The sequence below is a fragment of the Coturnix japonica genome, chromosome 11, assembly GCF_054131305.1.
Source record: "Coturnix japonica strain WE chromosome 11, WE-NBRP24, whole genome shotgun sequence".
Classification (NCBI taxonomy): Eukaryota; Metazoa; Chordata; class Aves; order Galliformes; family Phasianidae; genus Coturnix; species Coturnix japonica.
The window spans coordinates 9,681,000-9,924,581 of record NC_140673.1 but is presented as its reverse complement, the minus strand read 5'-3'; the positions used below and the strand labels follow the sequence as shown (position 1 = coordinate 9,924,581).

The 243,582-nt window shown below is 39.5% G+C and overlaps 2 protein-coding genes and 2 long non-coding RNA genes across 20 annotated transcripts; 1 reads left to right on the top strand and 3 right to left on the bottom strand.

Moving 5' to 3' along the window:
• Positions 1-698: 698 nt before the first annotated feature.
• Positions 699-84,895, top strand: CRB1 (crumbs cell polarity complex component 1). 12 transcript variants are annotated; one of them, XR_014932637.1, is made up of 14 exons: positions 705-996; positions 22,464-23,048; positions 28,548-28,743; positions 29,618-29,757; positions 30,092-30,271; positions 38,572-38,625; positions 52,438-53,391; positions 56,627-57,177; positions 57,608-57,773; positions 58,591-59,494; positions 60,684-60,812; positions 63,852-63,978; positions 69,175-69,235; positions 81,275-81,413. XR_014932637.1 is itself a non-coding variant. In XM_085511119.1 (13 exons), the coding sequence occupies exons 1-13, from the start codon at positions 921-923 to the stop codon at positions 81,471-81,473; spliced, it is 4,182 nt and encodes a 1,393-aa protein (XP_085367245.1). In that variant the 5' UTR covers positions 705-920; the 3' UTR covers positions 81,474-84,895. The 12 variants fall into 12 exon arrangements, 10 of the variants coding, with proteins under 10 accessions (XP_032302124.2, XP_085367245.1, XP_085367244.1 ...); XR_014932639.1 differs by lacking the exon at positions 69,175-69,235 and having other exon boundaries at positions 57,608-57,777; positions 81,275-82,092; XM_085511119.1 differs by lacking the exon at positions 69,175-69,235 and having other exon boundaries at positions 81,354-84,895.
• LOC146759012 (uncharacterized) lies at positions 31,196-32,187 on the bottom strand. The gene is made up of 3 exons (XR_014932653.1): positions 32,074-32,187; positions 31,375-31,481; positions 31,196-31,308 (listed from the first exon to the last, which is right to left on the bottom strand). It is a non-coding gene; the product is annotated as an uncharacterized LOC146759012 (long non-coding RNA).
• LOC107317101 (uncharacterized) lies at positions 60,735-80,018 on the bottom strand. Its single transcript, XR_014932652.1, has 7 exons — positions 79,904-80,018; positions 75,640-75,816; positions 69,557-69,618; positions 68,966-69,058; positions 66,589-66,731; positions 61,463-61,527; positions 60,735-60,897 (listed from the first exon to the last, which is right to left on the bottom strand). It is a non-coding gene; the product is annotated as an uncharacterized LOC107317101 (long non-coding RNA).
• A 7,047-nt stretch (positions 84,896-91,942) lies between the features above and the next one.
• DENND1B (DENN domain containing 1B) lies at positions 91,943-233,241 on the bottom strand. Of its 6 annotated transcripts, XM_015869353.3 has the most exons (23): positions 232,347-232,783; positions 229,916-229,980; positions 200,910-200,953; positions 186,351-186,400; positions 178,719-178,838; positions 172,387-172,456; positions 170,780-170,860; positions 168,097-168,156; positions 166,505-166,558; positions 163,796-163,906; positions 150,917-151,017; positions 145,112-145,157; positions 143,535-143,636; positions 135,072-135,197; positions 126,819-126,920; positions 122,278-122,368; positions 119,156-119,196; positions 118,396-118,464; positions 115,993-116,049; positions 115,073-115,183; positions 101,628-101,707; positions 100,511-100,727; positions 91,943-99,389 (listed from the first exon to the last, which is right to left on the bottom strand). In XM_015869353.3, exons 1-23 carry the CDS (start codon positions 232,361-232,363, stop codon positions 98,841-98,843), a joined length of 2,364 nt encoding a protein of 787 aa, XP_015724839.2. In that variant the 5' UTR covers positions 232,364-232,783; the 3' UTR covers positions 91,943-98,840. The 6 variants fall into 6 exon arrangements, with proteins under 6 accessions (XP_015724839.2, XP_085367255.1, XP_015724837.2 ...); XM_085511129.1 differs by lacking the exons at positions 168,097-168,156; positions 232,347-232,783 and adding an exon at positions 232,961-233,241; XM_015869351.3 differs by lacking the exon at positions 168,097-168,156 and having other exon boundaries at positions 232,347-232,712.
• Positions 233,242-243,582: the final 10,341 nt, after the last annotated feature.

The window sequence follows — 243,582 nt, the reverse complement described above, 5'->3', positions numbered from 1 at the left end:
TCTTTCCAGCACAAGGGTGCATCAACGAGCTGACTAAAGGCAGCTGCAGCCAGAAAGAAGTGGTCTGGCCCCTAGCACCATCCTCTTCTCTCACACATCCAACTGACTTTGCAAATGAAAGGTCTCCCTCCTTCAAAATTACAAGGAGAGAACAGGTCCTGATAGCAGCACCCAGTTTTTATGCTATTTCATTGGGGGGAGGGGGGGAGGGGGAGGGAGAAATGACAAAAGTAACTAAAACCAGCTTAAAAGACAAAATAAACAAGAAAACTTCAACAAAACCCCAAGGCAAATTAGAATCAGTTTAAAAGACCAAATAAACAAGAAAACCACGATGACCCCCCAAACAAACAAATTAACTGAGATTCTGGAAGTGAATAAACTAACAAATGACTATAAAAAGACTGAAAATTGGACTTTTTACTTCATCTGCTAATGAAGTATGATGCAGGAAAAAAGTGCAGATAACACAAAGTGTTTGTTAGCAGACTTGATGTGAAAAGGCACGAAGGGATCATACTCTGAATCATAAGGAATGCGATGTAATGGAGCTTTAACAGAGGATGATGCACAAGGCTCTTTATCTTCCCGAGCACAGAGCACTGCCTGCCCTGCTGCCATCCAGACACTGCACAGTTTGTGACGCTCCGGCTGCCGACAGCCAGGCAAGACTCCAGTCCAGCTCACACACAAATCTGCACCAGGTTTGAAAAATCACTCAGACCTGCTGAAGTAAAACCTTAACAAGAACAACTGCCTTCCAAATCAAAGTCTGCAGGGAGCAGGCTGCTGAGGGCCACTGGAAACGATGGGCTGTGGTGGGCTCGGTACTGCTGATATCACCTTAATGCTGGAGATAAGGAGAAAGCCGTGAGGATCAGCACCAGAAGAGACAACTTGTCAGAGGATGTCCCATCAGGATGAATATGGCTCATTCAAGAATTAACTCTCTATTCATCTTCTACCTCAGTTTTTTGCTGCTCCTCCACTTAAAAAGTAAGATTGGTTCTTTTTCTTATTGTTCTGACGTGTCCTCTGGGTAGACTGGAAGATGTGCGCTTCCAGCAGGAAGCTTCTGTTGTCAGAAGGCTTTAAACATTTGATGGAGATGCCAAAAAGATTTGGTTCTAGGAAACTAAGTTGCATAAATTCACTGTGCGATGGCTTTCCTGATCTTCTTACTTGTATTTGCTCTCAAAAGAAGAATGAAGGCATTTTCATTCTTTTGTTTCACACAATGAAAGCACAGCAGTAAAATGTTGTGATAAAATTCTAGCTATGAAGTCTGCATTTTGATACCATTCATCTGGTATACTTAAACTTAGCTGTTTTAAATATGTAATATTTTTCTAAGTCAGTACAAGTTATGTATTTTAGCAGTACGCGTTGCTTTATGATACAAATGTTGACTTTCTGATTAAAATTCTAAGGGAATTGGTTGTTGAAAAACTAATATATTTGAGAGAGTATGAAAACTCAACTACTTTTAACAGAGAAAATATTTACAGCAAACTTCCACCAAAAGAGATGTATGCAAAGTGCTGGGAATGGCAGTGGGCTTCCTTGGCAATTTTCTCAGAGGGCTGAGAGATCTTGGCTAAATCCAAGCCAAGGAGGCTAAGTGGCCTCAGCTGGTGTATGTTTATGTAAAGCAGCAGCTCTTAAACACGCTCAAAATGAAGACAGGCAGGATGCGTGTCTGTCTGAGGAGGCTGTTTGATTTGTGTACACTGAATGTGAATTGCAATAAGACAAAGCTTTGAGCAGCTGCCATTAAACAAGAAGACTTGGCATTAGCGTACAGTGTTGTGTAATCTGGGTCACCTTCTGTTGCTGCATCACTCAAATTGTTACTTGGACAGTTTACAGCCTGAGCTAAATTAGAGGCTGAAAAGCAAACAGATGCAGTTAAATCAACAGGCACTGAAAAAAAAATACCTACTTTAAAATGTAGTAAAAATGACATACAAGATGTCACAGAAAAATGGCTTTATTCTTGCCCTTTTCTTTAGGGATACATCAATGTGAATCTGTTAAGCCAAAGTGTTCTGAGTTATCTCAGAGAATATTTTCTGGGAAAGAGGGAATAGATCCTGCACTTACAAATAGCAATTCTAGAAACCAGTCTACTATAAGATGAACAACTGGAAAGTCTGAAACAGATTCTGCTGCCTAATTACAAGGAAGTAGCAGGAATCGTGATAATTAAATTTCATTTATAGGTGAGGCATGGAATTTTGAACAAAATAAATGCCATGGGAAGGAAGGTAACAAATTAGGTGCTTATACAATTGGAAAGGTCACATGGAAAACATCACACGCAAAGAAAACATTGCTAGGATTTAAACAAGAAAAAAGCCCCCCAGGAACCCGTAAACAAAAAATGGTAACTACATGTCTTGGCTTTGGCTGAGCTTTGCTTAACATAGGATGTCAAAGGAGAGAAAGTAATGATATGTTGTATTACGCCTTTTCCTTAACACAGAAGCTGGCTGGGTGACATTTCAAAGGTGGCATGAGTTTTTTCTCTGGGATATAGCCATATGGCCAGTCTCCAGCTACAGGCTTTTCACTCTTGAGGACTCACTTTTCCCTAGGTGCATTTGTGGCTGTTACAAATTGATGTAATATAACGTGATATACCAGCACAGAGTGGTTACAGCAGCAACCAGAATCAAGCTCATGAGTGTCTGTATCTGTGCAGTGCATGTAATCACCTTGATGGGTATTCTCTCTCAGGAGTCTGTATGTCACTTGGAACTGCTGAGTTCCTATGGATAAAAACTTAACTGGGAACAGGCAAAGCAGGTCTGTGCAGAAAAACTGATTGTAATTACTTACTTCTTTGAAAAACAGTATTTGAAAAGCTCAGGAAGACTGAGACAGAAGGATGTGAAGCAGAACAGAGATGTTTTTTGATGTATATAAACATCATATCATTTGAAATTTTAAGACATTTTTCTTTTCCAAGTCACTTGACCAGACTAGTTTTTCCCTTGAGTATTCTAATCACAGGTCCGGCATAAAGTCTCTCATTGTTATCTGTTTTAAATGACTTGGGAAATAAATAGTATTTAGAAGGCAAGACTATCTAAAACATATTGGACTATAACATTTCTTCCTGCTCTTCCACACTCCTGAGATGGAAAATGGTACACGGAAATGAAAGGAGGCCCATACAGATAGGACACTACAGGGTAATAGGTCTTTCCATAACAGATGCAATGAAATTAAAGCATTTTGCTGGAAAGTTCTTATATTAAGCCAAAACATTCTAAGTAATATAGCAGGAAATTAATAGGTTGAAACAAAGAAATTTAAAGAAATTGTTCAATCGTATTAAAATACGTTATCTCTCATTTATAGAATAGTACATGTGTACCTGGGTGTATATTATGAGAAAATATTATTTAATTTCTGTATAATATTTAGCATTAAGTAGATGATAAGCTTTTATTAGAAACCTCTAGTTGCAAATAATGCTTCTATAAAACTGAAAATATAATATAACAGCCCTGTCACATGTGGTTCCTTTTGAAACCACAGGTTGTGTGAAATCAACATCAAACTGTACAGCGACAGGATTTCAACCTGGAAATCAGTCTTCCAACAAGCAATACAATTTTTCATTGTTTGTTTGTTTTTTTTTCTTTAATTCTAATTCTCTAAAATGCTTTTTGAAAGACCACTCATTATGTTTTGTCTCTCAGAGCCCCACCATGATGCTGTCAGGTGCAGCACATGCACAAATATGGGTGCTCAGAAATACTTGTGCTTGACAAAATAGAATTTAGCAGGGGTGGAACTAAAGCCATCTGGTTCCAAACCCATTCCTCCAAGTGACATTATCAAAAATGGAAGGCATTATGTCCAAAGAAATACATTAAGAAGAAATGTTCAGGTGTTACTTACTCTTGTTTTATTATAGAAGAGCTCTGAAGTATGCATAGTAAAACCCAAGACTAAATTCACATTTGGATGTGGGTTTTTATGATGGTGACTTGTCCCAGGTAACCCCAACAGATAAGTGAATACAACTGATTAATAGACGTGAGCAGTAAACTGCCTTGTTGCAAAACCATTTTTAGAGAGAGACACTGGCCTTCTTGTCCCTTAAGGACAGTATGATGATCAGAGCTGTGCTCCTGTTTCAAATGAAACGTTAGACATAAACCCAGTGGTGTCTGAAAGCAGTAATTCCTCCTCCCGTTTTAATTATGCATGTATTAAAACATTTAACATTTAATTGTGATGCAGAATTACAGCCTGAAATATCAGCTCACTTTCTAAGTTGACACTATAAGATCCCCTTTTGCTGGGGTGTTAAAGAGAATGGGCTCTGGGCATCTTAAACTTCAACTGTTAGCTTCCTGGAAGTGAATTTACACCATATACAGTTCCTGCTGCCTGATGCACCAGAGAATTGATTCAATTTTGCCTCTTTTTTCAGCTGCTAGTTGTATCCACTTTTGACAATCAATAAATCAGATTTATGAAAGAAGGAAGTAATAGTCAACTTCTGGATTTAAGTAAGAAGCAGCAGCCAAGTTCTAGAGAACACCACAATGATTTATCTCCAATAAGGTTGTTTAAAGGATCTTATAGAGGAGAACACATCTTCCTGAATGTTAAGGTTCTCAAGCATCTCTTAATTTAGTTGGTATATTGATCACCACAATAACTGGAAAAACTTTACTTTCAGATGAAGTCTAAAATAGCCATTGTAAAATTGTGAAGTAGTCTTTCCCATTCCCTTAGCATGAGAATAGTGCTACAGCCCTATCAGTTCATTTGTGCATTGTGCCCATGGTTATGAGTACATATTGCTCTGGATGTAAGCCTTCAATACACATTCATGATTTTTCCCCCAAATGTTAATAAGTTATGAATGGAATTTCATCTGAGATTGCCGTTAACATGAACAAAACTTCCAAGCTTCCTCTGCAATCCTTTTCTGCTCCTCTGAGACGCTGGCACTACACAAGTTTTCCCTGTGGACAAGCTCTTTTATTTTCCTGCAACTATTCCCATTACTCACTAAACTTCCAATTAATGCTTAATTACTGTGTTAGGAATAAAGCTCTTCATACGAAGAGACTTGTGGTTTTGCTCATACCACTAGTCCCTCCTGCACAATCAATGATGCAAGTAGCTTTCCAATGGAGTATTGTTAAGACACATTCAATGCATTCATAGCAGATGCTGTACTTCTGCAGGTCCTCATTATTGCACTGAGGAGTGCTGCACCAGGGCCACAGCCCCTAATGTTTGTGCATCAGGGGCACTACAGCTTTCCCTCTGTTCTAGCTGTTGTACGTTGTTCCCATATTGTATATAAAAAATGAAATCTTATTTAGAAGCCTGCTAGCATCCTAAGTGAGATTAAGGCCTATCATTTTTAAACAAGTAGTAACGGAAAGTAGTAGTAGTAGTAAAGGAAGTAACTTCATCAACCTTGTTCCACTCGCATAAATATGACATAAAAAAACCTTAAAGAGGTGTAAGGGTCTGCAGATCTAATGTTACCATAGACACATGAGTATTGATGGTATTTCTTTAAAGTACTGCAAAATTGAGTTGTTTGAACAAACAGTCCATGAGGCCACATCAAATACTTTCCTACTGAAAAGCTGTATGAAAAGGCAAATATATTACTGCTACGTGGTAACAGGAAAATGACATGCAAGACAGAGGTGAGCAATCAATGCACCCTTCAGTACTGAATATATCCAGCTTTGTAAGAAAGAAAAGCAATCAAGGATTTGCTGAAGAGGGACAGCAGAAGTAGGGAGACATTTAGAAAGATGTCACCTATAAGAAAGGGTCACAGCAAGAGAAGCCTGGGAGAGGATGTGATTAGTGTTTCCTACACCAAAGAGATAGCAATCAAAATACATTGGCTGCTGCCATGACCTTCCAACAGGCAGGCACTCTGCAGTCATAGATTCCACAAGCAGTGGTGAAATTACAGTGAACTTTTCCAATTGCAGGATAATCAGATCTCTATATCAGAGCTTTTTGATGAACAGATTAGATAAATATCTGCCAGAGAGTGTCCAGACTGCTGATTACAGCTGGTGTGACACAGATGGGGCAGTCAGCACCAGCTCAGGTTTCAATGCACTGGAGCCCCAAGATGTACAGGCTGTGCCATGACCAGGCCCAGCTGGGAACAGCTCCTGGGCAGGGTGAGCAGATGGCACAGAGCTGAGGATTAGTGCTGATCCAAGCAGGGGCAGCCCTGTGCCAGCCTTGCTCGGTGCACGGTCCACAACACCACTGCTGAAATTTCAGCAAGGAAATAGTTCACTCCCAGCCTTTGAGATAGCAAGCACCTACTCTTAAATTTCTGGTATTTAAACAGGCACTCCAAATATTGAAGGCACTCACTTCTATGGGGGTAGATAGCCTCGGTGCTAGAAACCACAGAGCTGTGACTTAATGTGATTTTTGAATCACATTATTTTTCCTTTTACTTGCAATTTAAGGACGCATCATGTTGTGAATTTATTCTGTAAGGAAAGACTAATAAATGAATTACCAATAGAACAATAGAATATAGGCATAAAGCCTATGGAGGAAAACAAAACTGACTGCCCTCTTAATTTTGCAGCCAGCTCCTCTTTCCTTGTAAACACTTGAATCAAGACCAGAACCCTACTGAAGCAAAACAGATACCAGGAATACTCTTAGGAACCTCAAATGACATTTCCTGACATGCAGTAATAAATAATCATTCTGGAATTCTTCACTATGATGTTTCAGCTAAGAGAAGATTAATGTTTAGACAATAATCTCATATTTTAAAAAAACTGAAGTTTGAAGAATAAAATACAAACAAATGTATCTGTTGCGTCAACAACCAAGCAATGCACATTAGTCTGTTCCCCTCGACCCTGGATACACACCATATTCCATCCAATAATACATCTGAGAAACAGCAGTCTAAGTGCCTTTAATCCTACTACAGGGGGTTGCAGCCAGGGACCTCTCAAGAGTATTTCTTTTTGTTTTCTTTACAATTCACGTCCCAGCATTAAAAATAAATAAATAAATAAAATCATTTAGATTGCCTCAATCACCAAGCAACCCTAATTTTTCCTTTTACTCTTTGTGGTGGCTCAGAAGAGGAAGAAAGGCCCTGATATTAACATTACCTTCTACAGGAAGGCTTTAAGCCTAATTGACTCATCTGGAGTCACAGAGGGTAGGCAGCAAACAGACCAGGTATGGATATTATTTTATAGATTGATATTACAACAGATTAATTTGTTGGTTTTAGAGACCAACATGTTACACCAATCAGTTCCCACTGCACTCGTTTTACAGCCATTCACGGTGCGATAATACATGAAAGTCAACAGACAAGCAAACAGCAAAACACTCAGAGAAACCTTTTCCCAGCGAGACTCTTCTGTTTACTTCTTATCGATTATATTTTGCTCGCCCATAAAATGGGTCAGCAGAATTATTTGACAAAGACACCAAGTGACAAGGCACTCCGCGGGCAGCCTGGCAGGCAGTGACGCACCACGCAGCTGCCACTGCAGCTCCATGGGGCTCCTGGGGGCCGAGGCAGCACACAGTCCTCTCCAGGCATCAACAAAGCAAGTATGCAGCAGTGGCTGCTGCAACTTCAGGGTTAGGGCAGCTTCTGCCTGCCTGAAATCTCATCAGCAGGGACAGAAAGCAAAATATTTCTAGGGCTAAATATTTCTGTGGGTAGAAAAGGGGCATGGGCTGCCAACCCGCTGCGTGCGACGTCCCTGCTCCAGCAGACAAGGCTCAGAGGCAGTGCCCAGGCAGTGCTCTTGCCTGGTACAGCCTTTGTTGGGAAATGCTGTGCTGGAATAATTGTGGCCTGGATGGATGCTCAGGGGAGAAGCCCTTGCTTTTTTTCCACTGCTCTTGCTTGGCTGCCCAAGGCTCAGAATACTGGGATCCTATTCCCTTAATCTTTCTTGGAGTATCAGAGACAGACAAAGCATCTTCAGTTGCATTAGGCAGGGTGTCTAAAAACAGGATGCATTCCTTTAAAGAACTCTCAATCACTGTGATTGAGAGCAAGACTCTGGGAAGCACACTTACTGGCATAGCCCAGCTTAAGGACTCAGATAGGGACAGGATGGCTTGAAATTCCCCTTACCTCAGTTCTCAGATGTACTGCTGTATTTCCTCTGTTGTGGGAATGCCAAAGCTGACTGCTCTCCAATGTAGTTAAGCTCAGAGCTGCTCTGATTCACATCCAGGCTGCCCAGGGAGCTATAGGAGTAGGCAAAAGGCAGTGTACATTGCTCACACTGTCCTTGACAGCTTCCATTCTCCCTCATTGGGATTCCTAGCAAGGATAGCACAGAGCACTTCATTAGCTCTTACTTCCTCAAGGAAGCCTCAGAATCTGACTGCGACACAAAAACTTCAAAAACAAGAGTTTGACAGAGAGTCAAGGCAAGGATGGAAAGAACTTGTCAGCCATTCTGTAGGGATCTAATAACTGCAACTTAAGTAACCTCCACTGATGGACTAATCACAGCACAGGATTCAGAACACCCATTATAAAAGTCTGCCCTTGAGAAGACATCTGTATGCAGCAGTACCTTGAAATGTATTTTGCTAAGCTTTGTTAGAATTTGTAGGGACAAATGTAGCAGTGCCCTTGCTATGGCTGGCCATCCAAGAACCTGAACTGAACATAGTCAAGTACCCACACTGCAAAAAGAAGAGAGCAGGGTCTGCTATCAGCAACAAGTCTGCAGAACTATGCCTGTAATCCTCTTGATGGAATAAAGGAGTCTAGCAGAGCTGAGAATTACATGCATAGTTCTGGTAGTGTTGAGTATGGGCCACATAAGATGCAATTTGATTGCAATGGACAAGTCTCTAGGCCACATAGCACACAGTGCCCCTTAGAGTCAGCTGACTCCCAGAATTGCAAAAAGGGCAAAAACATTGGAGATATCTGATATAATGTACAGCAGCACAAACTGTAGCTGTTCTTCTCCAGCTGCCCCTTGCCTTCCTTGGATAGCTGTGGTGCAGAGAAAGGATGCACCAAGCCAGAGAATGACATCAGTGCATCTGAGATTACATTAGAGATACTGAGTGGGAAGATGTGTGTGGCTCCTATCTCCTGGATCTGGTCAGACTACAAAACAGTAGTTAAAATAAAGTTGAAATTAAAACTTCATGTTATTCCTATCCTAAAGTACTGGAAAATTTAAGAAATGCATTGGTGGGAACAATAATCCCAAAGCTTTCCTCACTGCCTGTGTGGTTATTTGGAACAGCATATCTCATGAGAGCAGAAAGAAAATAGGTGCCTCTACAATGCAACTGCAAAAGAAATATATCTGCCCCACATTTCACAAGAGACACTATTTCAGACTTTCCAGCTGAACACATCCCTTCTCTCACATTGAACACCACTGACATTTGTATTTCTTTACTCACTACTAATGGTATTGAACATTTTGCATGCCTCGGTCTGTGTAAAAACACCTTCTGCTTGATGTAGCAAGAACTATCTGCACTCTTCTCTTGAGTATGTCTTAAATGTCTGATTCAATTTAGACTAACATCTACACATCCTGGAGCACATGAACAAGAGCAAGAAGAGTAAGATGCCTAAAATCAATTGCTATTTCTGTATTCAAATGGCTGTTTCCAAAGAGCACTGAATTTCTCAGAGAAAAAGTAAACATCCCAGACCTTCTGCCTTTGTCCATGCTAGAGCAGAAAAAAAAAGGTGTTTAGGGGGGAACCTTGAATAGGATTAAAAAGAAGAAAGGATTGGCTCTAAACACCTTTGAGGAATCTGGATAAAAGTCTTTCAATCAGACTAATCTAGTGATCCAACAAGCAATGGAAAGAAGGAAGAGGTTGTAGTGTTGGGGGTTGTAAAAGAACATGCAGTTCTAGAGGAAACCTACAGGACAACTTGCCAATGCTATTTAATTATGCCTTGGCAAGACTTGCAGGGTCATCCTTACTACAGGCAGAAGAACTCTTTCCTTACTTTTATTAACTATAAACATCCAGACAACTGAGTGACAGATTCTCTTGTCTTCTTTTAGCCCTGCTCATCTTTTATACTGTGCCTCTAAATCAGGACAAGGAATGCTGGTTCTTCATGGATGACTGCATCTTTTCTGCAGTCACTCATGAGCACCAGCACTTCCATTAACCACAGGCATGAGGTTACGCATGCTTACGGTAAGTCTGGCTTCCAAAAAATAAGGGATTTTTAAAGACATGGTTACGGAAAGTGCACGCTGAGCTTTCTGCTCTAGTTGATACTGTGAGCAAGTGGGTTGAACCAGATGACCTCCAGAAGCCCCCTCCAATCTCATCTGTTCCATGATTCTGTTCTGTGAAACACTGTCAGTTTATCTGTGCCTGGTGTTGCAGCCATTTACGGGACTACAACAGAAAACATGTTCAACCAATTCCGGAATAACAATCACCATTCAGTAATTAAGAGATTACAGGAGCTTGTAGGAAGCCAGTTAGTGACAGAAAGACTGAGAAATGGAAAATAAGAAGGGAAAAGACTGCAGAGTACGTTTCAGATCCCAACTTAAAATAAATACATTAATTAAAATGGTACTAGCTTCCTATAAACATCCCAGGTCTCTTCTGTGTTACCAATCTACTACAGAGTCAGTGACTATACCTCAGATCTACTGCAGAGCAATAGGAATACAAATATACACCTGAAAGCAGATCCCCACAATCAGAAACATACCCTGACATCAAGGCTGGCAGAATCAGGCAGGGGAAGCACAGAACAGAGCAATGACTGTTCAGCTGCCCCAGGAACACCTGCAAAACTTGCCACTTTCCTTTAAAAAAAAAAAAAGTCATGTTCTTCAGATCTTAACCTTGATGAGAGGTCCAGTGATTCAGCCTTTCATAGTGCAGTCATGCCTTATTCCAGCTATTACATGCCTCATTTCTGTTAATCTTCTCTAATTAGTTCAGCTTCTCAAGTGAAATCTTGGAATCTTAATGTTTTCCTGTGCTAATAGCAAGGGTTTTGCTTTCATGTTCAAGGTTGTTCATTTCACCTTGTAAAAATCATTTGTCCTTCCAGCACTTGCAGCTGTACATTGAGTTTCAGCTTATACTCTCTCAAAGAATTTTCCTGACTTTCAAGTTACTGAAGTTCTGAACATAACAAAAGCCAACACATTCACATGAAGACAGAGGAATAGGCTCCCTTCCTCTCCTTGCCTTCTCCTGGTGAAGCATTTCATGTGTTTCACAAAGTATAAGCAGATTGAGCGCCACTGCTTATAAACAGGCAGCATCTCAATTTTAGGGATGGAAAAGCCGAGTTAGAAAAGGGCAAGGCAAACACATCTCCTTCAGTGGGACAGCTGAGTACAATCTCCTTGTTCCATGCTCTACTAACGTAGACCTTACATTTCTCACTTCATGTTATACACACATATGCCTGTACATACAGAGAAAGGGAGACATACATTTCTGGATTTGTAAGGAGATTGAGACATCCACAGCATATATTTATTTATTTATATTTATATTATTTATATATATTATTTATTCATTCCTACATTAAATACTGGCAAACCTGGAGTAGGTTTTCAGTTGCTAACTGGAAGGACTACCTTTGTACATCACTTTATTTGATAACTTTCAGTCGCCTTCTACAAAGGGATCAACACCTTCTCTGTAGTCACTAACATGGCATCCTACAGTCTTTGCTCCAGGAGGATTAGTGAGATGCAGCAACACCTAGAGGCATGTGATGGCTGAGGTGTGAGCACTGGCAGGAGACATCTCAGCCTTAGGCAAGAAAAACCTCTTCAGCTGTTGTTCAATTAAAGATAGCAGATTATTTTCTGGTTAAAGAAACTTGCATGGGCAAGGGGGAAAAGTCAACCTTGGGCAGTATGTAACTTAGGCTAGAAGCAGTACAAACAGCTTACTTAGAGAATTGCTTCTGCAGCTATGGTAAAATTCACAGTTTTTCTAAATAATGTCGCACAAGGTTGATGTACACAGATTTAAAGCTGTTACACGTAGCAAATAGACAATACAGGAATTGAAACAAAGTTTTTCCATTACTTCAGTTATTTCACAGGATACAAGTCAAAAAAAATCTAACAATTCAACTTTCTCTCTTGAAATAAAATAACAACACGTATGTGAATGGGCTATTTAGGAAGTACCAAGCATCTTCTCCTTTCAGTAGTTTAGTCCTAACCCTTATACCTGAAAACACCACTCAAAACATTTTGAAGGGTTTGTAGTACGTTATTCCCTGGAAGCTATTTAGGAGTTGCTTTTATTTTTTAAATCCCTCAGCTGGGATTTATAAAGACATCGAGAAATCACTAAAAGGCCTTTCACCCCCTCCCACCGCCCAGACTGAAATGAGACAAAGCACAGCACACACACACACAACAAATTCACAGGCTCACTGTGAGATCAGTGCTGGAAACTGCTCTGAAGACGAATAGCACCTCACCCTGTGAAAGAGGCTTTTGGAATTCCTGTTCTCTAACTTCTGATGAAGTGTGCTTGTTACAAATTAGCACACCACATGCTTAGATCAGTACAGTGTCCTACTGATAGGGTATTAGGAACTGGAAAGGCAACCTTGCGAAAAATAACCTAGATATCTCCACTTGCTTTTGCTGATAGTGGTAATGGTTTTCTCACCTAAGTGTTTTCACTGTGGAGTACTGACAGTGCTTTCCCTCCTTCAAAGCATCACCTATATATATTTGCCTTGACACTGTCTTCACATGGCATCGACATTGTTCTGACACTTAGGAAAACTCAATCACTGTAGCAAAACTGCCAAGACAAAGCATTATAAAGATTGTTAAATAACTGTGAAGGATTGCAGACTAGGAAAAAACAAAACAAAACAAAACCACAACAAGAACGTGCTTTTTCAAATTCATATTCCAAGTAGGTTTTAATAAAAGATGCTTTATAAAACCTTCAGCCAGGGCTGGCAAAAAACAGCTCAAAGAGTGATGGACTCTGCAGCTGAAGTTCAAGTGTTCCAGTGACAGCCCTCTCAGTGATGAAAGCTCAGGTCCACATGTGTACTGGACAAATAAAGCTTTGCATTTCAGCCGTTTGCAAAATAACTACTGATATGAATGGGAATTCTGATATTAGGAACAACATTAATCCTCCCCTAAAAAATCTCTGCATATGTGCAAATTTGATACTAATTCGAAGTCTTCATTCTTAGAAGAACAACACCTAGGTAAAACAAATATCACTTTACAAACCTATATTACACTTGCACACATTCAGTTTGAGCCTTACCTGAAAAGTGTAGTGAAAGCATATCCATTGCAAAGCAGAGTAGAGCTCAGCTGATCAGCGGGACAGACTGCATCACTCTGCAGGTGATGCACTACACTTCCTGCAGGTCAGACACGCTCTTGTACTCAAGAAAGAACAGAGCTCTCTGTGTTCTGTTCCTTTAATGCATTCTCACCTTAAGGTAACAAGGAAGGGAAAGCAGTCTGAAGCATCATTTCCTTTGCTGCAGAGCCCCAGGCCCTTACCAGAGAAGCACCTGCCAGTTGGTCCAGGTGAACCAGTAGCAGCCATTTGTAGAGAATAGCACTATAATCCCCGGGGCAGCAATACTGGCAGCTGAGCACCGACTTCTTATATAGCATTGGTGCTTTACCAAAGCCTCCCAATCCACAAGATTAGCCTGATGATGGGTGCCTAAATGATCTGATACATGCTTAGGCTCCAGAGCTAGAAGAAAGCTCACCTTCCACCTCATTAGCTCCCTAAGGAACTAAGGAGGAGCAAGAGAACAAAGGTGCTAATTTGTAATCTGCTGATTGCCCCGCAGCTGGCTCTGTGTAACCACCCCAACAGGAACCTGCCCTGCCTTGCTTAGGTACTAAATATTCTGCTTCTCAACCACAATCCATAAATGATGTACATGGAAAAGACAGTAACTACTGCATCAAACTACAGCAGGAATATTTAATGTTGCAGGATAAGGGAAATGTTAGTACAAGGTACTTGTAACAAAATTTACAGAATTAAACCTCTTCCAGTCAACAGATATAATTTCTGTTGATAGCAGATGACAAAGAAATCAACACACGTACTTACAGTCATACCACCCTAAGAGTAAACTGAGAAGGACCTCTACAAACTGATGACCATAAGTCTGTGCCTGTCTGCCACAAGTGCCAGCAATTTTGTGGCTATATGTTCAATCAGTAAAGTACAGGTCAGACAAAAACAGGGCAGAGGCAAAATTAGTCTACATAGTTATTAGCAGGAACAATATGCTTCCATTTATCCAGAGGTAAAATTCAGCTTGAAATGCAGTTGTTCACTCAGTTAAGTGAACAAGATGACTTAACTAAGCATGTATCCAATTAAGAAATATGGCACAAAGGAGATGGTTCCACACAAACACAGTCACTTCTGAACTATACGATCCATAGTCTGTATGGATGGTGATGGTCCAGCTGCCCTGGCAAGCTGAAGGACAAACATTTTAGTGCTTCCTTTCTGTTTTGTTCTGCTTATGAACTCCCTTGATTACTGATGGAATGATATTTGTTACAGTAGGCTACCATGGTCCAATCAATATCAATGTGTCTTGAAAAGACAACATAGTTGACCCTCTAATTAAGATATTTTATTCATTTTAAATGAGACACTGTTTTAGGAGCACAGTAACAGTGCCTTGTTCTGTTCAAGGCTGTCCATAAATAATAATCTCATTGATCAAAGGAAATGAATCCTAAGAGAAAATGGCTTTTGAGAATCCCCAGGTGCTGAGTACTGAGAATTACTTTCCAATCTTTTCTGCAGCATCTCAGCACAGTACACGGTATGGTGCCCTTTGGGATCATTAAAGCAAGGCCTGTCATGGAGCTCTCTGCCAAAAATGCTCCTGCTGAGAGCATATATCCAGTCACTAATATTTATCACGATTATTGCCATCAAATCTGTCTTGGTTCTTTTCCTGGGCAGCTCTTTTATTCTAAAACACACCACCACATTAGGCTTGTTTAAACAGTTTGCCTTTTATTCCTCCAGTGTGAGGAGCTTATTGCTTAGAGCTCCCCACAGTGGGCTCCTGGGCATGCCCTGGCACCTGGCAAAAACAACTTCTGTTTTTCCTTACCTTTACAATGTTACATCTTGCAAAGGCTTTGGAGAAAGACGTCCCTAATTGCTGAGAGGATTTTCACTTCCTCTCCTTGCTGCTGCTCTGGCTCATGCTGCTCCTATGCATGTAAGCCCTGAGCCCCAGCAGTCAGATTTCCAGACGGGAGTGTAAGCTTGGGGCCCAGCAGGCAACAAGTGGCAGAAAACATCTGTATATGCTGTGTCTGTTACAGTGTAGGAGTCAAGCCAGGAGAACTGTCCTCTCAGTAGCGTATCTGAAGCAGTGTGACATACACAGCCATGAACTCTGAGATAATATAATATTAAGTGACTCAGCCAGGCTGGTGAGCGCTACTGCACAGAAACAAGCCAGAGCCAATGAGAGCAGAGGCCCTGACTGGCCTGGCAGTGGCACAAGCTCAGCGCACTTTGCTGTGAACACCATGACAGGGAGCAGTCCGTTCTGCTCTGCTCTGAAGTGAAAGGAAGAACAATGAGCTGCACAAATAGCCATGTGATAAAGCCAGCTCTTTATCTGTATGGGGTAGCAGATGTCAAACCAGGGACTCCAGTCCAGTAAGAATTCTAATTTTCCTTGCATCCTCCAAAGTCTCATGCATCTCTCTCTGCAGGAAAGCAGTTCCTGTTGTCCCTCAATCACAATACTAGTTTTATTTAATTTATATCACTTTTTTTTTTTTTTTTTAATAATTTAATTTGTTTACAGTGCCTTGCTATCAGGTCCTTTTGAGACCTGGTTCATCATCATGAAAGAGTCCAGACAGAACTCTCTAGGACTGTAGGATGAACAATGAGAGTGTGGTAGCTTTTAGAGAATACTGGAACAACAGCCCTGCAGACTACACAGTGTCCATGTACAACTTTACCATTAATCAGCAATCAGTTCTTGAAATCAGAGAGGAAACCATGGCAGTCTGTAGACCTAAACTAACCTGAACTTTCATTTCACATAGCTCAGAGCCTTCTTAACATCTGTTTCTGAACCTAGTCTGGAATTGAAATATTCTTTCCTCATAGAAAGCCATGAAGCAAATCCTTCCTCTGTTACAAGTCAGAAGATTTTCAGGATGCCACAACATGTTCGCAGCCTGTTGCTCTTGCAGGCAAGAGAAGCTACCATGGTGCAGCACTCACAGTGGAGCTTCATCACTATGTGAAACTGTAGCATTCTCACCCACTGGAAGCCTCATTATAGCATCCTTCTATTGGGTCTGTGACTGAGTTTTACCTGTGAGAGGTCAATGAGGGCAGTTGGTGCAGATGATGACCACACTGCTGTCTTTCACCAATCTCATTCAGCATCAGAGCTCTGCAGAAGCACAGCAGGTGAAGCCTCTGGCTGCACCCTTTACACATGGGGTTGGACTCGATGATCTTTGGAGGTCCCTTCCAACCCCTACGAATCTGTGATTCTGATCTGGCTCTAGCCTAATCAGCAGTACAGGAGCTGCCGCTTTCCCCATACAGCTTCTAAATCCCTGTTGGTGATGAAGAGAAAGGGAAGAAATCAGAGCTGATTTCATAACCAAAGGGTTATTCAGTAAATAATAGAAAGGGCAGGAACGCGAACTCCTCCATGAATTTCACCACTCTGAAAAAGACAGACCTACTTCCCTGTGTTCTACATTGAAATCACAGTGCACTATATATCCAGCCAAACAATGTCCATCTGCCACAGGGCTGATTGTTTTCTTAAAGTCTGGCGAGACTGGAGAAGCAGCATCATGATTTTGATACAAGAGTACTGTTACATTGTATGAAACAAATTGTGTGAGAAAAGGACTATGCACACAAGGAGCCCAGAGGGACAGGCACGCACTCCGGTGGCTGTGTCAGCAGTGCAATGCTACTCAAAAGCTGGAGCTGATTTTGCTGTTCTGCTGCATTTTGCTGGCTTCAGCAAAGTTTACTCCTCAGCTGTGTTAGTGAGAACCTACTGGAGGCAATCCCAGCATCTGCACACATCACTTCACAGCTTTGCACTTACAAACTTTAAAACATTTGCTTCCTTACAGACTTCAAAGTGGAGCACAGCAAGCCAGCTGGAGAAGGGAACAGATCAATGAAAGCCTTATGCGTTTTGTCATGGTTTTTGCCCCTGTTCTAGTGTATGTTAAAAAACATCATTTTCTAAATATGCATTTTGTTGCTGGAGGTTTGGCTGTGCAGAAAGGATATGGTGCATCTGATATAATGTGCCTTGATGGCATCTCCTGGTTATCCAGATGCTATAAGACAAGTGCTTACAGAGACTGTGTTGAACCAGGAATAGTCAGCGTATGCCTATGTGATACACCTGACCACATCATCTTCCCCACCACTTACCACCAACGTATGTTTGACCAATGAGCTTATACATGTCTTCTTGAAGCCAAAATTTAACCAGGATGTAAAGAAATGAAAATCTAAGATTCTGAATTGGAAACTAACAAAGTGAATGTGAAAATGTTGCTTGCATGAAGAGAAATTATTGCTCTACGTCACAGATTGTTTTGATGCATTTCTAACACCGAGGGCCCGTAAACATATCTAACTTTGACTTGGAAAAAGAAATCGCACCTGCATCACTGCTACAAACATTTGCAGTCGCTATTTAAAATCACAGCACCTGTATTTGTTAGTGTACATCAAAATCACTGCTGTATGCATTTCTCATATTAAAAAAAGAAAAAAAGAAAAGAGGCAATGGAGTGGATAGAAGAACCAAATGGAAAGAAAATGCCTTCTAGTGGCTTTCAAAAGCAAACATGCAGGGATAGAACTTAAACCTGAAGTCAATTTTGCGGTGTGTGTTTTGCAGAGAAGCGTGACTACACTTCCTGCAGCCTCTCTGGGCTCTGTTGATGTTTCCCTCCTTAGTTTGCTATGTGCTTGTTTCCAAGGTGTATGTTTTTGCCTTTCTTTTTAGGAAAGCTGTGAATGCAGGTGGTACCTCCCCAACTGCAAGCATTGCTCTCGTTTTTCTCTGGGTTCACAAGATAAGTTTGGAAACATATGGCTTTGTATCCTGAGCCATATGCTGAGGATGTCCCCAGCTTTATTGAAGATCCCAAAGCACTGCAGGCAGGAAAGGCACTGATTGCATCCTTAGTACCTAGTTTAAATTGTTTTAGATTTTGAGCACACCTGATCATCTCTGGTTTTTTGCCTCTGAAGAAATAATAGAAAAGCTGTTCTGAAGCTGGCTGCTGGATTGCCTCCATCGTGTACTGCAGTTGTTCGCCACCTGTCCATTTGTCACCATGTGGCTGTGTGGAGAAATCCAGCTCTGTTGTATTAAGTTCTGCTGCATGAATTAAACTAAATGAGATTTTTATCACTTTGCCACAGACTCAAATTGCACTCCCATCTATACTCTTCTCCAGATTTAGGAGATAAGGACACGCAGATACACTGTGAAACCATGAAAGAGGAATGTTATATTCAACAGAGTGTATAGAGTAGTGGAGACTGCACAGCAGCAATAAATTCAGTTTCTAATCAATGCTAACATCATTTAGGATAGAAGTAAAGAGTGGCTTTGAGAAGAAAGCATTTACCTCATTTTGGAGATGACTCCTTTGCCTGTTGCTAACAAGAGAGCTCACCAGCCACTGGGCTGCAGCCACCCCTCCCTTGCACTAGCTGGACAGTGTGCCAAGTGAGTGCCTTTGAGTGAGCACACCTGGCTGCAGCAGTACAGCCTGCTAGAACATACATCAAACAGACAGGCGAGTCTGGGGTGGCACAACGAGAACAAGGGAAAATGACAGCAAATGATAGCATCCTTTGTTCCTGGGGAGCAGCACAAGTTGGCGTGAGCTTGCAGAAATGATCAGCACGGAGACACTCATAATAACATGCAATAACGTGCTTTGTAATTTGAATCACAAATAGCTTCAATCTTAAAGTGCTTCCTCAGCAACGTTTTAAAATAGGCATAAGAATAATGACTGAACAGCATTACAACATGCAATGCTTCTCCTTCAGATATGTTATTAATTTACCTTTCTTGGGTTTTGGATACAAATGTATCTGAAAGCATTTTCAATATAAAATATTCTATTTCAATTAACTGCCCTTTTTCTTTTGTGCCTGTGTGTGGTGGTGGTTACTATGGTTATAACCATGATTCAAGATTTAATGCCTGAAAGTGGTTTCTATAACAACATGCTAGGCCATTTTGGACACACAGCTGAAGTTGGGGATTCAGGATTAACTCTTTATGTCCACAGTGACAAGCTCCTGCTTGTTTATTACAGGTTTCCTCCTACTTTCCCAAGGTACATTTTCTCACTGAGCAGATGGAGCCATAATTTCAACCACAGATAGTGCAGGGCAGGTCCTAGAGAGTGGCATTTCCATCCCCAGTAAAGTTTGACAAGGAGAGACAGCATCACACCATCTATAAGCTGCTCATTGCTTTCAATAATTAGGACAGCAGACAAGCATATTGGGAGATGGGATGAAATAGTGTCAGTGCAATGCTTTGGAAGTTTGAGATTTCAGTTTGTAAATCAGAACTGTGTAGAAAAGAAATTGATCTATTCACAGTATTAACAGAAATGCTATTTTGAGGGCTAACGCTGCCACTTACCTGGCAATGCTTAATCCAGAATGACATGTTTTTATGTCTTTTTCTTCAACACTTGCTAAATACGGATCCCTGAAGGCATCTCTGCTTTTCAGTCTACAATGAAGGTATCTGAACCCAATCTCTTACTCTTTAGATTACACAGATGCATTCACCTCTTCGTTAGTTCTTCAAGATTTAATATAAATGCACATCCAGAACTTTCTAAGACTATCCTTGCAAGGAAGTTATTGTTGTTGTGATGAACTGTATCTTCCACGTTACAGTACACCATAGATAAATGGAGATATGCTGAGTTATACCAGAGCCAAGTGCTATTCCATGCAGAACTCAATGCTTTGAGATACATTTGAATATTTCTAGTTACATGCTATTTCAACACCACGCTGAAGTTGCAGATCTTGATATTTCATCCACAGATTAGTTTTTAAATCTCAAGGACAAATCTTAAACAAGAAAACAATACAGATATGCTAATTTCTAACTCCAGATGTAGAACTATCTGAACCCTTCCTACCCTCATGTTATAATCAAAAGTTCTTTAAAAAAAAGTCTTCCTCAAAGCCCAAAGCACTGTAAAACTATTGCCACTGATGACTATGAGCATCAAGAAATTAGCATCTCCTCATAGTGTTTTTGTTTTCCTCAGAAGATTGACAGCCTCTCTTAGGAAGCTCAGAAAAATCTCCGCCACGTATGTAAAAGAGGCCCCGAAGCTGTTAGTGCTGAGAGCTTCTGTACAGCTTAGAGTCCTCTCTTCAGGGAAGAAAAGGCACATTTCAAGAACAGCCTTGTGAATCACAAGGAACCCCCAAGCATGATGAGATGATTAGTGATGATTAGTAAAGTACAGGCATAACAGCATTGAAGTGAACCCAAATTCATACCAATGTGATTGGCGGTGATTGAAATCTGATTTTAAATGACGCCGCTGATTAACGTGTTTCACCAACTTGTGGGAAGAGTCACCTACAGGAAGAACAAATCTTTGCTGAAAGACATGTCTATCATATACAGCCTAATGCGGTGTGCAAGGTTTTGTTTGTGCACAACAAATGGCTGATTGCTAATCCAATTCGCAGAAAGGGGGAACTGACAATTTATTTTAGACCGCACCAATTTAAGCAAGCAGAATATTTTGAAAGGCACACAAGAAGGTGCTAGCTCTGATTCAAACAGAACCTAGAAAAACTCCATCCAATCCTCAGGAAAGATCTGAGGTCAGGCTCCTCAGTATCACTTGCTTAACTGAAAAGCACTGATTTCCTTGACAGGAGAGCAAGGAGATCCAGGCCAAACAGTTTCAGCTTCCTCAGAACTCCTGCCTCACTTATCTTACCTTTCCCACTAAATTAATTTTGCCTTAATATTCACCTCCATGCAGTTCCAGCATCACAAACCATTCTGTATTACACCATTGAGTCACTGCCCTGGGAGATGTTCCAGAAATATTTAGGGGCTACACTAAGGGGCACGGCTTTGTGGGAGGCAGGTGGATGGTTGGACATGATAATCTTGGAGGTCTTTTCCAACCTCAGGGATTCTACAATTCTAAAAAAAATAGTAACAAAATAAAAACAGACAAAATCGTGCTTTTTAAGTACAGATTGGTATATGAAGAATTGAGATTATATAATCAAGAGCATCACTAGCTTAAGTCAACTTATTCAAGAGGAAAAAAGGAAAACCTACCTTGTAAGAAACGCTGAGAAAGGCATTTAATAACTCCAGCACTTCTAGAAGATGGAGAGTACTGACATGTTTCTGGCAGTACTGGCGACTTCCCAGTAGATGGCAAGCTTTACTGCAAGGAATTTTACTGCCAAACGCCTCAACAACGTAAAAAGGATTTAACCACAGTAAAATGCTTGGCACAAATTCCTCTAGTAATTAGATTAATGTATCAATGTTTATAAAGAGGCTGATAATTAACTCAAGTGTCAGTCAACTTAAATCCAAAGTGATCAGCATTTTGTTTCCATTTTTTTTCTGATGCAGCATACAAGTTTTAAGAAGGTCTGTCAGAACAAGTCACAGCCAAAGTAATCTTAATTGCATAAGAAAGAAAACGACTTTTCTGCCAAGGAGAGTCATCACACGAGGCCTTTCCTGATTAACCTCGTGCCATTTTATTGAAAACCAAGCCTCCATCAAAACCACCAAAATATTTAATTCCCTTACAACCCATTCTGCAAACGAAGTAGAAAATATTCTTTAATCATTTGCTCAGACTGAGTCAGACTTCACATCAGACACCATCACACCCTTCCACATCACATCACAGAGCATGGAGGTTTCTGTTTCCATATGCTTTCATCTTCTTCTGCTGTTTCCATGTAGCTCTCAGAAGCAGTAGGTTTCCAAATCCATCCTTCCACATCACTCCACAGCAGCGAGGAAACTGAGCATCCACAGGGGAGGCAGGGAGGTGCTATAAACAACTTTTTTCACATAGGTGGGAAAACAAGCGGAAAATAGATTCTCAGACTAAGAATCCAAGCTCCAAGGATTTTCTGAAGCACACATGTGATTCAATAATATGACTTTTGTTAGAAAATAGTAATAATCATAAATGTCCTGGTAAATTCCACACCACTCAGTTTGATAATTGCATGGCCTTTGATGATCACATCTACAAGATGCAGATTTGTGGTAAGATTTGCAGCTCTTTCTGGTTTAGTCCGAGTGCTGGGGCAGTCCTCAGGACCTTTTTTTGTTTCCTTCCTAGATTCACTTTCCATGAGAAATGATTCCAGGTGCCTGTCAAACTCCTGCCAAAAGAACTCTACATGCATTACTGGTCATAAAGATGATATTTGCCGTTGTATGGACACGTCACTCGGCACTACAGAAGAACTCTGCAATAAAACCTCTGATCCTTGCTCCTCAAACCCTTGTCTTCAAAATGCTACCTGTTTAAGTTCTGCTGGAAACCTCAGTTTCACTTGCGAGTGCCCAGATGGGTACAATGGGACCACTTGTGAAATAGCCATCAGTATGTGTGACACCAACCCCTGTGAGCACGGAGGCACGTGCCTTGATGGCCTGGCCAAGCCCACCTGCCTGTGTCGCACAGGATTCACAGGTACACGCTGTGAAATGGATGTTGATGAGTGCAGCTCAGGACCATGCCACAACGGAGCAGTGTGCAGGGATGGGATTGATGAATATTCCTGCTACTGTGTCCCAGGCTACCAAGGCAAGCACTGCGACCTGGAGGTGAATGAATGCATGTCAGACCCGTGCCTGAATGGGGCAACGTGCCTCAACCTTATAGGGAGGTATTACTGCATCTGTCCCCTTGGGTACACAGGTAAGCACTGTTTTAAACAACCTTTTCTCAGTGTTGCGGAGAACTACTATACTTCATGTTCTAAGAGCTACTCCTATACAAATGCACACAAGCATTCAGTCATACCTATCTTACTACATGGCCTTCAGCCTCAGCACCTGCTGATACATTACATGCTACACCTTATCATAGTTGAGTAGTGATACTGCATAGAGAAATTTCACATTTTCCAAAAGCTACAGAGCACTCCAACAAACATCAAACTGTCACAGGTTAACTTGTGTTTTAACAGAAGCATTCTCAAAATACAAGTCCTCAGAGTATTATACGGAGCTTTTCATCCAGAGACAAAACTTACGCTTGACAGTGATAAAATTAGACTTAATTAGACTTGGTTGACTTGCTAATCACAACAAACAGTATTCTTAAACATAGTTATTTGCTTTGCAAGAGCCTTTTCCTTTAAAACACTCTTCTTTCATTGTCCTCTGTTTTCTGAACAAAGGTACCTTTTTCAGCAACTTCCAAAACATCCAATTCATGCTCTTTCTCTTCTAATGGATTTCCCTTATCCACCCTTGCTAACAGGCTTCTTTTTCCTCTTCTGTTTTACTGGACCTCAAGGCCAAATAGATTATTCTATCACTTTTCCTCAACATCAATTCTCAGAATGGCTACGCCTTTCTGTTTTCCTTCTGCTAAGTTTTTCTAAGCTATATGTCCTACTGATGTCATGTATTATAACTCAAAACTTCCCCTATTATTATTTTTCTCATTTAGTCTGCCTGAATCCACAGATAGATTTCTTTTCTTTTTGCCAGAGGAAAAGTTTCCAAAACTCATTTCAGGCTTCTTTTCTGGGAAGGAAAGCAGCAATATTGCAGTAGGTTCCAGGCATCCCAAAAAGCACACCTTCCCCCATAGAGGTACCCTCTGCTGACCACATCACATGATACAAAGAATTGCAGCAGGATGTTCTAGAAGAATGGACATTTGTCAAGAAGGAAGTTGCAAAGCCTAGAAAGAAAGATATGCAGGACTAGAAAAGGGTAAGAAAGTGAGGGAGTAGGATAAAAATGTCCTGCTGACAGAGCAAAATAGACATTTCACAGCCAAATTTTAGCTTTCCAAACAGAATCAGGAAAGTCAAAGTGCCACTATATCTGCCAAAGCCATCCCTCCCCCTGCCCATAAGTCACACACACTTTATGTAGTCTTAACCTTGACTAATTGTGTTGACTTTCTCACCCCTGCCCTACCAGAAACAGAGGATGCACGTGGAACTACAGTATCACGCATGTTACATAGAAGGAAAAGTGTGACCGGGTTTCCAAAACTGCTCGTTTGGGGATAAACTTCCATTTTATCTGGTCCCATTTTTAAGGTTTAGGTGTGATTTTTCTTGCCTGATTCCTCTACTGGAGAGCACAGAATCACTGCAGGGGGCTGTTCCCTTCAAATTTCAAAGATGAATTCATAGATAGGATAGCAAGAAAGAGCACACTGAATCATTAAAAAACAAAACGGGGGTCTGTTTTAGCAATACATTGCCAACTATGTAAACAAAGAAAAAAAGAATCGCACAGCAAAAGAAAGGGAGAAAGAACAGCTATTGCTTCAAGTGATTCAAATGAATAAGAAATAAGAGATGCGGTTTATAGCTCCATCCCCAAAATCCCCATGCAGGAAGGAAAGTCAGAGGTAAAAAGCAGCTTTCCAGCTCTGACGCAGCTCTTGTTGGAAGCCAGCCCTCAGTTAGCATCCCTCGTGAGCAGGGTGAATGTTGTTTGAAGGAAGCTTGTTACCTTCCTGCCACCCCGCTGCTACCAGCGGGTGTCTGAGCCCGGGCCAGGCAAGGGGAAAACTGCACAACCAGGGGAAAGCAAGAGGAAGGAGAAGCCTATTAACAATCAGCATGGCTACCCTGCAATGATTAGACTCAGCCCAGACCTCCTGTGGTATTCAGGAAACTGTATTTGTTTAACCTGCGCTGTCAGTGAGGCCTGGGCTTGGATTCGTAGACCAAGAACTCAGCTTGAGAGACAGAACCTACACCTTAGAGACAGAGGGAGAAAACATAATAAAATAATAAAAGCCCAGACAGAGAAGATTTAGACCAAAATAAACTGCTGGAGGGAGCTCAGCCTGCTGGAGTCGCCCTGCTTTCATCACAAAATTCTGCAGGTTTCCAGTTGGATGCTGTTAGGCCAAAAACAAGCGGAGTTACTCCAAGTGCAGAGCACTCAGAACAAGCAGAATTAGGAGATTAGAGAGCCAAGGAAGGAAGAGATGTCTAAAACTCAAAGGAGAAGGAACTGCAGAGCTTTGCCACACGGCTCCGGCTCCGACGCTGCTCTCAGGAGCACAGAGATGAATCACCACTGCTCCATACAGGAGTGGCAGGCTGTTCCTTCAGCAGTAAAACAGCAGCTTTTAAAGGCTACTTAACCAAATGATTTATCAGAAGCATTCTTTTTTGTTGTTTTCTGCACCTTGCTGTGAGTTGTGCTAAATGCACAAGCCAGGGGGATTACTGGATGAAAGCCCAGAGGTGTCCCCACTGGTAATAAAAACCCTCATTTACTCTATTGGGGGATCTTGCCAACCATTAGTGTCCCAGCCTGACACCATGAATTACTGCGGGAAGTCATCCAGCCTCATCTCATTTCCCTAAGATGTTAAAAAGGTGATAGCTCCTGATATGGAGGTAGAGAATGCACAGTAAATTCTACAGCAGTAATGTTAACCAAATGCCTGAGTTACAGGCTGCAGTTGCTACTTGCTTCGAGGACTACGGCTGGTATTCTGTACAATTCCTATGCTGCAGCACTTCCTAAAATAGCTGAGAAATGTCACACATAATTCTTGCACAAATGGAAGAGGTTAGAACACACCAAGAGCCCGAGACTGGAAAATTTAGCATGAAATCTGCAGTTTCAATGATAATGTTCTACATGTGTGAAATTATTTACAAGACATGTGTCATGCAGCTGTTAAATAATGAAGCCCAATTGCCTCGTCGAAGTTTTGCTGGCTACCTTAATCAAATGCCTCCTTCCCTCCATTGGCCTAATTACACTTGCTTTAATTCACCCCAGCAGAGTCGGGCGATGGCGCCTGTTGGCTGCCCACAGCCGGGGATGCTAATTATCACACTGCACTCCGCCAAAGGAAGCCAGTCCTCTCAAACGCTTTGCTGTGAACTACCCAGGACATGTGACTGCTCCAAAAACCAGCCCGAGCCCAAGACAGCGGTATGCCTTTTGCACAGAGAAAGTGCTTCAGGGTCAGATGAGATAGGTACAATGGACTACATCCATTCCTCATGCAGTACCTCTTACTATGATGTAACTGAAGCAGAATGTACAATAAGAGGAAATCATTAACTGATGAATCCTAGTTCTCACTCAGTATTCTTAGCAGTAAACACACACCATGCAAGTATTTACAGCAGATGCACTGTATGCCTTAGGCACTAAAAGGAACACTGCCACAGCCTTTGGGCGCCCAGTTGTCAGGCTACCAGCATGGAACATCTATCCCACAAGCTGGTTGCTGGTTCAGATTGTCACACTGCTATTCAAACCGGTGCCATGCCAAAAGAACATAGGAAAACTGCTAAGTGGCAAAAAATCTTGTTGAATCAAAGCGCCACTACTGCTGTTCTTGTGCCTGCCTGTGCTCAGCCTTGTGCCAAAACATCACCTCGCCCCATAAAATCAAACATTTCCTTCCAACAGGGGATTCCTTCTATGAGTTCTGCTGGAGGGAAGGCATGAGCTCTATGCCTGCTCTTTCAGATCTTTTAGATCTGGTGATTAGGAAAAATCAGGAAGGCTATCCAACACACCCCATCTGGGTGGTGGGACACAACCTCACTCCATACAGATAGAGGGATTCTAGGAGGCTCTCCCCTTCCCAGGGTGCCTGAGCTCCACACTACAGTGCAGGAAGGGAAGGGGGCCTGGATCCCCCCCTTCGGGCTGCACAGGGCCCACACATTCCTCTGTCCAACCCTGAGAACTGGAAGTAGGGGCCACACATCTTTCACCTTCACCTGCATTTACCTTTTATTGTCAAAGAAGAGCATAGCAGGACTCATGTGGAAAACAGGCAGTATAGGTAGTCTCCCAAGAAACCACAACTTATAAACATCACTAAAATCCATCTTCCCAGTCCCAAGCACCAGTGTGGTGAGGTACACATGGCACACATCTCCCTAACTCCTGGCCCCATGGAGTGGCTAAGGAGTGCCCAGCACTGCCGTCCTTTCCTGCCTGCTGGCACACGATGTTTGGCGCTCAGCATATTCATGACAGAACATGAGACTGAGGTGCAAATGCAGATCCAATCTTTTCATCTCTCTTCCTCGCAACTGAGAAAACCTGACAGCAGACTCGCTGCGGCTGGGAAGGAATCCCAGTTCGGGCGGCACATCACATCGGCTGGGCACATCAGGGAGGGAAGTTTTCTTCTGAGGCAGCATTGCCTAAGGCAGGTTGCTGGGCTGATAGATTAAAGACGTGAAGCACAAAACAGCGCTGAGCTCTCCTGCTAATCGCCACGGTCTGAAAGCTGGCCGGGCCGAGGCTCCGCTGAGCGGGGCTTGTTTTGTCACATGGCTCGCAGTGCTTGCCGTGAGCTGTTAACACGCTCTGGCAGATTTACGGTCACTAGGCACACTTCTGCAAACACATTGCTTACAATTACAGTGGATTCGCAGGGCAACGACTGCAGAGGGATCACTCACTATGTCTGGATGCGATGCACATTACCATAAATCCACACAGGATCACTGCGGTGCTCCCCATTGGCAGCCAAACCCCCGAGGCACAGGCTGGGGGCATTACCCATCTCATGCTTTATCTGTGACCTCAAGAAGTTTTAAGAATACATTCCCTAAGATTATGGTAACCGTGCCTCATAACTACCAGTATGATTTTAAAAAAAAAAAAAAGTGCATGTATTTTAATGAGAATTAAGTTTAAACGCAGTGAAAATAGTTATGAGCTAACAGCTTCCCGTTTGGTTTTGATATTTTAAGATATTTTCAGATATTTATCCATACTATGGATGTTTATTCATCTTTAGATGAGCATGCTATGTCCAGAGGGACTACATACACCAGAGACTGAGAAATAATAGCAGCAGTCAATATTTTCAGAAGAAACAAAAAGTTCCTAGTTAAATGTACTAATTTCAGAGCAGAACAGGAAAAGCAGCATCAGGAAAGAGTTAAATTCTTAATCACGTGTCCTACACAAAGTAGCACGGTCCGAATGAGAGAAAATTTAACTTGTCCCTGTGTTTGAGTTAATATCAAAAGTTCTGCTCTTGCTATTTGTTCGGGTATTTGGTGAACTCTCCCAAGCCTCGCAAGAGAACAAAACCAAAACGCCGCACACTGTGGCACTTCCACTCGAAACATTGGAGCAAAGACCAACCAACCACACCCCGAAACAACAAAGCAGCAACGGGAGCCTCCCGCTAACCCCGCGTTCTCCATCCTCTCCCCCGCAGGCGTCAACTGCGAGCTGGATGTGGACGAGTGCCAGTCCCGGCCGTGCCAGAACGGCGCCACCTGCCGCGACGCTCCGGCCGCCTTCTCCTGCTTGTGTCCGCCCGGCTTCTGCGGCGCCCTCTGCCAGACGGACGTGGACGAGTGCGCCAGCAGCCCCTGCCTGCACGGAGCGCAATGCACCGACCGGCCCGGGGGGTGAGAGTGGGGCAGAGCCGGACAGCGGGAGCGGGTGGGTCAAGGGGAGGAGACCGCGCAGCAAAAGTAATCACAGTAACCATAGTGATAGACTCCATTAGGAGACTGTCTGGTACTTAACAATACACAGCTCCCGATGCAAAACTACCTGCAGCCCATTCACAGAAGTGTAGTAAACGAAGATAATTCAGGGCAAGGAAGCTGCTCCACCTAACAGGACCAGCCCTGCCCAGAAGTCCAGCGCAGCCTCTCATTCTCAGTTGGAGCTCTGGTGTGCATTTGTTCACTGGGATCATCATGAGATTTTTTTTAAAGCCTGAAAATGTATCAATATGAAAATCATTTTTTTCTGATTCACATCATCATTACATTTTATATCTTCAATCCAAATGTCACCTGGACTGAGTCATCTCTTAAATTTAAGCACAACCCATACACAAGTAACATACTGCCCTGCCATACGTTTTTGCATACATAAGGGCACTGAAAAGCCTGTACTTGACTGCCAGACCCAGAGGCCAGTGTTTCTCTGGCACTCCCTCATGCCCAGCATGCATGTATTTACTCCAGATCTGAGATTTTGGTATTAAACACAGAAATTACCAAAGAAGTTTAGTCTTAACCATTACTCAGCAAGACCCCCCATGATTTCAGATGCACATTTTCTAGTATTTGTATATATTACCCAGTTTGTTCAGGTCTAAACCCATAACAATGGCATTGCTAGCGAAAACAAGTGAATGATACTGTTAATATTGGAACTACGCAAGTAATTGACATTTCTATATTAAAACCTAAGAAAAGCACGTGAGCTCTGGGTATGTTTGGGAACAGAGCCTGGTCTCCTGCAGTGACTGCTTTTTCCTGTGCACAGGTACAGCTGCAACTGCACCGGCACTGGGTTCATGGGCCTGCACTGTGACACCGCTGTACCCCCGTGCTGGTCACATCCATGCTACAACAACGCCACATGTGAGGACAGTGCTGATGGATACATCTGTCACTGCTGGCCAGGTAAGCCCCAGGTTCTCCTGTAACACCACCTATCCCTCTGGGTTAGATAAATTCACCTTTTTTTGCTGATACATTGAAAGCATGAAGCCACGTGGCCCTAGAAGAGGTGCATGAGCTCACTGCTTGCTGGACTCTATTTCTCACTGGAAGGCAGGGTGGGGGAGCCCAGAGCGGTGGTACATTGGAACAGGCTGCCCGGGGAGGTGGTGGAGTCTCTGTCCCAGGAAGCGTTCAAGAACCGAGGAGAAGCAGCACTGATGGACGTGGTTAGCGACACAGCGGGGATGGGCTGGCGGTTGGATCAGTTCTTTTCCTTCTGTGCTCACCCTTGCAGGCTACACCGGCTCCCACTGCGAGACCGACATCAGCGAGTGCAGCAGCGCGCCGTGCGCCGCGGGCCGCTGCCTGGAGCGCTCCTGGGCCACCAGCTACGGCCACGAACCTGCGCTGCAGCCGCCCTTCCGACACGACAGCGCCGAGGGCTACGTGTGCGACTGCCCGCCGGGCATCCGCGGTGAGCGCTGCCAAACGGAGGGCCCCGGGGGATGGGCGGCTCGGGGGTCCCCCTGGCGGCCGTTCAGTGGGGCTGTGGGACGGTAATTTGTAACCACGTCTGGGTTAAAGCGTAAACTTGTGTTTGCGACGCGAATTTAGAACTCACTATGCAGAGTTGCTGTGTTGGATGCGCGAAACACAAAGAAACAAGCAGTAACCAATGAACATTTTCATCGAGCGGCGATGCCCAGACCCAGTGTTCTCATGTTCTCATCCCTGCACTCTGCCCAACATCCTACAGAGGCGCACTGGGACCACAAGGAGCGCTTCTCCTTGGGAACATAGTGCCCAGTTTGTTATAAATGCAGCCCGGTGCATGGGGCTATGCTAGAGCCGATATTAAAAATAAATGGCGTGTACAGCCATGATCCTAAGAAGAGAGAATTATAATCCTACAAAAAAAAAAAAAAAAAACAAACTTGTTGAGGTCAGTGCCTAACACAGCTGTATTGTTCAGCACAGCCATTAACACGATGGCTTTGAGCTGTGCAACTCTGGGCCTAAAGTCTGGTCCTGCCACTCCGTGCCCTTACTCCGTGCAGAAAACATCCGTAGCTCGACTCACGGAACCAGGCTTCCCTTCCTCATTCACTGCCTGCGCAGTGCCCAGCCCCTGTGCTTCAACCCCGCTGGGTCGCTCGTTGATCGCTGCAGCTCAGCGGACAGAGCAGCACACGCAGAGCACAACTCGCACTCGGAAATCCCAACAGCTTCCCCTCCTGATTGGCAGCGGAGCTGTCGGCTCCGTTCCTCTCCTCCCCTTCCCCCCCCCCCCAAGCTGTCCTTCCCTGTCCCGTCACTGCGCGCTGCTGTTGTACCGCAGTTCTGCAGCGCAGCGCAGGGCTCCGAGCCGCGCCGGTTACAGCCATTATTACCTCCCCAAGTTCCCCTTCAGACGCTGCTTCGTGCTCTCCGCTTCCTTCCAGCGATGTCCAGCTGCCGGGTTTCTTTTGCTCTCCTCCTGCTCTTCAACATCTCCCGTGCTCTGTAAGACGGCTGAGAAGGTGGGCCCTTCGTTAGGCTCAGACCTTTATCCTCCCACTGCCCGTCTATTGCCCTCACCTGTGTCCTTCTGGTCTGGTTAGGGCTTACACTGCTTTCAGTCACAATGAGGACTCCCTTACTCCCCAGGAGTCAGTGGACCCACGTGCAGGCAGGCTCTGATCAGTCTGAAAGACAAACAAGTGTCAGAATCTATTAAACCTATTAATCTTAAATCCATTTTATCAGTAGCTGACCTAAATCAAACTGCAGAGCTCTCTGGAGATAACATCGCTTTAAGACTTGGGGACTCTCCTGCTAATGCTGTGTGCAAATGATTTCACCTGAAGCCTTTGTGTTAGTTCAGTTATTGACACTCCTGTCAGATGCTTAATGTACACTTAATTAGGAAAAACAAAACAAAAAACCAACCAAACACAAAACAGCAACTCCAAAATAATTATTCTTAGCAAACAGTGCGCTCAGACAGCTAAGGTCAGGAGCAGCCTTTAATAGGGGTGGCTCTAAAAGCTGCTACTGAAGTGCCTTTCATCACCTGGCTGCAAACTGATGTCAGGACAAGGGTAATGTGCTGCTGGTCAGCTCACTCGCTGCCCGCATGCATCTGTATGGGTTAGATTTTAAACTGTTTTCTTCCTGGCCTGTGTGAAGTTTGAGGCACTCTGGTAACAGATATCTGTAGAGAAATCAGCAGCAGTGCTCTAGTGGGAGGTGAGTATGTTTGGCATCCTGGGCTGTGCTCTAACAGCTGGACATTACCTGGCTGCTGGAGCTGTGGCTTGAATTTGTGGGTATCCCACCCACACAGGTGGACTAGCGGGTCCTTGTCTGTCCCTTCCAATTTAACTTCGGTTTCTAAGTGCTGACACAAAGAGCCTGTAAGGTGGAGTGGAAACATTCACTTCTGATGCTGAAAAGTCCACTTTCTCCAATTATAGCCAAATTAATGATAAATTAACCACATTTTAATGGGAGTTCAGGAATACAAAGGACTGGAGTTGACTGCAGTAGTATGATTCTGGGTAGCAGATGAGTCCCTGATCAGGATCACTGGGTTTATGCGTGCTTACCTCATATATATGAACTAAGCCAACTGCCCTTCTGCAAGGCAAAAAGTCAGATCCTTTCATCTGGGTGTCAGCACATCTCATTGATGCCAAAGTCTTGCATTTCTTCAGCTGAGGGTCAGTTCTTTCGGCCTCCACATCTGAACGTCTGTACGTGTTCTAGGTGTAAAACCTCAGGTTCCTGCTGAAACAGGACAAAGATTCTCTTTAATATATAGCATTCAATATTTTATTATGCTTCTTTCCTCAGTAAAGCATTAACAGAAGATTTTAAGCATAATTTGCTGTTCCGGGTATTGTGAAGAAATAATAATCCATGTAGCCTGTATCTTGAGGGCCATATCCAAGAGCCATTGAAGTCAGTGGGAAGGTGTCATCACATCTGGGGACGTGTGTTGATTTTATGATGAGTATAAAATGGCATCGTAGCCTTATTGGATGAGATGGCACATTACTGTAAGTCGGCTGAAAAACTGGGCTACAGTTTTCAGCCCCAAGGGCAGGAGATAATGGAGCCTCTATCAGGATACAGTATTGCCCCACCCAGCTGGGAGAGGGGAAGAAATACTGTCTGCTATTTCTTGTTGCAGATGGTGATTATTCAGCTGAACTGAAAAATAATCAGTAGTCTACTTACTAGAAGTCCTGAGAGGATCAAATCTGCCCCATTTGGTAACTCAAATAACTGATTTGCAACCAGACTTATTCATGCAATTTGATTCTGTGGAATAAAAATCCCGGTGTGGTAAATTTTTCCCAGCCTGGAATTTTTGGAGCCCATTCGATATTTGCCTTGTCCCACATCAAAGACAGAAAATTCGTGAGCAGGTTCTACGAAGGGTTAAAGTTCTTCAGCTCCCTTCTAAGTCAGAGGGTCTGGGGACGCTCAGATTTCAAGAGGTCTCAGTACTCTGCAATAGTAAGCCCAACATTTTTGATATTGCCTTGGTCTGCTGGCCCCTTAGCACAGAAGCACTTTTAATAGACTGGGCTTTCATTTAAAAGTCTTGTGATTTGTTACTGCTGGCTACAGGCAGCAGTTATCCTGGAACTTCATCCTTTCATATTGTGCATATATTGTATTGCTCCAGCTCCACTTTTTAAAAACAGAGTGTTATTTGAAAGGTTCAGCTTCTCACTTTCTTCATAAAAACATGTGGGAAAGGAGGAGAGCAGAGCTATGAATTTGGTCGTGACGCGTTTCACCAGGTTGTAATAAACTTAACACCATGTCAGAATTAAGGAGTCTCGAACCTGCAGGCTCTGTCAAATGCCACATTCCAGCACTGATTGGAACCCGAGGAGGGAGAGGGAGCAGCATGGGCTGCCAGTGGACGTGCCACCAGCAGGGATAGTGCTGCCTATGTGGCTGTGGGCTGCCAGGGGACGTGCCACCAGCAGGGATAGTGCTGCCTATGTGACTGTGAGCTGCCAGGAGACGTGCCACCAGCAGGGATGGAGATGTTCATGTGGTTGAAGCAGGAGTGTGAAGGAGCAAAGCCACCAACCAGTCTGTAGGCAGAGTGTCTACTGCCTGCTGACATGCAGAAAAGTGCAGGCTGATGGGGTTCTGATCACTTCTGGTGTGTTGTTATCCAACTGTGGGCCAGCTGTGCCAGCAGCACCGCTGCTCACTTTGGCATCATGTAGGGTTTTTTGGCCATTTTATTTGTCGGTTTTTTTTTCTTTCTGTTTTTCCCTTTTAAATCTCCTTGGCCCTTTTCCCAGCATGTTGGGCTGCTGCAAGAGAAAATGATATGATCAGACTGGAGTCGTATGTGTGTTGAATTTCTGGCATATACATGGGGAAAAGAAACTGTCTCCTGGAGCCAGAAGATGAGGCAGATAAATAGCCAGCCAGCACAAGAGGGTACTGAACACTCAACTAACTAAAGAAAACCTCAACCTGGACACATGGGACTGGTTTTAAAAATGGTTCATTTAGACTCTCAGTCTGAACAGCCAGGGTGCAAGAAGCACGGGCATACATGGAGAATTGGGCTTCCATTTCCCAGCACGTCTTCAGATGCTGCTGCGGGCAGGGCACTCAGCAGGTGACAGGGCTGCCTGTGTCTCAGCCAGACATGCTTCTCTCCTCTAGCCTCCTTTCTATGTGTGACAGTATTACACAAAACATAAGTGATGTGAGTCTTCCAAAAAGGAAATCAAGCAGATAAATAGCTGTGTTCTCATCTAGTCCCCAAACTCCAACATTTCTCTCTATTTCCTCATCTATCCTTCAGTTGTTCACACCACAGCAGTCAAGCCTTCCTCCATCACAGCAGGTTAATTAACTGTGTTTCATGGGCCATCATCACAGTTTAAAAGGTTATTTTCTCTTTATTCTGAAGACAGAAGACAAGACTATTCAAGGGGCATTCGCCAGCTTTCTTTTTCTATGCCCATGGAAAGGATCAGGAGAAAAATAAAATACAAAGAAAAAATGAGACTCTTTTTTCACTGCAAGGAGACAAAAGAATAGAGAAGCTGGGCTGGCTTGAGCTGGAAGGCTTTTTCTTCTCCCTTCCCAATCCTCCTTTGTGAAAATAATAGGATCCCTCCTAATGGAAAATTCTTCAAGGTCCTGCAGCAAAGGAGATGTCCTTCCTGATTACTGCAGAAGTCCTTTGTCTCTGATAGGGCTTTTCCACTGATCAGGAAGGAAAGCTGTGGGCTGTACCTTCTCCCAGTCTTTTATGGGCCAGTCTTTTATGGATAAGAACAATTACCCAAACTTGCTGGCACTGCAGCAGGTTAGGTCAGAATCCCACCCGTGCTGTGAACAGCGAACCTGGTCATGCCAGCTTTGCTTTATGGCTTGCCAAACAAAGAAATGGTCCAGGAGACTAAGGCGGCACTTCTCTTATATGTCTCAGAGTGGCTTGGCAGTGGGCTTGGCAAAGCAGAAAGTCAGCTGGAAGTGCTGATGGAGATGATGGCTGTGCATGCACGTTTACAGACAGCTGTGGTATGGTGGGTCACAGCAGCACCCATTTCTTCCAGAGTGAGGAAGTCATGGTCAGCACGTGGGTTCTATGCGCTGCATTAATGATCTCTTCTCCAGTACAAGACAGAGGGATGCCCAAAGCCCTCTCGCTGTCTCAGTGGTGCTTAGGCCCAGTTCAATATCAGCAGGCCGGGGGGTACAGCTAGCTTGTGGTTATTCCTGTACAAACAAAGGCTTGAGAGGGCAAATGTTGCTACTATCAAGCACTCATTCAGAGGTAGCTGGTTTAAGGAGAAATTCCAAACACAACACGTGGAGCAGAATAAAGAATTAGGATTTGATGTATGCATCAGCTTCTTACCATTCTGGAATTGTAGAGAGGCTGTAAAGGAAGTGCAAACATATTTTTCCACCCAGACACAAGTAATTCATCACTACACTATTAGACTGCTGTGAAAGGATCTCTAAAAAGTGAGATGTTTAGGGGGCTTGCTGGCATTGGTCAGCTTTGCAGCAAAATGGGGAAATATACTGCCATTTTCTAAGCATGGGAAAGAAGTTCCTGTTTACCCAGACCTATCTCTGCAGTTCTGCTCTGGTTATCTCTGTTCTGGACTGTGAACTCCTTCCTACACTCCTGTGCTCAGAACCACAGGGAGGGGGACTTCCCTTCTCTCTCCATCAAGCCCTGCAGCCCCAGCACGGCAGGACCAGTGTAGTAACGCTGTATCAACACAGGATGCCCTCAGGGCCTGGCAGGCACTTGCTGCCTGTGAAAACCCAACAGGGAAAAAGACAATTAGCACTTGAAAGTGGTTTTTAAATCTCTCCTCAACTCTCTGATCTTGAAAGAACAATTGGACAGGCTTTAATGATCCTGTCCTCTAATACTTCTTAACCTTTCTTCAATCTACAGCATCCTGGTAAGGAGCTGTTCTCATTTTCATCAGAAATGATCATTTGAGTTTCCCCGCTTCTGTACTTCTGTCACCGAGTTCTTCCATCACCACTTTTTTCTTTGTGTTTGGAACTGGTGAGGATATTCCCTTGAATCACAGTATGTATTGTTTAGCACTGCCCTGTGCACAACTCGAGGGGAAGATGCAGAGTTTTGCAAACTGTTGCAGAATCCAGGACACAGTGCACTCACAGCCTCCTCACAACACCTTCATTCACTATTCATCAAGCTGTTCTCTTTGCAATATGCACTATTTGCTTCTCATGTGCTTAGCTCCCGGACCCAACTCATTGCACATGTGGTGTGACAAGCATCTCCCTGGACAGCCCCATTCATTATTATTAATGAATAATCATAGAATTGTAAAGGATGGAAAGACCACTAAGATCATCAACTGTCAATCCATCTCCACGATCCCCATTAATCCATATCCCTCAGTGCCACATCTGCCCTTTTCTTCAACACTTCCAGGGATGGTAACTCCACCACCTCCCTGGGCAGGCTGCCAGCGCCCAACCACTGTTTCAGGGAATACATTTTTCCTAGTATTCAACCTGAAGCTCCCAAAGTGTTGAAGCTGAACTGTGATTGCTAAGAAAGGAGCTCTGGAACACTTCATGGCAAAAATTTCCAGAACTAGCCCCAAGACCCGACAATTTGTTTGCAGCTCTGAGTGTGATACTTATCACCCTAATATAGTAATGTATATTTTTTCATGAGGAATGAAATGACGCTCAGAAATAACTCTCACTGTTGCAAGTTGCACTGGAAATGCAAAAAGATCGCTGCATTATTCAGCACTGAAAGAATGCACAGATATCAAGTGTTTGTTTGTTAGAGTTAGAAATACAGAAAATGAAGTGCTAGAAAGCATTGACCAGTGTTATCTTCTGAACACGTATAAAATTTTATTCTTTACAATTTCACAGCTGACCCTTCATTACTATGATCTATTTTCTCTGGTTACGCTGATATGTTAAACTGTATAATGTAGTTGGACATGATTGACAGAGCCTGGGAGCAGTGGATATTTTGAAATCTGGCACATCTCTCTGTGTTAAACATTGTTGCACATAAACACTTTTTAGCATGAAGAGCTTTCTTCCTCAAAGGGCAGGAGGAGGGGATGAATGGATTTTCAGCCATAAGCTCCCAGGTCTTGCAGAAACCATCCTTAGATTTAAGGAATACTCGCAGAAAATGCTCTTATTTAAAATATATATATGTATAGGTAAAGAGAAAAAGACAGTTGTGTATTATTTGGCAGCGGGGATAATGCTTTTCAAGCACTCATTATTTTTGTGGTGCTCATTCTTAATGGGTCATTCTATTATAGGACTGCTAAAAATAGTCAGTGAGAATTTTCCTTCTGGGGCTTTGTGCCTACTTACTTTCTTTCAGAATACTGCGAGTAAACTCTTCCTAGCCTTTTTAATTGGTACATCCCTGATATTTATAGTCTCCTACAATCCTGTTTAGCCACCTTTTGGCTGAGCTTATGAACCCGCTCAGTTCCATCTTTCCCTGCTGAAGTCCCTAAGTCTCTCCAGCCTATTCATTTCTTGCTTGCTTGGTCTGAGCATAGCAGGCAATATCTTATGCAGCCTGGAACTAAACATAGTATTCCTTTTGCCATACCCTTTGTTGATGAAAACACAGTAATATTTCCCCGTTATAAACAGAAACTGCCATGTATCTCCTGCTCTGTGTGCTGATAGAATGTAGAATGTTCTACATGTCGCACACATGATCTGAGTTATACCTGAGCGCAAACTCTTTGAAACCAAAGGAATTGGGCAGACTAAGCTGACAGCAGAACTTTGTTCATCCTCCCAAAAATATGATTCTCCATCTCAAGAACTACTTTTCAGCACTATATCCTATAGAGTGACATCACTCTGGTCAAATTACAATCAAGTTACAAAGTCAAGCAGATGCACAACTTGTTCTTCACACTGAAATGAACTCTAAATCTACATGTACAGTCCTCACTAACCTGGAGAAAGTGTTCAATGAGTAGACAGTAAAGAGAAGATCTGCATTATGGGACTAATATATTTTACTTCCTCAATATATTTTAATTAAAAGAACATTTAAGGTCAAATGTCAAGTGATAAACAAAACAAGCCAATTTAATAGTTCAATGTTTTACTCAGTAGATGATTTTGAAAACAGCCTTAATTATTTCACCATTGTAAAGCCCATTAAAACCTAGTTTATTGGAAACATGGTAAATTATATGGCCAAACATTTAAAAGGCATTACTTCTCCTTCCCCCACAACAGAGGAAATCAAGAGTGACTTTAAAGAAGCTGAAGGAGTTCCTTCAGAAATAGCATGTGGGCAAGTAATTTTGAATTGCATGCTTGGGCATGTAACAATGTATGCATGTACACATGCACGTATGCACTCGTACACATATATATAAATCAGTAGATGCATACATTACAGCTCTTCAGAGTACTTTGTTGCTCTGCTTACAGCAAGCCTTTCTTTGATCACTAATTTAAAAGGTCCACAACTTTCATCTTTTCTATTTTGAAGTGCACAGTTTTCTGGCTGGGTTGTTTTGTGGCAAGAATGAAAGATTTGTCTTTATTCCTTTCGTCAAGATTTGCAGCATGCAATGTGTATGTTTATTAACAGGCAGAGTTTATGTTGGTCTTCATTACTCATTAATTATTTTAACTGCATGGCTTCTGACAGTGGGAAATGTGTGATGTTTGCATGCCAAATCTGTATCTATTTGACATGCCAGCAATATTGGCCTATATTCAGGAAAAAAAAGTCAAGATGCTTGCTTAAATTTATTTCAGATTAAAGTATGCAGGCTGCCGTTATCTTGCTATGGCATTAAATTTAAATGGTGCAAAACCATTCATCACTTAATTCTTGTCGAGGTCACAGGTTTTATACAGCTTAGCTTTTCTGCTTATCTGCTTATTTTACATGCCTTTGAAATACCATTTCTTACATGTTAACATCTCCAAATAACCTGTAGCAGAGGGGTTCTATTCTGGCCCACCCTCAGTTGAGGGGTTTATTTGGTAAACTGTTCTTTGTACTTCCCACAAAATATATAAGTTGTCCTACTATGTGCAAGTATGCCGTTTATTTGAACTAGCATCAGCATCTTAGTACCAGTGTTGCTCTCTGTACTCTGCCTGTACCTCTTAACCTAGAAAGAGAGCATGAAATGCTGCATACATGTAGCATCTGCTGCACATTAACAGAATAGTGGATTTAGTTGGTATTTCAACACAGTCACTAGAGCCTTCTCTGAGAAATGCTGTTGCTTGAAGTACCTGTGATGAACCCTGTTTGCTAGACCTAATTCTTACTATCAGTTTTCAGCTGTCACACTGTGCAGTTTGGTTAGCAGAACCTTCTGTGTGAAGTTTAGGAATATTGGTCTTCAGCCCATCACACAAAGTCCACTCAAAGCTATAAGAGTCACCGAGAGAACAAGCACCTGGGTATTAAGTACAGAAAAGTCATTTGGTGATCGAGATCAGGGCTACTATTATTTAAAAACTGTCAGCATCTTGGAGGATTGGCTTTCACACAAGAACAACTACATAATTTCTCATCTCAAAGTTCTGGGTTTTGCTGATTGCAGTAGTGGTCCTGATGATGGAGCTATTTAGGTGAAAGGAGGCAGAGGAATTCCTCTCCTGCTAAAGGTTAAGCACTCATCATGAATTTTGCACCCTCCTTTGACAAAACATTCATTTTAACCCAGTGTTGTGCAAAATATTCTTGTTTTCTTCTTTACCCGTAAAAACACCAGCGAAAGACATATAGATCCTTACATAAGGTTCCCATAATGCCAGTGGCGAAAATGAAATCAGTTTTTAAAGCATAAAAGGCACCTCATCTAGGCTCAGAAATGTCAGTAGTAATTACAAACTTTGTTTCCAAGTATAATCAATTCTTTATTTATGGTGTGAAATATTTTTTACCCTTTTGAACTTTCACTGTTCTAAGCAAAGCTATATTGTTGGCATGTTCCTTTAAAAGTAATTGCTTCTGGACTGAGAAATTGAATGTCAAGTTTCAACTTGACGTAAATTAAATGGGTTACATTAATAGTCTGGCCCATAGTAGAAGTGAGTGTTTGGGTTCTGGGTTTGACTTCAGGACGTGACCCCTTGATCACACAGGTCAGCACAGATGGGAAATATTGGAGAGGTACCCTAGGTTGACGTGGGAAAGAAAGTGTCTTGTACTGATGTATCACAAACTGTCTGATCCATTAAAAAGAAGCAGTGTCAGACTCCACAGAGAATAAAGCTTGGTTGTCATAGGTCATTACAATCTTCAAAAAAAAAAAAAAAACAACCAAAAAATGAGTAGTTGGAAGGAAAATCACAATGATGGAAATCCCCAGGGCTGTCATGCACATATAATCTTCTAAACCTTCTTGATTTAACACTGCCAAGCCTACATGCAGGGTGAAGGGATTAAAGAATCCAAACATTCTTATTTTTTAGCATACAGCCATATCTCAGATTTCTCTCCTGTTCCTGTTGCATGCAACATACAGCATTTTACTTTTAACAGTAAGTTATCGCTGTAGCTGGTTCTCACACTTAGGTGATTTGGTCTTAAGTAGACTAATATTGCTGGCAGCCATGCCAGCAAGATCAAGCAGTTGATGGTTTCTCAAGGATAAAAACCATCTGAAGGTTGGGGAAAGCTTTATTTTTTTCTTTTCTTCATTTAATTTTGAAAGTGGAAGACACCTCTTGAAATCATTTCATGCAACCCCCTTGTTCAAAGCAGTGTAAGCTTAGGCACACTGTGTCTTCACTAGGCTCTACTGTGAAGTCTTCTCCCTTCCAGGTATTTACATGCACTGAGAAGATCCCCCTGAGCCTTCTCTCTAGGATGAACAACATAAACTCTCTCAGTCTTTTCTCACAGACATATTTTCCAAACCCTTAAAGATTGCCATAAACTTTTGCTGCACTTGCTCCAGTATTTCCATGTGCTTCTTTATCTGGGGAGCCTGATTGATCACAAATGCCGAGTAGAGGCAAAGGGTCACCTCCATTACCTGCTGGCAGCTCTTGTACTAATTCAGCCCAGGAGGCTGTTGGTCCTCTTTGCTGCAAGGGCACATTGCTGAATCCCATTCAACATGTGAGCCAGCACTGCAGCCAATCAGCCTGATGCATGGCCCGGTGCATGAAGCTGCTCCTCAGCAAGTGCAGGGCGTTGGGCTTCCCTTCCCTTTGTTGAACTTCCAGAGGTTCTGAAGGTTGCCCATTTCTTTGGTTCGAGGTTCCTCTGTATAGAAACACAACTGTTTGATGTAGCCACCACTTTTCCTGATTTTATATATGTGTATGTACATGCATATGTGTGTATATATATATATATGTACATATGTATATGTATGTACATACCCCAGTTTAATCCATCACCAACTAAAAACTGATCAATAGTACTTTTGCTTTATTCAGACTTGGGAGAATTGTACTTTGCTGGCAATTACTTATCACTGATGAGTCCCAGGTCTACCGTCTTCCCAGGGAAATAAAAGCATGTTTGGACAATGAATAATAAAAATAAGCTGGTAAAGTGAACACCAACATTAATTTCATGTGATATACTACATGAAGGTTCTTTTATACAAATTGTTCCCTGTAGCACTTAGCTCTTAATTATTCAGGGCTTGCCAGTGGGAGGAACAGAAGTGATAAAACCTAATATTCTTATGCCTGTCCATTTACACTGTTTCAGATAAACTCTGGATAAAATAAGGCAGAAGCTGTTTCTGTTCAGGTACTCTGATCGATTTCTTCAGCTATATGAAGTTTAAAGAATATAAGCAAGACTTTTACTGATTATCTAGGTGTCTATACCCTTATTTAGAAAAAAATAAAAAGAATTTATTTAGAAAAGGATTTCTGCTGATTTTTTTAAATAAATGGATTAAGGAAAGCACTCTTTCTCTGGCTGACCCTGAACTCTGCACTTTCCATAAGCAGTCTCACAAAAGAAAAGAAGCCTAGTACAGACAGCTAATTTGTGCTGATAATTAACTGCAAAGTAGGTTTGGTGGATCTGGTTCTGATTGCTCTCCCACTGCTGTGATTCTTAGAGTCTAGCTGTGTTAGAAACACAACACTGTTACAGGGGATCATAATGATCAATACTGTTATGGTTGTGGCCACTGTTATGTGGGCACCATATTTTCTTAGCAGAGAGGATAAAGAATCTGTTACTAGGCCTGTGTGTGAGGCCAGAGTACTGTGTTCAGTATCTAGCTGTAGTAACAAATAGAGAAAATGATTTAAATGATGTATTTGAAGTATATCTGCACAACAATAGGAAGACTAGCTAAATCACAGACCTCTAGCATGAACCAGATCATCCTCAAGAATGATGGCCAAAAGTTCACAGCACGCTCATGCAATTTTAGCTAAAGTCCATTATGTTCCCAATGGGATGGATATATGGCCTGGTGGAAAGGACACTTATTTAGGTGTCAGGCTTCTCCGCTTCAGGATGTATTAAACATATATGAAACCTTGGATAAACAATTCCTAAACACTGTTGAGGTGAGTTTTCACACTGCAGAAGAACTAACATTGCACAGAATAAGAGAAATGAACAAGTCGAGAGTATGATCTCTTGCCAATTCCACTGCTATTGAATCTGATGAAAGTTTGCGATCCAAGGTCTTCTGCATCTACTACTAGTCTATAGCAAGCCACAGCTGTTTAAACAGGAAAGAAAATCCATCAGGCAGAGTAATTGCTGTATAAAAAACCATAGAAGTGGATAGTTTGAGGTAGACTAATTGTTCTTCTGCATTTAAAATGATAAGGATGTACAAATACATCCCCTAGGAACAGAGAAACATAATTTTACAAACTATAAACAAAGATAATCCTTATACAATTTATACAGATAATCTGTCCACAGCTTAAAATGCACACAGTGTGCACACGCTGTGTATGTTCACACATATGTATTTTATATATTTCTGTTCTCAGATCTCCATCCCCAGTTAAGTTCTATAGGCCCAATTGAAACTATGATTTTCTAGCTTGCTGACTTTTCCAGATTCTCTTAATATTGACTGACAATGAAGTTATGTAAATACAATCACTTCTGTGCATTGTGGTGACTTGTTTTAGTCTTACTAAAAACCTTGCAGATGGCTGACTGTTTTCAAAGCAGAGGCTGTGCCACACCAGGCAGCACAGTGGCTGTGCTTGCCCAGCTCAAAGCAAGATAGAAGCAGCCAACAAGAGACAAGGTAGAAAATCCCTCTTAGGGGAGAGTAGTCACATTTCTCAGTGGGAGTGTTCATCAACAGCGAGCACTCTTTTAAAGCCCCTACATGTTTGTAGAGGTGAAAATTCATTTGTTTTCCAATTCCAGAGTGTATCATATGCTCCAAACAGATTTTTAAGTCAACGAAACATGACCTTGTATGATCTAATTAAACAACTCAAAGGTATTGGTTGCTTTAAGATCCCTCTGGATACACTCCAGTTCAAATGCACACACATCATCTGAATGTACAAGCTCGTGAGTCTACAAAAAATGCAAATCAGATAATTAATGATTTGAATTCAGAAATCTTACTGCAGCAGTTGTCTTCTGAAAGGTAAAGCATGAAAAATGTCTGAGCAGAACACACAGAAAATAATCTGGAAGTACAAGAAGAAATAACTTTCTTCATTTCCAAATACCTAGTACATAATCAGGTATAAGTTTATCAAACTCTATGAAACCCAGTAACCCTTCCAGTTTATTTTCTGAATGATGTCCACGCTTTGAGTGGAAGGCTGTATGTCCTGCCTTCTTAGTCATTTAATCTCCAAAATCTTACTTGCTAAGTGAGAAATTTATTTCTCATTATTAACCCCTATAATCTTTCTCCACTGGAATTTTTCTTCCCTCTTTTACTTGCCCTTCTTTTTTAATCTATTACTGTTCTCCACTGCTGTCTGACACACCCTGTGCTGTCTGTCGTTGCTCTCCTTCCCCCCTTCAGCCCTTCCTAGCTCATGTCAATGAGCTGCATACACGATAGTGCAGCCAGAAACCCCGCTCAGGAAGGATGCTGCCTGGGAAAACCAGGCTGCCACTGTTCCATTTTCATTCTTCCCTCCATCAGTCAACCACAACGGCAGCTGCTTCTTTTACTGATATATAAAGCTGACTAAAAATAGGGAAATTAAAGGAAAATGAGTGCCATGCAGGGACATATTTCTTCACCACGTTTTTCTTTACTCCAGATTCAGACCCTAATCCTAGAATTGGATCCACATGGCCGGCTGTGTTAATCAAAATATGGGACAAAGGTGTAGGCTACAAGCAGCAGCTTTGCCATGCTGCCCGTCTAGGACATGGCCCCGTGCCATTCGCAGGCGATATTTTTCTGACCTCTGGCTGTGCCGCTCACACAACCTTGTGTATGGAGCACTGCAAAGCAGGCACGTGGAAAAGGCTGCCCGATCTACCCAGAAACCAAAGCCAATGCTTAAATCGGTCGGCTGTTTCCAATATTTGTAAAATAAAACAAACACACCAAATCTCACTAAACAATTAATCGCCTCCGTGGCGTTGCTTCTTTGTTGGTTTTCTTTTTGAATGAATGAATGAATGAAAACTGTTTTAGGTGTGACAAAACACGTGAAACAAGTGGAAAATACATTTCCAAGTACTTCTGCTCTCAAAAAACTAAAATGATTGAAAAGATTAAGGGACTGGGCTTTATAACTGCTTTAAAAAGGAAAGCATTTTTACTGAAAATTCAACTAGTCTATGAAGGTTCAGGCCAGCAAAATTTGAAAGGATTAAGTTACAGCATGACATGCTGAACGTGGCGCATTATGAATTCCATATTCCTCAGCTAGAGTGACATATTTAATGATTAAGCCAAGTCATTGCGCTCTATTCCTATTTTAATATTTTTTTCCTAACCAGTATTAATTTCATATGTACATTTCAAATGGAAGAGGAAAAAAGCAGAACAGTGAATTTGTCGGCAATAAAGGAGAAGCTAGCAAGGTCTTGCAACTTTGCAAAACTAGAGATTTGTGTGAAAGTTATCACGTGCAAATTATCCCAATGTTAAGATGCTTATTATCCTTCTGTTTTAAAGTATCCAGTTTTCCATATGCTCCATCTCTGCTCTGTGTTGTGCCTTTCATCTCAAATGAGCTTTTCCTGCTAAGACGGTAACAGAAATTGCCATTCTAGGTCAAATTACTGGTCACATTAAGTTCAGTATCCAACCGAAAGAAAATAGGAGAATACAATCCATTTAAATACACCTCTCTATCTCTACTGTGATGTACATAAGAGAAAAGCCTCCTTCCTGACCTCCATGACAATTGATTGATGCCCAGAAGCAAGAATTTTAATTATGATGACATGGAGATGGTCAATTTATTGCCTTGCAATGAACGTGCATTTCCACCTTCCAGCAAAGAATAATTATCTCTTTGCAATTATCAGCATAGATGTGGCAAAGTTAGAATTTCCATGATTGTCTGCTAAGACCTGGAGGCCTGAAGAATATATGCACTGCTAGATCTTTTTCCTGGGTTCAGTGTTAATGAGCCCCCTCTAAAATAGTTGTTTCTGCCTGAAGTAGGATTTTGTAACAAGCACTTCCTAAACTATAAAATGTAGGTGGAAGAAGTGCTATTGCAGACTCTTTGTCTTCATCTCCCATAAAGCATGTTCTAAAGGGTGTACTACAATTTAAGTTTCTCTAACATTTACTCTCATTTGTATTTTACACCTCTGTATTTATAAATAGTTTGATGCACCTACGGCTCAGATGCTGGGATTTTATTTTATTTTATTTAAGAAAATCTCAGAGTTAAGGAAAACAAAGAGTGGGAAGGAATAGATGTACAGACATTGTTCAGCCTATCTGTGATCTATACCTCACTGTGTGCTTCTGTCAACTAATCCATTTTTAAGGACCCAAACTAGATGTTATGGCCATGGCAGAATACCTTATGCCAGAGGTTTGCTACCTTACTGGCATTAGAAATATTTTCCTAAAATCTGACTTGAATCCCCTTGATGCAGTGTGACTTGTTTATTGTGATCACAGACAACATGGAACCACATCCCCTTACCTCCTCTTGTCTTGAATAGCATGACTTTTTCGGTCTCTACTCACCTATGATTACTTTCATTGCTCTTCTGTGAACTCTTCCCCATTGATCCAAACATTCCTTGCAGTGTAAAACTACAAGTGAACTTGATGTTCCTGCTAAGCTATGACCAAGACTTTGTAAACAAGTGTGATTATTCCACCTTAGTGGTGACTATTCTGACCCAGGACCGTACAAGCTGAATTAGTCCTTCCACAGCCTAATCCAGCACTTTTCAGACCATCACTCCAATTTCTTAAATTTGTCTACAAAGCTAATCCTTTTCTTTAAAATAGTTAAATTTTCTCTGTAAATCTACATTAACAGACAACTCAATAAGCAAACTTTCTACTCCATCATCCACTTCTTTTATGAAAATAACTAGAGCAGACGTAGGACAATCCCAAACCATACTCAGCAGAACAACAATTAATTTCAGGTTGGGATGACACAGTTTTTACCTTTTTACCCCCAACTTATAGTGGCTTTATATAGATCAGTTTCCTTGTTTAGCATATGAAAATTCTATCAAAGAAAATACTGCTTCTGTTACTGTTATTAAAGATCTTGCAGCAATTAGAGTAGGTTACTCGACTCTGCCATCTCCTGTACCTCACTTTTTCATGACACTTGTTCAAAATAACCTGCTAATGGTTCTGACATGGCTTCAGGCAGTTTGCTAAATACCCTGGTATGAGGTTTTTCATTCTCAGAGTGTCAGCAACTCAATGTTGTCACTGAGCTGTGGTAATAAATGTCTACCCCAACCTGGTGACAAAGCATATGTTCATAATCTTACCTCAGAACATTTGTCAGTGTCATGTTGTAAAAGGAGGCTGAGAACCTCCAAATTTTTCTTGTTAATTCCAAAATAATAATAAAAACAAGCATTATTAGTGCTACAGCTAGAGCTGCAGCACAAGACATCTGAAAAGTACTTGCATAATAACTTGTCAACATTTACTTCCTTTTGCTTTAAATTTGGTTACTTACCTTTCAAAGAGTCTGGATGACATCCCTCCTCTGTGATTTTTGAATTCATAATATGAATAATCACTCTGTGCCATAGATTGGATGGAAAAGCAGTTTTCTGGGCACCACAATGGAAATAACTGTGCACTATAGATTAACTGAATCCAAAATTGCGTGCAGTTCTTCTGGTGAACCTACAACCAATTTAACACAAAGTCAGGAATCTCTTAATAAATGAATTTATTAGGAATAAATGAATAAATGAGGGGAAGGAGTTGAAAAATACCTGTTTGCAATAAATAATAAACATTTTCCTGGGAGCTTCCACAACTTGATCAAACCTTTGTGAACAAAGATCTGGACCACAGAGGTGATTTCTCACTCAGTGATAAAATTATTTTTATATTCTGGAGTAAATAAGGCAATCTGAAAGAGACTTCAGGATCCATTGTTGAAATTTTAAAATGGGAAACTAACAAAAAAAAAATCAGATCTGAGTGCATAGGTGGTCATATGTCAGTTGTATGGAATAAATAGCAACCTGGGCAGCAGCTATCTTGCTTTGTAAGTATTCCAGTAACTGCACAGCGTTACTGCTCTAGCAATATTTTATGCAATTCATAACATAAATAAAGTGATATGAGAAAGTCAGCTATTTCTGTTGTCACAGACAGAAGTATTTCAATCTACCAAGCTCTATACTTATTTTTCATTCATTAAATGAGGGCCAAATCAAAACATCTTGCTCAAGAGCTGAAGAAGAGAAATGTTTCAATAAATGGTTTTTTTTTTTGTTTTTTTTTGTTTTTTTGTTTTTTTTTTTTTCTCCTGTCTTCAGCACATTCAAAGATCTGCAGTCACTGATTTCTAGTAAGTGGTACAAACAAAGCAAATGGAACAAAAACACTTTACAAAAGCAAAGAAACCAGACAAACCGTAGGCCTTTCTGTTTCCTTATGGACATACGCAGATTTCTGAATGACAGTGACTGCAAAAAGATTGGTCTGGTTTTATACACCACCTGGAAACCAATGAAAACACAATCCTTAAAAGAAAAAAATCCTATCAAAATATAAAAAGGGACAAATCAGTTTTGAATAGAACCTCGAAATGTGGCTCCCAGTGAAACACCACCAAAGTTCAGTGCAAGCATACTTGGACTGAACATTCTGAAAAGGAATGTAAGTAGAATACATGTCTGTTGCGTAAGCACTTTAATGAGTCTTACTTTAAGCTTTGTTGATCTGGCTTGGGCAAAATACACCATCAGACTACATCAGCAGGTACAGAAGTGGAGCAAGCTAATCCTGGAACAGACGCCTTTATACCAAGAACTGCTTTGAATTTTGCAGAAACTTACTTTGTGGACTGCATAAATGCTAAACCAATTTTTTTTACCTCAGAAAAAGATGGTTGCAACTAGGATACAGGTTTACATCACTTTAATGACAATGTTTACAGGTAAATATTTGCTTTTTGTGTACTAGTATGTGCACTTAGGCTGTATAGAACACGTCACATCTGTCTGTCCAGACTGCTTGCTTGTACTTACGTGGTATTTATTAACTGTCAAGGAATGGGAATTTCTAACTAAAGGTGTGTATGAAAAGTGTAATCTGGGTAACAGTTTTATACAGTGTTAGTAGAAATGAAAATTAGAGGCGTTTAGCAGAGGTACGCATGAAGAATTGCTTTTGTCATTCTGCTTCTGTAAGAAAAGCTTTTCTGCTAAATTTGAAGTTTAAGAAATCAACGGGTAGAGAACAGCTACTACTACAGCTACCTTGAAGCAGCAGTAGGTGAAAAAAAGCAACGCAGCTATGAGTGGTGTTTTCAAACAGAGTCAAAGGGGCTGCTTCATCTCTGTTTCGAGTGAAACTCCACAGGGGGAAAAAATACTAATTACCTATAGAAATGGGATAATAAATATTCACAGAAATTTTAAGTGGGCATGTAATATATTTGGAAGAGAAAACGCTGAATGATTTCACTTTAAAAATACAAATATGTTTAGCTGAGCAAATGTACGCAACCCTGAAAAAAACAGTTCCTCACAGTTGCTTTTCAGAATTCATTCTTTTACGTGCTGGCTTCTTCTCCAGCTTGAGCTATGCGAACTGCTTATACAGTTCTATAAATATTGGCTAATCCTTTTATCTGGAGTGCTTTTATCTTGAGTGACAGTGGTCTTTGCTTGCTTAGCAGTTGGCAGATAACAAGCAGTATCAACCACCCACTTGTAAGAACAGCTGATTTATTTATTCCTGATATGAAAAAATGGTTTGCTTGCTTTTTGCTGCGACCTATATTTATGTTTCCGCTAATCCTATTATGAAATATCAGCCATTTCAATGTGTGTTTATATGAATACACAAACAATACATGTGTAGGTACCTCCAAAATCATTATTTCACAACATATTATTAACGTAATTACTCAAAAAAATAAGCATTTGTATTCTGACACTGAAATGCTTATGAAATTTGCACATAATGAAGTCACGCTGTGTGACTGTCTTTGCAGTTAGAAACTGATGTTATTCACATTCCATGGGAAAATAAAACACCAAAAAAAGCATGTCTCTGTTTTAAAAACAGCTGCTATGACTTTGTTAGACACCAATATTTGTGTTATAAAAGTGTTATCTAAATTTAAAGATGGAAATGTATACGATTTCTAAACAAGTTTAACACATTCATGGAAACTTGTCATTAATTTTACTTCTAATTTGGTGAGGTAGAGAACAACACCGACCCTGAACACTGTGTTGTGAAGCTGGGTTTGGTCCATGCATGTTTCAGCTGCCTGTGGACAAGTCCCTGCTACAGTGTGCGGCTCAGAGCATGGGCTGCAGGCAGAGGCACTGCCTTGCAGGGGCTTGGGATGCTAAACAAATGTGCACAGAGCGGAACACACAGCAGTAGAGTAACATGGCAGGCACCACTGCATGCCATTCATTTGGTTGATCCTCTTAAATGGTGGTTTTCTATTTATTTTTTTTTTCGATGAAAGATTTAACAGGAGCCCCCAGTCTATAAATCCTTATGTTTGCCCTGATCACTCTGAGGCTCAAAAGCAAAGCTAAGTACAAACCTGATCCTAATGCTTTTAGGCTGAATTAATTTTTCTCTCTGACACAAAAACCCAATGAGACCCATATTTCTACAGCTGTCACAGTAAGACCAAGCAGTCCACAAGACCTGTGGACACATTGCTCTGGATGTCAAAGCAGGAGATGTACTAAAACATTGACTGAAACAGGAAACAGCTCACGGTGACTTCACTTTTCATATACCAGAGCAGTAAAAGCAGGACAAGTCGCTAACACAGAAATTGCCACAAACTGGGCAAAGCAGGCATTGTTCTGGCCCCAAGTCAGAACAGGTTTGGGAAGTGCACATCACTTTGGGAAAGTCAGTCCTGATGATTCATATTTCTGCCAGATGCCACTACACATTAAGGTATACAGACATCTCGTGTTGGAATAAATATAAGCCTGGCTGGAAAGCAGAGAGGCTGCTGCGGTACAACCCTGCTGTCAGATCAGGGAGGGCACAATGGTGTTTGATACTCTGAGGCTTCAAGTGGAAACTGTGTGCTATAATAAAGGAGAACGTTGTAATGAGGAAGATCGCTGCTAAGAGGGCCTTTCACATATGTGCTGTGACCACTTCGCTTTGCTTAATCTTTAAAACAATCTCAGCCAACTCTGAGTTCCCTTCTGGCTCTCTCATAACTTACCTCTCTCTACTATGGGTCTAGTTACATCCGTGATTGAATAAAGTGGACAGGCAGGGAATTAGCCTGAGTAGATACATTTATCTGCTGCTATCTGAAGCTATTCATTGTGGCTGAATGCTGCCCTGTAATTTTCCATGAAAAAAATAACTGCATTTTGCTATAAAAATAAAGCTCTATGTGAATTTGTACGTAAAACTAGGTGTGGTGCCTAGTACCTGGCTGTGGCTCTGTGAGTCTTGTCTTACCCACTGATGTGACTTGTAGGTACCTCATACAGTGAGCCAGCAAGGAGCTGCTGAAGGCAATTCTGCTGCAGGGACAGGCATCATTACGCCTACAAATTACTTTGTGCAGTTATCTTTCAAACTGCTATTTCATATTCTTCTCTAGAACAGTGCAAATATTCAGGGTTGTACTTGGCATAAATTTTTAAAAAAAGCAGTTGGATATTTTGAATGCTTTCAAGATAAGAAACATGTTTTGCCTGATCCATTTCATGCTTATTGGTCAGTTGAGTGCTCCTGAGAAAAGGTACCATAATTACCATTTTGTAGGTAGGTGGTCAGTAGTCCAGAGGGATAAGCTGATGAGTTTTGCAGGACGAACAGATTTGTCTTCCTTTGTGCAGCCTAACCCAGTATATGTACTTGGGTCACAGCCTATCGAATAACAGTGAAGGTGAGATGAGGAGCTCTTCTTTTACCCTGTATACCAGAAATCAAGCACTATCTGAGAGAAAGGAAAATAGGCAGCTGTGTCACTCGTGCTTTAATCGCCAACCCTGGGGCATTTGGGAAGATGCTCTGTTCCTCTTTTCTTACTTTATAGTTTGAAAATAGTAGAGGTAAAGAAAGTTCCACTGTAGATACACAATACCAGGAATATTCTTCTGGAACACATGGGTTCAGATCCTTCCATCTGCTTCTCTCACATCCTCATGTGAATTCTCATCTCAGTCTGCGATCATAGCTGGTGGGCCAGAAGTCACCTTTGCTTTCCCTTTTTTTTTTTTTATTTTTTATTTTAGGAGATGTGAGATCTATTGTCCCTTTGTGAAAAACTACAGTATGCAGCTACTCCTGAATTGTGACAACTGTGCATTCATTGTGGACGTGGTGCATGTGGCTGCATCTTAGCCAGATCTCTGATAGAATGCGGGGTCAAGCTCCAGCAGCTCCCTGATCCATCTGTAAATTTCATTCTTAAGTTAAACATGATTTAACAGAGCACATGTTCTTAAAAAACACCTTCCTGGGCTCTAATTGCTCAATCCAGAATGTCTAATTCTTTGTTCTTCAGGTATTCACTGTGATGAAGACATCAATGAATGTCACACGAACCCTTGCCAAAATGGTGGCATCTGTGAGAACTTTCCTGGGAATTACACTTGCCATTGCCCACCTGCAGACAAAGAAGGGATTTTTTATGGCGGCTGGAACTGCACAGAAATCCTCCGTGGCTGTAATGATCAACAATGCCAAAATAATGGAATATGCATCCCACATTTAAAAAATGGCCATCATGGATTCAGCTGCATATGCTCACCTGGATATACTGGAATACACTGTGAAACTATAACTACATTTTCTTTTCAAGGAAATGGTTTCCTTTGGTTGAAGAATCCCACAGCCACTAAAGAGGAATCTTCCTATAATATAAACCTGAGGTTTCAGACTGTGCAACCGACAGCCTTTCTGTTTTACCGAGGGGAGAAAGACACATTTGTGAAGCTGGAGTTACTGAATGGCTACTTACATTTGTCCGTGCAAGTCAAAAACCAGCCACGGGCTCTTTTGCATATTTCACATAATGTCAGTGATGGAGAATGGCATTCAGTGGAGGTAACCTTGGCAAGAGCTGTTACTCTTAATTTACTTGACAGCTCTTGTGCAGAATCATGTGTCAATAAAACTTCTGCTATGATAGATAATGATCACGTGAGGCTTGCATTTCAGAGCACATTTTTGGGCAGCTTACCAGTGGGGAACATTAGCAGCAGCTCTCAGCTTAACACCAGTAATATACATTCTACACCTTCATTTGTAGGCTGTCTTCAGGATATTGAAATAGACTTGAATGTTATTACTCCAGAGAATGCATCACCTGAATCCTCTTTAAACGTCGAGACAGGATGCAGGAAGAAGGACTGGTGTGAGAACCACCCCTGCCAGAACAGGGGCCGCTGCTCCAACCTGTGGCTGAGTTACCACTGTGACTGCTACCGGCCGTACGCGGGGCCGAGCTGCACAGCAGGTAAGAGCATGTGATGCCATCAGCGCTGTCAGAGGGTGTTGAAAACATAAGCTGGCCTCAGTGATGAACCAGTGTGACCCTAGGGATCTCTGGAACTTATTGCCCACTGGTAAGAAGGCATGAGAGGTTAGCAGTAGCACATGCTCATTATTTTCTAGTTATTTTCCAGGAAGGCTGCTTTTCAGCTTGACAAAAAGTCAGGCCGAACTGGGGGATTCTACTCATCCAGTTTTTAAATCTTCTTAGCACTCCTAGCACTCCATAAACTCTGGAAAACTGCAGTTCACAGGAGGTTATGCACTCTGAGTAAAATTTAGAAAGCAACTGAGTCGCTTGGAGTCAAAGTCTTATTTTCAAAGCATTCTTTCAGAATTTTATCCTCTCTTGGCTGACATAAAGAAACTCGTTTAAGGCCATGAAAGGCCAGCAAAGCACTGCAAGTTAAAAAGAATAAATACAGATTCCAATTTTACAAAATGAACGAGATTATCCTATTAACTTAATCTGATTAGCCTGAGGAGAAGCCAGGTCCTCAGAGGCCATTCATCTCAGCCAGGTCCCGCACGGCTCCAGGCAGCAACTAACGAAGGCTGCTCTACCAGATAGCTGCTGAGGGCCAGAGGGAGACATGCCCATATCCTAGTGAGCAGAAGAGCACATGTCAGAATACAGCCTCACAGGCAGTGAAGCAGGGATTCAATAGCTGGCACTGCCTGTAGTGCATTCCCTGCTACAACTGATGGTTCTATGCACAGGCTGAGACAAAGCAGGAGGACACCAGCAGGTCCCCTGCTGTCCCACATCCGTGCTGGAGCAGTAGTGAGTAACCCTCTGGAGATGAATAAAGCACATCTCAGGAGCACCAACAGCACCGTGGTCAGATGAGAACAGACTACTGGTTCTGGCTGGCATAGCCGCACTGCAGCCAGGGCAATCCACCACCTTACTGCAGCTGAACAGCTGGGCTCAGGGGCTTGCTGGAGGCACTGCTGCAGAAAGCTGTGGCTTGAAATGCACTTCAAAATGTTAAAAGACAGTTTCATTTTGTATGCTATACTTGATAGGTATCAATACTTTTCAATAGTGTTTTTTTCCCTTATTGCAAAATGACAAAGTCTGAGAGGTAATTGTAACAGACTTCTTTGAAGTCTAGCTGTAATTTATCCAAAGGTTTGGAAAGCAACTTTGGAGTATAGGACAACATCTGGTAAATATGTTGGCCTCCTTATATGAAGTGAAATTAAAACCAGTCAGGGCCAGGAGAGGCTTATGCTGGCATTACAACTGTTGAGAATGATTAGAAAGCAAGCTTTTTTTTTTTTTTTTTTTCTTTTTTTTTTTTTCTCCTCTCCACTGACCACAGTATTCTTTGCAATTCATGGCACCGTGCCACTTTGATACATAGGTTCGAGATACATGCTATTTTTAAAAGACCGTGGCAGGTTGCTTAAAAGACAGAGTGGGGGAGACGTGTGGCAAAGGATAACATAAGAAATGCTAGTGTCTTTTTGAAGAAAAGTTGCTGCCAAGTATTTAATTGACAAGAAGCAATATTTTCTCTACATACACAAAATAACAAACAGATGTTGACTCATTTTGATCAACATCCAGATGTTGCAACCCAAGAGGTTAATACTGACCAAGGTGATGCTAGCCATCTCATCAAGCAGAAGATCGGACTGATGATATATATACATATATACATACATACATATATATATATATATATATATATCTCACATATATATATATTTATATCTCACATGTATATATACATATTTATAAATAGAAATACAACAAAATAATTGCAAACATGAAATACCTTTTTTGATAATGAATAGTAACTAATGCCAGCAGAATTTTTATTTTTACCCACGTGAAAACATGGTTCAGTCTGTAGTACTACCTTACCAAGAAGGCACCATCTGAAGAGGTTTCAGGCCTCAAAACACCCGTTTCAACAAACAATTATTTCTACCTGCCAGAGTTTTCAACAAGCAGATTTAGAAACAGAGGTAACGTTACCCTTAGTACTAAAATTGTTGAAATTTGATTTATGAAACTGTTTAGGAACAATGAAGGGATTTATTCCTGTTGCCAAATAACACTACTGTGCCACGTAGTAGTGCAGCATGATTATTACAGGGTCTTCACATTCAGCACCCTATTTTCATGGCTCTTTTTAACACAGTTGATTTTAAATACCAGTATTTCAGGCAGTGACTTGGCTTATGAGGTCTCACTCCAGGAGTTCTGCTGTGCAAAAGGAAACTGTCTGTTCAGCTATGTGAGCATTCAAACAACAACAACAACAACAAAAAGCTGGGTTTGTTCTTTCTATGAATTTGATATATTAAAAAATAGCTCTTGAAAGTGTTCAGGCAGGAAGTCTGTAATACTGAGGACAAGATCATGAAACGTGAAGTGTAAAAATAGAAACACTTTGTTGTGCTTTAACGAGATGATTCATCAGAATAAAATATGCTTTGGACTACATATTTTATATCCTTACGAGTCTGAAAATCATTACTGAAAATAAAGAGTAAGGCAGAGAGACAGATGGTTTTGGTTTAATCATTTTAATTGATAAGAGCAAAAAAATAAAAAGGCTCACTCAATCCTAGCCTGTTTTTCCCCCGTGACACAGTAGCATTATAAGCACTCAGGAATGAGCAGAAGTCAAATTAGAACTTACTGAGTCTATTGAAAAACCTGTGCAAGACAAAATAGGTGTGCTATCTGTAAGCTTTATGCAAGAGGGTTTTGCCAAGCAGCTTTTGACAGTGCAACACAAAAAAATCGAAGTTCAAGAAGTAAGTAAACTTCCCTTGTCATCAGAGGATCAAAGCAACTAGCTTCTTTTCAAAGTGATCTTTCTGATGACCAATCCAGGAAAATGTAGAAATTTGTCCTTCCTTAACCATTTGCAAATGCAGTACCACACAGAGCATGATAAAGGAGAAAATTGTGCAGAATAGTATAACATCTGGTCCTGTACTGGGGCCTAATGTTACAGCCATGGAAGCTGACAGGAGTTTTGGAATAGAAGCTATTTATGGCCAGAACAAGTCTTTCTTCATCCATAAATACCAGCACATCTTACTACCATAAGTACAGCATATTATCAGAAGTAGCTATTTGATCATTATACCGGTTCCTTTGTCATTTCGCCTTAACTATTTTATTTTTCCTCTTTCTTTCCTTTTTCATCTTTTCTCCTGTTGCTAATTTCAAGAGTATATTCCAGGTCGATTTGGATCTGAGGACTCCTCAGGCTATGCTGCTTTTTCTGTTGATGCTACTGAGAATGAAAATCTGAATATATCAATGTTTGTCCGAACACGCAAATCTTCTGGCTTGATACTGGCTTTGAGAAACAGTACCTGTCTCTATGTAAGAGTCTACTTGGAAGATGGGAAACTCGCAATGTTAGCTCCAAATTCCAGAAAGTTATTAGGGAGACATCCTATAAATGATGGAAATTTCTACCTAATAACATTAAAAACAGAACCAAATATGTTGGAATTATTCCAGTCCTCTCAATACTTGGGCTTTATTTCTACTCCAGTACTAACTACCCAAAGTAAGGACTTTCTTTACATCGGAGGCCTACCAGACAACAGAGAAACTGATAAAAATGGCGGATATTTCAAAGGCTGCATCCAGGATGTAAGAGTGAATAACCAGCCACTGGAATTCTTCCCCCTCACTGGTTCACTGAATTCTTTTACTAACCGAACCCTGGTCAATGTCACACAAGGCTGCAGTGGTGACAACCTCTGCAAGGTAAGAATGACAGTTTTCATAGCACTTTCATGTGTTTAACAAAAACAAAAACAAAAAAAAACCACCCCAAAATTAAAAAAAAGCTACCTTTTTGTACAATATATCATGGTAATAATACTGTGGCAAAATGGATATGGGATGCCAGAAAGGGCAGATTTTGATATGTTTTGATATAGCAAAGTTCTGATAAATATGATTGATAGCACAAGCAAAATATACGGGTGTAGAAGAAAATGGGAGCATTTTAAGGTTACAATACTATTGTTCACAAGTTATTAAAATGTTCTGTGCAGTCTTAGTACTAATCTCTATTGCTTTCCATTGGATTTAAATAGAATTTTCCTTTTATACAAAAAATCCTACATTCTTAAGAGTTATGAGTCCACCAAGATTTATTCCTGCTTTGGTTGTCTCTTCTCTTTCCCCACAGTCCAGTCCTTGCCACAATGGTGGTATATGCTATTCAATCTGGGATGACTTCACTTGCTCATGCCCCCCTAACACAGCAGGGAAAGCTTGCGAGGAAGTGAAATGGTGTGAGCTTGGGCCCTGTCCTCATGAAGCACAATGCAAGCTGGTGCACCAAGGATTTGAATGTAGGTAAATTGCAGTATTCCTGTCATCTTCGGAAATTAGAAACAAGTAAAAATTTCACCAATATTTCTATAAACTCTGAATGTAATGCCTCCTATTTTATTTCAATGGAAATCACAACAGCTACAAAGAGGACAGTTATGGTATTTAAGAGAGCAAATTTTCACCTACGAAGCACCATTCTTCAACACAATCACCATCAGTAGCTGTGCATTTTCACCTGTGATAAACAAGAGCCTGCATGCTGCAAAAAAAACCCAAACCTTCTCCCAAATACCAAAAACCTTGATGCAGTCATGTAAGCCAAATTTGGCTGCATCTGTAAGCCTGTACAAAGCTGCTGAGCCTCATCAGCACCTGAGGCAAACCACTGCAGAACCGCTGGCTATGGTAACCTGGTCTTTAACTATTATTTCTTTGCTAAGTGCTTAGTCTGGGCTACTCTCATGAGAAGCAGCAAGGTTCAACTCTTATCTACACTTGCGTACTTAGATTAGCTCACTGGTTTTAGTAGACCTACTTCTGATTTACATTACAGTAAATAAGGCCAGAGTCATTGGGTCACGGTCACTGTCCCCCTTCCCTTGTTAAAGGGAAATGAGCTGGAAGCTTCAGGATTAGAGTTTCAGGTAGCACTGCCCTGTCACCTGTACAGCAGTAAGAGGCAAGCAAGAATAACTGGGGCACTGATGGCATTGGATTGCTTTTCAGTAGAAACAAAAGGACTTAAGTGGTGGGGATCATGGGGAACTGAAGAGATACTGTCCAGGTGGACTGGTTTAAAGCTGGCCTGGTTTCTCAATTCTTGTCTTTGCACAGGTCTCGTTAACGCATTGTTTAGTGGCCGAAGCAGTGCTATATTTTACAGAAGCAATGGGAAAATCAGCAGAGACCTCACCAATATCGTGTTTGGCTTTCGAACTAGGGACACAAATGTGATACTGCTCTATGCGGAGAAGGAGCCTGAGTTTGTTATCATCAGTATTCACAACTCCAAACTGGTCTTCCAACTGCAAAGTGGCAACAACTTTTACATGTTGACCCTCACTAGCTCTCTGACCGTGAGTGATGGGAAGTGGCACCAAGTGATGGTGTCCATGGTGGAGCCCCTGTCTCACTTCTCGAGGTGGCATATGAATATCGATAACAAGGACACTGTAACCAGTACAACCGCTACAGGAAGTCTCAACTTTCTACGAGAAGAGACAGACATCCATGTGGCTGACAAGGCTTTTGACAGTTTGGATGGCCTGCGAGGATGCATGAGCACCATAGAAATCAGTGGCATTTATCTCTCCTACTTTGAAAATGCTGACATCCTGACTAAAAAACCTCAAGGGGAACAATTTCTCAAAATATCTGCAAACCCTGTTCTTACAGGCTGCTTGCAGGAGGATGCCTGCAGCTCAGAGCCCTGTATGCACCAGGGGACATGTGAAGACTTGTACACCTCCTATCGCTGCGTTTGTCCCCCAGGGTGGGTGGGCACCCACTGCGAGACCAACATTGACGAGTGCTTCTCCAACCCCTGCATTCATGGAAACTGCACAGATGGGATCAGCTCTTATGAGTGTGTTTGTGAACCTGGCTACAAGGGGTTAAACTGTGAAGAGGACATAGACTACTGCCGTGGCCACCAGTGTGCAAATGGGGCCACCTGCATAGATGGGATTAATGGATATTCTTGCCTGTGTGCTGGTAACTTTACTGGAAAGCTTTGCAGGTAATACAGACTAGGTAGGTCCATATGATTTTTTTGGGGTCTCATCTGAGAGATTATTATATCACTGATGCTTCCATTTAAATGCACACCTAATAAGTTGTACTTTATATACTTATACTTTATGAGATATCTGTATGCTACTTGTGGCTGTAGAATTGATGTACAAAGTTTGCAGTACAGAAAGCCAAAGAGATCAGTTAGATATGGACAAAGAGTGAGGCACCAGCTCAGATGGGGACAGATGGCAGAGTATAGAGAGGTGGGGAGCAAGGCAGAGCTCTGCTGCCAGCCTGAGTCATACAGCTCTCCTCAGTGTCAGCATTGCAAGTCAGCTGGACAGCTGAGATAGATGAACTGCAAGGATCCTGAAAAGGTTTTGAATCATTGAAACTATGCTCTATTAGAGTAACAAAAAACTAGTGAAAGTCTTAATGTGTGGGTAAGAGAAACAAATACAGAAGTTTGTAGAAAGCATTTTTTGCCCACCCATAGCATGTTTGCTATGTGTCTTTTCCTTCTAGGCTTCCTGTAGCCCAGTTCTGACTGTGGCACCACACTGTCCACTCTATGCATCACCTCTGCTGATATCAGTGTACTGCTTGCAGTTCCTCCCAGACACTCCACTGTGAGAGGTGCAGGCTCTACCCTTCACTTGCCCTTCTCTGCACACTGTACATTTCTCCCTTATTAGAGGGCAAAGATGTTAAACAGCCGATTTCTACAGCTACAGCTACTAGGGATCTCCACACTATGCAGCCCCAGACACAAGCTCTGACCTTGTGTAATGCTGGCACCGCACCCTCCCCAGTCCATCCTGCACTGTGCAGACATGGCCAGCCCCATACACCTGGCCTGTGAGTGCACACCGGTGTGGGCTTCCCTACAAGGGAGAGAACCAGGGAGGCACAAGTTCTATGTGCAGCTCCAGAATTATCTGCTCATCCATGGGTAAAATATGATACATCCCATGTTTGCATTGGATGGTATTTGCCAACAGGAGCGCAGCTCTCACTGTTCAGAGATTGGCAGTGGTAAGTTCTTGGTTCAAACAACAAATCTGCAAGGTAGATCTAGACATTTTCCTCTAAAGCAATGGACTAGACTCAGAGGGAAAGGGAGAACACAAGACATCCAGAAGTGAACAAGGAAAGAGCAAATAACAGCTGTCGTTGCCTTTCTATTTATCTAGATATCGAAGATTACCTTATACGGTTTGTGGGAATGAAGACAGAAATCTCACCTGTTATAATTACGGCAACTGTACTGATCTTGGAGGCAAGCTGGCCTGTGCGTGCCTGCCAGGATTTGCTGGAGAACGGTGAGATGCTCCATTGTATCGGACAGTTCTTCCAAAAGTCATTCCAAGAGGTTGTAGGGTGTCCATCTATAGGGAAATTACCCTCCTGCAGAAATACAGAAAAAAAGCTGGTTTTCAAGTGTAGCAGTTCTTTGCGTGAGTGCCTTTCAGGGTCTGAAAATATAACAGTCTTACTCAGGTAAAAATTACAAATTAACTCAGCAAGGGTCAGTCCAGTACAGCACCACTAATACCATCACATGCCTTTATTTCTTAGTCAGTGCCATACACCTCCTGCTCTTTGAATTAAATGCTAATGTTGTATAGGCAAAAAAGAAAGTTATTTTTCTATACATAGGCACACATAAACACACATATACTATTCATATATATATAAAAATCAGCCAGAATATGCAGACACATAAATATACCAAGCTGTTCTATTTCCACCTGTATCCATTGTGAATATACAATCTATTCTCCTACAGGGATAACATGACATGAAATATATGGTGGTGTTATTTTCTTCACTGAACGCCAAAATATGAAAACAGAATTGCTATTTAAAATTAAAGTTAAGAAATATTTCTTGAATATTATAGTATGAAAGAGAAGGGGCCATTGTCCTTCCCAATTTATATCTTGTAGCAGGTTGCTGCACAGTCACTTACCACTTGCTGATTCTCTACAAACACCTCTGCAGCAGGGAGGCCTGAAGGTCTCAGTGCATCAGGTGCTGTAAAAACATAAGAGGACATCATCCCAATCATAATATGGCCTGAAGTAATGGCACATTTCTGAATAGTAAGAAAAGGTACAAAGAACTTAAACAGAAAAATAATTTGCTTGCAGTACAATTAATAATACATCGGAACGCACTATCCAAACATTCAACAGGACCGAGCTGTGCTGGCTTTGCAAACACAAAGCAGTTTTCAACAAATGGTTTTGCTTCTTTCAAAATCAGATTAATTCACTGACTTTGTGGAACCTGTACAGTCAGCCATAAAGGACGGATGAAATGAACATTCCCACCCACCCAGCGCGCAGTGTAGTTGGCTGACACATCTGCACTGTACTCTTAAGCTCAGCCAGAAGGCCTGTGTGCCACACCACAAAAAAAAGGTTAAGAAATAAAACAACAATGAAAATAAAAGCATATTCTCAGGCAGTTCTTCGGTGTGTATTTTTTTTTTTCAGGACTTCAGATAAGGCAAAGTGCTTTCTCCTTCTTCCTTTCCCTGTCAGGCAACTTGCTAAGTGCAGCTCTGGGAATGAGCCTTGCTTACATCCACCCCACTGGCTGGCAATAATGTCTATTTTATGGTTCCCGTGATCCTCATATTGAGCAACAACCTTGCACCAAGCACACTGCGCCGTAACTGACTATCAAAGCAGGGCATTATTCTCAAATGTCTAGAATGGACTGTTTGTCCTCTTTTCCTCTAGGCTGACACACCGTAAACCAGGAATATTTCTGTTTGCAAAACTTAATACATCAGAAAAGAAAATTTCACCTCAAACATTTAAATATTTCTTTTTTCAGAACAATTTCAAACGTATCAGTTAACAAGAAAATCCAAAACAAAACCCTCCGGTCTATTTATTGATTAGAAAAGTCAAGCAGGCATTTTGGCTTCAAGACAGTATTTCATCCCTAAGAAAACTAAAGGGAAAACTAAGAAAACTAAAATAAAAGGGGAAAAAAAAAAAAAAGAAAGAAAAAAAAAAGGATATCTTCCTATGTCAATCAATTGACTTGGGATTTTGGGAGAAAGAAAAAAAAAAAGAAAGAGAAAATAATAGCTGGAGAGGAAAACTTGAAAACATTGAATAAAAGGAGATGTAGCTGTTTGTAGAAAACAACTTTCACTGAATTCAGGCAGTGTTTAGAATCACCAAAGGGAATTCGGTTTAAAAGTCTTCCTGATGTTCAGGTGGACTCAGGTATCAAATTGCCTGCACTATTTTGTTTTTCAGTTTTGCATAGGGAAATTCATAGCCGTATAATTTTTATGGACTGAAATAATACTTTCTGAAGTATGTAAATATAATTTATCATGGGAGGAAATGGTTGAGACTTTTTCATGGATTAATAAAGAAAGCCAGCTAAGAGTGTTTAATGCAAAGAACAGCACATCTCTAATGTGACACTAACAGCACATTGAGTGGTTATGGACATGATTAAACGAAACAATGCCTGGTAACTCTGAGTGAATTTCACACATTCTGCTTCCATGGTAAATGTGATTCTTTATCTGGAAAAGAACAGGATTGACTGTTTTTGGTATTTGATAAAAATGAAGGCAGGGAGTTCAGAGCAAGCTTTGTCAGGACAGAGAATCACCAAATCATTACCACTTTTTAAACAGTTGCAAATGCTTTTCATTAATGTTCAGTTGGTTGCCTTGAGAAAATATTACAGCTCAAATTTCCCTTCTCATCAGAATTGCTGAAAAGCATTTAATGATACAAATTTAAGCTTTTAAAACCTTATTCTGCAACTGCCTTTTTTAACATTCTTAGTGCCCACAACCTCTCAGAGAGACCATAGAGGAGATTGTGCTGGACATCTAGTGACACTTCAAATTGAAAAAAGAAAGGGGTGAACATTCCCAGGGGCATTCAGTTATGAAAAAATATGCTTTGGTTCGACTAAAATCTAAATTATCATGAAGAAAATCATGCCCTCAGCTTGCAGGAACGATGAAAATGGACCAGCAAGTGTTCAGCAGGACTTGCACTGTATCCAGCTCTAAAACCACACACCAGCTTTCATTTCACTTTGCTAAGCACCATTAACCATGAAATGCGCCACAGAAATGAAATTTCTAGCTTAACTATCTATGTTTGAAAGCAACACAGGAAGTTCAAGATTTAAGAGAGGCTAATCAAATAGTTAATAAGATTCTCTGAAGACCACAAAACACATGTGGAAATACACTACAGATTTCAAATGGAGCAGCCTCCTTGTTAAAAGTTTCTGAATTAAAAATGTGCCAGTTTCATGCATTTCATACCTGACTTCAGGATCTCACTTTTTTGCACCCTTCCCTGTAGGTGTGAAAAGGACATTGATGAATGCAGCTCTGATCCATGCCTGAATGGAGGCCTCTGCCAGAACCTGCTCAACAAATTCCACTGCCTCTGTGATGTGAACTACGCTGGGGACCGCTGTGAGATCGATGTAAGCGACCTCTCCTTTTTTGTCTCTTTACTGTTGTGGCAGAATCTCTTTCAGCTTCTCTCCTATCTTATTTTGAGAATGGATGATGATCCAGCAGTCGAATGGGGTGACCAGGAAGAATATTAGCAATCCTTTGACTCTTGGCTTAGCAAAACAGAAGATGCCTTGACCAAAGAGCTTAGCAAAGCAATGCAAGCGTCTGAGTTTGAAAAATCATTTTAAATGTTTTTTGAACTTATGTGAACCATTCAGTTTTACATAAACATTCTTCAACTCTGGTTGTACCGTGGAAGCAAACCTTTCAGGTAATATCATGATACTTTATAAGATATAAGAAAATGAATGATGAGAACTTTGTAATGCAGTACCTCAGGTCCAAGTTCTTGCCTGTTTGATGAACCACTTTGCATCTGTGTTAGAGCTTTCACTTCATATTAGAACAAATGCTAACAAATCTCAAAAGGTGTCTCATCCCCACACCACTACAGCATGTCACCACATGCACACTGTCAGCACAATGAGTGGAAGAGATCAGAAAGCAGGACATAACAAGGGGAGCTTTGAGATACACCCATGGTAGCATTCAGGCCCTATGCAATGGCTGGCGAAGGTTTGTTCCTTTCAGAGAGGTTAATCTTACCATTAAATCTTACTGGTGTCTCTATCTCTGGCACCACATAATACTTTCATTGCTAGCTTTTGGCTGTTTGGTCTCCCACTTGCGAAATCAAGTATGGTGCTTTTGGATAAATAACATTATGGATTAGCAATGGGACCCCTTGTACAACCATTTGAATTAGCAGCAATCCTGCATCTCTGCTCCATTAGCCTCTACGCCTCCAGTGCATCACACTGAGATAAACTGCAGTTACCTCAATTTTCATTACAATTTCTCTGTCAAGAAAGGCCCAGTAAGTACTTTAGATTTTGAATCATAAGTTTGCTGTTTTTTTCTGAAGATTTCCTCAAATTTCAGCAAGTCTCACTCATTCATCAGCAGATAGACTCAATAGACAAAAGTCCAACCTTTTGTTCCTCCTTAAGGAAGGCAGTTCAGATGAGTGGTTGTACATGGTTTCTTGAAATAATGAAAATTAAGAACACTGGGTGATTTAGCAAAAAACCATAGGAAATGTAAAATATCTGAATTCATGGATGCCTTTGGGAGGGTCAACATGAATGAATGACTGATAAATATAAAACAACAGTGAAAAGTGAGCTTTTTCTGAATAATGCTTCAATGCAAAAACCATTTGTCAACTGTGCAAATACTTCTTCTCTGGGCACTGATGATCATATTATATTTGTACAGATTCCATAGTTCTTTTAGCCATTTAAAATAGAGTTTTCAAATGACAGTGGCATGTAGCAGAGTTATAGGAAAGATTAAATGACTCCAGAGAGTGATAAGTGAGATGTTTAGGTTCCCATTTTGCTACAACAAAATGCAGCAGAAGTCACTGCTTGAGAATCAAGTCTCTTTTTTTTATTCCATCTTTCAGAAGCGTCCCCAAACCGATTATTTCTTTTAACATCATTCCAAGCACAATCGCAGCAACACTGGTATTATTAAATAAGGCTCCTATGTTTGGAAGAAAACCGTCACATTCTTTTGTGCATTTGTGGAATATACCATGATTCATCCCTGTGAAATGTCACACATTCCTGTACTGAGCTTTTGCCTCAGTATGAGAACTTAAGTGCAATACAATTATTATGGTAATTGCTACATTTATTTGGATGATATCTTTGTTAGATTTGTGATTTGGGTAGGTTTCTTTCTTTGTTTATTGCTCTTAAAAAAGAAAAAAGGAAAAGTACTAATCAGGTGAAAGTTCCTTCCCCCTTTATAAGTGAGCAATTAATGTTGAAGAAAGCTAGAAAGTAATTCATGCATTAACATTACGCCTGACAAGCAACGGTTGGATGCGCAGCATGCAAACCAACAAATACATCTGTATGGAGATTCCAAAACTCTTTCTATTCAATACTAGAAATGTGATGACTGCACAATGAGTTTTATATAGATCTAAAGGAATGTGTGAGTTTTCATGTTCATTTAGAGTTTGTTAACTGCAGAGCAGCAGTTCGGTCTCTGAGTACACTATACAAAAACTGTTGTCTGTTCTTGCAATTTAATTCTTTCCTTCCTGTAATGCCTTGTCATCATGAAACATCTCCTGACTTCAGCTGTGCTCCTCACCCCTCTATATTTCCATGTGTTCAACCACATCATGTACATGTACAGAACTTTCCTGTCTTTGCACAAAATAAACCTTCTGCCTTTGTCTCTATGTCTGCTTCTCCTTTCCTGCTGACAGCTCTGTCCATTTGCTTCAAGTGTGCCGTGTTTTCTGATATTACCACTTCACACACACCAGCAGAGGCTGCATCTCCCCATTGCTTTGCAGTAGTGCTGGCAGTGCCCAGGGAAGCTGTTCAGCTGCCCGAGTCTCCCCAGCTGCAGTTCTGTGTCCAAGGGCAGTTGCATAGCACAACCCAACAGACAAGACCCAAATAAGCAGCTAAGAGAAAGAGGGCTTAAAGGGTCTGCAGAGCTCAAAACAACTCTTATTATCTGCTTTCTCCTTTTGTACTGTCAATACTTACAAAACTGCTGGGTGTTAGAAGGCCTCTGCTAACATTCTGACAGGTCATTTCTTCCCTTTGAGTTACATCGTAGTCTATAGGCTGGTTCTGACCTGTGCACAGATCTCCAGTTGGGAACAGACTTCATATTTCCAGTTTATAACCTTAAACAGATAAAAGGAACAAATTCCAGATTAATTAAAATTATTTTCTTGAATATATACTTTCAAAGAAAGATGAGCCATTTTAAAGGAAACAGCTTTAGAAGCAAACATGAAGAAAAAACTTTGTTAAGCACCAGTTTTTGTAAATATATCCAATTGCAAAGATTGTTTAAGATCTGAGAGGTTAAAAATTTTAATGTTTAAAATTGAGATATAGCAGCAAGGTCTGCATGGATGAATGGAAGCAATTCTCAATGCAATGAAAAGTTCTTCAAAATACAACCTCAAGAACCACTGGTTACTATAGCCTAAAGAAGGCCACAAAAAAAACCCAACTCCAGCAGGTCATCATTCTGTGATACTTAGACAGCTGTTACGTGCAGTACATCTTTGGAGAGTAAAATAAAATAAATACAAAGTTTGGTTGGTCCTTTTACTTTGTGTTTCAAGAGTGCCCTGAGGTCCCATTAGACACCATAGCCCATTCTGCCCGCACTGTGCATAGCAAAAGGCAAACAAAATCCCTATGCTGAGGCAAATGCAATCCCTACACTGACTGGCAAACAGCTCAGGATGTGCTTTAGAATTGTTTTTTGAGTATTATCTTCAGCTGCACCTTTGGGACAGCACTTCCTTGCAAAGCATACCCTCTCCTATTGTACATGTGAATATACATGAAACTTGAAAGCAGTGCTAGATTTCACATCCCAGAATACAAATTCTGCTTAAGGTAGCTAATGCTGTGTTCTCCGATGTGTGCTGCTGTTGCTTCCAGCTGATATCATTTGATCCTCCAGGGCACAAGGACAAGCATCGCGCACTGGAGGTTACAATTCACATTCAGTGTCATTAAAAATACACTGATAAGCATGTAAGTTATGTTCAATATTGAATCTGAATTCAGTAAAAATCTCTCAGGCTTCCATAGCACAGGCACACAGAATGCTGATTGAATCAGCACTGCAGCGATTAGCTAATGTATTCATTAACTGCAAGGGTTAGTAATGTGAACGTAGCAAATGATACTTAATTACAATAATTAATGCCTAGTGATTCATGAATAATGCATTCCCTATTTACTTATTCATACTTATGAAGCTATTAATGGATAATGATCATTCGAATAGTCTCACTGTAGCTTTACCTGTTTGCCTTGCTGTTACATACTTCTGTCTTACCAATACCCACAGAGATGGAAAGAAGAGCTACAGAGCAGTAACATGTCAAATAGAGCTGTGCCAGAGAGTGCATCAGTTCTCAGTCAGTACTCTTATCAGTTAAAAACAATTTAGAACAATTTTGAGACGTTCTTTGAGATGACAAAAAAAAAATATAAAAGATAAAATCACCTTTTTTTTGTTTTGTTTTTTTCCACCAATTGGTGAAATAACTTTGTTCTCTTTGAGAACAGCACGGATTTGCTCCTGACCTGGATTTTACACTTTCAGATTGTGAGTATTTAGGGCATTTCCATACTTTAACATTTGTTCATTTGTGAAAGCAGGACAGCCATGTTGTTAACACCTGTGATCTGAACAGCTTTTGAGCCTAAGTTCAAATGCTCAATGCTAGGGTAGTAGTGCTTGCCAGCTGGACCAGGGATATGGTAAAACAAAACAAAACCAGGAAAGTCAACTGAAACTGGGAAGTGCTGCTGCCCTGGCTCAGGAGCTGCACCCACCTACTGCTCCTCAGCTCTGCCTGTGGGCACCATGGCTCAGCAAACAGCTCACCTCAACCTCTGCTATGAAAGTCATTGCAAACGTCACATGGCCATTTTCATAGCTGTTGTTTGTTTGTTTGTTTGTTTTTCCACAGCTCCTTGATGTCCTCTGCTGTTTTCTATCAGTCTGTTTTTAAAACACAGGGTTGAGAGAAAACTTCTAAAAGAGTACTGCAAGAAACATATTTAATATGTGTTGTAACATAAGGTACAAAAACATTAGGTTGCAAAGATGATAAGGTTATCTGATGTGTCTTAGCTGGGCAAGACAAGAACTCTCCTCATGAGGCCGACATTACTGCATGCATCAGTGCAAAGCAGCTGAATATTTAATGTGTGTGGTAAATATAAGCAGCAAAGGGATCCCAGATGACATATGACAGCATAACACTCCGCAGTATAGGAATCGGCTCAAGTAGGGTATTCACATAACACATTTAACATTCAGACTAACATGCTTTGTCTGTGCACCGTCCTTTATGTTGCAGAAGCATTGTTTTCCTTTTCTCACCTTCTGATGTTTTCCTTGTAGACTCTCAGTCACATCACATGGGCATTAACTTCAGTCATTGCTCACTTCAGAACACACTCGAGCACTCCATCCCTGCATTGTTCAGATACTATATTTTACATGTTTTTTATCATATGGTTTGTGAGAATTAATGTTCTTTCTTTTCTCTCTCTTTTTTTTTTTTTTTTTTTTTTTTTACTGGCTTCCAGTGATACTGGAATATTTGATAGAAGTTCTTTCAGAGCTTTAGAATAATTAACTCAGAAATATGTATGTATGTCTATCTATATATCTCTATATATTTGTAAGAGCAGAAACAAGTAGTTCTGTCTTCCAGTGACTTTCAAATAATAATGTTTTGTGTCATTGGACAGCCTGGCCAAAAGCAGACTGAAAACATTTAATGAAATAAAGACATTTTACTTCTTTAAATCCAAATTAATGAACTCACCAAAAGTTTCTAATAGTAAGACAAAATCCAGCCTCACCTTCAAACTGAAAAATAAAGCCTGGGCCTGTACTTGATGGTTTTTAAAAAGAAAAATAAACTGGACGGAAGTTGAGGAGTTCATAATGGAAAAGATAACTTACATGGAGTTGGCAGCAACCTCTTGGGGTTCAGTGTTTGTCCTCTTCATTAAAAATGAACAGAACTGAAAGAGAAGTACAAAGCGATAAATGGGATTTACTGCCAGATTGAAAGGTGGCTTCAGAGGAAGTTGTCCACCACCAATGAGAAGTTTGAGAATATCTACTCATTTTTATGCAGGTGCTTAAATAGGAACCATGGTCTTCGGGTGCAACCACTACGTTATTTAGACAGCAGCAGTCCTGTAGCTCATTACTCCTATCTACATACTAGCTCAGCATAACACATACATCTGGCAAAATAGTGCTAATGCCTCAGAAACAAATCACATGCCTAGAATTACTATTGAAAGGTCCATGGAGTTACAATGCTTCCAGATAAAGCAAGGGTGGCATGCTCATCTGCTTATGCATCTCTTGGTGAGCTCCATATGTGAAGTGTGTTCTTGTGCGCAGTGCTTTTCAGTTCTTGTTATGAAACTCTATTCCAAATAGTGTCTGAAAATATTTTGCACACTTTGTTGGACTTCTAGAATATTTGCCCACTAAAAAGCAATAAAAAAAAAATCCTATTCTCAAAGATCTGAAAAATATTTTGTGTTAAAATGATTAGAAATACGTGTTTTGAAACAGAGACATTTACATGGGAGGAAGAGCTTGTTACTTAAATATCTGAGATTCTGTGTACCAAACTGTAAAAACAATAGTGTTGTTATTTATTCTAACACTATTTATTCTGTTTTCAAGAAGAATAAGAACTGCTGTGACAGTGCTGTAATGCAGTGGAAAGGACAGGGGAATCGGCAACTGTGCCCTTTACAAACCTTTGCCATTGTTTAGCTAGAGCAGCTTTCGCACCACTGCAGACTGCTTTGGTTGTTGATAGACCATGCAAAATGCCAGGGAAAGGATTTGGGAGCACACAAGCACTATATTCATTAATGAAATGAAAAAATAAATTGACCATTGTAGGTATCATCTGCTATGAAACAATACTCTCTGAAACAGCGATCTCTCCATGCAGTTAGCATGAAAGTAATATTTCCCTACATGCTTGATCTCACAGTGACTGCACTGACCTTGATTTCAAGTGTGAGATCAGAAATATTTTAAGAAATTTTAAGAACCTTGTGGTTCTTGTTTGCTTTATCCTGCTCAGTGCTTTTGCTCTGCATTCAGCTGAAGCAAGTCTGTGGCTCTGTAAGTAGAAAGACCATTTTAAGTGAAAATGTTAACTCCTCTTGGAGCCATGAAGATAACATCCATAATTTCTAGAAGTCCTCTACAGCAGACTGGTGTGCTACCTTTCTTGTTCTGGAACTTGAACTTAGGCTCAAATTGTGAATTGAATACTGAAAGATAAAGGGGAGAATGGTAGTGCTAAGATGAGGAGCTCAAGACTATAGGAACAGGTTAACCAATTATCTGTTTGGCATTGTATTCTGCCTTTGTTGGGCACAGTACAATGAAACTTTAAAAATAAAGTTACTGTATTGCCTTGTCTTAGCTGCTCAGAGTTAATAGGTCTAACTTAGTTCCTTTAGTTAAAAGTGTCACAAAGTCTGTACCATTAAAATCCAAAGGAGAATGAATTTGAGACCTATTTTATGTAAGAATAGATTAAATTACAACAGATTCTATGTATGTTAAGGTGGAAAGTTATCTACACTGCTTGTATAAAAATCATTCCCCAGGATAAATGCTTCAGTGCTTAACAAGTCACATACTGGCATTCAGGAATGAAGTCCTGAGTATCCCATTTGTACAAACTCCTGGTTATTCCAATGCTCAAGACAAAACCAATAATCCTATGAGCAAGGCGAAGTCTGAGGAAGTCTTCAGTTTCAGTTTAACTCTGTGACTTCAGCTTGATAGTGTTTAGATATCTTTTGCTTATATCTGAATATGATTAATTCCTCACATAAAAATAACAACATCGTAGACTTTAAACTGAGCTCAGGTTCCTGAGGATGGACAGTGGCACCTGCTCTGTTCCTGGAGAGTGTCATACTCTCCTCCAAAATAAATACTGTACAGGAACAATGCCAGCTTGCAACAGCTCCATTATATAAGCAAAAAGACTACCCATCAGACTCCACCTTTCTTGTACCAGGGCTGTACAAACACCAACAAGTGACATATGGCCAAGGGTGGAGACCTGGAGATAAGTCCTAGCTAGGCCTCACTAAATCTTGCTCTTGATGGGAGTGTTATGACCAGGGTAGGAGGAAGGAGCCCTCGTATAGTCATCAGAGCAAGAGCTGCTGTACTGGAAAGAGCTTGCATCTGCAGATAAAGGCAAATTTTGATCCAACTCTGCAGATTGTAAAAAATATGCTTACTTCCAGCCTGTACTGAGAAGCCCACAGATCCAAATTAATCACCTGACTGAAACAGAGCTGAGTTGCTCACAGTCAATATGCCTTGCATTAGGCGGACAGAAATAAATGCAATTAGGTGAGACAGCATATTTTTTTCATAAGAAGCATGAACATCAAAAAAATTTAGGAAATCTTAAAAGAAAGGCATTAACAATGCAGCCATTAAATCCTAGCATGTTAGAGTAAATTCCTCTAATGTGAACTACAATGTATTTTCTATCAGTTATCCTTAGGTGGCAGTAAGGTAAAAGCAGGAAGCAAAAAGTGAAATCTCTAATGTATTTATAGAGACCTTTTCTGAATGTACTGTGCTGCTTATAACATGTAAAGAGACTTCATAAACTTCTTGCATCTTCAGCAGAAATCCAAAAAGCAATTAGTAGATTCAGCTTCATCCAAATCACATTCAGTATTGAATGCTGGCACTATTACTACCATGAGCAGCTATTTCACTAGGTATGCAGTACTGATCCAAGAGTCTCTAAGATCAGAATTTAATTTCGTGGGTAAAGACAGACTCAAACACTCCTGACAACAAGAAAGAAGTAGACTAAAAAGAAAAAAAAGCTATAAGGAGATGGTAAATTCACTATCAAACATCTGAATCAAGATTTAAATAGGATTTCAATGAGTGATTATTGATGTAGAGCTGTACAGATTTTTGTAAGAATTTCATGTACACTTTCCAAGCATGCATCTCTTCAAAAGTCTTTCTTGAATATAAAAACGTACTGACGTAAGTCCTCTCTAATCATCATCAAGTAGTAAAAAGAACAAACGCTAGGATATAAACATACTTGAAATTTTTATCAAGGAATATCATTAACCAAGTAACGTGACAGTGTCATGTAGCGTGCTAAGGCAAGTATTATGTAGCCAATAAAGGTCTAACTTATACCATTAATATTTACAGTTGGAAGCATGAGATGGCTGCAATCTAAGTGCTGCACCCAACAAAGGCTTGTTGTTGACTTGATACCTTCTTGTCTGACAGTGTGAAACACTCACATAGCTACTTACTTCATCACCACTTGACAGCGTAATATTAATGCTAGGTAGTAACACATGGTTGTTTTGCAGAAGCTTAGCACCAAATAGGAGGAAGAAATTGATCCAGTGCTTTGGAGATTGTAGGCCTAGCTGTGTAGCAGAGAAGTGGAGATGAAGAGTATCTGGAAATTATCCACTGAACTGTAATACTGACTTTGTTTCTGCTTCACTGCACTCTATTGACTCCCTTACTGTGCACCATTGGACAGAGCAGTTTCTTACTCCCATAGAAAGTGGAAAGAGACAAGTCTGCCAAGTTCAGCACAGGTTGCACCAGTTCCTTCCAAGAACCAGGAGTTGGATTAGATGATCTTGCTTCACATCACAGCAGTTGGGTCCAGAGCTCGTGGCAGGTGGCTGCCCTGTGTGAGACACCATTCTCTGACAGTTCCTAAGTGCTGACAATCATAAAGATCTGATTTCAGACATAGAAGAGCATCTGCCACTAGCTTTGCTCATTAAAAAAAAGATCTATTACCTCAGCTGTTGTGAGCTGAGAAGTAGAGGTTCTGAGCAAGCAGTTCTGTGTTTGTAATTCATATTCTGCAAATCTATTAGAATTAACTGAAATCAATAATGCAGAATAATACAGCTGAATCATGCCTAGTCAAAACAACCTCACCTCTTTTACCCTAGAACTGTCCTACCCTCATCTTCAGCACTGTAGCATCTTCCCTTATTCTTCTGCTTTTGGGTTGCCGTCACCCACCTCATTCTCTCAAGACGGCAGGCACAGTCCTTAAAAGGCTACTACTGCTCATAGTTCCAAATCTCTTTTCAAGAGTCATTTCCACTGTGACAACTGTACAGAAGTAGTAAACTCCAACCAGCTAGATGCAGAACTAGCTAGTAACAGAAAGTTACTGTTTTCAACAATAGATTTTTTATTTTAAATATTATCCTAGTCCTTTTTGTGAGATGCTTGCCTGGTAAAGCTTTATTCCATTATCAAGATTTTCACATAGAATCTACTGTCTTGAAGCTGTAATGCAGATATCCCCTATGGAGAAACAACACCTTATGTACTGCACTGTTTAACTATGTACAAAAATAATTCTATATGACACCCCAAAGCATTTCCCAAACTGGAAAGGGATGTTGCACCCCAGAGACTGATACCTTCACAGAAACATTGTCATAGTATTTGTCTAGTCTGCCATTTAGCAGCTCTGGGACAAACTCCTCCTCAGCAAGATTTGCCTGGATTTACACCAGCTATAGATTTTCCCTCCAATGCTTTCAGACGGCAGCAGATGGCTAAGTTTCTACACCAGAGGCTGTCAATAGAATTTTAAAAGGCATCTCATAACAACACATTGGAGCTGCACATTTAATCTGTGCTGCACCAGCGATATGATCTTAAATAGAGCTGGAGTACACTTACAAAATTAGCACTGTCAGTTGCTGCAAAAATGCTATCAGGGAGTCTTCTGAAAGCCCACAGCTTAATAACAGCTTACCTCCCAAACTGCCAGCCAAATCACTTCTCTGTGTGTAACCAATGCTCAGATGTCTAAGAGAAAAGGCATTTAATGCTGTCTCACATGATGCCGAATCCACCAAAATATCTAATGGAGATTTTTAGGGACTACTTAGGCACTTAAGGGTTTTCTTAGGTCTATAGCTGAGCTCATATAAAGTACAGTGGTAAAAAAAAGTATTATTTCTTCTACCTAAGACAGACCACCCCAGGCTTTTTAAAGACCATCATTTTTGAGCCTGGGCCACCTCCATTAAACAGTTGATATACACCATACATCAAAACTCCATACATCAAAAAAAAAACAACCACCATACACCATTAAAAAAAAAAAAAAAAAAAAAGTAATTACTGTACATAGTCTGTTGTTCTGAGATGAATTCCTAAAAGTGGGCATTTGAGCTTGAAGAACTACATCCAAAAAGCTAATACTATAAACAGAAGGCTACCTGAGCTGGCCATTTGTGATAGCATCTGTGTAGAGGGTGAGCTGTTTTGGTGTAAACTCAGCATTGTCTCTATATGATCCAGAAATGATCTTGCAGTCTGATGTGAAAAGGAGGAGGTATCTACATGCTGATTGGGCTGTAAGACCAAGGCCCTTGTGACACCCCTGTTTTAACCAAAGTCTGCGTTACAATTAGCTGCAACGTTTTTGAGATCTCCACCATCACTTTCCAATTTCTTTTTCCACTATAACTAGAACAAACTTCCTTCTCTGTAGAGTCACAGCAGTGAGGCTTCATGTGTCAGGAGGGAGGCTGTCAGAATTTCTTAGGAGGCACATAAATCCCTACGAGTGAAGCTAAATCACAGATTTCAATCATCTCTGACTTCTTCATTTTCTCACAGGACACCAAAGTAGTAATTATTCCTTAATAAAACAGATTGCATTTTTTTCCCCGACCCGTAACTGCACAATCCAGATAATCAATTTATCATTATAGCTGCTAAAATTCTCTCTGCATTCATGCCTTGATTTCATAAAGAGTTGTCAGACAACGAAAAGCTGACGTTTTCCAGGAAGGAATTCATTCAGTCTGTCATATTTCAGTTAAGACAAACTACTCAAACTACAATTCATAAGCAAATGTCTAATAAATAAATAGGTGTTTGCGGGTTTTTCTTCCAGACATAAATATCCACCTGAAAATGAAGAAATAAAAGTTACTTACCTACAGACATTCATCTTTGAGGCAGGCTGTCTGTACTGTGGATCTTCTGTGCACATCCAGAGAGCTCATCCAAGCTTTATATTCAGAAATGGCCGTTCAGCTACAAATAAGACTCAGGGATCTCATTCAGGCCCTACAGCAGTGGAATTACCTTTTCCTGCAGAAATATCTCAGATGCTGATAGCAGAAAAAAAAAGAAAAAAAATAATCTATGAAAATTCAGGACTTTCTACAACTCTATGTACAGTATAGATAAATTTTCAGAGGACTACAAGGATACGTGCAGGGTGACAGGATGGTCTGCTCTCAGTGGATGTGTTGTCAGAGGGGGAAAGTCACAAGATCTGGAGAGAAAAAATCCAGTGGGGCTACATGGCATGATGTAGGAATCATCTGCACACAGAAGGCAGAGCTAAATGCAGCCAAGCACATGGGACGTGTGGGCAGCCTGATCTGACACTATGAGCCAGCTGGTTGCAGAGGAAAGCAGTAACACCTTTAAGCAATGGCTCCAAGTCTGAATCTGAGCCTTCTATAAACAGTCTTCTTGGTCTTCTGTCTTGCTTTCAGTAAGAAAGCAAAACTAGCAAGTGTTTCTAGGTCAGCATTCTTATCAAATAATCCTGAAGCTTGCTAGGTACCAGTTCTAAAGTAAATCAAGTACTACAAGTTTAAAGAAAATGACTTTCTTCACACAGAAAATAATAGCTATCTAACACGATGGCCATAGAAATTGTTTTTTTGAAGCTGATGAGATAAAAGGAAGTGAAGTGGGCAGAAGGAAAAGGAGTTGGAAGAAGTGGCATCACCAGTGATTAACAGTGGAAGATCAGCCAAAGCACACCACAAACACCTTTCTTACCAAAGGTACAAAATTATTTACACACCTGGTCAATATCAGTGACAAACACACTCAACAGAAATGAGTGCCCACATGGACAGCAGCACAAAGAAAGCCAGATAAAGAGGATAAAGCAGTTAAAGGAAGTAGCTAATGGGTACAGAAATTAAAAAATCATTTGTTGTTCCCAATGGTCAGTGCAGTATTTGGCTTAACTCAAAATGGATTATTGGTTCAATTTTGCAGCCTAACAATCAGGACAGCACAACTCACAAGACATCGTGGCTCATGCTTAGCATAGGCAGAAGAGATGCTTCTAACATGATGCCAGGGAGAATGCTTGGTACTTGCTTGTGAAACTGGAAAGCAAAGCAAATAATGGAAAAAACAATCTAAATGCATCATCATTTAAAGTACTTAAATTGGAAGAAAGTCAATCTATGGATTTATGGCCTCTTTACAGCTGTTGAAAAATTGCAGTCCCCCAAGCTGAGGTTATCAATGCATCTTATTATATGACTCATTGGATTTCTTCTACAGCTACTGGGTTTCTTATTTGAAATCAGCCTTTAATAGAATGATTTGCTGATAAGATGATTGTAAACCCTCACCGAAACCAATTCAGCATATCTGTGGGCTTTCTAAGAGTGATAATGGCTTTTCTTTGGCTAGACAGTATTATCCCTTTATACTTCCAAAACCTTCCAAAGTAGTTCTGACATGGGCTAGTATGATTCAAGCCAATCACCCTTAGTTACTTTAGCAAATGGTATTGATTTCAGAGCAGTAAATCTGGATGTCTTGGATCAGATGTTTTTACTGCAAATGAAGTGATAACCTCATGGCTGGTGTCAGGGCTTCAGATCTGGAGACATCACTACTGAGAGCTCTACTGCACACAAGCAATTGCAGAATTCCCAGAAAGCACTGCACACGGAGAGAAGGGAATTCTCCAAGGCTGGGCAGTTCCTGTGTTTTAAAGTTTATACGGACGTCTCTGTCTTGTAAAGCATCCAGAATCTGTGCTGGCATGAAGCTGATTAATTCTTAATGCCCAGTAGCAGAGACATACATCTGCTTTCAGCCCACATCATGCCGTTCCTTTTACAACCTGAAGACACATACCAGTGGCCTCAGTCACACTTCCTACGCCAAACTCACGCCCACATCACAGTGTCCCAAGCATCTTGTGCTGTTTCTCTTAGACATGAGGGAGCTGCTTCTCTGGCAGCACAGCAATCTCCTCCCTCCCTGGCTCTGGCTCAGCACTTGTGTCTGGGACCATAATTCTCATTCCCCATGCAGCAAGCAGTATTAGATCAGCTAAGTTGTGCTGATGTAAAACACACAAGAGGAAGAGGCACTGTGTATTTTGCTGGTTCCCTTGTGCTGTTCCACTTGCCTTTGATATTTGGCACATGTGGAAACGTTCACATATATAGCAAATCTCAAATGTTTCACTCATAAAATGACCGTTTGGAAGGCATCTTGTTTAAAGATAACCACACATACATGAGATTGGAATGTGCTACTGAGCTTTGACTCATGAACTAGGCATTTTTTATCCAAACAGTTCATCTACAAAACAAGTCATGGAACCAAGGTTAAAAATCAGCCTATCACAATCACCAAATGAAAATATCTATTCTGTACAGTTAAAATCCATTGTAATTTTATCTAAATACTCAAAATAACTTTGACTAAACAATTTAAAAACTTAAAAAGTGGATAAACTATAAAATGAAATCAACAGTAAAAAACCCCAAAAACATGTTTTTCTTTTGTATAGAAATGTTTCCATAATAGATTTGCCTTACACTTGCTGACATCCCAAAGACATATAGAACACACTACATAAAATACTTTAGAGAGAAGCAAATTGACCTTCTAATATTAGCCAACGTAATTTTACTGGTAGTACAATGACACAGGAAGCCATCTTGCCATCCATATCAATTACTATTAAGGATACAGCTTTTACCAACAGCTACTGTATGTAGGGAGCAAGTGAACTCCCAACTGTCATTCATTGGTTACCTTTTAACAAGGCTCATAGCATCACTCAAGTTGGAAGAGCCATGAAGCACCAAGATGTTTCTGAAAACCCTGCTCTGTGCATTATTCTTTTGGGGATCACCACCAAACACTGTGATGAGCAGATCCTAGAACTATCAGAGGCAGAACTTTTCTGATTCCTTTTCCAGACCATCCAGTTCATTCTCCAATTTAACTGTTCAACCATCAGTTACTAAAGAGGCAGTTGCTTTTGACAGGACCAGACTGTAGAGCCTTCTGGCAACTCTGCTATCAGTTCCCTGCTTTGCTAAAGGGTCTACCTACATTGTATGCTTGCACAGTGATCTGCAGGCTGGTAAACCAATGCACAGAACTTGGACAGTTGATTTTTTGGATTAATAGAAGCTACGTGCACTTTTCAAGTAATTTTTTCAAGTTTGAGTCACATGCAGATCAATGTAAATGTAATGAACCAAACATAAATGAAATAGGAATGAGGACTGCAAAAAAAAAAATTTTAAAAAATTAAAAAATAAAAGTCTAGTATATTGCTGTAAGGTGCTATGAGTGAAGTTTCTGCAATAAGCAACTAATGGGTGAAGAAAAAAAGGAGTCCCGTTAGGGTAATTTTAACTTGAGAATGGGGCTTATGTACATGGTTACATTCCACCTTTTCTTTCCTCTCCAGTTCCTTTTTGTTAAACTTATCCTAAGAAATAAATGTATTTGAAGAATATCACACATGAAAGTGTTTCCAATAGATATAGACATATTTACAACAGAAATTAAAAGGGACTAGAAAACAGAAGGATGATTTCAGAATGTTCACATATCAAAGACTCCAATAATGCCATCCATCAGCCTATTTTAGTACGTTTCTTTCATAACCATCATATTCAGCTTTAGGATGAGAGCTAACCAGCCTCTTGTTCCTCAGTTTCCCTGAGCATGAAATGAAGATATTTAATAAACAGCCTATGAGAATAAAACTTCCATCAAAAATTTGTGGTCTTTTTGATACAACAGGAGAGAGCAGAGAAATTCTCATATTTCAAACGTACCTGCAACATCATTTTAGAATGAAACCACCTCAATCTGGTACAATTTAAAGGACACCAACATGTTTCATGTCACCTTACTTTAAGGTTGGATTTATATAGTCTTTCACCTGCACTAAATTATTTCTGTTGCCAAAAAAAAAAAAAAAAAGGTTTTAAAGTCATTGGAAATGTATATGGAGTCATCAAGGACAGAGGAAAATAATAGCCCAACCGGTCATGTATTCCCTAGAGAGATTCCCTGAGCCAATCTTGCTTTCATTATTATAGCAGGACCTTTTACATCAGCATGGAGGTAGAGAGAAAAGAGGCAGGATTGTTTTATGGTTCACCCTCTGGCATTACTGACCTGAACAGCACGAGCTCCAGCACGGCACACAGGGCATTGCCACACAAGTAGCACGTAGTGACAGTGGGTCCATCACTGAACATACAGTCTTTCTCAGGATAGTAGTGGTACTTCCTTAGAAATGACAAGTAAGAAGGTCACTGAAATATCCTGTAACATGCTGTATCTAACTAGAAAAAAAAATCGGGCTTTGACCTGCTATTTTCTATTTGTAAATATTTGGGGATTTGAAAGTTCAGCCTCAAGCACACATTCATCTATGGCAGTTCAGCTGTCGCTTGTAATACAAATCACAGAATGATGGATAGCAGAATCTACCCAGAAGTTCCATTCCTTCCAGGGTCATTCTGTCCACAGTGACCACTTACCTACATCATCCGCATCTCTTCATTGGCTTTCCTCACCACAAACTCTTTTTTTTTTTTTTTTTTTTTTAAATAAACTAAACCCACATATGTAGATGCATATATAAACACTCATCTCCTATAAAATTTGTCTGGTCTTAAGCATTTTAGCTGGCAGATTTGTTTATGCGCACTGTACCTTCTGACATTATCACATTTCCTACTGCCACATGAAGGCAGAAAAAGAGACATAGCATCCTCATATTCATCTTATGCTGTACTGCTGGAGTGTCTGCAGATTTAGCTGCAAAGCGTATGTGGAGAAGAAGAGCTGGATGAATATTTGAAAACATTTGTGAGAATATACTGATATTCATTTCTCACTGAATAGATTTCAGCTGTGCTCATGTGCAGCCTCTATATGCTTATTTCATGCAAACATGCTAGTAGAAAAATTTACTGGCAGGAATGGCTGTATAATAGTTACAATTTACACAAATATTTACAGTAAGAAAATTTTCTATATGCAAGTATTCACAGAAACTTGACTTCTCCAGCAAGAGAAACAGAAATATGACTGTCTATATAGCCAGCCAGAATAGCTCGTATTTAACTTACAGTACTGAAAACTAGCAGAAATATGTTCACAACAGAAGAAGGAAGATGAATTATTGTTGAAGTGGCTAAATAATTTCTGAATTACTACTGAAGTCCACAAAACTGTAGCTCGCAGACTATTTTCAAGCAAGAAGTTGTAAAATGAAATGGGTCATTACACTAAAATTCATCCAGTTCTGCCTTGTATGTTAAATACCCCACAGGGTGTGTGTAATTTTCCAGACTCCAATGAACAAACTCTGGGGGGGCTAATTTGCTTATCTTCCAATAAACCATGCTTAAGCAGTAGCTTCTTTATGCAGAGTTTTAGCCATAGAAGGGTTTTAGTTTTCCTTCCATGGTAGTAGCTGAAGTGTGTCTCAGTACTCTCTTGACATAAATTATATTGCAATTATTTCAATCCTTCCAGTTGACAACTGACTTGATCTCGAACGTATTCACCTCCCTTGGCTCAGTAACGCTGGCTTTATTGATCCTCTTCTTGGCAGTTGTGGTTTCAGTCATTGCTGCCAATAAACGGTCAACCCAAGGGACCTACAGCCCCAGCCGGCAGGAGAAAGACGGCGCCCGTGTTGAGATGTGGAGCTTTGTGCAGCCACCGCCAATAGAGAGACTCATTTAAGGGAAGACTCTCCTCCATCCTGGAAGATGAATGGATGTGGACAAGGTACACACGTTAGATACGTCCATTCACATTCTGCTGCTGGAAGCACCTGTTGTAAAGATTACAACGTCAAATAATTTCCTCTGAAGTTCAATAACATTTAAAATTTTCTATCTTTTAAGTGAACCAATGCTATTTATCACTATTCTGGGACAGTTTGTCCAAGGACAATTTTTATTTGCACTGGAACCTTCAGCCTTGGTAATCTGCAGTAGGCATTACAGACAGTAATGGCTTCTGGGATACTTGTAAGTGCCTGTCTCAGACTCAACACGAGGAACTGCTTCTTATTTGAGTTTTCCCTTGCGCTGCAGAAGACAATGCAGATCCTAATCAATAAAGACATAATTTTGTTATCAAAGGGTTTATCACTAGAACTGTTTCACCATATTCATCTGTTAATCAGGGATTAAAAGGAAGCTTGCAGAAACTCTCCAAAATAAATGTTTCATGTTTAGTAGGTGTTCTTTCCTTCAATTCTTTCATTTTCCCCACTGCCACTCTACTTTCTGCTGAAAAGAATTTCACTTAACCTCTTTGGCAAACCCACGTTTCTCTGAGTATGAAGGGTATGTCCTAAAATACCCAGCAGACAGAACCTGACCTTACAGAAGACATAAAACAAAAACATCCTAAACAAATTCTGCAAGTCTATATATTCTCTCATTATGATATAACTTGATGCTTCATTTTATAAAGTAATTGCATCTCACTTTGCCAACATTCTTTGGCTGCCAAAAAGGCAAGTGTGCTCAGAAATGCTTTCCAAAGCTCACAGAAAATACAAGCAGCAACTTACAGGTAACACACTGACTTAAAAATGATGAAAGAATGACAGCTCTGTAAACAGCGCTGGTGATTCTCGTGGAGTTCAGACTTTCATGTTAATGAGGGAAAATAAATGTTTGTGCCTGAATGTTCCTCTTTTGAAACAGCAATAATACCACCATAATCCTTGGTAGCAAAATGATTGCAACTGTTTGCTGAAAAAGAAACAAATATGTAAAAAGGAGTGGAATGACTGCAAATGTTTGGAAAATATATTGTAATGAGAGAGAACTGCAAATCTTCCAGAGCAGATAATGGTTAGTGGCAGAGAGAAAAGAATGTGCCAAAAATACACTCAGGTTAAGGTTTTCTTGAACTGTAGTGGCAGATAGCAGTAACTCATCCAGCTAACTTACATATATAGTGAAAAAATTAAAGCAATAAGACATGGCTCCCACACCAACTGAGCCAACAGTAGAGAGGCAACAGAGCGGAAACTTCTTTATGGCATTTTGTTTTTCCTGCAGCTCAGCTTATCTGTTCCTGCCATTATGAAACATCCCAAAATTCATGCATCAAACCTTCAGTAGTTGTTCCAGGAGTTGCATAACAGTTCACACACACTCAGAATCCAAGGGTTTAAGTGATCATTTTGACTAATGATCAACTCATAATTCATTTTGAATTAACCTCTTTGGGGGCTACAGAATATCGATGTCAATCACATTTATTTCCTTATTAGCTGATTATCAGTGACTCTGATAGTAAGCACATTCTGGTTGCTTTCTCAGTCTTAACAGATATCTTTCAAAACAGGGCACTATAGTAAATAAGAGTGAATGGTGGGATTCAAATTGAGTTAAAAGAGCAGCACGCTAAGGGTGGAATGGCATCACAACACGAATGCACAACAAATGTTACTCAAGCCCAGTTTACAGCTTTACCACTGAAACTTATGATTTTGAATGCAGTTGCTGCTGTACAACCACAGTTTAAATCCAGAGTGCAAATGGCAACCAAGGAAAGATAAAAAGAAGTTAACAAAAATATGATGCTATAAGGGAGAGATTCAAGGAAGTTCTTTTGAAATATGGCATTACATAACAATGGCTGTAAAGCTTTTAGTCAAAACTCATTTAGCTCAGCATTTCCCCACTACTAAGGAATAATAAGGATGTTATGAAGGATGCTATTTATGAAGGATGCTATGAAGTTTGTTCAGCGTTATCACTAATTGAAATGGATATATACCTGAAAAAAAGAAGAGCTTGACTCTAATACAAGCTACACAGCAAGAAAGACAGCAAAGAACTGTGTGTGAGGATGGGATACAAGGGATACAAAGTCAAAGCAACTTTCCAGATGGCAAAGATGCACCATAAGCTGTGAGAACAAGAGAGTGAACAAGAAGAGATAGAAGAGTGAAGGCTGGGAAAGGTCTGAAGAGAGAGCTTGGAAAGTGAGGGGGAATCTAGAAGCAGGAATTGGGAGCAAAGAGCAGCAGTGGCTTTGGAACAGAAAGGCAGATGCAGGGCATGTGCTTCCACATTTCTGCTTTATATTCCTGAATTTCTGCTCAATGATAATAGCTGTATGGGCTAAAAGGAGGGGGAAAAAGTGATAAAGATTTTCAAGTGAATAGAAGAGGTGGGAAAAGAAAATAGAACTGAAAGCAGTGGAAGCATGTAATAAAGACCTAACTTTGAAATCAACCCTGCTTTGAGCAGGAGGTTGGAGTAGATGACCTCAGGAGGCTTCTTCCAGCCTAAATTGTTACATGATTCAAAGAAAAAGGACAACAGAGAGAAAGCAGCTGAAGATGGAGGTCAGTCTGCATGGAGAGCTAACGGGAAGGAAAACGTTCTTGTTCATAGTGAAAGACACAGCAAGGAGGAGGAAGTGGCTGGAAGCTCATTCTGCTCTGCTCAGTGGATTGACTTTCTGGATGAAATCTTGGAAACACTGGGAAAACAATCTGTAATAACACACTGAGGAAAGTGTTGTCACACAGAGAATCTCCAGGGCTGAGAAAGATACACAGCCAGGAGTACAGAGAGAGGAAGAGAAAGAAGATGAAAGCCTGAAGAGTTTTCAAGAAGACGAAAGAGAGCTCTGGAGGAATACACTACAAAAGAATTAAATAGACACCCATAAAAGCATAAAGAAATGGAAAACTCTCACTGTGGAACCTGAATGTGGTTTGTAGAAGGAAAATAAAGAAGAGAGAAAGCAAGAGGAAAAATCCTTAAACTAGAATTAGAATAAGTCAGGTGTGACTGACATCTGTCTCGGTGGAGGGGAAATGGTGAAAATAGGAGTGTTGAAAATTCTTGCAAAAGTAAGAGGAAAAATGGCAATGAAAGCCAATGACACTCAAGAAAAGTGAAGGCAAAAACTGGATCACAGACTTTCCAGTGCAGCAAGGGTAAAGCTGGGCATTGTTAACAGTGAGGTCATGGAAAAGGGACAGAAAGGTTGGTGGTGAGTCAGGAGATGAGGTCTACCCAAGTGAGGCAGATCTGTGTAGGATGACTTGAAGCAACTTTTATTGAAAGTAAAGATTAAAATGTGAACATATATTAATTGTTATTTATGGACGTATAAGAAACAAAAAAGAAAAAGCCCCAAGGGAACAAATTCTGTTTTAAACGTACTTTCTGATAAGCTGAATTAAAGAGCAGCACCCTAAAAAGGGCAGGGAGTCAGACTCTGCAGATGGAAAAGCTTCACAGCACCTGGAGAAGCACAAAAAAGTTCCCAAAGTTGTGGCTACTTAGCAAGCTGTAGTGACCACAGTGAAGAAGCCTGACCCTTTTGGGCCATATCTCAGCCAAGAAACAACAGTTAAAGCAAAGGGGAATACATCATAGAGAGCATCTAATACCATCTTTGCTGAAATTTCAACCAAGGATTAAGCAGGTGCTGAGCTATTTCCTGCTTCTCAGCCTGGGTCTATTATAGAATACATAGTGAAGCACACAAGGAGGAGGAATAACATATAAGAGTCATGGAGAGCACCTGCAACTCCATACAGAACACCTAAAGAATTCTGAAAATGCATTTTCTAACTATCTCTCTTTGACTCAAAAGGCACAAGTAAAAGAATTTGTTTGTAATCACTTGCAGCCTATCCATGCAGGAAACAAATGCACAATATGGCCCCAAACCTCACACATTTGAATTTTCTCTTTATGTCTACCAGTCTTTTGCAAAGAAAAAGGTGCTAAATTAAAGCATGTGACCTGCTCTGTGCCATATCCCTCTGAAGGTGCACAGAAGCATGGGGAGAATTAAGCAATTGATTCCTCCCTTTTCACAGTCCCTCCTGTTTTCTCTTGGAAAGAGGTGACACCCAGCCTGCAAAGTTGCAAGGAGAGCCTTTGGACAGTTAGAGGAAGGTTTGGGTTAGAAAGAATAAAAACACTGTGTCTGCAATTTGGCCAGCTCCAAATGATTGTTGTGTACTATTGTGTTATGTGCCTTCTCCATCTTATGTAAAATTAACTGTTCCTTCTCTGTGTGTACATTGTATATTCATAGCCTAGATGGTGTATGTTACTATGTTCTGTGTACAGTATAAAAATGACCAATAAATGAGAATTATATTGAGCTCCATGTGACATACATTTTATGCTTTATGAGGTTACTTAATGATGTACTTACAAAAGAAATTATTCTCACACCAGGACTCATTTGCAATTTTAAAAGTTCAATTTACAGTTTGGAATCAAGCGATCAAGAAATATTTTACCTACATGGAAATGAGGTGAATGTGCTTTGTGTGTCAGACCACAGGAACTGCCCCATTCAGTGCCGGCATCTGCACCGCTGCCAGCATTGTGTTCATCCCAGGGCGAGGCATTGTGCCACAGCCCAGGGTGGGATGGATCAGAACAGCTTGCACAGAGCTAATTTATACAAGCTGAGACTCTTGTGCTCTGTTTTTTTTGTTGTTGTTGTTGGCTTTTTTTGTTGTTTTGTTTGTTTGGTTTTGTTTTGCATTACTGCAGACCTTACAGTGTTGTGGACAAAGGCAGGTAGAAAAACGACAGAGCAGCAACAAGCTTGTTGCCTTTAAGCAAATTTCATTTTCACAGTAATGGGCATTCTGCCCACTTGAACATTTTTTCTGATGCTTTTTCAACAAAGACCAATGACCTCAGAAAATAAGATTCTTACTGTCCCAAAGACAACAGTTAGTGGCAACTGAAAGGGTCCCCTTGGATGTTTTTGGCTATGGTAACATTTCACACTGCTCCCCTGCAGCCAAATCTTCAGTGTCCCCAATTGCTCTGCTCTGTTCCTTGGGCTATGTTAAACACCAAGACTTGTTTATAACTATAAATAACTGAAAATATTTTGTTCTTCAGAAGTTTAAATAAAACTATATTTATTGTTCAAATGCACAAGTTACTGTGAGTACACAAGTGTGTCAAGTTGAGAAGTTTAAATCAGCAGTACCCCCTAAAGCCCGAACCGGAAAACCTCTCAAAGCTAATCACAGCATCACAGAATGGCCCGGGTTTGAAGGGACCTCAAGGATCATCAGTCTCCAACCTCCCCTGCCAGGTAGGGTCACCAGCCTCCCCATTTACTAGACCAGGCTGCCCAAGGCTCCATCCAACCCAACCTTGAACACCTCCAGGGACAAGGCATCCACAACCTCTCAGGGCAGCCTGTTCTAGCACCTCACCATTCTCATAGTAAAGAACTTCCCCTAACATCCAACCTAAATCTTCCCTTCTTCAACTTGAAACCATTTCCCCTTGTCCTGCTGGACATGCTTTGCCAATATTTTAGTATCTGGACACAGAAAACCTTTTCTCTCCCAAGCAATTAACACTGTCAACCGTAACTGAGCCTTCAGGCTTTTACACAGGAAGCACTGCTTATCTATACTTTCTTGGAAGTGAAGTGGTGCTGAAGTCTGGCTTCTGACTGTTGTTCAAACATACGCTAATTGATAATGAACATAACCTAAGTTATAGTTTTAACATAATTTTTACAACAACCTTAGCAGTGCAGGCCCATAGCAGAAAGCTTGTCTTCAGAGAGGACACAGACAAGTCATTTTTCCCAGCCACACATTTCTGAGCTATGTTTTCTATAACTTAAGCCCCAACTCTCCTACAGGTCTCAGAACAAATCTCACACTTGTGGTGTCACACAACACCAGGAATCACAAATCTGAGAATTTTGGTGGTTTGTTTTCCTATCCTGTTTGTCACCTCACAGCTAAAGAAAACTGACACCTTTGAAATCAACTTGAAACCAGAGACATTGTAAGTCAATAAAGTTGAATGAGGAGTAGCTGACAACACTGAAATTTTGCCTATTGCAAAACATCACAGATGGATGAGTGGATGGGGCTTTCCTGCCACAATGAAGGACGCGTAGGCTTCAAACTACAGGCATGTGTAAAGATAGAGCAAAACTAACATTTATAAAACATACATCTGGTGTGTATTTACAGGGAGCAGAGTAAGGTCTTGTTGAAAATGCACACATGAATTTGATGTGGAGAATGCCTGATACCCTGCGCCACAGTAAAAGCATGCTTTAACCTAAAGCCCCTCCATCTATAATGCATGCCATGAGGTGTGAAGGCCTCCTTCACATAGAAAAGTCAGAGAATGAATTATGAATCAAGGCACAGGTGGAGTCCTAAAGGCCAAACTCACCTCAGTGGTTATTCTTTCTGGGTTTAGGTTCTTTCAAACTATATTTATGGAATAAAAATGTATGGGAGATTTTATACTGTAACAGATTGGAGCGACTTTTGGTTGTATTTTTGCTTGGTTTCATAGAAGTTGCTTTCCAGTTCTGCTTTCATTGGGCCAAAGGTTTTCTTTCCCTGAGATTGTTTGGCAAAGCAATTACATTTATCAGCAGTTCATCTAACGGTGTCAGATACCAGCAAGACTGGCACGTCCCAGTCATAACTTTAAATCATCTTTTCTGATCAGAGAAAAATTACACAGGCCTTCATCTGGTTTTATGCTCTTCATGGTGCTGTTTAAAGCATGACATTTTTCTTAGCTCAATATTGTGCATGACCTTTCCGATTTCCCCTGTAGTTTCAGCAAAAGCGCAATTTTCATTGGCATGTATTGTAATAAATAGCGATGACAAAAATGTGTGTTTCCAATTTAAAGCCACTTAGTTTCATTTGGCACCTGGATCTCGGCTATACTTTGCAGTAGAAACTCACTAACATTGACAGCAACATAGGCATGGGAAGAGTGAGAGCAAACCGACATGGTGGCTCCATGCAGCCATCTTGGCTCCACGCACCCACCAGGCCTGCCAGCCTTTCTGTAACTAGGCACGGTGACACCTTCCTTCCTTTAAGCATATGCCTTCGATACGCAGCTGAACTCAGTGTTTTCAGAATGAGCTGCCCTAGCAACACGCACAACACACTCAGTGGGAACTCCAGCAAGAGGAAGGCTGTCAGGGCTTTCTGCTTGATAAGTGTGCCCAAAAGGGAAGAGGCACGTCTGCCCTTTAGCTATGTTGCTCTCTGTATCATGGTGCATTGCAAGCAAAAGGGAATAAAACCAGACCAAGACAAGATCATCCTAGCTCAAAACTGTGGGTAATGGTGGATACCATCCACGGCTGTACCCAGTATCTGCACTGACAAGATCAGGTCCTATTTGTCACTCATTCCTGAGATTAATTTTTCTCACGTAGCCTTAGATCTAGAAATGGGTTTTCAAATTTTCCAGCACCAGGGAGAAAAGAAATAAGGAGAAAATAAACCAATTACACAAATACTGGTCTGTTGACATTTAAAATGAGACAATGCTGAGCATAAAAAATGGTAAAAACAACAACAACAAAAAATCTTTGGCCAGCAACCCAAAGGACCAAAGACAAATCACAGAATAGAATGCAGCTAATTAGGCTGAAATGCCAACAATGTTCAGGGCATCGTTCAAAGTATCCACAGTGTCAGACTGCTGCCGTGACCCCCACTTTGAATATGCCAAGGGGAAAAGCAGGAAAGGGCTGAATCAGATAAGTTAAATACAAATATATTAAAATGACATTTTAGCTCTACCTCACCATTTTAACATTTTCAAACTTGTTAAATAAGCGTGTCACCTATTCTCAGATCAGGCCAAATGTCAGGTGTTTGTATGTATTATTCAGCTGAACATCTTAAATACATAATCTTTCCAATTGCTAAACAGGTGGTACTGTGTTAACGGGTAATTTTCTTAAAAGGAGCAATGAGCAGAGAATTGCTGATGCTACAAAATGTTACATTACTGAACACCGAGCTGGTGCCAGTAGAGAACTGAACTGAGGATTGCAGGGATCCACAATCTTCTACTGTATCTCTGACTTTTAAGGCCCACTGCAAGTCATTTTTACACAGTCTCAGAAGTCACATGCCGCAATTTAATTTTAGTCATCAAAGCTGAAATGCTCTCTAAAATAATCCAGTCTCAACTTTGGCCATTCAGGCTTCCTATCCTGATGCACGGAATCAAGCTTCAGCATTGTATCCTCTCATGCTCATAACCCAGGAGAGTTCAAACCTGCCCTGCCACCCTCTTTTACTTTCTCTTGCATTGTCTTCATTAGCACAATTCTCTGTCCTTAGATGGGGTCATGTTCTACCCCACAGAGCACCCACATAAAAGACATACAGCCCACATGCCAACTTAACACCTCACAGTCCTTGCCCATGTTCATGATTGCAGTAGACTTCCTCACCTGGCACAGCAGATCTCAGCCCACAACACTCCCTCACTGCCCAGGTTGTCCTACTGCTCCTCACCGCCTTTGTCTGCACTCTACCAGCTACTCAATCTAGTGCTCCATTGTCATCCTTCAGCCTTTCCACCACGTTTTCTCCCTCTCAGCTGCAGATACGCAAGGGGTCAACCAGCCACTCTGATCATATAACTCCAATATGACTCAATGTATCTATCTCCATTTTGTTTGTTTTTAATGGATGTCTGAAGTTACTTCAAGTAGTACTCTTGCACTCACAGATGCACGTGAACACGCACAAATGTTCCTCCCTATCATTTGGGAAATGTACTAAGACAAACCAAATGAGGTTACTTGATGCCACTATAAAAACACTCACCTTGAAAAGTGTATGAGTTGAGCTCTTCCTAGAACTGTGCACACTTGAAAAACAAGCTTCTGTTGACAAGAGTTTGGACTTTACATGTTGTCCATGATACTGAGTGCTTTGCAGGACTTAGCAGTTAAAAATAGATAACGAAGCTGAAAGGAAAAAGCCAGAGTTCAGTAGGGTTTTTGCAGCCCGTGTTTTCCCTTTGGTTTTCAGTATTGTTTGTTGGGTCTTAGCCTTGTGTTGTTCCCAGACTTGTGACAATTACCTGCGGGTAGACTTGAAAAAGATAATGAGAGAAGCAGCACACTGCCAGGACTCTGGACCTTCAACTTCTAGAAGAAATGTGAGATAGGCAGCAATGGAAAGGAAATTATATACAGCACAAAGCATTCTCCAAATGCAGTTCCCAGACTTTCCTCTAAGAACGAGTACTTGTTTATGTTTCATACAGAATTTGTAACAGGATTTGGGTTTTAAAGCTTAAGAAGGAAGCTGTGGGCATTCTTTTCTGATTGATGGAAATCTACAGAATGACTCTACTTTCCTTTAGCTGGCTACCAGTGAACCCACAACATAACTTCAGGCATTGAAATGGTTTTGTTGTTGTTATCGCTTGTCGCATCAAATAAATATCTAAATTATGAATTTGATAAAGCTACTTTTTCTTTTGTGAACATGAAGCTAACACATAGTGAGTCTGGGAAAGAAAATGAAATGCTTTGTCTATCATCCAGGTATGGCTGCTGCTCTACTGCATAAATGTATCTTGCAAAAGCTGCCTTTGGAGCATAGGCAGCAAAGTCACTAGTGGAGAGAAGTGTTTATGACCTCTTCTCATAATACAGTCACAAACAGGACAGTACTTGGAGCTGCATTTTTCCTCCAAGTGCCACAATTCTTTGTATTATGCCAACTTTCATACTTGGGGTGGTACCAGGTGACTTACATCAAAAAGACCTCTGGACTAATTCATTTTTCACTGATATCTGGTAAGAGTTTTACTGACAAGAAAAGAGTCCTGATGTATTATCTGTGTAAAATTTCCCAACTTAGACTAGCTTGTAGTATTATCTGCTCTTTTTTAGTCCTTTGCAATGCTCAGTTTTGGTTTTATCATTGCATCACTCTGCTAGATAGAGGAAACTGGTGCAAGTCTAGTAGCACATGTTAAAGCCACAGCCTCATTGTTTTCTTTGAATGTAATTTGTATTTTTATAAACTGTGGATTGAGTATCAGTACTAAAATTGCAGCCTCCGTGGTTTTTATGCACAAGATCAATTTGCCCTTAATTGTGATTTGTTCTTAATTCATAAGAGTGAATCACAAACCAACTACCATTATAATTACAGAGGACACCAGCGTTTCTTTTTTGCACTGTCTAAACTGTACTTAATTAGAAAACGCATTTTTCTCTGTATTTGAGAAACTGAAATAAACAATGGATAAAGGCTTCCAATAAAATACAGTACTTTTCTATTATTCTACATATTCATTCAGTACGAAAACTCTAATGATGCTAACCCATCAAACAAGATCACCCAAGTTGTTTAAATATCGATAAGTTTTATTTTATAATACAGTGTCGGGCACTTTATGGCAACGTGGACTTCACCAACAACTTCTACTGACAACCACAAACTTGGAAGGAAAACACTTGCTCCCTCCCCTCCAAATAAAACAAAACCAAACAAACTCACAGCTCATTTCCTATGTATTACACAGTGCACTACTAAGAGTAGTCTAAGGTCTGAAATACAATTCTTGAGATGACTTCGAACAGTAGTCCAGAGGGTGCAAAAGCATGGAATAAATTTTTTAGATCTGATTCCAGTTGTATTAATGGTCAGTGATAAACTATAATGCTAAACCTGTTAGCATACTGCTGGTTAGGTTTCTTTATGTCCGCAAAATCATTAAAATGGTCACTGAAACCTCAAAATGCCCTGTATTTTATACCTTTCCTGTAGGTATTAAAAAGCATAAGGACATCAACATTGACTTCAAAAGTCACCAATAAAAGGCTCTGAAAAAATCAGAAGTGATTGGACATGCGATGTGTCTTTGTTTCATGTTGAAGATTTCTCATCATAACTGAGACAGGTCTTAAAAAAGGAGACACAAGCAAAAAAACAGTTTGCTAAATATCTAAGCATTTTACATTACTCTTCCTTCTCAAAAACCATGAAGTGAAAGATGCGATGCTCTCGTGCATTAGCTGCACCAAGACTGGCTGTTCCACAGTGCTTTATTGCCTCATTCAAGTAAATTAATTTAAAGAAGCTCTCCAGGGAAAACCAAAGGTTAAAACAAAATGTACATCAATATACAAAGATATTAATTTACAGAAAATTAAAAGGATACCGGCAACATTAGTAGATCTTTTAAGTAATGACTTACAATAATTACGGATGTCACAAAAAATATTCATAATAACTATAAGGTCATCATCCTGAACCATCCCCTCATTGCTGCTAATGAAAAGCAGCGCCTAGCTCCTCATTTATTTTTAACAGTGATAAGAAAAAGTGATCAAATCATAACTAAAAATTACCAACTCTAATATTTAAACCTACTTCAGCTGAACAGTTTTAAGATTACCCACTTGTTCATAAACACTGGCTCAAGCTTTATTATTTCTGTAGCGTGTGACATCCATAATTATTACTGGTCATTGGAAATATACATTTGCCTCATTAGAATATATTCTTCATGTTTTTATCTTACAACCAGTGATACACATAATTTTACACATTGTCTAAAAACACAATTTAGAAGACTGCTTGGAAAGCAGATGTGCACATTCAAAACTACTAAATTACTTTGAAACAAGGAGAAATATTGCACAAAATTCACTGAAGATTTTGAAGTCAACACATTCCCGCTGAAACCAAGTAACTCCCTTATTTTTAACAGAATGTCAATTCACATAGAACCATAACTTGAACTCAACTCAGTTTTCAAAAGTTAATACTGTTACTGGATTCTAAATACCAATAATTTTAGAATTGACCTACGGAATAGCATAAGAGAATCTGAGTACCCTTTACTACAGTAAAACTTTAGGATAACTTTCAGCTGTGTTACCTGCTTCTTACTCCAACTCAGCTGAAAACAGAGACCCCGCCAACTACCTGGTGCTCTACAGTACGCTGGCCACACACCCTTCAGAAAACTCTAATAGAGGAAGTCGAGCAGCCTCCAAGAAAGCCCTTAATTAAGTACTTTCAGCTGGCCACCAGATGAAACTGTGAAACAGACATTACAAAGCAAACCAAGGAAAGTTTCACACATAAATAAATACCATCCCTTTTTCATTCCTTTATTTGCATCCACCCTGAAGAACACAATATGGCCCACACCCCTGGGGTGGGGACAAGGACATATTCTCTCCAGCCCAGATTCTGTTAGCAGGTGAGCAACGCTTAGCAGACACATACATCTAATAGCAGCAAAGAAGACATTACAAAAGACAAGTCACATATCCATCCACACTGGTTTTGCTGGTGCATTCCTACATTCACACTCCAAAGATTCACTGTGGGAAGAGGCATTTTTCACCACCCTGGGATTTGCGATAAAGAAGCTGCTTACCTCGGACACCATTTTTGGAAGCCCCAGTAATTTAGGCTGAAGTTCTTGCCTGCTGAGAGCAAGCTGACTGAAGTCTCACAGCACCTGGACGGAGGCCTGGCACCAAGAGATGAGAAACCATCTCCCTTGTGAACAAAAGGGCAGCCCAGCCCCTCCCCACAGTTGGGGAGGGCAGCAGTTCAGAGGCTTTCTGCTGGGCAGGGTACCACAGGCAGGATTTCACAGCGGTGCACTTGCAAAAGGGTCTTGCACTGGCACTTTGTTTATTGCATGAAATGTTTCTTCCAATTACATGCATAGAGAAGAGCTTTGAGATGCTCCTAGCAATCTGATTAGACAGCTGCACCGAAGAAAGATTGTTCTGTAGGACTGAATATGACTGATTGATTGTAGGTGAAAAAATAGAAGCTGTTTTAAAAACCTGGCTTAGCTTTCTTTTGCCTAAAACTTTACAAGAACAACAAGTTGCAACACACTCATTCTAAAGCCCAAAAAGACATCTAAAACAGGTTTTAGAGATCTAAAACATTTCTCTAACAGACTAAGTGAGTCAGAAGCTCCCAGTGTGTCTGAAGCTCCATCTGAAGTCTGAGTTATCATGCCTGAGCGACTTCAGCTACTGATGGGGTTTCTGAGGACCCCATCTTCCACCAAACAGCAGCACTACCAATGAAATGCTAAATGGCAATGAAGATTTCACTCAGAATGTTATATGAAAACTTCTACAACAACATTTTTTCCTCAAAAGAAGTCTAGGAGCTGCATGATCCCCAAATATGTGGGATGGGAGAGCCCACCACTGCCTTCCCTCTGCATGCTTAGAGGGTAGGCAAGCATCACCTTAGCGCCCACAGTACTGTTCTTCCCTGAATATCCGTGCTGTTTTCCACAACATTGCAATGCTATATGCATGGATGGGAAGGCTTTGACTGGGACAACATATTATCCATTCCACAAATCCCAGAGGGGATTTATCCCATAGGCAGTACTACTTTTGCCTATATGATTTGGTTGGAATCACTACAACTGGATCCTGAAATCTGGATTTTCCCTGAAGTCCCCTCATGGGGACTCCCAGGCTCTGCTTCACAATCTCACTGGAACAACTCAGCAATCTCTTTCTACCGCCTTTTCTTTTTCCCTCAAGACAATACAGCTCATTTCAAGCAGAGATCTGTGTTAAATGAACTGTCCATTTAGGTCAGAAATAGATTCCTAAGTCTAAGAACAGACTACAAAGCTTAACCAAATAACCTGATATTTTCCTACAACATGAGTAATGGGAAGCTTTTTGAGATCTTGATGTCTTAGAAAAGGACTCTGACGACCATCACAGGAGCTCTGAACAAACAGAATTCAATTCTCACCAGCAGGCGGTGGGGGACACTGATGATTTTCAATGACATCAGGACAGTTTCCACAAAGAAGAAGCATACAGGTCTAAAACTTGTACAAAGTACCGGACCTGGACAATTTATCTAAATATAGAACTCAATGTGGTAATAAAAATACTGCATATGTAGCCAATAGACAGTTTTATATTAGCACAAGGACAGAGGAGAAGAGTGTTGAATCAAAAATAGTAGTTTGGACTTGTGTCTATTTGGTAACTGGTAATGACATTTCAATAAGGCACACATACTAGCCTTTTCAAAAGATCACTGACAGTAAGTGGAAAAGATTCTGTAACGTTACATGTTTAAAAAGGTACCTACAGTTAAATTCAATGTAGATATAAGTCTGAGAATTTTGAGCATACACAGGGTTCAAAACCAAAAGGATGTAGCGCTTAGTGACTGTAAACACTCTGCAGGCTTTATAAACAGTAAGGAAAGAAAGCAGAAACATTTTGAAGGAAACTGAAATAAAAAATAATTCTAAGTTGAATTTTATCTCCTTTCTATCATAACTCAGCTGCTTATTTCTTTTTAGCTTGTATTTTCACTCAATGTAACAGCAAATTATTACCGTGATGTACCAAACTTGAGTGATTCCACCAGCAAGTTTTCAATTTTACCTTCCTTATAATAACTACGTGAATATTACCAGCCTCATATGGCTTCCATATTTTTTCCACAAAGGTGAGAATGGGACAATCTATGTGATAATAGGAGTTCAGTGCATAACTCTCATGTAAAGCCAGCAGGATTTACTCTATCAGATAGACATTTTTGAAAACCACTTTCTGGCAGCATTCCTGGACTTTGATTGATTTGAAAAGAACAATGGCCAGAAGTTCTGAAATTGTTCCCTTTTTCCTGCATAAGTCATCAATATTATCTTTAATAAACAAAGATAAGAAGGCCATCTTAGATAGAAGTATGGACAAAAGCACAGTGTTGGATGCAGAGGAAAAATAAAGGCAAATTTGGAAACTCCATTTAGCAAACTGCAGGGACGTGGATGAGAACAAGTGAGAAGATCTACAAGAACACAGACCTTTGCATTGGCTGTCTTCCCTTAGACACACTTAAAAGCATTATCTTTGGATAATCTTTAGTACCAGCAAAGAAAAATCTCCTCTGCTGTGCCCTTAATATCACCTCCCAACAAGCATCTACGAAGTTTTCCTGCCATTCTCATCTGAACAGAACCTGAGTCAAACACTGTGACCCTTCTGGAAAGGTTACAACAAAAATTATTTAAAATCTTACCTCCTTTTGACTGTGTAAAATATTTTGCCAAATACCATCTTTACATTAATTTTAAAAATCCACTTTCAGCTTATACAACATGTTGTTACACATTACAGTAAACAAAAGGATAGAGTGCAGAGCTCAGCACATAAAACCTCTAACTCAGGAACACTGAGATTCTCCAGCAGTACAGATTGCAGATGCCCTCAGGAATGCTCATACTCTAATCAGACGCAGACATTTCTCTAAGAGTTCCACTTTTACAACCTTTTACCTCCCTGGCACTGATTGAATCTAGATCCTTATCCTCAGTGACAAGTACCGAGTCCTCCCGTGTCCCCAAACAGACCAAAATTTTGGAATAGAATGTTGAAACTTTTACTTTAAAGCCTTATGCACAGTTGCCTTTACAGTTCTTCAGTAAAGCATCAAACGTTGCCCGTCTAATGATATCAATCCGTTCCCTTAGGTCAGCTGCCTTGTAATAAAGCAGTCAAGAAAACCCTTTCCATTTGTGCTGGCTAGAAGGAAAATTCATTCATAAATCTCAGCGTGGAGACTGATATTAAATTTTGCTACAAACTACTAGAAAGATATTAAAGTGCAATCTGATCCAACTCCTGACCTCATTAAGTTGCTCACTCAGGCCTACACTGAGGCTATGACTAAACATTCATGCCAAAGCGAGAAAGAAAAAAAAACATTTCTGGCATCAGTTTAGAAGAGCAGGAGAACATTCATCTCAGGCACGATTCCTTTTAAACCCACGTGTTACTTCTGCTAACTGCATCACAAATATCCTTCAAAGCCGACAATGGTAATCTACTGAAACTTGACTTCACACCTTTCCTATGCTGAGCTATTCTGGAGAAAGAAATTCACGTATGGTAAGGTGGAGAGGTGGAGAAAGTGGGGAATTCAAGAAAAAAAAGGAAAAGGGAAATGAGAGAGCTGCTCCATATAGCAGGAGTAATTTTTGGATTTTGTGTGTAAATATTCTTCAGGAATGCTGCCAGAAGAGCACAAATGCTTGTTCTAAATACAATGTACAGTATGTCCACTTATTCTCTTTCACAAAGTTCGTTAAGAGTATTTTAGGTGTTGAAAATGGCTGAGAGTTGGATACAAGCTGTCTTATACTGAATCAGTAATTTCCATTTCCTAGTGTTACATGACATTCCCAGTGATGAGTATTTAATAATTTAACTAAATATGACTTCCAAATAACAGCAGCTCAAGCTACTTTTAAAGAAGTACTCAGAATCAAAAGAAAATATTGCAGAAGAGGCACAAATTAGTTTCCAAACACTAATAGATTGTAGCAAATAATAATAATAAAAAAGAAATCTATCAATTCCACTTACACTTTCCTTTCTGAAAATTTGTAGATGAAACAGTCTACATAGGGAAATTGGATAACAAGCCTTTAAAGTGTCTCAGTTGTAAACAGAAGTTAATAAACTTCACATTATAATTCAGCACTTCATGTACTTCACAGAAAAGAGAAAAGCACATGCTGCTTTTTTGAAAACTGGAAGACAGAGCCACAGTTTAAGTTTGCAGTAAGTTCCAAGTTATATTCACAAGTGATTCCTTAATCTAAAAAAAAAGAAAATAAAACACCAAAAAACTTCCTTTTCTCCCTCTTTGCTGAAGAAAATTCTTGTCATGGAATATCATTATTGCTGTTTTGTACATTTGCATTCATCTCCTAAGATAGTTAAACCTCTTCTCAAAAGATTAAGGCAGTTATTATTCATTAAAAGTATTAACATCTGTACATTTCAGACAAACCTAGATTGTTTGGTTCATTTCCTGCTTAATGGGATTAATACAGTACCTTCAAAACCTGGTTGCCTATTAGGTGATACCTTTCCTGCTGCTTAGAGGAAGTAAACACTAGGAAGCACCATACACCTGCTGTATTTGTAGCACAGAGACTAACTAGTACCTGATTTAAGAGTGCATTTATATATTTAGTTCCATTTTGTGGACCTAACTACAGCCAACAAAAGAACTGGGTAAACATAGAAGCAAACGTCCCAATGGCAGAAGATGCATACTGAATTGAAGAGAATTGTGTTGTTTTTGTTTTTTTTATAATTGAAAATCTCTTATTCCTTTTTCATATTTTGGTTATCATGTTATATGGAGTCCTGAGTAGTCTCCCTTTAAACTTCTGATGGGAGTAAAGTTTCTCTTCTCATAGTTCTCTTACGTATTATTTCCACTGCTACTGCTGGATAAGCTATCCTTTGAAATATTTAAACCATAGTGAAAAGCAGAACTCAGCTTACATAAAGATACCACTTCCTGAAGAAGCCCTCCCTCATCTGGAGTTTCATTTCCTTCTTTCCTATCTTTCTCCCAAGGGACAAGAATGGATGGATGTTGAGCAAGATTTGCTGGGAGCGGATCTTCTGAGGTATTGCTTAGTGTTTCATTCTGCTTCGCATACTTATAGCCCACTTTGAAACTTTCTAGAGAAGCAAAATGGTCACTTGATCGTGCTGGAGGTGGGGATGCTATACAGCCACTAGTGGTGTCCATCTTGTCAGTAATAAAGGTTTTCTCACTGCTTTCCTCTTCCAGGTTTGAGAGAGACTCTCTATTGCCACCAGAAGAACCCTGTTTTCTTGGAGATGGAGGGAGTTGTTTCCCGTTGAGGACACTGTCATCCTGACCGAGATTCCAGTCCACTTGGTCATTTGCACTGCTGCACAACAGGGTAAGGTTGCTTTCACTGGGTGCATTCGACTTGTTCTGAAATAAATAACGTGTTTATATTTAATATCACAAGAAACACAAGCACTTTTAAAACAGAAATACTGTAATGGATTCTGTGGGCTCTTAAACCTTTGGGTTTTGATGTTACAAAGCTACAGTTCCAGAAACAACGTAAGAGCAATGTTGTGTGGGGGTTTTTGTCGTTATGTTTTTAAGCTTTCTTGCCAGAACACTGTCTTTTATCCTAGGGATCACCTTTTGTACAAAGATTCCACATCCCCTGCCCGTTCAGTCTCTGCACAAGCAGTTTTGACGGTGAACAAAGACACTTAGCTGGTCTGTACCATAAATATGAGAAGGAGCTGGACTAAAACTAAAACCAGATGGTATTTCCTCTCTTTGCTTCAGTAATTAATTATACCAACTTTTAGCTAAACAAACAAAAATGGGCATTTTATTAATGTGACCCCTGCGTGACATTCATAATATCAAATTTTACAAGCTTTTTAAACATTTGTCAGAATTTGTTGTTCCAGTGACAAATCTCTGACTATCAGATTCCTTTCAGCAAAAATAAACGTTGGACAGCTGATATAAGCCAGAATTCAAAAACACCAGTATTTTTTTCTGCTAACAACATGGCAGTGAGTTGGGAAGGGTTTGTAAAGTTGTAGGCAAGAGCTCTGACCCATAAAGTGGTTTGCTTGTGGATTCCTGATGGAAATGGCTTCGTATCAATACGACTAGTTTAATGACGCAATGTGAAAATGGAAATACTTTCTAAACCGCGTAACATAGACTAAAACTAGCTCTGGGAATTCAAGATTGGACAGCTAAATATAATACTAAATTATCTGATTAAGTAAATTAATACATTATTCACAGTTCTGTAAGCGGTTACTGTTAAAAGGGAAAAAAAAACCTGTTCCCCAGATGACTTGGTAAACCGAACAAAAGTGTAACCAGTATCTTGACTGATGAAAATCCATCTCAAAGCTGCCAGCATGGGTGTGCTGTTTTGCAGCAGCAGAATGACATGCGAGCAATTCTAAGGACTATTCAGTAGTGACTGGTCTGCATGTAGTTGATTTCAGTGTAGTGCAGGATTCCAGTATAAAGGATTGTGGTTACTTTTCAACTGAAACCAGGAGACTAACCGTAGTCTTGTAATCAATGTCATCCATCGACCTAAAGAAGTCCAGGCTCTTTGCTCCTGAAAGCTTTCCTTGATCTGAACTGTGTGTGCTCAGTGTGTCCAAAATCTCCCCAAGCAAGTCCATTTCTCCTTGTTGCTGTGAAGTTATTCCAGTGTCCCCAGATTCATCACTATCATAAAAGCAAGCAGAAGCTTCCTCACTGTCTTCTGATGATAACCTAAAGACAAAATCTTTTGTGTCAGTTGGGAGCATAAAAACTACAGTATTAAAGAGACTCCTGAAAGTAAGTAGCAGTATACATTCAAACACTTACAATGAATACGAGCCCTGCTTTTCTTTTAGGTCAACAACCTTACCTAAAGACAGATGTATAGTATCTACACAGAAGCAGTGGCCATTTGGAGATTCTCCAGTCTCTTTGCTCTTCGCTAATCACTACAACTATTATTTTAAGTTATCCTTAAAATAACTTGGAACATGACTTCCCAAATCTTCCCTCCAAAGTTGATAGTTATTCCAAATTTGGCTCCACTTTTCCCTTGTCTATACCTTATATTAAGATCAGCACTGCTACAACTCTCTCCAGCTGACCTAGCCACATCTTTTGTTCTAGTGGCAATGCTCTCATACTATAACTCTTCTGTCAGCTGAGCAGACTCACCCAAGTATTGCCTATGTACAACAGTAATTGGTATTTTTGTCTCTTATCTTCTCTTTCACTTATTGCAATAACCTTACCACCTCTGATCTCTGTACTACTGCAATTTTTCCCTACCATTGTCTATTTGGAATACTTCTAAAAAAGTTCTTTCCATGGCCAAAAACTCAAGGACCAGGTTAGCTGAGGTCCCACATTGACAATTTCACTGCTTCTTTGTATCCAGAACCTGTAAAGATTCAGGATTATATCAAACTCTCCAAACCACCATAAATAATTAAATGCATAATAACCTGCCTCTCTTTCAAAAGGGGATATATTCCTAAACTAATGAACCTCTTAAAGATCTCCAATTAAGCTTGGAAAGGAGAAAGACTTGTCACTTGAATTTAACTTTGATGAATGATGCCACTTACTATTTCTCCCATACATACACACATATCCCACCAGGCCTCTTACTTGCTTGTTCTCTCTATTTCATCATCATCATCTTCATCCAAGGTAAAATCCTGGTTATTGAGGTGCTGGTTGAAACGTGTCTGGAGAACAGAAAACTAACATTACACACTTCTTGTCTTTTTTTAAACAAACAAACCCAAACCCAAATGTATGTCAGCCTTATTTGGAATCTAGCTGCTACCACACTCATTAAAGACTTTCAGAACACCCAGTGAGGAAAGGTACATATTGATCCAGTCTTCTAAAGGTTGTTACAAAGAGAAAACAAAATTTACAGATGTAACCAGTTAAAGAGCTAGAAAACCATTTTCCCTCATGGTCTGTGGAGTGTATTTTTATTTATGCAAAGCCTTGATTAGCAGAAAGCTGCCAATACAATGTAAAACATCACTCAGGCCTATTACCTACCATCTCTTATAAAGACAAAGCACTGTGATTTACTGTTTTCTGACAGAAATATTTGCAAAGTTCTGAAGATAATATGGGCTACTGTGCATGAAGAAGAATGGATTTTTGAAGTGGCAAGAAGCCTGGACTATCTTCACATAGCTGTATTTATATTTGAGTGTTAAACAGAAGGATGGAGTAAACAGTATGTCAGCTTGAAAGCTGTGCATCAAGAATGCCTCTGTGCAAGATACATTATTCTAAACTATGGTTACTTAAAGTTAGCATTATCTCAGAGCATCCTATGTAAAGCTTGTAAAGAGAAGTTAGTGTGCTGTAAATTCACACGCTACCATACTGAGTAACCCGTTCAATCATATTCCTATTTAGCAAAGACAACCAGGCTTAAGATTCTTCCTACACTTGGAAAAAAAAACTTCTATCTTGACCAGAATGTTTAAGTTAGAAATATGTGAAACACAAGTGATAGTTGGAAGGTCTGTGCATCTCTTACAATCCTTCCATATCAAAGCCCACAAAAAATTAACCGTGCGGACAATCCATCCACAGAAGTGATTCCAAGCTTTGTAAGACTGGCCATAATTTAAAGACATATGGATGGAATTTGTGCAAAGGAAAAACAGTGTTAGCTAACTTTAAAGAAAATCATACACAAGTATAAAGAAGTGCTACTGCCCACATCTCATCATACAGTTCACCAAATGCCTAAGCCTACAACAAACCCTGATGGGGAGGAAATATGGCCTTAATTTCAGGCTACAAGGAGCTCAGATCTTGTATTGTGAGGATTTCAATATGTCACCTATTACAGATGTTGTCAGTGTTCTACATGTACCAGGACACATACTGAACTTTTTTTTCTCCATTATTACCAGAAATGACTCAGTGTATATTCTTTATAGTCTAACACATACTTTCTCTTGTCCAACAAGTGATCAAGCACTTTCTGTACTTCTTTGTCCACAAAGAATAAATGTGACTCTTAATGTGCTAAACCAAGTAACAGCTGACTGTGTGTGTGTGTGTGTGTATATATATATATAAACACTGTAATATATGTATATATATGTATATTGTATATGTATGTATATATTACAGTGTTAAAAACAAAGAAAGAAACCAAACTAAGCTTCACACTGAGCAAAAAATACAAGATGGAACACAGAAAAACAAATGTACTATTAATATTTCCAATGTACAAGGACTGCTCTGAAACTAATGCCTCCCATTTTATTATGTCAGCTCATGACGTTAGAGATGGAGATTAGTAGTGTAGCATAGTAGCTGAACCTTCCTGCCAATATTCCACCACATGCTGTTGCCATGTGACAGATGGCAGCAGAGGGGCTGTCTGACAAAATGGCATCTGACATGGAAGCGCATATGAAGCAAAGCTGCGTCACCGAATTCCTCCATGCAGAAAAAAAAAGGCACCCACTGGCATTCATCAATGCTATCTGAATGTTGATAGAGACCAAACAGTGAATGTGAGTGCATTTGTGCATTTAGAGTACTATGACAGTGGATCATCTTCTCTGGTGCAGATTGTTATGAGTGTAGCATGCAGACTCTTGTTCATTGCTGGTGAAAATGCACAGCTGCTGGTGGTGACTATGTTTAAAATCTGTCTTGTAGCTCAGAATTTGCTCTATCAGACAGTGTTACTGTGTTCTTTGCACTCACTGTAGTTTCCGTGGAAATAAATAGGAGGCACTACTTTCAGAGCAACCCATGCATTTTAGCAATAAACACCTTATAGAACCACGCTCTCTGGTTTGACTTTGCATAGCAAAACAAACAAATATTGCTCAAATGCAATATTAAGAAGTTTGGACTATTTTCTGAAGCACTATTTATGAAATATAAAACCAAGAAGGTTTAGGAAATACTACAGATAAACCAGGCAAACAGCTTTGAATAAGTAAGTCATCATAAGATATGACTTGCCTGACAAAACAGAACTTTATTTGCTAGTATGACAGAAATAGGAATAATTTTAAAAATCTGAACAGAAGTGATTTTACTATCATTACTTTAAAGCAAAGAACCAAACTATGTAAGAAAACAGAAATCTGAAATAGAAAGAAGACACTTAATGAATGCAACCAAGACCTATTAATACAGCATAGATCATCAAGAAAGCAAACTGCTAAAAGATGGCTCACTGGTCATTTCGAGGCTATATACCAGGATAGTTACCTGCTGTTGTACCACACCAAGCTAAGCAGAAGTATTTCATCTATTCCTTTCATTAGCAGTAGTCAATTAAATTTCCTTTGTAAATTCAATTTATTTCCAGGGTCTGAGAGTTCTTTGAATTATTCCCATCATTACTGAAATCAATCATGCTACTGCAAATAACTACAAGGAAGGTTAACTACTTTGCCTTAATTGATACTGTTAATTGGATACCTCAGTGATTTAAATTTTAGAGTTTGTCTTCACTGAGGCAATTAAAATAGTTTACTTCTGTAAGACTGGAAATTCACTACCTGGTCTGGAAAATTCTGACTGACATGACATTCACTTGCATTAAAGCTCTAAGCCTGGAACTGACTTTTGGAGGGCAAAACCCTCCTTCACTTGAAATTTGCATCAGAATTAGATGCTGCCATCTATTAAAGACAAGATCTTTCAGGAAAGAAGAGTCTTTAAAAATGTTGAGAATTTTCAGAAATCCAAACCAAGCCAAACCCTTGTTTATTCTCACATGGGTTAAGTCCATCAACTTCATAAATTCCCACAAGATAACTCTGTGATTTGCCAGCATGAGAAGTAATTTTTCAAAGCATAGTCAGCAAGTTTATTAAGAAAAAAAGTTGTGTCTTTGAGAAGCAGGAACTGAATGAAATTACTTAAAACCAGCAAACAGCACAGACATAGCAGTTACACACATTTGGCCCCTTGGGGCATCTTTAGATAGCGTTATGGAAGCAAGTTAGTGAAAGCAAGAATATCGTATGTAAGGAGTATAACATAGCAAACATCAACAAACCTTTTAAAAAATAACAACCAGAAAATTTCTAGCTCCTGTTGGTCAGACCCTGAAAACATTTTTGCCATCAAATTACATGTTTAGGCTTCATACAAGAAAAAAATTCAAGAATTACTCCAAAATAAATCAGATCCTTATATGAAAAGAAAAAGTTAAAGGAGAAGGCAAATATCTGGCTGTAAATAACAACTTTCTCCAGAGTTTACAGCTCTGCAAGCTAGCCACTGAGACAACAAGCAACACATGTTTTTGAATAGCTGACTTTCCTCTAAGAGCTGCAATAAAAATAACTACAAGAGAGGGGTATGTCCACAGACTATTTTGCAAAGAAAGAAAAGGAAAAAAAAAAGAAACTCTTAATAAATTGCAAAAGGAGAACCATAAATCTTTTTCAGTGCTCCACTAGGTAAAGTGACATAGTACGTGCACCTGCAAAAGCTGTCAAAGTCATTTAAGAAGTCCTTCCATTACTGACGTACCCTGCTGTTTGCAGTTATTTAAGCTTTTAATTTGTCTTTTCTGCATTTTGAAGTGTGTAACCTTTTTTATACCATTTTATGAAAAAAGGACAGACTTCTGTTTCCTTCCTGATCAGCATCCTAATAACAACCAGACCATTTAAATTTATTACCGCAAGAAATGATATTGTAACACTCCTTTTCTTGCTGCACCAGAACTTTATAAAGTCTTAATAGACTGCTGTCATGTTTTTTCTACCAACTGAAAAAACAAATGTCTTAAAAACTACTCAACTGTTTTACTTATTTCAACTAGTTCTGCTATCAAAATAAAAAAAGTATTATTTAATATGTTTATACATAAACGTTAGCTAAGATTCAGCCTCAACATTTTACATTTTTCCATCTTCAAGCACTTTGCACCACAAAAACCCATCTCTCACCTCTCAGAATATAGCAGAGTTCAATGCCTTCTATGCTCTTTATCACACAATGAGCTCGCATTCACCACAAACAACCTGAATAATCTCCCAAGCCTGCATGCAAAATGCAGCAAAGGATCAACTGCAGTCAGCGCGTGGATAGGTGCAGACAACCCGGCTCCATGGACAGCAGTGGTTTTTGCTAGCTATGTTTGATTGTTGCATTAATTCATTCTGGTGGCAGCACACAACTGCAGCTGATAAGTTCCTGACTACGTGTGTTGCTGCCACGCATTCCATTTTTCACTGGCTGTAAGCAATTGCCTTTCATCCCAAATATATTTTTCAGTAATAAAGGCAATGCATTTGGCAAAAGATTCAAACCTTTGGTTTCTGCCTGACTTCTGACTTCAAAATCTCATTCTGCAAGTGGTTTGTTACCTATACAACTGTGGCAAATGCTGACCACCATAACCAGAAAAAGAAAGTGATGACGGGATAAATGTAGGTAGAACCAAACAAAGTGAGAAGGGGTCCTTATACTGTTCTATTCTGCTGTCTGGTATCCTCACAAAATGTACCACTTTGGCATAAAAATGCAGGCAAAATACAAGAACGCTAAAGGATTTAAATTTAAGATAGTTACATTTTTGATTGGGCATGAAAGTCAATCTTTGAAATGCCAGTTTTTTATTTAATACGAGACCTTTCAGAAGCACAACTTTCTGGAATGAGTGCTTATTGATCAGCAGCAAGGCAGGAAGTTTAACCAGGCTGCTGCCATTAATTGCCCTCGACGTAAGAAACAAATAATCTTTTGAGTAATGGCAGCACATATATAACTTCACATTTACTGCCTACTCAATATATCAACACGTGTAGACTTTCAAGTAAAGAAAAATATCTACTACAACTTCAAATACATGAAGTACTGTTTGCTTTTTCTTAATTTTAAGATAATTCATTCAGTATGAGAAAGTAAAATAAACAGAAATCCACTATTACTTGTGCTTCAGTTTTTTGTTTTTTTTTAATTTCACCTATCCTCTACAACACAACAGAAGCAATTACAGTTTCACCTCCAATAGAGAAGCAAAAGACCAGAATCTGTCCAAATTCCCAGTTAACCACAACCCACTTCTTTCCAGTTAAAGACTGAGAACTGAAGCAACAGGTAATGAGATCGCAGGAAGAGTACTTAACCTTGTACTTCACAAGAGCCAGGACTGATAGGGAAAAGGGGAAGAACAGAAATAAAACATAAGTACAGTTACTAAACTTCTTCCTAGTTGCTTTCCCTTTTTCAAGGATATGGTACAAATAACCACCACCAAGCTGAAAATAAATGCTTGAAACACCAATTAGCTACACTAGCACCAGACCAGGATGGATGCGAAACAGAAGTCCAGACGAATTTCTAGAAGTGGTCTCTTCAAAAATTCCTTGCGTGTTTTTACCCATTTAAAGTGGCATAATGTAGTGATGCCACAATGTGTGATATCACAGAAGTTGCCTTGAATATAAACTAAATGGATACCATCAAAGATGCCAAATTGCCTTTTAGTAGTAGAGGCAATAGCATTATACAGGACTTAAGGATAGTTTTACAGACTACCAATGCAATACCAAAACAGCTTCATCTTTCCTAGGATAAAGATCTTCTCTGCTTTGAAGACTGAGATACACAGATAATGCATCTGAAAGATCATGAAGTGGCTGGAAAACACACAACTGTATGCCACGAGAGAACAATGTCCTTGATTCTGAGATCCTGATAATTGAAACAGTACAGGAAAAGAGATCAACTGAGTAGGTTTCCAATGAGAAAAAGAAATCCTTCCTGTGGCAACAGAAGAGCAGGAAAGTTTTCAAATTATGTTTAAAGACAAAGGCAACCTGAACGTGAATATCAGTGCTGAGGCAGGATTTGTCACAGCAGTGACATCTCTTGAGTTACTGGGTCATGGAAAGCACATCCTTACTATTTCTGTTCCAAATTAGGGTGGTAACAAATTAACGCACACTTTTTCTCAAAGGAAAGGTTATCAAAAGTACAAACATGTTAAAAGAACAACAGAAGTGACCAAAACTAAAACGCATTAAGCAGATGTGATCCTAAACAGAAAAGTCACTGTTTTAGACCTCAAAATTTAACAGGAAGCCCAAATATTAATAATAATAATAACAAATTACATAAAACCTAAGCAGCACTGAACTCTGACCATCAAACCTCTGAACAACCAAAGAGCCAATAGATACCAGTCCCATCTACAAGGAAAAGTGATTATGCCCTGAAACAGAAAGATTGTCTCCAAACATTTCTACCCAAGGCCCGGCACCAGTAAGGCAATTCTGCTTGACACAAAAGGTCTTTATGAGGCACTGAGGAACATGGATGGCACACTGAGTTGGGTACCCTGCACTAATTCCAGCTGCCCTCACACCTGCATTACACAGCAAACAGCAGCAAAGAGAAATTACCGGGATGTAATCTCTATCTTCAGTGGGCTGAGTTGCCCTTTGGTCATGCCTCTCTAACTACTGTGGAAAAAGCACAAGATACCACTGCAAGTAACTCTGACATTTCAGTGAAGTGTCTAAAATTATCTGAGTTGAATCCTGACTCTCACATTTAGAAACACTGAGATCCCTGCAGGAAAGGCTCTTTCTGTTTCTTCTACTTCTCCCTCCTTCAGCCCCCATGGCAAACTTTACTTTCAATTGAACTTCCTTATTCATTTTTTTCCCCCCCACACTCGGTTACAGGATTAGAGAGAGAAAGAAAAGGTGAGGGAACAGTCAGTGACAGAGCTGAAGCTTTAGATACAAGGCTGTGCCATCCGAACTTTTAGGCCAGGAGGCAAAAGCAGTCTGGAAGGGACATAGGTGGACTGACCCCTGGGCCCCCTGCTTTGGACAGGTTGGAACGCTGCCTGTGACTGCTCCTCAGAAACAGAGAAGAAATAATAATTCAAGCAGAAGATAGCACTGTCACAGTAAGACGTCCATAAGCTCTCCTGTTTGTGAAAGAGTGTTTTTCTTTCAGATTTTTCCATTTGTTTGTAGAAGAAAGGCCCTTGAAAAACATGCCCTTGAGTTTGCTGACAAAGTAAAATCTAGTAGCCAGATCTAATAGCCAGGAAAGGCATCTGCAAACTTTTTACTGTCTAAATTTCTCTCTTAGATAGATCAAAGTTAGATGCACTGCTGATATTGCCCTGAAAAAATAAGTGTTCCATTAAATGTCCCACCAGGCAACAAAAAATTCCAGAGCAATTTCCTGACCATTAAATTATCTTCCCACTTTTTTCTTTTTTCTTTTTTAATAAAATTAGAATTGTGGTAATTAGTGGGGAGATTTCTTGAATGTTCACTGAAAAGCCCAAAGAAGGACAGACAAAGATTAATACATTTAATGGGTTAACAATGGACAGAAACCTGCCAGAGAGGTGCAACAGCCCTTTGTTGAAACCCATGCTAAGAAGAGAGGGGGCACAGAGGAGAACAGGACTCTCACTAACAAAAACACCCAGAAACACTTTAAAAAGGTATTTTGCATCTTTTTAATTTAAATGATTAAATGAAAATCAGTCACTGTTGCAGCAGAGGCAGTGACTGCTATCACCTGGTGAGGGGAAGCTCTGAGCAACGTGAGGACAGCAGCTCTGCTCAGTGCTGTGCATTCCTGACAATAGAAGGATACAAGATACATGGAAACACCCAATTCTTTAGGTTACATTAAAACCTTCTAATTAATAACAATAATAAAGCAAGGAAATGCACAAAAAGCATGGCTTTTACAAGGCAAAAGGTACACTCTTGGAGCCACAAGAGGGCACTCTCGTAATCTGCAATTTGAATTTGTTCCGTCTCTGTTTTCATTTTTAATTAAAAGGAAATCTGTTTCACAGAATGAAGAGATCTTATTTGACACACCAAGACAAAAGATTTTTGTCCAAGTTAAGGAAGCTCATGATATTTACAGCATTGTTAAATTATGCCATTTTAGCTGAAGAAAAGGAATTTACTAAGCAACCAATCTTATTCCAAAACCCTATTTCTCAGAAACAAAATGTAATCTCCTTGAAAAACTGCCTGTTACTGGTTATGAAGTCTGCTTATTTGTAATATTTTAGTCAATGAGAGGTAAAGATACCTCCAGCTATAAAACCAGTATTTTCCATGGACGTAAGGCACGGATGTGATCTCAAGCACATTAACTGAGAGCAAATAAATACGAAGTTCTGTAATCAGAGCTACTATCGTTCTGAAATTATTATTGAGTTGCCTTTGGGGCTTTTTTTCCTCTTTCTTTCTCTTTCAAGTCCATTCTCAGCATTCAGTCTCCTAATATAGAATAGTTACATTCAGCACCGCATTATCACAAGCACTTTCTCTCCTCTTTTATGCTCTTGGAAAAAAACAACTCCTCAGAACAGCCCACTCTCACCATCATCTTTTATCAGGTTAGGTGGGTAATCACTTACTGTAGGCCCTTGGTAGCTAACGATGATGTCATTTATTTTCCTGGTCATTGTATGGGTATTGATAAATGTGGTACTCCTGAAGGTGAGGTTATTATGAACACATCGTCCTCCCTGACGCTCGCTGTCTCAGTTGTACTGAAGCCAAGTACCAACTCTGATCTGAATTACATACTTTCTAGCAACTACAGTACAATAAAGCCATAAAAGCCGCATTTGTGATATGTTAAAAAAATAAAATAGGTAATTCTGCTCAAGAATACTAAGAAACAAGTTCAGACTAACATGGCTTTTATTACCTCACACCAAAGTGTTTTTAAAACCTTCTTAGACACTGCATTTAAATCTTGCAAAGTCATGGGAAGCCGTTTGCTCGGCTTCTCAATATACGAGCATTCAAAGTAGCGCTGACACTCAGGGATTCCTGGTAAATCCACACTTCGAACCCAAATGCCCAGGTTTCCATTACGTCTGCAAGCCGGTGCGTGCCTAACGGCCCAGGTATTACATACCTTTCCTTAGAGACAAGGAGGCATTGCTAACTTACTCATTATACCATGAACCCCTTCTTGTTACTTGGTTTTCTGCAGACCTGCAAGGATATTTTATTAGCCACTAAATACATTAGTACTATTTACATCCTCAAATGCTCCGTTTTTAATAAGCTACCCTATCACCTGATAAAACAGTAAAATTACAAAGATCTTATTCATGAAATCAAACAGATCTTCTGGGCTCATAATAGGCACGCTGTCTTTTCAATTATTTACTGATTTTTTAGCAATTTTGTGGAGCTCTCGCTGCATACAGACCCTCACCTACCCAGAAATCAGCATTACTTGCACGTATGTAATGGAACGGAATTAAAGCATATTATGCAAAAACAGAATGCTCAGCGCCCTAAAACTCCCCTCATCAATAGTTAAAGGAACTCGGCAATATCATCGGCAAGACGCTGCAAGCAGAGTTGAAGAGATCTCATGCTTGCATTAATTTTTATTTTAAAAATTCATAGCCAGTAATTTCATAGATATCCTTTTATATCTAATTAAAGTAGGAGATAAAACAGAGATTTATTCAATCAAGGCATGAAACAGTTAACAGCAGTGCACATGCCAAGGTTTTAATAAGGCTTAACAATAAAAAGCTTCAATCCTCCACTTTCCCTAGATTTTGTTGTGGTTTTCCCTTGCTTAGGGCAATCCATCTGTTAATGTTGACTTGCAATATAGTTAATCTCGTAGACCTAGAAAAAGTGTAGAACATCTAACCTAAGCAAAAGTAAGCTCAAATGAATATTACTGAGATAGAACAATTCATCCTAGGCAACGATTAATTGTCTGTATGTGCGCACGCGTGCACGAAGGCACACACGAGCATGCTCCTGTTATTTCATTTTTTAGGAAAGACTTTCAAAATGCCAATTAGAGGAGGGCAAGCTGATCACGAGCGTTTGCAATAACACATTTAATTATTTATCCCCCGATTAGATTTTGACAGCTATGTTACGTGCTACAATTTGCTTTGATTTATTATTATTTTTCTGATAGCCTATTACTGATCTGGCAAAAATGTAAATATATATATATATTATTAGAGCACTGTGAGAGCAGTGCTAAAGCTTAGTAAATATTCATTGTTAAAAACGGCTCTGCGCTGTGACCAGTGCTGGTATTCTCCCCGGGCCAAACTGGCCTTGTTTTCAATAAAACCAGAGAAGTATCCTTTCCCTGGAGCCCTGTTAGTCTGAGGCTGCAGTTGGAACTGTCATCTTCACACAAAAGCAAAGGGGCTGGGTTTTACAAACGCAAAGCCTAATTGGGAGATCTTCATGGATGTACTCTTGACATTTATTAAAGCCTCATCAACAAAACAGGAAATAACCATACTAATTAGCAGACCCACATACAAACTACTATTTATTGGGGTATAAGCAGATTTAAAACAACAGTCCCCAAAACCCTGTTGTGAACCACCATTTAAAATGGTCTGCTACAATGAAGGGAAACTTTTGCATCATACACAATGATCCAAATGAAATATAGTGTACAGTATCTCAGGTAACTATTAGATGGCTTGCATACATATTCTTTCCAAGCAGCTATGAACAAGTAGCTCAAAGCATGCATCTGACAGGTCAAAATGTAACAACAAATTCTTTATACTTCAGTTTTTAAGTGTTGTAATATAGAAGAGAGAGTGAGAAAGTGCAGAGGTGACTCTTCTTTGGAAGCAAGAAGATATTAATAAGCACTCTCTCTTCTGCTTGTTATCTGTTTAGGTTTGGGGTGGATATTCAACCAGATTGATGTCGCAACTTAATCAATACCTCATCCTTATATTAATTATCTATCAATGTGCATGAACTGTCACATTAGCAGTACCATTATACTCCTGCTGATGCTCATGGGTATCATTTTAGAAATCTAAGTGGAAAGATTCATCTTCAGCCTAGAGAGTGCACTACAGATGTAGTATTAAACAATAATAGTAGCAATCAGAGTTACTTGTTGTATGCTATAGGTTCAGTACCTGCTCTGAAACACTGGCATTTGTCACTGCATACATTTATTTGGATGTAAAGTTTAAAATAAGCAATTATAAAGAAATTGCATTTCTTTTTACTTACTCAAAGACAAAACAAAGAACAAAAATAAAACCAAGAGTAGCAAACAGAGCTATTTTAAAATAAGTACTTTCCTTTACTTCCTTTTGGAGAGGAAGAAAAGGGAAACAGAGTAAAGAAGAGGAGAAGGCAAAAGTGTAAGATCAGAGTATTTGTGAGTGAGCCCTGCTTGCTCTAACCCTAATCCTGGGCTCAGGTGGCGTTGGGGACAAGAGCTGGGGAGAAGACCTGGGACATTCTGGTTGCAGCAGAGCAAGTGAGGTCATTAATTACCACGCGTTGCCAGTAAACAAACCCTTTCTGTACCTATGTATTGCATACACGTATATATATATGTGTATAACTGTATATGCATAGAAGTGTATGGAATGGCATGCCGTCTGTCTTGCTCTCAAAACCAGAAAACATCTGACACGAATAGCAACAATAACACTGAGGGATTTAGCAGCATGCAGCTGTACGAACAATCACACACACACACAGGTTTAATTGTTCTGTCAGAACAGGCCCCTAAAAGAAATGCTAAATTGCACAGAGATAAAGTAATCCCTCGCCTCCTGCACTTAGCAGTAGCAAATTACCGCACATTTCTTTAATAAAAACAGACCATAACAATCAGATGGCTGCAAGAGTGTATTCAGTGACATATTTACACAGATTCATACAACTGTGGATTCACCTGCACTAATCTCCGTACATTGCTTTATATTGCACAAAAAGCTTTTTACTACCTCACATTATCAAATTACTTTGGTGAGGGGGAAAGATGTTGCTGTATATTAAAATGAGTTCTCCATTAGTAATAAATATTTTAAGAACCCATTTTTGTTTTTAACACTACAGTACTAGAGCCATACATATAGCACAGAATATCTTCTGTTCTGATACTGAGTGAAGAGAATGTGCTGTAGGCAAGTTTCTGAAAGAACGGAGGCACCCCAGCTGCCTGTACATAAAAATACAGTGAGGGCACACAGTTTGACACTTTATCACTAGCTTTAAAGGGATCGTGAAAGCATGCACAAACTAAAAAGTGCCTAAATAATTCAGCGCAGAACATCATTGTATTATTTATAACCCTACTAAATATAATGACTTAATGCTAACATACAATTTCAACATTATTTAGGAATTATCTGCATCAATTCTTTGCTGAACTTCACCGACTTTGTATTTATTACCGATAAAACAAGGCTAATTCAAAACTAAATTGATTACACAGATAATTCAGATTTTATCATTGCACTAAAGAGCACAAAGAAAATCCTATTACAATCAGCTAGACTGAATTTCTATACTTGGTATCAGAGGAAGATATATGTGTTAAAAATCCACACGTACAAATTCATTGCGTTCATTAAAAGCATGCAATAATAATATAATGCAAAATTTATATCCTAACATTAAAATACATACATATTCCTTGCAAGTAAAAAAAAGTATTATGTAAACTCTTTTATTGATACCTCTGAAATAAGATTGTCAAAATGAAAGCAGATACATTAAAACCCTTGCCAAAGTCGGGACGCTACACCTGTTACTGCAATTCGGGACTAGAGCAGACTGGAGAACAAAAGGATGAGATTGACATCATATTAACTACTTGGCTCATTAATAAAATAACAAACTGTAACTATCTGAGCAGGGCTAAAAGTCACGCAACTGCCAGATCAATCTATTACAAATACAATATTGATGTATTCCATTACCAGAAACTAAAATAGATGGCTTAACACAGGTCTGTGAATAGAGCAGAGCCTATTTGCTGTGAGAAACCTTTATCAGAAACAGATTTAAGACAAATTAAATCTCAGATCTATACTGATAAATCTCCCGAGTTTTCCCCTCTCAGCAGAGATGAAGTATGAATAGCATTTTTTCTCCTTCTGGGCAGTATGCTATGACAGAAGTATTGCTTTAAGCACCGTGATTTAATCACGCTATTTCAAACACAGACAGTAAAATAATCTTAGATTCACCAATGCATTACTGTAACTGGAAAAAATTTCCTCACATGTGTGTGAAGTAGAACAGACATTTCAGGGCTCTTACCTGTGCAAGTCTTCGCTTTTCTGAGTTCCCTCTTTTCTCACTGTGCACTGTGTAGACCGGAGCACTCTGCACTGCAACAGCACCGCAAGTTCGATGATCTTCCTCACTCTCCTATGCAACAAAACAGATTCAAATTCCTTCATTTATAATCATTATCTGCAAATGTGTCCTCCATATTATGCATGCAGAAAGCATTCAAAATTATCTTGCCACAATCTATTACTGTCATGAAAATACCATCTGTAGTAAGAAAATCAAATTTAGCTATTCATGAAGCCAAATCATCAACATTGTCATTTAAAAGATGGATTGTTCAAGCGTCTAGGAAATATTTTTGAAAGTTTTCTTAAAATAGAATAAAATATCTTTTAGAAATGGTTCCTTCTCTCTACAGAAAATTCTCAAGTGGAAACAAAACCTTCGATAGGAAAAGCAGCTGCAAAATGCCCCAAAACATCTTTTCTGATATTTCTGCAACATCACTTTTGTAAAATGAAAATGAAACTGTTCATTCATTTTTAAATGTGGCAATTGTTCACATATCCTATGAAATCCAGAGACCTACACCTTCTGAAATGCATTGCACTGCAAGGCTCTTCTATCTCAAATTCTCAGCTTGAAGCAAAGGCTACAATTGTGATATCAAAGCAATCAACTTTATGAAAACATACATCCTGTTAATGCATCTTTGAAAACCTCTGTTGTTCAATGATAAAATATGCAAACAATAAAGAGACTATTCAGTGGATGCATAGAATGACAGATAGTTGCCAGAGGGCTCGTTATGAAAAATGTATTGTTGAACAAAGGGCTAAGCATATTTCAAAAGTCATTAAAAACACAAATCTCATGTGATTTGTAAAGTATGAGCTTCAAGCGTACAAGGAAGCAAGGTAAGAGAGTAAAAGTGTACTACATACCTTGTGTTTCAACTTACTCCTTACTTCCTTTATTCCTTGCCTTGCATGGTTTTTTGCCTAGAAAATTAAAAGGCTGCATGTAACTCTGTAGTCGTGCAACACACTTTATGATGCCGCACTTATTGTACCTATTTCCTTTATCCACACGTGGTGCTATAAAGAAGGACAATTACCTGTATCACAAATGTCGTACGTGCCTTGTCAGGATATTTGATACATTCAGGCTTTGTCAGTATATATATAGGGTTCTTTCAGTACAAGCATACCAATGCAGTGAAAACACAGGTGCTCAAGAATTCTCTAGTATTACTAAAGACAGGCTGAAAATGGTCTTTAACATCACTCTTTTATTTGAAACGGTCCTTTAAATTTCAAAGGCTGTTTTAGCAGTAAGGCTCGTTGAAAAAATGTTAAGATTTTTCAAGATGACTGCTACAGTGTTCCAGTCTGGCAACTTGCAGGGCAACATCAATCTTAAGAGAAATGACTTCATATGCAGATGGAGATTTTGCCCAGTGTTCCTGAACAGAATAGTGCTGCTATTTAGGGCAGAATTGTATATGTATTAAAATAGGCAACTAAGGATCACTGTTGCATAGAAAACAGAATTAAGAATGTTCTTCAATAGAGAAATGAATTATCAATACAGAATACCATCTTCTTATGTGGAGAAAGAACAGAAGGAGGGAGGTAGGAAGATAGAAAGGGGAAAAAGGGGGAGAGAAGGAGATGTGAGGGCAACAAAACAAAGAAAAACTAAGCCTAATAGAAAGTGTGTTCTTCTTACAAGGATATAGCTTGTATAGGAAAAAAACCAGAAAAGTTATCAAGGTTGTCTAGAAAACAGAATGCTTTAAAATATAGTTAGTGGCTGAAATATGCAGAAATCACCTATTTTTCTATGGTTATCAGTACTTGGATATTTGGAGTAAAAAAAAAAAAAAATAATAAAAAAAATCATTTTCTTGATTCAAGAGGACGGAGAGTTGTTTTCATCTTTAAATCATACATCTACAAGCTCTGTAAGAGCACAGTGGGGTGCCATGTAGCAGATGCTAACCTAAGAGCCACTTTAAACTTTCCAGCTCACATTCACAGTTTTTGGATGCATTTAGGAGCACTTTGTTCTAACTCTGAAGGATGGCACCAATCACATTATTTACTCAAGGACAGTTATCTAGCAACTACGACACGCATATGCCATTTCTCTGGTGGTAGGCTCCACAAAGTGCAAGCGTGTGAGAAAATACATGACAATACTGCAGGCACACAGATCCTCAAAACATTTGCCAGTGCCTTGGAATGAACAGAGGATTGATTTGAAAAATCTTGATTATCAAGGACAATTAACAAAATCGAATGCTGGGATAAGACTGTGTAATCACAGTCTAAGCTAATGCAAACCAAAGAAGAGTCATTTCCAAATAACCTGTTGATGAACCATTTCTTCAATTATGAAAGAGTTCAAGACATGAAATAGCTTTAATTTATTTACCTGTTTCTCTCTTCATGACTGCTGTGTTTTTCTACTGATGCAAATTAAAAATTCTCTTTGAAAACTTTACTTAAAGTACACTGGCTTCGACTGATCATCTGATTTATTCAGGACTACTTATTATGCATTCGACTAATGAAACATTTGGAAAAGCAAAAAAAAGAAACCCAAAGTCTTTTCTCAGGTAATTTAAAATCTAACCCCTAAATACTTCCCATTTCATTTTTAACTATTGCTTTCCTTTGTTTTGTCCCATGGGAATTTTTCATACTGGCTATTCCTTAACTATTTTAAGCGCTCTGTTGGTTAGAGAGGTTTTTAAAACAAGGTATTTTTAAGCTCAAAGGCATAAGCAATAAATCCAGCTAAACAGAAGTATTCTGATAATTTTTAAAACAACAGCCAACACAAAAGACTTGCTGCACGCATTGCTGATGCTTTACCATGTCTTTGCAATAGTGCAGCACATACTGCCAAAGAGAAATTGCATCTGTGTAAGATAGGACTTCCATTTGTCCTGAATGACATTCTTAATAGAGAAGACTTTATTCCACAAGTTAAGACTATATACTACATAACTGCATACTGTAAGGCTTTATTTACAATTAAAGGTAACACTTACAAAATGTTTTAGACTTGTGTTAACTTCACAAATACTTATTCAAATAAGTACTATGATTGAGACAACAGCATGGTGATTCTTTGAACCACATTATATATCTGGGAGACACCAAATCAATTCCAAAACCCACTGCTCACTAAGAAAATGAATGAAGCTAAAAGCATTTGGCAGGCTGTAATGCTTTACTGCAATATATTTACAAAATGTTTAAATATTCATAAAGAATCAGAGATGATAGGTAAGGAAGGCATTTTAACGTATAATTTCTTTGAAATAGTTATCTTACAAATTTGTATGCTGTTTTCACAGCCGGAGTGGCTTTGGTCATTGCTGTGTTGATCAGTGCACCACCTTTCTGCAATGAACAAAACGTCTTATGTTAATAACATTTATAACCTAAGCCAAAAGTTAAGACAACAGAACAATCTGAGTGTGCTGAAAAGAATTAACAGCTTAAAAAGGCAGAACAGCCACAGCTGTGTTTCTTCCACAGCCTACTGTCTGCAGACACACAAGGGTTACAGTATGTCATTATCAGAGCTGACGCTTTTATCAACGCATTCTAACAGGATGATGTATTGTCATTCTTTATTCACTACTACCATATCAAAATCAATTCAGAATTATGGGTATTTATCTCGCGTTCCTACACTAAATTATGCAACTTCAAAATACTTCATCTTGAAATAAATAACTATCATGTATAATCACCTAAGAATTCAATTAATCTAAAATAATATATGTTACTAATCCCACAGAATAACAAGGTTACCAAGCGTCTTCTGTTATTCAAACTGCACAAACCCATATTAACTATATGCTTTTTACTAAGAAGTAATAAGCTTCATATCAAATTGCTCTGAGTCTCCTCCCCTCAACTCCACAGTAAACATATTATATTTATGTTTTCATACCCAATAAACAAACTTTTTCTATTACATACATATAAGGAAGCAGGCAATGTTTTAAAGAAAGAAAGCTGTCAAGGATCCAGACTTCTATTTGTTTAGCAAAAAAGAATTACTTAGCCAACAGAATATTTATACCTTCACTGTATACATCCATTGCTGGTAAGATCTTGAATTTCCTGGAATAAAAAATATTAAAAAAAAAAAAAAAAAGAAGAAGAAAAAAAAAAACAGAATCAAACATATATTCAACATCTTAAATGTTTCAGTTCTCTTCCAAGTCTGCATTAAAAATTCTCTTAGAGGATTATTCATTAATTTTGCTCTTCCCAGAGAGACAAAGAACTTAAAGTTAAGAATATGTACATAGTAAGGTGAAAAAAAAAACCACTTAATGTTTTCTGTTTTCTTTGTGAATTCTTTTCACCAAGTTTTTTTTTAAACGCCAATTGAAGTGCAAAGAGAAATTAAAACTACAGCAGGATAACATACTGTTAAATCTCTGAAAAGAAAACACCAAATTAAAGAAAATCTAAATGAATTGTGTTCAAGAATAATGATCCCACTGGGTAACCTTTCAAGTAAGACAATGACATGAACTGCAGATGGTTCCATCGCAGGGAAAAGGCACTCGAGAAAAGTCTGAAGATTATGTCATCATCATGTATTTGTGCATAGGAAAAATCACTGCAACGTGCTAACTGTATCTACTTTCTTTTCCCTATTTCCTTCAGAATATCTATAAGGCAAGTGATAGCTATTAGCTTATGTAGGTCTACCATGCAGTCAAGCATAGGGTTAAATTCTATCAAGTGCTTGATGATGAATTGAATACTATCTCCAAATTGTGCTTCAGCTGAACACCAAGATCAGCCCCCACTCTGAGAAAGTTTTAGAACAGATCACTGGAATACTTGAAATTTTGGAGAGGGCAGTGTTGCAAGGAGTATATTGATACATCTTTGATGGTACAGACTTTTAAAATGACATCACAGAACTTCAGCTTTGCAGTAAATTAATAAACTAAAGCGTAGATAGATTTACTGCATGAGTTAATGGAAAACCAAATCACACTCAGTTCCTAGAACGTGACAGAACTAACTGCTTAAGAGGTATCCCCAAGTTTCTTTGCCAGGTGGAGAAACTGAGCTGTGTGCAGTTATACAAGGGAGTACAACTTTCACCCATGACACTAAAATCCACATAAGCCATTTGGAAACAGACTCTCAGGAAGGATAGTATGAGTGAAAGCAATGCCTCCTTAGAAAGGACAGAAATTCATGATGATTATTATGATCTAAACTCCAGTAAGAATGTCAAAGAGAAACCAAAAGCAAATACTACTAAGTTGTTACTACTTTTGCTTGGCTCACTGGAACTGCCAGAGATGGTAGCATGAAAAAGCATGTAATATGAGAATGAGAAAGTGTAAATGTAAAGAAGATGGCTATCAAATTGCCTTTTCACATTTAGGGAAATAAAACTCAACCAGAAATTATTTAAAATATTTTCCAACTTCCAGTGTAACTTTCTCTATTGATTTAGTTATGGTGGCATATGTGGGAAAATGCTCTCTAAAGTTCAGCGACTTTTCTGAAAACTGGGTTTCATCTGTGGGCTTTTTTTGTTGGTGGTAGTGGTAGGTGGGTGTTTGATTTGTTTTTCTGTTATTTGTTTGCGTATTTAAAACTTTGGATCACTTGATAAGATGGATGGGATTTAACTCTGAGAAAAGATCATAGTTCTACACCATTAGCGTCAAAAATGTCATCTTCAATTGCATACATATTGTTAGCCCTGCACTTCATAATGATAATGAGACAGCAGTTATGTAAATACTGAATAATTGCCCTAAGCAATTTGTCCGCAACCTGGCAAAATACAGCTTGTGAGAATTGAAAAGTCAGTGCACAGTGCAATCCAAGTGAGAAGGGTTCCTGAGCACAGCACTCCCTCCCAGATGAGATGTGGTTCACAAGCCACCAGAACATGGCCAAAAATCAAACTTTATCTCAGTTCTAACACAGTTTTATTGAGGACTCTCAACCCCTTAACTGCAGTGAGCAAACAGACTAAGTACTGACATTACTTACCTGACTATCAGACGCTCAATGGCTAAAATTTGTATACAGAGCAGCATAAGTTACGCTATATTAGCAGGAAGGAAGCAAATCTCTGTTCAACTTAACCATGTTTTAATCACAAAAAAAAAGCCAAATGATGTGCCAGATCATACTACAAGACTCAGAGAGAGGGAAAAGGCAGTGAAAACCTTTAAAAGGACTCATGTACTCTGAGTGTAACGAGGGTGTTTTACAGAAGGTGAGGATGGCTGTGCGCTAACATACTATTCTCAGGTTCTCAGTCCTGGGAACGTGCTCATGTAAGAGTGGTCCTGCAAAGTCCATCTGTCACTGCCATCTGCAATTCAATGGATTTGGTAGAGCTTCCATTTATCAAGGAAGCTTCTACCTTGCCTTAACATGCCATGCATGTTGTGATCCAACATTTTTAAAGCAGACATGGTACCTCAAAAAGAAGTACAGCAGATAGGGTATATAAATGTCTAAAAGGAAACCAGGCAATAATCCTGCAATAATCGGAAATTGATTCAGCACACAATCTTCTAGCAAATGTGAAACGTGCTACAATAACCATCAGCAAATATAACTGTTAGAAACATCACCAGGATTATTTCTTTAATGAAGGAGGCAAATATTTCTATAATCCTTCACATATTATGATATACAGTTGTTCAATATCAAGATTCAATTTCTTTTTCCTCAGTAGTACATTTGCTAGTGGTAATAAACTTCTCTAAACAGAAACCACTGCTTTCTGCACTGCAGAAATAATTAGATGTGAAAAAGTTGGGAGAGTTCTTGAAAACTCAAGAATCCAGAACAAAACCAGCAGCACAAATATGAAGATTATTTATAAAAAGTTAGCATAGAATTTAACAAGTAGTAGAAACATGCAGATAAAAGGCAACTGACACAGTGACACATTTGATCACATCTTAAAATCTACTGTTTTACTGGATTAAAACAAAATATCTTCATGTGTTATAACGACACAACTAGATACATGCTATTATTCACCCCAGCAGTCAATTGTTGAAGGTTAAAGCCTTCCAAGAATGAACAGAAATGCTGAAACAGTACAAATATTAACAGCTTCTAAAATGTATAAGGACATCATCATGTTAAACAGCTCGCAGAGAAAAAGCATCAAGTAAAACACTCAAATTAATTCTATACCTCCACAAAATCCTCCCGCTGTGATTTCTTCTTCAAAGACATCAGAGAATCCCCTTCCTGCATTTAATTTTGATAGTCGACCATCAATAAACTAAAAAAATAAATAACACTCGGTTGGTCCTTGTATTTCTTTACAATGCTATCATGGTATGTATGTTATGATGGAATTTTATGTTTAAGACAACATACAGTTGATGGATAATATGTAATTTTATATTGACTTTTCTACCAAGAACCAGGAAATATCAAAATACTGTACAAAATATATCTGGTACTTCCTTTGAGTTTCTGCTACTTTTATGTATATTGAGTAAATTACATTTACAAAGCAAAATTTACAAAAGCAGTCTGCCAAATTTTATAGCCCATGAATTTACAACAGTTTGTTCAGAGTTACTTTCAATTGCTTTCAAGCTCTTCTTGCTTTCCTAGTGGCATTAAAATATTTTAGCATATGTTTATGATAACTCTGCATTATCATAAAACAGACAAGAATTCCTTGATCTATGTTGGGAAGTCCTAAGGTTACTCCTTATCACAAACAGAAAATGATAAACTTCCCTTTCTGCTGTACACATCAATGGGTCCAAAGTAGAACTTGATGAAGTACACAGAACAAACAGCTGGACACATTTCACCACATTCACTTAAAAGAAATAAGTTACAGTGTCTAATAGAGCTCCATTAGAAGTCCAGTGGATATGTTTTACAAGAAGTGACTTATAAGGACTGTAAGTGTGGACATCATAGCAAAACTGCCTGTACTGAACAAGAAGAGAATCACTGCATCTTCATCATCAGAAATGGTGGCATTAGCAGCACAGATTTGATCAGCAGTGTGCAAACTAACTTGAAGGACACTGCACTCAAAAATGAAGTGGGGCATGATGCCAAGGCAGACTCTTCCTATGACTGAGCACAGTTCAGGTTGATGCCACAGGATTTTTAAGTTCTAAACAAGTAACACTAATTTAGTTGCACATACAGGTACATATTGCAATAATCAACCTTACGTGCAGGTTGCAGTTGCATGAGTATGTGGATTTGAAACTATCTGTATGGGTATATAAAGGTTGAAATGATTCAAATAAGTCAGGAAGAGTCAAAAGAAGATAACTAACAATTAATCCTCTCAGAAGAAAAGAATTCATTCTTTTCAGGAATTAACAAGCTTCAAAGAATTACAATGAGCTTATTTGTCAAGGTTTAAAATTCCTTCCAGGAACAACCGCTTCTTATTTATTTTGAAAAGGCCAACTCAAAACTGAGAGATAAAGGGAGAAAGCACTTTTCTAATTATACACAGTTCATCTCCTAACAAGAAATATGAGTTATTTGCTGGTACTAAACAGCACGTAGGAATTGACCAAAATTAATTGTTTGGTTATGTCATATATTACTAAAGATTATCCAAACAATGTCAGTGACAATCTAATGCTTGTCAATACTGTCGTGAAACAAATTACATTCTAAGAATAGAAAAATTCCAGCAGCAATAATGAGACAAGCACGAAGATAAACAGTCCTTTCTCTCTCCCGTCTGAACTCGTTTTTTCATTTGACTCCAAGTTGGCCCTTTTCCAAACAGGTTGGGTTCATGGTCATACCTCTTCAGGATCACTGGATTATTTCACAGTGAGAAGAGAGATAAGAACATCTTTAGCTACTGCTGAGAAGAAAAAAAAAATAAGTAAAAAGAAAAAACAGCCAGCCTTTGAACTATAAGGCATTATCTCTTTGGATAAAGTTATGAATTCATTCCACACCATCAGCTAGCAAAAGATTTATGGACATACTCAACATTTGGTAAAATTCTATCAATGGCAGGCTGAGACAGTGGCTGAATTTTAGTTTTTAGATTAGTTCAATTAAGTATTGAACGTAAATACCGAAAAATAGATCTGTCCAAAAAGAAAACAAAAATAAACCAACAAAAACTAACCAAAAAACACCAAAAAAAAAAAACCAACAAAAAAAACCCCCCAAAACCCCCCAGCACATGAAATCATTTAAAGGAAGCGATCATATTACTAGCTGTATTAGCAATCATTACTTTTGAGTCATTTACTATTATGAGTTGCATTTAAATCACTAAGTAAAAAAAAAATAGTATTTGGAATCATGCATGCCCTATATGATATTTTTATTTTTAAAGCTATAGTCCCTACAAAATCAGTTCTCTCTCATTTTTAAAGCTATAGTCCCTACAAAATCAGTTCAATAAATGCATTCTCTTACAGACCCAGGGACATCATGTTTGACTACCACTTTTAATGAGAAATACTAACTCTGATGCTACTCTTAGATTTTATCAGGCTAAAGAGAACTATCAGACTCCTTAAATGATTTGAATTCTAACAGTGAATGACAGACTCTATGAATCTGAATCTCTGAAGGTTTAGAAGCACAACCGCTAAAGAGGGAAAGCAGAGGTTTGGGTTTCTCAGTAAAACCCAAACATATAAATGTAGGGAGCAGTAAAATTTCCAAGTGAGACATTGGTTACTAAGAACAAGAACTTAGTGGAGCAAAGAATTTCCACGCAATAGCAGCTCAAATTATATTATTCATACAATTATATTGTTGAATGAAGTATTCTAACATTAGTATTCATTAAATTCTATGAATGAATTAATAGTTACCTGGACATTCAAAAGAATTATTTGACACATGGTACTATTAATTCCTTCCACTTGAAGACTGAAATGCAGTGGAAGCAACTAACAGTACAATTCCTTGGAAAACAAAGAATGTGGTAAGTGCTGGTCTGTCAGTTTGACCTCAGCAGCCCGATGATGTTTAAGGTAGGTCAGAAAGGGGCAAGAAAGGTAAGAGGGAAAATGGAATGATGTACCACATGAGTTAACGAAAAGCAAGCTCTCATATGTTCTTAGACAATTTTCTTGATAAAGGAAATGCAATTTAACTATCTAAGTCTAGCACATATACCTTAAAATATTAGCTCAGATAAAGCAAAAGCAGAATATCTAAACAGTTCCTGAACGTTACGTCAGATAAGAATTTGCCCACAAAAGAAAACAGCCTATTATAAAAGGGAAGCACCAGATCACAAGTGTCACCAGTGACAGCACTTAAGGACAAATGTTGGGATGGATGCTATTTCCGGGTTAGTTATTTTCATACAAAAGACTGCCAGGTGCCAAGATATTTGGTGACATCATTAACAGAAAACATATCAAAAAACAATAGAAGGTAAAAGTATAACAGCAGGTAAAAATGGATTATGTTGAGGATGAAAATAACTGGAATGTGAATAACAAAAAGTATTAATTCCACAGTTTACAGTGGAAGCTGGAAATTATCCTATGATGATTTCCTGGTACTTTGAGGAACTGCCAAGAACAGAGGTGGAGGGAGGGAAAAGATTTTAAAGAATACCTCCACCAAAACCAAACAAAAACAACAAAAAAACACAGCAACAAATGACAAGAGTTAAGCTTACTCATCAGTCAATGCAAAAAACACCCAAACATATTTCACACAACCATTTTCTGCTACTAAAAAATTATCTACTGCTTAACAATTAGTCATTTTCAGGAACATAATAGAATACAGTTTATTCTGTTGAAAAGAACCTTGAAAACAGCCCATTTGTCAGTGGGAAAGACTATAAAAGATGCAGCTGTGCTCAGGATTAGCTGAAGTGGGAGTAACAATCACAACAAAGTAGGAGAATGAAAAAAATGTTTAATAGTAAACCACACACATCATCAAAATTGTTATTATTTCCTAATCCTTTGTAATATATTGTTTCCTTTAGCGTGAATAAAATTAAAAACAAGCTATAAACAAACTATCAGCCGATTATTTTTAGTTGAGCATATTAAAACATAATGAGTAAGTTCAGAGCCATACTGACAAGCTCATAATTTCAGGGAGGTTAAAGCTTCTCCCTACAACTGAAGACCTCGCTTAGTAACTTGACAATGATTTGGAGACTTAATCTGTAAGCATCTCTCTTGCTAAAAAAGTTTCAAGTCTTAAGATATGCAAGATGTTTTGCAGGAAAACAATTACTTTGAGTCTCAGGTTCTCAATCATCTACACTATTCTTCAGATCGCCCCTATGGCTTGGGTTGGCAACATTCTGTATGCCTACCTCAGAAACCCTAGCAATGAAAGTTGTAATGAAGATATAAATCTAGTTTTTAAATAAAATGCCACTGAAGTTCAATTTAAGCAAGCAGTTTGCTTGCTTGGTCATGAGCCAAAGGAGCCAGAAATTAAGTTCCACCATCAAGCTGGGAGTTCCATGATTTTACTTGCCTGGATGATTTGGTGACTGGTTCTGAACAAGTGCTACCCTGGCTCTACACGCTGGAGTCATTTTCACTTTTTTTCATTTGCCCCACTCCGTTATTTTAATTAAAAAAATTATAAGTGAAATCTCAATAATAGAATAAAACTAGGATGACTGCCCACAAACAAACACCCGGAGTTTCATGAGATGATCATAAGGGATATATATATTTAAATATGGATGTATTTCCAAAGCAAATAATAAAGTTTGGGTCCCATACCTGTTTAAACAGTTGAAGATTAACAGCAGTTTCCAGGAACTGTTTAGTCGTACTGGAACGATGCTTCACAAAACTATTCTCACAGAAAGTTATAGGTTCTCCCTGAAAGAGTTTAAACAGAAAACACTAGATATTAACTAAAAATAAATTAACACATTTGTATACTGAAGATCTCACTATACGTGCATAGAATAAAAACAAAAAAAAACAAAACAAGAGACAACAGTAAAGAAATCTTCATACATTTTAAACAGCTCTCAGAACACGTTGCAGTTGAATCTCTCATTTATGAAGCTTTAATGCTAGCCTACAAAAAAACACTTCACAAGGAAAAGGTAGGTGGTTTATAGTTGTCTCAGACTACCTCTCAAGTACTTTCCATTAAATATTTCAAGGAAGTGGTTCAAAGTTTGAGGGATAGCAGGACCTTTGATTCAAATAGTTCAACACTCATTACTCTCATTTACCAGGAAAATATTGCAATAAATTTAAATTTATTTTGATATTATTTCCACAAAAACAAAAAAGCCACAAACATTGGCTTTTGGAATATTCCTAAATGGACAGATTAACATTTCAGAAAATAAAATATATTCACAAAACAAGAAAAGCACATAGCCCATAGTTTACCAAGCACTCTACCAAAAAAAAAAACAAAACAACCACAACAGTTTAATGATGGAAAAATAAACAAGTACTCATTGAAGTATTTCTTGAAAACTTACTAACTGTAAGCAGCACCCATTTGAAAATAAAGATTATTTAGAAACAGTTGAAGTGGCTCCTATGTTATCCGTTAATTTGGTTTATAATTTGCTATCCACAGTGTGCACAGAGCACTGGAAGTTACTGACAGGCGTTCTCTCAAATTGTTATTCTTGTCAATACTTTGCAATAAATATTTGAAGTCGTTGGATTTAAACGAATAAGTAATACATACACTAAAAAGTCTGTGTAGTGATGAAGACATCAGATGATTTCATCACAAACTTAAGAGGCCTCCAATCCAAGTAAACAGAACAAAGAAGTCACTGGTTTAGGAGCAATTACTAAGAGAAAAAAATGGAATCCAACAAAATTCTGCATCTAAATCTGCCCCTAGGATGATTTACTACCCAAAAACTAAATACTCACAACAGACTAAGATACCTCAGCCACTCAAAAGAAAAAAAGATCAAAGGCACCTCCTTATATTGATCTTCCTGATACTAAAAAAGGAGTCCTGTCAGGCTCCAACTGCTAGTCACTTTGAAGACAAATGTATTCATACCCATGACCACCACTGCTTTCTGCCCTGTACCCTGGTTAACTTGAACCACACGTGGTACTTCATACACTTTCCTGGCTTCCTGAGACCTTCTATGCTTCTGGAATACAACAAGGTATTCTTGGCACGTGATGCTTGAGAGTTAGGCAGAGCAGCTCTTAATCATTTTCAAATGCTTCTTTATGCCTTGTGTTTTCTTTTTAAATGATGTAAGCATGATCCAATGAAATCTAGCAGTAAATCCACCCTCACATCCTTTTAAAATCCTATTCAGATGCTACCAAAAGATTCCTCCTCTTTTTCGACTTGCAGGGGCACCTAGTAGCTAAAAATCACATTTTGGATATCTTACACAGCACCTAAATTCAAAGTATCTAAAAACTGAAGAGGAGTCCAATCCTACTCAGCAAAGCACTTAAATTCGTGCTTAACTTGCTTTGAAGTCTTGCGTTTTGACAACCTTAAGGGAATTCTGATTTTAGAAAAGAATTCTCTCAGGAAGAGTTAGAAGCAATTTTTAAGCAAATTTACTTAACACAATCCTTCCCTTTTGTAGAATACCTGGTGTGAAATGAAATGCAAAACGGTCAGTACAGCATCTCCATTGCATCTCCACAAAGAGCATTCAAGTTACTCCACCTACTTCTCCTCCGGAGAGAACTGGTGAACACTGTACACACGCAGGACATGCTGACTCTGTCAAAGAGCTTGAACTGTTCGTGGCACTTTAAATAGCACTGCCTTCCTGACCCACTTTGCATTAGCTTTTCTTGAGCTCCTGAAGACTCTTGTCCTAAGAAGATGACCTCAAGCTACTTAGCAAATTCAAAGTGCTTCAAAACAAATGAAACAGTCTCCAGTGAGATATGGTGGTACAAGACATGGTGTTCCTGAGGGCAGACTCTCTTCTCAGTTCTGTCGCTCTTCCAAAATATTTCAAGGCAGCAAATTAGAAAAAAAAAATAAATCCTTATTTATTTATTTCTTTACACAACAAATGATTTCTGAAAATACAGAGGCTATGTGGGAGTGCAGAACTGACTAGATGATGACTCAGAACAGGCTCTAAAAGCTTAAATTTAGAACCAAAGAAAGAAAAGGATATTATTTTCAAGACATACACTTTAGAAAAAATTAAAAGTAAGCAAAGCTTTTACTGCCACTTTCCCCAAAATTGTGGAAAAGATGAAAGACAGAAAAGAGAGATTATCTCCCAGTAAAAGAGAAAACAAGCAATCCTGCTCTTCCCTTCATATCAGCCTCGGAAGAGAGAGCAGAGTTCTTCTTGGCAGTACCTCTCCGGCCTGAGCCATGCAGTAGAACACCAGGAAACAGCAGTTCAAAGCACATTTTTAGTGTGCGGCTGTGCTAGTCTCCTAAATATTTCCCTTTATCACTGGATACCTCAGATATTTAGTAAGCACTCCTGCACTGGTGCATCTGTTGCCTTATCAATAAGGTTTAGAAAAAGATTAGTCAAGGCTATACACCTTAGCTGAAAATGTATTTAGATCTAATTCTACTCACACCCAAAAGCAATCTAATTATTGCCATCTACTGATAAGTAAGGTTGTTTTAAAAACTTGATTTGATAGGTTCAAAGCTCCTAACAGTTCATCACACGAAAGGGAGAAAATTGCTTGAAACCTATAGAGATTTCAGACTTAAGTTTCTGAATATCTGCTGTAACGTTACTTAATAAGATTAAATAAAAAACACTGTTAACACTTATTTCTTTCATTTGTTTCATATTCTGAATAAATACATCATTTTCCTAATAAAGCTTTGCGAAATCTTAAAGATTGTTATGGTAAACATGAGAGGTTTTGGATTGCTATTTCAAAAATGAACCTATTTATCTAATATAAACAAAAAAGCTGCAGAAGTTCATGGACATGAAGCATGTAACAGTCTTGTTTGTGCAAATTCAGCTGGGTACCTTTGGAAACTCTGAGTTTTGAAAGAATGCTCCACTGATATTTAACTACTTCACCATCAAATGGCCCCTTCCATATTGATCTACAATGTACTTTCAAAACCAGCTCGATCAAAACCCAGTAGGGACTCCATACTGAAAAGTAGACAGCTAATACTCAGACCAAACAGTCTATGCCCAAACAAGATATCTGTCCTTTTAACAACAGTTGCTATAGAATTTTCCTCCCCTTTCATAGCTTGCCACACACAGCAGGCATTTTTCACTCCAAGCTACATTCGCAGTTTAAGAAAGCTATTTATGCAGACCTCAACGGAACAGGAAAGTAGTGATCTAAAACTGTGCGCAAGGGTTTTAGAAGGAAAGGTAGTGTAGCTTAGAAGGCACGTTTAACAAGAAGTACTAACATTTCAACTGTTTCAGGAAACATACTTTTCTAGCACAAGATGACTCATACTGTTTGTATTATTGCTTTAATTGGAACAGTTTCACATGGCAACTCTTGTTTAATACAAAATGGGTATATAAGATAGGTAAAAATTCCTCAGTGTTTTATCATTTATCAAAGAAGTCCATTTATAAGCATCATTCTTACTTTTATATGAAAATTCCTTTCTTTAAAATCAAAGAAGTAAAAAAGATGAAATTTCAGCTGTTGGCCTGACAGTGAAAGACAACTATCCAGGAAATACTGAGTATGACCTAACTACATTCTCTACTCATGATGTTAACAATTAAAACTACAAACAAACTGCAAGATTTGCCTGTTTCTTGCCATCCACCTAATCAAAGATTCAGAAGAGCTGATATTTCTTGCAGTTACAATTAGGCCCTTCTAACACCGCTACTAACACCTATATTCAATAAAGAACCATTACAGTTCTTAATATAAAATTAACAGTATGGCTTTTGACACAGAAAAAAAAAGGTTCTTAGAGAAGAGGCATAACAGGTATAGAAGGGTGGTTCTGTATTTAAGCACAAGCTACATTCTGGCATTTTACTACTCTCTTTTTCTCTACTCCCCTGTAATTTTTATGCCTAACTTGAGTTAAAAGTTGTCCAATTGCTCAAGTTAGTTGTGTCCTCAAAAGATTTCATTTTGAAACTCAATAATGACCCAATGATAAAATTAATCTCTGTTATGATTTTTCCTCTTCTACCCCAAAATCTCACCAACCTTTTACTTTCCAGACATAGTCAGTGAAATACTGACTTAAAGATTTTTTTTTGCACCACTCACTGTTTCGTTATCTGACTATATTGCATGCATTTAATGGGGGAAAGAAAAAATCTAGTCTTTGCTATAATCTACAAAGTTTGCATAAGTTCATTTGTAAGGTTCATTTTCCCCAGCCACCATAGCACTGCTAAAATGTTTGACTGCTGTGGTTTACAACTTCAAGGCTGCCTGAAAAATACCCACAAAGAATATGTGAAGTAAAATAGCTGGAAAGGAACACAATATTGCACATGCACTGATTGATAAAGCAAAACAAACGGCATAATTGAAATCTCTGCATTTAACTCCCACCTTCGTGTGTTCTGGAACACGCAATATTATTCTGTAAGAAATTCCCAAATGTTGGACAAGCTAAAGAAATCGGGAGCAACAAAAGATTCAAGGCTAAGTTGTGACTAGACAAAATAAAAATCATTTCAATATGTATATGCATCTACACGGTTTGAGGACACATCACAACGCTCCAATCCTTGCAGTGTCACAGCAGGGACAGACTCTTGTAACCAAAGCTCTTCATGGTTACTGACATTAGAGATTGTACAATGGCTACTACTGCAACTGCTAGCTGGCTAGCACAACAAGACACTGATATTGCACTGAGGAGATTTTCTTTTGAATACATTGATTCTTTTTTAGAAATTTATCAAGTAAGAAAGTCAATAAAGATAAAAATCTGTTTTATATTTTCTTTTTCTCTTCCCTATCAAAATCTTGGAATGGTGATGGGATATTAAAACAGGCTGTAAAAAGCAATATTTTCAGACACTCTTCAACAACCATGAATGAAGCAGATTCCTTCTGTATTAAAGTAAACCAGCAAAATACCTCCAGCCATTGTAGACATTTATTGGACAACACTAAAATAAATAATAATAAATAAGAATCATATAGATCTAGACACTCACATTCTGGAAAGCCAGGTCCTTATAGCCAACTGTACTGACTTGCTAATTTCTCTGATTTCTCTAATTCAGGGTCACTGTTAAATCACACAAAGCATCTATTTCTGCTTTTCTTGAAAACTTTGCTGATTTTTCTTATTTATTACACACACAAAAAAACATTATCACCTATATCCATTGCATGTCATATTTCCTGACAGTATTCAAGTAGTCAAATTTTCCATATGGTCTTTCAGAGTCCCATGAACTCCTTTCAAGACCCCCGAAGCTTCCCGTTTTCCCTTTCACCAATCACATTATTTTCAATAATTGCTAGACGTTTGTTCAAGACATATTGCTACACCAAGGAGAATCTGTCCTATGCTGAAAACAAACAGTTGCACAGAATGAGTGTTCAGTGTGATGAACAGTGTTTGGAATGAAGAGAAGTGTTGGATGAGTACAGACACTATCAAAGCTGTTCTTTACTCAAAGTGAATATTAATGACAGTTGTTTCATGTTTCAAGTTAAAATCATACAGAATACCCCGCTGCAAATACAGTAGTCCACTTGAACATATTTTTAAACATACAGGCAAGTGATAACTAACCAAACATTATTTTATTCTTCACTAGGATGCTTATGATCCTAAAAATGGTATCTTATAGCCTCCTGTTTCTTGATTCTGAAAATGCAACAAGCTTATTTACAGCAAAAGTATTTCCAAATTATCTAGAAAATATTTTAAATATATTCCTCACAAAGTTTTGGTAGCAGAATAGTACTCGAGCTCTAAAATCACCTTCCTAACTCTGTTTAGATTTTCTTCATTATATATACCATCATGGACTCCAAGGCAAAGTATAGTATTTTCTTTGCAATAACAATTTACGTATCCTGAGTGACATGACAAACATTCCCAATACAGTCAAATGAGACTGGATTTCTTGAACCTTCTAATTTATAAAGGTACCAAACTTAGTTCAAAAGGCTCATGTAAAAATCAGCTGAACTATCACGGAACAGCTCCTCTTACTCTCTATTGGTCTGGAGCAAGTTCAGCTCCCAGTAAGTTTTTTTTAAAATCACAAACATTCTGTAAAAAAAATTATTTAAAACAGTGTGAACACAACTCAATTTTTTTATTTATAATATTTTCAATATATTTACGCTTGGCCTTTGGACAAGTTGATGCAAATCTGAGTTAGGCTGACACTTGCAAGCATAATTCTGCTAAAATATTCTGAAATAACATATCTTATAAAAATATTTTTGTAAAAGACCATGATTTCATAACTATTTTCTTATATGCAGTTGGCAAGCTAAGAAAAATATAATAGTCAAGAAAGAATGATGCAGAAACACAGATAGCAAAGGTCACTTAGACATGTGCGCCAGCAGAAGCGATGCATGGTGCACTACTTCCAATACAATGCAAATGCAGACATCTCAGATACAGCAACAGACACGCTAAAATAAAATGGAAAGCAGAGCTGAATTCAATGGAGATGCTAATCAGAATGCTGAAGAACTTATGTTCTGTTCAACAAACTTACCATGAAGGACAGACTCCATCCTATTTCCAATCAGAACAAAGGTTAAGAACATCAGCCAGACTGACATCATTTTGCTTGGATATACTGACTGTAGTGTAAGACAATTTTTGACACAATTGCTTGTAACATAAGCCTATGTGGATTGACAACCAACGTCTTCATCTTTGAACTAAGGGACAAATTAGATAACCCCTTTCTGCACAATGTCAAGTAATGCCAATATGGAATAAACTGTGTCTGTTTCGTTGAAAAGATCTATTTAAATGTAATTCATACTGTGATGTCCTTCAGCAATTCTGAAAACAGAATAATTTCAGTATCATATGTAAAATAAGGTTCCATATAGAAAGAAAACTATAATGTCTGTCAAACACAAATTCTTACACTAAACCCTTAAACATTTCCACGTGGGTTACTTTTTAATCTCAATAGTTGTCTGAAGCTTCTTAGTGGCGTAGACAGCAAGGGTGTAAAATGCTCATGGCAATAAAGCCTACGTGAAAGAGAACTACTTGGGTAGGAGGCAGACCTTATTTAATGCCTTAAGAACGATCACTTTTCTCCTGCCAAATCTCAGTATCTGACTGAATCATTCTGTATTTAGACCAGCCTTGATTTTTAAAACAGTAAAAAGCCATGTTCTGAGACTCTGATTCAGTCAGTGTCATCTCAATGCACTTTTATCAGATGGAACTACTGTCAGGAGTTTGTAAATATCATAGGAAAGTAATTTTAATCCACATGTTGTTTCTGATAAGTAATTTTATGATCCATGAGGCTCAATATGTGCCACCTACATACACCAGAAAGGATGAAAGCCTGAAACACATTAACTAAGTACCACCAAAACCTCAGAAAGAAAAGTTCTGAGGCTCTGATGGGATGAACTGGGTTTTCATTTATCCTGTCTTCTCAGTGGAATAAAGGTAAGTGTATTAATGTAGAGATACACATTTGAATCATCATATCTGGCATCTGCTAGAAAATAAAGAACTTCTGGCTTCAAACACAGCAAAGTATCTGGACCTGTATAGTGAAAAATTACTGAGTCTCTGAAAATCACAGCCTCTACAGTTCTTCAGTACATTAAATAAGGTCAGCTGTAAACACTTCCCTTAGTATAATCAAATTTCATACTAAACAAGTTAGAGAAGTTACACAAATACATTTGACTTTGGACAAGAATTCATTTTTCAGTACAATTCACCATGAGGAGGTAGTATTGTCTTCTGAATTGCCAACATATTCTGAGCTTGGAGTAAGGTTTAAAACAGCTGATTTGAAATGTTCCAGACTGAGATAATATTTCACATTTCCCTTGCAAAAGAATGAGCACTTGTAAATTAACAGAATAAAGAAGTTGTCTTACTGGTTTGTATCTCAGCGCATCTCTGTAGGATCCAAACAGTGATGCCTGTGCCCGAAGAAACGCCTTGGCTACTCCGTCACCCGTAGCTGTAGACTGCTTTTTCAGTTTATTTTTCAGGGCCGAGACCTGCATGACAGAGTGGAACAGTTAAATTAACACCTCAGAAATTGGTACAGCGAGGTATGAACCCAATCAGCAGGCAAACCATGGTGTCTACAGGTCAGCCAAAAATTCATCCTCCTCCTTGATAGCTTATCTTTTTAACTGCAAAGAGCACCTGCTGCTCTGTTAATTGAAACGAAGGCAGGGGATGATGGTAGAGTGCTAATGCAAATTGGTTACGCTCTCTTTTTTTCCCAAGGCCTCTTGACATAAATAAGCTTAATTATTTTACAGTAAACTGCATGTGAGCCACTCTTCTGCAGATCTTTTTCAACCATAAATTTTGCCTTCTCATTTTGAATAAAGACTGTGAGGATTTTTTAAATTTATATGTCAAAGGATTGTTTTTTAGGACTCCCGGATGCTCACTTGCAATTCAGTTATAGAGGTGGTTTTTTTAAATATCAAATTACAATCTTACATCATTTTCTCATGCACAACAGGGGTATCTGCTAGGAGTATCTAACAATGGGAAAAGTTTGATAAATTCAGTGCTACACTGTCTCTTGAATTGTACTTGAAAATAAAACATGTGAAAGGGGAAAAAAAGAGATAACTGACAATGCATTTGTAGCTTGAAATAAAAAGCAAGAAAAAAAAAAGCATATTTAATATTGTGCTTGACTTTTTTTTTTTTTCTTAAAAAGATCTATCTTTTCATAGCATAGATAGTCATTTATTTGGAGATATTCCAGAACAAAAGTATATCCTCAACCTGGAACTGCTGCAATACTCTTTAAAGGTATGTGAAATTACATCCAGTTAGTTTTATTCTCCTAATTACAGCCATGAGGCATATCTGGAGAAATAAGCCAATTTCAATTATGCTGTGAATACAAGTTCTTGCCTCCCTTTGTATTTTGACATAACCACAGCAGCAATATTTATGTCATTAAATGCTATACGAAGTAACACTTATACTTACTCTTTAACCAGAACACTATGAGCACATACCATCAGCAAAACATCTTCCATTCTTTCAGAAATGCATGCAAGAATGAGTATCTTTTTGTTTCTTATGCAAGCAGTCACGACTGTTCTTGTAGATGATGATTGTAATTGAAGTGTCAACCTAATTAACAACTAAACTTTGAATAATGCTAATGAGAACTGAACATGGCATCAGAGAAAAGACCGGCTCTACAGGTGATAAACCTTCACAGTAGTGACATTTTCCAGTGTAAAGTCACAGTTACTGTGATCTGATCAAAGAGAGAGACCCCCATTGGGTCCAATTATAACTATAGTTTTGAAAAAAGAATTATTGAGTTATGATGTTCATAATCTATGCAGAAAGGCCTTTACAGTATAGGTCTTTTCCCCATAGCTGTGATCTTTTCAATTTATATCCAAGCTCCATAGATCTAGATAAAAGTTTAGAGCCTGCTTCGTTTAGCCCATGGAAAGCATACACCAAGGCTCATTTATGTTTTTCCCTTGCACCTCAAAGGAAAGAAAAAAAAAAAAAAGAGTACAGTTCTTACTACAAAAAGCAGTTAGGGAGGTCAAGGTTGGAAAAACAAATGCATGTTATTTTCTTTGTTTCATGCTGTATTTTTATATTAAATTTTTAAAAAATTAGGTTTATTTAACTTTGGCACAAACAAATGAGGGATATACTTTGTTGAAGGGAAATCTACCTATCAAGTGTTAGCTCAGTTTCTCCAAAAGCAGAGAAAAGAATCTTCAGCCCTAGGGCACCATCTCTGTCATGATGAACAAAGCATCTTAAATATCTGAAAATTTCCTCTTCTCTCTTCTTTCTTGGAAATCTACTCTATTCTAAACTATATCCTGCATACACTGATATGAAAAAAAAAACAACCATGTATTGTTTCTTACCTTACACTAGTGTATATCTTGTAAAAAACATAAAACAATATTAAATTGTTAAACATTAAGAAAATATTAAATCTGGTATAGGTTGCATTAATTAATTACTGTGAAACAGTAATTAGAATTCAATAGTTTTTCAAAACAGGAACCATAATGTTTATTTTTTAAAACAAAACGAATCCAATGCCATCTCTTCAAATAATAAAGAATAACTTTCATAAATAAATTTCATAAACTGAAATTTAATTCACCTAATGCTTTGGAAAATACTTCTCAGTTACCAAGCCAGGTATTTCCCAAAGGCACATGTCACCTGGTGTGACATGATCAAATGATAAAGAGTGAGTTTCAGAATTCTATCTTGTATTCAAATTACTTCATACTTTCAGCAGTACTGTTCTAAACAGGCATGAGTTCATATGATATGTTGATCCAGTCCTGACTATCATTACTTTTAGGACTGTTCTCAAATCAAGCGAAATGCACCATACAGTGCAATGGGGAACTGGGAGCACGTGATCTTTCTCCTTACAATCCAGCTTCAGGGTCACTCAAGCAGAAGAGGCACAAATTCTTCTTCGCCTGAATTCTGCAGCAACATGTCTGTAACAGTTTAGTATCAGTTTCAACAGTGACTAAATCAAACCACTCTGTAAACTGTCATTTCTGCAAGTCTAATCTCAGCATAGGCTCTACCTATGCATACGTACATAAACACACAATATTGTCACCAACAGCAGGACGTTAACTTTGTCAGAAAAGAATTTTCTAGTGGAGCAATACTAATGGAAACAGGAAAAATAAAACAGTCAGTTAGAAAATAGACGTCACTCCAACTTGTGTGAGATCACTTGTTTCTGTGTTCATCAGCATTTAGTGCCATTCCCTTCTGATGGATAAATAGTTGAACACTCCTCGTGTCATTCTTGGAGGCAGGGGCACAATGAACACAATTAACCAAAATCAAGAATAAGGAATGGGTGTATTTCAACTGAAAGAAAAAATCATTGGCACATTATTAGTTCAACAACACTAAGAACATTCCAATGAACTGAGCTTGAAGGCAGAGGCCTCCAGCACAAAAATGTGCAAGAACGATGCACTGTCAGGAATGCAATACCAGGCTGCCATCCTGGAGCAATTTCTGGCCACAGAATGATTATACTGGAGTTTTAAAAGTTTCTCCAAGCCTGATTTCTCAAGCAGCACAGCTGGAGTCCTTGCTGAAGTGCTCCAAGCACCCTCGCAGTCTGCTTGCTCAGGTTTCCTGCAAGGTGAAGTCATCAAACACCAGCATCAAACTACCAAGAAACAGCAAAGCCAGGCTGCCACTTGGGGTAGTTGCCCGCAAATCCTCCCAGCTCCAAACTTTAACTAGACAGACAGTGACAGTGCAGTTACTGCACTCGGTGTCACACGTACAGACATGAGAATGAGTGCTTTGAACTCCTTGTACGGGTTTGGTACACAGCAGGTCCATGATCACTTACAACCTAAAACTCCTTTGGGTGATGCAATAATGACAGAACAAATCGCTCCTAACATTTCAAAGGAAATACACAGCACTGATACAAAGCCAAAATATGCCTCAGTGGCAACTTCACTGGTTTTTGTTGGGTTTTTTTCTTATATATGTTTTTATCTTTTTACCTATGATTAAGAATGCCAGACCTTTCTTCTCCATTTCTTTCAATGACTTAAACAGAAATAGCCTTTTAAAAAGTTTAAAAATAAAGACCTAGAAACAAATCACAGTTAGAATGCTGTTAAGACTTTTTTTCCTGAGAGTCACTTAATGATCTGTCTCAGAAATGGTACTATTAATTTACACTACAAGCAAACTGTTTTTATCTTCTCCTAGCAACTGCTTCTTGTAGGAAAGTGACTTCATTGGGCTGTTAAACACTACCAGTGAGTGAAGAGCAATCCAAGCTTTCTGAAGGTTTAAAATCAATAGAATAGTTTGGGGGAGGTTTAGGGAGTCATAAGGTTGGTATGTGGTTTTGCCCTCATACATATGACATAACTAAAAAGTGCCAAAACATATTGTGTTGCTTGCTGAAAAGAAGCCTTTTTTTTTTTTTTTTTTTAAAACTAGTCACCATATATCCTTTAATTTCCAAACACAGTTAACTGATCAGAAACGAGTCATGACTAATATCTCTTTAATATTCATGCAAGTGAAATAACGGGACTGCATAAAAAACGTAAAAAAGAATCAAACTCATATAACTATTAATCAATCCCTTCCTCCTGCAAAAGCATAAGCATGCATATAAATTTTAGCATGTATGGAAGTATTTGAAAGATTTGTGCCCTAATGCAGAACCACACTCTGTACTTCCCAATGACTATCACACTGAAAAGAGATACAGGGGTATTTCTTTAGTGAGTGACATTTGCCAGGCTATAACATCATTTCTCAGTGTTCCATCCAATCCGGTGACTGTAAAAATACACTTCCTGTAGCAAGACAGTAAGAAGATGGTGGAGAAGAGAAACAAACAACCAAAAATCTTAAAAGAAAATGGAGTTTGAGTTTATTTTTATCAATATTGTTAAGGAAAGGGTTTCTCAACACTTATCTACACACAGCATCTCAGACAGTCCTTCAGCATGTACTAAAAATACTCTTCCTCTATTCAAATGCAAATGTTTTCCAAAATAACTGCATTTTTCTATCTGATAATCAAGCTTCTAAAATTAGATCTAGGTTCAAGAGAATCTCAAGCACCACATTTGAGATTCAACATAGATATCTATTTCATACTGCTGCAAATATTGCATGCTGCAGTGGTATTATGAGAGATAAAATATGAGACATTTAAAAATATTTTTCATTGCACTACTAAACACTGAAGAACTGAAGATGTTTCTTTCCAACACTGTGTTTTCAGGAATAACTTTCAGTCTCGGTAATTATTTTCCAAAGCAACTGTTAAATTTTCTATGTCAATTACAGCCACCTTCTCAAACACTACCTTCTAAACAGTGATGTTCACTGCCTAAGTTACGGTGTTAAAATAGTGCGACTTGCCTCAAAACCAAAGCTGAAAAAACACTGAATTCTGTATTGTATCACAGTCCATACACCCAACATGCTACAAAGCCCATGCAACTTTCAACAGCTCTGTAGATTTTACCATGGACAATATTTAACAAACACAGAAGATATAATAAACAGATAAAACCTATTGTTTTCTCAAGTTCACTTTTATAAAAGCTCTGCTTGAAATCCACAGTGATTTCAGTAAGCCTTTGTTGCTAAATATGCTATCCTGCATACTCCGAGGTTTATCTGAAAGAGCTCAAGTAGAGCAAAGGACTCGTCTTTTTCAAGAGTCAACCACAAGCAGGTATTGCACAATCAGGCACAAGGTTTACAAACAGCTACACATCTGTAGTTTATATTAATTTCTATACAAGCTTTCTTTTCTTACGGTATTACACTGTTAAGTGGCGATCAAAGTATTATTGCATTAGGAAATTTAGTCCTGCAGAAGTAGCTTATTTTCATCCTTTTTCTAATTAAAAAATAATAGAAAAATTAACAGCAAAATGATAAAATTTTTTAAAAAGTGTTCTTGTCAGAAGAGAGGAAAAGGCGGGTCTTTTCCCCCTTCTAAGAAAACAAAGGATTCCTGAAAGTCTTGCACTGATTTATTTTTCCAATTTTAAATACCTTAGGAGTAGCGGAACTGCTACTGGCATGGTAGTATTTCTAACAGTCAATAAATCTAAAATATTATGTGTGAATATTGGAATGAAGCCATTAAGAAGATTACAGCATGCAACACAGCAGAGGGTCCGCATGAAAAAAGGACTGGTAATTCAGGACAACTGTGACCACTGACCTCTGCACAGTCAAGACCACTGGTCAGTCTGACAGAATAATAGAGTTCACATGCATAGAAAGTCATCCAGCCTGTGACTATAATTTAAATACTTAAAAGAATGATTTAAAAATGCCTTTAAATCTTGGTTAATTTATTATGCAGCTTATTAGATAATGTCATATAGCAGTATTTTTCAATCTTAAATTTATCTTTAAAAAAACTCAGATTGGGGACACTTTACTAAGGTAAACTGTTAAATACCTATGCCAGAAGGACACATCCAAAAAGAGTGATCGAGAAAATAAATACTCAGTTTTCATCAGAGACAAGAAACAGTTTTAGAAAAATCTTTGAGAATATTATGTTCCTTTTGTTAGGCTGTTAATCTATCTGGAACCAATTTTTCGAAGGCATGCGTAGACTAGAGTTTCTTTTATATTTCCAGTTCTTCATCCTATTTTAACACCCTTCAGTGGTACCCCTTCTTATCATATTTTTTCATCAGAAGTTTTACCACCTTTGTACATAAGCTTATGAGTCTTATTTATATAGGCCAAAATATTTCACGTACGTAAGCATCTGACATTTGCTCTCATGTTTCAAGCCTAACATGTCACTTTGGCTCTGCAGTCCTACTTCTTACTATTTTAACCCAGATGTTAGCAGTTGAACTGTCCCTGATGAATACAGAAGGATAAGCATTCTGCCATTTTTTGTGCCAAAGCCTGGACTCTGTCTTTTGTTTGCAGATTTTCTAACTATAATTTTTGCTTTCCATTAATTTTTCATTAAATTGTTTTATATATTAAAGTATAGAAGGAGATTAAATTATTCAGAAGATTCATTATAAAATCCTAAAATAACTTCTGCGAGTATATTTTGCATAAAACAGTGCTGTTGTTTTCTTGTTGTGTTTTTTTTCCAGTTTTCTTCAGTGAAGAATAGACTTTAGTGAAGTCTGCACATTAGATAAAATTCACTAGCAATAGTAACATATGTATGTATATCCTGAGGGAGAATATACTCTTAAAATTACAAAGAACTGTAACTTCTACTTCTTTTCACACTAGCATATTCATTTAGAGACCACTTTGGTATGCATCTGTAAAATACACAAGAGCTTACATTCATTGCAGTTTCATTTCCACTGGTCCAGAGGACATCCAGCTACTCTGTGACCAATGATGTTGCCTAATTCTCAATTCTACATCTAGCTATTATTTGACAAGAGGGATGTACCTCCATGACATTATAACCTCAACCTTTTACACTGAATACAAGGTCAAGTAAAATTACCAACACAATGGAAAAAGATTCATTTTTTTACTTCACTTGTTATACTCTCATGAATTACAGTACATTGAATGTTTTTTTATAATCAGTTTCTTATACATCACTGAACTGCAGTTGATTCTGAATCAAGAGGAAGACTGACCAGACGTGCTACAAAAAGTCTAGGTTTAAGTGCTATTATAATCAAAGGGGACTTAATAAAATTAATGTAATCATCAAGAGTTTGATTTCTATTGTTTCAAATACATACAAGTTATCAGCAAAAACAAAGTATGTAGTGACAAAAATAGCAAGTCACATCAGCTCCTTTCTTTGATTACGACAGTTTGTTTTTGTGATTTACAATTTCAGAAAACGTAGCCCTTTGATTTCAAATTTTGATATAAAATTCTTTGTGCTGACAACAGTTTGTGCATCTATAAGTAAATAATCAAAACAGTGAATTCAAAATAATTTTTTTTCAGAGCTCTGCTGGGGAACACAAGGTAAGTGAATTTCGTGACTATATAAAATGTTATACAGAACATGTTCCCCTATAGGCAATAGGAAAAAAAAGGAGGGGGAGACCCTCTGCAAGATCAAAGTCCAGAAAGAACTGGCACTTAATTTATCATCCTTTACAGACAAAAGACAGTTTTCGTCATTTCAAAAGGATCAGATGTCTTTTATGACAAACTGGGTTTGCAGTTTAATTTACAAATAGAATTCTAAGTAAGCAGTCTTTGCTCTGCCAAAGCAAATGACAAACAGTATAGGTTTTCATTCGTGCAGCCCTCAGCAGGATAGAAGAGATTAAAAAAAAAACTGAAATAATTTAGAGAAAACAAATAAATGTTTCAGAAAGTTGAAGAAGATCAAAGCCTGAATTTTCTGACCCCAACTGTACGAGCATTTCTTATTATATTGACCAGTGCCATCAGATCATTAATTAAAAGGAAAACGCTGGCAGGTGGCAGGGAAGGAGAAGCCGATAATTGGCCCCCTTCTTCTTTTTGCCTTCAAAAACTCTCTCGTTCTTTTGCAAGACATGCCACTAGGCAGACAGAAATGCCTACTTTGTAATATAATGATTAAGATGAGATGAAGAGACTCTCGCGTTTAGAGCAGCTATGCCTAATGAATGCAGCTAGCTTTATAATTATGATCCTACTTTTACAATAAGAAATATGATTTTCCATTCAACATCCCCTCAACTGTCAGAAATGTAAAATATCAAATATAGGGGACTACATTTGCTGCTTTTTACCCCCTTATTTCTTTTACAGCAGTTAGCAAAACCATGCAAAAATAGCAGCTCTATAAAAGAGAAACCCCAAGAAACATCTGTAAGACTCACCACTTCACCGGGTAGGTTGTTCAGGTCATTAAAAGGGTTTTCTAGATTGTTTGTGTCAACATTTAGCAAAACCACATCTTCCAGTGATCTATTTTTCACTCTCTGAAAAGAGAAAAAAATAGCAAAAAAAATTTTACTATGGCATCCTCCTTTAAGTGCATTTTTACTATTAGTATTAGAAATTATGATTTTACAAAAAATAATACTGGCAAAGACAAGGTTGACCTTTGACATGTAGGATCTGTGAATTAGACACAGGAGCCAAAGATTAACAGAATACTTCATTCTTGTCGTACACTATCGTTATAATAACCTCTGAAATATAAGAGCATTCAATAAATTAATTCCTGAAAACAAAATTATTTAAAACAGTTAAGCATAATATTATATATATATACCACACTCACACCTTTTAAAAACATTTCATTCTTTCATATTTGTGAAAATTAGATGGGATATCAATCATATAACCGGAAGAAAATAGAGCAAAGTAATTATTTTCAGATTTAAGTCCCAGGCATGTGATCATGTGATGTCTACTAGTATCTCAAAATATATTCTTTTGTCACTGGACTTGATTAACAGTTATGAATTAAACAATTTATTCCTTTAAGAGAGCAGGTTTTTAAAACGCATATAAAATTCTTCATGTATGGTCCTACAATAATATGCAATATTATGGGTCAGAAAATAGTATCAGGATTTCAGTGATTTCCTTTACAGAGACTATTTGTTTTGTCGTTTTCTGACTAAATAAAAATCCTAGTCAGGACATTACAATCAGTGCACATAGATTATAGGAGCTTGGTCAATGAGAAAAGAATATTTTGCCTACAATTAGGAAACATAAAAGTGCCAGAAGTTCAGACAGGAAGAGAACTCATTGGTTTAGCAAATGTGAATTCTTCCTCAGAAACTGCACTAGTAGAAGAATAAAACAGTTCCTAGATCAATTACCTATACTGCATGATATTCATGTTACACACATAGACAGACCTACCTATGTCATCAAACAGGAATAGGAGGAGACAAAACAATTTGTTTTTTTCTATGACTCAGCTACTACTTATCACTCATGTGAGATCCGCTGTTTTGTTATATGGTTAAGTCTGAAAAGGCTTTTGGTTTTTGACAAAATTTTCTGTTTTGTAAAATAAAAGTTATAAATTTTATTAGATGAATGCTGGACTCCTATTTATAGTGGGAGAAGAATGGAAGTCAGCTGCTAAATCAGAGGGATGCTGACTTTTACTTGATGATGACCCAGAAATAAATTTAATTACTATTACTGGAAAGATCTGAAATGCTGTTGAACTTCTAATAAAAGCATAAAAAAATAGTATCATTGAGATGTTAATACAGAAACAAATCATGATGTAGAGCTTGCATTTTTCAAGACAGCATTTCAAAAGCATCATTCCAAATAGGGACAATTTCAACTTCTTAAAACACTGAAGCTTAATGTCTGTAATTCTGAGCTAATAATTGGGGACATTTCCTGAAGCATTTCCATTGAAATTATTTATGGTACACACATGTCATACTTATCACTATTGAGAAGGGTATAAGAAACTTACCTCTATTAAGCTTAAGTGGACACCAATTAGATAAGGCATAGGTGCACTGAAGAAAAAAAAGACAAAATCCAATTATCTTTTAGCTACAGCAGCATTTGTGGATTAAAACATTTAAATTGTTAGCTTATTTGGCCTCCAGGTAACATTCACTGTGTAAGCCTGTATTAAGCGTATACTCTTGAATTTTTTACTAGCTGAGAGGAATTATTATCATTATTACAATGAAGCACAGATGACCACAAAATAAAGGACACTGGTCCTAACTGAGGAATTACAAATGAAATGATGCGTAAGGCTTCCTAACATCCGGCATATATAACTTCAATGACTACTGTATGGCCACTATAGTAAAAGCAATTCTATCCTAGTGAAAAAATTGTCCATCTCCAAAAGCACAACAATTTTCAAATGCCATTCTAAAGAATATGGTGTCAGTGAGCAGTGCTCATATAATAACTCATGTAACATCTTATATGACCCAAGATAGCAAGCTTATCATTTCCAATTTGCATGAGACAAGGAATCATTCTCCACAGAGCCTCTGCAACAAGACCTCCTGCAATATGAAAGCAATAAAGTAAACTGGTCAGATCCATTTTCATAGTTTTCGATAATGTTTGCTTCCTGCCATTAATCTGATAATACATTTACTATCCAGTGTTAAAGGAAAAAACACCAACAAAAATCATCATTGTGCTTTTTTATGCTGTGAATTTACTAAAAATATTCTCTCCAGAGAAGCGAGCAATAGATAGACCTGTTCAAGGAACTCTGTGGGAAATGAAATTCTAAGAGAGCAGAGAGAAAAATAAAAAATAAGGACAAAAAATAAATGAAGGCGAGACCTCTGATATGAACAGTGCATTAATCTGATCACCCAGCTGAGCTTAATGAGGCACAGACTACTCAGGGACCCACTTGCTGAGGACCAGGAGGGGCTTCCCTGGGCCACTTCCCGTGACCTCGGCAGTGCAGGCCCAACTCTGTAAGAGGAGCAAATGCAGGTGGCTACAGCCACAGATATTGTAGAAAAATCTGGGCACTCTATGGATTATCCAATTGTTCTCATTAGGAATGTTGAGTGAAACAAAAGAAAACAGAACAAAAAAAAAGTAACAAGTAACTGACTGATGAAAACAAGTTTAAAATATGTCTACACTATCAAAAATCAAATGTTTGGAGAGACTGCTCTATGCCTTGAGGACTTCCCTTCCAAAAAGGGAAATGAAGACTTCCACAGTATCTTATTCTTAGCCCAATACTGAAAATCTGTGACCATTTCAGCCAGGCTAGGGTCTTATGCCTCCCAGACTAAAGATAAATTACATGAAAACACAAATGGGTCTCTCTCCAAGAATGTGCCTGTACAGCAGATGCACATACATTCATATGTAGCAAGGAATTAGACAGCTTGAAGACACTATAATTTCAAGAGTGTCTGACACTAGGCAATATATTTGAGTGAACAAATGCGAGTGACTGTGGTTGGCGCGTAAGTGCAGATTCTTCTGCTGAATGCTGAGCAAAACAGATCCTCCTCGGGTTCATCACATCAGAGCACCTCAGTGTTACAAGTGACACAAACCGGAGAAACTACAATGAAAAGAAGTGCTATATCACCTATGTATTTCAAGCACAGTTTTCCAGCAGCTTCACTAGGCCTGTACTGACTTGTAGTAGCTGATGATTTGCTCCATTAATAAATCTGTCATTAGAAAGGGTAGCGTACAGAACAAAGCAACAGCTACGTCATTCCAATTTCAAAGCTAACAGAACAAAGCTAATTAGATAAACATACATTGAAAATGCAGGAAATAAAAAAAAGCAGGTATGAGAAGTCAACTTGATTTTCAGCAAAGAATTAGTTTCATCACTGCTGGACACTGAAGCCCTAAAACCAGTTTTGCAACATGTACACAAAGTTGCTTATTGTGGTAGTACTGGGAGCTGCTATACAGTTTTTCACCTACTTATGCAAGTTATTACAAAAAATGTTATTAATCTACAGCATCATTTCCTAAAATAATTATTATGTTACACCAAACATGCATGTTAATGGGAAAATAACTGCCCTATTCTCAGGAAAAGAGGCATGAATATATCCCAATTCAGGAGAGATCAAATCTCTTAAGAAGACACGCTACAATCCTAACTTGAATTTTCTAATTGCATTATGTGCTGAACACAGCATCAGTAGAACAGATGCTTTATCATCTACAGACTAAACTGTCATACACTCTTATAGCAGCAACTTAGTTTGCCAAGAAATCACACAAATTCGATAAAATGTGCTTTACCCTTTACACAAATTGATTTTATTCAAATATAACTACTATAAGAACGATCAAACTTAATTCCTCTGAAAGCTTTCCTGAAAGCCAGACCCTAACATGCAACCATATCATACAATGGCCTGAGTTGGAAGGGATCTCAGGGATCACGTTCCAGAGCCCCTGCCAGAGGCAGAGTTGCCAGCCACCAGGTCAATACTAGACCATGCTGCCCATCCAACCTGGCGTTAAACACCTCCAGTGATGGAGTACCCAAAACCTCACTGGGCAGCCTGCTCCAGCACCTCACCACCCTCTCAGTGAAAAACTTCCCCCGACATCTCATCACCATCTTCTCTCCCACAGTTTAAAACCATTCCCTCTTGTCCTATCACTGTCTACCCTTATTAAAAATTGATTTCCCTCCTGCTTATAAGTTTCCCTTTAAACACCAGAAGGCTATAATGAGATCTCCGTGCAGCCTTCTCATTTCCAGACTGAACAAGCCCAGCTCCTTCACCTTCACCCTGTCTTCATGGGAGAGGTGCTCTAGCCACCTGAGCATATTTGCAGCCCTCCTCTGGATCTGATTGTCTAGTACTTTGTTGTTCTTTAGAAAAAGGAACTGATGTCTCCTTTTTTTCATATGATTGTTCCAATTCTCACATTGGAGATGTCAGTAGAATTTAAGGCCAACATATGTTAAATGGGGAAAGAAAAATCAAGTCAATAGACAGTACTGCTCCCACACGGGATTCCAAACATATTCATAACCAGCCTGGATTGCACAACACTCCACACTGGTGGACTGTCAGTACATTTAAAGCTTGTCTTCACTTGAAATTGCTTGATAGAACCAAAGAGGTTTTTTGATTACAAAGTGGGTGAATTTAAGTGCAGATTTAACTCATCAATGCACTTTGCTTTTCTCACACCCACAAAACCCACCAGCCAAGCAGTTCAATTTTCTAAATTCTAACCCCTATAGAATTATATCATTTATCTTCAGGAAATTTCAAAAATGTATAGTTCAACTCATCACAAACAAAAAGGTGGATTTCTCACAAACATGTTGGATGATTAATGTGCAAAGCACGATGCAGGATCAGGTCCTGTACTTAGAGCAGTAAATTTACATGTATTTTATCTTTGTTTAAACACATTCATACTCCCTTCAAATAGCCAACATTATCAAAGAGATAATCCTCTGCTTTGTTTATTTTACTATCATTCCAGAATACTGCTAAGAAATTGAGTTAGTGGGAGACATCTCAAAGAGAAAGTTAAACAAAATAGTTTTTAAAGCAGGAAAATGCATTATGTTTAAGAGGAAAATAAGTGTTTTCATAATAGCAATTATTCTGTCCATGATATCAAAATGAAAATATACCAAAAAAAAAACAAAAAAACCCCAAACATTTAGGAAATTATTTAATTCACTTTTAATTGATCTTCTTGAACCACACACTAGGTCTGGTCTAAGAAATACTTTGACTCCATAAATTCATCAAGTTTTTCTAACCTTGCATACGATAAAGCTAACAGGAAAACATTTATTCACTGTTAGACACGGAAGTAAGAAGAAAGGTAAGTATTTTATGCTTTTATTACACTGTTCCAAACTACCTCTGAAAAAAAAAACAAAAACATTCAAACCAAACTTGATCAGAGAATCATAAATACATGACAATCTAATAAAAGTCTGAGTTACTGCTGCTGTAGTAAATTCATCAACTGTGCATTTCCTTCTGTGAAGTTTATGTTTCCATTTAATCAATATAAAGAAAAGGAAACTTTTTTCCTCCATTCTATTGTCACGCAGTAAAAGAGAAAAGAAGATATAAATGAGTTTTACAAGTTTAAGAAACTCCATGCTTCTTTTTAATGAGTAAAAACATTCTCAGGTCACACCATAACGACCTGGAATCTCAAGTATTATCATCATCACAAGCAGCTGTATACAGCATCTAACATTATTATTTCTGAAAACATCTTCTGTGCTCGGGAGGGCAAATAAAAAGTCTTCTAGCATTCAGGATGCACTCGGCAGGGTACAACTTAAATAGGGGTGTTGATCTGCCTTCTGAGAACAGCATTTATGGATGAGACTGAAGAATATGAAAAGCTTCTGGCAAGTAAGTTCAAGTAATACAAAAACTAAACAAATACATCCAAGCTATATCCCCATCTTGGTGCATTTTATCAAAGCTAGGAGGGAAAAAATGGGACTGAGCTTCTCCAGAAGAAAACTATCATTAAAGATGAAAGGCTTAGCTACTGTTGAAAGCAAAGCATGAAGGGGGTGTTTTTAAAAACAAAAAATAATATACAGATGAAGTACAGGAATCATCCCAGGCAAAGTTATACCATGGGCAGATATTGAAAACTTGAGGAAAAAATATCAAAGACTGAAGGAAATTTAATGAGAATTTCTTTCAAAACAAGAAGTTAGTTGGAGTGGGTGGGAGTTCAATCAAACATCAACAGGTTCCTGATAAGAAAAAAAAGCAGCCCTACAAGCACATAAACATAATTTATTTCTGCGAAGAAAAACTGTTAACAAAATGCTAGAACCAGGCTGGTACACATCTGACTTGGACTTGGGTATTGTATATAATACATTTTGATCTCTAAAATAGCTTTAAATGGTTCGTTTATTCACCACAGATTCCTAGCATCAATTTGAAGTGAAAGCCTCCAGATACTCTTGTATTAGTTCCCTAAGAAAGCTCATTTGGTAACATTTGGCACTACTGCCAACAGAAGTAAATATTTTCTTAGCCTGAAATCTTAAAATTCAAGTATCTGGAATTGAAAATTACCTCAGATTAGCCTGGTATAATGAGTAATGAATGACCTTCACAAAGGAAACATCATCCCTTGAAGGATCAGAAGTCACTCAAATCAGAAGTCAAACGTTAAAAAAAAATTTAACAAACACGTGAAGTCAGCTATGTAGACAGAAAAACATCAGAAGTAGTATTTGTTATCAGTTCCTACAATTAATTTGTTTTACATATAATACAGAGATTTAAGCAAATTTGGCCGTGTGTTGGACACGATCCTGAACCTGGTTGATGCTAAAGCACAGACACGGAATCATTCCTCAGACCTAAGAAAAACACTGATGCTTAAAAACACTAATGCTTAATTCCAGAAAGATCAGCCAGTGTTTTTCAAGTGCTGCAATCAGAATCATCTACCTGAAGTTAACGTAAACATTAAATAAATGAAAACCATAAAACTGTTGCATTCAACTAATTGAACATTAAAACTCTACCAATGAGACATGAACTGTTATTATAAGCATGATTCTTAGATGCTCTGCTGACTGTAATCAGGACAGTAATTATAAAACCACGTAAAGACATGATGAAATATCTCTGTTCAAGACATTATTGAGCACCGACTGAAGTGCTTACATGAATAAGACCCTGTGCATTTAGTCATGCAAGTAGATCTTGTTTTCATGAGTTACTTGGAATTATAAGACAGGCAAGAATCTCAGAAGCACAGACAACTGGTGCTACCTTACCAGCAGTAGTCCAGGAGATGCGGAGGAAGCACTGGGATGTAAATGTGCTGCCAATACATGGGATACAATAACGCAGCTGATGCATGAACACAAGCAGTTAACTAAAAAAAAAGAAAAGTCATATACATAGAATTAGCAACGAAAACAAAGATGAAAAATAAACAACATTTTAAAATAAATGTTTATGTTTGGAAGAAACTTCACCTCCTCAAGCCATGTATGATAGTATTTTTAATTACTTAACTATATCTACACATAAATCTAACATATGCACAGCATTCACAAGAAGTTGGACTGATGACTCAAATTCCAAGTCAGCCCTCCTCAGCTCATCTGAACAAGATCAGCACGCAGTTGTTGATGCTTGTCATGGTCAACAGTTGCAGGTATAGTCACACACACAGCCCAATTCTAAAATCCAGTTCTAAATCTGTCACTCTATTTCCAAATTACATTTGCAAAAATAAATTCACTCTATAGTGAATGTTCCCTGTGACAGTATTGCAACTGAGTTACAACTTTCAAAACCTCCTGCTTCTCTCTCCCAGTCCCTAAAACAGAAACTACAAGTCTGGCAGCCAGCATCACCAGAAGATGAAGAACTCCTTGGCCAAGAAAGGAGTTACAATCTGCTTCCATTCAAAATGGTCACATAGACATATCTGGTTTCTGTTGGTTTCTGTGCACTTTCAGTTTATTTTTTGCTTATTTTCTGGTTAATTTTCAAACAAAGCATCACTGTGGAATTGATAAGGAGCTACGTCTTATTCACTTCTTGAGCAAACAAAATAATGTGCAGTACATCATGAATTCAAATACTGCATTACTATTAGGGAATCAGTCCGTTTTATTTACGTTACTAAGTATCCACAGAATGAGAAAATATCAAGAACATGTTCAAAATGAGGCAGCCAATAACCACCATATAAAACACTACAAACCTGACAAAAAATTATATATATAAATTTACGTGTATATTAATGTGTATAAATACAGCCTCACTTGAGATCAATTGGAATAAAAACTGCTTGAAAACAAAAACAAAAATTAAGAAACTCAAGCGTGAGATTTAACACAATCTCTTATGGGTTTGGCAGGTTACACCCAGAGAGCACTTTCTGTAATTGATGCTATATTGTCCTTCTGCTTTTCTGCTTTACTTACCAGCATCGCCTAATGAAGGCTGAGCATGGAAGCACACACAAAGGGAATGCCCCACACGGAAGACTCAAAGCTTATGGAAGAAGACAAGGCTGTCCTAATGTTTTATATCACAACAAAATTACTGTCTGAGGTTAACTTGATTATTACTGCCCTTTTTTAGACGCGTGCTTTTACAGTAACAAAATGAAGAGCTAAAAATAAAATGTAAATCCTGCCCATGTAGCAAGTGCTAAAAAATTATGGATTTTACAGGAAAAAAAGCCCCTGTTGGTGAAACAGAACAGCAGTTAAAGCTCTCACACCCAGGCTGGCTTGGATAGTTACTCCTGTAAATAAAAATTACGCAGTAATTTTTAATGTATATTTTTACACTAAAAAGAAGAAAAAAAAATCATTACAATAGCACAGCAGCAGAAATCAGGGACAATTACAATTTGTGCAGCACAGTTTGCTCAGCACTCAGATTAATATAACACGATTAAATATGGAAAAGAAGAGGGTCTGAAAGCTCCTAAGGGATATCATTAGGGCAAATTGCCAAAGAATGAAACATGAGCCAGTCAGGAGAGCTGGAAGCTGCAGCAGTACCAAGGGACCGGAGAGCTCGACAGTTGGAGCTTCAGCGCGGTGTGAGCTGCGGGTTAAGGCGACGGGAGGCTGCTCGCTGACACGCGGGATGTCACCATTGACCGGCACGCGGCCCGCACCTGACAGCTCTGCTGCAGGAAGCCAAGGATATCATCATCCCCTACTTAAACTGGTCAGTTCATATTAACATTTCGTTTCCTAGCTTCACGGCAAACAGCTGCAATTACTCTCAGTTCAGACTTACCAAAAAGGCTGTTTTAATAATTAGAGTTTGGCAACTAAGAATTAATTGATTTGAGGGATGAAATTAATGAACACTTACCACTCTTCTACGTGGTAGGATTTAAGAGCTTTATTTTCAATTTTGTTCCCGCCAATGTTTAGTTGCTACTACTAACAGTGCAAATCAAGCCCAATATTATGAGTTTAGGTCCTTTAATAATTCCATATTCACTCCAAGTAATCATAATGCCCACATAATAGTCTTTACAGAATAGACATTTCAAATCACAATTGCCTATACAGAAATCAGCATGTAACTCAAATCACAGACTGAATTAAGCTGAGCATACAGTCACATGGGTGACCCTCCTCCTCTTAATAATTATTCTAAAATTAAGAATTAACGTGATGACACAATTTGAATAGAGATTTTTCTGTCTTAAGTATATCTGTGTTGCATTTCAGCACTTACTTTAGCAGAAAAAGGGGGCAATTCCATTAAAAACAGTAGTTTTATTAACTTTTGTTTCAGAATCTATATTTCTGTGTAGCACTCAGACTGACATTTAACATAAAAAAAGAAGAGCACTTCTAGCGGGAACAGTAAAGATTACTTATGCATCCACATTTTGCTCTATTGGCTCTCACCCTTATTTTCAATAACTTTCAATCTAATGTCTCATTTCTAAATTTCTATTTACTCTAATGCAGTATATTTCCACATATTTTAACATGGCAGGAATACGTTTCGGTTTCCTGCTGTACGCAGCCTGCAACACAAGCAGCTATGGGAGTCTGCTACTCTTCAAACCGCGTGACATTTTTAATACTGTGCCAACTCTGTCTTCAAGCAAATACTGATACAATAATTATGGATTTCATATCAAAACACGCTTTCTGGCAAATTTTCTTTTTAAGCGTTTCAACACTGAAAGGCACTAGCTATTTAAATAACATACCTTTTTAACTATCACACTATCACATACAAAGAGATGGAGATACAGAACACTGTACATCTCATAATAATGCTGCAAGTCCAAAGTAACCAGTTCAAGTGAATACACAGAGAGCATGCAGAACCCAGCTTCTTCTATGAGAGCCTGGAGATGACCAAGACATCACGCGATATGAGGAGAGAACATCTGATGGCAGCTATGCTTGGGAGAAAAGCCAGTAAAAGCAGGAATGGGTACCTGTGGGAAGCTGGTGGAAGAGAGGGGAAGACACAGAGCTCCAAGTGGAGAAACCAGCCTCTGCTGCTTGACTGAGTGGAAACAGTGCAACAGGTGAGATCTTTTGCAGAAAACAGTCCTTTGTATTGTTTATTGAAAAAGGTACTTGCATGGAACCTGTTTGTTCACAATCCACTTTTAAATAAATCATTTAGAGAAACGGCATAGTTTGTAGAAGTCTCCAATTCAGAATAGGCAGTTATTACCCCTTAATCATGAGGTTTTCTTCAAAACTTTGCAAAACCTTTCCTACTTTACCTGTGACTACTGCAGATTACATCAGCAGGGAACTCAGATTGCTTTCATAGTAAGACTTACAGAAAATTGGCTGTATTTTTACACACGCACACAAACAAATCAGTGCTCAACTGTGCAATATGGTAAACATCCTTAATTTTTTTTAAAGGAAGCAGGAAGTTTCTGCAGGGATTACGTATTGCACTTTGATAGCTTACCATGTGGTTTGAAGCAGCAAATGACATTGGGATAGACATTACAGTCCACTGCAGTGGAGAAAGTTACTGGCATTGTATCACAGCTCCCTGCAAAATGGACTGACAATTTTTAAATAAAGATTGCATCTTTTGAACCCTACGTGTCAATATTGAACTGAACTTTCAGTACATCTCCAGAAATTGTTACTTTTTTAGAACATTTCTCTTTATTTCAAACAATTTCTTCCAGATTAAAACTTTTATTTAATCTAATATTGAGTTAAAGCAAATGGGTTTAAAAAAAAATAAATAATCACATAAACAACTTGAGTCTATAATAATTTAGTTTTGAATTGTGCGTTTTGAGAGGACAAGAAAAAAAATTTGTGTCCCATTCTATCAGTTAATGAATTTATTAATGTTAGAGTATAACTGAGAATTTCAGCTTGTTCCCAGTCTCTTCTGATAACTGTGGTACGAGTTACCACCTCAACTTTCACCACATGATGAGGAAAGCAAGAAGGGTTTTTGCTAAAGTTCTGTAGCAATTCCAGCACAATCATTTTCTCCTCATTAAAAAAAGTCATAACTGTGTGTGAGCAGATAATAGAATTTCTCCAAACAGTGGAAAAATGTATCACAAAGTTTGTAAGCAAAATTCATCATTGGGTGACAGTAAATTGATGAATACAAACTTCCAACAAGGCTGAGATGATACACAAATCCCAGAGAGACCAAGGAACTCCCTTCTACCTCACAGCACCGAGCTGCCACTCAGGAAAGACTGCTCAAAATTTACACAGTGCTGAACAGGAACAGTCTAGTCTGAACAGCTTTAGTTCAAGGCCTTTTTCAAAGCAGGTTTACCCGCTCCTGGGCAGCTACACCTTCCCTCCCATGCACCTGTAACAATTCTAACGTGCATATCTGCTACTCCAATATTCAATTTATCAATGACCTGTGGATTTTAAATTGAGTAGGCTTTTTTTTTTTTTTGTTAAAACCACAGCAATATATCTAGAACAAAGATTTTCCACAGGCTCATATATTATGTTTATTTTATACCCATTACTTATACAATTTTCATGAGTAATACGAAAACAATTATTCTGTATCCCATAAAAAATTATTATTTCTCATCTACTTCTTACTTTCTATGAAAAAAGGGCCTTTATTTAAAGCAGCTTCAACAACCCAAGGTAGAAAGAGATGCAGAGCACAGGTGACAAGGCTTACACACACATTGCAGTGTAAGAGCTAGAAAGACAGAATATGATTAGCAGAATCTTGTCTGAAAGCCAAATATGGCAACAGAAGTTAGACAAAACGCTTAAGTAAAATTAACCCATGACACCATACAACCTTTCAAAATCTACAGTAAGTAACTAAAGAATTGCCATGAAAAAAGCCATTTCCTGAAAAGCCTTCAAACGCTGTCAATCTCTGTCAACACCATGTCCAGAAATGTCTACTGGAGTGCTCTCTCCCTCCTCCCTCGCAGTACCACTGGGCTAAAGAACCGTTTCCCTCCCACTGCCTTGACCACACATATGTTGAAAGATGCCGAAGATTCTGTTAACTCATCTACTTTAGTAATGCCTACAGCAATAAGTTGTAGAGGGTCACCATTTCTATTCAGTAGCTGCCATCAACCTGGACTAACTCTTAGTGCACTTACCCCAGAACTCCTGCACATCAGAATCACTGTAAAAGCAATGGCCTCTTCCTGAAGGAGAAGCCTCCATCAAGTGAAAGGAAGCATCTCCTCTACATTATTAAAATTATTAGCTCATCAGCTTTGGCACAGGAGACATCCATATCTAAATCTTGCTTGGTCAACAACAAAATCAGGCCCCAAATCTGAAACAGATACTTAATGCCAAGTTCTTCTCATCCATTTCTTGAACGAGCAGGTGAAGACTGCTGAGGATTAAAAATGGGAAGGGAGCCTTCACTTTGGCCATTTTATGGTAGAACATGTAACCTTCCCCAGCTTTAAAGAATATATAGTCAGACTAAATCATACACTTAGTTTACTCTGCTGGCTTTGGAAAGAAGACAGAAGTCACTGATTAAAAAAAAAAAAAATTAAGCAGCAAAAGAGACCAGAGTATACTATCCAAGCCATGATAACCAAAGCCACTTCTCATGCATTTCCTTAATTTAGCTCCTGGCTAGTAGTTTCCCATCTGCCATCCCCATAACCTCAAAGAAGAAAAAAGGGAGGGCCTTAAGTGAGCCATAGTGTATTTTCCTCCTGTTGGCAAGATGAGGCCCCCAGCACTTCTTCCTCACATAAGGGAGAGAAAAGGGAAATATAGTCCACAAATGAAACATTTCACTTCATCCATTGTGAAAATGAAATATGGAAAAGAGAGTAATATTAAAAGCTAATCTCTTGTCTTGTCTCAGTGTCATTCAATTCCTTTTATCCTTATTCTGGAGAAGGGAAAGGGAAGGGAAGAGAAGAGTGTAGTTCATGAATCTGACAGCACTTCATTTACAATCAACTTCATTCTTTCCTTGTAATTCTCGATTCACAAAGCAGCATTATGGCATCATTCCTTCGGATTAGCTTGGAAAGGAAAAGACATGGTTTGTTTCTTGCCTATGGCTTCAAGAATGACATGTTTCTTAATAATGAAAGCTGAGCAGAAAATAAAATTGAAGTGGTAGTAGACAGGTGAGGATTTGGTGAGGAATATTACAGGCATACTGTGCTTCCATTAAGAACCTGCATGCACTTTTATGGATAATCTGAGGTACATATATACCCAAGTAGGTGTGGTCTGCATAGGAAAAGTCACATAACTATTCAGTTACTCCATTTCACCATTCTGACAAAGCCTTTTTGTGTTTTATGTAGAAAAACATGCTTGAAATTAGGTCAAACCAACTTTGATACCTACCACATTAGAGATTATTACAGATTAGGTTAACTGATGCTCCTCCTACTGATACTCATTTTCTCTGTAACAAACTAATTATTCTTTTCACCACGTTAATTTCAGCTTCCTCATTTTTTCACATCTACGTATATTCTTAATAACTTGTTTATTCTCATTTTCACATTCATTTCCTAATTGCTTTACCTCTTCCTCTCTCAAAAAAAGAATACACAAATAGAAGAACATGTACCTATACATCTCTATGTCCTTTTTCTGACTATCTCATAACTCCTGCTCTTTTCCCTCATCTAATTTTATGACTCTTCCCAGGGAGGAAGAGCTTCCTTCTCATACAATAAAGGAGTTTTGCAAACGTTCCTTGCTTCTGAAAGTTTCAAGGAAAATAGTTTTTATTAACATCTCCTCCCCCAGAGTAACTCCATGGTATGTTCTTCTGCCATACACTAATTAAGCAGCAGCAGGGAACAGCTTCCTTGTGAATAAATGACAGACAACTTATTTACTGCAAGACTAGAGATAACCACTTACTATGTTATAATTCATCTCACCATTGGTGAATATCAGAAAAAAAACGATAAGGCAGTAGTAAGTGAAAAAGAAGAAATCTTGCCATAATGGCATAGCAGAACAGAGAGCCAGCAGTACATTCACATGCTTTTCTGTAACTCAACATCATGCTTCCTCTTCCCACATGAGACACTGCTGGTCATCCATAGCAACATACGGACCTCTTCATTTCTTATTTTCATGCAGCCCAACCCACTGCTGTACATGAGATTTTGAGTGGCAGAATTTACTGAATTGCCAAAGTTTACATGAAGGGAGAGAAAAAGCAACCCTTGCCCGAATCCTGGATTTCTTTGTTCTGGAAGTGCTAAGTGAAAAATTTATTTTGAAATGAACGCATAGATCAATCTGTATGACAAAATGCTTTCTTGCCACCAAATTTGTGTTCAAAAGAAAACCAATAATACAGTGCCACACATTTCACACAAGGTGATAAGTAATTGCAATCTGCAGATTTTTTGAACTTCCAGTTTGAGAAAGTTTTCCAGTTCTCAAGTCTTGCTACAGATCCTAGCCTCTATTCGACGCCATGCTGACATCTCCTTTCCCTGCTCCCATAACTCCACTGCTAGCAGCACACTCTGGGCACACATCCTGATTGAACCTCAGCTGCACTCCCAGCACCCACCTCCGGCCAACTTACCTCAACAATGGCCAGTTCATTATAGATTGCTCATACCTGAACTCTTAATTATTAAATGCCACTCTTCTGTGAGCAGACCAAATGATCTAATTGACCTAACGTTTCAGAATGAATTCTAACAATACTTCTGGGAGCTCAGTAAGTATCAGCAGAATATCTGTGCTGCTTTGCAAGTTAATGATAAATTCCTACCCGCTTCCATTTTCCAAGAACTAAATTTAGCCCTTAACACATCTCTGCCCACAATGTACTACCTTGCAGGAATTTGAAATAAGAATTTCACTTCAAGTCTATATATTTTTCTTTTAATTACTGGGACAGCATTATTTGAAATCAATCTATGAAAAAGAAAGTATGTTTTCAGATGAAATCACAACTACACTGAAGGCAGAATGAAAAAACAAATTGTAGCTATTGGTGGTTGAATTAGAACTGGGAGTATCACCCCAGCATAAGGAAACATGACGCTGTCACTAAACTGTATGACAGTTCCAAATACAATGCCATAGTTTTCCCCAACATGGAAGGCTTGTACAGAGCCAATTCTTTCACTGTTTTGACTCTTTATTTTGCAGTGGAGAAGCATCTCCACAAATAGCCAGCTTTGTACTCCAATAAAAATCCAAATGAAAGCCTGTCTTTCTGGGCTCCATATTAACATGCACTGAATTCCAAAAAATAACACCTCAGCTATCTGGCCCAGTCACAAAGCACTGCTTGGCTTGTTTCCTAAGTATACCCAGCAATCTGCAACACACACACCGCAGAGAAACTTAAATCAAGAGAGATAAAGCAACACAGCTGTTTTCTGAATCAGTTGATAGTCCTACTGTTTTGAGACATAAGGATTTTGGAATCAACTCCAGAATCTTGGATTTTGTGTCAGATGTAAAAGGATTGAAGTGATTCATAAAAATAACATGTTCAAGTGAGAATTGCTTGGCCTCCCACTCAGCTGTTCTCCTGCATCACATTCACCAAGGAGCATCCTCAACTTCTCAGTGCCCAAGTGACCACAGAGAGCACAACTGTACCCAAAAAGGCAATGGAAACAAAGAACAGGCAACTACCGCTCAGACCAGCTAGCATGACCGAGTGGAACTGCACAAAGCTCTCTTTACATATAAGCAACAGTAAAAATACTTCCACAAACGTACATTGTGTGCAGATGATTTTCAGTGCCCTTCCATAAAAAAAACAACCGTCTTTTATCGACAACTACATTCTTTCTTACAGGGAGCACCAATGATGCTAGCACAAAGCAGAACACTGGAGCCACAGTGCTCTGACACATCAGACTCATATTACCTAAAACAAATATTGGTCAAAATGGAGATAACGTTTAGACATTTGCTTTAAAGTGTAGCATCCTTTCCACCTGCCACTGCAGGCCGCAGAAGATACACTCTAGTTAACATATTACTGACAGGATGATGAGAAAGCTCCTGTCAGATACTGGCCAGCCGGGTGTTTGAGACAAAACGCGCAGCCCCAGCTGACTAGTTAGAGGAAGGCTGGTGAGGTACAATTACAGAGGCATATGACAAGCTTTCATGCTTGAGTGACTTGAGAACCAATGACATGGCTTTAAACAGCAATCCTTCCTACCTCCGGTCACAAAACAGCAATAAGTCAACTGATGCACTGTTGTAAAATCATGATTTATTCCTTTGCTTTGAATACATGAGAGTATGGTATGATGTTCTGGTAGACTACCACAGCAGGTGCACTTGGGGCCTCAACATCTAGGGCCTGCCTCCAGCATGCATAAAATCGATGTTGTAGTTCAGCCTTCCTGGAAAAGCCTTCCCCAGCACTTTAATAATTTATAGTGAGATTAATTTGAAAACTTACTGTACTGAAACTCTTACAGCTTCACGCACCTAAAAAGAATACATGCAGATGTTGTGATGTGTGAGGAAATGGTGCTGTGCAAGAATATGCAGTATGACATTTATGAAAGGTCTTCCTTTTGCGGTTAAATGAAACAACAGTCAGCTCTGTGAATAAATCAATTCCTTTGTTTCATTCATTCATTCTTTCGTATGTTTCAAAGCCAGATAATTTGTTTCCTCTTTCTGAGTTTACCATTCACAAGCCAGAAACGGCAATTTTTGCTGCAAACACATCTTACACAGCATAATCCTCAGGCTAGCTGGATCTGTCTCACTATAACACTAAGCCTGAAGCAAGCTGTGAGGTTGGTGATAATCACATTATTAAAGTGGCTGGAAAGTCAAGCTAATAAAAGAATCAACAGTTAGGGCAAATAATGACCCAGAAGCTATGACAGAAAGGAGCAGTGGGAAGTTTCCACTTATATCTTTGTAGTAATTGGCATGGCAAGTAGACAAATATCTCCATCAAAGCAGTATTTAAAGGGATATAAACAGTTTAAAGACAGATGCAAAAAATACATACAATTGTAAATATGAGATGTTTATAAAAGAAAGTATGCTTGGCTAAAATAAAACATAATCTGAGAAATCAGTCAATATCTGAAAGCCCCTTCAGATAAATTGGTAATTTATTTATTTTTTTAAAATACTACTCAACAGCTTAATACAATAAACTTTTTTCTGTACTTCCCTTTTCCAATGAAGTAAACCATTCTGAACAAGCATCCTTCTTTCTCCCTTTTGCCTTTTTCCAGGACTGATCCCTTAAGTGAATAATGAAAGCATGAAATTCACAGGGCAGCAATGCTAAACATACAATCTTCTACCCTTCTCCCTACACTTCCCTCCTCCCCTCAACAAGGATGAGGAAAAGCTAAACATGGCCTTGAATTATGCCTTTTTCTTTATCAGTCCCTGTTGTGAGATAGTGAACCAAAGCAGAGCTGATAACTGGTAGGTCAAATCACAACCCAATCCCCATGAACTGACCTAAACACTCGGTATTCAGTTAACCTCAAAGATAAGGCACAACTCCCTTGACAGAAAGTTGGACTTAGAAAAGATCATTCTTTCAAAAAGAGTGCTATGCATATCAAGCCGTAATTTAGGAAAATTGAAGTACAGCTCTCACTACACTAAATAACCTGCTGTGTTTTGTATACAAAATAGCAAAACAGCATAAAGCTAGCATACAAGCCATTTGCCTCCTTGTACTGCATAAAGTATTCCAACATTTTAAAGAAGAAACGTGTACAAAACATATTTAAACATTCTTGGCTATTCAAGTGAATTCTTTGAGCAGATCCTGAGAAGTGCTCAATTTGCTTTTTAAATTCTATTGTTCTGCATCGCTCCAGCTCTGTTTACGAAAGAGTTAAGCAGGTTCTCACTGAAACTCTTGATAATCCAGCACTACTCATTTGTTTTTATCATATCTCGCTTCTGAAAATAAAAAATAATTTATCTAGTCCAGTACTGAAAAGGCTGTATAACAGCAGTAGTTTCATTTAACTATAACTTACATAATATTAGAATACTTAATTTTTACTAGGCCAGGTTCTTGGAAAAGGCTTTCCTTTGAAATTCTCTATGCCCACTAGGGTCACCTTATTACTCTATTTCAATGCCCAAGTCTTCCCATGGCCAGTTCCAAAAAAAATAAAAGAAAGAATACCGAAATCTCTTAAGATAGAGTAAAATCTTCGGCACATAAAACATATATCATAGAATGGCAATTTCAAGGCTGAACATATTCATTCACCTCTTGTTTTACAGTTGTTCTTTTGGCTTCTGATTATATGACCTCAGGTTTCTTTCATTCCTAATTAACGTAGACAATTATTTCCACATTCTGCAAATAATCACTAATGTAGCATGTATTTTATATATAGCATATTTTTTCTATATTAAATAGCCTATAGATTAAATAAACTGTATAGAGATATGTATTACATTTATATACACACAATTTTAAGAATCACTGTGACTATAATACATATAAATTTCTTCATGTATATACAAGTGTTATTCAATTGCCAACATCTAGAATTGTCAAAACTGTCAGCCTTTTATGATGGATCTTAATCCTCTGTCAAATTGCTCTTAAAAAAAAGAGGAATTAAAAAAAATAAAAAAAAGAAAATTAAAAGGCTCTTAATCCACTATTTGTAGTCCAACATTTCTCACTCCTTATACACACACACTGGAAATCAGCATCTGCATGTCTTTAAAAGTATGAATTTTTAAAACTATACCCAAACTTGTGCCTATGTGTTGAAAAACAACCGTTCACTTATTGGGTAGTAGAATTAGTAGTGCCCAGAAATATAACACTGGTTTCCCACCACAGAAACAACATAAAACAAAATGTTTTAAGGGTACTTTTGAAAAATGTAAGATGTTTTTGAAGACTGATCTTAACAAGCCCAATAATGTGTGTAGCAAATAAAACCAATGACAAAAGTAGCTTATAAAGCAACAGTCTCACAGTAATAAGAAATTAATATTTGGAACATATTCAAAATACAGTGAAATTTAAAACCTCGTAAGATCCCAAAAATATTTAAAAAAAAAAAAAAAAGAATTAACACCTGAATATTTAGATATAGTTTCAAAATGAAATGCAACGTGCTTTTAGTAAGTAGTCTACAAAGGTAAAAGAAAAAAAAAAAAAAAAGAAAAACATCTTAATGTGGCAGTAGTCTAAATCCTTTAATAATAATAAAATGCTATTTTGAGTTGTATGCTATTATAAGTCTGAAGAGCTGCTCCAAATCAGAGCTATTACAGTATGCACTCCCAAACCACTCTAAGAAAGATGAATCTACCTATTACCAGGTTAGGATAGCAGCTATTATTATGGCCCCTTGATTTCTTTCAAGTAGTTCCAATGGAATAAGCCACAAGTGAATAATAAAGATCTTATAATAGCCCTTAAGAATTCTTTTTAGGCTAGAAGGCACAGAAATGAGCTCAGGAGAGTTAAAGAACTCTCATCTACTGATAAGGAAAATAATTAACCTGACTTAATGTATCTGAGTAGGTCTTATATAAATCAGACTTTTGTACTTCAAGAGGCAGACTAAAACCATATATCAGAGAAGTAAGTAGATATTGTCTTATGAGTACACATGGAACATATCTAAAACCACAAAGGTCTGTAGGTCATTTTGTGAGACGTTCAATATATTCTACTGAAAAGGAGACGTGTGAAGTACTTACAGTGCTTAGTTTGCTCGAGGTAATAATGATTCTTCTCTCGTGCAACATACTGGCATAAAGTTGCAGCATGTTGTTCACATCCACAGCAACAAAATACTCAGTGAGGTTTCTCTGTTTAAATAAATAAGATGTTAACAATATAGCAACAGTGGTAGCTAAGTAACATTAATACAGTGTGTACTAAAAGATTCGACCAATTAATTGGTGGAAAATAAAGCTATTAAGGAACTCTGCATTAAAATGCATATGCTCTAAAAATAATCAACTGAATTTTAAAGCTGGTGATGATCTAGCTTTGGAGTAAGTCACTATTTTGCTCATTTGATTATACTTCTGAATTTAGATTAGCCCAAATCTCAAAGACTAAAAAATGTGGTATATAGATACCAATGTATGCTATTAACTACAACTTCCAGCCCAGGAACAGATCCCCCAGAACCACAGTAACTGTTCCCCCATAGTTATGACAAGAAAACCACTATGTTTTGCCAGGTTCTCCCAAAGTGAGCACGTTTTATTCTACTTCAAGTAAACCAAACCAGCTTTTTGGGAATAAAAACCCTCAAAAACAGCTCTCAGGAACAGCATACCCCTGAATGCTAATGTAAGAGCCCACCATCGGCACCTATCAGCCCAAGGACAGGAGCTGGAACAGTGAAACCCAGCCTACACTAGATATGCAGTCAGCACAGACAGCGAGGGCTTTTAGCCCAGAAAGACAACGAGTGCATGGCAAAGGGGTGAAGGCCTGAGGGCAGCATGTGCTCCTGAGGTTCAGAACAGTGACATGGCTGCTACCAACAACGCAGGGAATGCAGTGTGATCCAGAGCCACTGCTGAACAGCTGCTGGTCCAGCTCCTTGCAGGCCATAACTAGGGGATCCTAACCTGAGGGAAAGTCTGAATGGCAACCAGAAGGTTCACCACCTTTTTGGATACACTTCAATATCAAATGAGAGTTTTTGAGAAGAAATGACAGACGATCCAATGAATTAAGCAGTTTTACATCAATTCACAAATGTAATATTAATTCATAGACACAGAGCATGGAGTTACTCTTGGTCTACTCTGCATAGATATTTGGAAGCTAACCAGAGAGCATTAAGACAACAAATGCAGCACCTAAAAAATCTCTGGTCCTTCAAGCATTCCCTTTAAAGGGTTGTCAGAGCCTGATGTGCAGTGGTAATTTGAGTCCCCCTCATCTAGGACAGCCTTTACATTTTAGATGATAACAACACGCTGATTCTGTACTGCACAAGCTGTGGTGAAAAAGTTTGCCATCTTCTACGAAGCAACATTTCTCTGGGAGTCAGTCACAGTTATGTCTGCACAAGAACTGAAAAGATATTGCTCCAGATGTTTGTGAGACTTAGAGCAATGAACAAGGGAAAGTCATTGTATTACTGATTTACTATATCTATCTCACCTCTTAACTCCTACATGTTCTACCCTCCAATATTTTGAACATACTGGAAGGGCAGGTATTTCATAAACAAATTTAAAAAACATAAACTGACAATTACTTTACATTTCTCCCCCAGAATCAGCAGAGCACATCCACAGCAACACCATCACAAGAACCTCACTCACCCAGAAACTCAAAATGAAACCTCCCCATTTTCTCCAAGACAAGCATACTAAATACCTCCTAGCCTCCAAAGCTATGCTCTAGTACGAGACCAAATAAGTTACAACAGGAGATTGCTTACAAACAGTGGAATTCATCCTATACAGTGAAACAGACGAAAATAAACAGATAAAAACTAATCCTTCTCCTGACCAAAGAGCCACCCTCACTGTGGGCCCTCTCATCCCAATCCAGCAACTTAACACAGACTTCTGATTCATCCCAAGACCCCAGCATCTTCCCTGGGTGCCCTGCCACCAGTTCACGACTGAGCTGAAGCCCTGCTAGGAATACCCTCCCACTCCTTGCAGGTTTGGGCTTCTCAGCCTGTGCTTATGTTGCCCTGTTGCCTTTCCTCTAAACCTTCCTGCACCCCAGGGATGGTGTGTCTGTAATGCAGTGAGCCCACCACAGCCACCAAAACAGCTAACTATCTTCTGAAAGTCATGTGAAAGTGTAAAAATCCAAACCTATAAAGCCTTGATCAATTCCCAATTTAAAGCAGAAAATCAGATAACAACCAATTAAATACCTTCTATCTAAACACATCTTAGAGGACACGATCTTACATTTTGTATTTGTACTGTAGCACTACCAAGAATTCGACTTCCACAGATCAAAATACATCATTAAAAAATAGCAATAATTTTTTCTGGGGTATGGTTACCATCCATATGCGAGCAGGTACAGCACGTGAAACAATACCTTCTTACACAAAAAACTGCCTATCTTGATAGCTAAATTTGCAGCTTAGCAAAGCATTGTTTAAAGGGCAGGTAATCAAACAATACTAGCCGTGTAAGTAGAATATGTTTTGCATACGTATAAACTCCATAAATGCAAACAAACAGAGTAATTATGAACAAAAGGCAGACAGCAAGGCTCAAAAATGCCCTGTATAATGCTTTAACAACGCATGCAAGAATAACTTTACTAGCTAAAGGTTATAATAATAGACATCAATCATATTCTAAAAACAGTCTAGAAAAAAAACATCTATTGATAAAAGCAGAGTACAGCCCTTCTCAAAGAGTGAGGCTTATACTTTCAAATCTCTTAAAAAGAAAAAGAATACTTACACTTTCAGGGATTGTTGGCAATCCAGTTATATCAGGAGTAATGAAATACAAGTGCTAATCAATGGGGGAAAAAAACACAATTTATGTACACAGCAACTAAAATTATTTCTAAAATATCCCACATTTAGGATTTCCAACCCCATCTTTGTTTAAGCAAACAGCCACATTACCAATAGGATTCTTACCATCAACAGACAAAGAACTAAGCAGATCACATCATGAAATCACAATTTCTACCTTAGCACAGCACATTAATGAGAACAGTGATATTACTGCTTAATATACAGCCTCGTCTCTTTCCAAACATCTACTAATCAAAAATGTGCTAACAAACCCAATGTCTGACAGCTTGACATTCTATAATCATTTATGAAAAACATTCACAATTTTATAATCTCATGTTTGAGGCAATTTAGAACATAAACATAAAATGCACTAAACTGAAAACAGATGTAGTTTAAATTGTTCTCCTTAATCCAGTGCTTTTAGTAGTCAAATACAGATTTAACTCAATAATTTTAAGATATTTTTCGTAATTAGTCTAAATCTTGAAAGATAAAAAACCTTGAAGTACATATTAAGTAAATGCTACGATCACTGAATTTTTAGCTTTTGTTACTTTTTTCTTAAGATAATTGTTTTTATACCGTATATTTTTATTAGCAGAACAAAAACAGTTTTTAAGTCAAACTTGAAAAAGATTCAACAAAAAAAAGATGCCTGTAAAATATTGTGTCTTGTGTTCAAGCAAAAAAATATATCAATACTAAATACTCTGTGTAAGAAGCTCTTATTAAACCAGTTTGATACACATAATAGAAAATATTCTCCACGTATTGGGTCATTTGGCAAAAGCTTAAAGAAAAAATAACAAAAAAAACCATCTCTGTCTTTAAAAAAGAAAAGATATCATTCCATCTGCACAAGACATTCCAGGATATTGTTTTGGATCAACTGGAAAAAAAAAAAAAAGAAAAAAAAAAAGAGCCAAGTCTTTTCTGTAGTCAGGAACAGGAAAATACTCAGATAAAAGCAGTAAGTTCTTAAAGCATACAATGAGAAAATTGTTTCCTATATGTTATAAGGTTGCAGAAAATTTAACAACAGACATTCTGATTAATGAATTTAATAACTTGGAGTAGAAATTATTCATAATTAAGTTAGTAATATTTCACTTGCTGAACAGAAAAGGAAGTTAGAGCTATGAGAAGCAATGACACATTACTGTAGCCATCAAGAACCATAAAGCAGCAAAAATAACATAGTATGAAGTCCTTGCACATCTTTGAGAACTCCCTCAAGAAGAAAGACATAGTAAATTAATAGTTGCTGTCCTGTATAGTCTTCTGTAAAAAAGGAAAACTAGAAAAATGTATATTTTGTTAAGTTGAAGAGTTTGATTTTGGTTAAGCTCTGAAATTAGATTGGTTCAAACAGAGTGGGTAGGTTAATGCTGTTCTTTTAGGCTATAGACAATAGCAGAATTTCCAAAGGGATAAGTATAAATAAGCCAGAAATCAGAAAATATATCCTATAGCAAGTAATTACGACTTTAATTACAATAGGTTTTAGATAGCACCTTTTAAACTCACCGACACAATGCAAGGCTGATTTTTCAAAACTTGCTTACTTGCAAAAATCATCTCTTGGTTCTTATGCAATACGAGAGAAAGATTGAATTCATTTTTTAGCTTTTCAACCAATAGAGCAAAGATGACTCTAATGCTTCTCAGGTCTAAAACACGTTCTGAAAATACGCTTTATTTCATATGCTCCATCCCCATCTGAATTCAGTCTTGACTTAGCTAACTTTTCCAACAAATGAAAAAGCACTTTTCTTGGCCCTCCATGGGTTAAATGGAAGAAATAGAAAGCTTAGGTTTCATAGAATCAATGATTGCTCATAACAAGACAGCGGTGCAAGAAGAGAACGTGGTCCTTAACTGGATCAAGGCATTTTGGTGTCCTACTTACCAAGGATTACTGGGAAAAATCATGCATTTGGATACTGGCATATTTTATGCATGATTATACACATGTAACTGTAAGTACCATTGTAGTCTGCCATTTAAATCCTAGTTCAATGTCTATGAGCCTTACTCTGCATATCTGAGTAAATGAGAGATGAATCTTTTTAATTCTACATCATGAAATTTGAACTAGACTCATCCTAGCACAATGAAAGACAACCTCATGCTGTTATTCCTACAATTATTTTTCAGACTTTAGCTTCTTTTTAAGTCAATGACCACTGACTGTTCCACTCCAGCCTATTTACAATACACAAGAAGCAAGAAAGAGACACCAACATATAAAAAGCTTGACATGCAAAGTTAGAGTTGAAAGTGGCCACAAACATTTCCCCACTCCCTGCAGCACAGAGCTTATGAAAATAGATGCCTGAAGATCCAAAACACATTTTGATTCAAGGGATGCTACTCCATCCTGCTTTTTCCTGCCTGAACCCATAGTACTTGCTCAACTGTGCCTGCAGCCAAGCGTTTGGCAACCAGCCTGCATTTGGATAAGCATTGTTCAGCTAAAAAGATAACAAAACTCTTTTATGGAACTAACTACTGGGAACAAGAGACAGCTGAGAAAAAATAAATTCTAACGTCAACTAATATTGAAATAAAACCAGCAAGCATCAACTTAATTGCAAGCAATTTGTCATCCCTATGTTGCTGGTTGGATCCTCCACTCCAAAGTTCACCACAACATTCATTTCGAGATAGGAAAGCTCTGTACAAGATGAAACACAGCACTGACAGCAATAGACAGCAAAGCTTTCCAGGAAACAAAAGGAAAAAAATCTTAAAAATGTATGTCCTACTGAAACACAGGAGGATTTTTAAAGAATGTTGCAAAGTGTTTCATGACTTCCAAATTAGAATTGGTTATAACACTGCAGTTATCAATTGCAAAAGATTATTCCATATATAAAAGGGTACTGCTGTAGGTTGATAGGATATAATACTTCCATTCTGAAAAAAAATCATTTTAAATTTGTTACTTACTGAAAAATAACATTTGTTATAATGACAACAACAAATAAACAAATATACATATGTACATATATATACACACACATATATACATCCATATATACACACACAGCAAAGCAATAGAAAAAAAAAATTCAACTGTAGCCTCAAGAAACAGCAGTGTGTCCCAGTGACAAACACCATGCAAGACTGGAAGACACAGAGGATTATTACTGTTCGAAGAATAACAGCATTAGGGTTCTATAGACTATTGGAGAAAAAAAAAAAAAAAAAAAAAAAAAGCATGATGAAAGTGAAATCTGAAAAGAAATCAAAGTGAAAGCGGCGTTATTTTAAGGAGCTAAAGTAAGTAACTATGGGTAGTTGTTTCCTCTCTATTTTTCTGTGCCCCTCTAGGAGGAACAGATGTTTCAATAATTTACTGAACCTTCAGTAAGTAATGGAAGACTTAATATTAGTTTTTTCTGTGCCCTGCAAACTGATGATCCAGCTGTTATTTGCACACAGTTACTTCAACAGAAGCCATGGACACGAAGAATGGCTTTATGTTTGATATGGCTTCTACAGATGTATATAAGCACAGCTTCATACGCTTTTTCTGTTAGCATCATCAGGAATTATAACAGCAATAAGGTCGCTGATGTTCCCATGGCAATACCAACATGCCATACAGAGAACATCCAGTGCCACATACCAAAGCATCAGTGCACCAAGTATTGTGGCACAGGCACATTCCTTCACCTCTACCTATGCTATCAGCTTTATGTAATGCAGTAAATACTCTAGGAAAAATGAGAAGAGTATAACCACATGATCAAGCAAACCTGGGAAGACAGAACAGGAAGATGGGAAAGCTTACACAAACTTGTTTCCAATTCTCTAATGCCACTTACTCTGGCACAAGAAGCAAAAAAACAGAGTGTGTGTATCCTAATTCACAGCTGGAGAAACAAAAATTATCTACAAGAAAGAGATAGAAGCACAAAGAAGCAGTTCTAGCAAGGCTAGATCCCACAGTCCCACTTAAGTTTCCTTTTTCATTCATAGAGCAAAAATCCAATTTGTTGCTTTTTGACTGACTTTAAGAGAACAACTTCAGACAGAGAGAAACTAAACTGTGCAGAAAAAAAATGGAAGGTTAAAAAGATTATCCAAGCCACTTAATGATGGAAAACAATGTAAGTTCAGTGTTTACAAAAGGTTTGTTTTAACCACTGTTAGGCTTTTTAAATTGGGCAACAGAAATAGGAATAATGCAGAGAATACTTACCACACTTAAACTGACTAAAGCGTTTGCCTTTGGCACAGGATGGCTATACAACGATTTTAACAAATCGTTTGAGTCATTTTCCTATAGGGAATATTTTTTAAAAGTAATTAATTTCCACATAAAAGAATTATAACAATTTATTTCATGTCAAACCATTTATATATATACAGGTATATATTTAGTGAGAAAGACAACTGCTATCTCCCATGAAAGTATTTAAATATGAAGTAATCAAGTCAATTGTTACTTTTTCCCCCATATACTCCATAAATTAATTACAATATGTGCAACTGAAAATAGCATTAAAATGGCTACTTAGGCTGTGCATCTTGGGTATTCTCTTCCTAAAAGAGTCAGCCATGATATTCATTTAATGAAAGCTTTGTTAAATAGGCAGCTATGCTTGAATTGTACACTCTTGGTCACATAGTGCCTGGGAAAGGACAACAGCCTCTAACAGCCTCCTCAGCAGCATATATGGCATGAGGCAGGGCAATTAAGTACATACATCCACATGCAGCTAAAACTTTCTTATCATCACAACAGACTCCTCAGTATACAGCACAACAACCTTAATCTGGCATCTTAAAGTGATTGTACAATGCCAAAACCATTCAACAGTAAGCAGAGCAGAAAATGATTCCTACCTTCCTATTCCTATTAAGGTTAAATATATCCTTAATAATAATTTTACTGCTATAGAGACATGAGAGCCAAATACAAAGCTCAGTTTAAAGATTCAGAATACTAGTGATAAGACTGCAAATACAGAAGGCATTTAACATACATTTAACTAACCCAGCATCTAAAACTCCTGATGCTTTTATTTATTACATGAAGTATCATCATAAAGTCCATTTACTACAGCGTATAATAACTGCTTAATCTATAGTTCATATACTCTTAAGAGACAAGTTTTCCCAGTCTACAGCATATGGCCATTCATTGATGCCTTTTCTTTTTTAAATTACCATCTAATATAGTTAAGTCAGAAAGATACGGCTACTGTGTTCCCTATAAAGACAGATGCCACTATTTCCTTCCCTGCATAATCCTGGAATACATCTAATTGCTCATGAATATGCAAACTAAACTATCATGATTCTTGACCAAATGTTGCAAGCAATTTTGTCTTGCTAGTTGGGATGACAGAATTACGAGAGGTAGTTTTTAGTTAATGTGAAGGGTGAAACAGTACATCATATTTTATGCAGTTCTGAAAAAAAGGTGTTTGTAACTGATAACCAGATAGCTCCAGAAATCTACAGTTTACAATCAATGCATCATAGAGTTCTCCAGTGATGTAACACTTAGCTCACACTTCACCCAGGACTTGTTTATACTAAGACTGACACTTCAGAAAGGTAGATTCTCAGCAGCTTTCTAAGATCCATGTGATATTCAAGTGATAGTGGTTGCCCAACATTTACACTTGTTTGAATTCCAGTACAACAAATTTAATGACTTGCTCCTAAATTTTACTAAAAATAAAATAAATGAGTGTAGCATCATTTTATAGCACTTGAAATACTGAACATTATTTGGTCACTGTTACTACTGCAAAATCTTTTCCACAAAGAAACATAGTACATAAAATGTATAATTACCTGTTCTTTAGCCAAATAATCTGCCAGAGTATTTAAAAGCTTATAGTACACTTCAAACCAGGGTAGGTAACTAAAAGAAGAGAGGAAAAAAAAAAAGAAATTGAATAAGGTATCAGTGTATTTTTCCACTGCTTATGAAATCTACCATAAAATGTTTTTGTATTTTTACATATAAAATGCTTACAAACCTGCTCCTCACAAATTTCAGTTTGATGGTAAATCACTGACAGGTTGTAGCAAAGCTCTACCTCTTCACACCATATCTACTAAGCATACCTATTTAGTAACACTTGGGTTTCGCTTTATAATAAAAGCTGATATCACAGTACTTCACATCCACTATGTATGCCTATTCACTTTACAAGGTAAGGTGAAATCTACTTTAAGTCCCATGTACCTGTACATTATCTTATAATATTTTTCTTCTCATTACTCTAAATGCATCCAAAAAAAAAAAAACAAACCACACACTTTAAGCACTGTCAGACACCTCTAAATCACACTCCCATTGTCTTCTACTGTTACAGCTTTCAGTAGTTTTTTTACAGGCAATTTTACTTACCATTTTGATATTCCACTCTCTGCTGTGCCTGGGCTGACTGCCACAAGCCTTCTACCTGGGCAGAGCCAGTGCCCATATCTGACAAGTTGTGCACCACTAAAGAACAGCACAGATGCCACACAGATACAAGAATATTGGTCTCACTATGAAGTCATTTCTATACATAAAGCAAGGTCTAGAAGCATTTACTAACACTGTAAACACAATAACACCACTATGTCAAATGTTCCTATCATAAGTCTGCAACCCTTATTTGTGCTATATTCTCAATTAGTTAAATAGAATCCAAGATAAATGTGACATAATTGAAGGGCATGAGAAGTTATTATTGCCTTTTTTTGTCATCTACATATAGATGAGTTAGCTTTAGCTTTGACATCAGAGCTTTCCATACTTACTATTTAAGATTATGATACAGATGTAATAAGTAGTTTACCAGATATTACAAGATTGTAATATTTAAGACTATGATACAGATGTAATACATAGTTTACCAGATATTACAAGTATATATCACTCCTTACTTACAAACTAGATACCTTCCAGTTGCTTTTTTAGAGTTTTATCACAAATTAAAAAAAAAAAAAAGACATTACTAAAATGAAAAGCATGATTAATACAACTTGTTCATATTTCGATGCAAGCAGGAGAGGAAGGAAAGACTGAAATATTTTTATTTCATTTTATACCTAAACTTCCCCTAGCAATGAAGTGGAAGCCACTAAAGGAAATCTTGGACGGTTCAGAAGTCAAGGCTACTTTTGTCCAGCAAAAAAGTAAGCAGTTGGCAAGGCTCTAGAAAGAGACTCCAGTTCTTAGGGTGAAGAGCAAGCATACATAATTGCACCTCCATACAATCGTTCACTGCTTCTGGGCCTGAACACTGTACACCCTTTTAAAACACTAATTGCAACAGCTCCTACACCTACTGGTCTTGGAGTTTTATGCCATTTGGAACTCCATCTGAAATCACATTTCCCTCATCCTGGACACAAAAACAAAACTGCTGGGCACAACCTCCAGAGTCCCTGCAGCTATCTCAGCCACCAGACAGCTCTGCCAGCCTTCAGCTGCAGCAGAGGTCAGAGCACAGCTCAACCACTTCATCCAAGTTGAGCTACAAGGTGCAAACTGCAAAATACCTTTATAAGCCTAGACATAGGAGTAATTTATATCATTTAAAGCCCTTCCAGTGTTTTGCCATCACCTCAGCAGTAGCTGGCTGTATCACCTAAGCATGTCATTTTTTGTTGCAGAATATTCTAAAATCTTATGTGATCATTTGTCTTTCGTAATGAACGTTTATGAACAGCATGCTGTTAATGCTCCTCCTTCAATAAAGTATTAACAGTATTTCTGTCACATACCTATGACCACAGCTCCCCTCTTATTGTGAAAACTAACATTTAATTTTTGAGTAGACACAAGAGGTCAAATTCATTACTTGGAATTAACGAAGCTGAGCACAAAGCCAGGGAAGGTTTTTCTTTCACAGGGTAAGGCATGCTGACCAGAGTACTCTTACATGAGCTTGCTTCCTTAGCAAGATGAGGTTTATGATGCACATCTGTATCTACACATAACAAAATCACAAATACCTGTGTTGTAAAAACAGACTGTTTGCAGATAGTTTAAAAATGCCAGCTTCCTTCTAAGCTGAAAAGCCGGATAAAGAATTGCTGTAAACCTTTAAGCACCACAGATACAAGGTAAATATGATTTCAGCACGCTTCTTAAACCTGAAAAATTAAGACAAATCAAAACATCCACAGCACGAAAGACCATCAAGATCTGTCTTCATCTAATAAAAAGAATGTGGATTCTTAAATGAGAACATCACTGCTTTCTCATTGTTCTTTAATTGTACACATTGTCTTTGCAGTCAGCGTGCTACAACACTCCTTTGAGAAACAAACATACAGCAACCTCCTATTCCTATAAAGTTGCCACAAAAGATTCTTCACGCAACAAAGAAGAATATCAAAAGATATACACGACTGTTTTAAAAGACACGAATTTCCTGTTTTAGAATACAGTGGTCTTTAAGAGTACAGCTGCTGCCTGTCATGAAAACACAAGCATGAGATATTTCATGGCTAATTAGAAACATACTTAGCATTTTCTTTTAATCCAAATGAGCCGCAAGACAGGAGCTCAGACTTTACTCAAAGTCATGCATAACCCTTGTTGCAGTAAGTAGACTTCCACCTCACTTGTGCTTCTGCTATAGCTCTGATAAAACTTTTACATTCATGAGTCAAAGGTTAAATAAAGGAAAGGAAATGTTTTCTGTCAAATAGTCAGGTAACCACTAACAGTCCTGAACTATCAGCAGGAATCTAACTTCTAGTAATCAAATAAAACTAAGGAAACTGCCTTTCCGTAGCTAAATGTCTAATGTCTAGGGGCTACTTTTCTGTCTGGAAAATTGACACAAAATGTGTAAAATTGAAACATTCTGCTTCTAAGGGATTTGCCTAAAGGAAGAGAGAGAAAGCTTCAAGCATGGCCTGAACTGAAGAACTACAAAGACTTACCACATAAACCTGTCTTCCTTATTATAGCATTTCATTTAGAAACATAGGTGACAATTTTACAGTCGTAAAAATTAATGAAATCTAAGACTGAAAATTTTAACGATGCATTTTGCATTTCTCTGGATACATAAGGTCAACCTCCCATTCAAGAGCCTCAAGATTGTTAATAAAACAAAGAGCAGTCAAATAAAATATATTTCATATTAGAACTATTCTGGTAATTCAAAAGCAATTCAGTGTAAACTCAAAGCATTATTCCTACTACAAACAGCAGAGATATGTAGAAACAATACCCAAAAGAATCAAATTTCTTTCTGTTATTTCAAAGCGAACATTAACACTTCTATTGCACCACTTCAATTCTGAGCTGCCAAAATTAACATACAGAAAACTGAACTGGAGTAAAAGATCTGGTATGGAATGTGAGAACTAAAATGCGTTACAGTACTCCTGCTGCGGTACCCAGGCTCTTAGGGGCTATGTGAAATCAATGGTTTGTGGAGAAGGAAGTGACACAGCAGGCCTCACACCCTCACACAAAGTAGCCTCGCCATTTAAAAATAGAGAGAACCAAACAAGCCAAAAGAATTGCAAAGGAATCACACCACATTCCTGGAGAACAATCCAAGATTGGTTCTCTCATCTCACTAGGAATTTGCACTCATTTGAACACGGAATTTGGTAAATACAGACAAATTCTGTATGATCATTTTAGACCATACCATAACACAAGCAGTTTCCTCAGATGAAAATGCCTGGGATAGCCACATCAAGCATAGTTATTTCACTATATTAGCACTTACACAGCAATCAGACAGAACATTCTGACCTCAGAACTCTGTTCACATTACTGTCGATATAAAGTGTACAAAACTATGAAACATCTACAGAATTTCTGCATCAACAACCCATGTATATATTCTACTTAAAATTCTCCAGTTTAACCTAGCACTACGTGGCTGAAAATTCAAAGATAATTTCCTTTAATTATCATTTCAGATAATATATCAATTATAATTATAGAGAGATAAGCTACAAAACTTAATCTCATAAGCAGCTTTACATTGGTTGTGTAAAATTGCAGTACAAATCATCTTTTCTTCACTTTTCAGTTCAAAACTCAATACTTTGCCAGTCTGGCAAAGGTTAACACGTGAACTGATACTACCCACAAAAGCTTTTCACAAGAGACAAGCTGTATTCTTTTCCCTACTCACTAATTTTTACTCACACAAATTTTTTTATAGAATTTCTTATCACTGTGCTTAGCTTGTTCTTGCTTTTCCTTTAAGATACTTCTACTTAGATTTTAGTTATGTACTACTATCAGCTACATATTTTACACTTGACTGTCTCTAGTCTGTCTTAAAGCCTCAGCCAGCAGTTTAAATGTAGTCCTCTCCTTAGTGGAGATACACAAGAGTATACATAGGTAGATGTGCAGTAGTCAGATATGTCATTATTATACGCCTGCATTTGTGTGTTTATATAAACATCAAGATTATTGGATATCTGTGACAGATGCATGTAGTTCAAACAGTTCTTATAATATAATAGAAAAAGCAACTGCACATGTACAAAAATCTTCATAAAGACAGCAACCATTCATTAAAATGTCTTTCATATTGGTTGATCTCAAATAAACAAATATGAACAAGGCGAAGACAGAATAAACACCAATAGAAATCTGCTAGTGGGTCTTTCCCTTGGCCATTCATAATGTATTTTGGAGAAACAAGACCAGATACGAAAACACTTCAATGAAAACACTGGTGCATTCTGTCTATCCAAGCTAAATGCTCTTTCAAGCTAACATATAAACCAGAGAGGAAAGGGCCACCAATCTAGAAGTACAATTCCATAAAGCTAATGCTGATAGGCACTCGGTGTTGCAAAATAAATTTGAAATCATCACAATAAAAGCAATACAGGCAATGTTTTGACTGCAGTTTGGTGAAAAATTATAGCTTGCCGCTTATCGTTTTCCTGCTTATTCCTGTCAAGCAACAGTTCATTGTCTAATTACTAACTTATTTATGTCTCTGTGGAAATTTTAAGAGAAATACCTTAATTTAGACCATCTGAGAACGTATATCTTTCTCTGCCATACCATAGGCAGTGCTTAAATATGCATACTTGAGCCCCACCCTTGGATGCGTTCAAGCCCAGGCTGGATGTGGCTTTGGGCAGCCCAGTCTAGTGACTGGTGACCCTGCCCGTAGCAGGGGCATTGAAACTAGATGATTATTGTGGTCCTTTTCAACCCAGGCCATTCTATGTTTCTATGATTTGTTAGTGCAGAATTATAAGCTAGACAGGCAAGGTTAGGATTAAGAATCGTAAATTTTGTATGTTCTCTATGATGCTTAATAAGAAACATAAACAAAAGATGTCACAGTAAGAAGAGTTAAGTATCCTATCCTCCAACATCCTGAACTGAAACTTCATTCAGCATTATTACAGAAGTATTATTGGGATCACAGAGAGAGACAACTAATTTCCAAAATCCGTTTGTTTTTCCCTTTGCCCCAAAACACTATTGCACACCCTCTTACCAATAGTTTGGAATTAGTTTAGAACTCCGTATGTCAGGAAGGTTCCAAACAAGGTGCCCTCATTTCCATAGGTACTGCATGCTGCCATGTTATTACTTGATCACTTGAAGGCAATTTTGCCTTATAAAAAAGCACAATACAAAAAGGCTTTAGCTTACCACTAATTTTTCCCCCTTTATCACTAAACCTATTACTTCACAGGAGAGTAACCAGAAAGAAAACCAAACTATTTAAATGAGGTCTATTTCCTAATCCTCAGTGTCAATTCTACACCACAATGCCGTACTATACATTGGTTATAAATCTCAGCCTGGAGTTTCCTGCATGAAGATGGATGATACCTGAAAACTGTGCTTCCAAGTACAGTAATAGAGAACAGTGCATACATAGTGAAATTCACTGGATACTTGTCAAAAGTCCCATTAAAAATTAAAAATATCCATTTTTATGCTCAAAGCCTGTAAAAGCTACAGTGTAAAGTTCCTGCATTGTCCAAATTGAAACCAATGGAACTGAGGGCCACTTTTCATCTGAAATCAATGGTAACAACATTGCACAGAAACAGCACACTGATAACGGTAACATATATTGTTAATAATCATTGATATAAAGCTTAAGATCTCTTGACATGTTACATTTTTTCTACATTCGCTTCTCAATTTCCCACAAGCAGCTTACCTCAGAATACAGAGGCAGACTTTGCCTCCTGACGTCAAACGGCAAAATCCAAACCGTTGCTTACTTTCAATGTCGGTGAGCACAAAAGTAAAATGCTGTCCTACTTGGTTTTGGGACACCCTGAAAAATTAGATATAGAACGTTAAGAACACCAAATGAAAGAAAACAGTAGCATAAAAGTCACTGCTCTCCAGCATCTTCATGCTCAAGCCTCACTGTTTTTCCTCTGTGTTTATCCTTTTCTTCCCTCCTCTCCACACTGCCTCCTTCACCCCGCCTCCTCCCTAGGCACCAGAGAGCCCCGTTCCCTCATTCATCCATGATGCCTGCTGCCATCTTTGCACAACCAAGACCCGGCCACCTCCACCTCAGGGAGCTCACGCTTTAAGGGCTGCCTGTAGGTCAGACCCTCCCAACACAGAAGAGAAGGTTACAGAAGGCACAGAGCAGGGAAAATAAAGATGAGAAGAGGCAGCTGCTGAATTACAAGGATAGACTTAAAATGGTTGTGACTTCAGTTCAGGGGCATAAAGACCAAGAAGGGATATAACCAACATTACAAGATTTTCAGAATTTGAGAACCATCTTTCACCTCCCACTAAGAGCACTTTTCTCCCTCATTTATCCCCTGCAATATGTATGCTTCTAAAAAACATCCATCAAAATAAAACAAACATTTACCCAAGAGAAGGAAAGAAAAGTAGGAGATCAAAGGCATAAAGAAGTTACAATGGGACACATGCAAATGCTTAATTTGTGAGAACAGCTTGAAGATCAGCCAAGTGATGCCACTGCCCAGACTCCACAAACTCCCACTCATTTCCAGTTACTCTCATCCCTTCCAAGCATGCAACTAGTGAGAAATAAAACCCTGTCCTGAGCATGAATAACAGAACAATATACCTTTAGTCCAATGCGATCATTAGAAATCCACCATCGTTAATAGACTTTTTCTTTAAAGGTAGGTAATTAAGCTCAATTCATTGCAAGTATTTTCCTTAAATATCTTCAGTAAACTCAAACAACCTGGTATGCTCATTGCTGTTAGTAAATGCTTGATAGCTTTCACTCGTTCTTAATTTCTTCAGGTTCTCCAGGATAACTAGGATGCTGCCATCAATGACATGGTGACTCCTCTGCCAATAAAGCCATTTTCTATCCCAATCTCTGCACTGCTCTCAGGAATAGAGGCACCTATTCCTCACCTGAAACCCTCAGATCAACACACAGCCAGGTATTGTGAAGTCCCCCAGCAGCAGCACTGCCAACATCCTGTGGTCTACCCAGGGTACAGTCCTTCAGCTAAACAGGTGATAGGTGATTTACAAAAGCTGTCTTAACAGATGCCCAACTATGCAGGCTTTCCTTTTTGTGTACTGTGTACACATATACCATATGCCTCTGTTCCACTACTACTTAGAAACAATTCCTTAGCCCAAAGAACCTCACACCAGTAAGGAGTCCTTCCTTACACTTAATTATCTCCCCCCTTCCCAACACTGGAAGATGGCAAAGAATATACTACTGTACTGCGATTAAAACATGAGACCAAATAGGATTTAATTCTGAGACTATTAAAAATAGCTCAAGCAAGTTATGGTAGTCCAGCGGGAGGCATCCCAATGCCATCTCACCACCTCCAACTCAACATTTTCCCTCCACTTCCTCAAGAGAGACTACACAGCATTTTCACAGTTGGTGTGAGAACAGCCCAGCTTGAAAGCTGCATCCCACAGACTTTACGAAGAGCTGCAAGCAGCACATTCCGGATGCTCAAGATGAGAAAAACTCCAAGGCTGAACCTCCACAAACAACGCAGAAGTCTGCATTTGGTCTCACTTGCTTCATAAGAACAGCTAACAAAAGCCAGTGACCAACCATCTGCAGCACATTTTCTCACCACAGTTTCAAATCCCGAATTCATTTTAAGTCGCTAATTTGAGAGCTCCATGCAGGACCTGAGGGCAGCAAGGAGGCCTGCTTTTTCATCCCCCTTCAGCAGAACTGAAACTGACTGTATGCCAGCCTTAGAAAAACAAGCTAATGATGGCTAGATATTTCGATACACTGACAGATAACACCAGTGTCTAAACTTGACACAATACATTCAAGAAGCACAGGCATGATATTTTTAATTACACCTGTTGCAGATAATTCTATGGCACTCAAGCATCTGAAGCCAAGTCATGACATCGGCCGTGCTACCGAAACACAGCAAAGATGACTCTACCAGCTTTCCTTAACATGAAAATCAACATAGGTAAAGTGCAATAATTACCTTCCACAATTCCCCAACCAAAGAGTTATCTGTACTTTCTAATGGAGCACAGGATCTACTGAACAAGCTTCACAACACCTATTGCAGAACTCGGGCCTAGGGGTTATATCAAAACAAGTGACCTGCTCGCTTGCAGGGAGACAGCACAGGCAAGCTGCTGCAAACTGTTGGTGACCTTCTCCTCCCTCATTCCTCTGTCTTGCTTTTTTTTCCCCTCTCCTTCCTTTCTGCTCCTGCATGGCCTGCTTACATTTAATCTTAGTTTAACAACAATAAATCACCAATAGCAAAGAATGTGTGTAAACACTTATTAACTCTGCAGACTACAATGGGCTCTTTCAAGGCTATTACAGTTCACTATATGAATAAAACTAGTTTTTAAAATTTTCTCATATCAGCAGAATACAGAAAAGGCTCTTTGGTTCACACGGAGCAGGTAAAGAGCTGTATTAAACATTTTTGTTTACACTACAGCCATTGTGCAGGCTGCATTTCAAGGCTGCCTTGAGAGAGCTGATTAAGGCAGAAATTAAATCTCTTCTAATGAAAAACAACACGTCTAACCATCACATTTAGCTTTAATTCTTAATTAAGATTGCTCTTCCAAATTTATCTGCTTATGAAACACAGTGTGTTCGAAAGGAATCACCCTTTACATTTTGGAATTTCTAAAGGGCTTTGAATTTCAGAGCAATTTTGTTGTTTCCAAACAATGAAAAATTATGTATGGCAGAAAAGGTTTCAATCAATATATTTTAAACAGAACAAAGTTACCAGTAAAGTGAATTGTAATGTGCCATGCAAATACGCTTGGCCAATGAGGCCCAATTCTTATTCAACTCACCAGCTCAGCTTACTCAGTTCTTACTTACAGGCAGCTACTAATGAAAACTGAAAAATTTCTGTGTATTTTGTAACTAAATCACACTGAAAAGTCAAGCACAGCAACCATTGACCCTAATCCTCCCCAAACCAGAGAAAAGATTAGAGAGAGATTCAAGCTGGAATCAATGTCATGGTGGAGGTACCAGCTGATGGAGAGGCTGATGGACCCCAGGCTGAGCCATCTTCTTCCATTGCAATGGCAAATATTGTTTCCACTTTCCAAGCTCACCCTGTGATCCACAACTCCACCACTTGGGTTCCTCCTGTCATAACACACTTTTTTCTTCACATGCCCATATTTTATGTTACAGACGTGTATAATACAATGAGATAAAGAGTGGAATAAAATCAGTTGTACAAGATTACTACTTTATTTCAGAGTTTGTAATTCATCCTGCAGATTGACTGGGGTGACTGAAGAGTTCAGGAAATATTATAATTTAACTATACAGCTTCAGAAATATTAAATATATTCTTAGCTATGTACTTTCTATTCTCATCTGTTGATTTTCAAAGTAATAATTTGTGTGAGCCACAAATCATCTCCACAGCCACAGACTGATACTCAAAACACCAGCAATACCAATTGAAATGGTTTAGCCAGGAACAGGACAGAAGAAATGATACTGCTTTCACTATCATCACTCATTGTCTGCAGTAGTTCAAGAGCTAAATAATATGCACACTAGTTCACATACTTGAGCAATGTTTTGCAGCTAATGAGAAATCTTCCTACAGCATGCCCAGCAGAGCCACTTATTATGCTCTGCAACATAGCCCTTACTGTGTGACTGGGTGGGCACGGTAGGTGAAATCAATAAGGCACTTATCGTCATCTCCATATTAGCTCTACAGACACTTTCCAAAGTTTTAGCTACAAAGGTACTGTACAAACAATAGAAGAAATACCACCTGAAGGGGAAAAATAACCAAAACAGAGGAGCAGAAAGAGAGACCAGAAGTATTTATGGAGGAAGGGACAAAGGAGAAGAAAATCAAAGCAATGAAAAACTGAGGAGTCAAGCAGTGACAGTGCCATTTAGGACCGATTTTGAGTTGTGACCAAAAACAACAAGAATATCTGCATGCTCACTCAGTCTTCCATCAAAATTACCAACACGGCTCAAGAGTGAGGTGTGGGCTTTGCAAGTTACGTGACTTGGAGGTTGAGAGTAGAATTATGGATTGCTGGGGAGAAACGAGTAACAAAAAAAAATCATGTAGGGTTTGCACGAAGGATGCTGGAACAGAAGAGAAGGTGTTTTTCTTTGACACTTAAAAATTACCTTAGCAAACATTAAAAAAAAACGAAAAATCTCTGTATTCTTTATTAGTATAGTCCTCCTGTTTCTTATGAATAGAAATGGAGAAAGGTATTCCACAGCAGACAAAAAGAGAACACGTTCATAACTATCAACAAATGAATACTTAAAAAGGTATACAATGGCACTATTAATTAAGCCTAAAATAATTCAGTTGCAACAAAGATGTAGGCTCTTGAGGTAAACGCTCAAGAACTTCTATGACAGAATTCGTTACTTAATCCTCTTCAACATAAAATGCAAGTTATACTGGGTAGTAAGAAAATTATGTGTTTGCTTATACATACTCATATACATACATATGTATGCATGTAACTCAAAGTTTAAGTAACGGTCAACACATTACACCATTCATTGTGCCTTTTTGGCTTAGACTTTCAGGTTAAATTTAATGGGAGTTACCCACAGATTTTAAATCACCATTCACAGTACGCAATATTGATAATTAAAACATATAGTGTACAGCTACTTAATACATCCAAAAGACAAAGTCAGTATTCCTGGTGAAATGATGTAAGCAGTATCACATTGAATCAAATCTAGATCTTAGCCCATGATCGTCGCAGCATAGTGAACATAAAATCAAACACGTTCTCACTTTATCCACTTATCAGTTCATCCACTAATTAAATACAGGTGAGGCAGAGGAAAATGTGTGAAAGTGGACTCACCACTGGGATTTAACAGAGCTTTAATTTAGTTATTTTCATAATTTAAAGAACATGAGCTTATTATTTAAACGAGTTTTATTTATCTATTTAATAAAAAGGACACTGCTGCCTGTAACCCTGCTGCATGTAAAAAAGCCCAGAATCTACAGAAGTCATTTTTCCTATTCCAGATACCTCAATCAGTAGCATCAATGGAAATTGCACTCCTGCTCTGGTCATTCCTAGCTCTTACAAGGATCAGACAGTACTCTCAGTGGTTTATGCACTGATAGATCACACAGTACACTTGGACAAACTATATCCCCTGAAGTACAACAAGCTCAATCTGTGCAATAGAAACTCTACTTTTCTCTTCAATGAAAGCTCTCTGTGCAGAACCTGCCATTGAAACTGCCTGTAAAAATATTCAGGGGCACTCAGCGTATGGTCTGTGGCTGTTCTCTCTATGAGAAAATAAATAAATATTCAGCAGACAAGTGAAAAGCATGTTTATGGCTAAACAAAAACTAGGTGTTGGTCACACCTACAACGTTCTTTTAAAAATAAAACAAACATGAAAAGGAATTATAGCAACATATTTACCAATGCTTGTCTGTATTGGTCCCATACTTGTCAAAACAAAAAACAAAACTATGAGAAAGCAGAAGACAACCATGCAGTTTTTGTATTGTTCGTTTATTTTCACGTGGTAACATGTCTTTACTGTAAAAAAAGCCTGAACTGAACAAAATAAACACCACATAGCTGTCAAGTTGTTCCCACAAACATTTAAGTAAGGGAGCAGCACACACACTTGCATGGGCTTCCAGTATTTCGGTCTCCTTGCCCAGGGCAGCTCTGCCCACCTCCCTGCCCAAGCACCCTTACTCCCCCTGACCTCACACTGCCTGTGCTCCTTCACAAGCCCCTACAGCCCAGCTCCCAGTCCCAGCGAAGCAGGAGCCACACATGCAGCAGCTGGTTTTAGAGGCAGCCACGTGCAGGCTGAGCAGCCGGCGGTCAGATGGAAGTGCATCTCAGCTTCCAAGAATCACCCCGGCTTCTGTCCAGCTGCCAAGCTCTGTGGATTTTTTCAAAACCCCCTGTCTATGAGAACACTGCTCTTTGGTCAAATACAGAGGTCAGAAAGTACTTTGAAGCAGAGGGACAAAGGGCACACAAACAACAAACATCCCTTAAATACTATCACTTTGCTCCCCATCATTTGGATACTTAGTTCAAGTTACAGCACACAACATTAAGTGCACAAGCACAGCAGCAAAGCACAAGTAGTAACCCCAGCATTCTGATTAAGCTCATCAGCCTCATACAAGGAACTAAGTGTCTTCTGAATGAATAGACAGAAAAAGTTAACACAGAAATAGTTATTGAAAATAATTACTTGCTGCAGCTGATGATGTTCTTGCCACTGGATGGCAGCAGCAGAACCTCACCTATTTCTGTTATCCTCAATTTTTATTCCCATTTTTCATCTTCATTATCAGTTGTATACAGAATTCTGCATACATCTAGAGCACATTAAGGACTTCAGTGCCTTACAGCCAAGATGAACAGCACTAGTTAAGTCATCAAAACAGTTTAAAGAGCAGCAAGCTTAGCCAGTTCTAAACACAAACAACTAAACTAATTATAAACAGCTAAATGAACATAGTTTGCTTCGGACAAGTTTGGCTTATGACATTGTGCCATGTTTTCCTGCAAAGCCTCCCTCCCTGCCTCACACCACACTACCGTCACTGCACTGCCGGGTGCTGCTGCGGGGCTCTCGCTCACAGCAGTGCCAATCCAACACTGCCCTGAAGCCAGCTCAGCCTGAGCTACTGCCTGCAGCTTTCATTCCTTACACATATTACGCTTTTAACTCAATCTTGGCTGATTTAGACAACGTGAGTTTTAGAAATGAGTGCGATTGATTAAATTAATTACCATTAATCATTTTGACAAGCTCATATAAATATTTTAATTAATAAAAGTGTTTTACACAAAGCATTTCAACTATTGCATCATTACATGGATGCCACACCATAATGGATACCAGAAAGGTAAGAGCTAATTAATAATGGCTAATAATCTTAAAGGCTACTCAGAAAAATCAACTGCACGTTCAGTAACTTCCATGCAATTACAGTCTTAATTTCTCTGAACTCAACATGTTTTAAATACTGGTCACTGAGTATTTATATCTAGAGACCTGTGACATCTCTTTATGATGCCTGCTGCTCATAAGTATCTTATATGCTCAGATCAACACGGATTTTGTTCACAATCATACAGGACAAAAACCAAGAAGCAGAACACTGTTCCACCCTGAAAGACAAACCCCTCAAACTCCAGAAAAGTTGCGTTTTGCTGCGATGTTCATCCATGAGTGCACGTTTCTTTTCTACATTTACACTTGTTCTTGAAAAATTTCCCTGACATCACTCTATCATCTCATAGAAAATATGTTTAAATAAATGATAATTGTGTCACATACCTTTCGACGTCAAAAGGAAAGCAGAACTTTGGAACGCTGTTCAGCACTTCCTGTAAATGCAAGGAAACAGGGTTAGGGTTCTGAAACAACTTTTATCTCTGTTTGCTAGCAATTCCCCTACAGACCAGTTCTAAAAAAAAAAAAAAATCCAGAAATATTCATAGCAAATAATAAACTTGAGGAACATAAGACTGCAAAAAATACAGTACACGTTCCTGGACTGAAATAATTGATTATTAAAAAGGAATTAAGTTTGTGCTTCAGCAGATTGCAAAGACAATGCCGTAGAAGCCCCAGGAGGGAAAGGCCTGGCCTGAAGGGTATTAACACCCTTCACATCCCCGCTGGGATTCCCCTCAACAAGGCCATATGGATTTTACAAGAAGCACCACACCATATGGGTAAGCCACGTCTGCTGCTACTTGTACCACAGACTAGCCACAGGGACTTCTGACAGATCCTGGCTCAAAAATACAAATGTTGTTTCAATTAAAATGCAGGCAGAGAAAAGGGAATGAAGTTGGCAGCAGAATGAATAACAGAGAGGTATAACGACTCTATACATGTCTCATGGTCAAACACTGAAAATGATGGAAATCTTCTGCTGGTCCAAGGGAGATATTTATATGATTAACCCTTTGGATTTCACAAGCAAGCCACTCTATTCATAAAGGTAGAGGGAGCAAATCTGACAGATCTACATTTGAACCATAATATAAGAGGATAAGATTGCTCTCTCATAGCAAGTTATTTAAGAAATTGTTTAGAGACAAATAAAACATTTGAATTATAATATAAAAATGCTCCCAAGCTAATAAAAATTTTCCATTCAATAATAAAAAAAAGTGATTTGCCAGATTTGTTAGCAGAAAAAAATTAAAGCGATTTTACAGGATCCCAGAAAGAACAGTTATTTCCAACAGTTACTCCCAGCTTGGAAACAAGTCTTCCATGGTACAAATGAGCTAAGACAAGCAATGGCATTTGTGCTGGTCAGCACAGCTATAGGGGACACTCTTTGTATGAGACCAACAGAAAGATTGTACTGACTACACTGGGCCTTATGAGGCATCCAGCAAGGTGCACTCAGGAAAAGGCAATCAGACTGCAGAGATGCAGATGAGGTTAAGATCTGGATCAAGGATACCAGTACCCTCCTGCTTGAACACTGTTCAACTGTGTGCTGAGCAGCCAGCTCTCATTAGGGGAAGCTCTGGGCTGAAATACCCACACACCACAATGACCATTTGCCCCAAACATCTGCCTGGATCAGTTTAAAGTGTAAAACACAGAAACACATGCAAGTTAATCACCAAGAGTCCAATAGTCCAGGGAAAGACAAGTAAAACAAAAATGAAGCCTTTAAATACAGCACGCGTTCTTAGTTTCAACATCTTAAAGAGACACAATGCCCCACTATGTCAACTAACAGCACAGAATGATAAAGTCAGTTTTCAAGTTTTAAGTCATATAAGAGAACTGAAGAAATCTCTCAGAATCCAGCTTGACCAGGACAGAAGGAAAAGGGTCTGAGCACACCGTGCTCTGCTTTGGGAAGGGACCTCAGTATCTCACACTCAAACTCTCCCTCCAAATCAGTACCTATTACCACATCACAGGAAGTTCTTTTCTCCCTACTACTGAGGGTTGGGTTCACTGCCTGTTGATCTTAGAACCGATTTAGTATAGGGTACGGAAACCTTTTTACTCCAACCCCCCAGCGTATCCTCTCAGAATAAATGAACCCACAGGAAGACCAGCCCCAAGCCCAGAGCAGCTCAGCAGCCCAGCCGTGACCCGAGGACGACACGTGCCTCCGGCCGCAGGACAGCGAGGCCTCACGCCACCCCCGGCACACGCTCAGCTCCTGCAGGGCGGCCCTGCTCGCTTCCCAACTGGCGGCAGCATCCCTCAGGGAGCGGTCTTTAAACCTCTCCGCTCTTTAAAATTCAAGCAGCCAGCAGGTCTATAGACTGGTGTATAAACAGCATAGACAAAAAAAAAAATCCTCTCCCAGCTTATGTCAGTGACAAAGCAGCTCAGCAGTTGACTGCTTTTCCCCTGACAGCATAAGCCGGGTTTACACAGATCAATGGCTGCAAGTCCTACCTTGCTCGCAGGGCTCTGCTTTCCCCCTTAATTACAGGTGTTAGTCAGATTTTTAAAATGGAGGAAAACAAGATGCCCCCAAGATGCTTCAAGACTGATTTAAAATGCAAATGGCTGTTATTCACACATCCGCATAAGCAGTCACTATTGGTGTACAGTTCAAGTCAATAACCTCTCTATTGAGCAAAATTGAGCTCTGCTTCCTAATGGGTCATTGTCTTTACCAGTCCACAACTCAGCCAGGACTTGCACTTGTGTCAAAACGCACATCCTCAGAATAAGCATAATGCATTTATCATCTTTTCTTTTAAAAGCTTCATAAAAGCACACGTTTATTCCTGAAAACAAAAGGTTGCCAAGTCTTCAGAAAGCAAGCCATCCTCCATTCACACCACCTCACAATCGGTACCACTCTGGGCTCTCACAATGTTGGAGTTTCAGCAGTCACTGTTTCAGAAAAGAAAGTGTGTGCACAAGAGAAACTAAAAATATGCTGTAGAAAGCAAGTTAAAGAGCACATATTTGCTTTGAAACACTGAATAAACACATGCAGTCACATACCCAATTGATTTTAATTACTAAGTCAAAGGATTTCTATCTCACTCCTTACACAAACTCTAATGGGAAGAATAAAACAATAAAATCAATATCATACCAACTATACCATACTGCTTCCCCCATGCAAAGCTTAAAAAAAAAAAAAAAAAATGGAAGTAATACTTCAAAAAAAAAATATTTATTTCTATAGCATATCAGCAGCATGCTGCCCTCTCACACATTCACGGTCCAGTGGGTTTATTAATTACTGCACCAATTGCACTACACTGTCCAAGCCTGGTCCTACTCACCGATTATACACAAAGATAATACAGGCAGTAACAAAGCAAGAATTATTCAGTGTTCCTTGGTTGGTTTTATACCCAGACAACAACGGCTGCATATCATCATTTCAGAAGCAATGGAAAAGGTAGGAGATGATGCTTCTGAAGTAACACACCACCTTCCTAGAAAAAAAGGTCCTAATAACTCCATCTTATCCTGAAGTGAAATTAATGGGTAGATATGCTGGTTATGTTCCAAATAAGCACCTTATCCCTCACTAATGAAGAAAAGATCTGATTTTTAATAATACCATACTCAATCCATAGGAAATCTTCAGAAGTCCATAATCAGACTCATGCTCTACAGTCCTCAGCTAAGAACAAGTTCTCCTTCCCCAGGCTGCAATTTCAAAGCACTGCAGTTTCAAAACTTAGCACCCTTAACACCACTGGGCAACAGCAGGAATTCTGACCTCCACCAACAGGCCTCGCTTAACTCAGTGAAGCTACAATCTCCGTGTGTCTCCCTTTTAATGTTTTCATCCCAAAAAGCCGCAGTGACATCACACATACAGAGGTTGTGTCAGGTAAGGGAAGCAAGCACATAATGGCTCTGACTGCTAACTAACTTGCTAAGTGGAAATGGAAACATACCTCAGATGGTCCCATTTGCAAACACAGCTAAGTACATTGTAAAAGCACAGTGAGTTTTGGAGGGTATCTCACAGCAACTAAGAGAAAGTGGAAAAGCTGCCCCTATAGGAAGATTTCATCTGCTTTGATATATGTATTACTGAACAAATATGTTTAGTTCATCTTTACAAAGGTATGAGTGAGTTTGTGAGTTTTTTTCTCCACTTCAACTTACACCCTTCAAGAGGTTTCTTTTTTCTTTAAGCCATAGATGAAGTCAGATGAATCAGCAGAAGTTAAACTGACCACTTTGATAATATACTACTGAAACATTTTATTATTAATTTCATTTAATATAACTAATTCCTAAAACTAGAAGGATGTGAAAACTAATCTCCCTAGCAATTGTTTTGTCTTGTAATATTCTGCAGTTCACATTTAAAAGGAAAGAAAACTTCATGTGAATCGCTGTTAAGAGATTGAAAATATTCTCCAATAGGAACATTTTAAGACATCCAGGATACTGAATCACTTAAAAAATGGCAATTTAGACTTTTTTTTCATAAAATCCTGCCTCGTTCCAACCATCTCTGCATCTATACACAGTGTAACACCCGCCCCCAAGCAGTTTGATCCCCACCTAGATCTGTTCTACTTATAGAATCAGCATCTCTCAAGATGCAGAGAGTCTCTTTCCAAGATAGTGTCACACCATGTTCACTCCATAGGTATGTCAGCATACCCAGGAAGAAAGGGCCTAAATAAAAATCAGTAGTATGCAATAGCATTTGAATTATCTAATGAAACAACCCAGACAAGACAGTCAAAAACATTCCATTAATCAGTGCTCAAAAAACAACTTACTTATCCTGATCTCTATTACCTTGAATTATAAGATGCCAAATAGTCATTGACCTAGATAAAACATTCTAGTGCCTTTTCCCCCCCACTATCCTTTTCCTTCCTCAGTAACTTCCTAGTTCCTGTCTCTTTATCTATCTACCTCACTTCTGTAAAGACCCTCCCCCAGCCCCACCAAAAGGGGAACTTCTCTTTTTTGTCTCATCTTCACTGCATACACTTTAACAAATGTTTTCTTTTATCTTTCTTGCTGACAAAAACTACTTGCTGTTCTACTTCAGTGTTTCATTCAATTGTCCTTCAAAACCCTTCCAAGAGCTTTCTATCCCTATTCACCTCTAAACATCTTCCACCCAAGGAAGAAGGTCTCTCTTACCAGTTTCCATACTGAAATCTCCATGTTCACTTCCTAGCATCCTCATCTTTCCCTTTAACCCAACTTACTCTCTGGGACTTTCTCCCCAGCATTTGGTACCACAGATTTAGTCATCTTATGTCAGTTCAAACACACAAACCAGGTGATCTATTTGAGATTTAAGACTGTCATGACATATTTCTGACTCAAAACAGCAACTTCAATGGGAATATTTAAATGCTTCAAGTTAAGTACATATTTAGATTCATTCTTAAATCAAAGCCAGACTGCTTAGCATCTCGCAGAGTTGAGCCCTTAATCATTACGGCTCTACTAAGGTGAAATCCTAATGCTTCTACATAAAACAGTGCATGAAAAGGCAAGCTGCTCTGTCCTCACCGCTGACTTTTCCTTTTTCAGAAGCTGCACACACCCACAGCAGGGACCCATGTGAAGCTAGCAGCAGTAGTTATATTTCAAAGACTTAGCTGTTACTTCTGCTAAAAATCTCATCAAAAAGTAGTAGCTACAATAAAGAAAGGCCCAAACAGTTTGAATAACAAAAAAAAAATTTAATCTTAACTCACGTTCACGGAAATCCAAAAGTTTACTATGGAAATCATTAGCAGGCCTCCATAACTATTTTTAACCCTTATGTGCCTCCTTCCAATGCACATCATTCTGTTGATTATCCAGTCCTTTTGTAGGGTAAAAAAAAAACAAAACAAAAAAAACACATCTGCTTTCAGAACATTCCCCTTATTCACATAAAGGACAGAACACATAAATCAAATGCAAATGGTTTAGGGTGAAGATGCAAAAGCTTTTATGAGAAATAATGGAAATAATGTACCTTACGGCGCAGTGCTTCATTGTTGCATTAAGCTACATGGATGCTGCCCCTCTCCTTTCTGAAAGCATTAAACTACGAAACTCAGTCATCTCCAGTCTGAAGCAATTCAGCTACCATTTTTACATTTGTTAAATAAAATGAAAATAGAACTCAATTTAAAGGATTTCCAAGTTTCTTGTAAAGAAGAAACTGGGAAGCACTGTATGATTCATACAAGATCACTGAAACACAAGTAGTATTGTCCTCCAACTTTTAAATATCCTTTGAAACTTTGAAAGTCTTCCAGGCTATGAAATGAGTGCCACTCCGTACATTGAAAAGATCAAAGTAGTTAACCTTATTGGTTTTTGCCTTTGGAGTTTTCAGAGTTTCCTCTAGGTCTAAAGGCAAATTAAGAGGAATTCTCTGAAATAGCGTAAGAGATATATTAATAATTAATAGCTAGTACTAATTGGCTTGCTAGTTGTAATTGCAGGGTAGGCCCATGAAAGTCACATCCATACAATACCATTTCATTCACAGCATAACACCAAGGATGAATAAAACTGTTTTACTGGTGGGGTAACTCAACTGCATGACTAGAGAGCCTCTGTGCCACATGAAAAAGAAAAACCATCCCCAGCTCCCTCAGAACAAACCTGCTTTTTAAGTTGCAATTTTTAGATTAAGTTGCAGATAGTATTACATTTCTGATCACCTAATTCAGTCCTGACACAGTTCATCTGTATGAGATTGTAGTGGGTTTAGAGCATCCCTCAAAGGCACTTCAGAAGGAGAAAAGAACAAATACTTCAGTTAACTCTGGTACCTCAAAAGACATTGTTACCATGCTGAAAGACTGGAGAACAGGGCTTCCTAAGGGTTCATAATTTAGACTTTCATTGAATTACAGCATCTTGGATTCTCCACTTGCCTAGGCAGTGCTGAATCTCATCATGTGACCAGTTGTAACTAAGTCACATCTTACTGTCCACTGTATCATACAGAGATCTGAAGTGCAGTCACAAATAACAGAATAGCCAAGACAATATGAATTTCAGCACAGATAAATTTACCCACTAGAAAAACCCTCCATTTTTCCTAGAACTCTTATTAAAAAGATAAAAATCAACAAAACTCTTCCTCCCAAAAGTAGTTCTTATCATCTATCCCGTAACTGGTAATGGAATGAGCAGAAGAGAAGTCAGAATACTGCATATGGACCTAGCAAACATAACAGTTGTATGGCATGCACCAATTAAATGCATGGATAGGGAGACAGTATCAGAGTAGTCATCAGTAGAAGCGGAAGTATATGAACTTTGTGGCAGCATAAAGGGTAGTGAAACCCGTTTGGCACATGGGCTGAACTTCTTAAGCTAGAAGGATCTGGAGCCAAAAGAAAAGGAACTGGGAAAGGAAGTCAGCTACTAAGGAACCTGCTGGGAGAATTGTTTCATAATTACCCTGTCCACTGCACCTTTGCCAGGGTTCATTCTGCAACACCATCAGGTTACCGCTTCTGCAAGTGCACACAAAGTTGGTCAGCTTAGCCAAGGCCAGCAGCACAGCAGAACACCACCAGCAGCTCTGAGGAGAAGGCAGCCTCACCCAGCAGCGGGCCAGGAAGCACAGGCAGTCCCATGCAACAAGATCACTGCCTGCTTCCCTTACGTGCAGGACAGAACCACCAGAACACAGGGAATACACGCACAAGCCTAACCCAAATATTCACTGCACTGCACTTGTTCCTACTGCAGGACTTGTCTATGAACTGAAGGAGTTCTCCCCAGTTCCTGACCTTAACTAGCCTAACATCTAGAGCTGTGCTGCACTACCCTACTCTAACACTGGCCATACCCATTGAAAGATACAGGACAGACATCAGGATGCACTATGACTTCAGAGATGATAATTTCTGAGATGTAATCTTCTGTTACCAACTGTACTTCCACTAATGACTGTACACAGACTGATGCAGATTAAACAAATTCAGCTAAGAAAAAGCAAAAAAGGAGTTCAATAGTTCAAGTGCAATATTTTACAAAGCCTTGAAAACATATACAGAAGAAAAGAGTACGAGAAAGAATTCTCATATAAGATAAAAAAAGTTGCATTTCCATTCTGATCGCCGACCTGGAGCTGCTTCACCTTCCCCCATTCCTTGACCAAGGCCCCAGAGCTGCAGCCTGGACCCCTTCAGTAGCTGCCCACCAACAACTCTCCCCTTGGTCTCACTGCAGTGACCAGCCTCCTTTACTCCTCTGGGAGCAGAGTGCCCTGGTTCCTGGATTTCATCACACCATGGTCATAATATTTAACTCAGACACCTTCCTAATATAAGCACAATGTAAATTAAAGTTATTTCATTTCACATAATATAAACTGATTAGTATAAGCGATGCTTCAAGATTTAAACACTAAACACTGGATTCAGGAACATTACATCCAGTACCCACTATAAGAAGAGCCTGAGATTATCAGGATGTTCGTCAAAGAATAGCAGTAAACTTGAGACACAAAAACAATGCTGAAAGTATAACAGAAGAAAGGAAGACTAAAATGCACCGAGGGAACTAAGAAAGTAGATGAGACAGTGTAAGTAAGCATATAATACAGAATAAGGTGACAAGACTTGAATATTCTGAGGGCAACCGAGGTCAGTCAACAATGACATCACACATGACAGTTTGGCAGTCTTTATGGAGGCTGTTCCAAACGATTGTCATCACTGTTTCAGCCATCAATTAATCTTTTCTTCTTAGGTTTGGCACATCACTGAAAAAGGCAGGAATAAGCCAAATCACTAACAGTTATTTTTGGTGGGCTGATGAGCTATATCTCAAGGACAGCCAAATATTAATACTATACTTATTTAAGCAAACAGAAAGGAACATTTTGTATTTTTTTTTTATAAAACGTAGTCCCCCAACATCACAGCTGTATGATCAAAAATGGCTAACGTATGCATACAGTCTATTAAAATGCACATAATTTGACTCAAAATGAAAACATATCTAACAAGTAATTCCATTCATCTGGCCCTTTTTCACCCAGCCTTAAGATATACAAATGCATGCCTTTTCACCAGAACACAGCAGCTGGGAATGAAAAGGAAAGCATTCAAATGATCATTTTCACATCATATTCCATCGTCTTTTCACCAGCTTCTCCCCAGTCTTTCTTTGAGTCCCATTCTGTTACAAGAGAGCTGCTTTTTAGATCAATTCATATTTCCATAATCCACACTGCTGTTTCTCCCTCTCCTCCCCAGGGTGGACTAACCCCTGCATCCAGAACTATGGCTTACAACTGTCATTAAGACCGATAACAATAACAAGATAACAAAAGAGCTGGTAGAGATGCGGCCAGCCAGTACCATATGCTGATCAGCATCTTTAACTTAAAAGCTCTATGAAACAAAACTGCTGCAATCCTGACAACAAGTGTACTTGACGTCGCCACCTGTTCTCAGAATATCAAGAAAGTGCAAATTTCCTGTGTTGGGCTGCTATGCTTTACTGTGAGACTTTTTAAAATACATATTCTGTCAGTTGGGATTTATTTTTTTAAAAAGACACTGAGAAAGTACCTTCCCATATTTACAGTTCATGAGATACTGAAATATCAGCAATTCTGGGTGTTCCCAGCACGTCTAGATGATGAGTGGTCATTCCAAAGAATATTTGTCAGAACTAGATCCATATTTCCTGTTCAAACAGTTCAGCAATTCACTTGTATTCCTAAATACAGCTCAGAATGTTTTTCTGCTGGTAGTCTATCTGCTCATCTGCATATATGGAAACCATTCTGCCATGCAGACACAATACCCTTGGAGAAGAAGAATGTGTTTTTCAAACATGAAAAACAAACATCAGGAAATCACAGGAAGTTCTCTTAAACTGACAGAGCTCATTGGTAACATGCAAAGTTGCTATCACTGGGGTTAATCATTTTCCTGACATTTAGATGTGGATTTGAGTTCCTACACACTCTTAAATAAGCAAGAACTTGTAATGTTTAGACAAAGAAGTACTTGTGAAAAGTAGTAATCTATGTATTTGATTCCTCCTTTCTCATACCAGTACACCCAAACACTAACTGCTTATTAATACACAAGCAACAAAAATCCCCAAACTATTTTCATGATTTACTAACACAAAAACAATCACCTAACTAATTAACATAAACATTTGAAATGTATTTAGTGCCTCACCGGAATAATAGAACAAAGCCATAAAATGCAAGGAGATTGTGTGAGATGCATCTCCTAACAGTGTGCCTGTAGCCTTGAACAGAAAATAAACAGCCTCGTACCCCCTGGGTTAGCGCAGCTCTCTCAGGAAAGCACACAGGAACTGAGCTCTAACAGAATTGTTACAGTTGACTTCCACGAGTTATTTTGGCCCAGACAACAAGACTTGCTGAGATTTATTTTTCTTTAATAAATCCAACGCTATGCTTTAAATCTTTAAAAGAACAATACAGTATTTTCCAGGATGACCTCACTCACAGAATTACTATCGTGCTCCATGCAAAGGAATTTTCAGGCCTGCAAGAAACTGAGTACTTGGGCTCTGAGCAGACATTCATTTCAACTTGCCTTAGCCTTCAATAGTTCACACACACACTCAAAGTAAAGCAAGAGGTTCCTTTGGCTGAGGAAAAACTAAAATGGAACCTTATAAGAGCTAGCCCTTAAACAATTGGTATTTACAGACATGTTTATAAGTAAACATACTTAAGCAATTTGCATGGATGATCTCATGACCTACACCAGATAGATTTACATGTATGTAAATCCAAATATCAGGCTTCAGTAGCTGGTTCACCATAAGGAGTATAAGGACAAGGAGTAATCCTTTTTACTCACATTTCGGCAGTGACTTGCACATAATCAGCTACAACAAAAACATAACGATATAACATATGAAAGAATGCAAGCAGAGTTACAGTAACTTTGTAGAAAACGGTACTGATGCCTCACATGAGATGCAATATTCCTAACCCAGATGGATTGCTCATCTGCAGGGCATGGGAAAGGTCTGACACAAAAAAGCAGTTTCAGTTTCCTTACATGAGAAGCAAAGAGCAAGAGCAGATAGGATCAAGTCAACAACACAACAATCTAATGCAGAGCCTCAATTCTGTATTAATCAACCATCCCTTGCCAGAGGCCTTCCAAAATAGGAGATACGGTTTCCTGCTATATTAGCTATTAGCATTGCCCTCCTAGGTGTGACTTTCTTCCACCAACATAGACCAAAGAAATAATAATGCTATTATAAAGATTGATTAAGAAAAAACAAACTGTTCAATGATACAGATTTTCTATAAAGCAACTAGAACTCTGGGACTCACTGTAGATGGACAACATTTGGAGAAAGTAACCAGCAAGGTGAGCAAAGCTACACAGCTAGAACAGTTGCAAGCACTTTGTGCTGTTAAGAAACATTAAACCTCAAATGCCTCAAAGGTTAAGACAAGATTAAAAAAAAAATAAGACTGAAAGTTAATGTAAGAAGCAGAAAACCCTGGTGTACAGATTGACCTTCATCTTAGTCCATCTTTTAAAAATGCAAAGCAAGTTTTTGTCTTTTAGATTACACACAAAGCCTTGAGGCTTTGACAACATTGAAGAAATTCTGAACAATCTTATTGCTGTAAGAAAAATGGAGGATTCTCATGTGACAACAGTGAACTGAACTGCCCATTACAACAGGTTGTCAGCGTGCTGCTCCTAGTAATACTGAAAGCACCACGCATGTGTACAAACTGCCCTCACCTGCCTTATAGTGACAGATCAATTCCCACATTGCTGGCTACAGTCACAGCTGCACACACCATTTACTACCAGAAACACGCACTGCCATTGAAAGGGCCTCTAGCACCTCCCAGCACTGTTAGCACTCTCCTTTTGACCTTTCCTAGCACCAGTATTAAGCTTTCCCCAGAAACATTTTAACCCAATGAAGTTACTGGGAGCCTGAATATTTTTATTTCCAGGAGAGCTATGAACAGAGGCGTACAGGCAGTGTCTGGGCACTCTGGGCATCATTCCGGCATCAGCTACCACCTCTACTGGTGAATGCAACATCATTTGTAGATCTCAGTTGAGCCGGGTGACATTTTCCACACAGTTACAAATTCTTTCATTCAGGAAGCAAAGGGTTTTTTTTTTCTCTTTCGTTTTTGTTTTAATTTGGTCCACTTCTCTAAAGCACATTAAAAAGTACCTCATTTCCATGAACTCATTTTTTATTTCCAAAAACATTAGCGTTATAATTTTCTCCATACAGGCCGCATTAGGAAAGAGAGCTTGCAAGGTTGAAATCAAATACTAGTCTAAACTGTCTGAATAAACAAAAGAATTCCAAGAATAAAACAAGTTACCTTATCATGAAAATGTCACTGAGGCCAAGAGGAGTCTTGGACACACAAGATGCCTGTAGACTTGCACATCGAAAATATATTTTAAGTAAAAAATATTCCATTAAACAGCTATAACCTTTCACGTTCACATCAGAGTCAGGATTAACTGTTCAAACTGAAGACCTGCAAACACTCAAATCAAGAATCCTCCATTTTTCTTACAGCAATAAGATTGTTCAGAATTTCTTCAACGTTGTCAAATTTGAGTTTAATGTCAGTGTAATACTAACCTGCAACTCCATCACTCATTCAGCTTTTGGTGTATGACAGGATATCAAGATCTGCTGTACATTAGCCACAAGAATAAGACAGATATAGGAGCAAGCAAGCACTGGGAAGTTTTGAGAGGCACACTGAGAGGGAGAATGTGGGAAAGAAGAGGAACAAATCAAAGAGGCACAGACAAGTTTTCTTTGCATTATGAAAGCAACAAAAAGGTGACATGATAAACTGTAGAAAAACGCAGGAAGAGAGGAAAATATTTTGCCCACTGTTATCACATCACTGTGCAAACAGACAGCCCTTGGATTTAGGAAAGACGATTCTTTGGGACACATCCAAAAACTAACTCATGCGTCTTACATTTAAAATAGAAATGACAGGAAAAGAGAGTTGAGAACATTTTCTTTTTTTTTTTTTTTTTAAATACTCTCCCATCAAACTTCCACTGCTTCTTCTTGATAGTTTTACTGACAACTTGTTTATAAAAAAAATATATTATTCGTAGATGCACAGATCTCCAGTCCAAACCAACAGAGTTCAATATGCACATGCGCACAGAAGAGCCTGCTGACTGCACTCCATCTTTTAGCTCAGGGGTTTGTCACAGAACCTGCAATGTATTCTGCTCCAATCTAGTGATTCCAGCAGGAAAACTTCCTTTGCAAGGAAGACAACTAAAACATACTGTTTTTCCAGGAAGAGAAGCAATTTACCTGAAATACTGGATTCCCTTTACCACTCAGACAGCGTGCAGTGGCAGAGGCTTTTCAGAGCTCAAAGGCAAATCACTGCCTGAGGACTCTTTTTTTTTTTGTCAGACTGGGTAAGTCTGCTGCATCTCCATATGATTCCCTTCCAGCCTGCAGTGGGCTTCATCTTCTAATCATATTTCTACACCAGCTGTTCTTTGAATAACCTTCGACTCACTGAATAAGCTCCATTTTTCTTCATACATAATTTGTTTCTTTTTTTTCCCCCCTTAATATCAAGTCTATCTTAAGCAACATAAAAAGAACAACACAAACCAGAAAAGATGAATTTCAATCAGAATGAAGACAACTCTCCCGCAGCTAGGAAAATTATCAGAACTCACTGAACGTCAAGCTAAGAACATACAAGAGCACGCTTTCCTCATATACCATTTATCACTATCTTACAAGCCGCACGTTTCTGACTGATGCTATTCCCTAACCAGACATTCTACCTTCTACACTTGCATATTGATTCCTTTCATCATGAATCACCTTACGGCTGGCTTTATAGAACCTTGGATTACTGACTCCAAAAATAAGACAAAACAAGAAACAAACAACAATTAATCAAGATCTAGCGTAAAAAATTATTTCCAGATCATCTGTTGTATGGATACAAGCAATGAAGAATATGTTGCACTTGGTATCAGTCTAAAGAAAGTGCAAAGACAGACACATTTATTCTAATTCTTGTCATATGCTTCTCTTTAGAAAAAGAGAAATATTTCCATTGAAGAAACTCAGCTCCAAGTTCTTGAAATCATAAAACACTTAAAACAGATTATCATAACATAGAAATTCAGACCACAGAACATACAAACTTAAGAGTTTCATTTTTTTAACACAAATAATTTTAAAAGCCCAGGCAAGATAATCCTAGTTAACAGCTTTGCTATTATTAGAACAGTGAAATAACGCATCAGCCCTGCATGTATAAACTTTACAATAAGGATTAATTCACAGCCAGAAGCTGGGGCACTTGTGCTATCCAATTCACTAAGTGTAGAGCATTGACTTTAAGGGTCTGTTGACTTTTTTTTTTTTAACTAAACAAATAATTACAGCAACTGTACAATAACTTTAAATATACACAAATTTTGCATCAAAAAGGATTAAAGAGAAAAAAGCTTCTGACATTAAAAAGACAAAATGAATCTTGTGGAGGACTTCAGCTTGCTTATTTGTTTTGATGCCTTTTTTTGATACAATTCATAACAAAGTTTGGCTTCATGATATTAACAGCAAAGTCTGGCTGATATATATCCCCCATTATCAATTTTAGAACAGATTAAACAAGCCCACACTCTCAACAGAAACAGCTTACAAAACAACCTATATGAAAACCAGGGTGAGAGAGGTAGTATGATAGATAGAGCTGGGAACCTGCTATTGAGTATTCCTGTCACAAAGCCATTCTAATCACCAGTTGGGTGAAGACTTCCTTACTGCTATCATTAGCATCTGCCTTTCTGTAGCTGAATAGGAGAGCGTTTTTATCATTATTCTAACATTAAAAAAAAAGTTCAATCTCATGTTTCCAACCTGGTCTCCAAAGTCCTCCGGGAACTTCCACAGTACCACTGGATCTGTAAATAATTGACAGACAGCATTAATCAGAGGCAAAGGAACAGAGTATTACAGTCAGAGTACATTAATATTAAAGAGAAGGTCAGCTTAGCTTCAAGCTCTGAGGCAAATACAAAAATGTAGGTAAAAACTATGGAAGATGCTGGTTTATTAAAGAGGCATTTCATATTTATGAAACTATGTTTATTGTTTCACACAGGTGAGCAGTCTGTATAACATACCCAACTGTTTCCATATTTAACTCTTCTTTTTAACCCAACTGCTTCCTCTTTTTAGGCTATACTTAATTTTCACAATTTAATTAAGAACTAAGATTATACAAAATATCTCATCCTCCCATTTAACTGCTCACAGGCACTCAGGAAGCACCCATTAGCAAAACTGGCTGTTCCCACATTTATGTGAGATTACCTGCTTCCCAACAGAGTGGCACAAGCAAAAGCAACACACAGAAACTGGATGAGTTCTGCAGCTCCCACCAGCACACCTGTGTAAGCCAGGTGAGCGCTCCAGACCCACTCTGTGCTGTGGGCAGCAGCCCCAGGTTCCCAAGGGCAAGAAACCAAGGCAAGCCCTGAGCAAGAGCCAGGGGAAACTGCCTGGTGAGAACTGCAGCCCTTGGGCTATGGCAGGTGGGGCTGGAATTCCCATCTTTGGAATAGGCAAGGTCTGGAAGACACCCAGATTTCCATTTCTCACATCCATCTCTACAGCTTGTGCTGCCTGATCAATCAGAAGCCTTCCGAGTGCTCCACTTCCAGCAAAGTACAGAGGCTTCTACTCATCTTCATCTATACACATAGGGTTGCTACAGCAAATTGAAGCTTTAAAGGACAAATATCCTTCACAATATTTTCACATCCCGCTGCCCTGCACACAGCTGCAATGCCCGCACTTGCCAGCTGCAGAGGAAGGCAGGCTGCAGGCATTTCTCCCTTGTTCCAGGTCAGGTGCCAAATCAATAGTGCAAAATACACCTGAAGATGTCACAAAGCTCACCTTACCAACCAACTCGCAACCTTATTTAGACTGAATTTAGATTTGATTTAAATTTCAGGCAAAAACCTGTTTCTGCAATAGACGGTCAAATAGCCACATCTTTGATCCTAAGAACAACTGGGGACAGCTCTACAGCTGTTCCTTGTGAAAATCCATATATTTTGTACAATTAGTTTTCTTACTTCTACAAGGGGGAACAAAAACTTTTTGAGGCAGATTAGAAAGAGAAAACTGAAGAGCGCTGGGTCTAAAATACAGAGCAGAAAAAGCTTTTCCCCATACTTTTTGTGTATGTAGATAAGTCACAGGCATGTCTGGATAACAACCAGGATGAGGGCCTCAGTGTTAGTGTGCTCATTTCTGTTCTCATTTAGCGTCATGAAATAGAAAGTCATTACACAGAAATGAGCTCCTTGCTCCTGACCCCACAACATCACCATTCTCCCACAGCTAACCAGGCCAGGCAACCCCCAGGCTCATGTCAACTATTGAAAACTTTTCAGGTCCGCACCAAATAAACCAGTATCCCCAAAACCTCCATCTGGGATCAGAACAAAGAAGGAAAAGTGGGAGATGGAGCATTATGTGGGACAGAAAACTACAGCCATGGAAATCCAGACTGGTCTGCAGCTAATCATATTGCTTCTTACCCACTCCTACTGCCCAGCACTTCTCTACCACCTACAGCAGCTTCTACAGAGAAAGGCTGAGCTACTCTCAGCCAACAGGTGTGCTGAGCATCTCTCAAGAAGCAAGGCTGCCCAAACGTCACCTGCTGAAAGCTGTTTCTTAGGCATGAAGCAGACTGTTTTGGCAGATATTAACAACATCTCCATAATAAACAGTTAGTGAATATTTTAGCACGTTTGTAATGAAAGCAAAGGTGAGTTGTGGGGGATTTTTGATCCTTTCAGTTTGCAAAACAGTTACTGTACAAACTTAAAGAGAAATTCAATTTCTTTCTTTCATTGCTCAGTGGAAGCGTAACGTCAATCTTCAGAAAAGGAAGCAATCACAACAGTAAAACCTCTCTGCTTAATTTTAGAACATCACAATCAGGAACAAAGAATAACCTCAGAAATCAGCAAAACTTGGATCTAAGTAACTATTTTTAGTCAGAAAATGAGTCATGGAAGCTGTTATTAGTTTCTGCTTCTGGAATCGGACAGCAACTGACCATCTGTGTCAACTTTGGAATAAACAAAAGGGTACTGATTCAAATAAGAGGAAGCATAACCCAATATTACAACTTTATGCAGGTTTACAAAGACTGAATTCTTGTTTCCTTGAGGATTAATGTTCAGATACCCCATCCGATCCAGCAATGTCAGGTCACAATTTTATGCTGACTTTATGGATGAGAGGAAGAGAAACACTTTGGCTCTTGAAAAATCGTTTAATTTGAAAAACCTTATTTCACATGCATGCCTTACCTCCAGGTTTAGTTTAAAAACATGAGAAAAGGGATCAATTTAGAATAGATTACTTAAAATCTTTAGTAACATGAGGAAAAAAAATAATACACTGAGCTATAATATCTACAGCAAGCTTCAGGAAAAACCATGTCCTCATACAATAAGGAGATTACCATAGTAGGTTACAGTGAATTCACTCAAAGCATCAAATGAGGCTTCAGTCAGTTAGAGTACATACACTGAATAATAACCACAGAACAACCTCCCCCCACAAACACCTACACAAATAGTTTTAGTGAGTCAATTTGGCTCAAGCATATATAAATAAATCAGAAGTAGATTAATTCCAATCTTAAAAGCTTAACAAAAAGCATTTTAACTAAAAAATACAAAAATAGAATCAATGATGAATACTACTGTGAGCTCACTACATAAAGTGAATTTGGTGAGCAGATCACACCTTGTGTCTCCTTACCATCCCCTACTCTCATCAGACAAGCCTCCCCTCTCCACCCTGCCAAGAACAGTTGATGCCTGTGTGCCTCCAGCTCCCGGACCCCAAATGCCAGAGATCAAAGAGCATTTGGACAGCACTTTCAGATGCACGGACTACCACACACTGCTTGGAGCCAGGAGCTGGACTCCATGACCCCTGCAGGTCTGTTCCACTTGGGTATCTGGTCAGTAGATGTCTAAGACATGCAGTCCTGCATTTAAAAAAAATCACATTCAAAGGGATATTTACGATTCATTATTTTAAACCTCTCTGCTTTCCCAGGCAATCTGCTCCAAAGATTACTCCTGAGTATTCAAAATCCTCAGTAAAACTTAACCTGAATCTTCCCAGGTGCAATTTAAGCTCATTATTCGTTATGAAGAACACCATACCCTTTCTCCTTCCAGAGATCTTTAACACTCTCTCTTTCCCACAGTCTTCTTTTCCCATCGCTAAGCAACCACAGTTTCCTTCATGCTTTCTTCGTATAACACTTGTTTCCCCACAAGCTATCGCTCTTGCCCTTCTCTGTGCTGTTTCCAAACACCCTCACACCTCACAGCTTTCCAGAACCTTTCCACTCAAGTTTTTGGACCAGAAATGAACAGAAAGCAGTATTACTTCACAGCTATTCTAGGATACACTGCCTTTTGGTTCTTTTTCTGCTTCATCTAAATGAACGTAAGCATTATGTTAGGTTTTTTTTAAAGCATGACATTCCTCATTTTTGGTCAGCTGTAATTTGTTACATTTCCTTACTGAGAATAGTTGCATCATGGGTGGTTCTGCTCCTCTTACTCGCTGTTTCTGTTGAAGTGTAGTACATCGTACTTCTCCCAGTAGAACAGCATTACATCCTAAATGCAGTCCTCCAATTTCTCTGTCACTTTGAATTATCAATACACTCTCCAATGTCCCTGTAATCTCCAGTAAGCTTTAATGTTACAGGAAGAAATGCAATATGGGTTAAATCACCGATCTGTTCCTCTGCAATAGTTCTCCTGAACAGCAGAAAGACTTTGCTGAATCTTGGAAAGCAGAGGAACAGAACATGCTTAACAATAATGAAGGAAAAAGCAAGCTCATCAAGCACTCAGGACAGTACCAATTACAGTACCTCACACTCAGCCCTGAAAACAAACATGTTTTAGATATGGCCAGGTATGACACAGAACTCCCAACTTGCAGAAAGGAATTCAGCCTATATTACTAGAACAGTTTGGTACATTGCACCTCCACTACCACCTTACAAAGCGAATGAAGTACAGAAATGGGTAAGTTGCAAACAATGCAGAGCAGGTGTGGCAATGTCCTCTGTATTACAGCTCTGCTAGACCTGAGCAGATGCCAGCAGCTGAGCCTGAGGGATCCCATACGATTACAAGAAATCCATGAGAAGATAGATATAGCAATGGTAAACTGTCCTTATCAATAAGTGTGCAAAGGCCATCACAGACAGTAGGAAATATGATTTTGCTCCTTAGCCTCATAGTACTTAATAGTGCAGAAGGCTTTCTGTTTGGGTCACATTAAGTCCTATGTCATTCCCAACAGATCTAAGTTCAAGTCAGATACAAACACAGTGAGTTTTCAAATTTAGCAGTCACCAACCAGAGCATGTTGGGTCCCTGACAGACACAAGCCTCTAAGGGCAGCACGCCACAGTCCTTCTCCTCTCTGCAGCCTGGAAAGGCATGGAGAGGAGATGGGGCCAGGCAGTAATGCTTCTCAGCCTGCAAAAGCAAAACCAGGAATAGCAATGGTTCTGCAAACACTGAGGCATTTTCTTTCCAATCCAGATCTTCCACTGTGTTCACATAAATGCTGCTGTTAACTCTCTTTCATGAAAATTAAATGTAATCCAATTTGGATGATAACGTACCTTACCTCCAAGAGAGATGTCTGAGTAAGCAGATGTGCAGCGTGAGCAAAGCAAGAGACAGCAAATCCTCCCCCCGCTTTTTGGAAGAAAAGCCTATTTTTAGATTATCCTTGTAGTTAGGAAAGCCGTTTTTAATACATTTTAATTTCTGCAACAAATCTTAGAAAAGATGTAAGTAATGGTTCTATGGCTGACTAAATCAGAAACGTAGCGTATTCTGAACTACAATAAATAAAAAGAGGCAAAGCTTAGCAAATGGTAATTTTCCCAAGACTTCAGCAGTTAATATAATCTAAAGAACGCTCTTCAACATCATTAAGATCATAGATTATAAGCACCATCCAAAAATACAACAGAATAAGCTAATTAGCACACATTCTTTTTAGTAATGGAACATAAACTACAAACACATGCTGAGAAACATCATCTCAGGTAATTCTCTTGATAGCAGCCCAGAATAATTTGAGACAGAAAAACAGAGTCTAAGTAAAAATGAAGCAGATTAATTAAGTAGTTCAATATTCTGCCTGGAGAGGCGCAACCTTCATCCCCATGGGTTTTGCAGAGCAGGATAGGCAAAAATAGTCATGTCTCAGGACAGAAGGATGGGCTAGATGACTGCTCAGCATCCCTCCAGCTGTATTTTCTCTGATGCTGTAATGATCATTGCTGGGGGGAAAAAAGCCATCAGTGGAGAGGGGAAAGAAGAAATCGGGTCAAGAGATGGCTGGGAAAATACTCGAGGAGGAAAAGGCAGGTGACAAAGTAAAGCTTGTAGCAGATAGCTCTTAGGTCTAAAAAAGGTTCTGGGTTGATGCTCTCACGTGAACACTGGGACACAATTAACAGAGTTGGTGTGATTTATCATTATCTCAGGGAACTGCTTTATAAACATACCTGAGCTATGAGCAGAACTGATTTTGACAGAAAAGGAAGTTGTCAGTAATAAAACGTTTTCTAAAGTTGTAATGCCATGATTCGTCCAAGTCAAAAGGCTGCCACACACTTAGACCAGTTTGAGTGCAAGTGGCAACAGTAATTCCAATGATACATTGTCTCATGACTATAAGTTACCTGGAAACAAAATAACAACTGAACATGAGGTGCAATGTAAGTTTTCCCATGGATGAAATCTAACAGAAAAAAAGAGCGTTCACATTGAGCGAGATCAGCCCTCTGGAAAAACTCTTATACAGCAGATTCAAATCCACACTCCAACAGCTCTACAAGCACAGGGCTGGAGGGCAGCAGGAACATGGGGTGCATGTTGGGTATGGGGCAGCAGTGCCCTCATTACCAGGGGCCAGTTGGAGCCAGCAGCTGCAGCCAGGGAGCAGGGAAGCACCACACACTGCCAGGGAGCTGCAATGTTTTCTGAGCCTCAGCCATCAAAAGAAAGAACAAGGACAACACACATTGAGGAAACTTCATAGGGGAGTAGAACTAAGGAACACTCGCTAGCTTCCCCAGCACTTGAAACCTGACAGATTAAAGACAGCATGCAAATGAAGGTGCCACTAGAAAATACTTGAAAGTATGCCTCTATTCAAACCTCATAGTATAGTCTGGGTATTTTTTGCTTATCAAAGAAATACTGGGGGGGGAACTTTCATCAGAATGCTGTTTCTTCCAACTCTTTCCATTTCACAGAAGACTTCTTACAGAAGGCAGCCACACCCGTACCATCTTTTCAAAAAACCAAAGGAAAACCTATTTGTGAAGTTGTATCATAATTTATTCCTCTCCCCACCCTCCCATCCCCCCTTCAGCCACTGATCTTTATCTCCCAAAACTGCCACTGCTGTGCCCCACAGCAAGCAGCAGCCAGACTGAGCATGGCAGTCTCACAGCAACGCCCAGCACAGCAGCAGGTAGCTACGAGCCAGGTGCCTACATGGCACACCCAGGCTACACTTCCACACACCACACCCGCTGCCTTTTGCACCTGCATGTTAATATATGGAGATTTTCCTAGGTGTTTAAGCACCCAGGCTGTGCTCTCAGCAGCACGTTTCACAAGGTGCCAAGTTCTGCCCTGCCCTGACACACGAGGCCCAGCCCCAGCACAGTACGTCAGCTCTGCCAGCAAGCAGCCCCTGCCTTGCCTCCCACTGACCACAGAGCAGCGCAGGAACCTCACTCCCATTGGAGGTAAAGATGACTTGTTCAAAGCTGACTTCTGGCAGTTCCCTTTAACTTCTCTTGCGGAAACCGAAGTATTTTCTAAATCCAAATAACATCAACAAACACACACTAAGCACTGTCCTGAGGGAATAAGAAAGAAGCAGCCAACAGCCTCCCACAGCCACCTCCCAGCAGTTGTGCCTGTAAGCCTTTGCCAGCATGGTTTGGTACCAGTGACTCTCAGACACGTAATTACCGAGTGGATAAGATGGAAATCCCTTCCTCCCAGCGGGGAGCTTTTCCTAAAGAAGCTGCTTTTAACTGCAGCCGAGCATGGGTTAGGTAGGCTCGCAAGCAAGCTGAAAACTTTATTATGACCTATAATAGTTTGTGTAGGACTTAAGCTTGAAACACACCCCAAACTACAGATGCACCAAATTACTCACGGATTTCACAAACGGTTCAGGATTGAACAGGATCTTTTCTCAGACTATTCTCTTACTAAATAGCTTCAGGACACTAGCAGTCATATTTGTGGGAATTCAAAATCTTGTTTCTAATGGATGGGAAAAGAAAGAAACAATGCACGCCTGCTCCGTGCTGCAAAGCACCTGCCCTGCCGGCTCCTTGGCATATTCACAGCACTCCCCATTAATACTCAAAGCATCAAATAAGAAGGTTATTTTTCCCCCCATTTATGAGCAGATAGATGGCAAAAACGTCTGGCCACTGCTCACACTTCAGAGCTGCAGGTCAATCCCTTCTTGCCCGAGAATTTGTTACCCCTGAAGGACAGAGCAGAAAGTCATTCCAGCTACCAGGGACAGAAAGAAAGGGCCCTTTGGGCTGCAATGCTATTAGCCATGCTTCAGGATAAGACCTTAATCAGGGTGAGAGTTCACTGCACAGACAGTGCACGGATCAAGTGAATATGTCCAGCCTCCATTTGGCCTTTTTGCAAAATAAGCAGGGCTTTCTTTTACCTGTTAAGTCCTTACAATTCTGGAAACGACTGGATGCCATTTGGACCTACAGCATTATTTTTCATTTTCCCATTTCTCCTTTTTAATCCGAGTGAATTGCAGCTCATGCCATTGAGGATCTAAGAACTTACTGACATGGTAGCAAAAGAACAAGAAAGCGCGCACCATGTTTGCCTTAAGTCACTGCTAACACTCAAGGCAAGTTTACAAAAGGTGTTTCTGTTCTTCTGTCACAGTCTGTTGTTCAAGGTTTGACAGTGAGAGAGGTGGTGCAGTGAGCTCATGAGATGAGCAACAACTGGAAAACATCAGGTTCACGGCATTCATGTTTGTGAACAAATCCAAGTTTAACATCCAGCTCGGATCTGAAAACAACTCTCCACACTGCCTTGGAAACAGACACCTTACACAGTGTCTTGCCTATTTTAAAATGAAGGCAAAGAACTAAAAAATCCTGTGGACTACATGATACTTTCCTATATTACTACTGCAAGCTCATTTTTGAGAAAGATCTAACCCTAACCCCACCCCCACCCCCCATCCCCACAAAGAAACAAGAGGGCAACCTGTGCTTAAAGGAAAAATAAATGAGGCTGGTAATTCCCTCATGACAGAAGAAGGTGTCAGGAGCACCTCTCTGTGCGACTATCTGTGTTACTTCCTGCCTGAGCAGCGCAGCAAGGTTCCTCCCACGTGCTCCTGATGAGGAGCAAGCAGGGCAGCACCCACAGCTCAGGGCTGCCAGTGCCCCACTCCTCACACATCTGGATATGTGACCCCAAACATGGCTTCAGCCACCTCATCATTCTACAAGGCGGTTGTGCTAGAATTCAAACAATCATAAACATTCCCATCTACACAAATCTCTAAAATCATAAGAGCCACATAATTTAACCACAGCCCATGTCTCATATACAAGCAGCTCACAGATACAGAATAGTCAAATAAATGTTTGTGATACCCTTCTGATTCAGGATCCATTTTTATCTTTATTGCCCATGATATACTAGACTAGGAAAAAAAAAAAAAAAAAAAAGAAGAAGAAACACTGGTAAGTATCCATCTTCCTATTTTTTTTCCCCTTCACCCAATCTTATGCCAAATCCATTTTAATACCATTGCGAGAAAAAAAAGAAATAAACTCATCAGTCACCTGATGGAGTAATTCAAAACTTAACCAAACAGAGCTAATGGGTGAGAATTGAATTGAAAACACCTTGCTTAAGAAAGCAATTTCTTTTCTTCGCACTCCTCAGAAGCTGTGGGTGAGCGCTGTAATCGAACCATCAACAGCGAGGGGCCGTCTGTCCCACAGGCCCCGTGCAAGCAAAAAGCAACAACAACAAAAATGCAAGGGCTGGCCCACATGCAGCACTCAGCCCTGCTCTATGACAGGCAGCACGCTGCTGAAAACCAATATTTTGATGTTTTTCACATACCGATCTTTTAAAGTCACCACTGAAATTTGGAGAACACAACACAAAAAGCAGGTTAAGGGCTCGGTACAGGGAGATCAGCGTTACTCCTGCAGCTAACAGGCCTGCAACCAGCTGAGATCTCACTCCGTTGTGTAGCGCTCATGGCTCAGCAGCCATGGCCAGCAAAAACAAACTAAAAATGAAAACCCCTTCCCACCCACACTGATATCAGCATGAGCAGATACTGAAGATACTGTAGCCATTTCCCAGCCACTTACAGATCATCACCAACCCTATTCCTCCCCAAACCCCCCCAATAGAAAACTAAGAAAATGTTAAGAAAGGCTCTCAATGGAAGTCACCCAGCCAGCAGCTGCACACACATCTGGCTCCATGTAAGTAGCAGCACCAGAGCACTGGCACTCAGCAGCCTTAGGTAACAGAAAGAACTTCAGTTCCAAATAACACACATTTGTCCTGTGTGGGGTCACAGCCCAGAACCTCTTCTGTAATTTGGGCTTTTCCAGAAGGCAGTACCAGAAGTCTCTGCTTGGAGCCATTTGCATTATAGCTAGCTGCCCTAGAAGTACAAGAACATGCATAAGGAACAGCTACTCCAGCCCAGGCAGCCTGCCAAGCACACAGCTGGCTCTCACTGAACAGCAATTCAGGGCCAGCCAGCTGGGCATAAAGCAAAGCAGTGCCCAAAGCCCCTCAGAACTGAAAGCAAGGAGGGAGCCAATCTGCACACATGAGGAAGCACCAGCTACAGGAAGATGGACATGGACCTGTTGGGGCTATTTCTGCATCTTAAGTAAAGAAGGCTTTCATTTTACTTTCAGTTTAACCTCTGTTATATTTTACTGTTATTTCAGTTTTTTTTAAAAAAAGCAATATGAGGAAGGGGAAAACATACATAATGCATAAATATGCACCAGATATCTACTAGTCACAACTCCAGCAAAGAATAAAAATGATATTAGCATTACTACTGACGTGAAAGAATATGGAATGATTTCATCATTAATCAATAACAGCATATATTAAGGTTACAAATCAAACAAAACCATCAATTTACCCAATAAACCTGATGCTTAATATTTCAGAATGTACCTATACATCTGCATAGCAATAACAGCAATCAATGCACAGAATGCGCTAGGAGCTGAAATGCATTACCCTACATAGGGCATCACACCACTCACCTTTCCTAAGGTACAGAAGAGGCTTAAATTGCTTTTAATAATGCCAGAAGAAATAATTAAAGGAAAACAGTCTGCACCTCGTTTTCCAAATTCAGACACAACACTGGAAGGCCACCTGCTCTCCAATGCATGGACCTTTTAACTTGTGCTGCTTTTGTAAGGGCAAAACCAACACCATTTTGGCAGAGAACATCATCTTAGTCCATCAAATGGGAAAATCCCAGGTCACAACGAATCATATCATAGGCTTCTTGCCAAAAGAGTTGCAGGACTCCTTCTTACTACTAATCATGGCAAGACAAAGAGCAGAGTGCAATGGCTTGTTTTACTTTCGCTTCCCAGCTGCAGAAACAGTCTGCAAAGGTATGCTCAGCAACAGCCCACAGTACTTGCTTCAAAATGGAGTTATTAAACTGTTCTGCATATGGGACAAACACTGTAGTTTGATGTAAGTGAACCCAAAGGATTAAATATCTCTTACCCAAAGACATGGCAGATCACTGAAAGAAATACATTTCAGAAGCATTTACCACTAATACAATTATAAAGAAGAAAGATGCATGTGACATTGCAAAACAAAGGGCTGAGCCTTGCTAAGGGTCAGAGGAAGCCATGCCTGAGCACAAAGTGACACCCAGCACACACTGTCACACAGCTCAGGGTGCTGGGAAGGCAGCTGCTGGCCAGAACCACCAGGCCTTGCCAGTCTCTTCCTTCAGTGCAAGAGCCCAAAGCTCTCCAGGTCATAAGCAAATGTTTGAAGACGTGACACATGAAGAGGGTCAACAACAAAGCTGAGCTTAATCCCTTTGTGTGAAACAGGAATTGGAATTTACCTCATATATAAAACACGTCTCTGGCCACTGAAGTATAAAACTTCCATCAGCAAGGCATTATGTCCCCCGTGCTTTTTGGCATGCTGAGAGAGACGGGGGGGGAAGGGAAGCTGTGCTTCCCACAGGCTGAACGCAGTGAAACACAAGGAATGGCTGTGCAGCAGGCAGGGAGCATTAAGGCACCAGTCACTGCTGGTATCTCTGCAGCCTGTCTAAAGAGCAGCGGAACCAATTGGTCCCAACCGGTGGAGCTGGAAATACATGGAGCTTAACTATTAGTTAACATGACTCATATCATTTCTAATTGGATTGCGACTAAAGTCCCAGCACCGATAATACCAACGTGAGATCAGAGGAGAAAGCCTGCATGCTCCCTCCCTTTGCGTGGAGATGGGAAGCAGCTCCCCTGCTGTCCACCCGGCCCTGCGGCCGTGACCCAACTTACTGGCATTGCACCTCAAGCATGAAGGGGCAGCAGCGCTGTGCTGCTTCATCAACTCCAGAACATCCCAAAGGCAGAGAAAATGGTCACAGGACCAAATGCTAGAGAGCAGAGCAGCAGTGCTTTTATGCTTTGCTGGTGGATGGCATTTACACATGGGGATATCTCAATCAGGGAGCTGAGAACAGATGCCAGCAACAAATTGCAGCAAAGCACAGCTAAGCTGGTATACACCTCCACAACCACTTGTCCCATTAGAACTCATGTAACCATTCCCGACACTCATTTACTTGACCCATTTTTGATAAACAAAGAATAGAGTACTTGAAGTACTTTTCCCCCTTGTTCATCCCATTCTTCCCCGGTCTCCTATTCAGTGGTCAGAGGTTAAACTGCTGACCTCTCACCTCCAAGGCAAGTTTCCCCCCCCTTCTATAAAAGGTTTTTCACAGTGTGCAGCACCCGGATTAGCCCCTATCCCCCGAAACAAAAGCCGTGCCTTTGTATGGCCAGTTTGGGCACCGAGTTCGTACATCAGAGGAAGCTGCTCCTGCTTCCCATTCACAATAACTATATTGTGAGGCCTCCAACGCCCCGGCTCACAGCGTCTAGACTTTCACCCAACCAGCCGGCAAGGAGAAAATCCTGTAAAGCACTCAACTGAAAATTAACTATGGTGTCCTGCGGGGAACCTGATGAAGACGTTATTTGAACATACGGTAAAACTTTCCATTGTTTAATAGAAAGATAAGAGAAAAACTTTGAGCCTTAAGCTTTAAACAGTCGTAGGGATCAATTCGCTCATGGGTCAGTAACTGCATTTTATTAGCAAGCAGCTATTGCTTATGTGTGTCTTTAAAGTAATACACAGATTATTAAATTATACCCAGCACCCAGCATTCTGGATATCTACAGAGCATAACTTTATACTCACTAACAGCGCCCTAAAGCAGGAAAACAAGTGTGTTTTCTAGACTGGACCAAAAGCACTGCATCAGTATTGCCCACAGTCCCAGTTCTCTTCAGCAATAAGAGAACAGAAATATGTGCACTCTGCTATATAGAACAACCATCCAGAAATAAAGAAATAAAAATAGAAGGAACTCTGAGCAAGAAAGGAAAAAAAAATCTATGGAATGCAAATAAACCAGAGCATTTTCTGGGAAATAACTGCGGTGTTCTTTCATATTTTGTCTCTTTATAACACTTGTGTTTCTGTTGCATAAACAACACAAGAAAGTCTACTGAAGTGGACTAAAACAAATAGAAACACTCTTAAAAACAAATATATACACAGGCCAGGAAACAAACTATACAACTATTTCTGAATAGCATTTCAGTGTTTGAATGCATGCATGATTCCTTGACTACTGGAAGAATTTGCTACTGCAAATAAATTGGGTTTCTTGCATCTCTGTGGATCTCTTACAGCCTCTCTTGAATGCATATTCTGGGAAGAATTTCCTCCATTTCAATAGGAGAACAGGTGACGGGACACACATCCACATGACCAGTTCTAGCAACCTATTTTGGAAAGGGCCAAAATAAGAGGCGTATGGATTACCGGCTGGTACAGGTTGTTTCGTGGGGGAGTGTGAACACGTTTGCTTGTTTTACATATGTTTGCTTTTTGATGAAACAAACTGGGAAATCATAACAGAAAAAAAAGCCACTATAACCCCTTAGCACCCACCCCATAGGGCCCAGCCACAGCGTGTGTGTGTGGAAAGCAGCAGGACTAGAGAACCTGGGAACCAAAAGCACAGCACTGCCATGGAAAGGGAATGGTAGGAGCCTCAACTACCAGGCAGAAGGGTTGGGGAAAGAGGCAGGAAAAGGGAGATAACATTCTCCGTTTCCATGGAGTACCACATATCACACAAGTATCACACAAAGGATAGCCGCTGTCAGACCTACAGGCTGCTAGGTAGGACAGCTGCCAACACCTCTAGCATAAAAACACACAGGCTTTGGTATGTCCTGTGGCCCAGAACCTTTCCCCAGCCCTACCCCCACAGCTGTACCACACGCAGCAGTGCCCCTGTGCCAACATGGAAGCACAAACACCCTCAGGCTCTTACTGAACTGCTTCCACCTGCAGTGATGATATACAAACCCCATCACGTTATCACTCATCTCCAGAGCTGATAGACACAAATAGCAAAAAAGGAGCATTTGCTGCGATTAAAACTGCAAAGGAAAATGCCTGCCTTCCACACCACAGATAGGAAATGTCTTCTGCCCTGCATCTGCACAGAGAGGAAATTCTCAGGGCACAGCAGCATTGAGTGCTCAATTCAACACATCAACACTTAGTTTTAAATAGTTGGCCAAATCAATTTCTAGAGGGGAGATTAGATGGTAAAAAAAACAAAACACTTGGAAACGCTCCCTGCAGCTAAATCAAAAGATCAGAAGTTCTTCACCCTAAACTAAGAAGACATCTTGAGCCATTTTTATGTTCCTTTTACCTCACCTTTCATTTAGTACCATAGCCTGACTCCAAACAGGCAAAAAATGTTCTGGAAACATGCACTATAGCCAATGAGATCAACAACCTTCCTGAAGCTTTAGAAACAGCACAGAACTACAAAGCTGTGGCTTGTGGTTGGTGGCACTTGTCTCACAGCTCTGCACATTGATCACCCTGCTATGAGAAAGGGGGGTACCACTAAACAGCAGCTCCCATTTTTCCCTGATGGAACACTTGCTTTCAAGCACAGGCCAAAACATTGTACGTCACACTGCTGCTATAGGAACTCTGAGCACAAAGGAGCTCAGGTACCACAAAGATGGCAGGAAAGAGCAGGGCAGGAGAGAGCTGGTACCCTCAGCTGGGGATACAAGGCACTTTGTTGCAAGCAGGTAGTCCTGCTTTCAAAGAGGGCTCACAGGTTGGAGCAGCCATGTCCAAGCTGGTGTAGCTATCACTTCCAGAAGGCAAAGATCATCATGTCCTGGGGGAAGTTTACCAGATGTTTCTGTCAAACTGGGGTCATGCTAACCAGCACCTCCGAACCACTGAACTACAACAGCTGCTTGGCTTCAGCTGCTTTTATTGATTGGCACAGTAACAACCGCAAGAAAGCGAGCACACACACTCACAGAGAGACCATGTATACATTAAGGAACAAGAAAGGCACACAGAACTCATGCAATGAAAAGCAAAACCTTCACCTGCTGAGGTGATATGAAGCAACACCTTTCAGTATCTAAACAGTGGCTTGAAGAAAGAAGGGGACAGACTCCTGAGGAAGATCTGTTGTGACAGGACAAAGGAAAATGCTTTCTAACTAAAACAAGGGAGATTTGGGTTGGAGATAAGGAAAACTGACCATTAAAATTCATCTTGAAGCAGAGACAAAACAAAAGCTGAATTTAAGAATAGATTTCTGTTTCCCTTCAAATTACACAGCATCTCTAATGAAAAGCCCCAGTCACAGCTTCCTCCCACATACTCTTGCACCCTAAATTAAAACCAAAAATGCAAAGACTGCAGAATGAGGAACCAGCTGCACTAAGATACGGGGGCACTCCACCAAGCTGCTGAGCAAAAGGCTGAAACCTCATTTCTGACGTGGTAAGGAACATTTCTTCAACAGAAAGTTACAAGTCAAACAATACTCTTACTGAGGAGCCACCCTGCACATATGATCCACTTATATGCAATTAATTTTACACAAATCATGCTAGAAACATCACAGGTGCTTAGGTGAATTTGTCTTACCTCCAAAACCCTTCTCAAGATTGACAGATGCACAAAGCATTACTTAACTACTGTCTCTTTTGGGGCTCTTAAATCATTTTCATCTCAGCTGGTCAGTTACACTCTCTAAAGCTGCTTATAAAAGCAGAAGTTAGAATTCTAAATTTACAAAGACGTAATGCTTTAAACTCTGGTACAACACATGAGTCATTCCAAGCAGTGCAAGGCCCCATGGCTAAATTGAAGAAGAAAATGGTTATTGAATACTCCAGTAAGCCCTGAACACCTCGAGTCTTTTCTGTCACGCACTTGCATCTCAGTTTCCAGCAAGGAGAACCAGCCCAGGCCACTGCTCCAGACCACTTTCAGGAGCTCTTGCCTGCAGCGTGGCTCCTCCGCCTCAGCACAATGCGTGGGCAGCAACCACACCAGCAGCTGCTTTCTGCTAGCACATAGAGCAGAGCACAGGAATGTGTGCTGCCAGCCCCAGAGAGCTACTGGTAAGAAATGCACTGCTATTAGTCACTCAGTGCGAACTCAAAGCACCTATTTCCTGGAAAATGCTATTATAAGATGCAGCACTGTTTTTCCCCCCTTTCCTCTGAAATTGCCCCCTGGATGCATGTTACCAGGAAAGCTCATTTGTTTTTGACTCTCAGCAATGGGTTGCTGGCTTTCTTTCACAGAATCATTGGAGTTGGAAGGGACCCTTAAAACCAACCCCTCTGCACCAAACAGGGACATATACAGCTCCATCTTCCACCTCACCTTTGCTCCCCTCCTGGGGTCACTGGCACCTGCACCACCACCACTCCATGACACATAAATTTCTTCTTTCTGCTTTTTCCACCTCCACTTCAGTTGAAGCTCAACATCAAAGTCCAACAGAGACTTAGGATTACGCCTGGTCTTCACAAAGAGTGTTTTCATCCTTTCCCATTGGTGCTAAGCCAAACGAAGACATCAAACTTACACACGCAAGGAGGAAGCACAGACAATAACAGGACACTCAAAAGGAAAAAAAGAAAAACCAATCAGAGCCAGCACTGTACACATATTCCAGAGCTGGAAGATTTTGTATCCTACTCATATCTATTCAACCCCCTAATGCCACAAGTTAGGAAGCTATTTCATCTATTGCTTGTGAAATACTTCTTCATTTACTTAATACCCTTCAAAAGCAGCGGTGGTTAATGCCCTGGATTATACAGTGTTCTGTACCACTGTGCCTCGGAGATGCATCACCAGCTTCCTGGGCTGGAATTGCTTGCTATTTCCCACAGCAAAGACTGAAGCTTTTGATACATAGAACAGATTTTAGCCAAACACACAATTGTTAAATCAGTACCTGTAACTTCTAACAGGGTTATAAATGCAAACACATCATTGTTTCACTGCTCATGTACTGCATTTGAATACAATGACATCTGAGATCTCACATCCTATTGGTGAACAAACCACTTTCCCATCAGTTCTATATAGTAAACACTCCTTTAGGAGAGCCTAATGAAATTGAAACTATTTACCTCAAATTCATCTCTTGGCTATCGGTATTCAGAGGTAATCAGAGAACAAAGTCCCCCTCTCAGCCTGATCATGTACATTTGCAGTGCTTGCATTTTCCCACTAAGTCTAGTTGATACGCTGTAGAGTAAAAAACCTCCAGAAATCTTGGTGAATAAAAACAAGTATTATGAGGTAATTAAACTTTAGAACTATTGATTTATATTTCAAACATGTTTTCTTTGCCTATGATGTATTAAGTTGTTGTAACGGATCACTACTATTCTGCCACAGGATTATTAGTTGAGGATAACACAGAGCAAATGCTATAATTTCTATTTGATTTTCATACATGACATGACTTGTAATATCCCCATGAAACAGATTAATCAAATACATACTGCTGGGACTCCAAAAAAAAAAAAAACCAAAAAAAAAAAAAAAAAAAATCCCACACAAAAAACCAAACATGTTGGGGTTTTGGAACATCCATCAAGAAAGGTACTTCCTTGCTTCCCCTAACACTTAACTGCTTCCTCATCTAGTTCAGGTCAGGCTGTCTGTATCTGCTCCATGACTCACGCTGTGTTCTGACCTGCTGCCACAGAGCGCCTGCAGTAACTGCTGTGCTAAGGAACGTACACTCCTCCACATCTCCAAAGCAACATTTACCAAACATAGGTCTAAATATATATATATAAATTAACTTTAAAAATAAATAAATAAATACACAGAGCATTTCAAAACATCTCTCCATTTGCAGCCATTGTTTGTGCTGTTCTGGCACATTTTGTCCTAGGAGGACTTTGCATCTCACTTGCTGAACAACGAATGCTTCAGGACGTGCTGACAACTAAAGCACATTGCTTGTGCTCAGCTGGGTAACTCATAGGGCTGATGGACCCGGGAGCAGAAGTAACATACATCAGCACCATGTTGCCCCATTATATTAAGATATAAGAGGAATGTACAGGATGCACTTCTGTTGGCTTTTAAGGCACAACATGAGCCATTCCAACCTGACTCCTACACTGCCCCATTGAGCTCCCAAAGGAAACCAGAACAGCTACACTAAGACCATGCAGCTCCTGCGCACAAATGTCATGTTTACGTAGCACAGACCCCACACCCAGGTCACCATACAGCCACAAGAACTCTCCAGGCCAGCTCTTCTGAAGTGACCACAGACATGGGCAAGCTGCGATCCTGAACATTGGCTTCCTGCAACTGAGCAACTGGGGGGGGGGGGTTCTTAAGCATCAGAAAGTACATGAAGTACATCCACTGTTAAACCAGAAAGCCAACGTGGCTGCTGGGTAACACTGCTGAAGAGAACACATCACAAAACATCTTCATCAGGATGCAGGATAGCACACAGAGCATTTTGCAATGCACAGGAAAGCAGCGCCAGCCCAAGCTGAGCACATCAGCTTGCAGGCAGCTCTGTGTGAGCACAGCTGTCACTGCACGGGAGCTGCACAGAGCAGCATCCCACAGCTGGCACCAGCTCACCTGCTGCAGCCCATTCCAGGGGCTCTGAAACTCCCAGTAGCTTACTTATACTATAGTTTTAACTGGTTGAGCTCTCTGTTATCTCCAAAGCTGAAAGCATTTCTGTTTCATTCATTGTTGAATAAGCAATGCAAATTTCCTTTAACGACTGCAAGGCCTGGCAAATACTGTAAGACAAAGCATTTTCTTTCGCTGGATCTGCCAGCATCCAGCAATGTCACACAGAATTGTTTATTGCAGAGGAAGATAGTGACCATTGCTGGCTGCCAGAGAACTCAAGGCATGCTGAATTCTTATTTTTGTTTGACAATAGAAAATGCTTTTGGCCAGCAACATATGTTTTTCAATCAGGCATTTACGGGCAGTTAACCCAAGCTCTTTTTTGGTGGTGGTTTTTTTGTTTTTTTTTTTTTAGTATGTACTGTGTTTCCATAGCACCAATTTCTATCACAACAACCCAAATGCAAGCAAATACATCATCAATAATTCCCTATAAAATACAGCATATTGTACCAAGACATGCAATTCCCTTTTTCAGTAGCTTCCTTACTGGCTGTACGTTACTTGAGCTGATGTTTCTCCCCAGCTGACACATCAGCATCATGAAGGCAGCCCTTGCAAGGCATTGCAGGGCTTTGACCTCACACAGGAGCAGATGCGAGCATGTGCATCCATTGCGTGAGGCAGGCCCATTGCCCGACTAAATGGATTTACTTATCAGCAACTCAATAGTCAGCACCTTACCAGTTCAGTTGTATCTGTCCTGGCACACAAGCACTTTCTCACCACAGCTACCTGTGACATGACAGTGCAGCTGAAATAGCAAACAATTCACCAGCCCTGAGGAAAGGTGGTCCCTTTTTGTCAGGCAGTGTCCACAACAGGAATAAGCTACCTACAAGGCGAACTCTTTCCCAAAGTCTTCTTCAGAACGTCCCATATTATGTCATGATATCATCAACTGTTTTCAGGTCTGTAAGTTACTGCATGATATCAATCTAGTATCGTTACACAGGATCTTGTAAGCGCAACATGAAAACATAATTTATACCCAAACGCACTATGCGTTACAACCAGCACAGAGTACAGCAGTCTAACTTACCATTCTGCTTTTCCCAAAAAAGTTAAGCCTTGCTGCACAAACAGAAAACTGGAAGGCTCCAGCTACTGTTGAATCCATTTCCTCAAATAATAGACAGGAGTTCAGCACAACACAGAGGCAGCTCCAGCACCCTCAAGCAAGCAAGCAGGTCCAAAAGCCATCACAGAAGCGTGCCACAGGAAGCTGGCAGGAGACAGCAGCAACTCAGGCATCTTGTTTGTAGATCTGGTAACACGCTTATTTTAAATAAACAAACTCAACCACTTGGAATGAATGCTGGGAGATGAAACAACCACTGGATAGACTGAAAAGCCCAGCAGCTCCTGCTTCCTCAACACGTGTGAGCAGCTTCCTGCTCGTGCTGGGCCAGCTGCTGGGTGTGTGTTGCACACAGATTCCATTGGCACAATAAATAAATCCACAATGTGACCAGCATCTGAAAGCAGATAAATAGGAATTTCTCTCTCCCTATTAGGACACAAACAAAATTAGTCACTCTGTCACTCTTTTCCTTTCTGAGTTTAAGGAAAAGCACAACAGCTACATCTACAGCAAAATACTTAAGCTATGATGATTATTCCTCCATTTTGATTAAAACTTGACGTGAGCCTTGCAAGTTTGTAAAACACATCTGAAGTACACACAGAAACCCACGTGCTCTTTTCATACACAGTTTCACACCAGGAGCCAGATTATAATCTACAGCTGAGTACCCACCCAAATTTGAAAAGAAATTAGACCCATGTTCAAACTGAAACGAATGTCATCCAAGGGAGTTCTTCAAGTCCCCTTCCTAATTAAGAGTTTCATACTTGGACAGCACTGTTCACATGAGGATTGCAAGCTCTGCAGATGAAGACTGCGTGACTGAAGCGCTGCCTTGGCTTCCCCAACTCGGGAAGTCCAACACCACACCCCAAATCTTGTTCAGACTTCCTCCCTCCCAACACCACCACTTCTGCTTTTTCTCTTCTCCTTCTACATTAAGTTCAACATCAACATTTTAATCTCTTCTCCTAAACCAGAACTGTAAGATATAAGAAGCCTTCATCTACACAGTTTATTAAGCTCCAAATGTAGAACCACACCTCCAAAATACATAGAAAACGTCAAAAGTAGATGTCAGTTACTGCTTAGAGCATTTTCATATTTCCCATCACTCGGAATCTCCCATTTCAAGTATGTACCAGTAAATATCATGCTTTTACCTGGATCCTAGAGTTACAACGAGGTTGACTACTATAAACAAATAGTTTATTTACATGCTGCTGGCAAACAAAGCACTATGCACAGATTACATTACAACACAGAGTTATTTTAAAGACTAAAACTAGCACTACCCTGGGACAACTTACTTAGGCTTCACAGTTTTCTTTGTTTGGGACCCGCTTGTTTTCAAGTTTCCCATTAGCAGTCCACACAGCAGTTGTCTCCATTGTCCTGACCCGGTTTTACTGTATTTACAAACAGAATGAGCTTTCCCAAGCCATAAAACAAGCATGTGTGTACTGCATTCCCCACTAGAATTACAAACAAGAAAGGAGAAGTAACTAAAGAGAACATAACTGTGAATCAGAACAGAAATCCCATGCTTCAGCTTTGTCAAGTCAGTGCTAAAGAGAGGCGTCATACGCAAAAAACACTACAAACCTTGAAAGCTTAACCAGTTTGCAAAGGTTTTTAGACAGATTTCAAACCCCTCACACATAAAAGACAAAAGCCATTGAACTCCATACAAGGACAGCTATCAGCAGAGCATTTCTTCTCAAAAAAATGACAAACTTTGGTGCAAGTGGGACCCAAGCGCAGAGCGTGGGAGGGCAGCAGAATGCTGACATGAGCCCAGAAAAATTTGTGAACTCTTAACACTTGTAGACACAGACAGTTTGAAAGCCTGCAAACTGCCCCCCAGGCAGCTGTCTCAAGCAGTTAAGTACCAAAATGAAACTAAAATCAAAATTGGAAAACACAGAGGAGTTTCAGCTTTTATACTGATGGACTGCATCACACAGTACCATTTGTCATTTGGGGTTCATGTTTACTTTCAATACTACAGGTCAATTCTACTGAATTGCTCACAGTTCTTGCAGCACATTACTGTTTATGCCACCACAGTTGGGGGCTGCCAGCTCCCCCAGCCCACCCGCCCGCTCCAAGGGCTCCTCTCCTCACCTAGGCATAGAGGCAGGGGGAGCACATCCTTGACCTGCTGTCACACTCACCAATCCCCCACCCACACATCCACATCTACACCCACCTCCACATTACGCACACATCCAAGAATATCTTTCAGTTAGAAGAAAAAAAATCCAAAGGAAATAAAGCACTGAAAAGCATCGACTTTCCTCCATGTTTTTGCTACTGTGAAGAGAAACACAAAGTTAGAATAACTAATCTTCCTTCTCTCTGCATCTGAGGAAAGAAAGAAAAGGAGATAAAACATCAAAACACCCATCTTTACCACAGATGCAATACTGAAGTTGATTTAATTGTATTTGATCACAGTTCTACAGCACCCACTCTTTGCTAGTCACAGTCCAAGCCTACATGAAGACATCGTTCATACTCTGAAGAATCCTCAGATTATAAGGAAAAACTTCAAGTCTAACAAATCAACTTATTTAGGCACGAACACAAAGCTTTAAATTATACAGACAATTGCCAGTCATTAAACTTTTACAGACACATTCCACAATTGTACATGAGAGAGCCTGAGCCACACTCAGGCTTACACACTTTAATACTGACAAAAACAATGCCCAAACTCCATCATTACACCTGCATCTGCTCTCAAAACACCTGCATCGTGCTGAACCATGGACTGAGCAACACTCATTGCTGGTCACTCAATAACCCTGTGGAGAAAGCAGACTAGATGAAGTGCCCCCTTCCGAGCCTCCTGGCCACTAACACAGGAAAAATTCAACAGCAAAAATAAGAAAGCATTATGTGGAAGTGGCACTAACCTGAAAATCCAACCCATGAGTTTAAAAGGGGCACTAGGGTGGCTACATTTAATGAAATGGCTAGCGAGTACAGAAAGAAAGCCTTCAGTTTTCATACAAAGTAGCTACATTTAGAATTATCATCAGATAGTCCACATTAGAAAATGGTGCCATACAAATTAAGCATCTTTAACTACCTATCAGTGTCAAACAAACTCTAATGTGGTATGAAATATTTGAAAGTCAGAGTCTACAGATAAATAAGATGCTGTTAAGAAAGTTTATCCAATTCATAGCAATGTACATTTGCTCTCCATAATCAACTGAAAAGCAAAACATATGTGAAAAGTATTAGAAAGATTAACTTTGGGTAGAAAAGGGTTGGCGATGCAGAAGAACTGAAAGTTTTAATCACTCTTAAAAAAGAAATTCTGCAGGCTTCTCGATGCATTACACTGATAGAATTATCTCTCTAATCAGGTTTAAGTGATGCTCTGAAAAAAAAAAAAAAAGGAAACACTGCAGAGGAAAAGAGTTATCTGATCAGAATGTCACACCCACAGGCTCACAGTGTGGTTAATAAACACCTCTCTACAGTGAAGAAAACAACTACTGGAAAAAAAACTAAAACAGTGCTTGCTCTACCACAGTCCTGCAATCAGTTGTGAAGGCACTTAATGAAAACCCTACCAAAGTAAGACAGGTTACCTACAAACAGAATGGCCAACTACATTAACCTTATTCTTCAGAGTCAGGACCTTCCTGGAACCACCTGTCATATTAGTGCCTTACAGATAACAACCCAACCCCATACAATGAACTCTGCATTTCTGGTCTAGTTACTAAACTTCATTTAGATGGTGTAAAGGTGGTGTGTAAAGGTGGTGTAAAGGTAGCTAATATAAAGATGTTGACCAAGATGGTGATAAATAATCAAAAGTTATTAGTAAAGAAAACTCACCAATGTTGAGGCCTTGACCAGATAGCTGAGGCAGTCTCCACTGGGGAGGAATCTCCAAGAGATGCTGCCTCAGTGGTGGTCAGCCCTTAAATGAGGTCTCAGAGGAGGTGGAGTCAAAGTCCATTACTCTCACCTGTGCTCCCACAGCTGACCCAACACTTGCCTCAGCTAATTAATCAGTGGTTCAAGCTGTGATTTCCCATACAGATGGTTTTTAACTCTACCAGTACAGAATTAAACCAATTTCCATTGCTTTTCCTTGAAAATTCAGCAATATAAGCAACTTCTAAAGAAAAAAAGAAGGTTAAGTTCACTAACATTTGTCATTCTGGTACAGGCAGGGCAAGCGCCTTCACCAGAAATCACGCATCTAGCCATAGGGGAATAGGACCGCAGTATTTTAAGAGGAAGAGAAAGTAAAGCAATCAAATTTCAAACCTTGTCCAAACAAGGTTTAACAGAAAACAAACTGCTATTTCTAAAGTGTTGTTAATACTTGAACAGCTTCAGTCAGGTCTAAAGAGTCCTGGACTCGGACTGAGACCGTCAGTGCTTAAATTCCCTGAATCTGAAAAGCACATTCACAGCAGAGTCTTTTCAAGCCTAGAACTCTCTCTGTTGCTTTGTGTACGTGCTACAATTGAAAAGAACAATGCAGCAAACTGTGCTCTTAACCACACAAACCAAAACCAGTTTGAGTCACTCCTTGGGAAGGTGTGAACAAAAACGCAGAGCATCTTCAGTTCGCAGCAGCTGTTGCATAGAGCCACCTTTCTACTCCTAGGTGCTCTACTTCTATTGTCTCTGTGTTGGGCTTCTGCAATCCAGCTTCAATGAAATCAACAGATGCAATGAAATCAACCAATTTTATAACTTTTCCTTCATATATATATAAACAAAACACAAGTTCAGTTGTACACATGCATATACATACATATGTTTACACATGCACAAATATAAGATATTCCAAAAGATAACACTGGAATTATTACTCTGGGCACATCCCACATTAAGAACTCAGAAACACGAGTTTCCCAGAAATGATTTCCTTCCCACTATGGAAGACCACGTAGTAAAAATATAACAATAAAAGAGACAAAGAAGTCACAGGCTGCTTTGGTTAGCTAATGTGGAGGCTCAGGTGCAGTAAAACACTTCCCAAAGACAGGGCAGACAGAATGGTCCTGCTTTCCATGCAGCTGCCATACCATCGTGGACCAACAGCCTTACACGTGGCTACACACTCCAGAAGACTCTAAGAGTGCATTACTTCTGATTTTTAGGAACTACCATTCAGCCCAAAGAGCAAAGATGGCATAACTTCTTACCCCAGCCTAGACAGCAGTGCTAGTCTTAAAACACTCTAGTTTCTATATCTGCTTCCAAGCAGTCCTTGGGCTCTGTCAGAGACAGCTTAACAGAGAAGGCCAACTGCTGATGTTAGAACACACAACTACTTTAGCTGTTATTTTGCTTGTTGTTCTCCCAAGGAGAAGTGTAAGAAAGTCTTAATGAAAACTTGCAGGTGCCTGGGAGACGATGCACGACCTTCTGCTATATGGCACTACCGATACTGCAGACCAGAGCTGTGGCTGCAGCCGTGGGCAGTCAGAGCAGCTCACCTTGCTGTCAAACAGCAAACAATAGTGAGCAGAGGTCAGCTGATTCCTAACTTCAGCCTGAGCTGCCTTACAGGTTTCCCAAAGAAGCCACAGTGCTCAGTTACTTGTGTTTCAACACGCCATGAATTGAGGATTACAATTTTGACCAGGCTGCAGAGAACTGGCAACTTTGACGTCAGCTATAATGTTACTTTCCCAAGTCTTATTTCCCGTGTTGGAGTACATGCTTCACCATTAAGCCGAAATGCAACTTTCAAGATTCTTAGAAGTGGAGTAATATCAAAAGTGAAAATAGAGTAAGCACCATCTCCTGAGCTAGTAAGGGAACCACATTCTGCTTTGTGCCAACAAAAAGCATTAAGCTCTCCTAATAAACTTATATTTTTACTTTAACACAAGCAAAGAACAGCAGATATCAACAGCAGCAATGTCAAAACCCACACTGTTAATTCAATGGAGCCCTCCATCACAGGAACACGCATTTAAGAACCCCTCTCTTACCTCTAGCTCCACAAATGATTGTACTACTTCTACTCATTTAAGTCTAGCAATATTGTGATGTTCCCCCACAGCTTAAAGTGACAGAGCAAGAGAGCAGTCCCAGAGCATCCTCCACTGTCAACAACATGGTACTGAGGAATATGTACTCAGCTAAGTAATGCTCATGTGGCAGAAACCAGACAACCAACACCAAAATGCTAACAATAGGTCCAGCTTTAACTAATGCCCCAGTAGCACCATTAAGCCTATAGCCAACGAGCAGCTACCTGCCATGTGTGGAGCGATACATTTATGCAAGCCCTGAACAGTCTGCACTGAGTAGAAAGTGCTGTAAATCGTTAGTGGAATGAGTTAGGATCAAATTTCATAATAAAAATAAATGCTTCTATATTTCATGTATGCATGATCCTTTGGAGCCAGAAGAGCCCTGGGACATATTGTCAGCTCTGGAAAAATTAGCATTCTTTGAGAGCTCTGCTTTAATTATGAAGTTACCTAAATTAGTCTTCCAAAGAGCATATTAATTTCAACTGCAAAATTTTTCCTCGTGTCCATTAATGCAGGCATACAGCACGCTAATAAAAACATCATCTTATTCACAGCTTCACAGTCAGGAGAGCTACCACCATTTTCATTTGCTACAACAGCTAAAGACTGGCAAAGGGAAATTAAAATTCAGGAGAATGCATACTAGAGCAGAGCTTGAACAGAAAAGGCTCAAAGATACATAGGTCATGTTAAGGTCTTCCCCTCCGCTAAGGCAGCTTCTCCTGCTGCTCGCTCATGTGGGGAGATCATCATTTTGTGGCTGTGTTATTTCCACGGCAACACTGATGACAGTGATGTCACAAATTCAGCCCTGACACAGCTCCAGGATCAAGTACAGGAGCAGATGGGATGCGAGGGAAAAAGCCCCTATTTAAACACAAATCTCTTTCATAAGAAATAAAGGCTTGAGCAAAGAAACAGGTGACTGGATCACGTCTTCAAGTATGATATATTCAAAAGATTATCCTAGCATGAAAATCTATTTAAAGGCAAGACCTACAATGCAGGGTAACTGTCAAATTTGTAAGGCCTTATAATAAACCAGTGCTGAAAGCTCCCTGTTTAGCATGACCAAGCCTCGTGCTCTGTTTCCGAAAGGACAGTGCAGACAAAACACTTGTATCCCTTATGCTACTCCCTTCAATAACTTCTACGTTAGGATACATTGATTTGATACATTACTGTGCTTGCACTACCACGTATAAATACAATGTCAGGCCCTCACTGGGAAGTTCATTACCTGAATTAGATATAAAAATAAAAGAAATTAAGAAGAATCCCACATGGCTCACCAAGTACAGGAGGATGGTAACCAGTACATTCCACTAGCACAGTCTGGTTGGCAAAAGAAAACCACACAGGTCCTCAGCAGAGGACTCTTACAAGACCCCAATACAATCTCCAGGCTGTTGAGCCTCTCTCTGGTCACACACAGCACAGACTCAGATGCCAATGGCATCCCTCCTCATGGTCCCCCCACCACAGGCAACCAGGAGGGCTGAGAGGATAGCGGTCAGGGTGGAGTTGGAGACGAAGTGCACACAGCACAATTACAAAGGCAGCCCTGTGCCACACCAGCTCACAGCCACGGCTACATACAGGCCCAAGCTGTTCCACAGAAGGCAGCCCACAACCAACACAACGTGCCTGCCTGGGCAGGCAGGAGAAGCAATCCAACCTAGAGGTAACAAGGCAGTTCCTCACAACAGTTGAGGCAGATGGTTATTGGTTCCCAAGAGGGAAGGACAAAAGAGAAGTCAAAAAAACCTTTGGTGAGAGGGTATCTCCATCTCTCATCTTGGAGTGAATCTCCAAGGAAGGATGTCAGTTAAAGGCACTCTGCAAGAAGCAATGCTACTAGGGGGACTAGGTTGCTCTCTCGGTCTGTTAATTTACCAAGGTAAAAACTGCAAGAGGAAGCAAGCAGAAAATGGCATGGACCATGATAGAAAACAACACAGCAATGACCCAAGCTAAGGAGACCAGCTTAACTCCTCCAAACTGTAACAGCAAATCAGTAAGGCAGGCAATAGGGAAGAATGTTGCTAGTCACAAAAAAAGTGAAAATAACTGAGTGTTGCAGCAGGACAGATGTTATTCCACAACTGAATGAGAACAGTGTTATGTGGAAGAGAAAATGAAAGAAAGAGCAAAGAAACTTGAGACATCAGTAACAGATAGTATAAAACATAGCAGGTACAGAAAAACCAGTTGGGACTGCCAGGAAAAGAACTAAATAGCCCTGATTGTTTAGCTTTAACAGAAGCATTCTTCATAGACATACTAGGCAGGTACCCTCTGTACCACTAATGGAAATGCTGGCTTAAGGGAAAAAGGGAAAAACAAAAAAAATAAAGGAGCAGCTTCAGGTTATGTAAGTGTAGTGTGCAAGGGCTCCTTCTGGCTTCTAACTCAGTGCAATAAACTCAGGAAATAGCATCCATTAGCACAGCAGGATAAGAAATACACTCAATTCAAAAGTGTAATTGATGGTACTTACAATTGTGATTAAGACACAACCATCACAGGCTAACAGGACTACAGCGTGACCCCAGCAAGACTGCTCTCCCTGTGTTTCCAAAAGGCCAACAACCTTGGATGATAACATGAACAGAGTTCCCCCAAAGCAAGTGACAGAGGTCACGTCCATTTCAGCACGAGTCACCTCCTTCCAGAATACGTAAGAAGCCTCTCTCAGATAAATCCCACAGTACAAGAGCTCCTCACCACACACTGGTAGAGATGCAAAACCAGTGGCTAACACGAGCACATGTCAGTGCTCAATGCTGCTTGCAACACATGCCATGCCAAAGCATCTACCTAACACAAGCTACAACCAAGGTTTCTGCCTGTTAAGCAGGGAAGAGCTCACTTTGCACTGCAGGGCTGTGACAAGTCCACTAACAGGCAGCAGTCAGTTGTTCATATAAAACAAAGTTACAAACAAAATCAACATTTACTTAATAACTGTAGCAGCTCCACTTCGAGCCCAAGCTTCACAAGTTAATCCCTCAGAACAAAAATACTCCATAACCAAACAACCAGAAGTGATTGTATAGCAATCAAGAAAACGACAATAATAAATTAATGCATTAGTAGATTAAAAATAATAAAGCAACCACAGTCATTTTCTAACACAATCCAAATGTAAAAGCAAGTCATAATAATGAATAAAACTAGAGTGGAGAAAAAAAAAAAAACAAATAAGCCTTTTCCATCTCTCGTTTCTATGATATATTGGCAAAGACCGTACGTTATTACCTTCATTTTCAGATGCTTGGCATTTCACCTTCAGTACCAAATCAAAGGTACGTTCTGGATTTTCCCTAGAAGAAGCAAACAATCATGTAAGTGCTTCAGACAACATAAATCATTTTCTACAGTACAAAAACCAGAAAGATCAGCATAATGGAAAGATGATACAAGAACTACAATGCCAAAGAGACTAAATAAATAGAAAGCTGTTATAACTGAAGGACAAGAGGACTGCTTGCCCACCTCCAGCAAACTGAGCTCATAGGGCAAAACCTTACAAAGAACAGATCTCCAACCAGAGATCCTTCCCCATGGGCAGTCAGCCCTTAATAGGGGTCTAAAAGAGGTGCAGCCAGGCTCCAACCCTTCAGCTCACACAGATGAATTGCTTTCACCTGCACTCCTAGGGCCGACCGGGTCCTTTCCCCAGGTGATCAATCAGTGGTTCAAGTCAAGACTTAACACTTACCATATAAGCAGTGTTACATCTTTTCTATTCTATTTGTCCAGACAGCATTAAAATAAATTAAAAGTCAATTAAAATAACACCAAAAATCACATTGGTTCCTCCTTAGAAATAACAAGTCAGGCTTCCATGTACAGCCTTAAAAAAAAAAAGAAAAACCAACCAAAAAACATAAGGAAGATCAATACACCAGTTAGCTTGTCTAACTGATAATGCCACTGCCTTATACACCATCACAGTTCTTTGGAGTTTCTACCATACCATGCTAAACCCCCCCCCCCCAAGCCAACCCTGCAGCAGCCACCCACTCGTGCACCGATGCCTTGCAGCAGCAGAACACACCTGACAGTAACAACTGCAGCACTAATTGCAAGGAACGCCCAACCTAATCCCAAACCAAGCAGTATAGAATAGCTCAAACTGTCATTACCGTACTATTGAGCTCTCTCTCTACCAAGCGCACTCCTATTTATATTAAAAACAAGTGGTATAACCGCACCCATATCAATTAGCTATTTAACCACATAAAAGGCTCACACTTGAGCTCCCTCCATGAGTAATGCCCCACTGAGGTCAGCTAGGGTCGTAGATAGATGAAAAATACAGGATTTGGGCCCAGGTTTATGGGACTTAAACCGAAAGGCACAGTGAATTAATACCCTGTTGTTTCTTTAAAGGGAGTTCTGACTAAAATCCAGGAGCAGAGTAGGGGGAAAACCTCAGCTGTCACAAACTAGAGGATTCAGGCCACGCTTTTACTGACTGCAGCAGCAGCATCAACTAAGATATGCAATCTGAATCTAACAGGTTAGAGAGACATAACCTGCCCATAACATGGTCTTTCTTTGCATCATTTTTTGAAGTATTTACATGGGAAGATCCTGCAGGCAGGAGAGCAAATCCTGCTCTGAGTTACAGAAAACCAAGCCCAGGATCTCAGAGCTGTAATCAGTGCTACAGCCAGCTCTTGTCCCTGCAGGTTTGGGATGGAAACGATGAGGCCTGGCTGTCTGGAAAAGCAGCCACAAGACCATTTCTATAAGAAAAGAGGCATTTCCTCACGATGATACCTAAGCTGAGGTCATTTACCCCTGCCCTGTTTCCAGGTGGTGCCAAGTGCAGGAAGCAGGACAGCACTGCCATGTGGAGCACAGCCTGAGGGATGCACCAGCAGCCACCTCCACCATCATCTCACACTCACCAGCTGAGCCTCCCCAGAAAGCTGCTGCTAAGTTTACTCTCCACATCCCACTATGCTCAGAAGTGTCAGAAACGTGTTAGAGCAATCTGAGAATTGTCAGACTGCCATTTCCTTTCCCGCTACTACTCCGTGCCCACTCATTCAGCATCCCCCCACACCCAGATTTTTGTCAGCTCAGAAACACACGCGTAACATCTCTCGGCTCCCTCTCTGCACAGGGACGGCTTCGGCGCAGGGAGCGGAGCAGCAGCGCGGCAGCCCGTGCCCGTTTCTCGCCCTCCGCATCCACCTGCGGCAGCGCGGTGCCAGCACAAAGGCCGGAGCCGCAGAGCGGATCGATGTCGGGCAGCGCGCGGGGCCTTTGTGCCCGTACAGCAGCACGCCGCCCCGCCACCTTTCCACGGCGGGCGGCTACCGAGGGCACGACCCGCCCCCGGCGGCCGCCAGCCCGTCCCGGAGCCGCGGGGCGAGCCGGGGGCAGGAGCGGGGCCGCCGGAGGGGCGGAGAGCGGCAGCGAGGCCGCGGCCTCCGCCTATAGCCCCCCCCGCTCCGCAGCGGGCAGGGGGCCCCGCGCCGCCCCGCTCCCCTCGCCCCCCGCTCCCGGCCCCGCCGCCTCCCGCCCGCCGCTGTCACTGTCACTCAGCTGCCGCGCCCGGCCCGGCCCCTCGCGCGCCGCCAGGTGGGCTCCCCCGCGCCTCCTCCCCCCGGCCCGGCGGCCCGCGAGGCCTAAACCCGCCGCGCCGAGCCCCCCCTTCGCCGCCCCCACTCACTTGAACCTGCTGTCCATGGTCACATCGCGGGCCCGGCCGGCCGCTCCGGCGCCCCCCCGAGGGAGAAGCCCCGCGCCCGGCGGGGGAGAACACGGCCCCTCTCCCTGCGGCCCGGGCCGGCTCAGCGTCGCCGCGGCGGCGGGCGGCGGCCCATGGCTGCTCCGCTCCCCCGGCTCTCGGGCCGCGACTGCACGGAGCGGCGGCACCGCCTCCTCCCCCCTGCTCTCAGTTCCTGTTGCCGCGGCTTCGGCACCCTCTGGGAACCAGGAAGCTCCGCGGCCGCCCGGGGAACCGCCGGGGCCGCCGTCAGCCGGACATGCGGCCGCCTCAGCGCGCTGCTGAGCCCCGTGCTGCCCGGCACCGGCCTCGGCCAGGAGTGCGGGACGGGCTCGGAGCCACCGTGCGCCGGAGCGCGGCCCCGTGGGCAACAGCCGCCCGTGGGCCGGCAGCGTCCCGAGGGGAGAACGGGGTCACGCTCCGCTCCTGCCCGGCTGCCTTCCCGTCCTTCCCGTCCCTTTGAATTCGCTCCACTCGGAGGAAAAGTCAATTTCTTGGTGCTAAAGGTCATAAATTCTAATTTAACCCGCGGTAATTTGCTTGGCCTTGCTTCATACCGAGCTCTAAACGCTCTCCTGAACTGCTGAAGAAGTAATGCAGTGAGAAGTGTTGGAGTGAAGGCGCAGTCCTGTAAACACAGATGAAAGGCTTTATACCCCCGAGTACTCCCACTAAGTTTGGAAAGGGAGAAAAAAAAACATTCTCCTTGAGTGCGTTCCAAGCCACATTCGCCTGCGATGCTCTGAGAGCCAAACTCCCACCGCCACCGGCTCCCCCAGCAGCACAGCAGCGAGCAGCAGCTGCCAGCAGCCAGGCCACAGGCACAGTGCTACTCACTGCACTGCTCCCCCAACAGCAATCCCTGCATCAGCAGTTAAAAAGGCAGGAAAATTCAGGCCAGTTCTCTATTAAACGTATAAAACAGCATTAATGCATTACTGTGGCTAAAAAAAAATAAATAATATATATATATCTTTTTAATTCGAATAACCAAAAGCCAGGAAATTACATGTACTGGATTTTCCAAAGCAATATTGTCTTGGCTTCGTTACACTTCCTACACACCTCACAGGATATAGATTAAATAATAATAAAACGTGGAGAATGTGCAGTGAAACCAACTGGAAGCTCCAGCAGAAATCTCAGCGCGGGGAATTGCTTCATTTTCAAGCACTTACTTTCCCAGCTTTCCTTTTACATTAATTCTTGGCTACCTTTAACAGACAGCATTTGCAACAACGGCTGAAGTAGGTGAACAGGTCTGGGGCTTTGCATCCTTAACAAATCCTCAAGCGTTTCATGTAGCTTTTGTTTCCACAAAAATCATCACCCTGGCACTGTACACCAGGAGAGGCCCTTACAGCAAAGCAGCATTGGCACATGGCTGTAAAATTTAACTTCTCTGCTAAGATCAGTCTGGACTATCAGGCAAGAAGATGAGAGGTTGGAGGCTGGGAGCCCCAGGCAGGGACTCACGTGCAGAAGCACAAGGTGGCCACATCCTGTCCAGTGGGGAAGTGGGAATGGAGAGGATTTGAATCTTGCTGCATGTATTTCTTGCCTCCCTCCCAACCTTCATCTCTGTCTCCACGTGTACTTCGAAGCATGCAGAATTGAGAACTTATTGCTGCCCAAAATAGCCAACAATTTGGTTAGATGGAATTTGGGCCTGGTGGTTACCAATACAGTGAGACGTTTTGTTCTCAGAGTAACTCAGTTTTGGTTGCAGAAGAACAACAATACACTGTTTTCCAGGACATGAGTATTTTGGAAAACCTTAAATATTTTATAAGGCTGTTGTGAGTTTCTTTCTCTCCCAACCTAAGCCGATGCTGCTTCTAACAGGAGAAAGTTAGGGCCTGTTGGACATCTGCAGTGAGGTCCTGCCAGCCACAGGATGGGTGTCTGTCTGTGCAGACATGGGCATCAGACCTCTCAGAATGGATTTTACTGTAATTGGGAAGAAAATAGGTAGGGTTTCTTTCCCAGAGTAAATAGGCTCCTTGACACAGAGGAAAATGACTGCACCCTCAGCAAGCATCACACTGTGTCACGCCCTGCCTGCCTGCAGGAGTGGTGAAATAAGCAAAGTTCACCTGCCAAAGAGAGGGCACATGAGACAGACCACTGTGCAGATGAGTCTCACATCTCTCCGAGCCATTATTTTGGGCTCTGTGAAAGCTGAAGGAGGCATCTATGCCCAGGGTACACTTGGGTCATGTTTTCAAGACTGTCTCACAGGCACAGCAGCTAGAGAGTTACTTTGTTACAGTAATTTAATGAAAGACCATGTTTTAGGAGAAGTGCTGCTGTTCAAAACCACCTCTTCCTGCCTTGTTTGAACCCTGGGAAGGGGTTAAGGCAGAAGAAGAAACCGAAAGAAGACTGTAATAGCTATGCAGAGAATGTATGACTGCAGTGTGCTCTGAAGTTCTGAACATCCCCATTTACCTTTCTTTTTCCTTTCCAAATTAGAACACAAAACCAGCGATATTTGGGCTTTTCAGAGTTAGCGTTCTATCAGGTAACCCAGAAGACACAAAGTGTTTTCCTTTACACTTTGTATAACTCTAAAATGGCTGAACACTGCCTGAATTCTCCCTAAAAGGTCAGCATAGGGACTGCTGTAGGAGGGTTTGTAGAGGGTGGGGGAGGATGAGCATTGATTGTTTAGGTATGAACAACTCAGCACTATACAGATTCCTACTCAACCTTAACTGCAGCTACCTGGTAGTGAATACTTATTATTCATCTTCACAGTGCTGTGATGAAGAGGAGCAGCCATAAAAGTCAGAGGTACATATAATCACAATTCAGCTCTTCTACCCCTCTGTAAAAGAGGTGTTGATGCTAATCAATTTGGACCTACAAGACTCAATTTTCTCCCAAAGTAGTTAATGCATCTCAATAAGAAAGAGCTTGCCTGAGAAACAGACAAAAACCTGATTAATCTGCATCAGATAAGGAGAGGATGGAAATGAGTCAGGGCAGCTCCTGCTCAAGGATCGACATACCCAAATGTATAGCAAGTATTTTAGTTTACAACTCAATTCAATATGGGAACAACAGGAGATGTAGTTGAAAAACACCAATCAAAATTCAAAAACAAGCATCCACATCCTTTCTAATACGGAGCACTCTGCCATTCTGTGCCAAATCGAAACCACATGCCTTTGGGTCTATAAAAGTTGTGCAGAGTGCAGTTTGGATCTCAAAAAGGGATATGAGAAACAGACAAGGAATGGCCACACATTGTGCCACTTGGGAACGAAGCAAGTGGGGAGAGCTATGTGAGAACCCCGCCACTTTTATGAAGCCGAAACCATTATATACACACAGTTGGTGATTTTATCTTGGCAGGGCAAAGGGGACAGAGAGAAGGGAAGAGATCACAGCCTGAGGAAACAACAAGGTCTCTGTTAGACATTTAGCACGGAGTGCATCTGAATCCTCTCAAAATGAACCACAAGCAAGTGTGCTTCATGGGAGGAGCTTGAAGGGAATGGAGGGAACAGGATTCCCCCTGCAAACTGCGGCAGTCCTGTGAAATGACAGGGAGGGGGGTAGGGATCACTGCCTGAATCCAGCTCTGTACAGGTCAGATTCCCCACCATTAACGGCTTCATGAAAACTTTATCATTTTCTTTTTTCCTCCATCCTGTTCTGAATTAAAAGTGAGCTCTTTTAATTCATTGTCTCTTACCATATCCATAAGCCAGAACATGTGTTTCGTGACTCGAGGGATCCCAAGTAGTACAGAAGCCTTCTTTGGTCAGGTGTACTTCATTCAACAGTAATACAAATTACTGCTGAGAAAAAGAAAAAAACAACATCAACAACAACAAAATCCTTCCTCTTAAATGTTACTGAAACTAATAAAGGGATTTCCTGCACAACACTGTCAGGAGAGCTTGTGAAAAATAAATAAATAAATAAATAAAATGGACCCTCGAGAACATCATCAACAGGTTTGACAAAAGTGGTAGAACAGAAAAGATAGAATTTCCCATTGTATGGTTACACCAAAACATTTCCTGGAACATATTTGTATGATGAACAGCATATATTATTGCACCAAGAATTGCTTCTTCATTTACCACAGAGCCTGTCTACGCAGGGATCTCTTTTAGTTTTCATGCCCTCACAAGGATTAACCTTTTTTAATGCTATCTCATCTGCTACCAGTGCATTTCCTAATGATGTCATCATCTGATCAGACCTCACAGACTTGGGAAGCATCTCTTAGAGCAAAGTACTAAGCTCACAGAGAGTTTGCTTTTCATTTAATGGGATCAGAGGTTATTTTCTCACCCCTTTGTCTGAATCTTGTGTGTACCCCTCCCAAATTGTAAATGCGGAGATGCTGCAATCTCCTTATGCAAAATCTTCTAAAGCTGCAAATTCACAAACTGATTAAAATTCTCAACCGTGATACTAACAGGAGACAATAGTTGAGAGAAAATATTTTACTTAAGATGAATTAAAAAATCTACACCAAGTCATTGCACAATACAGCTTCTTCAAAGACAGGGGTGCCAAAAACCAGTATCTGACAGCAACCGTCAGCAACGCTACGTGCAAAGCCTGTCTGCTCCAACATGCTGCCCAGGTAAACAGAGTCATTAGTTAATCAGTGGGCACCCAGGGAAAGATCACTACTTAGATAGGAATAATGACTCCCTGCTTTGTAATCAATACGTCCTAGCACAGAACCCAAGAAGGCAAGTCTTCTTAATCAGGCCAACTGATCTAGCTGTCAAACTCACCATGTTACACGAGTAGGCCAGTTTAAAATGAGCACTTTCACCATAACTAGCTACAGACCAAATCATTGCTCAGGAACAGTCTGACCTCTATGCATTTTCTGTGCATCACTGTCATTTCTTTTGATTCTGAAATCAGAAGCTCCTATTTAAGTTGTAATTAGCAAAACTTTACATTGTAAGTTTAACAAAGAGGCTGAAAGAATTTGTATCAACTCAGACCGGAGTTTGAAGAGCTAAGATGCTCAAAAGGTTAAATGCTTACAATACAACTGTATTAACATTTGTTTACAGATAGTATTTTTAAATGCTCAATCTGATCTTTATAACCTTTTGTTATTAGCCCCATGGTCAATGGATAACATCACGTGTACATCTAGTAAAGCATGAATGCTTTAGCAGAGCAGTGGGGTCAGATGGTACTTTTCAACATGCATATATGCTGTAGAAGGAAGTTGCTCATTCTGGTCATTTGCAAGTAAAAGTTTCTTACCAGCACCAACATATTCTTGCTGAATAAAAGCAGTTCTTCTCTTTAGGCAAGAATATAATCCTCACACTTGTCATACATATATTATAAATGTTGTCGGTTGTCCACTACCTGATTCATCTGGCACTCATTTAAACTACCATGGAGCAAGGTATTTTTTGCCATATTTGAAAAATATATTTGTAAAGCCTTTGTATGGCTTTCTACACTGTCTCTCCCACTCTCCTTGTAGATAAGCTTAGGAAATGTGGAATAGATGAGTGGTGCAGTGAATTGAGAACTGGCTGACTGGCACAGCTCAGTGAGTTGTGATACGCAGTGCAGAGACTAGTTAGAGGACTATAACTAGTGGTGTTCCCCAGGGGCCAGTACTGGACCTAGTCTTGCTCAACGTCTTCATCAATGACCTGGGTGAAAGGATAAAACACATTTCAGCAAGTTCTGCAATTATATGAACTTGAGAAGAGTGGCTGACACACCAGAAGGACGTGCTGCCATTCAACAAGATCTAGAAAGACTGGAGAATTAGAGAGGAACAAGCTGCCCAGATATGCTGTGGAGTCTCCAACTAAAGAGATATTCAAAACCCACCTGAATGCTTTCCTGTACAACTTGCTGTAGGGAACCTGCTTTACCAGGGGGTTGGACTCAATCTCCAAACACCCCTTCCAACACCAATGATGCTGTGATTTGGTAAAACACTTATCAGCCATAAAAAAATTCATTCTGTTGTAATTTGAATGTGGCTTCTTGCAGTGAAGCGAAACTTAAAATTGGGAACTGAACTTTATTAAAATGAATACACCTAAGCAGCACGTAAGATATTTTGCAAACTGCTATACCTACTAAAAAAACACCCAGTTAATCAAGCAATTGTAAATATTAAAAGAACAGTTTCCAGCTGCTTGCTTATCATGGATTAAGGCCCTCCATAGGCAGTAGCATCCTTAAGAAAACCAATATGTTGATGTATGGTTTGTATGGAAATTCATTACACCAAAAAATCCTGCCTTCCAGAACTACAGGCAACACTAACTTAAAAAACAGCCAACAGAGGTGGCAAGCTGTTACATTTATTTGCATACAAATAAATTAAAAGCACTTCAAGGCTTCCCCATCAGAACGTCCTGCAGCTTCTCCAGCCTACACACTGGTATTGTAGCAGAACGCACCAGCATCTTACACAAGATGTTTGGGTTTTGATTTGGGTGTTTTACTCATAATTAATTGCAGATTTAGTACCAAGATTTCTTCTTAGGAAAAGGAACCTTTCCTCTAATAACATAAACACTGATACTCTTCTAATGAGAACCAAATCACGACTTCATGTGATTTGTGAATTGTAACATAGATGTATAGTGAACTTTCTGAGGAAGACTTCCTGCACTTCTGTTGCTGTAACTCTTAGTAATGCAATTGAATCAAAAATGCATCACTGGAATAACCCATATGTCTTCTGAGGCTTTCTTCATACACATTTTAGGACAACCAACTGACTTACCTTTGTGCTAAATAAAAAGAAGCATCTCAGGCAGATGGTTTTAGATCCCTATATATTTATTTGCCATTACTGAGTCACTAGTGGATCAGATACCAAATGCTCTAAAATGATTGAGATTCTAAGCACAGCAGATGTAAGTGTAATCTCCAGTAGTTAATTAATACACTAAACTGTCACGATTATCTGGATACTTACTGATGATTGAGGTTAATAGCTGGCTATAATAAGATGGTCAGAAGGGCACGACAGCTGAAGAAAAGCAGGGCCAGCAGGACTGTCCTTGGGCAGTATGGCCTTGCAATGGACAGCAGGTAATACTGCTGGAACAAGCCCAGCTGCTTATTCTAACCTCTAGAGCTGTGGGTCCAGTATACACGCAGAAGCATAGTAGGATTCCACACTACTTGGCATTTGGGAAGATGGTCTTGAGAGAATTCAGAAAGACGGCAGCAGATACCTCAGGGCAGCCACCCCGCTCACCATCTCACAGGGCTTCAACCCTCACCATTGGGAATACAGCCTGCTCAGCAGTTCTCAAGTGCCACTGTAAGGCTGACACCAGATCAGGTCATTTTGTTCTCAGGGACCCAGACAAGCACAGAAATCAAATCATACTGTCCTTACTTACTCTGCACAAAATTCTCCAGCTTTTCTAGATCATTCAATTAGAATGTCATTTTCTTCATACTCTACTATATTACTAACAGATGCTGGAGCAGAATGCATATGAATTCCTAGGACAGTTAAAAGTATTACTGAGTGAAAACCTCATACTACATCAACCCATCTCCCTGCCATGTGAGATGCCACAGGTAGAAAGGGACCTCCAGAGGGTAGGTTTTGGTGGAGCAGCTACTCAGGGCCTCATCCTGTTTGAAGTATCCCCAATGGCAAGGATACTGCAGCTCTGCCAGGAAACACACCGAACACTTGATCACCTCCACATGAAAACAATAAGTTCCTGTGTCACATTGGAATTGCCCATGTTTCAGTTTATCATCATGATCTATGTGCCCCACTCAGGAAGGTCTGGGTTCATGGGCCCTGCACCCCTCCAGCCCCTTGGTAGCTGCAGATGGGAGCAAGTTTCTCCTCCAGCTTCTTCTCCTGTATGCTGAGCAAAAGCAGCTCCTGGAACTCTGCTCATCTGTCACGTTCTTGGCCCCACACTGCTCTGCAGTTCAGAGGCAGATACTGGTCACTGCTTACAGGCTTGATCCAGACCTCAGCACAGACTTGAGGTGGCAGCAAGCAGGGTATCATCTCCCAGCTGGCTTTCCTAAGTACAGCCCACCTACCCATTCCTGAGGCTGCAAAAGTGCAGGGCTTGGAGTTTACATCCTGGGTAGAGCTGGGATGCAAGCTGCATCATCACACCTCACGTAGCCCCACATACACTTCAGGAGAAAGAGCAGAACTCAGTGTGCACACTATAGCATCACCCAGCAGTACAGAGCAGGAAATGCAGCTAAAACCATTGTGCAACTACAGTCAACATGCCAGTGGGGACTGACACAGTGAAACAAGCCTTTGAGTCATGATATTGAGATATCAAGCAAGAAAGCAGCACCTTTCTAAGTCCTGTATGGGTTTCTGGCTCTGAAGAAGTAGCGTCACAATATCTTTTTCATCACTACCATCCTTGAAGCAGTTCATCTCTGAATGAGCTTTCTAAAACTGGCTTTAGCAGTAATGTAGCCCATCAGTTTTCATGTAAAGGATCATTTTAAAACACTCATTTACAAGAATCAATTCTTCATCCTGTTGCAATATCCTGAAAAACCCAAGAAACACCCAAGAACCTTGCCCATATTAACACTGCACTGTATCAAATAGCACAACAGCATGTTCTTACTGCTCTACCAATGCCTGAGCTCCTTTGATGCTAGCTGTTAAACAGTGCTGTGTGTCCAGGCTTTACCTTACTTCTAAGTCAAAGAATTATTTATGAGCATTTCAAGAAGCATTGTGAAAGATGTCATAATTCAGAGCCTCACATCATTAGCTCATCTCATCTGGCATTGATTATTAACGTTCAGTTTGTATAAGTTCATCAGGGCTGGGCCTGTTCCACAGAGTATGGATCAGTTGCTCTGAAGATTGCCAAGTGAAAATACTTTTGATAGCTTACTAAATATTCCTGGTACCATCATTTGTGCTTAGAATAAGCATATCCATTAATGACTCATGACACCACAAATTCCATCATTCATTCCACTTTTCATATTAAATTACAAACTATTTTTCACTCCATTTTTTCCCCTCAAGTAACATACACTGTGCTTGGCGAATGGGAAGACACAGGGAATAGTTTTACAAAACAATGTGCCATTTTTCTTTCTCGAAGAACACATCAGCCACCAGCAGACTCACGAGATCTAATCCATATGAGAGTTCCTTAAACATGTTACAAATTGCAGGCAGAATCTTGCAAAAGAATTTTTTCTTCAAGTTATAAACTTGGGATAACAATTGGGTCTCATCTATCATTCATTATAGCTAACAGAAAAGAACTGAAAAACCTGAAGATAAAAATCCTTTATCTTCTGCTCTATAGTAGAACTGCAGGATACTCCCAGGCAGTAGTTCAGTGAATGAAACACAATTGGAACTGCAAGATCTCCTTTAAGAGCTTCTAGCTTTGCCTGAAAACATGGTATGCTGTAATTCTGATGCAACATAGCTCATTTCCAATATATTAAATCTACATGTAGTACAAAAAGTCTAATGCAAAATGTTAATGGACACAGCAAGAGGTGCTTAAAATACTCGGTGGTGTCCATACACTGATCCAAGGGGCTACACATTGCTTCTGCTGCTTTTGCAAGACTGCCTCTGTTGCATGTTATCAGTGAGCAATTAACATTTCTTATCATGTGGTTACAGATATATATCAGCAGTAACCCAGGCCTACTAAGGAAGTCAGTGGGTATTTTCAACAGATCTGGGCATCTTCTGGATAACCAATGCAACTTAAACATACAAACAGATCCACATCCCCAAACTGTGTGCTGCCCCTGGAACAAGGCTAAAAGAGTACAGCAGTGCAGGCTCTGCTGCCACAGCTGCATTTCCACTGTACTTTCCCAGACATTACCCAGTCACCCATGCTGACACCAGCCAACTAACTGGGGATGAGTGAGGTGCTTCAGATAATTCCCTCCCCCATTTCCTGGCAACCGTTTCCACAATCAAGCATCCAAGAATAAGTATTTGCAGAACCGGGCCATGGAAATATCTGCCAACGGAGAGTCTTTTCCTTGATGCTGTAAAACTAAATCTACAACCTCCTCCCAGCTTTAGAAGAAGCTGTATTGAAAACATATGTACTGCAAGGCAAATAGGATACTGAGCAACTGGGACAACATATCTGACAGGCAGTCCTGCCCACAAGTTCTTTCTGTTGCCTTGCTTCCTTTGCTGCCTCCCTTCTTCTAGCAGAGGGGACTTGCAGAAACATCACTGAGAGAGTGGGTGCTTAGGAAAAAAACAATATGGCCTAAAGCACCAGTGGGAAGGGATCTATCAAAGCTCTCTAACAATAATAGTCAGTATGTTTTTATATGGCAAGAAACAATAGTAATATGTGCAGAAGTAGAAAAACCCAACACATTATGATAAATCAATCCTAAAAAAAAAAAACAAAAAACTGTCCTTAGCATGCCTTCAGATTTCACTATTCATTTCTATCTAAGGAATACTCACAGTCTATAAATGTTTTCCCTGCCTGTAATGTTCACAAATTAAATAGAGAAAGCCAATCAGCATTTTACGCTTCATAGAATATTTTTCTTGCTGTTCAGAAACTAAACAGTGTTGTGGGTTAAGAGGTTTACATTACCAGATTTCTTATGCAATCAACATTCAGAGAAGGAACCTTGATCTGACTGCATTCCATCCAGCCTTACCCAAGATATCCCATTTTTCCCCAAATATTGACAGTTATTTTCCTCAGCGCTTTTATTTCTTCCATATTCTTCTGCTGGCAGGTTACTCCTGCAGGCAGTTCCTTGTCCTCAGTCTGCCACTATTGCTCCTGCCATCAACTCTTTCTGGACACAGAGGTCTTTTCATCAAGGTTCCAAGAGACAGCTGCCTTTATCCCTTCTTGATGCTCAGAATGTATCCCCCGGCCTCCCAGCTAAGGCTGCCAAATCTCCACCCCCTTCATATTCCATGCATCATCTCACTGCACAGACCTTTCTGCCCTCAGCATTTGTCTCATATCAGCTTTTACTTGCTGTATCCTTGCAGCCTAGTCCTGGGGAATGGATCGCTTCACCCATGAGACCGCTGTTACACAGCAGGGCTGCCTTCCCCAGTGAATCTGATGAATTTTAAGATGAGGCTATGGGCTGTAAGCATTAATCTCTGATCCTTTTGTGGGCAAAGCTGTCTGGTCAGATTCTGTCAGCAGGGAATCAC

What these genes read in the sequence shown, in the direction of transcription:
- CRB1 (XM_085511117.1), top strand. Translation starts at nt 921, where the DNA reads ATGAATATGGCTCATTCAAGAATTAACTCTCTATTCATCTTCTACCTC. An exon ending in CATCTGTCACTGCTGGCCAG is followed by an intron (nt 29,758 to 30,091) that starts GTAAGCCCCAGG and finishes TCACCCTTGCAG; the next exon opens with GCTACACCGGCTCCCACTGC. An exon ending in CTGCCCGCCGGGCATCCGCG is followed by an intron (nt 30,272 to 38,571) that starts GTGAGCGCTGCC and finishes CCCCCACAACAG; the next exon opens with AGGAAATCAAGAGTGACTTT.
- DENND1B (XM_015869353.3), bottom strand. An exon ending in ATCAGCCTTGCATTGTGTCG is followed by an intron (nt 166,559 to 168,096) that starts GTGAGTTTAAAA and finishes CCCATTGATTAG; the next exon opens with CACTTGTATTTCATTACTCC. An exon ending in AGCGGGAGGATTTTGTGGAG is followed by an intron (nt 119,197 to 122,277) that starts GTATAGAATTAA and finishes TTTTTATTCCAG; the next exon opens with GAAATTCAAGATCTTACCAG.